This window comes from Accipiter gentilis, chromosome 21 (assembly GCF_929443795.1).
Source record: "Accipiter gentilis chromosome 21, bAccGen1.1, whole genome shotgun sequence".
Lineage (NCBI taxonomy): Eukaryota > Metazoa > Chordata > Aves > Accipitriformes > Accipitridae > Astur > Astur gentilis.
Genome location: NC_064900.1, coordinates 8950168 through 9234449, shown reverse-complemented (window position 1 = coordinate 9234449; position 284282 = coordinate 8950168). Strand labels below are relative to the sequence as shown.

General features: G+C 41.5%; 11 protein-coding genes across 43 annotated transcripts; 5 read left to right on the top strand and 6 right to left on the bottom strand.

Annotated features, from left to right (window-relative positions):
- Positions 1-20555: 20555 nt before the first annotated feature.
- On the bottom strand, positions 20556-38669 carry NFKBIZ (NFKB inhibitor zeta). 4 transcript variants are annotated; one of them, XM_049824592.1, is made up of 12 exons: positions 38505-38669; positions 28176-28315; positions 27217-27253; positions 26997-27103; positions 26096-26859; positions 25542-25647; positions 25067-25213; positions 24647-24710; positions 23826-23995; positions 23072-23182; positions 22786-22953; positions 20556-22107 (listed from the first exon to the last, which is right to left on the bottom strand). In XM_049824592.1, the coding sequence occupies exons 2-12, from the start codon at positions 28302-28304 to the stop codon at positions 22054-22056; spliced, it is 1857 nt and encodes a 618-aa protein (XP_049680549.1). In that variant the 5' UTR covers positions 28305-28315; positions 38505-38669; the 3' UTR covers positions 20556-22053. The 4 variants fall into 4 exon arrangements, with proteins under 4 accessions (XP_049680549.1, XP_049680547.1, XP_049680548.1 ...); XM_049824590.1 differs by lacking the exon at positions 38505-38669 and adding an exon at positions 28756-28997; XM_049824591.1 differs by lacking the exon at positions 38505-38669 and adding an exon at positions 28756-28997 and having other exon boundaries at positions 26997-27100.
- Positions 38670-45669: 7000 nt separating this feature from the next.
- NXPE3 (neurexophilin and PC-esterase domain family member 3) lies at positions 45670-67026 on the bottom strand. Of its 3 annotated transcripts, none has more exons than XM_049824594.1 (7): positions 66928-67026; positions 65544-65595; positions 63361-63573; positions 55133-55893; positions 53021-53094; positions 49849-50055; positions 45670-48913 (listed from the first exon to the last, which is right to left on the bottom strand). In XM_049824594.1, the coding sequence occupies exons 3-7, from the start codon at positions 63451-63453 to the stop codon at positions 48363-48365; spliced, it is 1686 nt and encodes a 561-aa protein (XP_049680551.1). In that variant the 5' UTR covers positions 63454-63573; positions 65544-65595; positions 66928-67026; the 3' UTR covers positions 45670-48362. The 3 variants fall into 3 exon arrangements, with proteins under 3 accessions (XP_049680551.1, XP_049680552.1, XP_049680553.1); XM_049824595.1 differs by lacking the exon at positions 66928-67026 and adding an exon at positions 66097-66191; XM_049824596.1 differs by lacking the exons at positions 63361-63573; positions 65544-65595; positions 66928-67026 and adding an exon at positions 57155-57370.
- A 6058-nt stretch (positions 67027-73084) lies between these two features.
- On the bottom strand, positions 73085-92264 carry CEP97 (centrosomal protein 97). Of its 2 annotated transcripts, XM_049824587.1 has the most exons (11): positions 91977-92264; positions 88824-88966; positions 87338-87496; positions 86834-86935; positions 86161-86274; positions 84978-85144; positions 83555-83719; positions 82535-82668; positions 81255-82011; positions 80092-80167; positions 73085-79350 (listed from the first exon to the last, which is right to left on the bottom strand). In XM_049824587.1, the coding sequence occupies exons 1-11, from the start codon at positions 92029-92031 to the stop codon at positions 78634-78636; spliced, it is 2589 nt and encodes an 862-aa protein (XP_049680544.1). In that variant the 5' UTR covers positions 92032-92264; the 3' UTR covers positions 73085-78633. The 2 variants fall into 2 exon arrangements, with proteins under 2 accessions (XP_049680544.1, XP_049680545.1); XM_049824588.1 differs by lacking the exon at positions 87338-87496.
- Positions 92265-92286: 22 nt separating this feature from the next.
- RPL24 (ribosomal protein L24) lies at positions 92287-96245 on the top strand. The gene is made up of 6 exons (XM_049824609.1): positions 92287-92404; positions 92529-92604; positions 93782-93892; positions 94926-95062; positions 95471-95534; positions 96115-96245. The coding sequence occupies exons 1-6, from the start codon at positions 92400-92402 to the stop codon at positions 96193-96195; spliced, it is 474 nt and encodes a 157-aa protein (XP_049680566.1). The 5' UTR covers positions 92287-92399; the 3' UTR covers positions 96196-96245.
- Positions 96246-99648: 3403 nt separating this feature from the next.
- ZBTB11 (zinc finger and BTB domain containing 11) lies at positions 99649-116224 on the top strand. Its single transcript, XM_049824586.1, has 11 exons — positions 99649-100049; positions 102456-102691; positions 103363-103594; positions 104772-105586; positions 107964-108143; positions 108641-108877; positions 109268-109412; positions 110499-110616; positions 113234-113392; positions 113878-114053; positions 115429-116224. The coding sequence occupies exons 1-11, from the start codon at positions 99740-99742 to the stop codon at positions 115953-115955; spliced, it is 3135 nt and encodes a 1044-aa protein (XP_049680543.1). The 5' UTR covers positions 99649-99739; the 3' UTR covers positions 115956-116224.
- A 370-nt stretch (positions 116225-116594) lies between these two features.
- PCNP (PEST proteolytic signal containing nuclear protein) lies at positions 116595-131856 on the bottom strand. 3 transcript variants are annotated; one of them, XM_049824605.1, is made up of 7 exons: positions 131753-131856; positions 128059-128279; positions 125999-126073; positions 125488-125543; positions 122033-124807; positions 118993-119275; positions 116595-116684 (listed from the first exon to the last, which is right to left on the bottom strand). In XM_049824605.1, the coding sequence occupies exons 1-5, from the start codon at positions 131805-131807 to the stop codon at positions 124678-124680; spliced, it is 537 nt and encodes a 178-aa protein (XP_049680562.1). In that variant the 5' UTR covers positions 131808-131856; the 3' UTR covers positions 116595-116684; positions 118993-119275; positions 122033-124677. The 3 variants fall into 3 exon arrangements, with proteins under 3 accessions (XP_049680562.1, XP_049680563.1, XP_049680565.1); XM_049824608.1 differs by lacking the exon at positions 116595-116684 and having other exon boundaries at positions 122033-122133; positions 122448-124807; XM_049824606.1 differs by lacking the exon at positions 118993-119275 and having other exon boundaries at positions 116617-116699.
- Positions 131857-133401: 1545 nt separating this feature from the next.
- On the bottom strand, positions 133402-137273 carry TRMT10C (tRNA methyltransferase 10C, mitochondrial RNase P subunit). 4 transcript variants are annotated; one of them, XM_049824601.1, is made up of 2 exons: positions 137190-137273; positions 133402-134948 (listed from the first exon to the last, which is right to left on the bottom strand). In XM_049824601.1, exon 2 carries the CDS (start codon positions 134915-134917, stop codon positions 133673-133675), a length of 1245 nt encoding a protein of 414 aa, XP_049680558.1. In that variant the 5' UTR covers positions 134918-134948; positions 137190-137273; the 3' UTR covers positions 133402-133672. The 4 variants fall into 4 exon arrangements, with proteins under 4 accessions (XP_049680558.1, XP_049680556.1, XP_049680559.1 ...); XM_049824599.1 differs by having other exon boundaries at positions 137055-137201; XM_049824602.1 differs by lacking the exon at positions 137190-137273 and adding an exon at positions 136538-136836.
- Positions 137274-137298: 25 nt separating this feature from the next.
- On the top strand, positions 137299-143754 carry TXNL4B (thioredoxin like 4B). 6 transcript variants are annotated; one of them, XR_007509055.1, is made up of 5 exons: positions 137299-137387; positions 137653-137818; positions 138165-138316; positions 138762-139243; positions 140487-140737. XR_007509055.1 is itself a non-coding variant. In XM_049824610.1 (3 exons), exons 1-3 carry the CDS (start codon positions 137687-137689, stop codon positions 138925-138927), a joined length of 450 nt encoding a protein of 149 aa, XP_049680567.1. In that variant the 5' UTR covers positions 137440-137686; the 3' UTR covers positions 138928-139765. The 6 variants fall into 6 exon arrangements, 1 of the variants encoding a protein (XP_049680567.1); XR_007509057.1 differs by having other exon boundaries at positions 137313-137410; XR_007509056.1 differs by lacking the exons at positions 137299-137387; positions 140487-140737 and adding an exon at positions 142694-143754 and having other exon boundaries at positions 137440-137818.
- Positions 140288-144659, bottom strand: LOC126048973 (putative protein FAM172B). 5 transcript variants are annotated; one of them, XM_049824604.1, is made up of 3 exons: positions 144469-144659; positions 143784-143858; positions 140288-141498 (listed from the first exon to the last, which is right to left on the bottom strand). In XM_049824604.1, exons 2-3 carry the CDS (start codon positions 143811-143813, stop codon positions 140440-140442), a joined length of 1089 nt encoding a protein of 362 aa, XP_049680561.1. In that variant the 5' UTR covers positions 143814-143858; positions 144469-144659; the 3' UTR covers positions 140288-140439. The 5 variants fall into 5 exon arrangements, 2 of the variants coding, with proteins under 2 accessions (XP_049680561.1, XP_049680560.1); XM_049824603.1 differs by lacking the exon at positions 144469-144659 and adding an exon at positions 144094-144302; XR_007509052.1 differs by having other exon boundaries at positions 141489-141549; positions 144469-144480.
- An 84-nt stretch (positions 144660-144743) lies between these two features.
- Positions 144744-196564, top strand: SENP7 (SUMO specific peptidase 7). Of its 10 annotated transcripts, XM_049824579.1 has the most exons (25): positions 144935-145078; positions 146342-146382; positions 146922-146984; positions 148985-149092; positions 151406-151500; positions 158871-159068; positions 160824-161021; positions 164886-164998; positions 165745-165914; positions 166882-167242; positions 167828-167988; positions 168647-168793; positions 170283-170316; positions 171137-171310; positions 173728-173990; positions 175047-175180; positions 176413-176529; positions 178061-178180; positions 180399-180491; positions 181326-181537; positions 181962-182014; positions 182349-182386; positions 182621-182689; positions 185453-185603; positions 195872-196564. In XM_049824579.1, exons 3-25 carry the CDS (start codon positions 146955-146957, stop codon positions 196007-196009), a joined length of 3177 nt encoding a protein of 1058 aa, XP_049680536.1. In that variant the 5' UTR covers positions 144935-145078; positions 146342-146382; positions 146922-146954; the 3' UTR covers positions 196010-196564. The 10 variants fall into 10 exon arrangements, with proteins under 10 accessions (XP_049680538.1, XP_049680540.1, XP_049680532.1 ...); XM_049824581.1 differs by lacking the exons at positions 144935-145078; positions 146922-146984 and adding an exon at positions 144744-144870; XM_049824575.1 differs by lacking the exons at positions 144935-145078; positions 146922-146984 and adding an exon at positions 144766-144870 and having other exon boundaries at positions 146342-146388.
- A 4377-nt stretch (positions 196565-200941) lies between these two features.
- IMPG2 (interphotoreceptor matrix proteoglycan 2) lies at positions 200942-262385 on the top strand. Of its 4 annotated transcripts, none has more exons than XM_049824572.1 (21): positions 200945-202791; positions 204297-204557; positions 215262-215428; positions 226033-226064; positions 226159-226182; positions 231270-231299; positions 235747-235799; positions 236273-236364; positions 239267-239428; positions 242346-242404; positions 243792-243809; positions 245838-246082; positions 246701-246783; positions 250581-250905; positions 251366-253107; positions 253995-254214; positions 255408-255618; positions 257789-257977; positions 258165-258363; positions 259250-259329; positions 260224-262385. In XM_049824572.1, exons 1-21 carry the CDS (start codon positions 202713-202715, stop codon positions 260234-260236), a joined length of 4284 nt encoding a protein of 1427 aa, XP_049680529.1. In that variant the 5' UTR covers positions 200945-202712; the 3' UTR covers positions 260237-262385. The 4 variants fall into 4 exon arrangements, 3 of the variants coding, with proteins under 3 accessions (XP_049680529.1, XP_049680530.1, XP_049680531.1); XM_049824573.1 differs by having other exon boundaries at positions 200946-202791; positions 251375-253107; XR_007509048.1 differs by lacking the exon at positions 258165-258363 and having other exon boundaries at positions 200942-202791.
- Positions 262386-284282: the final 21897 nt, after the last annotated feature.

The following is a 284282-nucleotide window of genomic DNA, read 5'->3' as shown; positions in this document are numbered from 1 at the left end:
TGGTGCTGGGACCAAATGTCTACAGCTTCAGCCACAAACTGATCTCCATCAGCAGATTTCTGGGTGGGGAGGAAATATTGGTACAAAACATGGCTGTCAGAAAAAAAATCACACCAAGAATTTGGGCAGACAAGGCAGAGTATATGAATATTTTTCTCTGAAAACCCCATCAATGTAATTGATAGAATAAATTGCCATCATTTAACAGTTTGCTCAGGCCTCCAGACTGTTGCTGACAATTTTGTTTTTTTCAGCAGAATTAGTCATGCTGTAAATTGTTACACTTGAAATGAGAACCACAATCACCAGATTATCATCCATCTAATTAAAACAAACCTAAGTATTTCACACTATATATACGGTATGGTCTTCATGTGCCAAAAATCAAGATACAGAGTGCTTTGGAGTTTATATTGACGTCAGTTTTTTCCTTCAGTCAACATTTACATTTTAGGTCAATAGATTTTTATGTTTGCCATAATAAAAGCTAGAATCAACATGCTTACACCTGTAATTATTTCATTTAACTCTTTCGATGTTTGAAATAACGTTTGCAAGGAAAAGGGAAAGCTAAATATAAGCATGCAGCGGCTTTGCCTGGCCTTTCTCTCAGTTAAATCCAGAAAAATGCTATTGCGGGGCTGCTATCTGGAAGAATCGCCTTGCTCTTTGCCAGCGCTGGCGCAGAATATATAAGAACATTGCCAGTAATATTAAATACCAGTAATAGCCCACCTGAATAGCCGGGAGACAAACATTCAGTTATTAAAAGTGATGGTACAGAATTGCCTCATTAAGCCCGGTAGCTCGCTGTTTACAATGGGCTAGTGCCAAAAGAACAGAGTTTTACAGCTTTTGTTGCTATTGTCTCAGTGCATTGAAAAAGTAGTCTGTTTTCAGATAACCTACCAAAAAACCCCGATTTTAATCAACGTGAGGTATTTGAACTCTGTGGCCAGCATTTGATCAGCCCTGCTGAGGTAAGTAGGAGAACGAGTGTTCAACTGTTTGGTTTATACAAGAAGTAAACTGTTTGCTTTTGTTTACCACGCTCCACTTGCCAGCATTATCCATGCTGGCTCAAGCGCTGGCGGAGAAAACATCTGCCCAGGGATGGATGATCTGTGCCACGTGTGCCGCAAAGGCCGGTCGCGGGTAAACCACGACCACAGGTACCGACGGCTTTCTAGGCACCGCTGTCCCAGGGAACAATTCCGTGTCCCCAGCCATTCAAGCTTAAAACAGGCTCAGGATAAGACAAGTACATAGAAACGGTATAAAATGTGCAGGCACGAAGTCACATGTGCCCTGCCAAAAAAATATGTGCATACACTCACATGGTAGGCTTGTTGGCAGACTCTCTCCCTTGCTTTCTCTCTCATATGTATATGTATATATGCATATATATGTGTCTATATACATGTATAGGGGTGTGTATATATATCTTTTCTTTTTTTTCTGGGCCACAAGTCTTCCCTGCAAGCCTAGAATTGCCAAAAACCCCTTTCACTGGCCTTGCTCCAAATTGTTGACAAGACCAACAGCTGTTCTGCTCCAGCAATAACAGGGAAGTGAGGAAAAGGCATGCTGTACATACAGGGGTGAAGGAGAGACATTAATGGAGAGAAGGAAAAAAGCATGGAGAAAGTTTCACCTTCACAGGTAAACCACACCATCATGGAGGTGCTGTACCCCCTGAAGGACATAACTGGGAGTTTCTAGGCATGTCCCTAACGCAGCCTGTCTCCATTCCCGGGGTGGGAGCACTATCCCCAGTTTCTCTCTGGGACGTGGGCACAGGGTGTTTCAGTGGCTGCCTGTGTCCAGGGCAGAGCCCTGATGCTGATACTGGGGCTTCTCTTGTGCAACACCAGTTCTGCACCTCCCTGCACTCATCCCCATCCCAGTTACAGCTACCCAAAGCAGAAGGGAGGGGGAAGGTCAGTGTGCTCCGTTGCAGCCTGAAAATAAAGTTAAAAAAACATGCAAAATTGGCTATTAGCGCATGAAAGGCAAACACTCTTTCCCTCGGTTTCTAGTAACCCACTACCTTAATGGCAGAAGATAGTTAATAGTGTGGCTTCCGTGTTAAATCACATTGGTGGCTATAGCTTAAACCCACTTTAAAGAAACTAGGCCAATCATTTTATGAGGCGTGGGAATTGTTAAATTGGGCTATCCCTTCTGCTTCATACAATTGCATGAAGACTGATATTGTGGAGAGGTTTTTTAATGAAGGCCTTATATAGCTCTAGGTCAGGACATTTGCATTTGTGAAGATTACATTGAAAGCACAAGAAGCAAAACAGCACAAACAAACAGCAGTGTTTTCATCTTTAAAAAAAAAAAAACACAACACATTCTGTCCGTGGGAATATGGTACAAGGGACTGAGAAACAATAGTTTCTATTTCCAGCTCTGCTGTCAACTTACAAGAGTCTGACCTTAAGCAAATCATTTTACTTTGGAACCTCATTTATCTGCCTCGGGTGTGTAGAGGCTCATTAGTACCCTTACTAATAAGCTTCATATAATCATATGCAAAGCACAGCATTTTAGTAGATTTTGGAAGACTAAGATTTGTAAAGCCCTTTGAAATTCAAGATGATGTAGATATGTAAAGATCTCCCTCTTGCTTGCTCACTCTCTCTCACACACTCTCTCCAAGTGATAAAGACAAATTCCATTAAAAAAATTTCAATTCCCAAGCACAAACAGTGTAAACTCAAAGTCCAGTTTTTGAAGTTTTATTACTTCTTTGAAACAACACCGCTAACACGCACACTCAAAAGAAACCCAAACAGAAGCAAGTTACTGGGAACATTTGGTCCTAAGCAAGCAATAAATGACTAAACAAAGTTGAACTTTGGATTACATGCCATGTTGAGTTATTGAATTTGACAGGTTAATTTGTTCATTTCATTGACCTGATTTATATACTCACTGTATACTTGCAGAACTCCTTCTGTTCAGGTGCTACTTTTATACTTCTTGCCTTGTTATAGACTCAGTAGTACAGAGGCAGTCACCTGCTATGAGTGCACAATTGCAAGCCTGTGCCTTTTATTAAACTAATTGGCACAGGTGGAAAAAACTAGTTTTCATGCCTACAGCCCCAAAGCAAAGAATGACTCTGTTCCCAAAAGAGCGTCTTAATTTTTTGCAGTTATAACAGTTGGTCTAATAAAAGATTTTAGCTTTACCTACAAATCTTGTTCACCCAATGTCCTTTAAACAATGCACTGGTAACAAAATACCAGGTTAAAAGCTCTGACTTATTACTTCTCCTCACTGGAGATAACAGGTGCACAGGTTTTGGCTGGGATAGAGTTAATTTTCTTCATAGGATCTCATATTATGCTACGCTTTGGACTTGTGAGCAAAACAGTGTTGATAACACACTAATGTTTTAGTTACTGCTGAGCAGTGCTTACACAGCATCAAGGGCTTTTCTGCTTCTCAGACTGCTCTGCCCATGAGTAGGCTGGGGGTGCACCAGAAGTTGGGAGGGGACACAGCCAGGACAGCTGACCCCAACTCACCAGAGGGATATCCCACACTGTATGGTGTTCATAGAATCATAGAATGGTTTGGGTTGGAAAAGACCTTAAAGATCACCTAGTACCAATCTCCCTGCCATGGGCAGGGACACCTTCCATTAGACCAGGCTGTTCAAAGCCCCATCCAACCTGGCCTTGAACATTTCCTGGGATGGGGCATCTACAGCTTCTCTGGGCAACCTGTTCCAGTGCCTCACAATCCTCACAGTGAAGAACTTCTTCCTTACATCTAATCTAAACCTACCCTCTTTCAGTTTAAGGCCATTACCCCTCATCCTATCGCTATACTCCCTGACAACGAGTCCTTCCCCATCTTTCCTTTAGACCCCCCCATTTAGGTACTGGAAGGCTGCTATGACGTCTGCCTGGACCATTCTCTTCTCCAGGCTGAACAACCGCAACTCTCTCAGCCTGCCTTCACGGGAGACTTGCTCCAGCCCTCTAATCATCTTCATGGCCCTCCTCTGGACTCGCTCCAACAGGTCCATGACTGTCTTATGTTGTGGGCCCCAGAGCTGAACACAGTACTCCAGGTGGGGTCTCACAAGAGCCAAGTAAGGGGGCAGAACCAGCTCCCTCAACCTCCTGTTTATGCTTCTTTGGATGCAGCCCAGGATACATTTGGCTTTCTGGGCTGCAAATGCACATTGCTGGCTCATGTTGAGCTTCTCATCAACCAACACCCCCAAGTCCTTCTCCTTACAGCTGCTCTCAATCCACTCATTGCCCAGCCTGTATTTTGTGCTTGGGATTGCCCCAACCCATGTGCAGGACCTCGCACTTGGCCTTGCTGAACTTCATGAGATTTGCATGGGCCCACCTCTTAAGCCTGTCAAGGTCCCTCTCAATGACATCGCTTCCCTCCAGTGTGTTGACCACACCACACAGCTCGGTGTCATTGTCAAGCTTGCTGAGGGTGCACTCAATCCCACTGTCCATGTCACCGACAAAGATGTTAAACAGTGCCGGTCCTAATATCAATCCCTGAGGAATGCCACTCATCACTGGTCTCCATTTGGATATCAAGTTGTTGACCGCAACTCTTTGACTTCGACCATCCAGCCAATTCCTTATCCACAGAGTGGTCCATCCATCAAATCCATGTCTCTCCAATTTACAGACAAGGATCTCATGCAGGGCAGTGTCAAATGATGGATATGATTGGTAGTGGCTTAGTCACTTCATCCACCAGTTCCCTCAGGACCCATGGACTTGTGCAGCTTCGGGTTCCTTAGATGGTCTCAAACCTGATCTTCTCCTATGGTGGGCAGTTCTCCATTCTCCCAGTCCCTGCCTTTGCTTTCTGCATCTTGGGCGGTATGGCTGGACCACTTGCTGGTGAAGACTGAGGCAAAAAAGTTGTCGAGTACCTCAGCCTTCTCCGTGTCCCAGGTAACCAGGTGTCCCATTTTCTTCTGGAGGGGGCCCACATTTTCCCTTGTCTTCCTTTTATCACTGACATACCTGTAGAAGCTTTTCTTGTTGCCCTTGACATCACTGGCCAGATTTAATTCTATCAGGGCTTTAGCTTTCCTAACCTGATCCCTGGCTGCTCAGACAATTTCTCTGTATTCCTCCCAGGCTACCTGTCCTTGCTTCCACTCTCTGTAGGCTTCCTTTTTGTGTTGGAGTTTGTCCAGGAGCTCCTTGTTCATCCATGCAGGCCCCCTGGGATTTTTGCCTGACTTCCTCTTTGTTGGAATGCATTGCTTCTGAGCTTGGAGGAGGTGACCCTTGAATATTAACCCACTTTCTTGGGCCCTTCTTCCTTCCAGAGCTTTATCCCATGGCACTCTACCAAGCAGATCCCTGAAGAGGCCAAAGTCTGCTCTCCTGAAGTCCAGGGTAACGAGCTTGCTGTGTGCCCTCCTCACTGCCCTAAGGAACTTGGACTCCACCGTTTCATGGTCACTGCAGCAAGGCAGTACAGCCCTTGAGCTTCACATGATCCACCAGCCCCCCCCCTTGCTGGTGAGAACAAAGTCCAGCATAGCACCTCTACTCATTGGCTCTTCCATCACTTGGAGAAGGAAGTTATCATCAGTGCATTCCAGGAACCTCCTGGATTACTTATGCCCTGCCATGTTGCCCCTCCAACAGGTATCGGGGTGGTTCAAGTCCCCCCAGAGGACCAGGGCTTGTGGACATGAGGCTGCTCCTATCTGTCTATAGACGCCCTCATCCACTCGGTCCTCCTGGTCAGGTGGCCTGTAGCAGACCCCACTATAATGTCACCTGTCCCTGCCCTCCCTTTAATCCTGACCCATAAGCTCTCCATCAGCTCCTCATCCATGCCCAGGTGGAGCTCCATGCACTGCAGCTGGTCATTGACATAGAGGGCAACCACCCCTTCCTCATCTCCCCTGCCTGTTCTTCCTAAAAAACCTGTAACCTTCCATTCCAACACTCCAGTCACAGGAGCCATCACACCACATCTCCGTGATGCCAGTAAGATCATAGCCCTGCAGGCGTGCGCACGTCTCTAACTCCTCTTGGGTTTTTTGTTGTGCTCAGCCATAGAAGCTGGGGAAGGAGGAGGAAGGGGGGACATTCGGAGTGATGGCATTTGTCTTCCCAAGTCACCATTACACGTGATGGAGCCCTGCTTTCCTGGAGATGGCTGAACACCTGCCTGCCGATGGGAAGCAGTGAATGAATTCCTTGGTTTGCTTTATGTGTGCATGCAGCTTTTGCTTTACTTATTAAACTGTCTTTATCTCAACCCTTGAGTTTTCTTGGGTTTACCCTTCCAATTCTCTCCCCCATCCCACTGGGGGGGAGTAAGCGAGTGGCTGAGGGGGGCTGAGCTGCCCACCAGGGCTAACCCACAGCAACAGGCTATTTCTAGCAACCTATGTACCTCCACAAAAGGCTGGAGTCCAGCAGTGCTGCTGTAACCAGAGCAAACTGATTGAAGTGGCGGGTTGAACATCTTCCAAAATTGAATTTAATTGCTTAATGGGAAAATGGAAACAAAAATCAAGGGGGCTTTCTAGGAAGTGTGCCAAAAACTGCCTTACAAGCAAACTGCAATATCCTTGCACAAAGCAGTGTCTCATTTCCCCTTCCATGCACAGGGCGCGAAAGGTGTACCCCACTGATTTTTATTATCCTTGTGTCTAGACCAAGGATATGTCTCCCTGCGAACATCTCTAGTAGACCATGCTGATAAGTGTCCCCTGCACAACCAAATGCATGAAATCAGGGAATAAAATAACTCTTATCTGCCTGTGAAAAGCTAATTTGGACATCAGGCACTGAGGCAGGACTCAAGCCATCCATCTGCTATGCTCACACAGTCTCTTCCCTCTCCCTCCCAAAGCCCTCGGGGAAGGACCACAGCCATTTCACAGGTGTGAGGCTGAGGCCCCAGTGCCATGGTTTTTTAGGATACGTAGGTATGCTGCAGAGACTCTCCAAGCTCCATCAGGTGCCTAACCCTCTTAGGCAACATTTGTTTTTGAAACTACGGCCCATGCAGACTTTGGGCAAGCCTCCACACGTGGGCCCAGAGGAGAGCCGTGTGCCGGTTTCACCTCCGCTCTCCACTGGCACAGACGAGCCCTTGCTGCTCAGGGAGCCATGTGCCACACTAAAACCAGAGTGTTTTCCTGGTGGAGAATGGAAGGATTTGCTGTGGGAAAAGTGGCCAGAGCAGCCCTGCACAATGCCTCGGGGCTCCAGTGAGCCGCAGCCTCCCTGCAAGTGTATCCTGGCTATTTGAGAGCAAGGAATAACGTTGGAGGATAATTACAGTGATGGGGAATTTGTCCCAGTTTGTTTGGTGCAAGCTTTGCGCACATTAAGTATTTGCTAGGCTGGAGATTTGGGGCATTAAAATTAAAGAGAAATGGTATTTTTGAATGATAGGTAAGGCAAAGGTCCCCTTGGCAATTGAGGTTTTGCCAGGGCAAGAAAGTTGCTGAAAGACCACCATTTTACAGGAGAAGAAATCAGATTCCAATCTCTGATCGGTTTTCTGCCATTTGTTTTTCATTGAATCTAATTGCATTACTTTGCATTTATCCTTGGGTAAGGAAAAGGAAAGTAGATTGAAGGTTTGATTTAAGAGAAATTAGGTAAGGCAAGGAGGTCGGAAGGCTTTAATTATAGCCTTGTCTCACCAACAGACTAGCTTTGCTCACCCTCTGCACTTGCCGTAACCCCTCAGAAACAGGAGGAAAGCCCTCCACACCTTTCTACAGCCAGTCCAAAACCTTACCTCCCTCCACATCCCAGAGGAGCCACAAGGCGCTCTCAGGATTTCACCACATCAGCAGCAGATCTCAGACCATCCTCCAGACCCAGCAGGCTGCAGGGCTACTCGAGCCGGCATTGCTTCGCCTCAGCAGACCGAGTGATGTCCAGCACAACCCTCTCACCATGCGATTTGGAGAGAAGGCAACTGCAGCACAGAAGCTGGCTTTCTCCTCCCATCACCTTCCTCCCTGCGCTGCCGCTCATCCATCCCCGTGCTGCAGGGCTCATCTCTTTTAATGGCAAGAGCTGTCCATGGGACCAAACCTATGAGCAGACAGTGAAGGGGTCCAGGTTAAAAATAATCCCTTAAAAAAAAATAAAAGCGTGTGGGAAGAGTTACTGAGGCCATGCAACACCTGGCAGAGCCAAGGAGATGGCAATCGGTGGGAGTAGGCACGAGGAAAGATGGGGCAAAACCCAGCATCTCAACCCATATCCCTGGAGGAGTCAGAGTGGGGGTCCATTCCCACCACTTTCTGACATCTCCCATCCTGCAAAAGCACGTACCTGTGCTTGAAACCATGGAGGGGTTAGTGCCAAGCCCTCCTTGGTGGAGACAGGTCTTTCCCTAAGGTCAGGGTGCTCTGTTCAGAGAAAGAGCCTTCAGGGAAAATAAGATTTTTTCCCAACCAGGGGCTGGCAGCTTGCCACAGTGTCCTTCCCTGAAACAACCCCACTTAGCATTATCGACCCCCACCCCATGCCAGCACCCACAAGAAGCTATGTGTGACTGACACGGGGACGGAGCTGGAGGAGTCACCCGGACTGCTGCCAAGGGAAGCAGACAAGCCCAAGGGCCCAGCGCCCGAGGGAGAGGGTGCTGCTGGCACCCAGCACCTCGGCAGCCTTTCCCACGGAGGGAGAGGGGAGCTGGCAGAGCCCCCCCGACCCCCGTTCTGCCCGGTACTGAGTTACCCCTGCTATGTGTGATTTCTCCTGAGAGAGGACCCCCTTACTACATGCGTGCCACTAAGGTGATGGCTGACACATTAAGAAATGTCAAGAATGGGTTTAAGGCATCTCATCTCCCCGGCCAGCTGTGCCAGCACCACTCCTCACACTCTAAACTGGATGTGGACCAAAATAGAGAGGAGATCACAGTTCCCCTTCCTCCGCTGCAAAAAAACATCCTTTTCCTTCCAGACAGAGATGAACCAGTGCAGGGTAGGGCTGTCAAAAGTCTCTGCACAGCTTGCAATTACCAACGCCGTTGTGTTGCCTGCTTCTGGAGCCAGGACTGACGCTGGGGTGTTTCCTACCTCTCAGGCCCAGACAGCTAGCAGGTCCACCCACTCCTACCTTAAGGGAAGGCTTGTTCCCTGCTGGGTGCATGAGCTGGCTTCTGCATGCGTTTGCATGTCTTCTGATAGCGCCCGGAAAGTCACTCATCCAAAATCCTTGCACTAGAGACACTGGGAGCCTAATGTGATGTTATGACGATTAACGCCAAACTCAGTCCCTGTCATGCAGACCTCTATCCCTGTGTATGCCTCGTGATCTTGCACGCCGCTCCAGGATGGGCTGTGTGCGATGATGGGCTTTCCCTTGCAGGGCAAACAGCATGTGTTTTCCCTTTGGCCCCAGCCCTCCCCACACACTCACACACACATTTGCACAGACTGCTGTAGGAGTAGGGTCACCAGCGAGTACCTTGGGGTCTGAGAGCATCCTCCTGGTGCCAGTATCCCGGGCAAGCTTCTGCGTGGCCCTGGGGCATGGGAGGTGCTTTGCTGCTCCTCTGAGAACAAGAAAGGGAGAGGCAAGAGAAGGTTTTAAGAACAAACCTCTGCTCTCCCCACTGCTGAGGATCTCTTCCACTTGCACCAGTGTCCCTCCCCTGCCAAAACAAGGCCTAGCTCATCAGGAAGGGAAAAAAAAAAAAAAAAAAAAGCAACAGGGAGAATGGGAAATGGGAGCAGAGCAGCAGGGAAAGCCAGGGCCATGGCCTGGCAGAGCAGGGGAGAGCAAGCCATGCCATGCTGCCGAGAGCTCCCAGGCTCACATCGCCTCCCACCCGCTTCCACCGGCACAGGCAGGGGCCACGCTGCTTGCGCTGCCGCCGTGCCAAGGCATATTACCCCCACGCGTGCCCCTCCTGCTCCTTGCCCATCCCAGCACAGAGCATGCCAAGGCAGACAGGCATTGGGCTGCAGCCAGGCGCAGCTTTTTTTTAACTTAATTCATCCATCTTCTGCTCAGCAACCCGGTCTCCACATGTGCGGCTTAAGCATCAATCGCAGCATCACAACCCATCCTCACCCCAACCAGCCACAGGGCATGAGGGATCTGCGAAAAGGGCACCCTATGCTGATGCTCCAGGATTTTTTTCAAGGGCACCGTGTATCATACAATCAAAAGGACCAAAATACAAGCAAAATGACCAACCAGAACTGTTGCATGAGGCCTTCTTTTCTGGTTAGTATGTCTTGTGGAGAAAAAGCAAAAGGCAGTCTTTAACACTACTGGAGAACAGAGTGCTGCAGTTGCAATCTCTGCAAGAGCAGAGCAAGAATTCCTCCCTTACCAGCACGGGTGCCACCAAGGTGTTACCAAGTTATGTACCAAAAGAAGCTGGTGGTATTAGAAACTGGATATGAGGATGGCTACAAGAGCTGCAGCATTTCTCTGCCTTGCCTTCCCCTCAATATACCTCCGCTTGGAAAAAAGTTTCCAGCCAGGCTGACAGACTTGGAAGCTGAACATCTTTAGCAAGAGAATAGGCCTAACACAAATTTCCCTACAGCACAGCAGTCAGGAACCGCACCTAGGGAGGCTCTTTCTGGGCTTGTTGCAGTCTGCAAGGTCTCTGTCAGTCCTGGCCAAAAATGGTGCCCATTGGGCAAAGGGGGACTGCGGCATCCCCTCCGCAGCAGCCCACCGGGTCGCCCCCCAGTAGCAGTAGCAGCCTCCTGTCTGCTGGGGTCCAGCCGGGCCAGCACAGGGAGAGCCGGGCACCACGCTCGCTCTCGGGTGCATTTCTTCACGGAGGGAGCAATTTCCACGCAGGCATTTTGAGAGTTTGCTAAGATTTATCGTTAAGTCAACAAGTCATTGTGCAACAGGCCCTGCGAGGTGTAGCAGGAGCTGGTAGCTGCCGTGGCACTAAGAAAGGAGAGTCAGAAAGCTGCATCCCCTGCTTTGCGATATCACAGTGTTTTAATACCTTATGTCATGCACCTGATGTGTTTCAAACGGACAAGCCACCAGGCTACAGCCTGGTGACCCAAAATGTTAGCACTTCATTAAGAGGGAGACCAAAGACAGACAGCTAAGGATGTGCAGGGAATACATTGCTAAAAAAAAGAAAGAGAAAATACAACTTTCTGTGGGAGACATAGTCTCCCCACAGGAAGAAGTAGAGGTTTGTTTTAAGTGGCTTTATTTTTTTAACAAGTATTTTGTTTTAAAGGAATGGTGTTTCACCTGCAAAACCAGAGTTCATTTTATCTCCACCCACTCCTCATTAATCAACCTCAAAGAGCATTTTTACAATAAAGAGATACAATATTAGTTAAATTAATGACTTACATAGGCAGAATCATTCCCGCAATCTCGCCGAATGCTTGGAGCGAGCAGACAGGCCCTGAGAACTGACAGCGCTGGCCAGGGAGAACGAGGCTCTTGAACAAGGGTTGCACCACAGAGGACCCCCTGGTCCCAGCAAAAGCCCCTGGCCTCACCAGCCTCCATCAACAGCATCGATGAGGCACGTGACCTAGGCCACGAAGATGGGGCACAGCAAAGGAAACACTTCTAGGTGCACACAGACAGCAGCTGGAAATTTTCACGGCCAAGTTTTGGGAAAGAAATGGCAATGCCACGGCAATTGCTGGCCCCCGTGTTGAGATGCAGGATGCAAAGCAAGTCAGAGTGGCTATTCTAGATAAAGTCCCACGTGTAGGGTGGGTAGGTGGGTGAGCTGCAGGCTGTGGCCAGCCTACAGTGTGGGTGAACGAAAAGGCACAAGGGCTGTGGGACTGCATGACTGCTGGGACCTGCACATGGGGGAGAGAAGCAGGCACTTGACATTTCAGCAATGGGTTATGACCAGAGGAATTTGAAGAGATGGCTAAGATGGTAGAAGAGGTTAATTCTAGGCACATCAGCAAGGTTTGGCTGTTTCTAGCTTTGACCACTTTTTCTTCCTCTTCTAGTCTCCCTAAGTTTCAATTTGCCTTCTCCACAGCCAGCACTTTAGTAGTAGCAGACACAAAAGGAAACGTGTTGGTGGTGCTAGAAAGGAAAGCTTAAGCTGGTAGGATTTGCACAAGTGGGAAAATGGGCGGGGGAGAAGATGGCTGCGATGGCAAGACTGGGAACAGATGTAACTCTGGAAAGAGCAACACAGAGCACAGCAGAAATGGTGGTGATGGAAACCAAATGCTGTAACAACACGAGAAGCCTGAGCTCCACAGAGGTGGAGTGCTCAAAGGCACCGGGAAAGGCAGGATCTGACTGCCCGAGCACAGGCACAGTGCTCCAAGGAGGAGACTGAGCAAGAGACAGGGAGAAGCAAGTACCAGAGCCAGACACGGTGGACCGAACACAACAGGATAGAGGCTCTTGGGAGCTACTCAAGAAAAGAGGAACCAAAGAGCCATCAGCACCGGTCTTGAGCAGAAAAGCAGGTCTCAAAATGAAGTTTGGCAGCAAGAGGGAGGAGAAAGTTGCAAAATGTATCCCACCAAAGTAATTGGGACACCAGCAGAAAAAAACCCAAACCACTAGCAAAGCAAGAAATAAGAGAGAGAGGGGAAATTGGACAGGCAGAGGACGTCAGAGCATGCATAAAAGCAGAAAAAGAGAAGACAGAGCAAAAGAAATCCACCAACACCCTCCAGCCCTGAAAAGGCAGATGTGACGCAGGCTGTGAGGAACAAGGCAGCCGGGAGCTGGTGGCGTAGGATGAGCCAAGAGGGTTGCAGTAAGACCATAAAGGCTTACAGGAAAGGATGGGGATGATGCTCCATAGTATCAATGCAAGACACAGTCAGATGGGGAAGGAGGGGCAGAGAGATGAGACAACAGCCAAAGCAAGCCAAAAGCAAAGCTAATGGATTTACAAAGGCACGGAGGAGTCTCCACCAGTATGGCAATGCTAGTTAAGAGGATGTCGCACCAAGATATGATGGCAGCAAATAATTAAAGGTTGGTAAGAGGCAGTAATTTAAGGCTAATAAGAGGCAGTAATTTATCAGGAGCCAACAAGAGTAGAGTCCAGGAGCCATAAATTCAACAATGGAGTAAAAATAAACAGGCAGAACAAGAACCAGAGCCACCAGCATGATAACAAGGACAATGCCACAGCAGCGTATAAACTCTGTATACAAATGGAGAGCAGCTGATGGAGGCTCAGATGGAGCTGCCAGGCCTCCTCCCTCTCCTTATTCAAATCTTCCCCAAATACCCATCTGCGCCAGGAGGCCTTTGGGAACACATCAAGCCAGGGAAGACACATCTTTTTGAAGTAGGGCCCCTGTTGCACTTGTCCCTGCCCCTAGCATCTAGACCAAAAGCTCTTTGGGGCAGAGGCCGTCACAAGATTCCCACCACACAGCGGGTGGACAGGGTGGGCACAGACGCAAGGTTGGCAGGGGGGCATTTCCAGGGGACAGCAGCCACCAGTAGATCCCTGAAGGAAGGTGCTGTTGCTGGGTTTGCAGAGCACAGGCAGCATGAGGAAAGGGCATGAGGACTTATTAGTTGCAGCCCCAGCTAAGGAGTGACAAGCAGGCACCTCCCTGGAGAGCAAAGGACCATCCTCCCACAGGAGTGGGGAAACAGGAGCCCAGGCATCAACTGGGGAGCAGGGAGGCAGGAGGAGCTGGCTGCCTTCCCCACAGATCTTGCTGCATCTTTCCAGCACCTTCCTAGAAAGCAGATAAAGCTTTTTAGCCGTGCTCCTACTCTGTCCAGCCCAGATGAACAGGAGACGACTGTCATCGTCCCTGCAGCAAGGATACCTCTCACTCCCTAATGCCCAAGGACCAAAGCCAGGCAGCCAGAGGTATGCACCCACCCCATTGCTCTCTGCATCTGAGCTCGAAAATCCCAATCCTGAGCTCAGGCCTCTCCAAAGGGGGTCAGTGCCCAGCATCTGCGTGCCAGCGGTCAGGTTTGCTCCAGCGCTCCCTCCCGTCGGCTGTCCCTGGGCTCAGCCATAGCCACCACAGCCCAGCCTGTGCTTACAGGTGGGGACGCAAGGTGTGGAAAGAAAGGGCTGCCATGAAATGAGGAGAAGCACCTTGAGACACCAATGCAGAGAGCGTGGGAAAGAAGCTAACGACATTCATGTTCATCAGGAGACAGATAAAACCACTACAATAACAAAATTTCATTATGACAGCTAAGGAAGAAGAAACAAAAATTCTTTGTTTACTGTGTCTATAATAAAGTACAAAGGTATCTGCCTTTGCACTACTGGTTGCACAGGCAGCTTTCAACCTTGGGTGAGGGCTAGAAGCTGTTTACGCACTGTATGTCATTTTCCAGGTGGCAGGTCAGCCCTTTGCAGCATTAACTCAGCCCTCCATGGCACAAGGTGCACACAAAACACCTTTCCTGGGGTCCTTCTGCTTACGGGCACATAGAGAGGAGATTGCAAGATTTACTAATTCACACAGATAGATTTATGAATTTATCAAGAGAGAAAGGCAGAGGACATTAGGGTCCTCACCAACAGCCAAGGGCTGTGCTTCAACCTTACTAGGCGTGGGAGAGTCTACGTTGGCGTTCATTCTCAGGACAGAAAAGCATTAGAAACCTGGATTTTATTCCCCATAGAGCTTTGGGTTTTACTACAGGTTTTCACTAGTGCATTCAATTTGCAAATCCAAGGGAATAGTATGGGAAAAGTTTCTATTTTTAACAAAAGAAAGTAAAAACTTCTGAAGTACTACTGGATAAAAAGATTAATCTTCTTGAAAGAGTTTTGCTGCCTTATATACTCCCACACAATACATTTTACATACTTAGATTTTGCATGCATATATACATACAATTCTCCTACAGAGTACAAAAATAAATTGATCCACATTATAAACTCACTCTACATATGCATGTTTTTTATTCACAGACATGTGTGAGAAAGTTTGAGAAAATGAAAAACTGTACCAGCCTGTGACTAGGGCCAGGGGTGAGGACAGAGCTGGATAAAACCTGTGTATTCCAGGCAGTAAAGCACCCTCTCCTATCTGGTCACTTTTAAAGACCCTCTTCCCCCCACCCTTGTTATTTTTGTTAAGAAAAGTCCATCCATCCTGAGCACCAGAGCAGCTGACCCAATGGCATACTTACCTCCTGGTGAGTCATCCATGTCCTGAGCTGAATCTTCCCACCCCATCCCAATAGGAAAACTTATTTTGTATAGCTCCATCAGAGCATTCATGGTGATGTCTTAAGCACCATTAAAAGCTCATACCAGTAAGACATATGTTTCTCAGTTTGAAACATCTCCCTTCTTTTTTTTAAGGAATCCATTAACGACTAAGCATGTTTCATGACCAGCTTTTTAAAAGGTCTTTATACGATTTCACCTCACTTTAAAAAGGCTTTCACGGTTTTGTCTCACATGTTCACAAAATGCAATGAGACTAGAGACATGGGTCTAGCTCAGAGTTCCCTGCAGTCATAGCATACTCAATTTGCTCTAGTGTACTTTTTTCCTAGTCTGGGTCTGCTTTTTCTCTTCCTGTTCCAGCAATCATGGCTTAGAAAGATGAAATTTTTCAGGGAAAGAGAGTTTGCAGCTCATTTTTGATGTTTTATGCAATGGCTGATCTGAACAGTCCGGCAATCCTAGTAGTGAGGAAAATCAGCATCACAGGCACAGGCTCTGAAATGACTGCACAAAAGACATGAACTAAATGTGAATGACTTACAAAAGGATCATAATGACCTACAGATCAGTCATTGCTCACTATGTTATTCAGCAAATTTAGAAAGAGCAGGCAACTAGAAGGATAACTGCAAGCCTGCACAGCCTTTGGATGAAGCTCCTGTGGTTCTTTGAGTATCTTCAGATGAGCTTCTTGCCTTCTCTCTGCCTCTGGTTTCTTATCTAGCTGATGGGATTAGTGGTTATTACTGGCTTTTGAAGCCACCTGGAAATCTACTGATGAATAATGATAATAGCACGCTACTATCTTGATGGTTTTCCTTTTGCTTCTAAAACACTTCCCCTCAAAAGGTACATGGGCTGCCACGGGTGACCCAGCTTGTTATTCCTACACAGTACACCCAACTGCAGCGCAGGCAAAGGACAAGGTCATAGGTAGCACTGTAAGCATCTTTCAAGATCTTTCATTGCTGTGACCTCAAATTTCTGATTCTTCTTGCAGAAACCCCAAATTCATTGGCATCTCTTACTGGGCTGGTTTTAGTGGAGTGAAAGTCCTTGGGCAAGGACCTGTGGTCTGCATGAGGATAATAACAAGATGTACCTGCTCAGCTCCGCAGGGTTTATTGGCTGGCCATGAACAGCAGTGTTTATGTAGTCCCAATCCTCTTTTATGGCAAGCCTGAGTTAAAGCTTCCAGGGCAGCTCTGGGCCTTTCCAGAAAGGCCACATGAGCAATGACTGAAGGCCATCCCAAGGAGCCACAGACTGAAATGATCCAATTTCTACCTCTCTCCCAGGTGAAGTCAATGGAAAGAGTTCAGCACTGCTGAAGAGATCTTTTATTTGGGGCCCAAAACCCAGCCATGGGCAGCCAACACACAGCATTTGGTACCATGACCTACCACAGTACCAAATGGTACCTACCATGGTACCAAAAGGTCACTTATGTGACCAAGACCCTCTGAAAAGAGCTACAAGCTTTCATTAAACACATGTGAAAGCATCTCTGCACACACATGCATTCACATGAAGCCATTTCACTCAGACTCTTCAGTCTGACTCACAGCCCAGACAAGTTTACAGAAACAATGGGCAACTTCTTTCAATTGTCTGCTCCCCCTACTAAATCTAAAGCACCACCTTAGTCATCTTTCCCTCAGGCTCTCTCACTAGCAAAGGGTAAGGGAGAAATCTCACCAGAAACTAAGAGGAAAGCCACGTGTGAAGTATAGGTTGGTTAGCGCAGCAACCACTTTCTCAAAACAGCCTAGATCACGTTTTCAGAACTAAAAGTAAGGTTTACCAGGTAAAACAAAGACTTATTGAGTCAGCCTCTTAATCACAAGAGCTGAAAACAAATACACACTAAAGAAACACAGCCCAAGATATATTACCTTTCTCCAGCAAGACCAATTTAGGCGCCTGAAGGAGAAACCAACCTTCAGATCCTACTATTTGAAAAGAGACAACCTCTGGTGTAGCATCTGTGCGCTAATGCAGTTCCCAGCTTCATTAGTGCTGCCTCAAGTTTTTTCCTAATGGTGATCAGATCTAAAGAAATACTGTAAGATTAGACACTGGTCCATTAGCCAGCAACACTCTGGAAATTTTGCTAGGAAACAGAGCTGCCCATACGGGCTTTGTGTACGGATGAGCAATCCCAGATAGAAAGGCCACCTGTCAGAAACGACTTCATTTAGGGGCTAGTTCTGCCTCCTTTAGAGGCAGAAATATCAGCAGTCCATCCCTTGAGCAAAGTAAACCTTTCTCCTCTCAAATTAGTATTTCATCTTCTAGAAGAAATTCAAAGACACTAAGAGAGGCTTCCTCTCAAAATAGCAAAATGCTGCCAGGCGAGCCCCCGCTGCAGCCCCGGGGGCAGTGGGGAAGGGAGGTGGGATGCTGCTTGACAGGTGCCCTGACATCTGGGCGCTTGCCTTTCTATACCCAGGCACAAAATTGCCTTTCTATACCCTTTCACAAAAAGTGAAAGGTAGCACTATTGGAGGCTGGGTGACACTTAACCAACTTGTTGAGGAGTCAGTTGCAAGACTCTCCTAAGACATCAGTACCTCAGGCCAAGTCCACCACCAAACACTCAGGAAAGGTAATAGATAACAATAGAAGAATTTGTTTTGAATGCACTGAAAGACCAGGTCAATTTTTGGCAGATACTTAACTGCAGGAACCTGCTCTTTATCTTCCCATCTTCAGCGCACTTTAATCATCCTCAGCTCTTCCCTTACACAGGAGAGCATTTTTATTTTTAAAAGAAAGGCAACCAGATAAGCAAACTGTCAGGCAAGAAGAACAAGCAGTTCACGTCATATCTTTGCAGTCGCTTCTACCACACCCAACCTCTCTAAGAATGTACTTCCTGGCTCTGTTTTCATTTTCTGATAAAAATATAAAATGAGCAATAAATGTGGGAAATGTACTTTTTCCATCCCCAGAAGCAGAACACATTTTTTGCAAATCATGGATTGCCACCTTCCACAACACCAGCCAGATGAGTAGCTCACAAAAATCAAAGGGCAACCCTTTCCTGAGGTTTGGCTTACTTAGACAAACAAATCAGAAACATCCTGGGAACAAAGCTCCATGTGTCTTAATAACCCTACTCGGACCCAAGCCAGAGACTCTTCTGCCTCTACTCCAACCAGACAAATAAATGGTGCGCCCGCATCCACATCAATAAAAGCTATTCAGCACTTCCCCAGCACCATAAGTTTTCAGGTAAACACTATTAGCCTGCTAAATATTTAGTGTCACTTGCCCCTCAGTAAAAAGGGATTGTTTCCAATAACTAGTTATATCATGTCAGATATGCCAGAACTTCCCAATATCATAGGAGAAAACAATGAGTCAGTCAGAGTAGGGATGCTTTCTTGTGAAATTGCCTACTGAGCTCTTCAGACAATGAAACAGGCTCTAGGCAGATTAAATTAGCTTCAAACACTTCAGTCTCCCCTTAGGAATTTTCTAACTTGGAGTGCCAGGGGTGCCCCTTCCAGAAGGGCGCAAGCGCTGCTGAAAGCACCATGCCGCTTGCTAAATGCCTCTCACCAGCAGCACCTACTTCATGCTCAAGCATTGACTGAACACATGCTTATGCTCTGCCACCCTCACAAGCCGAAGGTACTTTACCCCTTTGCGAGATGACTCAGTCGACACCACCCAGAAAGGAGTGCCAGGCAGTCAGATCAGGCCGATCTGAAGGGCCAGAATATCTCATCAGCAATTCTTTTTCCTGTGTAATCACCTCGTATAAAGAAAATTGAAATGAAGTGGAAACAGTACTATCAAGCTCCTCATGCGAAATAAATAAATAAATAAAAGACCTAAGGCAGGGTCACTTGCAGCGAGAGGTGCAGGTGACAGCATCTTCAACACAGTCTAGGCCCAACTAGCTGTTCACAGAGGTGCCATTTCATCTTCACATACCGTGACTAGAAATTCAATTCCATTTCCAGTCTCCCTCACCATTTCCCACTCTTATCTGCTAAACCATGTACCGCCTCAGTCACCTTAGCTCAGCACCAAAAGCCATTTTTAAGACTTCCAGGGATGAGTTTTTGCAGAGCAGGAGCAGAGCAAAGGACCTGCGAGCACTCCCCTGAAGCACTCAACTGGCTGCAAGATGATTTTCCTGCATTTTCTTCTCATGAAAGGTGCAGCCAAACAGAACCCATGAACCACTAAAAGCCTAACCACAACGATTTGAGTAAAGGGATCCAGTCTGGTATCAGGTCTGCGAGAGTGTCCATCAGCACGTCCCCTGGGAAGAGCTGAGCAGGCCGAGCCTGCAGTACAGCTCTTCACCCTTCCACACAGCGAGGACTGCCTCACACGGTTAATCTCTATAGTAACTCTCCACAAAAATGTCCTTCTAAGTATGCATCCAGGCCCTCCCCTGCACCGACAGTTAACCTGGTTTCTACCATTTTCTTCCACCATCTCAAGGAATCACATCCTGTTGTCTGTTATGTGCTTGGTACCTTCATCAATAGCCTCCAGCTCTCACGCTGGAAGGGAGAGTGAGCAGTTCATCCCCATCCAGTTTCTCTGGCCTGACATCACCCTGCAGGCCTGTCAAGCTTGCTGTCAGCCATTGCTTCTGCAGTTGAAGAGCCCTAGCTTGCTCTGTTGCTCCGTGCAAGGAAGCTCCTCCACACCTAAAACACTTTCATCTGAGGGGATACCCTAACCACGCACAGCAGTAAGGCAGGGGTGGACAACAGGTTTATACAGGAGCATAGAAGCACTCTTGCTTTTCTTCAGTTCCTTTCCTACAGATCCTAATGCTTCATCCACTTCTCTGGACTGTTGCCATCTCACCAGCTCAGCACTCAGCAAGGACAGTCTGTGACGCCAGTTCTTCCTCCTGAAAAGTCATGGCCAGCTCAGAGCCCATCTTTGTACTTGTGGAGCAAGGACACTCTTTCCCCATATGTATAGCCTCATTTGCTCGTGCACGCTTCCACCTGTGCTGAGGTGACTGCTTGTACCTGAGCTGTAAGAATTGAGGACCAACGCAAGGAAGTGATGGGGGAAACATGACATTGTCAGAACTGCTATCATTGTTTCAAGTACACAGGGACAAGCGTTCAGGTGAAAACCTGCTATTTCGACAACCTGGTGACTATTAACTCTATTTGGGGCACATCTACTAAACACGCAGGCAATACAACTGCATGGTGCATGACCCAAAACACCCAAGCACCAGCTCCAAAACCAGCATCAAACAAGAAAAAGCATAAACAGCAGGATGAAGACTTCATTTCATCCATAACAAACGATCTTCACCCGCCTCACAGTATTACCATGCTAAATCAGTTTTACCTCAAGCTTAATTTCATCATCATTATTTGTATCACAGACAGTAACCACCAAAATTTAATTAGCATGTTTATTCAAACACAGGTTACATGAGAACCTTCAAGAAATACATTGCAGCTAGGCCTCCACATATCAGATTTTTTCACTTAGCTTGTCTACAAGACATACTGTGTCAAAACAGCACAATCAGACTAACTAAACAGTTATGGCACACAATTGCATGTGATGCAAAAACAGTTTAAGAGCAAAGACCACACAGAGAACATATTACTGGATTACAGCCCAGCATGGATCATTCAGAAAGTGATAGGAGGAGGAAGTTTTCTCCAACAGAACACAAGTATACAGCATCATCGGTATACATTTTGCATTAATAACCATAATTATTAAAAAATAGAAAAATGTTAACTTCAAATATTACTTGGCTAGCCACTATACCTATAAGGTAAAACCATAAATGGACTAACTCTGCTTAGGAGGTGAAAAACACTAAGTCTCTAGAATTAACTAGAGCCCAATTCAGCAAACTACTTATGCATGTGCTTAAGTCCTACCAACACTAGTGGGGCTTACAGGTATTAAAGTATTGTAATTAACATGGAGAGATTTCAGCATGCATCAACAGTTAAGTACATGCTAAATACTTTCACTGAATCAGGATCATATCCCTTAAAGTACAACAAAGTTATATACACACTATAGAAGTCATGATCTTTCTCCCTCAGTCTACTGCCCGCCAAAAGAAAAACCTCTACTGGGCATGAGAAAAACTGATACAGTCCCCTAAAGAAGCATGGCTTTTCATGTTCTATCAACAACTCCAAAAGCATGCACAAATTAGTGCTAGGGACAATCTACCTTAACTGTACTTCCGGTCTTCAGCCTTTCAAAACAACAGAATTTACCTGATTTTCACCAGTATAGTATTAAAACTCTATATGCAATTTGCAAGTTCAAGATCAAGGAACTTGTTTCTTCAGTTCATTCCCCAAGCAATCAATAGGTTTTTAGAACTATACAGCTGTACAATAATGCCAGTGACTATATACAATCCTGCACGAGATACTGGAAGAAAGCTACAGTTACATAAATTAATGTTCAACTTCAAAAACATTCGATTTCTCTTGCACTTAAGTGTTATTAAAAACACAACAACAACAAAAACACAACTCTGCAATGTTGACATGTATCAGCCTTTCTAAATAAAAGATTTCGTGTAGAACTGTCCTTGTCCAGAAGTTATCTGTATGGCTGTTTAAATACAATCAGTCTTGCCGTAGCTATGAAATCCAGGTATCCAGGCAAGTGTTCCACATTCTTGGGAATGAAAACATTCCCGTTTGCTCAGAGGAATTTGATTGTTGGGTTTGGGGTTTGTTTTGGGGTTTTTTTTAAACTCTTATATAACCCACTATATGATAGTGAACAAAATACTTTTGTTTCATAGAAACAACTAACATTTGCCCACACCAGGCAAATGGTCTATTTACAGATACATTAGGACTGCCTGACTGACAGTGAGTGTGAGTTGCTGAACTCCAAGAAACATGGAGCTTAAAATGGCGACACTCTCTGCTGAATCGCCTTCCCTTTTAGGATACGTCTTATCTGGAGAAGAGAAAAGAAGACAGACAAAAACATTAGTATTCATCATCCTAAAGTGAGTGATAATCTGAGAGAAAAAAAAAAAAAAAAAATCAAACCCTAGACCCCAGTTCCGCATTCCTCATTTATCTGAGCCTAGGTTCTGAGCTCAGGTACACTAGAATTGATCCAATTTTACAGCATTTGAACCAATGAAAGGCAACAGAATTACTCAGTTGCTTAAGTTATTAGCTTCTTAGGTCAAGTCACCTCTTTCATCATGTATTTGTATAGCTCCTAGGAAAAGGGGGTTTTCTTCATCTGTTATTCAGGCCTAAGAACTGCCATTACTAATTATGACAAGACCAACAAAAGCATGATCTCAGGCCATACTGAGATGAAGAAGAGAAAGCGTATTACTTCCAGTATGTTGCAAGGTTACAAAGAAAAAAACCTATCTTGACAGGAAAAAGCTTCTGAGATGGAAAAAAGCTACAAGTGAAACCTATAATTTCAGGTCTTTGTGTATTCTGCCTGATGCTGACATTAAAACCAAAGATCCCTGAATAAAATGGCATTTGCTAAATCTTTTCCTTAAAAGCTGCAACTCAAAACCCCCAAGAAACTTTTGGAGAGTTATATGGCTTTTGTGTAAACAGGGACAGATGGGAGCAGAGGAGAGAGTGGTTTGGTTTTTTTTACCTGTTCTCCCACAAGGCCATCAGGAACCAGATGAACTGGCTGCTCATTCTCCAAGTTTCTGGCACTTGGATCAGCTCCTTTTCGCATTAGCAAGCGCACAGCATCCAACTGACTCACGCGATACTGCAGGCTGGCAGCCACATGGAGTGCAGTGTTGCCATTGTAAGCCTGGAGAAGACAAAGTAACTCCGTGAAGGAAAGGCAGGGGCGTGATTCTCAGGACACTCGTGGTGCCACACATGTGCACATCCAAAATTATATCTGCATTCCAGAAAAATCACTGTACCTTTGCGTTAACAAAAGAGAGACAGTTGGGCAGCTCCAAAAAGAGACGAATGAGCTCCAGGTTTGCCTCTTCTGCTGCCAAATGTAAAGCTGAGCGACCACTTTTACGATCCTATCAAAAAAGAAATTGTTAGTCTTCCCTGCAGGTGCTTCACTTGTCCAAAGTGAACACGCAGACAAAGCAGAAAGCAAAGTAACTGCAGAGTGTTGAACGAACTTATTTGGACTACAATTCACTGAAAGTCAGTCTCAATATATATTTTAATATATCTAATGAACAATGGACCAGATCTCATTCGGCAGTAAGCTTACATAGCCAAAATCTCAAATGTTGTATCAAGTAATGGTCTGGCCCAGCACAGACCTAAACTGGACAGGTAAGCAGTTCTTAATTAAAATTTGCAGTTCAAGAACAAGGTATCATCAGCACCCTATTACTACAGATACCTCAGACTGCTTCAAACATATTCTTACTTTTAAGAGACAACTAACTGCAGCCAGCATAGCATCATTCTTAATCCAAAAATCAGACTGTCACCTCCCTCTTTCCCCAGGGTTTATTTGCATTGATAATACCTTGCTCTGAATAAATGCAACATTCCCATTCCACTTGGGAACATTAAGCTGTAGGGAAGCTTTCAAATTAGTCTACTTCCTTTGTAATAAAGCTGAAATGTGGCATGGGAGAAAAGGGACATGTTCTGCTTCCACATTCTCTCTGCATCTGGCACTTCAGACAAAGTAATTCTACTTACTTTTGCTTCAACAGAGGCTCCCATTTGTATCAGAGTCTTGATGGTTTCTACCAGGCTCTTGTTTCTCAGAAGCAGCTCCTGGACCTCAGGGGAGTGAGGTGGCTGGCTGTTTTGCAGTTCATGCAGCACAGCATTATGAGCCAGAACAGCACAGTGCAATGCCGTCAAACCTTAACACCAGAAAAAAAAAACCCAAACATCATTAATAAACAAATACAATACAGAAGTATTGACTGGCTGCTTGTTTCAAAGGATGGATAAAGGCATTTCTACCCCCAAGAAGCCCAGGGACAGTTCCATACTCATAAGTGACAGTGACTGCTCCCGAGTAGCTTGAGATTTAGGTTGTCCATTACCAGAGGAGTTAAGTAGCAGCCTACTGTGAGCTCTCAGCCAACAGATAATGAAAGAATTAATTTCTAATATATTTTTTCGCAAAATTTCCATGTAACAGCTCTTTCTAATGTACAAGAGGTTCAATTAAAACAGCTCTCTGGTGCCAAAGATTCTGGCTTCCGTATCCACCAATGTCTTGCTGGCACTCGAATGTCTTGAGCAATAGCCAGTTACTACCTACACTCTCCATGCCAAACACAGCAATCACATGTAAGAGGAAAGAGGTCCCGACAGGCAGATACTAACCATGTTTCTATCTGGCAGATATGCCAATTGTAACGTAATTTCAATTGTAATTGTAAATTTCAACCTGGCAAAGACATGCTCCATTTTATTGCTTCTCAACCCAGGACAACATTCACATCAGCAGCTATAAAACGCTGTAACATCCAGTAACTCTGTAAATTATAAACTCAACTACTCACCATCATAGTTTGTTGCCTCAAGGTCCACATACTGATTGCTTCCCATGGCTCCCTTTTGAATTGCCTACAAAAGTGGGAACAGGTATGCATTTAGGTCTTATCCAAGCCACATATTACTTCCTCAAGCTTGTATACAGTCTTACTGCAACAAAGTTGCAATAAATAATGGCATTAAGAGACTTATTTCTTGTTTTCATAAACTAGAGGATTCCACCAAATTACTCTAAAACGTTGGTGAGAACCTTCATGTGAAATTCAGCCTTACTTTAAGCCATTACCGTGGAGCCCTGAGACATACTCCCAAGGCTACACAGAGAGAAAGATAAAGAGAGGAGTGGTGTTTTCAGGGTTTCCCAAGACAACTAATACAAAGTGTAAGCGTTAACAGTTGGGGCAGAGCTATGCCTGCCTGGTTCTTACCTGAAGGACCTGGGCATGCCCCTTCTCAGCGCAAACATGCAACGGCGTCCTACCCCAGCAGTCTGTGGTGTTGACTTGAGCCCCCAAGCTAACCAAGTCCTGCACAATGAGATGCTGATTGGCAGCCACAGCAACCTGGAAAGCACTCTGCAAACATCGAGAAGAAAATTTAAACTATTAGTCACCTGATCTCTAACAGGAAAGACCAACTAAAACAAATAAAAAGCCTAGCTACCTGGTATTATTTAAGCAGCGATTATGAATACCAGGAAGCCAGGACAAATGAAGCAGAGCACATAGTTTTACCGGCTCAAGGTGATCCCAAGAAGTATTAATAGCTCAAGGTTAATATTAGCATGCAGGCTGAATCTCAGGGTTAATATTAAATAAGCATTTCACTACATCTTCCTCAAGGTCCAGGCATGCAGAAGCACTCAGGCGCACAAAGCTGGTGCAAAGATTTTGAGAACCTCACCTGGCCATTGTGCTCCTTAATATCCAGCATGTGCAGGGCAGCCATCTTCCTTGCAAGAACATAGGAGAGTGCTCGTCGGCCCTGCGCAACAGCAATGTGAAGGAAGCTGCGGGAAAGAGGTGAAACACAGAGTTACGCCACCATACAAACTAGGGCTCAAGTCATTACAGATCCAAACGTATAGGAGGGGTGTTACGCTGCCGGCTTCAGACCTCCTCTGCATGACTAAGACAGGAACACAGGTACCTTCTTCCCAGGGCAATTTAAAGCATCTAAACCAGAAATCTTTTTCTCCCCACTTACTAGATAAAAGTCTAACGATAAGTCCCTGAAATTAGACAACACAAACACCTTATCACTCAGCGTGCTGCAACTCTGCGCATCACAGCCCATGAGCAAGACCACACCTTTCACTCGATCAGCAGAGCTACTGCACTCATGACACAAACACTGCTAATGGACTGCTCCCATTACAACCCCACCGTCCACCAAAAGCCAAACAGAAACACTTCCCGCCCTTCCACGTCAGAAACACCCAGACAAACAGCACTCACGTGTCTCCATCCGAGTCTTTTGCAAGGAACTGGTCTTGAGAGATGTTAGCCAGTTTGTTTTCCTCCTGCTCCACTTGCCATTGAAAAAACGACTTGCCCAGCTGCGCCGTGCTTCTGGCGATGTTTTGGTCAGGCAGAGAGACATTCAAAGTAGCCAAAGAGACGCTGCGCTCCAGACCACCACAGATGTTACTGGAAAGCAAGCTGAAACTCGGAGCGTGGGAGCCAACATCGGCCTGTGGGTGGGCACTGGGCAGTGGCTGGAGGGGAGCAGAGATGCTCTCCGAGCCTTCAGAGTCGTTCAAGAGGGAGGAGAAGCTCTGCGACGGGCAGTACTGCAGTTCATGGCTCTCAAATGCATTCTGCTGGTAGCCAGGAGACTGGTCGTTGGCAGCAAACGGCCTGTACTCCAGGGAGGCGTCCGAAGGATAGCTCTGCGACAAATCTTGGTTCTGGGATGGAGGGAACTGGTAATGCTGTGGTGGATCAAGCACATGCTGGGAAGTGTGATCTTGGAATGCTTGGTACTTCTGGGACGGGGAGAAAGCCTGTGTTCCCGGGCTGTCCTGGTACTGCTCGCCAGGCGAGCTGTGACTGGAGACATTGTGCAACCAGCTAACCTGCACCGTGTTCAGAGAAACAGGGCTCGACTCATTCTTGATGTTTATAATGTTCTGAAGCAGATCAGAACTGCTGTCGTGCTTTGGGTCGTTTTTATGAGTCTCCTCCATGTTATCCATAGAAGTTGGTGTCTGGGGTGGCGTCTGTCAGGAAAAAAAAATAATAAAAAAAAAATCAAAACAAGCCCCAGAGTGTTACAGGTATAGCTGTACCTGGTAGTTTATGACCACACAAAGCAAACTGAAAAATAAAGGCATGGAAAAAGTTACTACAAGCTTACCAGGAGGTGTGGGTGAACATTAGCTTGGCGTTTGAAAGAAGGTCCATCAGAAAGGAGCTCAGGAGCCTTTCTTTTGCCACTGTGACCTAGTATGCTCTTCAGCTCTGCTGAAAAGAAAACGAATTTAGAATTTATTTGGAGGTTACTCTTACAATCCACTTTTAGAATCTTATTGTAGGGTATTTAAAAAAAAAAAGGGAGGGGGGGGGCCCTTTTTTACCTGTGTACTGCTCGTAGTTCACCAATGCTCCTTGTGCCTTTTGAGAAAAATCCATATTATTTCATTATTATAATGTTATTTCAGGAAAACAAAACAAAACCCAGAAGAAAGCAGCAGCGACTTGCTTCTGTAAACATACAATATACCTTAGAATAATTCTAGTACATGATTGTCTAACCCTAATTTAATTGCTTTTAATTAAGGTTAGAAAATGGAAAGACTTTTATAGAACTTAGATGAAAACCACCATTTTTCTTAAGGCTTTTTAAGCTATTTGTTACAATACCACAAAAGTCAAGAAAATCTAGAGCAAGACACTGTTCCTTACTGAGGTCTGAGGATCTTTTTTTTTTTTTTTTTTAAACATAAATAAGCCAGCCAATTTTATACTACTTCTATGCCGTGAACTCTTCTATGCAAAAATTTTGCTGCGACAACATTTGTCTAGGAAGCTCACAAAGAGACGCTCAGAAAGCCTATTCTAAACCCAGAAAAATCCCCTTTAGTCTTCCCAGAATTTCCTATATTTTTTTTCTGTTTCTATCTTTTCAGACTGGAGGGGGTCTGCCTTTATAGCGTGCGCTCTGCGCGGAGGAGCACAACAGCATAGGAAAGGATTCTCTTCTAAGACGATTCCCCAACTCTTACAACGAATGACCTCATTCGAGTTAACAGGGAGTTTCTGTGGTGTCGTAAGACAAACGTATCTTTATCCAAACTCCCTGTAGAGAATCAAGCTTAGTAAGAACATTTTCAAGTGCCTCCTTCTCCCACAGTAAGCCTTCTCACTAATTTCTTCCCAGCTCCGCTCTTCCATTACGTCTTGAAAAGGAAAAACGCTGACTCCATCCCCATCAGATAAAGCAGCACGCTCACTGCCAGCGTTATCGCACGCCTTTTTTTGCCAGCTTCAGTCACCATTAAAGGCGGTTATGTCAGTGCTGAGAAATGCGGGTTACCTTGCCTTCCTCCGCGGCGGAGCCCGAGGACATCTGTTTGCTGCTCCTGAAGTGCAGCAGGAGCTCCTTCACGGAATTCTTCACGCGGACCCCCTGGAAAGGGCCTCTGTGCTGCTTGCCTCCCCCCATGTGCTGTTCAACTGTTGAGAAACGAAAACAAAACCCGAATTTAAGCCGCTGACCCCGTTTCCACTTAGAAGAGAAGGAGGGGGAGGGGGGGAAATGAAGCGAGAGCGGGAAGGGATCTGGAAAACAACCCGAACGCCCGGTTTAGCGGAGCCGAGCCGAGGCCGTCCCCCCCGCCCCGCACCTGCTCCGCCATCTCACGGCCGTGCGGCTCCTCCTCGCCCGGGGAACCCCCCGCCCGCTCCCGCAAGGCTGCCAACAGCCCGGCGCCGGGCCCGCAGCGCCGGCCACAGGCTCCCGCCCGACGCCCGGCCCCCGCTTTTCCCCGCTTCGGGGGGCTTCCATGCCCGAAAGGGCCCGCGACCGGCTGGCGGGGACGCAGCGGGAACCGCGGCTTCGCGCCCTCCCCCCGGGCGCGGGGGGCCGGGACCACCGCCGCCGGGGCACGCCGTACCTTGCAGCGCGGGGCGGGCGCCGCCCCGGGGGTCCCTCCGGCCGCCGCCGCGGCTGCTCACCGAGAGGTCCGAGTCGGAGCCCGGCGAGCCCGGGGCGGAGTGCGCCGGCGAGCAGCTGCCCTCGCTGGAGTGGGGCGAGGCCCCGTAGAAGTAGGCGAGGTTGATGGGGCTGCTGAGGGCGCCGCCGCCGTCGCCGCCATCGGGCGCCGCGTCCCGGCTGCTCTCCACGATCATGGCGGTGCCGCGGGGCGGCGGGCGGCGGCGGCGGAGGACGAGGGCGGCGGGCGGCGGAGCGGGCGCGGGCGCGGGCACGGCCAGGGCTGGGCGGGCGGCGCGGCGGCGACTGGGGGGCGGCGGCCCGGGCGGCGGCGGTTATAGCGGCTCCGCCCCCCCCCCGCCAACACGCACCTCGCGGGGGCGGGGGCGGGGCCGCGCTTCCCGTAAAGGGCGGTGGGAGGTGGTGGCGGCGGCGGGCGGGGCGGGGCGGGGCGGGGCGAGGGGGCGGGGCGAAGGGGGAGGCGGGGCGAGCGCCCCGCCCCGCCCGTGGTCCGCAGTGGGCACCAGGCAGCGCCGGGGTGGGGATGATGGGGACGGGGTTGGGGCTGACGGGGTTGAGGACGATGGGGGGGATGGGGATGGGGGCTGACGGGGATGAGGTTGGGGCTGACGGGGTTGAGGATGATGGGGGTGATGGGGATGGGGGCTGATGGGGATGATGGGGTTGGGGCGGGCTGGGCAGGATGGGGAGGGGGATGGATGCCACCTCGCTCCCTGTCCTCCAAGATAGCCCCTGGAGGCCTCCGGCAGCTTTTGCGGCCCCCGCTCGCAAACGCCTGCAACCCCAAATTTCCACCCTCTTGTGCAGATGCGGAGACGGAAACCACGAGCGTCGCCCTCGGCCTCCCGCCGCTGCCGACGCAGGCTCGCGTCCCTGCACGCGCGCACGTGCCCCTCGCCCCAAGTGCGACGGCGCGGGAGCGTTCGCCCCGCTCCTGCCAGGCCTCGGCTCTGGGGACACGGGCTTGGGAGCACGGGGATTTTTTGGTCCTGCGCCTCAAGCCGGCAGCAACCAGAGCGAAGGGGAACGTGAGCAGTTACTCACAAAAGAGATGAGTCATCTCTTTTCTTCTGTTATCGGAGCCTGTAGTAGGCAGGGGGCAGACACAGAAGTTATTTTGGTTTTAGGTTGCACCATACTGCGGTGGCAAAGCCTCTCGGTTGAGGCCGGCAGGGAGAAGCGGCTAAGCAATACAATGCCGAAACAAAAAGTGGGCGAAACTGTGTGCCTGCCATTCCTGTTAACAACGCTACTGAGTTATTACCAATACTCACAGGGGAGACTTCTCAGGTTTCTACTTTTCAAGCAAATATTTCTGCTTTCCTCGTTTCCACTGAGGTCACCACCTTCTAGACCGCGAGCCTGCAGTTTTGTCCACGAGGTTGCGATTAGGACGTTTTTCGCACCGTGGCTGCCTCCAAAAACGTGTAGTAAGACAACACGGTATTTCTAAAGTATATTATGCAAATTGGAGGTCTATAATTTAGATTATTATACATGTTTTAATTGTGTTAAAAAACATGGGACAGGTGCAACATGAAATTATATTAATCAGCCCATGAGGAGGTAAGAGGGCATTACTTTATATTATTCAAATATTTCTTCCGCTGTCAGGTGAAGCAAGGGTTTCACTGGGAATTAGCTAGGCAGTTTTCTACTCCAAAGACTGTTGTTATACACCATAGATTGAATTTATGCAGTCACAGTAAAATTTGCAAACATAACCCATCATATGAAATCAGGTGCCAAGTAGTGCCAGAAATAGCACAGTCTAATAAAGGTAAAAACTCACTTGCTCCCTAATCAGCAGCTATCTCCCAAGCGCACCTTCTCCTTCATTTAACGAACCTCTTTATGCAAGGAAGGATTTATGAAATCAGGCCGTATGTTTTAAACACGCAAGGAGATGGTTCTCTGTTGTTCTTCAAGCCTTAGATCTCAGTTACAATACCTTAGCCTTAGGTAGATGCTTTTAAGTATTTCCTCGTTGAAAAGCGCTCGCTGCTCAGAGATCCCGCAGCCCCCGAACTCTCTTTGCATGCTCGGTGGCTGATGGGAGGACCCACAACCCAGCTTTCCGAAAGCAGATCCGACTGATCAACCTTTGCATTCTCATCCCTGCCAGGTAGCCCGGAAAGCCGGTCGTTTTAATCTAGCCAGGAGGATCTCCAACTACGGCAGCAAATGGATCTTGTCTTTTAACGAGCAAATGGTAATGGGAATCTGAGAAGTCTATAATCCAGAAAATTAGATTTGGCATCAGAGTTGCCTGCAATTGCCTTTGAAAATGTCAAGATTAAATGTGGTTTTCAAACCAAAAGTGGATTTCTGTCACGGTAGTCCCACTGTGTCGTGGAAGGTCCCTAAACCACACACAGGCAGGGACAGACAGCGCCTTTATCCTTGCTATTCAGTAACAATTTTGAAATGGATTTAATTGAAGGTCTGTCTCAACTTATTAATGAAAACTGTTCTATAAAACAATTGAATGAGGTTTTTGTCTTAAAGAGGGCATGGAATTTTTTTTCTCTTTTATTCCAAAGTTTCTACCCTCCCGCAGGCTGAACTGCTGACTCGCTCTCCTTTTACCAAGCAAAACCCACTTCGGCCAACACTCTGATACCTCAACTCGTACTTGTTTCATCAGCGACATCTTATTTATCAGGTCGTTTGGCATAAATCTACTCCCAGTCAAAGCAGATTAAGACAAGTCTAATTCCACCAAGCTCTGTAACAAAAGGCTTTTTGAAAAATACACACACCCATCGGTTGCACAAGACGAGCTGGCTCCCAGCAGCCTTGTGCTCTCAAAGTGCCTCCCATGCAAGTGACTGGTAAATTATTGCTACATCTACAAATTGTAATTATTAATGCGGCAGACCTTGAGCATTTGTTTTTCGGCCCAAACACTACGTAACATCTGTGGTGACCAAAACCCCGTGAGGCGTCCTCAGCCTAAGAAAGTTCCTCCTGGGCTGGGTGGTGACCAAAAAGAGCTTGTCACCTCTTCTCCTGACGGGGAACCCAGCGCAGCCCGTACAGACAGCGACAGACCGGGGAGAAGGGGGGGTCAGCCAGGAAGGCATGGCAGGGCTGGGGTATCCCGGTGGTTTCAGCCTGCTTTGGCCTAGCTGTAATTCAGCGCAACCCGTCAACGTCCAGAGCCAGAGAAGACTGCGAGGCAAGCGCGGTGGAGGATTCCTCAGCTCCCCCAGCGCTGCCCTCCCAGGTTTTTATTGTAGCACCTCCATTTAGTGGGGTGTATCAATAATGCCAGCTAGCGGCCAGTGTCAGCAACATTTGTCCTGAAACCTCTCTTGCAGGCACCTGCAAATAGTGAGATGTGCTTACCTTGGTATCTCAGACAATTGCAAAAATAAGAGCCAAAATACATTGGTTTCTGAAAGGTCTGCTTCTTCCCTCACTTCAGAATGCAGCCTGGGCAAGTATTGTGGAATTAAAACTAGTCAGTCTTGGTTTGGGTTATACCGATATATTTGATGACCGAAACAGCTTTTGAGAGTGCAACTTGTGCACACCCGTGAACTACTTTGAAGGGATCTGAAAATTCAGTTAAGACCAAAAAAAATAAATATATATCCTGTTGTCTCGAAGCTTGCACTCACTGGTTAGGGGTCTCATTGCAAAAGCCAGAGAGGTTGAAAGCCAGCCCCTGAGACTTTCACCACCAGCTAAACACCTAGGCTAATCAAGGTCATACCTCTCCCTTTTGCTATCCTAACCAGAGCCAGCACAGAGAAAAGACACACTGGACCTGCTGCGCTGGGCTTCCCTCTGCGTTAGAGCTCCAGTAACTCAGTCCTGGTTACAGGGAAACAGCTGAGCCACTGCGCTAAGTCGAAGCAAAATCGAGAAGCCTGCGCAGTGTTTGGGGGTTTCTCTGTTAAAACAGACTTCCATCTTTTCAACACCCTTTTTAATTGTAACCATGAGATTTTCTCTCACACCTGGGCCCTCATACTGAGAAAGCATTTCAATAATGACAGCAGAAATTCAGACCGAGGGAAAAATTTTGCTGCCCAGCTTTCAGCCGTCTCTGGTTTATCCTTTCTGACATGAGCTTTGCAGCCTGAGCTGCGATGCCGCGGGGCAGGGGACTTCTGGGCCGTCCTGCGGAGCGTCAGCAAGGCAGCCGAAAGGAAAACTCTGCAGAACTGCCTGTGATCAGCCCAGCAAAGCCCACACGTGGCGTAAGGGAGCGGGGGGGTACCAGGCAGATGGGTTGAGGACTCTCAGCTCGGGACGATCGAGGCTGCAAAGCTCGGGCAGAGATTTGTGTGTGCTGCAAAGACATCCTCCCAACACCCTATGCCATCCCCTATAGCTTTGTAAGTCATCACTGCCGATCTAATCCCTGATGTAACTGGTTCCTACCTCTATGTAGTCAAACAATATTGCCCTACAGTTTGCCCTCATGTCCTGGTCCCAGGATTGGCAACAGTGCTCTTACATGAGCTCAATTCTGGGATCTCTGGTGAGAGAAACTAGCTCCTTTGGGTGAAGCCTGGGCATGGTTTGCTCCAGGGCTGCTCCCTGGAGACAGCACGAGCAAGACTCTGCCAGTTGTCTCCCTCTACGTTAGGTTACTCTCCAAAAAGGCATCCTACCTCCTCTTCCCCTTCAGAAAATCCCCTTGAAGCTGTAGCTCCAAGTCACAGGTGCAACAGTCGAAAGGAAAAAAATCCAAACGAACAGAAGGTGCATCCTGGCGAGGCCACACCGGGCTCGGAAGAGACCAAGGCTGAGAAAGGCATATGGATGCGGTCAGTCGGCTGTAAGGAAAGGGCTAGCCTTTACAGCATCAGTGTGCCCGCACTGCTCCGTCCCTGGGGCGTGTACTGAGGTGAACGCTATAGGGGATCTAGGCCTTAAATAAATAAATAATACATAAATAAATCAAGCCCAGAAAATGGAGCTTCGCCTTCCCTGTAGAGCAGCACGTAGTCACTCTGCCGGGCACGCAGTCCCTCCTAACCGCGAGCGAGGAACATGCCAGCTGTCGGAGCAGCCCACGGTTCAGCGGGTACGGGAGCAGAATAAACATCTCTCATCGGTCCACCTCCTAAGCGGCAGCGTGGGACAAGGGTCAGCCTCTAGGTAAAGTGGCAGAGCACAAACTACTAGCAACAAGAACTCGGTTTTGCAACACTGGAGCAGTATAATCTTTGTGGTATTTCTTAAACTGGAAATAAAAGTGGTGGTTTACAATCCAGTTGCTTAATGCAAGTGAATATTTGCTGCATGGATGTCAAATGTTCCTTATTCTCCAATGGGTGTAATTAGCCTCCTGCTGCAGACTGCGAGTCGAGGTGTGCGAACACCGCCGCCACACCTCTGTCCCCTAGCAGCATTTCCACGCAGCACGCAAACGCCAAGCCATCCAGCATAAAGCTGGGTTTGCCTTTAGAATAGCATCGAGAAAGCCAGAGGTAAAAGCTTAGTAACTCTTCCACTCCTAGAGACCATTCAAGATCAATACCTGTGTTTGCTTTAACGGTTTAGGCAAGCACACGTCAACAGGCTGGAAATGGTCCATGACACCCTTTTGCTCTAAAAGCCAGTACAGAGGAGTCAGTGTTTCTTCCCTCTTTGCTATACTTGTATTGCTACATTTTTCCTAGACATTGGTCTCCAAGACTGATGTTCTGGGATTAGCCTGAACTTCAAAAGGGGGCATGTATAATCCTTCATATTAAAGGAAGACTCAGACTATTTATTTAACATATGTCTTTTGGGGCTTGTTCTTTTGATCCGAAGAATGCCCTCAATTCTGCTTTTTTCTCCCAGGCTGTTTGACATTTTAAAAAAAAAAAAAAAAAAAAAAAAGTGGGTTGCTCCAAAGTAGAGACTTCCACACTGTGTATATAAAGCAGCTGAAATCAGCACAGAGGAAAAGAAACCCCCAACCCAGCAAGTGCTACAAAGCTGGCTAAGTGGATCTGATTTCTGTACAAGTAAACAGTTTCCCTGTACATACACCTTGTGTTTGTGGACATTCCTCGCAACATACTCACTGCCCTGGTTAGTCATGTTGTCTTATAAGCTTACCTATCTCATTAGTTCATTAGCGCCTTGCAGCAGGAATGCATGGCTAAGAAATACACACACCGCTGATGTCACAGTGTGTAAACAAGGAGCAGAAGGCCATTTCCCCATAGCAAAGGGCAACGTCATATGTCACCTGTAAAGGATGCTGGGTGTACATAGATGGGGTAAATGGTGCACGTTCTTGCCTCGAAATATTTTGCTCGTGACAATATTCTGGTTTAGAAGGGGAGTTACTGCAGTTTCTCAGTGCTGTTAGGGAGTCTCAGTGTAGGTCTGAAGGAGTAAGCATCAGTTTTCCTCATGACTCATGCTGAAGACCTTTTTCCTCCTAACTCAGGTGACCCACCTGGGCCAAAACCTGTCATTCTGAGCCCACATTAATTTTATTTTCTGCTATCAGATGCAGGAGCCTGTGCTGTAAGCACAGCAGGTGAGTTAGGCTCCGGTGGACTTCGATTTCAGTCTTCCTACCTTCCACAAACAAGGACCACTTCAACCACATGTAAAACAAAACCACTTTCTAGCAGGGACTGCAGAGCTGTCCCAATGCAGCATTGCCACTCAACCCTTCAGTGCAGGAACGGGAAGAAAAACTACTTTATCTCAGTGAGATTTTAACCCAGAAAAATAATTATTTTTTGAACTGCAAATCTACCCAGGACCCTGCTTTCCTAGTATCTCAGTTTACGTGCAGTAATGGGTAACCTGAGGTTAATGTTGCCATACATCCAGGCTTCCCAAATACGTGCTTTTCCGCTCAAAACCGAAAAAAATCCACCTGCTTCTTGGACGTGGCAAACCAGTCACATCTACCAGACAGCAGATGTAACTGGGCTGACCAGTCCAGAAATCCCAGGCGCAGCATCAGCACGCGTGCAGATCACCTACGCTACGGTTGCATGGCAGGACCGACACCTGCAGGAAGCCTCAGCACTGATTTGCACAATCCTACACAGTCTGTGAACACACCGTCAGCTCAAGGGTGCAGATCAGCACGCAGGAAAGCCCAGGCTGAAACAAGACAACCACCGTAAAAGACACTTGTGCCATGTTAACACTGCAAAGATCATTGAAGGGAATGCCCTCGTGTTACGTCTTGATCTTATTTCACTGTGTTTTCCAGTCCATAGAGTTGAAATGCCTACAGTTCAGACTTCCATTCACTAGAGAAATCCCAGCTTTCAAAACACATGGCTGTCTGGCTTTGGGAAAGTCCTGAAACTCAGCTGTAGAGCTGTCTTCCATTAGTCAGACAAAAATTCAATAAACAGGAAATTTTCTCATTTAAAAAAGCACCTAAACCAAGGCAGCCAAATAAAATTGTATTATGGTAGGGAAAACGTTAGGTTGCTTCCAAGCAGCGGAACAAAAACTTTCCTGGTGCTGGGATGAAGCGCATATACTAGGGCAGGTTTTATCTTCAGTTAAATGTGTGCTGGGACAACTGGGACAGCATTGCTCCATTTATGGGTCAGAATTTGCTGCCACAAAAGTCTCAACCACAACTGTCCCATGTCTGCATAAAGGATATTAATATCTTGGAAAGAGATACTAATACCATGTTCTTCCTTGCTTCTACAGACTTAACAGCCAGTTGCTACACATTTAGAAAGAAATCCATGACAGTAGAGGCGAATTTACAATCATATGCAAATCGTGCACGAGTTAGCATAAAACATCAAGAAAGTTGGAAATAAACCCTTTGATTTGGTGGGGCACGGTGCGAAGCTCTGTTCCCAGGCGTTGGCTCCCTCCGCCAGTTCTTAGCTGGGAAAAGGCACCAGCTGAAGCCAGACGCATCCTGTCTGACAGGACGCTGCTCTTCACAGAAGCTGGCCCATGGATGTTTAAGTTTCCTTTTAATTTCCTGCCAATTTCTTAAGAAGAAAGCAAGAGTACAGGCAGCTCTTGTCTCTACCTTGCACATTTTGTCTCGGGAGCTTGTGACTGGGAACGTGACAAGTCACGCCGGGGTTTCTCAGCAGCACTGTCAGGACTGAGCGTTGCTGCCCCAAAAAGCCCCGGGGCTGGAGGCAAAGCTAGGTCAGGCCACCCAGGCTGTGGCAAGAGGCAGAGCCAAAGGGAGGGATGGGGCTGTGCCCACCCCCCCCCCCCCCCCCCGCCGCCCCGGGCAGCCCAAGGGTGGGGAGGGAAGCTTCCCAGGGCCCAGGAGAGCTGCTGGAAGCCCATTTCCAGCAGCTGGTTGATGATGATGACGATGATGATATCCCAACCGCCGTCTCCGGGGCGGCAGCAGGGCTCTGGTGCAGAGGGCAGGGTGCGGGGCTGAGGCTGCTCGGCTGCCCCAGACAGCCCAGGGCTCGGCCGGTGCCCGTTCCCCAGAGGCAGAGGGCATTTCCTCCACACACACACCCTCCTCCTATCTGCTGCCATCAAACGCAATGGCAAACACGTGGCTTGCTGTAAAGAAAGTCAATAAAAGGTCTAACTAGCCAAAAAGAAATCACTTGCCTCAGGAACCAAGCCGATACGGGAGTTCCGTTCGGAGCAGAAATCTGGCCGCCTTCTCCATGTCCCTAGGTGGCTTTTGTCCCTGACTGCTGGTCACCCAGTCTGGCCGAGCGAGCGCCCAGGGTATCACCCTTTCTCTGCTCCCTGCGTGCCTCCGGGCAAGCCACAGCTGAAAATACCTGGCTTCCACCAAAAGTACTTGCAAGCTACCCATCCCCAGCCATACGTAAGTCTCTGATGACGCCATGCTACAAACATGCCCCCAGATTTGGGGGGTCTAAAATCCAGACCGCATGTCATCCTCTGCAAGAAGCTTAGGGCTGAGATGCCTTCCCTGCCTGCCAGATACGGGCTCGGGTAATGAACCGGGGTGCTGCATAATCAACCTCCTGTGGTAAGCCAGAGAAACCCTCACCAGGCGATGAAAAGAAGTTTATGGTTTGGTTTAATAAAACCCTTAGCAGAACAAATTTTAAAGCGAAGTTTAAGTTCATTAAACTTACTTCTTTTCACTCCCACAGATTTTTTGCTAAATTACGAGAAAGTAGGGGTAGATCCCTATTTTTATATATGTTTCCCTGCGTTGTCTTACACTGCACCATGACAGTTTACTCCTGTCCTGTTGAAGCTGGCAGGCTTGTATGCTGATGATGCTCTGCTATTCCAAAATTACTGATGACCTGCCAGGAAAGAAACTGTAATCAAGATTATACAAAAAAAACCTGCTTCCACTAACAATGTTTCTTCCATTCAGTGCTCTCAGAGCTTAGCTTCCCATCCGTCCATCCTTCCTTCCTTCCTTCCTAACTCTGGAAAGCTACTATTTCCTCCCCTAAAAAACGAAGATTGTTTCAGAGAGAATCGCCTAAAACAGCTAAGCTATTTAGGGGTATTTTGACCCTAGATCCACTCTGGACTTTCAAAAATCCCACCATTCAGTGTGGTTTCTTCACATTCGGTTATTACCCGTTACCTTCCCAAAAGCCAGCCATTCTTCCGTACCCAACCCCAAAAAACACACAGACAATTATAGCACAAGCCATTTGGAAGGCTATTAGAAGTAAAAAAAAAAAAATAATGAGAAGCCAATACCATTCCAATCACTTACAGGTTTTAAGCAATAAAGCAAATAAAATGAGAATAATGTACCTTCATGTCGCAGGAGTGAAGTTAGAATTAGCTCTACGGAAAACAAGCCAGTTCTTTGCACCCCACTGGCAACTGATCGTTCCTTATGGCCACGTCTGTGTGAATGATTGAAAAGTTCCTCTGAGGTTTAACGGTATGAAACAGAGAAGCAGCAGCAAGGAAACTTTTTTTTTTCCCCCCTCCCTCACAAAAGTCCTGCTTACTCTGGCTTTCTGGTCACAGGAAAAAAAAAAAAAAAATTATATATATTAAAAAAAAAAAAAAAAAAAAAAAAAAAAGACACCCTAAACAATACTCCCCACCCCCCAAGTTTATCACAGCCCCAGGCTGAGTACCCACAGGGCTCTTGTTATTGCAGGGGATCACACACCGCTTATCTCTCAGCCCTGGTTAACCGAGGAGGGGGGGATGTTGTGACATGTGAGAGGAAGCAGGAGGGTGGAGGAGGAGGGTGGTGTGAGCATGGCTCCCTGGACTTTTTCTGCGTAGCGGAATTTCCCAGGCGGGGTAAGCCCTGGCAGGGACATTCCCCTGCCAAAGAGGCTGGCAGGAAACCCCAGGCTGGCGTAAGGCTGCCAAAAAAGGGTCTAGAAGATGCTGATGCGAGATTCACAGCAAGAACAATGACAAAGGGCTGTACACCAAAGGAGAGAAGAGAAACCTGCAGTGTGCAACGCAGCGGGGTTTCTTTCCTGACAGGGTCAAGTTCTCCTCCTTGCCCACCTCCTGCCTGCAGTGCTGCCCGCATGGCTGGCAAGCAGTCAAGCTGTGTCTCGTAGCCTTTTTCTGACTTGGCACTACAGGGTAACCTGGACAAGAAGGTGCCTGCGTAGCGGTCGCATAGGAAGCAAGAGAGATGCAGTATCCTGCAGATAAAAAAACCAAACAAGCAGGTCCAGTCTTTGGGAGGTGAGGCAGGGCAAACACTTCTCCTTGGTGACTGCCTGGATTTCAGTGGGATTTTGCCCTCAGAAAGGTTGGAATGAGTTTCATGGAGGGTAGCATCAGTTAGCGGGAAAGCTCCGTACAGCCAGAAGCCTGATTAAAAAGGGGGAGAGGTAGGGGGCTGGGGGAAAAAAAAAAAAAAAAAAAAAGTCCTCCCCTTTGTCACAGATGTAAAATAGTCACCTGCTCCAGTAGATATGATAACCTTCAGCATGGAAGTTTCCAGGATTTTCCTAAAAGGTGAGCAGATCCATCTGAATCATACTCCCTTTTTCCTCCTTTCAGCAGTGGCACGGGCCAGGATTCACGATGCTTATCAAACGTGATGAGCAAGGACAGGACACCCAAATCTTCTCAGAGCAAACACCCCCTGGCTTCAGCCCCTTTCGTTACCCCTTCCCAAGCACAGTTAATGCATAGAAATCCCGGCGGCTGGCACCAACAAAGTAAAAGCACTGAACTGCTCATCCCCCTGCCCGTCGTGTCCCCCGTGCCTCCTGCACTGGAACGTAGATGTCCAAAGCAAACAAATAAAAACCCCTCAGACTTTACCCCCACCCTCACCCTGCCTCAGCAAGCTGCAGGAGGGAGGTAGGAGAGAACATCTCCTTCCCAAAGGTGATCATTCTGAAACCTTCGCCCTGCAGGCAGGAAACGCTGCGTGGGCTCCATCTTCCTGTTCGCAGATGTATTATATCACTGGAACACGTTCAGCTGGTAATCTCGATGGGCTCAATACTTTTCTTTGAAATAAGGGCGGTTTGTTCCAACCGGGGCTGTTATTCGATTGTTTGCTGGCCGAAGGGCCGCCGTGCCCTCAGTCTTGCCTTACGCACGGCAGGGCAGAGCCCTGGCCAGACCCTCGCCCCGCGCTCTCCCGCAGCAACCGTGGAGCAAAGCGTGCTGCCGTTGGGGACCCGTGAGGCCTCGGGGTGCCTTCACAAGGCACCGAGGTCTCTTTTTGCAAAGCAGGGAGGCTGCAGCCCCAGAGGGGCACGGAGGGCTCAACACCACGGGTAGTAGGAATAGCGTCTGGAGCCCCCTCCAGCTTCTCCACCCTTTTCTCCTCAGGTGCCACTGCCTCTTGAATCAGGGTAGCTCAACTGTTCTGGCTCCTAAAGCCATGGGGGACGCTTGTTACCAGCTGTAAATGCACTGGAGGTCGGCACCCACCCACCTGTGCAAACAGGCAATCCCTGCTGCAAAGAAAAGGAAAATCCACATACGACAAGAAACAAGCAGAAGGGCAGAGTAACAACACCACGGCCAAAGAGCTGATGTGCGGCAGGCAGGGCAGGGTGAAAAGTCGTGACTTCAGTCAAAAATCAAAGTATCTACTTCTAGCAATATCGGTTGCACCGAAGAACAGGGGCAACAGGACAGCAGGAAGAAATTTGTTGACATAGAGAACCTACATTTCAAACAGCAGATATGAAATTGTTAGGATTGGAAGATACACGTATATTGGATGCATTTTACAACAATGTAAAATAATTGTCATATCTGCTTGTAATATCTGAACTTTTTTCATTGGGTTTTTAAGACAGTATCTTTTTTTCTATGAAGTAACTTGGTTTTTTTCTATTTTTACTTATCAAAGCAAAGGCAAAAACAAAACACAGCAGAAGCAAATAATAATAATACAAATACACGGGGCAAAAATGATAAAGGCGGAGCAGAAAGAGAAGAAACCATTAGAATGAAGAGACAGCTAAAGACAGAAATAGCTGCCTCGCCAGCAGCAAGCAACGATTCCCTGAGAGAAGCTGATTCAGGCAGAGAAAGAGGGCAGGCCGGACCGGAAAGTGTGACTCACCCGGCCCAGGGAAAAACAGAGGGTAGAAAGGAGTGGCAAGAATGGAGCACAGGATGGCAAGGGGGGGAAAAAACCTGTGAATTTGTCGTGGTTCTTTCACTGCAGGTACTTTTGCCATGCCTCTCACCTGCTGAACTCCAGCGAGCACATCCCACCTGGAAGCTCTTTTGTAACGTCCTTCGGTGTGCTGCCATGTCATAGCAGAGCAATAGTACCTGTTGTATAACTAGTCCTGATCATTGCAAACAACCTGCAGCAGAGATTTAGAGTGAAAAGGGAAAGTCCTGTATCAGGCTGAATCGGAAAATGACAGGTTCGTACAGAGGGCCCAAGCACGAGGGCACCGGGTAAAAAGCACTTGTCTATTTTCAGAGCTGACCAGGAAAGGGAGAGAATAACAAGTGGAGGGGCAGGACAAAATGTTTAATGGATGGCTGAACCAGGGAACACTGACTGCCATAGCATGGTCTTGCTGTCAGACCACACAGTCTGCTAAATTTTCCACGTTGCAGGAAGAACTGACTTGAGATGGACCGTTCTGTCCCAGTAAAGTTTACTCCTCTGGATTCTTTTGTGACTTCAGAAAAAAGAGATCGGATTTAAAAGAATATTTAGGGCAAAAAAAAAAAATCATCCTCTGAAGGACAGTCTTAAGCCAGCCTAAGAGTTACAACATCTATGTCATCAACTGAATTTCACTCTAAAATGAACTCCAAGTAAAAGAGCTTCATCCGGTGGTGTTGGTGCCTTTGTTTTCAAAACGCAGCTACCCAGGAGTTAGAAAACAAACCACCACCGAGACTATTACGTTGTGGCTTATGTTTTTCATTTGAGAGTCATCCCAGGCTCTTTTTCAGTGCCTCAAAGCCATCTTCTGGCCACATTCATTAAGGATTCACTACTCTATTAAGCCCACAGGAGCTGACACAGTCAGGATGTGGGGGAAGTTGTACTTTCACTTCGGTTTAGCGATGTGCTCACTCTGCATCTGGGGCTCATACAAAATAACTCACACGCTCTTAATTCTTTAGCATCCTCCCACAAAATCCCTCTCTCCCATTCCAGGCAGAGAAGAAGCTCCTGTGCAATTCACCATGACAGAGTCACAGAGTAGACCAGCTTATTTCACCCCAAAAGGCTACTGAATATGCCCTCGGGAGGCTAGTAACACCAACAGTGAGGGAGGACACAGTAATCTGGACAGAATTTTAGAGAGTCACTGCCCAGATACGAACTAGGTTACCTTACATGAAAGTTCAGATTTGAGTGACAAGCATTACGGTGAATTAACATTTCAGGAAAGACTCAAAGATCCATTTTCCTGATTGCAAATACATTGCTCTTGCATTGTAAATAGGACAGCTAATGTTGGAAGTTAGGTAATACTGTGCTAACTGGGGATCCAGTGCTAAACCATGGGATGAACATAAGAAGCCCCATTCCAACCAGATCAGAATCCAGGTGGTCTCGGCTCTTTGCCAGCCCTGGTGAGCCTCCTGCCCCTCTGTCTGGCGGTTTGAGGCTCAAGCCCCTTCCCTGCCAAGCACCTGTGCCAGCTCAGGCGAGTTTGTGCCTTCTCTGAGTCATCACAGGCCCCGAAGAGCACAGGACACGCGATGAAAGCCTGCCTGTGCACTCCTCCTTATTCTGGTTATAAATGCTTTGGTTTTGTTTTAAAAAGTTCCCCACCTATGGTATCTGTCACATCTACAAACGTGTGAAAACCCAACATACATGGCTTCAAGCCAACCGTAAGCAGAAAGTTTGGAACGGTACCTAACATGATTGCTGTTGGGAGGGAGCAGAGGAAGAGGTGGGTGAGCAGCCTGGGCCGGAAGAAGTGTTCCTTTTTTGACACATTTGGAGAAACATAGGTATGTATATTTCATTGCGCTATATCAGAGGAGCGACTCTGTCCCACACAAGTGCTATTGCCTTCGGAAACCTCCAGATGACCAAATCCCCAACCTACTTCCTCTCCTTGGTGTCACAGAGCAAGACCTTGGCACGCTGTCCTTCCTTCGACCCCATCCTACCCTTTTTGCTTCCCCTCTCTTTCCTACCCCTCACTTGCATTTCCCCTTTAAGCAGGCCTGGGGCCCGACCTCGCACCACACTGAAGAGCAGCTCGTGCTTTGCAGCCTCTCTCCTCCATTTTTGGCTAAGCGAAGGCTGACGTAGGTGGGACGCGATGGCAGTACGCTTCACTTTCAGTTTCCGGAGCAAAATTCAGGGAATAAGGTACTTTGCTCTGTTAGTGGCTGTCAGGTAGCATTGGTGAGAGCAGGTTGGGCCATGAAGTCGGCTCTTCGTTTTGGAGGAATGTAGGAGCAGCACCCTAGATCACACCACTGGCCGATGCCTCCTACCCTGCTTCCTTCAGCGGTCACCACCGAACAAGAGAGGGAACAGAAAAGCAGAGCAAACACTTAGCAATACTGCGTCAGTGTACTCTCCTAGTTTCCAGGAATTTGTAGTTCAGGACTTTTCCCACTCAAACAGGCTATTTTTGGCTGTATATATAGGAAATCGGCACACAGGACAATGCACCCTGCTTACTTCTTTCCCAGCTGTGAATTCTGGCTGTAACCTAACTCCAAGGCAACCCCGTAGCCATCGCCCAACTCCACCACCCTGGCTCTCCAGCCATCCCAGAGGCTCCCCGGTCTGTGCCGTGCAGCCGCTCTCTCCCTCTCCCCACGACCCTGCAAACGCGGCTCTCGGGCTCACGCGGCAGCAGGCGCGCAGCCGGGCAGCGTAGGATGCCCTACGGCCCTTGAACGCGCCAACTGACTTACAGGACAGACCTCTCCTTGATTTTTCTTCCATTACTCAAAGTAAAAACTGTTTATAAGCTAGAGAAGCAATGACGGTGCTGCATCTCCTCTGTTCTTCACACTGCTTTTTTAAATGATGTGGCTTAAGGACTTCCCCATGGCCGGATGCATTGCAAAAACTCTCCGAGAAAGAAGCCTAGATTATGTACAAGCTTTTATTACGTGTCAGGCCTGATACACCGACAACAGGAAACGTCAGTGTGCTTCAGCGCTATGTCTCATGCCAGGCTTGTGCTGCCTGCACAGATCACTCCCCTCCAAATACGCACCATCAGAAAAAAAATAAAAATATCACTTCTTAAAGTGAGTTTGATCTCTAAATCATAGATTAAAATATGTTCTACCCAACAAATGAAATAGTTTAAGTAAACTTGCCCTCTTTATTAGGAACTTCTTATTCTTTGAGCTTTTCGGCTATTTAAATTGTTTTTCTGATCACATCAGGAAGTAAAAGACATTAGAGCCTCCTTCGTATTTTAAGCATTTCAGTAATATACATATAATAGAAAAAAACCCTTTGAAAACAAGTTCTTTCTCTAACACAGAGATGCAGAGCCCTTTACTGCTACCAACAGATAACAAGAGCCTTCCAAACAGTCTAAATATGTATGAGTAGAAACTAAGAATGAAGTGATCTGGACTTCATGAGCAAGTGCTTTATAAATTAAATACACAATTGTGATTGAAGTTTTTTGCTATTACTTAAACTGTCATGAGTGGAACAATGTTTTAAACCCACACTTCTGCAACAAAACCAAAGCAAAACCCCAATACCCTCAACCCTTCCCAGGAGACAACTTCAAATCTTCGTTTTTGTCATACATACATGGAATCATCACCTGTAGTATATAAAAAGTAGTACAGACCCTTCTAGTAAGCTAAGTTCCCATTTTTAAATACTTACCTCTAACAAGTAAAACAATGAAAAATGCTAATTTGAATCTCATAAAGCAGAGCTGCGATAGTGCTGTAAAACAGATGAAACTAGAAGCTATTGAAAACTTGAAAAAAGGGAAACTTCTGCTTTTTATTCTCACTTTTCATCAACAATTCAACTAAAGTTTTTACTAAATTTCTAGAACGAAGAAATCGGCCTAACATGATATATATGAGAAACAAGATTCTGAAAATATCAGGTGCAGAAAATCACCGTGTATTGGTCTAATCTAGAAAATGGGGGTTACTTATTTTATAAATATATTGCTCTGAAATCTTCTGATAAACACCATAAAAATACAGTCATCTTCACTAGGATTCAAGTGAGCTGGATTTTGAATAAAGACATTAAAGAGGAAAAAAATATCTCTATGTTGAAAGGGTAATAATCAAAAGACTCAGGACAAGAATGAAAATATCAAAAATAATAAAATTTCTTCCCTTCAAGTGAAGAAAATGGAAAGAAAAGGAAGACAGGGCTTTCTCATTAAATATTTTTTTATGTGTAAAGGAAAATACTTAACTGACAACTGAGAAATTCCTTTCCAGTCCCGTTTCATATCAAGTAATTTGAAACATAACCAACCTCTTAACCTAAGTCCCTATTAAAATCCATTTAGAAGCTTAAAGGTTTAAAGAAACCAATTTAAAAATATTTTATTGCTTCTATGTTTCCATATACAGTACATACACAACTGGTGCAACTGGTAACAAGACAAGAACAGAAATGAAAAATCATTTATAGTTCAACTGAATGATATATAAAAGCATAGCGTTCCCAGTCTTCATCTTAAAACATGAGTAAATCCTCAGTTTCTCCCTTTCTCCTCCCTGTCTATTCCAGAGCTCAGAGAAATGAAGTATTGGTCCTCATTGCAAATCAACTGGCAATTTCCCCTCAAGTTCATTACCTAAAAGTTAGTTAATCTGTTATTAAAAAATTAATCTAAACTTTCTACCAGAAGGTGATTAGATATCTTTGCTAATAGCAGTCCTGTTTTCTTTTCCTCAATTGTCAAAACATCCAAAAAAATATGTTCTCTGTTCTTGGCAGCTGACAGCAATACAAAGTTGCTGTTGAAGAGAGTAGCGAGCACTACAACATTCAGAGAAGAAACATGCTGCCACAACACTTTCGCACATGATACGGCTTTATGACGAAAACCAAACGGTTAGTCCACAAATTAAGCAGTTTCCTTCAAAGTAAATGTCTGAAGTCTTATTTTCATTAACATTATTTGGATAGAATTGTTATTCAGGATGAAAGCCTTATACTCTACCTATTTTAAAAAACACACCTGGAAAAGATGAAAGGTCATTTTGCATTGTGCCGGTTTACCTTCCCAGACCTGAATTGGTGTGGTCTCTTTTCAGCAGAGGATAAATTTCCATTAACATATTAAAGTATGGAATAGTTACCTAAAGCTAATGTATGGACAGATACTATGTGAGGCAGTTGTCAGTAGGAACTGGCAAATTAGACCTCCTTAATTCTGATTTGAAAAAGTAAGAATAGATGCTATTTAAGTGTATGTGACTCCTACAGCCATTTTAAAATTGGTAAGTTTATAGGTGGATACTACTGATGACTCTTACGTGCTAAAAGCATTTACATTTGTTTTTAAAACAGTTCTCAGTTGTCCTTTAAAACGAACAAAACAAAAAACACTGTTCCTGTAGCTGGTAGCATTAGCTCTCTTGGGGCTCCAGCAGTAAGAGCACAATCCTCCTAACATAGCAGCAAACCTGGCAAAGCGTAAAACATTTCTAATATGAAGACATTTCAATTATTCTGCTCCATGCAACCTACCAATTTTCCTTATTAATCTTCTCAGTTTGCTCACAAAGACTCAACTTTGAGATTCTCCTTAAGCATGATGAGGTTATCCAGAAGCACTTCACTACTGTTTTGACGCATTTCTCAGTAAAGCCACTGGTAAAGACTACCTTTGGCCTGAGTGGGACCAGAAATAAGACAACACGGAACACTTCTCTGCTGTTTAATTTGGGGGCTGAATTTAATCAAAACTTTGTTTTCAAAGCACTACTAGTTAAAACTATAGACAGGCTCAATCAAATTAGCAGCAGCAAACACCATGCCAAGAGGCCCAAAAGCCACCAGCTTGCACGCCGGCAAAACTGCAAATATTTACCAAGCATCTGTATGAAGGGCAACCCTGTGTGTGTTTGGCTTTTGGGTGCAATTTTTTTGACCTTTTATATTGGCAGCAGTGAAGCTCATGAATAAATGATAAACCTGCCAAACACAGAAGGGGCCTCACTGCATGGCCTTGACACTAGTGTGTGCCAGTTACTGTTACCCATTGCCAAACATCGTCAAGTGCATTCAGGTCACTTTGCTTCTCCACACAGACACAATGTAGGAATGATGTACAAGAGTAATTACCAGAAGCCCAGCTTTGCAGGAGCGTAACGGAATAGATTTATCTTATAGGGAAGGGAAACACTTTCATTAGTAAACACTTCAAGCTTCAAGTAGGCAAGACTGCAACTTGAACTTGCAGAAACTGCCTGAGACAGTGCCTTCACTGAGGTCATAATATACACATTTCTCCATTACAAATAAATGAAGAAGTAGACATTGTATCAAAGCTCAGAAGAGATTCAGTAGTACAGGAAACCAAACTAAAATACTGGCTATTTGCATTACTTAGCAGCCATCTGTAAACACCAAGGGTGCCTAACTAGTGTGCTCTATTACATTTCAGCAAATTCTTGATGACCTAATACTATAGATATTTTGATTGTGCTTCCTTGATTGATAATAGTGATTTTGGTACACTTCCTTCATATTTCTAATCAGGACTTAGAGAAACAAGAACAGACACTGCTTCTCTGACATACAGCTGGAAGGGATGTCCCTCAAACTCTAGAACGTTGAGATAAAGACTGCTCCCAAAACCTTTCCCAGGTTTCACACACAGTTCTGAGCAGGAAGACCCTGGCAGCAGAATCAGTGTCATATGGATTAAATTAAGCATATAGTGCAGACAACTAGTAAAGCTAATAACCCACGTAATTTCTTATTGAATCTTGTCAATTTAATTTAAGGTGCTCTCTAATAATCTCAGATATGAATGATAAGGTTGAAAGGAATCAACCTTGCAGGAAGATATGGCCTCAACAGTCAATTCTTCTTTACCACCCTTCACGGCTACCCAGAGTTAAGGCCGCCCCACTTATACTGCACGCAAGTACAATAACCAGAGTTCTTCCACACCATCCAGCTCAACTCGATAGCTCCAACAAAGAGCAACTTTACTTCGGCTATAGCAAAAGATGACATAGGGATACCCACTTGTGCTAAGTTTGCAGAGGGCACACATAAGATAAAAATGCATCTATTTGATTCTTAACAATGACTTCTTTTGGGTGCAAGTTATGTGGCAAGTAATGAGCCAGAGACATCTCCCAAGCATCCACAAAGTGCACAGCAATTCCTGAGAACATTTTCCTCATGACAGAATCAAGCTGAAAGGAATACCAGTCACTGTTAAAGAGGCTAACTTCTGGCCCAAGCTCCTGAACGTTAGCGGTTCTGATGATGATTAAAGTCTTGGGGCTGCGATCCAGCAGTTGAATAATTGATCTCCGAATGTTCCTCAGCCGACGGATATACACTTCCACAGGGAAAGTGCTGAAGTGGGACCATATAGTTATGGCTATCACTGTGTTTCTACCACCCACTATGCCATTCAGTTCATTGGCAATGTAGCGCAGTTCACTGCTGAAGACTGTTGAAAAGCGAATGGGTGGCCCATGACAGCGGAACTTCAGTAGGATATTGTGCTTCAGGTCCACAGACATGAAAGGGCCCACGTTTTTGGGACTCCCCAGGTTAAATTCCACTAGATCTGAAAACCCAAGAGCAAGCATTAGTGAAAGACGGCATAAGAGATTAAAACTATCAGCAAGATGCTAGGGCCACAGGGCAAAAGTAGCAGTAGATAAGGAAATCTGAACATAATTCCAAGAACTCTAAAAGAAGCAGATGAGTGTCATACATGTGCTAGCTGCATATTTCACAGTGAAGTTTATGGATGTTGAAAATTTGCAAGACAGCACACTTCGCAAGGCTGTCGATGCCTTTTCCACGTTTCCCAAACTATTTTCTTCTCTGTCTCATAAAAAAGAAATTTTCCAAATAGACTCCTTCAGTCACTGTTGCCCTGTGAATCCAGTGTTCACAGAAACACTTCTGGCAACTTTAGGACCCCATTAAATTTAAAGATGACTTCAACTTGTAGGCATTAAGGAGTCTCAACGTCTATGTTCCAACACAATTTAACTGCTTTAGGGGCAAGGGAGGAATACCTAATTGGCTACTGAAATCCTGTTATTTAAGTTAAAATAGGGGAAATTATTTAGTTAAAATAAGGGAAACAAGATAGGGCCCCAAACCAATCAACAGTAACAGAAGTCCTTTGCTACTTCATTCCGAAGTCACACGTGTGACTGGGATGCTGTAGGGCCTTACGCAGGCACCCTAAGTGACTTCTGCCGTGCCCCCTGGGTGGCCACCTTAACTCACAGCCACAGCAGCGGTCCTCACTGGTGACACATTTTACAGGGACAATCTTGCAGATACCTTGAGGCCCCATCTCCAAGGCCTATGTGTTTCTAGTGTCTGCTCAAACACCTGACTAACTGCCTTTCTGCCAGGGCTTCTGATAATGTCTCGTCTTTGTTTTGTCATTGTCATTCAGTAAGATCAGCTCTGTGTCTGAGATGTGAGAAATAAAGCTTTGCAAAAGTCTTTAAGGACAAAACCAAATTAAAGAAAAATAACCTGGAACAACCGCTGTCAGATATTCAAACCACTGCCGTATTGTAGAGTCTCCAAACAAGTGGATTACTTTCCCCTGTAAGCACTTGGTTATATCATCCGACTTGTTAAAATGATGGATCCAGTGCGTTCTGGGCCTCCACTGGTCTTCGTAGTAATAACCAGAGGGGGAAACCGTGGGACCTTCAGCTCTGTCCATACTGCTTGAATCTGGAAGAGAAAAATCCTTTAAAACTAACATACGACAAAACCGGCCTCCGTAACCTCGAAGGACACGGCGCCAGTGCTGCATGACCTCCTTCCCCAGCCGAAAGCCGAAGAAGGGCTCCTCTCCCCCCAGCCGAAAGCCGAAGAAGGGCTCCTCTCCCCCCAGCCGAAAGCCGAAGAAGGGCTCCTCTCCCCCCGCCGCGGCGGCGCGCTGCTGCCCTCCAGCGGCAGCCGGGCGGAGCGGGGGCGGCGGCGGCGGCGGCACAGGGCACCGGCCCCGAGGTGACAACCTGGTACCGCTCCGACGTTTAACTAAAATGCAGTAAAATATCCCTCTGTGGGGTAACACGCGCACTCCTCCTCCAACCACACGGTGCTGGAAGGGTGCACTCTGAATCATAAGGACTCCAAAACCTGCAAGGGCCAGGACTAAAGCTATCACCAAGGAATTTGCACGTGCCCTTTGAACGTATTATGAGCGTCTCCAACTCCACGGATTTCGTGCTCTCCCTCTGCTATCCAGCCCCTTCCCCTTTTACTGCCGGGGACAGGCGGCCCCCTGAGGAGTAACTGGACCACACCAGGGCAGCTCTGTTCTGCAGGACGCCTATTTAACTTGCAGAAGCCGGTCGATACCTTGCAAGCAAAAGGGCCGGCGATGACGGGAAGCGCAGCTGCCATCTCACGCTTACGTCAGACAAACATTGCCGTATTTCTCTTCGTATCCAGTATGATACTAGTACACCAAAATCCTGTGAGGTCACTACAGGTTCCTCCTTTCCTGCACGTGTGTTCACATACCCAAACTGAACAAGCACGGAGCTGCTCCCTGGCACAAACGCCAGCTGCGTGGAGCAGCCACGTCCAGCTGTTTGAACACTTTCACCCTCCTTGGCATGGAGAATACCTGTTAAGAACAGTCCCTGGCCTGCCCTAACTTGCAGCTGTTTGGGAAAGCACACATTGCCATGCCCAAAATTGTGCCAGGGACCCTTCTAACTATGTAATAAAGTACGGGCAGTGGAATTCCAGGGCCCATCTCTGGTAGATGCTTCGTTGTAACACAGGTGTAGACAAACCCTAAACACTCAAATGAATAAATAAATAAATCAGACCATAAGCATCTTTAAACACACATTCCTAACAGGCATTTTTGGTCTCACCGTTCCTATACAATATTCTCTGTGTCTTGCATTAGTAGATGCTAACCTCCTTAGACCTCACAGGGACACTTACTAGTATGTTCGTGTAACACAAAGATGTAATCATGAATACCACAGAAAAAGCCATTAGAAAGTTTTATCTTTGGATGATTCTCTACATTAGGCAACAGGGACAATGAAGGAAGAGAAAAAAAAACAACTAGTAATGTTGACTCATCCAGTACGTATGAAACAGGAGTCCTACAAAGAAAAGGAAAAAACCCTTCATATGGTCGTGTAGTTAAAGACTAATTCATAATGTGAATTCACAACTTCAGTTTGTTTCTTAAGTTTTGATGTAAAAACATTTCAATTTTTTACCTTTTAATTGATTCTTAGACTACACCTATACACATAAAAATGGTACTAGAACAACTTCTTGGTGCCTCACACTAAACCTAAGGCCAGCATTTCAAATCTGTGTATAGTATCATACCAGTTTTGCACCAGAATTCAGAAAGCCATTACTTTTGGATGTTATAGAAGAGAGTAAAGGCTCCAACCTGCATAGTTACAAACCAAGAATAGAAATAAAAGGCTGTATTTTGGAAAAATAGTTTTAAAAATCAACTTGATCTACATTTATCCCCAAACAGAAAGGTATGTGCAAAACCAACAATAACAGAAGAATGAATTTAAGTGTGCCATCAATCCTAACAAATCCATACATCCACGATCATTATACCAATGTATTAAGTTCATTTATTCAGAGACTGTTGTTCTTAGAAGGAATTTCCCTGAAGAATACTGTGCTACTCCTATCAACCCTTTCTAACCCAGCATTAATCCCCAAGAAATGCAAGCAGGCTTTGACCATTTGTAACTTCTGAAAGCAGGGTGACATAATCAAACGTCAAATTTGCAGCAGTTTCTGCAAGGAAATATATAAGATAAAAATGGCAACAAAAAACATGTCATCTAAAGGATCTGGAGAAAGAAAGAGAGGAAAGCACTGCTGGCCTAATAGCAGCACTCTATTTTTTTAGTGAACAGCAAAACTAAAAGCAAGAAATGCTGTGGGCTGTTTTCTGTTAAGACTTCATTGCTCAGGTCAGGAACTCTACCTTTAAAGTCTCCTACAACCTTGTTAAAAAAACAAAAACAAAACAACAACTGAAAAGCTTTCAATTAAGAAGTAATTCTCTGCATCGCATTTTATGCAGTTTTTTTAGAGGCATAAAAAGCACGCGCATGGATATGAATGAGATACACCTCTAAGTTTAACTTAGTACAGACTCTCTCATCATTCTGTTTTTAGACAAGGTACAGAAAAATTAAATTCTGGTCCACAAGTAGGTTCTGACATCCTGTGGTAACACAAATTATAGTAATACTTAAATGTAAATTGTCAAAATCTGTTAGACAAGCTTCTTAACAAAGAAAGAAATTAAGAAACACCACACAGCTGGTTTTGCTAGATTAGCTTGAGAGTTTGGTGAGCAGTTACTGACAGACATTTTACATCTCTGACTAAATGCTAGAATAAAAGGACACTTTGGCAAGAAACAAGACTTTGTTTTATATAAATTATTTTTTTGCCCCAAATCCCATTTATGTATGTATGTCATTTAAATAATTTTGTTATTAGTATTGAACTTATATTGCAGTTAACAACCAAAAGCCTTCATCTTCTCAATACAAATTTAAAAGTTAATTTCTATTCCATGCTATGAAAACAAACAAATCAATTATTACCTCATCCCTGTTGTTCTTTTTATAAATTTAATTATGAATTACAAACAAGAATCTTATAAAGTTCACTTTACCTGTAAATGCCTTGGGCTTTACAATTACTGAATCAGGTCCACTGGAGAGTATCGGCCTTTTGATGTTCACATCACTTGAACAAAAAATAATAATAATATTTGTAAAATTCGCAGGTAGCATTAAACTAATTTTTTCTTAATCTACTTCAAATAAGTACATAGGACTCACACTAAGAATTTTTTTCTTTAATTGTGCTCTACTTCCTATAGCTGAATTCATTCTGTATTAATTTTCCTGAGACCACTACCACTATTCTGAATAAGAATCCAAAATTTCATAGCACTAGGACACAAATCTTGTGCACATTTTTACTGGCACAAACCTAAATAGAGCTATAAAGCTGTCAGAGGTCTGCAAGAAGCTTTGGGGGATTTACTGCAAAGATGGCAAGTTCCCAACTTGTGGTACGTGTACCACTGCCAGGAGATAAACCACTGAAAGGGTATGCTGCAGCAGCAGCTCCCAGCTCTGCCAGCTCTCTATAGGTGCTTCTCACAGCAAATACCTCTCTTGAGGTAGTGACTGCTTTCTGCCCCTGTAATCCCACAGCCTGCTCCGCAGTACGTAGCGGAGCCTGCGGCAGTCCAGCACCACCACCGCCACCTGCAGTTCTAGCTCTAGACCAGGCCAGCGGTGGTGTGTCCTGCCTCTGGGGGAGACAGTAGTACCAGCCAACGTCCAACCAACTTCAGATAAGTCCAGCAATACGGTCTTCCAGTAAGACAGCAATTTGCTGAATACAGAAACAAAGCTCATCCCCCTAAACACCAAGAGACATCAGAAGTACTTGTTTGTGAACATCAGTGAATTCTGATCATTTTGTGTTGCACACTTATCACTCCTGTACAGCTGTGACAAATGCAGAGATGTAATACTAAGCTCTTGTTCTGACTTTTGTTGCTCTTTTGAAAAGAATCCATGTCTAATGCTTTTCTCCATTTAAGAAATACCTTATTTGGAATGTCTGTAAGCCATTTCAGTCAAGGATCTCAGAGCTGAACAAAACAAACAAACAAAACAAAACAAGCAAAAAAAAAATTCCCACTCCTGTTTGGAAACATCACCAATCATATCAGCCATATTTTACAGGTGAACTGCCCGAGGCACAGAAAGTCAAAAGACCGACTTACAAACTTGATAAGGAATAGCCAAAAAACAATTCCACTGATATTTACTTTTGATTTCTGGTCTTCAGTTACAAACATGCACACACACTTTCCTAATTGAGCTATTTGGAGCTGCTACTCTTAAAGTGTTTCCCAATTTAAGCCTCAAGTAGACATACTGCCAAAACGCTTTCCTTCAGCACCTTTTCTGGAGAGCAAGGCAGGAGCCTACAACTACAGTTCTGACACTACACAGTAGCTAACTCTCTAATTTCAGCTGAGGGTATATACAGAAGCAGTTCTATTACATCTACCCATGCACTAAGAGATGTATTTTTTTTAAATGCTGAATGCAGAAGAAAAAGATGACTGTAAGACTCATTTAGTTTGACACTTTATATAACATGCACAGATCATTTCCACTTGCACAGCTATTGCTCAGCATTTTGTTCTACCAGGTGTTTCCTTCATGACTAACTTAAACTTATTCCTAAGATTTGAAACTCGTACTGAGCAACAAGGAACACACTGCAGTACATGTAAGACAACCTTTGCCGCGGATAAAAACAATTGGTATTTTGTGTAAAAATAAGCCCAAAACCTGGACCTTTTCCGGGTAGTTCAGAGTTGGCTAAAAATACACCTCAAAGCGTTGTTATTGGTATTGCAAGCGTAGCTGTAGAAACAAAAAGTAAGGAAACAGTCCCCCAAACCACCACCAGATTTAGACAGCATCATCTTGTGAAATTTAGCAGGTGCACCAGGGTTGAATTCAAAGCACAGAGACAGAACTACACTCCAAGTTTCTTTAGGGTAAGATTACTGTGTTCTTGCACAGCTGAATGGAGGGGAAGAGAATATTCAACAACTCACATCAAATGCCTGCTCCTGCAGATGCTCACCTCCTCTAAGGTCATGTTTCACCAATAACCTAAAGCTTGCCTTTTAAAAAAAAATTAATAAAATTACTTGACTGTGTATATATACATCCAACAACATGCATACCTTTGGAAAAAGAGGCTTTCCTCTTGTGTCAGAAGACCTTTTTGATATCCACCCTTGGCATGGCTGATTCGGCTGGCACAGGACAGTTTTCGAGGCTTATAACAGAACCATGGCTCACCTGTGTAGAGATCTGTGAAGTTACAGACCGGCAGATCTCCAGGCAAGCAAACATTGCACTCAGTAGTTTCTGAATACCTCCCAGACTTGAATGAGCTTTTGAAATAGACCCTGTCTGGCCTTTCTTCTCGTAAACGCAGGAGGACTTGGATTGCTTCACTCGGATGGACAAGTGACACAGAAACTTTGACCTCTCCTGGCCAAAGCAAGGTAAAGAAGACTTTGTAAAGGCCATTATGGCAATCTACAATCCTTCCCGTTGCTCCAGCTCTCAGCAGAGGAGAGTGAATGCGTGCTTGTAGATAGTCTCCACCATACTGCTTGGGTTTTCCTTGGAAATCATTCATACGGACAAGTACCTCTAACTGATCACCCACCTTGAAGAACCTGCTGGGTTTCACAATCTCAAAGTCACTACGTGCGGGATCAGTGCTTTGTGCAAAGGCGATTTTGCCATCAGGGGGTTTTGGCCACTGTATTGCAGCAAGCAACGATTCCTGTTCTGCTTGCTCTCTTTTGGACAAAGTCTGCTGCTTATAACCACAGTAAGGCTTCCTGGTAGTTTTGGTTGTCTGTGACAGAGAATGCTGGACATTGTTTTCTGTTATCCAATTTGATCCTGAAACTGTGTCATCATCCAGGTGCTGGGGAGACAAAAAAGATTACCTGAAACCATGCTATTAAATGAAACGCTATGAATAACTGATGCTTTGTCAGGAAATGATCCCGAGAACTGGGTTCTGCTTTACAGAGCTCCAAAGCTGACCAAACGAAGCAACTTTACTAAAAGACACAAAACTATTAATCTGACCGTAGCCCTTCTAAAGGAACAGGTGGGCAACCTGTGGTTACTCTGCTCCGGCAAAGAGGGCTTTATATAAATCAGGCCCAATATTTTTCATGGCAGTATTGTGGCTACCAGTGTATTATGTAAATATCCACAATGTGAAAAAAAATTACAGAAGATTGGATGATTAAATAGCAAATCGTAACTCATGTTTAATTTTCTTACTGTAGTAACATTTTAGTCTTCAAGCACAACGAAGTCTAATAGCTGCTCAATGTAATGCAAAGAAATAGGGTTTCTGTGAGACATTGCACTGCAGATGAAGCTGATACACGCTCGCACATGCCTTCTAGAGAAGTCCACTGCATGTAGCAGCTGCAGTCATTTATCTAGTCACACTCACATCACTTCTTATCTAATTATCTGAAATGTGGGTTTCCATGTAACATACAGATTTAAAGAAATGGAAAAAAAAGAAAGGAATGCTCCAAGGGCAATGAATTCATGAACTGATGGGCAAGTAAAATAGCCTTGCACAAGCTAGGACTAAACTAAGGCAAAAAAAATGTTTGATTATTTTTAAGATTTTTAAAATCCACATACAGCTTCTTCTAGAGCCAAATGAAATACAATCAAAGATCTCCCAATCCACACAAGAGTTTAAAAACTAAAATAATTAAATACAATGCTAGACTAAGAGAGGGGGCTTCTGCTGTGACTTGAGATCAGTGTCCAAAACTGTACTTTTATGCAGATGACTGCAGTTACCATCTTCTTCATGACATCACACAAATTTGCAGGTTTGCGTGAGGGAAATTTGATAGATAGCACAGTCTAAGACTCCGGGGCTACCTGTGAGATTTCTAATCAGCAAACCTAAACTTACACCTCAAATATGCACAAAATCAGCAGTTGAGTACTTAATTATCAGGTATATATAGTAGAACTTATCCATACACATATTTCATTGAGAAGCAAAATCGTTTTTCAAGTAAAGATTAAAATTATGCAATGTATCACTTCCATGGTACCAGAGCATAGGCTAGTTTAGATTTGAAGGATTGCTAAAAAATTGAAACTATGCTATCTGAAGTTTTTTAAAAGATCACTGTACTTACCAATATCCTAGTGTTTTCTACTTCCTCCATAATTAACTGCTCAGTAATGTACTAAAATTCCCAGCACTTACATGAAAGCCTTATTTTTTGTTATAAACCTTTCTTACTTCATTGAAATATCACTTACAGTACATGTAGATACTAAGTAGTTTCCCCCCACTACATTTTATTTGAATTTGCCAGTATATTAAAATCATTTGAATGACACAAGAGATTCCATATACTTTTTCAGGAGAAAGGTAAACCTAACAAGCAATAGAAACGCAGAGGCTTTGAAGGCTGTTACATAAGAAGTTGGTTTTGATCAGCTTAAGACTAAGAGGATAATGAGCACACTAGGATGTAGGATGGATACACAGAATCTTGTCTGTTTGATATCCACCTTAACTATAAAACCTGAAATTGCAAGTTGTTACAGTTTAACTATAACTTGTAAATTGACAAGTATCCACAGATACACAAAATGTCAGTATCACAATAGAAGCTTTTGCTTCTGTTTTTCATTTCCAAGAAGGATTTAACAAATTTTTCCTGAAGGCCATCTGAAGTTATTTGTAATTATTTCTATTTTCCATCACAGCAGGCAAAAATGCAAATGTAATAATGCACATTACTTTTATTAATCCAGTAAATTTCAGGCAATTATGAGAATGGATCTCAGGCATACTTCTACTTTAGATCTTGTCTACATGCATTCTTTAATTAAGCCAAGTTTCTATTTTTTGATACCTTCACAACTTCTTCCTTTCACTTGCTCATGCATATACATAACACAGAAAATCCTGCATGGAAATATTTTTAAAAATTAGCTATATATTTTGATGCATCCAACAAGCTGGTAACCATGTCTCAGCAAAAATATTTATGCATTTACCTAAGGAGGGGCAGAGAGGGAGAATACTTGTGTTTGGTTAATTCTTGTGTTTGATTAATTCTTGTGTTCAGCATAAGCTCTCGAGAGAAAGTTTCTGTATTTCAGTTGGTTCTTCAACGGTTGGTACTTTGAAGGGGGGGGAGGACATTGAAAAAAATAATTCTTTCAAATGAAGAAGAGAGATGGCTACCTAAGGCAGCCTTAAAAACAGACCTATCACTATTTTTAACCTTCTATAAATTTCTTCAGGGTTTTTAACCCAGTCTTTCTGTCAGAGATGAAGATGATGTTGGTTTTGGCCTAGCTAGCCTTTCTGAAATCTTTCCAAGGGCATACCTATATCTTTCAGTGGAAAAGGGTGCAGAGAACATGAAGGCAATGAACTGGTACATTCAGAAAACGGAGCAGAGAACGTAGTTCGATGTCTCTAAAGCAGTCCACCTACACAGCCTTTTTAGCAAAGCACAAGGCCAAAGCTCTTCACTTGTATGCAGCTGAGGTCCCGGACAAGCACCGTCACTTCAACTCCAGCATCTCCAGGTCATGACCCATGAAGCAGAATAGATCATACCACAAATATTTCCTCAATCAATCTTCAAAGGGGCAGGGGGGAACCTCTATGAAGGTAAAACCAAGAGCTTCTTCAACACTCTGAAGGACCATGCTTTCTCTAACATCCTTGTTCGTGTTTACAGCCCTCTTCCAAGCCCAAACAGGACCACATATTAGTGCAGAATTATAAGCTTGTGTGTGAAAGTAAACTACACCATGTATGCTATTCACAGGAGAAAACATTACAGAGATTCCCTTTTCCCAGTTAAGGCAGGGAAAGCTTCAGAGTCAATTAATATACCGAAGATCCTTGACTGGAATAGAAAAGCTTTCCAAACTATCTTCCTTTCCAAAGTGCTTTCCAGGCTTATCTTCAAACAAGTACTCAAGTTCTCCTACCCCTATGGATACACATGGCTTGACCTGAGGCAGATTAATGGCTTAGCCCCACTCCATTTCCTATGCACTCTTTCACTGGCATTTCCAAATCTCTCTGGCTCTTTTATGTTAAGAAGTCATACTGAGCCCATGCAAAACTCTGGGCTCTCTACTCTAGTTAGTAGCCAAAACAAATAAAAATAAATAAACAAAATTTCTTTAAGTAGGACAGATCAAGAGGATTTCTCAAGATTTCTCAAGACTTCTCTTCCTTTATGACACAGATTCTTTTACTTTTTCATACAGTCTCCATGTTGAATAACACTTGCCCTGCTTTGCTTATTTCCATATATACTTCAGTCAGGGTGTTTTGATTTTGAGTGCAATTCCCAAGGGGTTTTGTTTGTTTGTTTGTTGGGTTTGAGGGGGTTTTTGTTTGCTTGTGTGATGGGTTTTTTGCTGTTGTTTTTTGTTTGTTTGTTTGTTTTTAATTATTATTATTTTTTATTTGCTGCATTCTGAAGTTAACAAAACCCAAATGTGACCACAAAGTAATTTAATGGATGTCTGCCAAGTAACACAGGCAGGACAGAACAGATTACATGTCAATTAAGCACAACCAAATCCACAAGCTGTTCCTGGTGCACGAGAGATGTCATAAAAAGGAAGAAAGGAAGCTGTATTTTCAGGAGAACTAATGAACGTTTGAGCTCAATGACTCAGCTTTTAGCATTCTCACTGCCAGCCAAGCAAAAATTAGATATAACATATAGGCCCACCCAGGCAATCATGCTCTCAAGGATATTCTGGAAGTGTCACAGGGTACTTGGTTAGACCTGCAATGAACACTTGTCCTCAGTTAAATGCAATAAAGTTGGGGGCCAATAAAAAATGTTCAATATTTCAGTTGCTCCTGAAAAGGTGGAACTCCATCTCAAAGCCCAGTGTCTTCCACTAGCTGTAACGCTTAGCTTGGCCTAGTACATTCAGAATGATTGTTGTAAACCTGCATATGTCACTAATATTAGAGCAGGAAACATCACAGGAGATTCCCAGATGACAGGCATGGGGGGGGGACTTCCAGTTTGCCCAATAGAGAGTCTTAATTTATGCAGCAGACAATATTTGAAACTGAACAAATACCAATTACTGAAAGGTCAGTCATCTTATTTTCAGTAAGTTTACACTCCAGGTACTTTATCCCTGTTTGTTGTCTAAGCCAGGCATGAGATCAGTTCACTGTCTTTTACTGTCTCACAGCACTGAGCGGGTACTAAGTTACTCTAAATGTCAATGTCAATCCTAAAAAGCCATCACCTGGCAGACAAATGTTCCAGCAATAAGCCAAATAAGATGATGCAGTTATCTTTTGTAGGCACCTGCAATTTAGCAGCAAGAATAAAAAACTTTGTTACATAGTTCTCTTTTTCAGTTTCAGCTGTTTGATTCCACACACCATTTCTTCATCCTTGCAAGGAACTTCCCTTCTCCCCATACACTCTCTTTTCTAAGTGCTTTAAATAAAAGAATGCTCACAACCAATCCTGAAGTGGTTCTGTCGCTCCAAAGGCAATTGGTACAAATACACAAACTTTCCTTTATCCTAAAGGCATGATGTTGCTCCTCAACAACCACCTGATATTTCACCATGCAGGTTTATGCAGGTTTACAGCAATTGTTCTGAATATACTAGGCTAGGCCAGGCTAAGAGTTACAGCTGGTACAAGAACATTTTTTCTGTCTGGCTGTGTTTGCAAAATAAATATAATAAAATAAAAATACATTTCTTCTGGTACTATAATGCAGTGGTCAGCTGTGGACTTCAAGGGAGGAGCTACTCCATACTAAAATGCAAATTAAACAATAAGCAGGCTATCAAATGTTTTGTGTACAGCTTGATTTTTTTTTATTATTATTTTTTTTTAAAACACTAGGTAAGAAAAGTAAAATTCTGACATGGGTAGAACCTGACATGGGTTGAGAAGGTATCATTAGTAGTGTAAGAATTCAAGGGGGAAGATTCCAACATGAAAAAAGTATAAAATCCTAAAGAGAAAAAGCAGGGAGGCTGGCTGGGGGCTAGCTGATAATTGCCTTAGCTCTTTAGCTTTAGCCAGCTACATTAGATAATTTGGGGATGAGAAGCATGGCTGATGCATTTACAAACACATTTTCAGCAGTAACCAACAATAAGCCCTCCTTCCAGAGCCTGAATGGATTTGGTAACAGATATTCTGTGAAAGCTTTCTAAGATCTTTTCTAGCTTTGATCTCCAACTGAAAAGAATCAGCATAGATACCTATATTAGACTGCCTAGAAAGCTATGGCAAGGACAGAGACGAATACCAGAGCAAGTCCATTCAGAAAAGCCAAGACAACAAAAGGGGTTAGAGTTGCATGTCACGGCATAAAGATTTACCAGCAACACAATACTTAACAGAGTTTGGAATATCAAATATGTAAAGGTCAACAAAGCCACGTAGATACTTATCATGAATAGTGTCAAGAAAAAGCACAGAGCGAACACCCATACTGCATTTTTCATTTCACTCTCGAAGCTCTGCCAGAGCCCTTTTCTCCAAGAAACATAATTTAAAGAAAAGAAAGAAAATAGTCTAAGATTCAAAATATCAACACTGTTCTTCATGCAACATCTAGGCCAAAAAAAACACAAAAAGAGACAACAAAAGAAAAGCTACCTTCTATGTTACACAAAAACAATCACCCTAACTCAATCCAAAGGTCCATCAAACACAGTATTTTGATTTCCAGTAGTTTCCGACAGCAGGTGTGTGGAAAAAGAATACAGGCCAAACATGTTGTGATACTTCCTCCTGAAGAGTTAATCCAGTTTCTACCACTTCATGGCTTAGAGACTTCTTAAATGCTAGGGTTGACATCTTTAAGATTTAGTATCCCCTAATGGATTTTTCTTCTACGAATTCATCCAGACTTTTTGAACATACGCTTTTAGCAGCTACGCAGTCTTACTGCAAGGACTTCTGTAGCTTTGCTGCAATCCATAAAAAAACCCACCCCTGCTTCCTTTGAATTTAGCATCTGCAGGGGTTTTTTAATGTCTCCACTAGTACTGGAATAGGTAACAAACATTCATTCTTTAGTTATTGATCCTGTGCCACTTGTGATTTTAGACCTCTCAAACATCCTCCTTGCCCTTATCTGAACCTCTTCCAATTCAACTATATCTTTTTCAGGGTGAGAGGGGATTTTACAGCCCCTCTTTTGGATCATTTTATTTGGGCATCACCAGCCAGGAGGGAAAAAGACTCTGCAAGCAGGACACACACAACTTAAAAGCATAAAGCAATTATTGATTGACTAACATGCATAAAAGACAGCTATAATTTAATGAGGTATTAGGCTAAGCATTATTATGCTCACCCACCAAATGCCACATTGGACTGTCTGGCCAGGCAGACAGCCAACAGGCAAGGTCAGCCTCCAAGGCTCCCTGCAACGGATCCTCAATGACTTTATCTGTCTTGACTTTAGTCTGGGGTTACTGACTAATGCAGTTTGAAAGTACCTCTGCACTAAAGTGGTAAGTAAAATGAAGAAATATGCAAGTCAGACACAGCAGAGGGAAAAAGGAAAAGGCAAAGAAAAGTTGCATCAGTACAGGCTGGACATCAGCTAGCTAGATAACAGCTCTGTAGAAAAAGACCTAGGGAATCTGGTGGACAGCAAACTGACCATGTGTCAACAGCATAGCATTGTGGCAACGAATTAACAAGGGCATAACCAGCTGATCGAGCAAAGTGGTAATTCCCTTCAACTTGACCTTGGTGAAGCCATACCTAGAACACTGTGTCTGGTTTTTGGACACCCCAGACCAGAACCAAACTGAATAGATCAGCTAAGAACCCCTGTGAGGATTAGGGGACTGGAGTACATGACAGAAGGGAGACACTAAGGGAACCAGACTTTTTTTTTTTTTTTTTTTTTTTTTTTAGAGTCTGGAGAAGACCAAGAGGGCATCTAACTAACTGCAGTCTTTCACTTCCTAAAGGGGAGTCACAGAGGAACTGGAGTCAGAACTACACACTAAAAGGACAAGAGGCAAATTCCACCTGCACATAAGAGAAACATTCTTCCCTACGAGAGAGGTGCAGCACTGCAACAAGCTGCCTAGACACGCTGTGAAATCTGACCATCCTTGAAGAAGGTCAAAACTCAACAATAACCTGCACAATACAAGCTAACTTTGAAGTTAACCCTTTGAGGAGAGTGTTGGATTAAATACCTCCAAACTTCCCTTCCAGTCTGAATTTTCTGTGATTCCAAGTTTTAGCTAAATGCTGTCAGTCACAATTCTAACCTCACACTCAAAGAAGAATAATGTTGCTCAAGCCCTCTTGGAGAAGAAACAGGCTCCACTTACCTCTAACTGAAAAAAATTGTGGACCAGCACCACAATAGCCAGTACTGCCATAAGCAGGCAGAAGATCTGCAATCTGAACGAGTCACGCCACATTGTCCATTCATGTCTTTCCCTCCCATGTTAGACGCTGCCATGACTTCCATTCACCACAAACAGGAATGTCATTTCGTCTTGGTAGTGCACAAGAGAATTCAGTTGACTTCCACTTCATTCCTGCAAATACATTTACAAAAATTATATTAAATCCCCAAAATATTATTAGAAGTAAAGTTGAGTTTAACACTGAAAGCGTATAAATGGTGGAACTTCGCACAACAACAACTGGTACAGTAGAATGTAAAGTCAAGACAGATTTTTGTGACATTAATCTGAACAGTACTGTCTATTATGTTACTTAATTCTCTTGGGCATGTCAAGGCAAAACCTTACCATAAAGCTAGTCTCACCTGTATTTGATATAAAACAAAAGCAAAAGAACATTTCTTTCTGGCAACCAAAAAAACAACACGAACAACAACTACCCTCTTTATCCATTAGGCCACACTATTACCATCTAGCCATCACGAGTCCAAGACTTCCAGCAGAAACTTGTGTTTTTAGACATCTCCCTATTTACCTGATTAGAGATTCCAGTCAGTTAAAGATTAAGGTCTGAAGCAAGTCTAGATAAGCAAGATAAAAGATACTTTCTCGAGTTTTCTGCTAGGGAGAGGGAAGAAAATAGCTGTAACCCCTATCAGTTAAACAAGAGATACTTGACAGTTGAATGCACTCAAATGGAACTTCAGAAGTCTTCTATAAGATTAGACTACATCCTCCCTGTTGGTTTTGTGGTCTGTTTGTTTGTTGTTGGTTTTTTTAATCATTCCTTTTACACCATGTACTCTTATGCAGCTCTAATGCTAAAAAAATTAAACTTCTGGGAAGAATGCAGGGTGTTGGGTTTTGGTTTTGTTGTTCATGAATTTTTTTTAAATAAAATATAACAACAGTCGTGTTTTCAATAAAATTTAACTTTCATGAAATATATTGTTTCTTTGAGGTTGCTTGATGGCTGATCCATTATAAAATCACACTTAACAACCGTTGATAATCAGTTCTCACAGCTTAATGCTTGTTCAGTTTGACACGTATCTTCCTTCTTTTTTAGAGGGACAATTTTGAGGCAGTCATTTTGCAAGCAAAAAGGGTACCGTTCTTGCAGAAGGAGAAGCTCTAAACTTGGAAACAGGCAACAGATGGCAAGGAGAGACAGTCAAAAGACACCAGCCTCTTTAAACCTAGTATTCTCCAAGCAGCATTACTCATACAACCATCCACCAAGTGCAACAACATAATCAAATGATTTGATAAACTTCATATAACTTTCTATAAATAGTATAACTGAGAAGTTATACATGTATTAAGACTATATGAAGAATGCTGTGTAAATTTAAACTAAACATAATGATACATTAACTATAAAAATCAGCTAATTCAATCATTCATTAAATGAGCATAGACTAGAAAACTGAAATATATTACTGGTATAACCAGGACAGTCTCAAAATAGACCACACATGAAATTGCTTTACAAGGATTATAGGGATTATAACTTCAAATGCTTTGCTGAGAATGTATTACAGAGATTGTATTTCCAACTGATAAACAAGCATTGAAAGAGCAAGACAGCCGTTAAAGTATCAAACTGACAAAACACAACAAAAACGCAGCTTTGTTGGAACAGTTCTGCACTAAAGTTCTAAATTTGTATAAAATATCAAGTCAGGTTTTAAGTGATAACTGATAATGAACATACCTAAATACATTAAAATGCTAATTTAAGGCCATATATGGCCATTTGAGGAACAGAAACAAACACGCTAGAGAAAAAGGGATTTTCCAATTTTGTTGCAGAGAATTCTCTTCAAATCACCAAAAAGCACGAGACACTGAAAATTAATAAAATGTAATTTCATCCACTTCAAAAGGCCATGGAGGTTACTCCCCTGTATTTTTGTTCAAAAGCTTTTGTGCAAAATTTTCTGCATTTCTGTAAATGTCACGTGTTCTAAAACATTCAAATGCACAGGTTTAGAGCTTCCTTTATACTTCTGGTTTCACCATCCCTGAATAAATGATCTAGTTCTTTTTATATATATAATGGAAGCACTTAAATACACCAAAAAGCCTTAGATTCTTACCCTATTCTTGGAGCATTCTCTGAAGCCACTCACACAAAAGGCCAAAAATAACCTTGAAAACAATACAGAAAGAAACCCTTTATGTGTATATATATGTATACACACACACACAAGTATTTTTTAATAAAAACTTGTATATTGGTGGTTTGCTTGCAGTGACACACAATAACATGGCAGTTAAGACACCTCGCCTGTAAAATTAATTGTTTCTACAATAATCCAGGGATTATTTTAAATTACTTTTTTTTTTTTAACTTCAGCCCCATGCCTTTGAATTTACTGCTATTTATTGTCAAGTATTACTCCCCTCCGCTTTGTTCCGTGTTATCACACGTCCCATTTTGCCCAAGGTTAAAACCAAAAATCAGCTCAGTGACATTTTTATGAACAGTCTTCAAGCTCTCTTATGCTCAAATACGAGATTGGTTGGGGTTCTTTTCGGGGGGGGTGGGGTGTCCCCAAGTCGTTAAATATCGTCACGTCTCTATCCCGATACTTCTCCAAGCCAGCAGCGTTACAAAAGCACGCATCAGCGCAACTACTTCCAAGCAACCGCCTCGCAAATCGCCAAGGCAGACGAGCCGCCAACTCCGGCGATGCCAAACCCCTTTTCGCTGAGGCACAAGGTTTCCAGGCGAGACGCTGGCCCCGCTGCAGCCACAGAAAGCCCGTTTTGCTACCGTTCTTCCCAGTCCAGCCCCCGCGGTGGCTGACATCCAGAGGTCAGCCCGGATCCCCGACAGGAGCCCGGCTCTGCCGCAGCTCCCTGCGGCGGTTCTGGCCTCGGAGAAGGAGCCCGCTCCCACAACGCGGCAGGAGCCCGGCCGAGCTCCGCCGTTCGGGAATATGCACCCGCGACTCGGAGACCCGGGCCGGGGGGAAGGCAAGCAGGAAGTGCCGCTGCCGGCAATGGAAATCCTTAAGCTGTATTTTACTTTTTTATCGCGCTCTTCCGAGCCGCGGCACACCTCAGCCCGCGGTTCGGCAGCCCGGGCACAGGCGGCGGGGCCGGCCGGCCGGCCTCCGGGCTGCCACGGCGGCTCGCAGCCCTCGGGGGGAGCGGCACACGGGGCCGCCGGTGAAAGCCGGCAGCCCCTACACCGGCAGGAAGCACCTTCGGCCGCCGCCGCCGAGGTAGTAAAAACCCGAGCGACGGCCCGCAGCGCGCCTGTGAGGGCAGGCGGGCCCGGCGGCGGGGGGGATGTAAGCAGGACGTCCACCCGCCAACGCCGGGAGCCCTCGCCTCAGCCGGGCACCCGCCCCCAACGCCGCCTCAGGCCGCCGGGCCTCCCTCTTGCCCTCCCTCCAACGGCCCCGGCCCCGCTGCCGCCCCGGCCCCCCCTCAGACAAGCCCCGCACGCCCCGGCACCTCGCGTCCCCTCACCGCAGCCCCAGCCGTTTCCCCCGGGCCAGGCGGCGGCCTCGCCCCCGGCCCGGAGGCTGCTCGCCGTTTATCCATCGGCCCCGCCGCCCCTCCTTCCTGCCCGCCCCCGACACGGACGGCAGCTGCCGTGGCACCACCTCCCGGTCCCGCCCCGCGAACGATCGCCCCCGTCGGCCGCCGCCTCGCCCGGGCTGCGGCACCGCGGCCCCGGCTTGGAGGGGGAGCGCAGGCCGCCGCTGAGGGACCTGGCGCCGGCGGGGGAAGCTCCTGCCTCAGCTACGCTGAAAAGGGCGACGCCGAGGGGAAGAAAAAACACCGAAAACCGCACGCACTCACGGCCGGGCATCCTTCTCCACCGAGAAGGGCGCCGGGTAATGGGGGGGGGGGGGGGGGAAGAAGTCCCTATAATTTTTGAGTCACCGTAGGTGAAGCCGAAGAAGCCGGAATTTGGGGAGGCTGGTGTGGAGCCCAGGTTTATGGCCCGGATGGCAATACCGGGCTCCCCTCCAGGGCCCACCCGGCTGCACCCCCAGTCAAGAAATAAGGTGCTGAGGGGAACCATTACAGCTCGAACACAGCTGAGCCTGGGGCTGAAGGTGAACGTGGAAGGGAGATAGTGAGGTCTTGTCTTGGAACAGCAAAAAGATTACAAAGCAGGGAGAGGCTGGCCCACAGGCCAGCTGCAGGGGCTGAGCTAGGGAGATGGGCACAGGACAGCAGAATTGGGCAAAACCGGCTCCGTTAAAGGCAGGACTTCAAAATGCTTCAGGAGATGCACCCAGTCAGCGTTGACTTTGGCAGCCTGCACCAGAGCTGTGTGGCACTTTCAATCTGGCAACGGGACGTCTGCAACTGGATTTGCCACCGTTTGTAAATGCCGCGTAAGTTTGGGAATGCCTCTTTCCAAAACATTGACCTGCTAGCAGTTGTTTGCATCAGTACCGGTTAAAGGCGCGATCTTACTTTTACTAAGGAACACTTGGCTTGCTTAAAACCAGGAACAGAGATGGAACAGCTGAAATACTACTGTTTATGTAATACTTTAGTTGTTATTAAATGCCTACTCTTCTCTCCTGCCCTTACCCCCATCAGCCATAGCTACTTTGAATAAGTTAAGTGATCTCACTTCCACTTTCCTCCTCCTTTCCCCACATTACAATGCCGATTACCTGGTAGAGATGGAAAAGAAAAGTCTCAACAGGCACCAGCTTTTATTAGTACTATACAGTATTGGCCAAGAATTTAAAGCCATCTGGCTGTATAAGCAGAACACAAAAAAGACAGTATCTTGAAAGATACTTGGTATTGACTTTTTCCCTCTCAATATATAAAGTCTATCAATTTTACAGCAGTCTCATTTCTCTTCACTCTTCCTTCACGAGCCATGCAGCGTGTCAAATTCCGCTACAGACTCTTCAGTTCAAAGCGAGACCCAAGGCAAAACTAATTTGCATGCTAAATGCCAGGCATAAGCCCATCTCTGTAATATAACAGGACTCAGGTTGGGGGTGAGGGGATGGAAATGACAACAATGACAAAACCTGTGCTCTTCACAGGAAATAGGTACTGCTATGCTATTCTCTGCCACATTTTACATTTCACCATCCCTCAGTGATGGGAAGGGATCCCCACACTACTTTTCTCCATAAAGTCTTCCATTATTTTTGTAGTTAGTCTTGAAGAAGACCTAATAATGAATCAAATGTGCTTTTCTAATCTCTAACATGGTAAGCACTTTGGCATAAAGAGGCCATAAACTGATCACTGAACATTTGCCCCCACACTCTGTAGAAGGGACCTCATAAAAGGCTGTTTGGTTTTAAGTTATTTGAATGCCAATGGCTTTGGTGAGGTCTGTTCCATATGCAACACCTAAATGTCATTAGCCCCCAAAAACTACAGCTTCGGCAGCTGTCACTCACATCCCTCCCAGTTTATCACACCAGAAGCACTTGGCAACTATTTTGAGATGAGTACGGAAATATAGATAGTGAAAATAATCAATCTTTCCTCATTTCTTTTTCCAGAATTACATGCAGTAAGGTGAAGTTACGCTGGGCCCTTGGCCCCGTTGCCCTTCTCTCCCTTACCTGCAAATAATCTTCAATAATACACAGTATATTAGATAATTCATCCGGGATTACTGAACTGATTCTTAGTTATAGGCAAGTGTTGGGGAATGCTTTGGTTTACCCCTTGAGGCAAACTAAACGTGTTTGTGCTCAAGTGTGATGAGATTTAACAACCAATGCATTGGACAGAGTCCTGGACAGAGTCTGCAAAGAGCACAACCCACCCTGTTCCCTTTCTATACACATCTTTGACCAGTCCCCTTTTGCCGCATAACCCCTGCATCACTTATCCACTTTGCTTTTCACTTAACCATCTGGTGTTGTCCCCCCGCAGTTCCTGGAACTGCGAGTTTCACTCTGACCTTGCACACAAGTTTAGCACGTCCCCTGGTTTCAGGCATAGCAACAACTAAGGTATACTTCACTTGGTTGGAAAAAGCCTTTTGCTGATCCGGTGCTGCTCAGACCCTTTTCATGTTATCTAATGCTTGTTAAAGGGATAGAGATTCTGCCAGAAGAATCCTCTTCCAGCTTCCTCAAGTACTTTCCCAAAAGGTTACAGAGAAGCTTGCCTACAGGCACCAAGCAGCCTTTCCACTTCCCTTCTGCACCAGCGAATCTGCTGCAGATCCTCCCTCAGGCAGCTGTGCTGCATTCCCCGCTCCAGGGACAGGCAAGAGCGCAGCTTCCCACTGCCACCAGGTAGTTCTGTTCTCCTCTGGGACTAACAGAAGCTCTTCCAGGGCTCCCTTTCCATTTCTCCACCAGACGATGAGCGTGGCCACAGCCATCTCAGCCAAAGGCTGCCTGAAGCATATTCAGTGAGTTTAACATCGGCACTGCTGCAACAAAGAAGGGAAAGCAACAGGCAACTACAAATACGAAAAAGCAGGCAAGCAAGGCTGCTTACCTGTCCTGCTAGCAAAAGAATAGCTACTTCATGTGCTTAAGACTCTCAGTATCTGTGAATAAAGCCAGAGAATCAAAGTCCAAAAGGACAGCCAGTCTACTGCAGAAAAGGTATCGAAACTGGGAATAAGCAAACTACAATGAGGAGAGGACAAGTGAATGAACCCCACCCCAGGGAGCTCAGTACTACAAGATGGCTGTGGAGTGGATCTTGAAAATACGGGCTTGAATAGCACATGCGTTTGCCTTCAATTTCAAGTTGAAGGGGCTGTAGGAGCTAACGATGGAAGGAAGAAGAGAGTTCAGGCTGTAGAGTTTCTCAGTGTCTCCTGTTTCTCCTCAGGTCCCACAGCCTCCACACACATAAGCAGTGGTAACCTCCTCAGCTCATTTTCCAAGCACTTCCCACACCAGAAAACATGCTGTAAGTTCTCAAGAGACCGGAGAACTTCAGCTGGTGTAATAAAAACAGACAGGAAGAGACATCACAAAGGCTGCTGCTTGAAGGCAGTTTAGCACAATGCTAACAAAACAGCCCTGGCTGCTAAACTGCTGTTCCTCACAACCCTACACAGTTTGAGAATTGTTTAGGCTTTTGTAATGGGTTATTGCTTTCAGCCCAACACATGAATAGAACTTGCCACAGATTTTAAATTTTCCAGGGCATCCTCCTTCATGATCATGGGCTTTCCAGTTTTCACAGACAAACTGAAGAGTCTTGGAAGTCAAAGGCTGTGACTGGTTTCATTTGGACATCCTGTACACAATTTTCTGCTATTTCTTCCCTTGGTCAATGTCGTCTTGCACATATCAGAAAGAGCAGCTGTGCTGATTTTGGCTGGGATAGAGTTAATTTTCTTCATAGTAGCTAGTATGGGGCTATGGTTTGGATTTGTGCTGGAAACAGTGCTGATAACATAGAGATGTTTTCATCATTGCTGAGCAGCGTCAAGGTCTTTTCTGCTTCTCACCCCACTCCACCAGCGAGAAGGCTGGGGGTGCACAACAAGATGGGAGGGGACACAGCTGGGACAGCTGACCCCAACTGACTGACCAAAGGGATATTCAAGACCCTATGACATCATGCTCAGAATATAAAGCTGGGGGGGGAGAAGACAGAAGGGGGAGACAGTCAGAGTGATGGCATTTGTCTTCCCAAGTCACCGTTACACACGATGGAGCCCTGCTTTCCTGGAGATGGCTGAACACCTGCCTGCCGATGCGAAGTAGCGAATGAATTCCTTGTTTTGCTTCACTTGCATGCGCAGCTCTTGCTTTACCTATTGAACTGTCTTTATCTCGACCCATGAGTTCTTCCTCACTTTTACTCTTCCGATTCTCTCCCCCATCCCACTGGGGGCAAGTGAGTGAGCAGCTGTGTGGTTCTTGGTTGCTGGCTGGAGTTAAACCATGACAGCAGGTAAACAGGATCTTGGCAAGGAAAAAGGGGATGGACTTGAGCAATCTGAAAGCCCTCACATTCACAAATTCTATCATAAACTACTTGGGCTGTACCTGAAAAGGTCCTAGCAATCCTCAAGAAGTCCCCACTGGGACAACAGGCACAGTTGCCCAGGATGGCATCTTGACTTTATTGGTCTTGGTGCTCCTAGACCAGGGACCATGCTGGATTACTTGCAAGACTTGTGGCAGTCACATGCATCTTTCCAGACCCATGAGTTATGATGGAGTGTCACAAGGGACACGCCTGAAAATATCCTTACATATAGGCAAAGCCTGTGCCAAGCTACAGCCAGAAAATAAGAACAAGGTCTGCCAGAGATACGGATAAAGTTGAAGAAGCCCATGTATTAAAAAGTCTGTCAAGATCTCTATGTGCTGTCCCATGTAGGCCAAAGTAACACTCCCTTCCACCTATACCCCAAATCGATGCATTATATCACCACAGATCCTTCACAAATGGAATACTATGGCTCGAAATCAATGATGTACTGATACAAGCTGTACTTGGACATAGTGTTTTGTGCTTTTGCAGCTCTATCAATACAGTAGAGAAAAATTAGTTTTCACACCGTAACACCTGAGTGAAGGGGAAAAATACCTCACCTACCATCTGGACATAATGTTCTACAGAATTAACAGGAGTTTTTCAAACCACACTGTCATACACAAAAGAAACTTAGCTCTTGGCATATGTAAGAATTTCAGCCCATGAAATTAAAAGTAACTACTTCCATTTGAACAAAAGGGGGTCTGTCCACTAGATATATTTACCCCTTTATTTTCCAACTCTAGCCAAAGAATTTAATGTCCAATCTTATTACAAATATGAATCAAAAACAGGGACAAGAGGGACCTTCAACCTGAGCTGCTGAAGTCTTATGGTTACTATCCCTACAACACATAGCATTTAAACTTAATAAAGCAGCTTTAAAGTCTTCACTCAAAGAGAAAACAGCAATGCTATTGTCTTCTAAGACTTAAAGTGAAGTCACTTTAGCTATGCTTATTTCTTTCTTTCAAATATCTTCACAGAAGAACAAGAGTAGTCTCACTTAAAAACCTCAGCTAATTTCTTCAGTGTAAGGAAGTGGAAACACATAGTAAAGAGTTAAAAAAAAAAAAAGCCCACTAACTTCCATGTGTGAAATGCAAGTTAAGCAAATAAAAGTGGGGTTTTTGGTTGGTTGGTTGGTTTTGGTTTGTTTGTTGTTTTTTTTTCCTTTGGAATGACTCTCCTGCAGTAAAACATGACTTTCAAATATATCTGAGCTCCTGGACTGTTCATCTGGTAAAGCCTGAAAGATGTTTGTTTAATCTTCACTTATTTAAGCACACAGCAGGTGTCTGACCAAACCAAAACAGTAGGAGAGAGAATAACATGCTTTGCAATTGTATTTCTCTTGAAAAGCCCATAGCCTTAATTGTCTTTCTAGAAAGTTCTGTACAGAATACTGCTGCATCTTTTAATTTAAACACAGTAGGGAATTAAGAACATGAAAGAGAGGGCCAGTGATACAAACAAAGGACTGCAAATTATGAATACCAATTCCAGTGGCCTCTACTAATCAATTAGTGTATAAATTTCGAGCACCCTACCACACTCTTACTGTTTTCAACAGTGAAACACTGGGCCATTAGATGCTTCAGGTGTACCAAATCATGAATGCTAATGCTTACCTCATCATCACTGTTTTGTATTTCTAAACTTTCTATCTCCAAAAGAGCCCTCCAATCATAAGACAATGACTATTAGCTGTAAGAGTCAGGATCAAGTACAAATTAACATTTTCAATAAACATACAAATCATTTATTTAAAATTCAAAACTCAGAGGTACAAACAAAATATTTAAGAAACAATAAATCCAGAAATGTAAACACTTATAGAAAATACATGAACTGTACCAGTTTAACCCCCCACCATTCCTCACAGAAAATGGTGAGAAGTAGAAAGACAAATCAATGCCTAATTGTTCTTTTTTCAGATTCTAGTTTAGAGGTAGAATACTACTGTGAAAGACTCGACAAAATTTAGTCCAGCAGAATTATGCTACAAGTGAATTTGGCCCATATACTTATAAATGTAATGAAGCCAGAAAAGAAATTTCTTATTGAGAGCTCTTATACAATAAAATTTGGCATGGTACTTTCCAAAAGATAAAGCACTTTTCCTCATAAATACTGTTTTATGCTTTTGCAAGTAAAGGATCCTGTGCTTTTTCCATTACTGACATAAAGAAAGCATTTAAAAATAGAAAGTCCCAACTTTTTGGCAGGCGTATAGAAAGCAAGTGTTTCTCAGTAACTTGGCCTAGAAAGCCAAACTGGGGAAAAAACCCTGTAACTATGAGGAAAAAAGACTTTTTGAAAGACTTTATGAATACTTGATGCTTACTTATTTGGGTGGCACAGTCCTCAAGGGGGCAAAAAAAAATTAATACATCAGGAAAAAAAAGCCTCTTTTCCACTAGCTAAAAGCAGGGGAACTGACTAGTTTTTATGTATTATTGTTATTCAGTCAGCCTCCACTAAATGCTACAGTTCTATCCTCTCGGGAAAAAGTGTATCTGTGTGAGACACACTGTAACTTCGAGTCCAGTAAAAGGTACCCAGGTAGTCTCAAGGGAATGTAAGTTCCATTTTTGTTCATCAAACAACCTGCTACAAATAGAAATTAAGATTGGAGCTCTTCAGACAATATATACAAATTCATAAAAACCAGGAACAATTTGCAAGCTCAATGACATACAAACATTATTCAGAAAAAAAACCCTAAACTTGTTTTCTTATATACAGACTGGCTGCTAAGTGCATTATTTAAATTGCTGCATGCAAATATTAGAATCTACGGTTGGTTAAGCAACTTAACTATAAACAAACTGTTAGGCTTCTGCAATTTAGTTTAACAAGGACTTTCTCAAGTATTTTCTGAAAGATATTTGTGTTTTAGAAGCAAAACATTTAGAATTGCGGTCTTAATGCCTTCTTGCTTCGTGGAATAAGAACACTTCTGGAGATGTAAATATCATAAAATCCCAATTTAGACAGCCAGTTCACAAGGACTCAGCTTAAGCATGACCCTGCTTCTTTTAAGGAAATGAAAGCAGAGTTAGGCCAATGTTCAGTACCTTTTAAAAATTCCATCCTTGCTACACATACTTTGTTTACAAAATAGCACCACACAGGAATAGTCACCACAAAAAAAACCCCAAAACAGTATAGTTGCTGCATTCATTCAGCAGCATTCCATAAATTTCCTATTCACTTAAATGACAGTTTTAGGTACTAAAACCAGAGTTGTGACCATTAAGCTTAGTTCATGGAAGAAGGCAGAAATAGAAATCTACTTACTGTCATTAGTGAGGCATTGCCTTGTGGTTTTCTTCTGTAAATAAATTACCTTACAGAAAGGAATCAATACAATCCAAATACCTTAAAAAAGACTTGAAATATAAAAAGTGAACAGGCCTGCTATCATGATATTCTTCTACCTTTCCAAATACTATCTATTGTGTCTATGAAATATCGCACGCAATAGAAAAAAAATGCATTCTTGATTACACGAAAGATTGAAATGTGTAAACTATAAAAATAATTGGGAGAAAACTGAAATAGCAATCATGAAAGAGCTGGTGCTACCACCACAGACTAAACCTGAAAACACATAAAAATGCATTTCCACCTTCCTCCTTGTCTCTACCTTCAGAAAAGCAGGCAAAAAGAGTAATTTCTGCCACAGACTAGCTAAAAAGGTTTGCATGTGCCAAGCACCTCATTCGGGACAAAACTACTTGCATGGCACAGTTTAAATAGCTAGTCTGAGCTATATTTAGCTGATTGTTCTGAAGCAAATTAAAGAAGTGCTTGAACTGTACTCACGGCAGAGCTGACAACATTGCCTGACAAATAACCATTAGGAACCTCTTCCGTCAGTACTGGAAGAGGAGCCCAGGACAAAGTATAACAGACAAGCTTTCCTTCTACAAAGTACATTCTTCTGTTGAATACGAAGCCTTGCAAAAGGAAAATGCTGAAAGATATACAATATTAATACAGGAAAATTTCAGACATGGATTTTCATCTATTAGGACTCCCAATTAGTTTACAAAACTTCAATCATCTCCAAAGAGAGCTCTGCATCCTTATCCAGGTAAAATAGTTTACATACCTAGATAAGAAAACTTATACAGACAAAGAAGAGTAAATGTTAAGCCATATACTAAACTATGATATCTCCATATCATGATTTTTTGAGAGCTCAAAATGGACTGAAAGAAGCCATGTTTAAGTATATATCCAGTTTGATTTTTTTTCTACTCTATCTAACCCCCATTATGTCTTTCCCTGTATGTATTTTAATGGTCAGGATGAAAATATTTTGTGTATATACAAACTAATTACATTTAACCCTGTAAAAACTAATCAAAAACTTCACCATTCTTTATGATTTCCATATATTCAGGCAACTCATCTTCTACACATGCAAGATACTTCTGAGAACATCAGGAAAAAAAATATCTTTCGTATTCCACAGCTTCCCCAAACGCGTAAAATAAAGCTGATTATATGTCAGTACACATTTTGCTGTACCTTCATAAAATCACTTTTGGATATACGGGTTACAAGTTAAAAATAGCCAGCAGTTGACCTAGGCATTAGTTAAAATAAGATATCTTGTGTTTGTAAGCCCTAATAACAGAAGAAATGTCAAGAAACATCTAGAGTTTCGATGAAAAATTAAGTTTCGCCAAGTTTTCCCCCTTTGACACCTCCAAAATTAAAGTTGTTTCTCCTCTTCCTAATTCTGCAGCAAAAGTAACACTAATACAAACCAGCAAAATATGTATGGTCCCTCAGTGTCCTCAGTAAGTGAAACATTTTAATCCAGACAGTGGGCCAGTTTCTCCCAGGTTTTGCATATGCTAATACAGCACTCTGTCACGAAAGAGAACTTAGTGTTTTACTACATCTAACCACCGCCTCCAGAGTGTAAGGTCCAACAACTGTTTCACAGACAGAAATTACTTCTCTCTCAAAACCCAAAGAAAGTCTCTTTAAAGGTTTATACGAGTTGTTTTTTTGTAACAGATTGACAGTCAAAGAGCCAAATCCTATGAACTGCAGAGTTCTCCAAGCATGGCAGATTGAAATCCAAGTTGAGAACCTTCAGAGGACAAGGGTATTATTGTGTACACACTTCCTCACTCAGTTAATTAGATGTTGTGATACATTAATGCACCTGTACCACTTTCAATACCCAGGCACGCTCATGCTTTAAGATCTAATTATGAATATGGTTATGCTACAAATGTGCTGTAACTAGACTGAGTTAGAAAGATAGCACATTAAGAATCTACCACCTCAGCGGTTGGTTTTTTGGGGGTTTTTTTTTGTTCAGTTGTTTTTTTAAAATGCTCTCACATATGCAAGGCACAGTTAAATGTCAGCTTGACTGCAGTTATAGCTCTTTTGAGAAGTTAGTGCCCAAGAACGTATTTTTTGGGGGGTGGGGAAAAAGTGATGATGGCTACTCTATACAGAGGCAAGCTTTATTCTTCCAAGGTGAACTTCACCACTGGGCAGATGGCTGGTAGAAGTCCAATACACCATTTATGTTCTAAATAAAGGCTATTTTGAGGCCTCAAGCCGATACTGGCCTCATGCCAAGCTCCTGAGTAGTGGTATATTTCAGCTCGGAACCTAACGTAGATAAGGAACCAAAGCTTTTACAAAAATTAAATTATTTTACATGGTAACATGGCCATAAGAGTCACTTTAAAACAGCACTAGCTGGTTTTAATGACACCATAGCACCAGAAGTTAACCTGTGCATTCAGATAATTATAATATACACGTGCCTTTACATCTAAGAAGTTAATATTAGCAAACTACTGAAACACTGGCTTTCCAGTGCACACTGTGAAATGCAGTATTAGCAAATTGAACTGACCCCTAGAAGTCAAAATGTCAGCTTTTATTTTACCAGTGTCTACCACAGACAAATTTGTGCATGGCAAAACAGATTTCCCTTGCCACTTCTGTGGTACACTAACATACCTGATCTTTTTCCATTAAAAAAACAACATAGCAATGGCTAGGCAAGATACAAACCCTATTGCTTGCCCAGTGTTTAAGTGGAAAGCATAGCCCAGGTAGCTTAGCACATTTACCAACAGGGAAGAAATACAGCTTTTTATCCACATCCAATTAGAATGTCGAATACTGGACATACAGAGAAAAAAAACCAAAAAAACCCAAACAAAAAGCCCAACAGAGATGTCAAGAAATAGTTTTAAGTCATGGCATTTGCTTTTAATACTTATACCTCTAGACAGAAGTAGTTGTGATCTATCAAACGCACTAATGTCTTGAAAGCCATGCAGATCCAAATCCCACAATGCCATTAGCATCCTTGGGGAGGCAAAACATATGCCACCAAGCCTGCTGCTGTAACCCAGCAGTGCAATCTTGGAAACTATGTTCCCAAATCACATGCCCTTTTGAAATTCTTATTTAGTGAAGGCTGCTACTGGTTCCACTTTGAGTCTTACCTGAGAAAGCAGGGAAATTCAACCCCAGAGCAAACAAAGGTCAAAGTTTGTCTGAAGCTCCCTAAGGTCTCACTCCTGTAAGTCCTTGTTTCAGTGCATATGTAAATGACCTAATTCCTAGCCAGCAGCTTCAAGTAAATGACAAAAAGAAGTCACTGACTTGGACACTGATTTCATGGAATGCATCTTTCAAACACTGACCAAACTACTCTTGTTAAAGTCAAAAGAAGTCTGAAAGGCAACTGCTTTCACCTTTCTCATCAGACTGTATCCACACGCGCACACCGACTATGCTGATGCTGTTTCTTCCCATATTGTTTTCTTCTCTTTGCAAAGCAGAACTCAATTCTGCTTTTTAGAAAAAAATGCAAAGACTTACTAACACATTCACCAATGTGAATTTACAGCAAATACCCCCCCCAACACCCCCAATCTTCAGAATTAATTTAATGGAAGCCAGCTATTAAGATATCAGTTTTATGTTTGAAAATAAAGTGCATAATGACCGTCACTGAGAACTTTGCTGATTTCAGGTTAGCACAGTTAGTGTCAGTCCTCAGCAACACCAATAAAATACTAATTAAAACATAAATTGGTAACATGAGTAAAAATCTGAAACAGCACACATGAAAAATAAGTTTTGTATAAATGGGAAAAAGAAAGAGAAAGGAAAGTGAAATGGAATCCCTAGTCCTTTGTGGAACTGAGCCTACTATACAGCTATCCCAACATGCAGCATCTGAAATGAAGAATCGCAGTCTGTTTGCTTCCCTTCTGCTATTCCCGAATTCAGTTTGCAGCTTTCTGGTGTTTGACCAATTTCACCTCGGGCAGGGGAAGATGTATCTTGAGGGAGATCTACAAAGACAGTGTCAGATGAAGAATCTTGGCTTTCTGGTGAAACAGCAATTTGTGGCCAGCTACCCTCTGTTTCCTCATTGCAATCTGTCCCTTCATCAGCCTCTTCCAGCTGCTGAACAGATTTCAAATACTGTTGTATAAGTCTGTTGTCCTGTTCACTACTAGAGCTCTCTTTACTTTGCTCACATTCCCCATGGCCATCCTCTACATCTGAAGAATACGCTGAAACAGAATTGCCACATTGTTTGACAGTTTCCACTGAAAGAGAGCTCTCAGTTCCTTCTGTTAAACTCTTTTCAGAGCTACACAAATCACTGACATGAGTCTGATCAGCCATAGAAGAATGAAAACCAGAATCTGGGAACTGCAACAAAGACTTTTCCTGAAGAACTTCACTAGCTGGAACTAAACAAGCAGAACTAACATCTGGTGCGGTTTCTTGCTCAAGTGTGGACGATCGAATAAATGGTTCAGATGAACAGAAAATACTGGCTGAAGGGATCCCAGGTTGCCAAGTGGCACCTAAATTCTGTGTTACTGAAAGATGCCATTGTTGAAGGGATTTTACCTGTAAAGTATAGAGAGAATTTCATTATGAAATGCAAATAAGAAAGTACTTTGATTTCTAGAGTATTTCTTGCAATGAGCAACAAAGCTGTAGTATAAAATTTAAGACTGAGTGAACTAACAAAAGGTTTGCTATACCTTTAGGGAAAATATGTTCTTCCCACTGTTAAATAATGGGTTTTAAACCTAGATGCCCAACACTGACAGAGCACACAAGCCTCCCAGTTCAAGTACCTGAAGAAAAAGGAATCTGCTCTTAAAGACAGAAAGGATGAGGAACCTTTCTGAAATAACCCATGCTTAAGAAAACAGTCAGTCTTGGTTTTAGAAGAATAGCTTATTAGAAGATGTATTAATAACTTTTCTACTTTAGAGATTAGCTGCTCACAAGCAACATAGCTTGACACCATTTCATTTGCCCTAGGCATCTAGCAGTCACATCATTCTTCACACTTCTGCTGCATTTATTTAGTTTTCCTTGCATTTTGTCCTCCTTCTCACACCAGGCTATAATTTAGCCTTCTGTAACAAAACCAGTGTTCTCGCACTAATACTTCTGAATGTTATTTTCCCCTAGAATACCAGTATAGCAAACAACATGGCAATTAGATTCTAATAAGATACCCAAGTCATCACTGGAAAAAATTAACCATATTGACTATCTCTTCAGGATCTACAGTATGAAATAATGCCTTTGAAATCCATATGCAAGCAGAAAAATAAGAGGACTAAAACTATTTACCTGGTTCCAAAGAAATCTGACAGCTTCCTCTTGTACAAGCCTCTGAATCTTATCTTCCTCTCTTTCTTTTCTTAGTCTGCAAGAACACACATCCAAATTTATGCAGCTTAAATAAGCAACATTTGGATAACAAGATCAACAATACATAAAAATGCCTACTTATATAACAGCACTCTTGAAAGATACAACAGACCCTAACATTAAGACACTGCTGCAGTCTGGCTTGCCACCAATATCCAGCTGCTGACTTCAAGTTTCTCTTTCAGAGTTACATTAAGATTCTGCTTCCTTTTGCTGCCGCACATTTATTGACGTGCCAATACTTTAAGTGTCTTCTTGTAAACTGAACCTGAGCTTTTCATTTTTTCCTGCACAACCCCCCCCCCCCCCCCAAAATAGTGCTCCTTCATTTCAAATTATGCTCTCCCTAACTGATATCACTTTGATGTAGGTATGATGTGTAAGCATTGGGAGTTTCTAGAAGTTCACTGAGGGCTCAACCTGGTTCACAGAACTTTTGTCAGTTGTGATAGTAAAGGAAGAGAGCCTGTCAGACTGCCAGTTCCCAGGCTGATCCAGAAAGATATTAACTAAATCCGCAACTTATATCTTACAGATTGTGGAACTCCGATAATGATGTCCTCCAAACATGGATTCATAGAATAAAAAAAAAAAACAAAACACAAAACCAAAAACAGAAGAAAGCACAGAATTGCATTTTACAATTGTATCATGCAAGGCAGAGAGAATTCTTCTTTTCACCAGTACGAGAGGAATTACTCTCAATATGGACACTTCATTTATAGACTCTGTAATTGCTAGGAGACAAGTTAAAAAAAAAAAAAAAAAAAAAAAATCACACTGCGCAATTTCCATTTTGGTTATGCAGTGAAACATGCAAATCCTGCTAAATAAAGGAATAGAAAAATGCATTCTAACCCAACCCACTCATAGAAGGCACTTCGAGAGTACGAACAGCTACGTGCATAACTGTGTTTATCTTACAGGAAGAGATCTTCTACCGTAATAACAGTTTTGTATTACTGATGCTGGGTTCAACTATGAGTAGTTATATCAAGACCCACTTATGCCTGTTCTGAAATATCCTGAAGTATGGTTATATTCATTCAGATTTGAAAATACACAGCATGACCTCAACTTACTTTTCTATTTCATCAGTTAAGCAAATGATGTGCTCCTGCATTCTGTTTAAGCGAATTTCATACCGCACTTCCTTGGCTCGGGGATGGTAGTTCCTCGTGTAAAATCCTCTCCAGCAGGCTTGAAGCTTGGTAGCTGCTTTAGCCATTCTTTGCAGTTCAGCTGCACCTTGATCAACAACAGCTAAGGAATCAGAACTTTCTCCTGTCATCTGGTCAGGACAGAGAGTTGTAACTCCCGATTCAGCACCCACTGAGGTGCCGGGATGATTATGCAGAACTTGGTCTTCAGAGGATGCTGAACAGTTGCTAGTATTAGCAGTCAAGCTAGCTGTTACTGGATCAGCAGAAGGCAACAGCATACTCTCTTTGATATTCTCTTGAGTTTCCACACTTTCCACTGCTCTGTTCGAGTGCTCTCTTGTAACACATGAAGCTTCTTGCTTGATAGTTGTTTCTCTGCTATTAACATCTCTCTCACATTCGATCACTGCATCATCATCATCTCCTAGGCCCAAAGTGATTCCATGTAGCTTCAGGTCTGAAGTAGGAGACACTGGAGACAATCCTGAAGCAACTGGCATGAAAGTAGACTCTGAGGATAAAAGGCTGCTGTTTAGTTTGTCTTCATCTGTCTGTATGTCTTCAAGGTATAGCTCCTTGTGAAAACTTCTTTCAAGAAGAAAAGTGTTCTTTACTGCATAGGAATGATCATCGTTTGCACTTGGTCCAATCCAGGAATTCTTCTGGATGATAGGTTCTAGATAGGCAGAAAGCCATATTTAAAAGTGTCATAGTATTTCAATAACATATCTTCATTTAATTCATAGGAATTCACAAGTTGCTTTAGATAGTTAGAACCTGGGTGTGTAAGATGATCTAAAATGCTAGTAATGATAAGCATTATTTCTATATAACAATAAAGACAATAACTACTTATCACAGTAACATCCATAAACTTTGCAAATACTGGGTACAATTGCACAAACTGCCTCCCCCTGGAGAGGTTACACTTTTATCAGATGGAACAGTCAAAGGCATAACTCTTTAGTTTATTGGACTGTGTTTTTCACCTAATCTTACTAGCATTTCAAGACACGAACAAACATGGAATGTATTTTTAGAAAACAAAGTATAACTTCAGTTGAAAACCTCAAAAAGTCAATAGAATAAAATAATAACAGGGCCTTGCTCTGAAATTCTCTCCACAAAGTTATCTACGTTCAAAAAAAAAAAAAAAAAAAAAAAAAAAAAATCATTATTTCCACAGGTTAGCTTCTTACCACTTTCAGTAACTATCTGTGGTGGCTGGGATGGACTGCTGTGTTCATAAGCAACTGGCAGTGTTTTGTTGGGAGCAGAAGATGTAGGTGGACCTTCATTTTGGTTTTGATGCATCAACTGCCTCTGGTGGAGCCTAAGCAGAGAGTTCCAACAGATTTTATATTTCTTTTAAACTTTTTAGTACAGAAGACATCTAAAAGAAACTATCAACTGCTTTAAAGAAAACAAGTGATCAAATGATTCTAAACAACAGGCTAGTTATGCAGATCCCTACACATACAAGACACTAACAGGACTACTGACAAAGTAGGGGATTGCATAGACTGCTCCTGTTCCCCTTCCTCCTGTCCCTTTTTCTTCATTACACTTACATGTATCAAAAAAAAAAATCCAACATGCAATTCTGACTGTAGACTGAAATATTTCCTGAAATATGCAAGGAAGGTAGGCAGACATTTTAAGTGTCTACTGCAGGTTACATTATGCTTGTATGTGTAGAGGAATTTAAGGAACAAAAGGAGTGTCTTTTACATTTGAAAATGACTTAATCAAGGAAAGGGTGTCCTTGTTACCAAAGGGACAAAAATCCTAAGAGTGAGCGGCTGCATGGTGCTTAGTTGCTGGCTGGGGTTAAACCACGACACAAATCAACAAACATTGCCACAAATATAAAATCATCCTTTACAAACTGAGAAAACACACAGGTTGTTTCAGCCCAGCTAAATTCAAAGGTCATGAGGCAGAGGTCAGAAAGTCAAACTGCCTTATAAGTCATATACGTGTGTGCATATATATTTTCTTTTCTCAGCAAGCAGGAAAACACTCCTGCTGCTGCTGCTGCCTTGCCTCTCATTCCCCTCCAGGACACACCTTGTACCTCCATCACTCTTCCCATCTCCAGACCTCCCTGTTGCTTTGAAATACTTAAAAGGAAATTTTATTACATCTAACACATAATAAGACATATAAATATGTTCTCAGTTATATTCTCTGACAACAGAGAAACAAGAAGTTCTCACCTTTGCTTACTCAGTATTTTTTCCAGTTTGGCATCCTCTTCAGTCTGGAGACCGTATGTAGATACAAGAGGACAAACAGTAGCCAAGTACTGGACTAGCTGAACATGCTGCCCAGGTCGATATGATCTTCCTTTACCTTGACTGTAGAGCCATTCTGCTTTCAAACTGTTAAGAAGAACAAAAAAGGTCACCATTAATGCATGGCATAAAACACCTAGCTCTCTTTTGATTACTGGTCTTCTGTTGGGTACCTAAGAGCTAATCTACAAATCTAATCAAAACTTGGAACATGCACAGTGCCCAGAGGAACTGGGAATTTCATTACCAGTATAATGAATAAAGTATTCCCTCATATAAGCATTGATGAAACAAAAAAACCTCTGGCCAAAACTGTGCAGTCTCTGCTTCATCCGTGTGTAGTCTTTGGGCACTGAAAACATGTCTGTGTCAATTAATTTATCAGCAAAGCTTTCACAGAAACAGAGAAGTTCATACAAACATGCAGAATAGGCACAGAGAGCAAATCCTGCTGAAAGTATTCAACAACTGAAATCTTTTTTTCAATCAAATGCTCTTCAGTCTGAGAACACTTAATATAATATATCTATATATAATAATACAGTTAATACAAAAAACCCATTACTCATGAAAAAAATTTCTAGAATTCTTACAGGCAACTTTTGGGAAAAGTCATAATATGTTATGGTGAAACAGAAACAGAGTTGGTTTACCTTTGACCAAAAAGGCAGCTTTTTATTTTAGTAATGGGGGAAAAAAGACACTAATGTCCTGGCATATGTTAATGTACTGGACTAGAATGTGTTTATACTGGATAATACTTATGCTTGGACTGTTCTGATGTCAAGAACTTTAAGAAGATATCTGCATTGTCATACAGATATCATAGTGATATAAGAACCACAATGATACAGTAACAAGTGATTTGAGCAAAGTAACATTTGACTAATTGATACAAAAAATGCCAAATCTAGAAATGCACTTGCAAATCAGGCCCTTTATAAAAGGGCATGCTTGAGCTTCTCTCAAGATAATAGCTTTAATATCTGCTGATTGTCTCATTCTGCAAAGTCAAAGAGGCTGTAAAGCTTGGAAGGGGTAGCAGACCATTGATAAATTGCTACCACAGTTTTGCTTTGTAAAAGTGCTACTGTGAGTTGAGTAACAAAACAAAAGCTTAACTTTATACTTCTACTTTTGATCTTGCATAACAATTCCAGTGTAAAAGATGAAAAATTTAGCAAAAGCAACAATGTTAAGTCACCTGTATCTCATGTGGCCATTACCAAGACAAACAGAATTTCAGATCATTAGCACTTCTCCATTTTTTTATTACATAAAAATGCAATTTCAGCTTAGCCAAACTTTATTTAATAACTTTAGAGATTTGATACTATTATGTCACCTTTCCTTCTGAGAAATCACATATCCATCGAGAACTTTAAGGTTCAGACACCAGCTAACAATATACGGCCTGTAGTCAAAGCCAGGGATAGAAGGTGTGGCCATCACACAGGGATTGTTCATAATTGACAACTGTTCCAATTGACGAAGAGAGGCCAGGAAAGAAACCTTGAGAAAACAAGATATATTTGTTAACTGAACAGAACCCATCAAATGCTTACAGAACATACTACATTTCTCCTAGTTACAGGTAGACATCTCACACAAAACAACATAGTTACACATACATTTAAAATCACATTTGCTTTTTGACCATGAACATCTTCAAAGGACTTTCTATCAACTACTGCCATTTTCCCATTAATTCTCCTGTAAGTACTATAGCCCTCGGAAAGTATTAGCTTCTCTTAAAATCTGGGAATTGGGCTTCATGTATAGAAAGGTATATTATTTCTACAATTCCAGTTCACTATAACAGGCATTGAGATTTTGACAAAAAAAAAAAAAAAAAAAAAAAAAGGTAAGCCAAAAAGCTGGAGAAACACTATCTTGTTTTGAAGAGAAATGTATTACCAAAACAAGATGTTTCTTCCAACATGGAAGTCCAGCTGACAGTTTTGGCTGCTACTTATACTATATATATATATATTATACCTATGATACACATATATATGTCTACTTATATTTAAAAAACCCAAACAAACCAATAAAGACAAAAATCAAAGGCAGAATATCTGTTTCTCTTACATAGTGTGTTTGAGAAATAGATAAAATAAGACATTGGCCCAAAAATGTTCAGTTGCAACAAGCACAATTCAAACCTCTGTTCTAAACACAGCAGCTGCAGAAGCCCTCTGCAGCAGTTAATCAGCTCAGCTTTCAACCTTCAGACAATCATGAAAAGCTCTCTGTGAATTTAGTCCTTAAAGTATACTTCTGATGTCCTTGAATAATATAAAAAAGGCAAAGTTTCTTTCAAGGATAAATTTTAAAAGGTATCACCTAGCTTGTGCAGCTAATGCAAGTACAGTTATTACACAACTTTTAGTAGTTATAAGTTACTTTTGTCAACATGGGTTGTTTTAAAGAAGAGAGCCCGTTTTCAGTTACAACCTCAAAAGAATTATCCAACTATATGCTTGCAGTCTACCTAAAGACAAGGTGATATATCTTCTATATCTTACCTCATTTAAGTCTCTGATTTCATTTTCTGCCAAAGAAAAAACAGTCAGATTCTGAGGTAGGCAAACAGGGGCAGTGCGAAGTGAAGTTATAATATTTCCATGCAGCAACAGAGTCTATAAAATAAAAATACAGTGATGAAATGTATGTTTGATCAAAATTCCCATGTTTTTGTTCAGGCAACACCTGCACAATACACACAAAGGAACCATAATTAAGGCTTTCTGGAATCATCAAAATTATTTTTGTTTATTCCACGAAGGGAAAACTAATTTTTATACTTCAGAGAAAAATCTTCTCATCTTAAAATGCAGAACTGAAGTATAGTCACAGTTACAAAAAATATATTTGGAAACATTTTTTTCTCTGCAGTGTTCATGCTGAAAGAGTTAACACTATGTTTTGTTTTGATTCATGACAAGAGAACGAGAGCTAGGAACAAGATCTCACCATGTTATCTTTACCAAAATCATTAGAGTGGTTATAGAAAAATCACTGACTCAGTTCCTGCAACTTCAAAACGAGGAAAAGAAGTCTTACATGCTTCCCTCTAGAAATTATGGTGATTAACTAAAATGCTTTAAGAGCTAGTGAATGCTTTAACAGGCAGCAATTTTCAAAGCAAATTTATTTATGCAAAGAATGTAACAAAACCAGAGATAAAATAGCATCTACCTTCAGCGATGTAAGCTTGGAGAGATCACCTAATTGAGCTATGTTATTGTCTGACAAATCCAGATGCTGAAGAGATAGACAGTAATTGATTTGTTCAATGGCCTACAAAAATAAAGAAGTCAATTACTCACAGTCACTCTTTTGTAGTCATTAAATAAAACCAGGTATCAATAATTATAAATTACTTTGAAAGCTAAAAACCACTGGATAAGTAATCCAAAACAAAACCCATGTTTTTACACAGTTTCATTATAAAGGTAACAATTCTTTTCCTATTTTGAGGACTATTTCCCAATTCTCATTACATTTTGATATCAAACTTTTTATTTTTTCCTAGACAATTCTTGTCCAAAAGTTGCCCTCTTCTGTTTCATAAACCAGTAGCTGCAAAACTTTAACATTTGTTCCAATCAAAACCAGAAACATATTCCAATTTCTTTGCAGCATTTTCCATATTCCTACAACACTAGATTCTGGAAAATATATAAAGACTAAATGCTTTACCTTAAGGTTATTTCCTGCCAAATTCAGCCATTCCAGATGCACCAAATCCTTCAGCCCTTCTACATACCCAATACTATTATGAGGCAAGTTTAGCACCCGAAGCTTAGTCAGTTTTGCTACACCCATCATTCGCACCAAACGATTGTTGGCTACAGAGAGCTGCAGATTGACACAAAAATAAAAGAAACAGTTTTAACTATTAAACCGTGCAGACAGAACAGGCTTTTATTTTAGCGGTTAAAAACCTAATCCAACAGGAACTTCTTCAATCTAGTGTTCCATTTTCATACACAAAACACAAACAAAAAACTGCAAGAGCCAGGAAAAAAATTACTGATCAAAGAAAGTAGTCTTCACAACTCACTCCGCAAACTTAAGAGGAAATTCTCCTAGCAAAAGATAAATAAAAGAGAACAAATGAGGAATTGTGTCATATGAAACACTAAGTTTTTAAAATCAGAATTACCAAATAATTGCGCAAATTGTTGCACCATTCCTGGTGTAAAATCATACTTACAGTCAATATGGCAGAGGACAAAATCTATTTTACATGATTCTCAGAAAGGTCCTGTGCTAACAGGTCTATAAATCACAAAGTTTTAAAAGGATAAATCCTGATTAAACATACACATTAATAACATGACCACCAAGCTGGCAGACTGGTGAAGGTTTGTTGTAGCAACAAACTCCACCTCTCCAGTCTCAGGTTAGCTTGTCTCTAGAAGCTGTTAGGTGACTTCAAGACTGTCTGGATGCACTTTTAGTGACAATTAACATGGACTTATATAGCTTTGCCCTGGAGGGATTAATACTCTGATTTCTGCAAGCACCATGCACAGGCTTAATATTGTTATCACTAATAACCTCATGAACTTAAATGGACTGCTGCTAGTATTATAATTAAGGATAAGCACTAGCAACATCATGGCCTACATGAATCAATATGTTAACAAGACTACACAGATCCCCTCCACATTTTTTTTATTTGCTATTTCTATTTTAACCTAATCCACATGGCTTTTTTTCTTCTTGTGAATTAAGGCTACTAATCCTCTATCTTCATGAAGAGTTCTGAAACCCAAATGGAGAGGAGAGTCCTGTATGTATGTCTGCATGTTTACAATTACATAGAGGAAAGATAAAGTTATTTTTAAGGTTACAAAGCTTAAGTATTCAAAAGCTAAGAATTATCAAAGTTGGGTTATCAGTGATTTTTCTAAGTGTTCTTATGACACCACCCCCATTAGGATTTATTTAGTTCATTTTTAATTACCTAGGTAACTAGCAAAATAGCCTCCCCCACTGTCAACTGTAGAGCTACACTAAACCCAAAGCTTTCTATTTTAATTAGCTGTCATGTATTTTCCTATGAAGACAGTAACTGCTAACTTACTTCAATTATATAATATGGCCTTAAAGCAGAAGTATTTTAATTAGCATCACAGTACCATTATTTCAGAGCAAATTCAAGTCAAGTAACACTGACCTGCATCAGATTCCTGCATTTCTCCAAGTGTTCCAATTTAATTATCTGGTTTTTGTCCAGAATCAAAGTGTGAGTATCAGCATCACAGGGTAAGGTTGGACCCAGTTTTTGCAATCCTTGGCCTGACCAGTTGACTACCAAACCTTAGAAGAAAAAAAAAAAAAAAAAAGGGGGGGGGGGGGGAAGCCCCAAAGTCAACACTTTAGATATGAGAATATGAACTGAAAAAGCAAATCAGGTTACACAGATTTGTTTTACAATGCATGCAGCTAATTGGCAAATACAAATTAACTTTGTTTTCCATGTAAAACTGAAGCAAATTACTTCAGACCAAACACATTAGAGTAACTGATCCAGTTACTGGAAGATATGGATTCCAGGCCCTATCCGAGTAAAGGACTCGGACGGAATTCTGGGAAAGTCAGTAACAGATCCTCTGGAGTGGGAAACAGAGCAAAATTTTGGTAGCTAAATTTAAAGGTGTGATTCTCAAACCCCCAAACTTCAAAAGCTCCTAAATTTTTAAATTCTTCAAAGATTTCAAGTTTTGAGCAGCTTGACAACTACCTATCTCTCTGTAGGCACTCTAGCTAAATTCCTGCTTGGAGGCAAACCCAGAACGTGCCTAGCACACATCTATAGGATGACACTCCACAAACAACATCAACCATACCTGTCACTAAAAAAAAATAATAAATAAATTAAAAAAGGGGAGAATTCTGGAAAAAGGGGAAGCAGCATCCATCCTTTCATCAAGCAGAAACCTGATAAGGATGCAAATCTATGAACTGCACCTTCCTGTAAGGTTCCATCAGCCAACCTGCTAAAGTATTTGAAGATTAGGGCATTTAACTTGTAAATGTTAAATACCCATGTGATAGTCTTCAGCCAGAGGAAAATAAACAGCCTTACCATGAACAAGTCCTCAGAAAGCTAGACCATTGAATAAAAGCCTGCAGTTTTCTCTTTCCTTTTCCCCCCTCTGTATTTCAAAGGTGAAATATTAGTAGCCTACCTTTTTTTTTTTTTTCTGAAAGTGCACTCTAGATGCAAACTCAAAGCAGAGGTTTCAGCCTATGAAACCAAACCTGACACCTCTGTTGTCAGAAGTTGGATGCTTAAACTTCAGAAAACAAACAAACTTAAGATTCAACCCTCCCTTTAAAACTTCCTATCAGATACTTTGAGACTTGCTCCCTTCTAGCAGTTTGGCTGCTACAAAACCTAATCTTAAGTATTTTACTATCTCTAACTTATTGGGTAGGGAATGTGTCTAATTCAGAGCCAAAAATTCCACTCCAGGACTTCACGAGCCAAATCCCTGAGTGCATCTCACCTTGGGATTTTGGTGCTTGTGTCCCCAAATTGTATTAATAGGCTAAATGTCCCACATAACATTTGCCATCTACATGCAACTTGAATCACTGGGTACCCACAGTGACATCTACTAATAATAATTTTCATACATTAAAGCCTCTGCTGTACGTTTTACATACATGCACCATTCTAGCGCTTGCTCTTCTCTTACTATCTACTCAGTAAATAATGCTGCCATTTTCAGTAGCATGTTCCAGAATAGTGTTCTTATCCTAACATGCACTATATATTAATATTCTTACAGTTTGCAGGCTTTTGGGGTTTAGTTATGCTAAGGATGGAGACAAACATTTTTGGTGTACCATTTTGTCAACCAGAGAATATACTTTTCTAAGAAGCATCTCTGATGACATTTATTACATTTCCATTGCTTCTCAAATCCACAGCCACCTGAAGCACTCTGAAGAGCAGCAATGCAGATCCAGCAGTACCAGAAACAGTCACACTCCTGTCTTTGCACATTCAGGGAGAAGGTACTGCATGTTTCTCACTTAAGTGGCCACCTCTGCAACCACTTGGTCACTTTAACTAAACAGAGAAATTTTGCATGTGCCCGTTTATCCAAGGGCTTGTTATGAAAATTCACAGCTGGCCCATGCCAACCAAGGAGAGAGGCTAGGACCCACAGCATAGAATTACAAGAGTAATCCTTTTATTCATGCACATGAGGTGTCCCATTCAAACTGGGGCACCCAGAGTGTGGTTTTACACGTGGTTCTTATGCCTTTCAAGCATTCAGGTACAACATTATTTGACTACTCACTACTTAACACACACACACTACCAGGTGCAAAGAAACTACATTTCTATGGCATCATCATCCACTTGATTCTCTACTTATCTAGACATCTCTGGAGTCAGTTGTGCTATAGTTACATATCCGTGATGCCAGACAGTGGGAAGGTTTCGCAGAGGTGTTAAAGGAGCTAGGATGCTGGTGCTACCTCGGTTGTCTGGGGGTATCCTTTATCCTTTGTGGGCAGCTCTAAGTAAGATCCCTATTTCAAGGGTGTCTGTCCTTCTCCTTGCGAGCAGCTGGGATCCTTTAGTTTGTTTGCTTAAGCAGGACTGCTCAGTATACAATGAGAACTATCTATCTTGAGGAAGTGAAAATGATTTCAATATACCAATGAGTCCTTATAGTATCCTTTGGGAATGAGATTCTCCTAACAGGCTCTCAGTACCCAGGAAAACGTTTCAGAATTTCTTATTACTCGTTTGGCAGCTATGTACGTTAACAGACCTCAGAAGCTCACGACTGTTGCTCAGGCCTCTGCTCTCTCGCTGAGCCCCTGAGCCTTCAAGGCCAGGCTCGTATCGTTATAACCCACCGTCCTTCCAGACGGAGGCAGGAAGCAAGAAACTGCATCCTCAGAGGAGGAGCTGTCTCCCAAGACCCCCCTGCCCTCCACTACAGGAAAAAAAGGGGCCTTATTTCAACTCCTGGCCCACCTTCTACAGGGCTGCAGGCAAATCGCTCCTCAGGGGCCCTGGCCTCGGCAGGATGGAGAGCCCCTCTCCGCGCGCCCCCCCCCCCCAGCCGAGCCCCCCCGCACCAAGGGCCGCGGAGCCTTTCGGGACTTGTAGTCCGAACCCCGGGCCGGCGGCCAGGGCACGGCCCGCCCCGCCCCGCACTACAGCTCCCGCCGTGCGCTGCGCGCCCCCGCCTCTCCGCCGCACACAACGGAGACCCAAACAAACCCCCGCCGGCCCCCGACACCCGCAACCCGGCCGCGCAGCCCCCGCCGGGCTCGCTGCCTCCCCCGTTCCCCTTACCCCCTCCAGCCGGCGAAACAGCCTCGGTCCTCGCCGCAACCCCCGTCGCCGCCATGCTTCCCGCTTTGCCGCCGACGCCGCCGGGCAACCGAGCGCTGGACGCCGATCGGCTGCCTCGTTCCGCGACGGGAAAATCGTGTCTTTTCTTCGCGGCCGGAGAGAAGGGCCCGCGTACGGAGCCGCCCGGCGGCGGGGTTTTAACCGAACAGTGGAAAACCCGGCCGGCGAGAGCGCTGCGGTGGGTCCCCCGCCCGCCCCTCCAGCCGGGGCGGTGCTGCCTCCCCGCTCCCCGCTCCCTTCCCGTCAGGCCCTGCGCGGCGGGAGCCGTCCCGGCGTGCTGCGCGCGGCGCACGGAACGCCGTTTCCCGTCATCCTCTCTTCCTCTTCGGCCCGGCCGCCGCCCGCCTCGGAGCTGCCGCCATCATGAAGTAAGAACCTTGGCGGATCCCCGCCGCCCCATCCGGGGCCATCCGCCGCGGGGAGGCCGCCGGAGGGCCGCGCCTTCCCCCTCCGCTAACCCGTTCTCTCCCCTAACTCTTTTCTCCCGCGCAGGGTCGAGCTGTGCAGCTTCAGCGGGTACAAGATCTACCCGGGCCATGGGCGCCGCTACGCCCGCACCGACGGCAAGGTGAGGCCGGGGGCGGGCGGGGAGGCCAGGGCGAGCCCCGCGGGGAGGGGGCGGCAGTGGTGCCGGGCAGCAGGGGCTAGCAGGAGCGGGCCCTGCAGAAGGGGGAGGACGGGAGGTTTGAGAGAGAGAGAGAGGCCGGTGCGGTGCTGGGGGAAGCGAAGGCCTCGCACTGAGGCGCTGCCCGGGGCCGCCGGTGGCGTTGCTGTAGCGTCTGCCCGAATCGCTGATACGGAGCGGCAGAACAGCACCGCTGTGCCTCCGTCGGCGTGTCCAGGTGTCGTGAGTGCCGTCAGACCCGGTCCACGGGAGAACCGTGCTCGTGCCGTAGCTTGGGATTTTGAGCCGGGTTTAGGTTGCGGTTTGGGAAGGCTGTCTTAAAGCATCTGGTCTAAAGTACCGCGGTTCTGTAAAAAATGCTGCTTGGACATACTGCATCTAATGCTGAGACTTGCTGGACTTGCAAGTAAGTTGGGTGCAGATCATTGGCATGAAATAGGGAGGAGAGCCCTTTCAGGCGCCCATATCTCACACAGATAGGACTGTCATAAATGGAAATACAGTATTCATGTCTACAAAAGGAGGATTTAGGGTTTGGACATACCAGTACAATCATCTTGCTGTACAGAATCTCCTGGGAAATGACAACTAAGTAAATAGACTGGTTGAATTCTCGGATGCTTTCCTGGGAATTAGTGTATACTCCACATTGAATTGTATAGCTAATAACAAATCAGCCTGGTATTCTAGGCAAGAAAGTTAGTGTAACTATGCAAGAAGGAATTGGGTGGAGTATTGGTGCCCATGTGTTCCTTAGGCCAAGTTTTGACTCCCTTACACATACAGGAAATGCATAGTTACTTCAGGACAGACACTTGAAAAGTATGATGCTGGAAATGGCTATTCCTGCTGCGTCTAGAGTACAGTCCAGCAGTGGATGGAAGTGGTAATGTGAGCTTCCCTCAAAAAAATTAAGCTGCTTTGGAATGCCTCATAAGAGATCAGTTTGATCAATGGAACAAAATTCCAAACTTTATTTATTTGACAGAGCTGTGTAAAGAAATACAAAAGCATCGCTGTTGAAAAACACTGAATCAAAAAATTCCTTGATATGTTAATGCAAACTGTGATAATGTCTTTCAAAGAAGCAAAGCTTACACAAAATACTTTATTTTCCCAGGTTTTTCAGTTCTTGAATGCAAAATGTGAGTCTGCATTCCTTTCCAAGAGAAACCCCCGTCAGATCAACTGGACTGTTCTGTATAGGCGTAAACATAAGAAAGGACAGTCAGTAAGTATATACCAACCAATGGCGCTCTCAAGTTCTCTAGCAAAAAGTGTGGTCACTGGTCTGTTAGAATAGAGGTAATTTCAGTATGCTGGTGTTCAGCAGAAGCATGACCTGTACAACCAGGGTGAAGACTGACCAATAATGGTGAAAATGTAAGGGCATTTACATGAGTTTATATGCTGCTTTATGTTTGAAAGGTACCCACTTCAGCAAAAGCATTGTATTTGTACTGTGTCACTTCTTTGAGGGGCCACTCAGAAGCACAGTGTATTTTAACAATTGTATGAATGGCACATGTTTAAAAAAATTAGGTTTTAGAGAAGGTGGGTAATGCTGTTTAATATGCAGACGTTCTAAAAGTTTGGACTTGTAAAATTCCTGAATGGTGATAGCATAGAGAGCTGATTTGGGGATTAAAGGGTGGGGGAACTTTTCACATGCCTTTCTTGAAAACTTTGGGCTGTAACTTAGTAGGAGGTCTTTCCTATGTGGTTGTCATTGCATGAAAAAGATAAACTAATAAGGCATGTAGCATGAGGTATTTTCAGTGCTCTTGTTTAAACTTGCACAGCAAAAGAGTATTTAGAAAGGCTTATGTATGTGTTGTAAGTCAATGTTTTTACCAGTTTGTTTGAAGAAGGAAAGTTGATCCTCGATGGCTTACACTGCTGCCCAGCACTGTGATCCCACTTGAAACAAGTTGCAAGTGTCTTCCTTTCAGAAGATTCCATCAAAGTGGACTTTATCCCACACCCCTTTTTTTCTGGGAGTTACAGAAGGCTGAACTTCTGACATTCTTCCAAAATAATTTTTTTATATACCTTGCAGAGGAGAATACATTGTTCTTTTTTAGCTATTCAACTGCTTTGGCAAATCAAGAAATCAGTTATCTCCGAAGTGGGGAGTACATTTCTACTTCTGTATACAGTTTTATAATAGCTTCAGTCTTAATAGCAGCTTGTTTCTATAATTGTCTTTAGCCTTTCATTTAATGTCTTGTGATCCTAATTGTCTTCATCTTCTGCCATTTTAGGAAGAGATACAAAAGAAGCGCACACGTCGTGCTGTTAAGTTTCAGAGAGCTATCACCGGTGCATCTTTAGCTGAGATTATGGCTAAACGAAATCAGAAGCCTGAAGTACGAAAGGCACAGAGGGAACAAGCTATTAGGTGAGAAATCAGAGATAAGTGGAGCTATCCCAGGCTTTTCAAAGATTATTAATGCTTTTCATACATGAGCTTAAACTCTAGATGACCTCCATGTTTTATAAGCTTTTTTGTGGTTTGTTTGTTTTTTTTTAATCAGTATATTTGGAGGTAATACTGAGTAATCTCAGCAAGAGATAGTAGCAGCAGAGGAGGATTTCTTCTTGCCCTCTCCCTTTGTGAAAATACCCCTTTTGTCACACACAGTTCTGCTGTCTCTGTAGTAGTCTCCCTAGAGAGCACTGAATGCAGAGAATAAACCTGAAATAATGCATTCCTTTCCTCATCTTAGGGAGTTCTTACAGTGCTGAGACAAAGAAACAGTGAATAGCAGACATGGATAACTGTTACTGTTTTTCTGTGAATTAACAGGGCTGCGAAAGAAGCCAAGAAGGCTAAGCAGGCAACCAAGAAAACGGCTGTTTCTGCTGCAAAGGTAAGATGCAGTAGGTGGACAGAAATCATGAAATGGAATCTAGCATGTTGTAACACAACATTCTGTTGCAGTGCTTAATTGGAAATCCCCATTTGTGCTTGGAAGAAGCATTTGCTTATCTTTTTTGATCTGGAAGCACCTTGACCAAACTTTAGTGCTAAAGTTAAACATACCCAAACACCTGAATAAAATGAACCCTTTTAACAGAAGAAATAAATACAAGAGTAAAACAACTTTCTGACCATATGTCGGAGATTCTTGATATCTAATAACTTGCCTGGATGTGACATCTTCACTATCTAGGAACTTGGTAACAATATATTGATGAATGCTAGCATCTGTTTCATTATTACTTATGAATTAATACCGTATGTTGGCATCATACATGTTGTAGGCTTACAGTGATATGTGTGTAGCCATCTGTTAACACAATTCTAATCTGATACATTGCAATTCTAATCGAATTCAAATCTGATCTGATTTAAGCTGCCTAATTTCAAGAATCTTAAATACACACGGATGCCTTCAGGACTGCAGATAAATTGCTTCTCTTTGCTCATACTTTGTTATTTCTCTACAGGCTCCTACAAAGGCAGCACCTAAGCAGAAGATTGTGAAACCAGTCAAGGTTTCTGCTCCCCGTGTTGGTGGAAAGCGCTAACTTGCTAAACTGTTAGTCGTGCTGAATAAACATCGGACTAACTTTCATAACTTGTGCCATGTTCTCTTCAACTGTGTGAGATATACTGAAGAGAATTAATTTGTGAAATAGCCATGTCTGGTTTTGCAGACTGAAAAACATCTTGCCATAAACCACTTGGTTTCTTAGACAATCTGCTGTGTTAGCATACTTTTCATAAGACTTTAATGAATGACTCGGGTGGCAGGGAAGATGGAGCTGATGTTTGAGGAGCTGTTCTTGCCTGAAGGACAAAACAGCACATAAGTACAAGTTTATTCTGCACCTATGACAAATGGCATAAAAGGAGGTTTCTAATCTCAGAGATACAAACTAAAGAGGGTGTGAAGCAGTACTATCTGTGACTTAAACAAGCTAATGTGCTGCTTGTGTTGTAGAACGCATGTAGCAAGATGTTGTAGAGGATCAAAGGAGGAATAAGTTGAAAAAAGGGAATGGACGGTTTCATGGACCACGTGGCTGTTAAGCGCAAAGGTTCACATGCAGCTCCTGGGTCAGGAAGTAACAAAATGATGGATTGCTGGAAGCTGCTGTCAGGAAAAGGATGGCTGTGAATGTTGAATGAGCTTCAAATGCAGCTGATGGTATATGCTTACTTCAAGCCAATTTAGATGGATATTTAACTTCCAGAATGCAGGTGGAGGTTCCCTTAGTAATTCTCCACCCTCCCACCCTGAGAGGTAGTGGCCATTTGTTAAATTCTTCATGTGAAGTATGTATCTGTCTACTTTAGTAATTACACTATGTAGACAGGGTGCCCAAACTTTGCTGTAGTTTTGATGGACAGTAAGAGCCTTTGCAAAGCAATATCCTCTGACTTGCTAGAAGCATAGGAGAAGACAAACCTTCTCTATTTTCTGGATCAGCTACTTCTCAATTTATTGATGCCACAAGTTAATGCCTGTTAGCTTTGAGGGCTTGCTTTGTTATCTTACTACACTAGGAAAGCAAGCTGTCTTTTCGTAGTTTTGCTTCCTGCAGTTCTTTGGACCTCAAAACCACAGTGACTGTAATGGGCAATTTGGGTTATGGGTTATATTTTGAGTTGTATCATACTTTGTTTTGGGTTTATTAATAAAATATACAGGTCTGGATGAAGGTTACAACCCATTTAAAATAGGTCTAGCTTGATTGCATTAGCAGAATTTGCACCATTATCTTCCAAACAATTATGCTGTTTGCAGTTAAAAAAAGTATAGGAACTACTCATGTTTAGAAATAAATGGAAAGCTTTTAAACTGGTTAATACACTTGAAAGTGAAGGAGCCAGAAACTGGAACAGAAAAGAAGGGAAGGAAAACTGCTTGCTGTTTTAGGAAAAGGAATTCTTAATCGTTTAAAACTGAAGGCTGAAAAGACCACTGAAAGTTAGCTATGCTAGTGACAACTATGTAAAATCCTGATTCTATCAGTGTTGTGTATAAAGCACGTGGTAGACTGCATGCATGCTTGTGAAAGTTTTCAGCTAAAAAGCTGAATGTGAAGATGAGCTTTCACAAACAATCTGCTTGAAATACCATTAATGGTATCTAGGAATTGATTGTCAGATATGACTAATTAGTAAGTCAGCATTTGTTAATGCTTTGAAGTTTGCAGGCTTTGGCTGCCTGGTGTTACTGCAGAGGTGCACAGAAATGCTTTAAGATTTCTCTTCCTTGCTGTTTATTCATGAGTTCTGACTGATGTGGTAGGAGTAAAGAATAACAGCCCATCAGGTTACTCCTCTCAAGCTATGCTTCAACTGAGTGAGGCAGGGTGTTAACCTGGTGTAACTGCACATTATTCAGCTCCAACAGAGATAAAATGCAATAAATTAATAAAGTCCTTGTGTTTACCTAATGCAATGTAATTGATCCTCTATTAAATATTTATCATGAAAAATGGAATACTTAAAATTTTCATAGACCCACAGAATAATTTAGGGTGAAAAAGACCTCCACAGGTCATCTAGTTCAACCCCTTCCTCAAAGCATGTCTGTTTAGATCGGGTTGCTCAGCTGAGTCAACAACTCCAAAGACAGACGTTCCACAATCTCTTAGGGCAATGTGTTTGAATATTTGACAACCACCACGGTTTAAAAAAAAATAAATAAAAAATCCTTAATATACAACTAGAATTTACTGTGCTCTAACCTGTGCCTGCTGCCTCTTTGCTATGCAACTCTGACGAGTTTTCCTCCGTCTTCTCTGGGTCCTCTGGTGAGGTAGCTGTGGACAGCAGCAAGCCCTCACAAAGCCTTCTCTTTTCAAGGCTGAAAAAGCCCGGCTCTCAGCCTCGGCTTGTCCCTCGTGCTCTGATCCCTGACCATCTTTGCAGCCTTCTGCCGGACTCGGACTCGCTCCGTCCAGTCAGTACCTTTGTGTTTGACGGGATCACAGTGCTCCAGAGGCCGTCTTGCAAGTACTGAGCAGGGGGGAAGAAGCTCCTGGCTGCGCTCCTGTCTGGGCGCCCGCATCCTGCGGCTCACGTCTCTTGTTACGGGTGTAAAAATCCGCTCAGAACTCGGACGAGGAAGACCAGCAGCTGACGTTCAAAAGACTTTCCTTCTTTCCTTTCACAAACAAAAAAGAGCACGCTCTGCACCGAGACGTAGCCGCCGTGCCGCCCCGCTTGCACTGCTGCAGCTGTCGCCGGTTGTGCTGCTCCTGATCGGTGCGCTCACGCTGCAGCGTGAAATCGCGATTCTAATTTTCTCGTAGCTCCTAATCCCGACGCAAGCTTGAAGTGGAGGCCGCTCGTTTCGGAGCTAGGGCTACAAAAGCATTTATTTAGGAGCGTTCCCTGCTTCCAGCGCCACGACCCTGCCCGCCCTCGCAGCCTTCGCCCGGCTCTAAGATGGCCGCCCGCAGCCTTCCGCCCGGCCCCTCCACTGCCCGGTCCCAAGATGGCGGCCTTGTTCCCCCTACGAGCTGCGCCTTCCCTGAGCGCACGCCCCTTCCCCGCCCCCTCCCATGCGCGCGGGCTTCTGACCTCACTTCCTCTTGTGCAGCAGCCATTTTGTCTTTCCGTCGCTGCTGCTGCCCGAGCTTCTCCCTCCCACCCGCCGCCGCTGGCTGCGAAACTCCAGTTCCCCCCCCGGGCCTGGCTCCCGCCGGACCCGCGGGCCGCCGCTCTCCGGCCTCCCCGCGCCTGGGCGAGGGGCCGGCGGAGGCCCGGGAGCCTCCCGTCCTCCTTCCCTCGGCAGCGCATGCTCTCCCTGCCCCGGGAGGCGCCTCCGTAGCCCTCCCCCCGGGCCCCCCGGCGAGGGCCGGGGCGCCTCTCCCCACCACGGGCCCGCCGCGTGTGACCGGCCCGGGCGGGCCCCGTCCCGCGCGGAGACGCTGCCCCGCAGCCGCCTCCGCCCCGGGGGCGAAAGCCTGACCCTCCGACAGCGGCGTGCCCTTGCCCGGCGGCGAGGGGGGGGGGGGAAGCCCGGCGTGGCTCTGAGGGCGCGGAGGCCACCCCTTCGTGTGCGCGCCCCCCTTCCCCGCCGTCCTCCTCTTCCCCCTCTCCCCCAGCCGCGCCATGTCCAGCGAGGAGAGCTACCTGGCCATCCTGCGCTACCTGACCAACGAGCGGGAGCCTTACGCGCCGGGAACGGAGGGCAACGCCAAGCGCAAGATCCGCAAAGCGGCCGCCTGCTACGTGGTGCGCGGCGGCACCCTCTACTACCAGCGGCGGCAGCGGGACCAGCAGCGCTTCGCCGAGCTCGAGGTGGTGCTGCAGGCCGAGCGCCGCGCCCGCCTCATCCGCGCCGCCCACCTGGCGCCCGACGGCGCCCACCGCACCCGCCTGCAGACCTGGCAGGGGCTCTCGCAGAAGTACTGGTGGCGAGGTGAGCCGAGGAGGGCGAGGGGCGGCCGGTGGGAGGGAGGGAGGGAGAAGCCCCGCCGGGAAGGGAGAGCGGGGGGGGGGGGGGGGCAGCTGGCGGAGGCCGGGTTACGGCCCCTGAGGCGCAGGGGGGGGCGGCTGGGGTCTGTGAGGAGGATGGCTCCCTGGGGAAGGCAGGAGGGGACTGTCGCGTACTGAGTGACGGGTGCCTTTCGAGGTTCCGTCTCAAAGAGCAGAGCCTGTGGGCTGCGACTGTGGGTCGCTCCTCAAGAGGCAGGCTTCGCTGTGCGAGTTACACCGTGGTCAGCAAATTGTCCTGTGGCTTCGTATTCAGTAGCGCTGCTTCGAACGCTTGGAAACCCAGAGCGTAACTGTCCCCATTCAAGTCTTGCATGCAGCCCGCTTAAGGTAGCGATTTCTCAACTCGTACGCTCTGTATAGGGCGATAATCCATTCCGTGTGACCTAGTTCAGCTTTTAACCTCATAACACTGCTTCCAGCTAGCATGTGGATGGTGTTCACGTTTAAGTAGCAGAGCTGCCAGTGATGATTCATGGTCCTTGCACTCGTCGCTACATTAGTCTCTTTCTTCCAATGAGAAGCTGAAAAGGCCAAACTAATTCTCAGTTGGGTCCTGAGTAATGTCATAGCTGTTAGAAACTGTGGTGTATGAACATCAGTAATTCCCAGTCAGGGCCTTCTTTTGGCTGAGCCAACGACTCGGTATCTGCATTCCCTTTGGATTTGGTATTCTGCTTTTAGTCTGATGTAGCCGTTAAACAAATATCCTGCCTTTCTGCTGCCCAGGGCCCAGTTTCTGTTTGTACTGCTTCTCTTCTGCTTTTTTCATCCATCAGTCAGCAGGGCTGTCATTTCAGCTTTAGTTTTCCCTATGTTAATTTGGAGGCTTTTTGCTCTAGCTGCAGCCCATCCTTCCTGTCCAGATCTCATTGACTTGAAGATCTTAGATGTGAAAAATGGTGTCTCAAAGTTGCTACACCTATTCTGGACGGTGGTCTCCTTGCCTTTATCTGGGTTCTCATCATCTGCCCAATATTCGACTGTTCTAGCATCTACTGTCATCCTATGCTAGAAACTTCCTTCGTGGACCTCAGTATTTCTTCTGTTTGTCAAAAGAGGCATTCTGTATTCTGCATCTTTTGACCTTATTGGTTACCTTTATTTGCACAACCCGTATTCTCTTATTTCTCTTGCACTGAAAATACTAAAATTTGTGCCCTGCTTTCAGTTCACGCGTTATGTTTCTTATCTTTGTCTCCTTCGAAGCATTGGTTTCCCCTGCCATTACAATGCTCTTCTGCTGCTAGTGGACAGCAGCTTTAACCCAGTCACCATCCTGAGATGGGTGCCAGTCTGTTGTGTCTGTCAGTTCTGTAACTGGGAAGCAATGGGCTGGAGTATGGCCCAGTGGCCAGGAAGGGTGTTAGGTATGTGGTTGGAAGATAAGAGACCTTCTGTTCTGAGAACTAGCCCTGGTTTTAGGTGAAATCAAGGAAACGTAAAAATGTTTGGAATAGGCATGAATGTCTTGGGTTGGAACATCTTGGGTTGCCTGAAGTCTGTGTTTTCCTGATCCCTACAGAGATATGCATGTAATGATGGTGCATCTCATGCTCTGAAAAGGCGTGAGCAGCGCAAGCCTATGTCAGCCAAGTTTTGAGCTGTGCTAGATTTTGAACTATAGAGACACGGCTGTTGTTACGTATGCTTTCATATTGTCCTAGTGAAGAAAATGAATGTGGGTTGAAAGCCATACACTGAAAATGCCTTGGTACCTAGAAGAGGACCCTGAGCTTGGGAACTATTGAGTATCTAAAATTATTCAGTTACACCGGTTAAAGTGCTGGTAGGAAATCAATTTCTTAAAACCCCAAAATCTTAAGCAATTGATTTAAATTGTTATTAATAATACATATCAGGATCATTGCATCTAACAAAGCTGGTCCCAATTTTGCGAAAGCCCTTAGGTGATCCTTCCAATTCTTGTCCTGTTCAGTAAGGAAAAGCTGAGATCCACTTGTGTGGGCTAAATGTAGGATTAGGTTACAGTTTTCATTGTCTTGGGATTCTTAGCGCGAATGTACAAATACCAATATTTTTTCTAGCCTTAAAAATCTTTCTAGGAGGGTCTGCTTGATATAGTGATATTCTAAATGTTGTATCTCAAATTAACTGTGCATTACAGTAGTGACATACAATATCATACGATGGTGTGAGAGAAGCAGAACTGCTAAAAGGAAGTCAGAGAAGGGAAGTGTAGGTGACTGACTTCATTTTTGTCAGTATGTGTGTAATATTGCTTTGCTAATCGCCTACATATTTAATTATGTGTTTAAGGTAAATTGAATGAAGATTAGAAGCCTAATTAAGCTCCATTAATTTTTCTTAGGTATTCTTAAGCAGGTTAAAGATTACATTAAAGAATGCACCAAGTGCCAGCAAAAGCTAGATCGCTCTAGATCTCTGTCAGACCCTTCTGAAATGCTGGAGGAACTAGGACTGGATGCAAAATCTCATGAAGACAGTAATGAAACAGATGATGAATTGAATAATACGGCATCAATCCCAGCTGCATCCCCAAAGCCTGTGAAGAAGAAGCCAATAGCGAAGCATGAGCTTGTATTTGTAAGTACCATTGTTTACATCTGAATGTATTTAAGATGTTTGTTAATGCATTCTTAGTCACGTACTTATTTTCCATTGTTGTGGTAATCTTGTAATAATAACGCGACATAAATTTTACCAAGGATATTCAATATGTGGAAATGGGTTGCTGGTATATATGACATGAAATTAATTGTAGTATGTCATCTTTGGAAAATCAAATCACCGCGACTCCTATTTATGCTTATAAGACCGAAGGGAAAATTAATGGTAAAAGTATATAAGTAAAAGCATCACATACAAGGTTCTCATAGAATCTATATCTGTTCCTTAATAAATGATGCTATATTTAGATATAAAATTCTTGCTGGTAACTGGGGGCTCATATGCATGTAAAGGCTTTTGAATCTAGAAACGATTTCAGACTGTAGTATTGAAAAATATGGTCAAAGAACTGTTCGAATATCTGTGTCTTCCCACTTTTCCAGTTGTCTGTTTTAACTATGTTTGGAGGGAGGGTGAAACTTGGCGCATTTAAAGAAAGAAAACAATAGTAAAGTTAAGCTGTATCTTATACAGGCCTGAACTGATTGTATGATTGCAGAAAATAATCCTTTTCTGTGTTTCAGTGTGAATGCTTAAAAAGGCACAGTCTAAATGTAATGAAGTTCTCATAATGTTGTTTATGACAGGTTGACAGTAAGGGCCTTGTGAAGCAGTCATCTTCCAAACATTGTCTGTCAGTCTTAAACCAACTGAATCAGCAGAGGCTTTCCAATCAGTTCTGTGATGTGACTCTGCTGATTGAAGGAGAGGAGTACAAAGCTCACAAATCTGTCTTGGCAGCCAACAGCGAGTACTTCCGAGAGCTCTTCATTGAAAAGGGAGCTGTCTCTAGTCATGAAGCTGTAGTGGATCTGTCAGGTGAATTGTTGTGGGTTTCAAAGCTAGAAGTCATAATATCCTAAGTAAGGTGTACAGTATTTGATTCAGTCTTTTTTGAGTGTTCAAGACAACCAAATATTTTATCTTGCTTTTTTATCTCTCTTAATCTAAAAATATTTTGTGTGGATTTTAATGCTAAAGTGATCGCTCTGATTTTGCATAATCTGATCTTCCATATTGAATGGACTATGGGATTTCATCTTAAAATTTCTGAGAAGCTTTGGATTAATTTTTACCTTGCTTAGGTGTATTTTCTCCTTGTATTAGTCAAAAACATTAAAAAAGGGAACATAATCAAATGCTTGAATACATCAAGAGGGGATGTTGACTAGCTTGTCAGAGAGCTGTTTAACTGAACAAATACTAAATTGTTTCTTATGTCTGTGAAACGCTATTATACATGCTTCTGCTTATTTCTCAAACCTTCTGGTACCTTAAAGATAGGAGACGATCCTAAAATAAATGTTCTAAAAATAGCTCTGTAGTGATGAAGAATACTGTACAGAACATATGCCTAGTGCGTTGCTTTCTCATTAGTTTCTTAACTGTGTCTGTCTCTGCATGAAGGATAGACATGCATGAACAGTAGATTTCTAGTATGATGGTCCAGAAGGTCCCCCAAATTAAATATTTGATTTATGATTTACAGAACTGTGGAAAATAATATGAAATGCTTATTTTTAAGCATTTCTATCTATATATCCATATCTTTATTTTTTTTCATTAGCCACTATCTTGTCTTATTTTTCTGCCACAGCAGTTGCTACTTAAGTCCTGACTACTTTACAAATGTAGCAGGTCCAGAAAGACTTTGGTTAAATTAAGGTTAATCTGTTCCAGAAATATTGTGGCTTTCCAAGCATCTTGAAACATTCTTCTAGAGAATTTTATTGTGAAACTACCTCAGTTCTACATACTTATTGGAAAAGTTGTCAGAGCTTACTTCCACATAGAAAATACACAAGGAGGATGCTTTTACATAAATGACAATTAATTGAGTCCCAGTGGAGGGGCTTCAATGTTACTTGCAAGTGTGTTTCGCTCTAAATTTCAGACTTAACCATATCAAAGGTGAACTGTTGTATCCATCGTGGATATTTTGGTGTAATTCGGGGTCATCACTGTTTGCTCTAATCTCTTGTTTTATTCCTGGTAGGGTTCTGCAAGTCCAGTTTCCTACCTCTGTTGGAATTTGCTTATACTTCAGAATTAACTTTTGACTTCTGTAGTATGGCAGAAGTGGCCATGCTTGCCCGGCATCTCTTCATGTCAGAAGTCCTTGAAATCTGTGAAAATGTGCACAAACAGATGGAAGAGAAACAAATTACAGTGTACCAAAAGGGAGATATTCAAACAGTAGAGTCAACACAGAATTTGCCAGAGCAGACTGAAGTTGGGACGCAGCCCATGGACGGTGCTGCGCAACCTGAGCTCGCAGCCAATGAAGTGCCAGTAGCTGTGAATGGAGCTCCTTCTTCTGCTGGGACAGAAGAGGCAGCAGCACCCCGGCCTGAATTCCTGCCCCCAGAGCCTGCGGAGGCCACTCGGGATGATCTTTCGAAGCCTGTGGAGCAGTGTGAAACAACTGAAAATTACGTCAAGATGCAGCTGCCGGAGAGCATTTCAAATAGCACTGTGTCTGTCATAAAGGTTGAGCCATCAGCTGTGAAAGCCATGGACACAGAAAGTCAAACGGAAATTGAGACAGATCAAAATGAAAGTGGAAAAGCAAATGTGGACACTGCTTCTGAAGACTCCTCAGAAATACTCAAGCAAAAACGTGTCAGGCAAAGTAAAGAACAGAGCATTCCAGTTTCACAGCCTGAAAGTTTAGCTTCCAGCCAAGATGATACTTACAAAAGCAAGCTTCGTCAGCGTTCTGTTAGTGAAGGGGGATATATCAGATTACATAAAGGAATTGAAAAAAAACTGCAAAATAGAAAGACAAATCCTAAATCTGCAATTCAGCAGGTATTCTATCTGTCTTTAGGCCTGTTGTCAGTAATCGTCCAGTGTTTCGAGACCAATCTGAAAAGACTGTTTCCCGATTCCAAGCACTATCTGGCAAATGTTTTTCTTTTTTGAGCGATTAACATTACTGCAAACCAAAGTAACTTCTAAGATGTGACAGTTGTGCAAAAAACCCCAAACCATTGGCGTCAAAATTGCTTCCATGTTGAAGATCTTTACAATGCTCAGTGACCTTAGCCCAGCTTGAGTATCTTCTCACAGCTTCTTATGGTTGGACAGAAGGTGTATCTTCTCCCTAAAATTCTTAATGATCTGGGAATTTAATTCTTAACTAGCATGTGTGTATGTCAGTCATAGACAAATGTATTTTATCTGTTAGAGAAGTGAGACCCTACATTTGGTAAGACTTGAAAACAGGGCATTGGAGATGACAAATTTGATATCCTATGTAGATCTTAAGACATAGTCATAAGTCACAATAATGCAGTCCTGCTACTTTCAGAGGGGTGCAGTTTAAAAAAGAAAGGTTCAAAGAGCACTGGTATTAAAAACTCTAGCACATGGACATATTAAATGTTTAGTAATTGAACTAGTTTTTTGTTGGTTTTTTTTTTTTACATGAAACAGTCTTCTTACTCTTTCCCCATCAGGAATGTTTCCTCTTTTAGTGCCTGTGGATAGCTGGCATTCACGTCGCTGAGCATTAACACATTCATTTTTGTGATAGGGTACACTTTGCCTTACTCATTTCACATTGACTGAATATTACAAAGAACTGTTAATTTCCAGAGGTGTTCTGTGAGATGTCTACATACTAAAGCCACCAGTCCTGCGCACAGGGGGATGAATTGTTATCATTACAACACCCTGGTAGATAGAAATTGTAGTGTTAGTCTCCTTTAACAGATGGACACCTTAAAGCCAAGATGTTAAAACTAGAACAATCAAAATATTTGAGCAACCTATTTATGATGGTTGGAGAATGACAAGTTTTTGTTCTGTTTTGGGAGGGGCAATATCTATCTACCTTTGGGAAGAGCTCCTGTTAACTTATTTTGCAGTTTTTAAATGTGGCCCCTTGACAGATGAGGTCTACAGACAGTGGCCACCTATGGAATACAGAAATTGGTTTAGATGATTTCTCAGAATTGGATTCAGGAATAGTTTTTTGCTTTCCTAACTCATTTCATAGCTTTTAGAATTTTTGTCTCATGCATTCCGGCCCCCACCTCCCCGTGGCGCTGGATATCTTGTAAGCGTTGGGAAAGAGACTCTCCTTCCTGAGTTCCCGGTTTTGATGCTGGAAGAATAACAGGAAAAAGAGGTTGCAGGAAAAATGCTGCTGACTTTTGAATTACAGTAATTGGAGTTGGCATGGAGATGTTGGAGATGAAGCATGCTTTGTATGAACGGATTATTTTCCAAGCTCTTACTAATCATCTACTGAACAAAATTATTTTTGTGGCTTCACAGTTTAGCCAAGTTTGCATAAATTACCAGAGCAACAGCAAAATTAAAAAAGAAAATATTGTCCCTGAGCTGAGTTTCAGTTTGTTCTTGAGAAACATGGAAGGGCTAGTATGTTTTTGAAAACTGATACCTCGCTTGTTGAGAGAACAAGAAAAGTAGTGGGGATGCATTGTACTTTTTTCCCTTGCCTTATTCTCAGAAACCTGAAGGGGAGATACCTGATACAGGAAATCTCAGCCTGCTCACTTGCTATTTGGCTTTTAAAGCATTTGACAGCAAGTTTCTACAAAGGAAAACAAGATTATCGGCTCCAGATAGCACTGCCAATACTGCCTAACAAAAAAACCACTAGTAAAGCTGGAATGCTTTTAACCAGAAAGAACTTTGTTTAAATACTGTAAGGTTTTTTTACTGGTTAATTAATAACTCAGTTTTTGCTGGCTGGTAAAAATTAGTTGGGCCACTTTTTTTTTTTAATCTGATGACTTGTAGTAGAGCAAGTGTAAATACTGAAAGGGAAGTTAGAGTTTAGGAAAGGTTTGGAAACATTTGATAGAAATTGTGACTGGCAGTACTTTATGGTTCCTTTGTAACTATCCCTTAGCTCTCACTTAGGCAGTTACTCAGAGTTGAATAGTTAGTTGCCTCTGAACTGGTAAGTCATTGTCTGCCTATAATTATAATCAGTTTATGGTTTTAAAATGAGACCAGTTATTCACCCACCATGAGATCTGTAGTTTTGCAGTGAACTGAAAGGGGGTAACTTTCTAGCAGCAAAGTAAACTGAGCAAAATTAGGTGGTGTTACAGTAACACACAGAAACATCAGCTTTTAGTACTAACTTGCAGTGGAAGTATGAAATGCAGTGTAGTAAAGTTCATTCAAGGGTTATGTTTTTCCAACTTAGGTTGCCATGAAGCTGGTACAAAGAGGGAAAAAAATGAAACAGCCCAGAAGAGATACCACAGAAAATAATGAAGTAGAAGCTCAGCACAAATGCACTGAGTGTGGAATGGTGTTCCAGCGGCGCTATGCACTTATAATGCACACACTGAAACATGAAAGATCTAAAGATTATAAATGCCCAGTAAGTTGTGGGGTTTTTTGTCTGTAAACCTCCCTCTTTATGAAAATTCATTCAGCAATGACAGTAATTATTTTTTTTTTGCCTTTTTTTGTATATATATGTATTTTCTTCATGGATTTCAGAGGCAGATGCAGCCCTGATCTGGCTGAGGTGGGGTAAAATGTGGTGCAGCCACATGGCCTGACAGCACCATGTGACACGGGAGTATGCTTGCTGCTCAAGACAGTGCTGGCGTGGACTTTACTTTTAACCTTACTAGTAAATTTGCATCTGTGTTTAGATTAGCCTGGAACTTAGCCTCATTGGAATACGCTTCTGTCAGTAGCCATAAAATTCAAAATTTACAACTATTAATTAACCTGAGTTAAAATGCCTACTGGAGTCAGGTTATAGACCTAGCTAATCATATTACTATATTTAAAACCTTGGATTACCTCTTTTTGAAATAATTTTTGAGTATTAAATGCAAAATAAAATTGTAATGTTTTCTTTCCTAGTTGTGTAAAAAAGAATTCCAGTATGGTGCCTCCCTGCGAGCCCATCTTGTCCGGCACACTCGGAAGACTGAAGTGAACACTGCAGCTGCTAGTGTAGAAAAGACAGGCGTGTCTTCAGCAAAAGGGAGAACTAAACGGGAATTTATATGTGATATATGTGGGAGAACTCTACCTAAGCTCTATTCTCTTAGAATACATATGCTCAAACATACAGGTGTAAAACCACATGCATGCAAGGTAATGAGAAAGCCATTTTACTCTATAATCAAATTAGTAATGTTTTCTTGATATTTTAGTATTGACACTCTGTCATAAAATTTAGTTTAATTTAGGTCACTTAAGAATGGGGAAAACTACTGTAATGTTCCTGATGAAAATTCTTGTAGTCCAAGACTGAGAAAACTAGAATGAAGTTGAATCATGAAAGTTCATATTCCTGTGTCTAGAAGAATGTTTTCCCTTGAGTATTCTTTTTTAACAGACCAGTTCTGTCACTGGTGGAAAATCACAGGCTTGGCCATCCTGGTTCCCTAGAAATACAGGAGATCTTGTTTTGTTTGAAGTTGAACACCTATTACGTAATTAGTTTTATTTGTCGTATTCCACTGGTTATGTTATTTTTTTTAGGTTTGTGGAAAGACCTTTACGTATAAGCATGGATTAAAAATGCACTTAGCTCTCCATGAAGTACAGAAACAGTTCAAGTGTGACTTGTGTGAGAAGTCTTTTGTCACAAAAAGAAGTCTTCAGGAACACATGAGCATTCATACAGGTAAGTTATGAGAAAGAGTATCCTTTTACTTTCTTTGGCTATTGTATGCTGCTGAACTTTAACATTGTTCTTCAGTGTCAAAGGAACTGTTTACAAAAATAAATAAATAGTAGTTTCTCCTTTTTCTTCCACTGGTCAGGCAGCTGAGATGGAGGTAAGTAGTCATTTTACGTTTATTTTCTGGGCTTATTTTACCATAGCTTAATGTTACTGTGTAAACGTACTATATAAGAACACGGAACCGTGGTTGGTGTGTTCCTCTGTTTTTATGTATGTATTTATGCCTGTATCATGTCAATTCAACAAAGATGGGTAACAGGCTGGAACGTTCTGGAGCACTTGCACTTCCAGCCTATCTTTTCAGAGGAAAACATGCTAAGTTAAAACTCTGAGAATCTCCATATATGTTTTACAAGACTTGCTGTACTAATACTGAAATTTCATGAAACCTGGTATCTTGAAAGATCTTAGCGTGTGAAAGATGACAATATAATAATTTAATACAAGAAAATATAATAATTTAATACAAGAAGGGTTTTCAAATTGTAATGTGTTGAAATTGTCTGTGTTTCTTGTCTCTCGAGTTGGGTGGATTCAAAAGTAAGAGACTGTTTCTGTTAAGACAATTTGTTCCAGAAATGAAGGAATTTATATTAGTACTCAGCACTCCTAAATTGGTGAATTGGAGTGGAAAACTTTTATTTTAAGGTGGTGTTCCACAAATTCAGGATGTAAGTCATCTGTAAGCAATGCTGCATTTCTGGAGAAGTTGCGTATTATATGGACACAGGCAATTGTTTTGGTTTTTTTCACACAAGGAGGCAATTTTTCAGGCTTTTCACATTTAATGACTGATTAGTAGCTGCAGCGTTTAAAGTGTTGCTACTCTGCACTCTGTGCATTATTACATTGGCACATACACAAAATACACTTAATTCTATCTGTGTGTAATTAAACCGATTTCTCTTTGTAGCACTGCTCTAATTACTTACGATAAATTATATGAGAAGGAAAAAACACTTTCACAAAGCACTCCAGAGATATGGAGGCCTGGCTTTGTAACATGTTTTGTTTTGTTTTTATCAGGAGAATCCAAGTATCTTTGCTCCATCTGTGGAAAATCTTTCCATAGGGCATCAGGACTCAGTAAACACATAAAGAAGCACCAGCCAAAGCCTGAAGTTCGTGGATATCAGTGTACTCAGTAAGTTGTTTGGAGTTTTTTTGGTGGGCTTTTTTTCTTAACAGCAATGATCTTAGTAATTGTAAAGATTAAAAGCAGCTCCTTGTTGCAGCGTAAAGCTGTTCACTGGCTTGGAATAAGACTTTTAAAGCATAAGAGTGAAAAATGCACTTTTGTTAACACATGCATTGGAGAGCAAAAGCTTGTTTTTTAACTATTACCTACCTCTAGTTTCATACAGTTGTTTTTTAATGACTGTGTTTGCACTTGTAGCTATGTGGTTTTAAAGCTCCCTTGTAGGACAGATAGAGTGGTAAGCTTGTCAGAGGCAAAGGGCCTTCAGCCTGTTCTTGCCCTTTTTCACTGTGATAGTTGATTTCAGTTTAATATGAAAATTTCCTGTATGGTCTATGTTGTCATGTACTTGTGTGCACTGCAATACACACTGTGTTTAGCAAACAGCTCTGCAGGAACCTCATAAATTAAGACTTACTGAATATTGCAGTTAACTTGATTATAAAACTTAAATGACCACTCAAATATCTTTGCATTTTGGACTCTAGTTTAGCAGAAACTCTGTAACTGGAAAGAGCATGTCTCCTAGTGCGTTAGCAAAACATGCATACTTTTTCTGTGACCAAGCAGGCTGTAGGAGAAGCTTTCAAGTGACCTGCAAAAGCACAAATGGTGCTTAATTTCCAAACTGTCAGTTAGGTCTCTGGAAAACTCTCTTGGGTGTTAAGAGGGGTTGTACAATGGATATGATTGCCTGTATGCAACTCATGGTTTTAAAGAAAGCTTTAATCTAAAGTATTGTGTAAAGTATCTCTGGTAGTGCTGCTGCTTGCTGGCAAAAATTATATTTTCTAACTGCTTAAAACTCACTTTAATTCTGTCAGCAATGTTTTTATTTAGTGCTTTGTAATGCTAAAAATATCCATCTTAGAATACAAAGAATAGAGTTAATAGGGCCCACAACAGGGACAGAACTGTTTTAATGAAACATGCTAGAGAAGGCAGTTTTGGTTTTGAAGGAGAAATATATTTTAACAAATAAAAATTTTTTACTCAAGGCAGTACAGTCATAGATACAAAAGATTACCTTGACAGAAAAGATATTTTGATTCTCCAACTATTTCAAAACAGACACAGTCCTTGTTTCTACTACAGTGAAGATCTTTACTAAAAATGTAATTCATGTTGTCACAAATGGTTTAGAGAGCTTCACTAAGCAATAACCAGACTTCAGTTTTCTAGTTTGGTGGCTTGGTATGCAAGTCTCCCTGCCAGGCTTGAGTTTGAGCTTCTGGCCCAGTCGAACAAAGCTGAACATGAGTTACTTTCCTAAAATGTTCATGGAAGTTTTCCAGTGCCGTAGGTATTTGATTAAATTGCAGTAGTGCATGAGAGTGTCAGAGGGTGGCAGTTGCGGTTGCTTGAGTTTTTTATTTCTCTAATGGCTTTTCCACATACGCAATCCTTGAGGGGAGAGCACCAAGTACCAACCCCATTCAAGAACCTCAGGGGTCTTTGTGATGCTTTTTGATGTGGATCTGTAAACCCAGGATCCCTGAGAGCCCCATTTGAACTGGAGCTGTCAGTTTTTCCAGCCTAGGAGGAGGAGGAGGAGATTGTTTGGGTGGCTCAGGAACCATCACCCCCCCTCCCGCCCCCCTTTTCACCCTCCTCCCCAAAAGCAAAGAAGTCTTTTTTTTCTCTGCAGAAGGCCTGTTCTTCGGGAAATGTAATATTAAAAGTTTTGTTCCTGTACAGAAGCTTTTTTCTTTTCAGATTCCACTGGAAGTTGGGAATTTTGAGATTCCCTAATTCCAGAGGTTGATCAGCTGTAGAATGTGAATCCTCCACCTTTGCTTGCTGGCATTTCTCTGCCTCTGTCCTTTCTTGAGTCATACAGATATATGATGTTACATGAGGAAGAGATGCAGATGATCAGGCAAAGTTGTCTGAAGAGCAGAATTCCTTTCAAAGGGAGAAAGCATGTCTTTGATTAGACTGACCTCTGTAGGTGTCATACTAAGGGGAGCTAGCAATTTGTATTTCTATATAGTCATACTATGGTAAGATATAAATGGAGGAAAACTAGGAATTTGCCTGGGTTTAGGTATATACAAACAGCAAGCTAAAGAATGAGTATCGCTACTTTTAGATGCTTTCTTGTAGGATTCTGAATTTGGTTTTTAATTTCTAAAAAATTACACTTGAGCATTACAAACAGCAAGTTCCGATTATCTTTGTATCAATAACTAATTCTCTTTGGTTAAGGGAAGAAACTGTTAATATCCTCATAAATTCACACTGTAATACAAATTTCTGACGTCTTCCAGTCAGTTTGCCTTGGATTATTCACCATAAAAATAACAGAAGAAATATAGTTACCCATAACAGACAAAAGTGTTTTAGAGGTCCTCAAGTTATATTCCAGACTTTCAGATAAGCTGCCGTTCCTTTTAATTTTCCCTAGTTTGTAAAGGGATTGTGCTTTATATAGATATTGATGACGCTATAGGTGGTATCTTCTCAAAGTCTTCAGTTGCTATTGAAGAGGGTTCCAGTGGCTTTGAAATCAGGATCACCAAGATCTTTCTTATATGGGATGCTAAAACTTTCATTGTTACAGGTGTGAAAAGAGTTTCTATGAAGCTCGAGATCTTCGGCAGCATATGAATAAACATTTAGGTGTGAAGCCATTTCAATGTCAGTTCTGTGGAAAATGTTACAGTTGGAAGAAAGACTGGTATTCTCATGTAAAGTCTCATTCTGTCACAGACCCTTATAGGTAAGAGGAAATTAGTTTAAGAACTGAAACGTACTAATCAGTATGAGCTTATACAGACCCACATCAGTCAACAAGGAACTGCCTAGTCCTTTGTTAAAGTACTGATTGATAGATGTTGACTGGCGTCTTGACTACTTGAGAATGGATGGATAACTTCAGTAGTGTGGTCCAACTGTTAACCTGCTGGCACAATCCTGGAACTACTACATATGAAGTTGTAAGAGGATAAATGTAATTCATGAAGTTAGAAATGCTTTGTATGTACGTAATCTCACTTCTCTAGAACAGTAAGTGGAAGATATGTGGCTGTGAATACGAGAAGATGTAGCTCAGTCTAACAATATTATTTCTAATAATGGAATTGTCATATGAGACGGTATTGCCATTAAACTTTGCCTATTAAATTAAAGAGCATCTTGGTTTAAAAAGCATAACATAAGCATAGAATAATGATTTCAATAGATTTCTCACTTAATGCATTTTAGGTGTAATATATGTGGTAAAGAATTTTATGAGAAAGCTTTGTACAGAAGACATGTAAAGAAAGCCACACATGGTAAAAAAGGAAGAGCAAAACAAAATCTGGAACGAGTTTGTGAGCATTGTGGAAGAAAATTCACACAACTCCGGGAATATAGGAGGCACATGAACAATCATGAAGGTATGTAGAAAACAAGTAGTCATGACATCCTTCAACCCCTAAAAATATTACGGAGAAAAGGGTAATTGTTTCTTTGAGTCTGTGTATGTCCTGTGTTGCAAGACAGACAGAAGTTCTTGCAGGTCCTCTGGTTAGTTTTATGCTACTCCTGGTTTGTTAACTTGCTTCCAGTGATTCCCAGAAGTAGCTGTTTGGATCTTCCCAAACCTGCAGTCACACATAGGGACAGTGACAACTTATCCTTCTCAGAACTTTAATGGAAAAGGAACTTTTTTTGGAAATGGTTAAAAGATGTGTATCTGGCAAAGAATTGGATGTAGTAAAACATTCTCTAGTTTGAAAGGTGCACACAGTTAACAAAATATTCTTCAAACAGCAGAGTGATTGGCCTGAATTTAAAAAAAGGACCACTGTTGTAAATTGGTCAATTTCTTGATTTATAACAAACACTAAACTATATGAGGTTTGGGGAAAATATGAAAACATTTTATAGGTTTTTTTTAGAAAGTATGTGCATTTTTACTTTAGATGTGAAGTATGATACTGATTTTTGAGTATTTGGATGTTCCAGCTGTGGTGAAGTCTATATATACTTCTATCTTAGGGTAATAATCACTTTTTTGAAGCATGTCTCCTTTTAAAGAGCAAATCTAATAGCTGTCTAACTACTGAAATAGAGGTTTTGTGTTTGTTTCTAAACAGAGAAAGTATCCTGTAATAGGTATCTAGCCTATATCTACAGTAACTGTTACAGAGGAAAAGCCAGTAGTGAAACAGTGTTTGTTGCCACCCACATGCTCCATTAGATACTACAGACCACAGAACTCAGATGTTATAAGGGAGAATAAGATTATACAAACATCAGGTGTGGTATTTGAACATACGTGGTGTGGAGGAGGAGGGAAAAAGCTGTAGGTGGCGTTACAAGCAAACTAGAGCAAGTGCTGGTTTGATGAGAGCTGTATAGAAGGATTTACAGAAACAAAGGGTGACTAGAAGTGTGACAAATTCTATGAAGGAAAAAATGGTTTCAGAAAGGCATCACTGGCAAAAAATAATTAGAATTTTATTAAGCGGTATGCACTTAAAATGGGGGAGAAACTGCATTAAAAGGGATTTTGAAAAGAAAAAAAATTTTAAAGCAAAATGTTAGATTGGGCAGAGCACTTGTGGAAAATCTTACCATTGAATGTATTATGCTTGCATTATATTGTAGTGCAGAAATGGTAAACAAGATCTCTTTCTTACCTGGAAAAAATTACAGTATTTCTTTTGTTCTTTCATACTGTTGTTCTCCCAGTCACTTCTCATCATTGCTCATGCATATTTACAAACACTGACGGTCATCTTTTCCTTGCTTTCCCTTTGAGAACAGGTGTGAAGCCATTTGAATGTCTAACTTGCGGAGTAGCCTGGGCTGATGCACGTTCATTGAAGCGTCACGTGAGGACGCATACTGGAGAACGACCGTATGTCTGTCCAGTGTGCAACGAAGCTTACATAGATGCCCGGACGCTACGGAAGCACATGACCAAGTTTCATAGGGACTACGTACCCTGCAAAATTATGCTGGAAAAAGATACTCTTCAGTTTCATAACCAGGGGACACAGGTGGAGCATGCCATCAGCATTGTAGCAGCAGACATGCAGGAACAAGAAACTGAGATTAGCGTTGGTGGTGGTGAGATTGAGACTCTGGTAGTGACAGGAGAGACGCTTGAAGCCATCGAAGCAGTTGCAGCTACTGAGGAATGTACGTCAGTCTCTACTCTTTCTGACCAAAGCATCATGCAGGTGGTAAATTATGTATTGGCTCAACAGCAAGGACAGAAAATGGCTGAAGTGACACAGGCCATTGAAACTGTAGAAGTAGAAGTGGCCCATGTTACAAAGACAGAATGAATATCGTATATGAGAGAGTAAGAAGGGTGAGGTCTTATGATCTGTGAGAGCAAAGTATTTAACTGGGTATCTGAGGCTTACAGTGGTGCCTGTTTTCAAACAGTTAAGCCCCAGTACTGAATGTTTTGGTGATGAAATACTGCACCATGCATTAGAGGGAAAAAGTTAAGAAGCTTCAGTGTGGGCCAAGGCTTTGAAGGCAAAGATTTCTGCACTGGCCATAACTGTTTAAAAAAAAAATAAAAAAAAAAAATTTGGAATAATGTTTTCTGTGTCATGGAGTAAGTATCATGCTGTAACTTTTAAAAAACAAAAAGGAAAAAAAATATAAAGACGCTGCACTAAAAAATAGAAATGCACAGCTATTGGTAGCATTTTTTTACTTTTGTTTCTGTGTGCATTTCATCAAGTTTGTAAGCAAATTACCTGTATTGGATTCTGCCTGTTTACACCCCAAGACAAGGGGATGTTAGAATGCTTCATGCAGCACATGCTTCATGTGACACACAGAAAATCTTAGGCTTTTTTCTTTGCTTAGATGCACCATCAGCACTTAGTGAATCCCAGGTCTGAAGAAGTTATTTAAATTCCAGGTTGGTGGATGGCAGGTCCAGGGTTTAGCAAAATGCTGTATAATATTTTACAGATGATGGGCGGGGGTCCACTGAAGTCAGAGGAAGTGGTTCTCTGAGATGGATTTCGAATTTAAGTTGACCAGAGGACAGCCCACTGCAGGGAGATTACCTAAAGTTAGTAAACTGCTTTTTATTTGTAAGCAAGGAGCTTACACTTCAGCCTCTATGCACAACCATGTTTCATTTACTGTTTGGTTGCATAAAGGAAGATATTGCCTGCATTGTTGTATGTACCCAAAGCAGGCAACCTAATGATGGATGTTTCTAATTTTGCATTACACTTGATGTAGAAACTCTCAAATGAAAAAGGTGTAATGGCACACTTCTTGGAATATAAATATACTGACAAAGTCCCACTAGTTAACAAACCTATCTTGTCTTGTATTATGTTGAAAGGAGGAGCCCTGCTAATTCCCAAATGGGACACATAGCAATATCAGGATATAGAACTATGAAAATCATAGTATGGGGTAAAAATTAAATTTGTCTCAAAATTACCAGAGTCTCCAGAAGACCTTACTACTGCTGCAGTAGGAAAATGCTTCCAGGGCAAACTAATTACCGGGTGTTACACCACAGAGATGGAAGAATTCTTACTAGGTGTTCCTGTGAGTAAGCATGAATCACAGCCACGCTTGGCCCAAGTTTAAAGGTCCCCGATTTAATACCACAAACGGTGCACTGCTTAATCTGTATGAGGTGTGGGTTCTTCCACTGTTCTTTCCTTGGGTGTTTTTTTAAGCAAGAAGCATGTCTGTCAAGGTAACTGAATGTGCTATGCACATGAACAATCAGAACTGTATTCTTTAAATTGTTCTCAGTCTATAGTATTATCAAACGTTTCCCAACTTTGACAGCAGCAAGATACCCAAGGAGCCAGAAGCCTGTAATATTGCAGGGTAAACTTCATAAAGTTACATGCATGTAACTCTGTGCTACCTATGAAATGGACCCACTGAACAAAGTTTAAGCAAACCCTGTGAGAAATTAACCACCTCATTTGAATTAGTATTTCTACCTTTCATCTTACTTAACTGAGTATCTGTCTACCAAGCTACAGAATGGACTGTTCTTTTTTTATACTTTGCAAGCATGTAGATAAGCAGTTCTTGAAAATTTTTTAAGCAATATGTAGTTTGAGTTCCTGCCTTGGATCCACATTAATCTGTAGATGACTATTTCAAAGGTCAACGTCTTCCCACGAAATAATGTAGTTATTTATATATTCTGCAGCTCTTTACAATTGTATTCTTTTCTAATTACCAAATGGAGTAAAACTAAGATGAATAATTTAAAAAAAAATATATTGCTAGCTGTAAGTCTTGAATTTTTGTATGGTCAAGAATCTGGAGATAGCCATCCTGCTTAAAATTAAAATACTGCCATTGCAATGGAAAAAGATTTAAAAGAGTGCTAGGTAAACTTTAAAATTTACTTCAGTGTTTGTATCTTACAAATAATTATGTATTACTAAAGTGAGGAAATGTTCAAGGAAAAATAGCTGTAAATAGTGCTAGAACATTATTTGTATATTTAGTGTGTTACCTTACAGAAAGACTATTACCAGCACCTTAGTTTAATCTTTGGTGTACTTATTTATTTGCCCAACTTATAGAAGAAGCAGAAGTCAGTCTGAATTTTGGAGCATTGTTACCCACTGTAAAAATGCTTTAACTGACTTGATGGCCTGCCATTTAAAAACAAACAAACAAAAAATTACAAAAGGTTATTTCCTAAACAAGACTTGGCCAGGAACATCAAAGCTGAATGTTGTGGCACCCCCTTCCTAACATACTGTGCCTTACCTTTTCAGAAGGGCATAAGGTAAGTAGGGAGTGTCACTCTTAGCTTTGCTGTTCCTGTATGTGTGAAGTTGCCTTATGTTTTTCTTTAGGCTTCAGCTCTTAATTTAAGATGTTCACTACCCTTCTGCAATCTGTTTGAAGTCAGACTGCAACTATGCAGTTGATACTAATTTAATTTCATTTTTTAAATAAAGTTAATGAGAAGTGTCCGTTTATAAAGTATTCCTAGTAAATTCTTGTACATAATGAATTTGATTTGTACATTCTGCTGTTTTTATTTAGTGTTAGATGTATAAAGTTATGATTATTTGTCATTAAATAAACTGAGCTTTGCCATGAATTATTCTTTCAAGCAACTTTTCTTTTATTGCGGTAAAAAAGTGTTGCAGAATTATTTATCCCCCCTCAGTATTTCACCTTCCATAGATAGATAAGATGTCTGATGTGAATGGTTTTTAATTTTTGCTTAAGGCTCAAAAAATTAAAATTAAATTGTATGAGGAAAGGAAACCCACTGCCCTCCTAAACTGTGTCAGAATATGGCTATACAAGAGGACAAAGCTAACAAAACACAGTGTGTATTTATACTGAACTCACTTTGGCTGCAAGACCTCTTGGTGGAGGAGGCATCCACTCAGCCACCCTGATATCCAGCTGTAACCATTTTAGTTTGTTTCAGGTGCAAATTCTCTTGACATGGATTTCTGTACAACACTGCCACCCTGAAGCAAGCACCATACAGCACTTCTGTCTTGGCCGCTGCTCTGGGACAAATATTTGAGCAGGGGTTGTCCTCCAGCGTCACTCTCCTGGCTGAAGGATGAGCTGTACAGCTGCCTCCTGCTTTGGGAACGAAGGGCATCCTGTACTTTTCCATTTGCTGTTAGAGCAACAAAGTTAAGGCAACGTCAGTGTCGTAGAAAGGCCAATTACCTTTTGTGGTTCATCCTGTTTCCTAGGGGAAATGCTAGGAGCTTTTTAGCCTATTAACTCTTCTGTGAGTCCACACAGGTAACCAAGCTAAGTGGGAAGTATATAATTAAGTAAAAATGGGTTTCAAAAGGCTGAGTGCTGAAGGAGTAATGTAGCCTACACTAAACTACTCCTATTCCACTGGGATGCAACTATAGATGAAAACCAGCAACATGCTGTGTGGATAACTTTTCCCCCTTTGTTTCCACTGGAGTTAGAACCGTGTCATTCCTGGCTATTGAAGGAAGAGCCATGAATTTCTACAGCACTGGAACTGTATTAATATGATAAGATACAGGAGCCAGTCTCACAGCTGCTGACCACACAGTGGGAACCTAGCACCTCTCAAGCAGGTCGTTAGAGACCTGTTCGCATGCAGAAGACTTCCAGCTACTGCAGCTGAGAGGCCCCAGGGCACCTTGTGGCCACCCTCAAGTGCAGGGCTGTTGGGGAACATGTTTATGTCTGGCCTGACTTTGAAGGGACTTTTCAGAAAGTAATGGTTTGTCTCACACCTCTCTGAAAAGTTTTGTCCTGAGGGCAGGATTTCTTGTCTGAGGTAAAGTGCCCTGCCTTAGAGATGGTAACAGCAGCATTAACTTATTCTGTGCTTTTAGATGTATAGTAGCCCAAGCTCTTCTTGTCAGGGCTTTAGGTTTTACACATGAACAGGACCGTGTTAAACAAGCATCTGAGTAACAAGAACAAAGCACAGCTTAAGAGACATGCTGGTTTCACAATTACTCTATCCTATGCTGCTCTATTCAGTGCCTGCAATTCTACAGCGTGGAAGTTGGTGCACATATGAATATGAAAGGCTACCACGGTTACACTTATTTCACAAAAGCAAAGCCAAAATTATGGTTTTATAATAAGCTACTAAGCATCAGCCAACTCTTTATGTGCAACTACTATGTTTACAAATTATGGGAAACCAGGGGAGAAAAGGAGAGATAATTATGTTTTTATTATGACTTGCATTACCCCAGATTAATAAATCTGCACTGCAAGGAAAATGTAAACATAGGCTCATGACATCAAGTTTCAGTGGAGTTCTTGCTACAGAACCACAAACACCTTATTTGTGCCTCCATCTCATCAGGAAATCCAAGAACCAAATTTAAGAACTAGGTTGCAAGATGAGCAAAGGTTAAGACCTCACTATATGCCACTGAATCAGAGAGCACCTACCCTAATTTCTAGCTGCGACAGTCACTGCCACTCTTACCTACTCTACCTAGTCTAAACAGTAGCTGGCACATAAGTGTATCTATACTGCAAAAAATGCGCACTGTAGAGTTTTAAGGTTTGCTTTGGTAACTAAATCTTGCTTGGACCCCCACCGCTCCAGACTTTTAAATGGAAGTTCATGAACAGAAATTTAACATGCTATATACAGAGTTCAAGTGTAACAGTTCACGTTTCATGCTTTTAATTCTATGGGTAACTATGCATCTACCCTGAGGCAATGGCTCCGCATTATTCAACAACACGAGCAGCTCTCTTAAATAAGCACTATGTAGTTTTTAACATGCAGATATATCAAAATTAGAGAACAGTAGGAGATCCCTCTGTTAACAGAAAAAAGGTGTTAATAGGATAAATAAGGAAGGTGTTAATAGGATAAAGTAAAAAAGCAAATTGTTAATTGTCCAATTTCTATGGTGCTCTAGCGCCTCTTGGCAGAGGAAGTAGACAAATTATGGGGATTTTAGAATGTAACCTTCCCTTCTGTAGCTTAAGGGCAAAACTACTAACCATTCCTCAATTAATAATTTTATAATAAATTAAAAAAAACTCAACCTCTTTTTGCAGAAGACCTTTTAAGGCTACTAACTACACAGATAAAAAGCCTTGAAATTCTGTTGCTTCTCCGGATTTATCTTCTTATCTTACGGCAACCTAGAAAGAGTTATAGTTAAACCAGTGATTTCCAATAGTTTAAAGCTTCAGTTTGCCTCTTCGGGAAGCAGAAGACACCATTTTCTGAAAAGCTGACTTCTCCTCCAAGCCTCCTCACAATGAAAGCTTTGGTAAAGCCACCCCCAGCACACAGAACTCAGTACAGTCGCGTGGGTTCTGACAAGGAGGTGCTCTACAAATCTGGCAGATGCAGAAATCGAGCACCAAGGGCCTGAAGGCAGCTGTGGCTGCTGCCGTGGTGGTCATATTAGGACACAACAGTTGGTTTCATCAAAGTTGGCTGAATACTGTAACTAGGTCATCTATGACATGGGAGTAAGCCCATGAAATTAAAATAGCATCCATCAGTCACCTTACGGACAAGCTGGTTGGGTATCTCTTTCTGCTGATAAAATCAAGATTCTGAGAACCTGGACAGCACACCCCCCTATGCATTTAAAGGAATGAAATTAGGTGTGTAAAGGGCTACAGCCCTTTTTTTAAATTATTATAATTTTAATATAGTTAGGATTAGATGAGTATGGATCCATTCACAACCCAGCAGGCTCAAAAACATCTAGCTGCAGGGTAGCACAGAGAAGGTTACTGTGTAACTACTTAAATCTTCACCTTATGTCTTGAATGTTTTGCAAGCTGCTCAGACGCTAAGTAAATATTTACTGCTAAGCAAGCATAAGCCTTCCGAGATAAAACTTCACAAGTTACATGGACAGACATTTCAACCACTGATAGGTATACATACCTTGCTATACTAAGCAGCTAAAGGTCTCAGCATATCTCCTGGAAGCACCTAAGATAGCTAAATCAGGTAGTTTACCATGAGTTTTAGGATTCCTGAATACTCTGAGAAAAAGAACAAAAAAGTTACACACACATCCCCCCCAAGACTATCTTCATACAAAGACTGTGACTACTGTAACGAAAGCCTAGAACTTCAAGTGAAGTTCTAGCTAACATTTGCCTTGATGATACTTTTCAGATCAGTTCTTTCTTGCAAGCATCAGACATTCAACACCAGCAGACACCCTTGTAGCTACAACGTCAAGCCTGTTAGGGACTCAGACCTGAGTGGATTTAGGCCATCCTGATTGATTTTCTTCATGAAGCATAAGAAAGAACAGAGCTCATACGCTGAGTAAGGCAGGATCTCTGCTCACCTTCAGCTGAGATCTAGAAGCTGCTGCAGTCTCTCACAAGGTCTAGGATTACATTTACTGATCATGAGAGTAAGAAAGATAAATATAACTTTTACTCTCTCACTTGCATGGAAGGTAGTTCCTAGCATGTCTGCTGTTCTGCTTAACAATTTCCTAAAGGATTCTGAAGTACCAGGAAATTCTGTTGAAATTAATGTCTACTTCAGTCAAAGATGTGGAAGGCATTGCTGGTGGCAGGTTAACTAAAAAAGAATAGGTCTCAAAGTCATCCTCTTATTCAAAGTTCCCTTTTGCTTCTTCCTAATACAAGTGACCGAGACAGTATCCAGTAACTACTAAAGAGCAAGATAAAAGTTATTCACTGTGAATTACCACTATCTTAAAGGGATTTATTTCAACAAACATAACCACATGTGATCAAAGTAAGTGAAAAGCAAATGCTTCATTTTGCCTTCCCTGGTTCCAGTAATGCCCAAATCAGTTTTGGAAGTCCTGAAAGTCAGTTCTGAAAGAGTGTTTTGTTTTAAATAAACCAAAGATTTCTGCTATGGGAAAAAATAATGTATACGTTTTTATGTTACGTTTATAACAAGGCTTTTAAAGAAAATAGTTACAGGTATTCAACTGCATCAGACTTCAAAAGAAGAAAGATTACACATACAATACAAAAATACAAAAAAATATTTTTTAGAACTTACAAACTCAAAAGTCTAAGTGGTCAGAGCTTTCCTAAAATAATAATAAAAAAAATACACTTCAAGATGCACTTTCCTTTCTGCACTCACAGGTTCAACTTTAGCATTAAGAAAGGTTTTAGAGGCAGGATGAAAGCAACTAACATATTGAATTCTATGACCAGTTCCAGGCTGAAATCAATTTAGTGGTCAACACTATCAGGTATTTTGAGTTCAAAAAGAACCTTATGTTTGTTTGGGGGGGTGGGGGGGGAAGGTGGTGGTGGTGCTGTTGATAGCTTTCTGTTTAACCAGTTCTGCTGGTAAAATGTTTTAAAAATATGTAATCTAAATTAGACTGAAATTTAGACAGTCGTTACTAGGTTTGAAATCCTACAGCAGTATGTTCTCCAGTAAGAAAGCTAGGAAATTAAACTGACCAGACTAATGTCATTGTTGAAAATTACTGCAAAAGGCAGACAGGTAGGAAAAGGTTGAGTTTTATTTCCGAAGTTGACACTTGTTAGAAGCATGAGAACTGCAAATACAGTACCCTTCTTTAACCTGATAGTGTCCACTGAGGTCACAGGCATCAAGGCATTTTGTTTTAAATGGCAAGACAGGGAAAGTGCATCTCAGATTTTTCATACTTAAGCAGTGAGTTACTGATTTTTGGTGTGGCTTTTATTCCTTCTAGGCATAGTAAAGAAAAATATTTCAACCAAATGTGAAGCTTAATGTACATTAGCTTGTCTTTTTGGTGGTGGCTTTTGTGTGCCACAAGGAAATGCTAACAAGCACTACTCAAGGCTAATGATTTAAGAGGAGCACACTGAAAATACTGATTTACCTTTGTAGTGAATATTCTTTACAGACTGTATCTAATATACAAACAAGGCCCATTCCCTTAGGGTGAAACAGGCCACAGAAGGTTACACATCCTACATGAAGTTTTAAACAAAATTAGAACTAAGTTACCAGAGCCACTCAGAGAAACATAATTCCTAGTTTGCAGGAATTAACAAAAGGTGACTGCAGGGAGGAAAAAAAAAAAAAATAATCCAGGTTCTTATAATTTCCTGCATAAGTTTATATTCAAATGAATAGTCCAGTAACACTTCTAGCACAAGACAACGCTCACTCTCTTTAGCAGTATTTCTAGGAGTCAACTGTTTCTCCTGTTATGAAGAGGGAGCCAGAAGTGAGAATGCAAGAGCATTCCATGTTAACCTGATTAAAGAGACAGTAACCTTTTTCATCCACCTTAATTAATCACTGACCAAAAAAAAAAAATCTTAAAAAGGTACCACTCCAATTTCTTTATTATCTGTAACCTTTTGAAACTAATCACATGGAACTACAAAATTAGCAAATGCCTTGAAATCTGTATACAAAACATAAATTACCTCTAATTTCAAACTCAGTTATTAGTGTACCACTCAATCTTAAAAAAGTGGCTCCAAAGATAGTCTTATACCATTCTTAAAAAAGGAAACTGTTCCTTTAATGTTACACCCTCCCCTCCCCCCAAACACCCGACTCTCAATCCACATCATTTAGTTATTTTCTTGGTCATGGACATTTCCAAGATGAGATTTTATATTTCGTTCCCATAGCTTCTGGTTGTCAGAAAAACCATGCTTTCCTTTATTGAAGGAATTTGGTCCTGCTGAGGTTGGTGTATCCCTGTGAAAAGTAAAACAAGATCAGTTGAGAAAGTCAGTGCAAATATAGTAGTTTGTGCAACATGACACTGAAAACATCAATTTCGAGTCCAACCTGTGCCAGAAACTACCACACATTTCTTTCGGTTACATCAGGAGTCCTCACTATTAGCAACTGTAATGTGGCCACAGAACTGATCTCTCTGTAGCATGTCAAGACAGAGTAATGAGATGGGGCAGCAGAGGAGGTGGGAATGGCAGTAGCTGCTGCCAACAGTGAAGAATTTGTTGCAAGGGCTACAAAATTGAGGATCCAAATTTGCTACTGGTGAAAAAAACCCACTGAACAGTAGTGAGCCTCCAGAGGACTGACTTTAAAAGCAGTCTATCATGATAAACATCTTTAAAATATAGATGCGCAAAATTAATCCCTAACTTAAGTGAAGCCTCCTCTGAAAATGTCCCTGTTTACTTTAGGATTGGGCCTATACTGTAACGCAATAACGTAACTGTGCTACTTTCAACCTACAGCTGAAACATTTGAAAATACCTGTATTAAAATTTTCTTGTTTCTGGAGAAAAACTTTTTGAACCTATTCTACCTTCCTGTATTTCTAAATCATCCGCAAGATCTGACCTGTGCTGGAGGAGGTATTCTCACACACTCACTCTTCTCCAGACCGTAGTTAAAAGCTGACCTACCTTCCAATGTTCTTCATACGCATCTTGGCTTCTGGAGGCATTTCTTCTGGTTCACTCTACAGAGAGAAAGGAGGTTAGAGTGTGGCTGGGTGCTATCATCGGAACGTTTCAAATGCCTGACAAGAAAAAGTATGGACTACAGCCCTACAGGAAAGCAAAGTGACTTAAGACAAAATAGAGGTTCTACAAGGTTACAGAAAGAAATACAAATTCCTTTGTTCACCTCTGTGTAAGAAGGAGCAGTAGCACAACAATAAAATATTTAGCAAGCCAGAAGAAGCAACAACTTTTCTTCGCCTCCCCTTTACCAAGCCCAGAGAAAGCAACCATTAATTCAAATTATATTGTGCATATCATTTTCAGGGAAAAGTTATCAGCGCTTTAATGATTTCTTGAACCAACACAGAGCTACAAAGCTGTACATTCTTAAACAGAAACACAAGAGATATGCCTAACTCTAACCCACACCAATGGTACTTTAAGTTGTGTTGATCACTGACTTATTACTCACATCTTCATCTTCATTGAAAGCTGCTGCTACGGAAAGGGTTTTTGGAGCAAGGGTTGGAACAGGCTCTTTAGGCTTCTGAAAAAGACCAAATGCACAAGTAAGTCTATTAACTCAAAAAAAGCTACCCTTAGTATTTTAAATATTTTGGTAAACTGAAGACAAACATCTTCACTGAAATGGGCAATGAGGGGGACAGGTGGTTTTGTTTGAATCAAGCAGATAAAGGTTTCTCTCTAATGAAAAAGGAAAATGGCTGCTCATTTGTGCAAGATACACTCTGAAAAGCAAGCCAAGCCCTCTCATATTACAATTCCCCACAAGCAAGCCTTAACTTTCTAGCACACTGCAGGGGTATGCAGCCACTGGTGCATGACATGAACAATTAAATCAGAACCTGATTAAGTTCTGGTATTCAAAATTTACTATGTCACTGTTTCCATTATTCTTTTGGAGTATTCTGATCCATCAATGCCAGGAAGATGAGGATGTTTATTTTCTTGTGTTTTAACAATGTGACAGCTTTCCGGCTTAACACAATTTAATACTTTAAAACTAGCATCAGTGTGCATCACACAGTCCAATTAATATAAGGCTCCTTTAAAAAGTATTATTTTGATTTCCAGTAAATACCTATTTAAAGTGTAAGAAGCTCTCAAACTCACAACTGTTACATGTAATACAGCAAAGATATTGAAAGTAACTTTAAGACCACTAAGAAAGCATTGAGTCATCAGTAACAGTTTGCTTCTACAGTACTACCAATTATCTAAATCAATCATATACAGTGCTTCCTCCATTTTGACTTTATTGGTGATTATTTCATATACACTCATAGTTTTGAAGCTGATACTGCAGCAGAGTCCTTATGTGACTGTCTATAGCTATTCCTTACCAATAGTGTATAACGTATAAATACTGTGCCATTTTTTAAAGCATCAGCTCCACAGGAACAGGTAACATACTAAGGGAGTAAAAATGACTAAGAAGAAACAGGGTAAGTTTCAGCACTGTCCAATCTGGTGCACTGTCAGTCATCCACCAAATTCAGTCAGCCAGAAATCCTAAGCCAAATTTATTGCCACTGGGAGTATCTTTCTACATGAGAAATTGGAGCTTGCTAGTGGCTCAGAGAAGGCAGCTTTGTCAATTTTTCCAAAGTCTGAGCTGACCTGATTGCATTTATACCCTAGAATGCTGCCAGCTCACATCTCCCTCCCATCTCAAAATAACAGAGCACTCTTTTCATCTTTTGCAGATCTGTAAAATGCTGGCATTGCAGGTGCAAGGCTTTCATGATTACAGTTTGAATTTAATCCAGACAAGGATTTATAATGTATCCACCACAGTGGTACGTGGGAAGTGTAAATGAACAGTATTAAATAGAGAGACAGCATCTGGCTTGTCCTTGCACAAGCTAGTAGAGGACTACTTTGGTAGTAAAGAGAAGCATCAGACTCACATCTGAACAAGCACAAGGATACCTTGTACTGGACAATAAAGGGGATCAGAATTCTTAGAAACCAAGTAATGAAGCCTCAACTCTTGCATATAGTATAAATGAATCATGCTGACCTTGCAAAGAACAAGCGAAGTCATGAAAAATAAACTATACTTCACCATGCTAAAATAAGGTCTTTGGAGTGAAAGACAACCTATCAAGCCATCTAGGAGAAGTGTTTGCTTTCTTGCAGCTTTAAGCATCCTATGCAATGAAGCTCAACAGCACTCATTTCAAAGCAGCCTGAACAGTTTAACAAGTCTGCTCATTTCCCTCAGGAAATTATTCCAGACTTATCAAATCTCATTACAAAATTATTCTGTATGTTCAAAGATCTACAGTTCATTTCAATCAAGTCTTATGCTTCCTGAGACAACTGACCTGGTATTAATCACCTTGAAGTACTTACACATGCACAATTAGCTGGCCCTGCAATGCTTTCTTAATCTTTTCCAAGGTACCCTCATGTAATTCAAGGCTTTCCTTCTGCAAGGAAGCCTCCCCAAAGTACTTCCCCCTTTGCCTCACTTTCCCTGAAATTAAAAGCCCTCGGACAACTTACATTTGCTCCTAGTTTGATGGATATTGCAGATGCCTTCTTTGCTGTCTGACTGCCTATGGAAAATCCAAACTTGGACATTTTGGCAGGAGCAGGCTTTGTGGTGAAGTCTTCAGCTTCTTCATTAGCTGCCCGTTTCTCTGCGCTGCGACTCGAACTTTCTCCTCCATTACTGGAAGAAACAGTCTTAGTTTTCACAGGTTTTTCTGCCTCTTCTTCAGGTCCTGGTGAAGTCGAAACAACTTACCAAGATGAGCTATTTTTACTGAGCAGATTGATGGGAGCAGCAACCTCAAAAAGCATTATACTTTGGGTGCAATAGGTAAGGTGTTTTTAGTGACAGCAGTTTCCACCAATGTACATTTAGTGGACAGCAAAACACAAAGAGGAGAAGAAACTGCAAGCACTCCACTACTTGTAAAAAACTTCTTGTGTATGAGCCAGGAAAACAATCTTGAAGCACCATCTCTTTATTTAGTATGGAAGTCAAAGTTCATGTAGTAAATTAAATGTAGATGACTAAACCTTTTTAGGGTTTAAGTTGCCATAGATAAACTTTCATAACTGGAATCTCAATTCCAAATCTAGAGTAGATAATCTAAGTTAAAAATAATTCTACTAAATTTCTACAAAAACATGTCCATGCCAGTCTCTAGGCTTGTCTGGCACAACTCTAAAATCATGGAAGTGACTACAGTGAGGCCGGCTGTCTCAATCATGTTTCAAGTCATTGCTTGTCCGCATCTCATCTGTAATAAATCTGCCAAGCTCTGCTTGAGGAAGGAATCAGCACTAGAAAAACATATATATATATTTCACCTTTTCTGGTCTTGTATAAAGTCATGGAAAACATAGCAGCTGAACAATGATCCACAGACAAAAAACACTCAAATCACATTTTCATTCCTATACACTTGGCTTCTTCAGCTACACCAAGAGACAAAGGTGTCCTTGGAAAACTCATACTGAACATAGTAAATGCTTCAGCAAAAATACATTTCTCTGCTGCTGCAATAAGCAAATCACTGCAGTAGCAGAAGGAAAAAAAACCAACCAACCCACGCATTGGGGAATGGACAGGGCAGTGCTCATACTATCAGTCTAAGAAAAACTGGAGTTAGCACCAGTTCCTCTTTATATCAAGTGGAGAACAGGACTCTCCATACACAGCAAATTCAGACCATCAGGGAAGAAAACTCTTTGCACTGCTCTCTAACAGCAGAAAGCCATTAAGTGAGACAAAGCAATGGGAGAGAAGCTAGTCTGAACCAGGGGTCAACAAGACTGTAGCTCTAAGGAAAAAAAGGTAGCAAACAAGATCAGGAGAAAGAAAAATTAGGGATACCATCTATATATATTTTTCTGCTGTTTCCCAAATCATAAGCAGCAGAATATACCCTTTCTACCCCACTCTTCTAGCTATCAAGATAATAAGTGATTGGAACAAAAACTGATTTATTATTCACCTTTGGAAACATGGCAAATCACACAAAAAAACCCCTAAGAACTTTAATCAATTTCACTGTATTAAAAAATGGTACTAATCTGCACCGCTAGAAATTTGACACAGAAAATATAGCTATAAAAGTGAACAAAAAAAGGAGGAAAGGGAAACAAGCAAAATTTACACAAGTGACCTTGGGTACTGGTTGCTGTCTTGGCACAGTTTCCCAAACAGCAGTCTGCAAGGCTATAAGAAGCTCTTTACAGCTTGTCCACGAAATCACATTAAACTGAATATTCAATTACAAGCCCAGTCTTTGTATACTAGAGACTATAAAGTGATTCAAGGGTAGGTAGAAGATTCATTTGCCTTAACTGTTGGAACCGTGGGCCTAAAAGTCTTCTTTTTCATAAGATACAAAATCCACAGCAGCCCATATCTCAGGGCACACTGGACCAGTCCAGGTTCCTAAGATAATGCTAGCTTGAAGCTAATTACACTACAGCTTGCTTCTTTGACTGCAAATTCTAGAATATTGCTAAGCACAAGATGAAGCCTAACACACTCTACCCACATCTGTTTTCTCACCAAAATATTAAACAGCTTCTCTCTCAAAATTAGCTCCTATCACCACTACATTCTGAACGTTACTCCTACTAGGCTCCACTTAGGATGAACTGTAGACTGCTAAAAGAAATACTCTCACTTGCTGAAGGAGCTAGAATGGGCATACGACAGTTGGGGTAGGTGGGGAGGGAGTCATTGTGCTGTTCTATTTCTGTAGGAGACGGAAATGCACAAATATATTATCCATTAAACAGGTCTCTCCCATGCCAATGCATATATATTTTCTAGAGGTGTCAAGGAGGTCATACTTCACCTATGGAAACCACCAGTACTATTTCAAAAACTAGTCTGACCAGCACTCTTTTCACAGATCACAGTAACAAAAAGCTGTCCCACTTCACAGATGAGTTTTTCTCATGAGTATCAACTTCCACTATATAGGTGGTTTAAGTGATAAGAGTGACAGTGCTAGTTGCGCAGCATTTCAGGATCTCTTGCCCCTGGGAGCGTGACCATTGGTGGTGGCGGGAACAAACCAGTCACAACTAATTTAAGGTAAACCAAACCCCACTGATCTTGGCAAAAGCTAAAGACTCTAAATTGATTCCAAAAATCATCAGGGAGTAACTGTCTTTCCTTAGGGCCAATGTACCATAACTCATTAAGAACACATTTCAGCAAACCAAACAGTACACAAGATGGTATCGATAACTGACATACTGTTGCTGTCCAGTTACTGCATTACTAACACAAAAAACCCAAACCCAACCAACCAAAAAAAAACCCCCCAAAACCAACCACCCCAAAAAACAAATCAACCAAACCACAGAGAACCAAGAGTCAAGGAACTACCTAAAATCAAGTATTAATGTTCATATTTTAGTGGTTATCACAAATAACATTCACTGTTGAGGCTATCCTAATGGGTTTACAAGCTTGATTTAATCTTTCAACAGATCAAAGAAATGTCCTCTGCCTACAGATACACCTAAACCCCCAAAACAGGAAAGGGAAGCTTTATCTTTCCAAAGATGCCATCTTCTAAGTTTTAAGTCGGGGGAAGAAAGAAGGAAATAAACATGATTAAAAATTTTAGGAGAACTGATGTAAGTAGTACAGAAGACGACAGGAATATCCAGTCATAACCTAAGTAATAGAAAAGCAAACAGAACACTTGCAGATTGCTGCCAAGCAAAAAAACCCAGGATGCTTAAAGCAGCAGATAAGGAATATTCACTGTACCTATTTTTAAAAGGTACCCCAGCTGTTAAAAGCTAATCTTTAAGAATCTGTCTCCATCCTTGCCAGCAGCAACAGTCAAATTTCTCTCAATACACGGCAGAAGTATTCCGTATATTTTTTACGGAGAGAGAAACAACGCATTTACGTGGACAAGGAAAAGCCGTTACATATTTTTTTTAAAACCTCCTATAAGGCTGAGGCTAATCCTCGGGCGTGAGGACAGCGGGCCCAGACCTCGGCCTCTCCTCCAGCGCAGCGTCCTCAGGCCCGGGCCGCCCCCTCTCCCCGCAGGGCCGGGCACCGCACGGCCCGGCCCGGCCCGGCCCGGCCCAGGCCTGCCCGGCCGGGGGCGGCACCCCTGGACCCCCACCCCCACCCCTAGGGGACCGGCCCGGACCCCCTGCCCGCCCCGCAGCTACGCGGCGAGAGGCGCTACATGTTCACCTCCTCCGGGCTGCGGCCGCTTCGCCTTCTCCCCCTCAGCTCTGCCGTCCGCCATTTTCCCCCGCCTCCGCCTCCCGTGCCGTGCCGCGCACGCGCGCCGCCCCGCCGCGGCTCTTCCAGCCCTCGGCCCTCCCCCCGACCATAGAGAACGCGCGGGCGGAGACCAGAGCGGCCACGCCGGCACCGCCTTCTACGGCGCAGCGGCAATGACGCCAGCGGAAGCGCTGCTCTCCGAGCCGCCAGGGAAGGCGGGAAAGCTTGCAGTGACGCCGCTCTGACGCACGTCCGGCGGCTCGGCCAGCTGCGCACGTGGATACCGCTTCCCTCCCGCGGGGCGGGAGGCCGGACGCTCAACGTCACCCCCCCTGCCCCCTGACGTCACACGCAGAACCCCACACGTCACTGGCATCCAGAAGAACCGCGTCCATGCCCAGGGCTGGCGGCTGCCACGCTCACCGCCATGCCCTCCCCACCGCTCGCCATTTAAAAATTATCTTCCACGTTTCACCAGCGTGACCCCAAGTAAGCGATGACGTCATTTCCCCCCCTTCCCACAGCGCAAACCCGTTCACAGATCAGAAGAGGCCGTTTTTACGGAGAAACATCAAATAACAGGGTCGTCCCTTCCTCGCGCGAGGAAGGAGAGGGGCTGTCCGAGCGAGGCGGCCGCGCGCTCCAGCAGACGGTCCTGGCGCCTCGGGGCTCGACGACGGGGAAGTTTGGGAGGCCGCCCTCAGCCGCACCTGGAGCGCTACCCCAGGGCGAAGCTTGGCCTACTTCCCAACCACAAAGGAGGCAGGTCTTCCTCCGAGCCAGGGGTTCTCCATGCCCGGAGGCCCCTGCGCTTCAGGGGCGGCGAAGGGCAGTACTGGGGTAGCGCGTCCAACCCCTCCCTCTTCCCAACAGTGTGTAGTGAAAGGCGAGACAAGGAGCGGATCACCACCAACCCCAGGTACTTTTGAAGGCTACTCTTTGAAATTACGCTCCCCGCTCCTAGTTCTTGAATTTTCAGGACAAACCCCACCATCTGCCATCACTGACTTTAAGCATGAGGGTAGTCAGCTAGACTAAATCAAAAAGATTTAAGCACCCATAAAAAAATCCTTCCTCATACTACAGGCAGCAGAAAAAACTGTTACTTAACAGCACGCCCATTGTAGCTCTACAGCCTGGACACAGACTTTCACAGGGAGACCAATCAATAAATCTTCAGTTGTGAGCAACATTAAAAGGCTCTCTGCTCCTGTAAGTATCCACTGAGGGATAAAAGTCTTACACAAAAGTACATGAGGTATTTTTTCGGCAGGGTCAAGAAATTTGGGTTATTCCTTCCCAATAGGGACTTGATTCATGCCAGATAGAACACCCAGAAACAAACTGTGCAACTCCCCAACCTCATGCTAGGTTTTAACCATTTGGTTTTAGTTCAGCTATCAAAAGTCAGTTCATCTACACAGCAAGAGAAGATTTGGGAAGTCACAGGGAAAGGCCTCTTCTATTTCCTCTTGGCTAACCTTTCACAACAAGACTGTGGATGGCCTCCACCCATTGCAAACCCAAAGCACTGAGGTGTTCTCTGAAGAATAATCACCTTTGCATTCAGTTACAATCACCCTTGTCCCAGCATGGTTCAACCGAACAGACTGATATTCTTTGTACAGAGTGATTTTTTAGAACAGATTCTCTCTTTTCTCTTACATAATTTCAATAACATGTGAATAAATTTAAACAGCTGGAATACTAAGGTAATTTAAAAAAAAATATCCCTTACTACAGTCCTTTCAAACTTAACGAACAAAGGCATATTTAAAGAGCTGAATACAGTTCCCCAAGTCCCAAGAATTCAAGGGCATTCAAGGTATTCAAGGGCACAGTTTGCCCATAAAAAAAAAAAAAAAAATCATTCTCTTCCCCATCACTCTACTTTTGCATTAGCTTCTTAGAGTAGTTCTTGGCAAATTGCTTTTGTAATTCTTCCTGTCTCTTTCCAAGTTTAAGTGTGTTGATCAAGTTTAAGCTTTTTTTCAGTTCATGTATAGGCCTGTTTACAAAGCCACAGTATTTCCTTTTTGGAACAAATTCCAGAGCCTTCTTCCAGTCTCCAGTATCTTTCAAGGTTAATAAAATACGCATCATTTGATCCAATGTGAGATTTTTGGCACCAGCATTCCAAAGCAAGTACTTCTCCAAAGGAAGGGCTGCAGTCTCCAGCCCCAGTCGCTTTGCCCGTGCTAAAGAGACTCCTGTTTTTATGCTCTTATCAACCATTGACCCGATAATATAGATTTTATCATGATCGAATGTTTTCATTACTTTGGGAGAGTCAGCAGTCAGATAGATAAGCTTATCCTTTGGAAAGACTTCTGTGTAGCACTGGTCTGTTGCAGTGATAAGCAATTTGCCCCATGCCGCTCTATAATGCTTGACAAATTCCTTATGATAGAGGCTGTCATCTTTGAAGTTACAGAAGTGGATGTGGAACGGATCCACAGATCTTCGATTCCAGCTTTCGCTTAATACTATCTGTCTCACTGTATTTGTGACTTCTCGGACGGACATATCTTTTTCGTAAGACATGTCAAATACTAGAGGTTGGCCAAAGATCATAGACTGAGCAACCCTCCAACTGTATGCTCTATCCATACAGCTGGCCCACAAACATATGAATGAATTCCTTCTGGTCTCATCAGTTTTTGAAGCTTGCTCTTGTGTTTCCAGCCTCCTTTCCCTTTTCTCATCCATCTTTCTTCTGTCGTTTTTCTTGTAAAGTTCTTTGAGATTCAAATATCTTAAGTACTTCTTTTTTGCTGACTTGGAAGGACATTCCATAAAGGCTTGTAGCTGTTCTTCACTGATATTTTCTGGAACCGATCTGCCAGCTAGTCTCCACATCTCCAACATCTCACGTGCAGCAGCCAAAGTGGAAAGCTCCTTATGCTCAGAGACCGTCTCACTGACTTCTTGCAACCCAGACTTCATTACCTTCTTCCATGCATCTAAATCTAGTTTTTCTGAAGGACTGCATGAATTGTCCTGCTTCAGGCAAAGTGATAAACTCAGAGTTCTACTGACTGGAAACAAATCCTTCTTCATCCCATGTTGTGCAGCAAATGGAAGGACAGAACTTCTTACAAATTTTTTCAGAAGCATATTAGCAGACTGCATACTTAGACATGTACTGTGTTCAAACACTTATCTGCAAAACACCGTTAAGGGGAAATAACTTGTCAGAAATCATAAAGAAAACGCACACAGATTTTTATCCTTAGTAACACTGACAGACAATAACTTACTTCTTAGAGAATACTAGAAATTCCTACTTCCACTATTGCTTTTCCACTGTTTTCTAAATAAAAAACAGCATATGTGGCACTGCTGTGAATAGACATGGTTAGCTCTGATGCTTAAACCAGCTATACTTACTGCAATTCAAAATGTGGTCAAACACCCTTTAAGTATTGTCTGAGATCTATTTAAACTATCTGTATCATAAGACAAATAAGAACCTTTGCAACCAAAGAAAGCAAAACGCTGCAGGGAGACTGAAAATATTTTTATAAACATTCAGAGGTGCCTACCTAATTTACCTATACTGTCAAAATGAACAAGATGCTTCATCTTGTAATGTTTTCTGGAACAACTCTATCACAGAAGATCACATTTTTTCTTTTTCTGTTATATATTGGGAAAGCTCTCTTTGTAAAGTTTAGTACTAAAGTTTTTCCCCGTCTGTGCATTTCCACATTGCAGGTCATTGGAACTACTGAAACTACCAACACTATAGTTTTGCTAAGCCAACACGACTGCCACTGAAGGCACTCTTAAGCCCCTTGTTCCCAGCTCCCTCCGCAGTGCAAGCATTCACATGGCCACACTATGAGCCAAATCAAAGACCTGATCTTAGGGACAGCTAACTAGCTAGCCATGAGGTGGAGAAAGGAAAAAAGCTAGTTATCATGCTACCCAAATGAGTTACCCACACCTGATTCACCAGACACCTCCTAGAAAGAAGAGATGGACGAATAAACAACTAGTATAGGAAAAGACTTTTTTTCTTTTTGCTAAATTGCCTGTGAAGTTGACATTGGCACGTAAAGCTAAGGACATGAAACCCACAGTCCTATTAGTTTCATACATGTTTGTATTTAAATGTAAAAGGTCTGCAGAAGGAAAACCACCCAAGCATGTTTAATATTATCATTCTCCTATGCAAACTTACTTAAGTAAAATCAGTGATGTTTCAATATTTGAGAAAACGTGATTTGGCTGAAACATAAAAATTAGCTGAAACTTTTGAAAGCAGAATTCATAATCTCCCTAGTAACTTACCAGCTGAAAATAAGAACTAGTTAAATCTAATTTTGGGGTAATATATATATATATATACCTGCCCAGATAGAGACCCACAGAAAGAGCAGCATATTATTAGGAAACATATGAACTGGCATGCATTTTACAATACTGTAATGGGTCAAATTGGTGACTGGCCTTTCATTTTCTACTGTTCTTAAGATAAAATGAACAAAAATCCCAACCAACCTAACAGTGTGAAGTTAAGAGAAAATTCCTAAGCGTTACAACAGAGGTGTTCATAATTTTACATTTAAGCATTAAACATACTGGCAAAAGCAAAAATCAAAAGACTATGTTGTCCAGCTTGGAGAAACGAAGGGATCAGTTCCTCCGTTAACTTGTATTACTGGAGCTCCAATTAAGTTAATAGTTGAAAGGCAGATTTACACAGTCTGAATACTTGACGGCAGCTTTTGACAAAAGCCACATTACCTTTCAATGCATCCAACATGCGCACTACCACATCATTACTGAAAGAATGACTCGCAATCTCTTCCAAACCCCTAAATCTGTAGGACTGAAAATATCCTTCTGATTTGTTTTTTTTGTTCTAGCATGCCTTCGCTGTAACTAATCCCAGGAACAGAAAGGCCCTTCCCTGATATTTCAGAGACTGCGTAATTCGCCTTACTTCCCCAGCGCAGGCCCCTCCACAGCGATGCGGCCCCTCCACAGAGCGCGGCACTACACACGCTCCCTCACAACTCCTAAACCGGCCCACGGCCGAACCGAACCCCGACAAGCTCGGTAACGCCTCAGAGCACCGCGCTGCGCCCCACAGCCCTCCCGGGGGCACCGGCCCGCCCCGCTCCGCTCCCCCCTCCTGCGGCGGGGACCGGCGGCGGAGCGCGGCCTCCGGGGCACCGCGCCGCAGGCCCGACCGGCGCCCGCCGAGGAGAGCCGGGCTGGGCGGCACGGCTCCCTCCCTCTCCAGCGGCTGCGCCCGCACCTGCCCGAGCTCCGGCCGCATCCAGCCCGCCTGGCCTCCCTCTCGTCCACCCCGGGACGGGAAGGGGGCGGACGGACGGCCGCGACTAACGGCCGCCCCGCGGCGGCCCCGACCCCTCCGCCATGTCGAGCTCACCTCACGGGGAGCGGCTTGCGCATGCGGGGGCAGGGCCCGGTCCTCCGCGCCTCCTTCCCCGGGCGGGGCGCCGCGCTGCTTGGCCGTCCTCGGGGTTCCGCGGCTGCACGGCCAACGTTCCGGCGGCCCTCTCTTCTCCCCCCGCCGCAGGGCCCTGCGGGGGACGGGGATCCCTCTGGGGCCCGAGGGGGACTGCCGGTGGGGCCCTGCCGCTGCCCCGGGTGCGGGGCGAGGCCCTGCGGGCTGGGGGGTGGGTCGGGTAGGGCCTGGGCCCGCCGCCGTGCGGGGCTGGGGCTGGGGCTGGGGCTGGGGCTGGGGCGTGAGGCGAACGGTGGAGCCCGAGGGGCTTGTCAGCCCGGTGTGGTGGTTGGCGGTTTCTCTCCCTTTTCGTTGGTAGCACGGCGAAGTTTCGCTTATTTTTGACTCAGGTTTTCGTTTTGTGGTTTTTTTTCCTAACTGTCAGGCAGGGATTTTAGTGGAAGCTGTGGTCTGTCGGGATGAGTTTTCTGCTGCCCAAACTGACCTGTAAGAGGGAAGTGGATCAGGCAATAAAAAGCGTGGCCGAGAAGGTTTTGGTTCTCCGGTTTGGAAGAGATAACGATGCTGTTTGTCTGCAGCTCGATGATATTGTAAGAGCAATTTTTTTTCTCTTTTTCTCTTTTTAATGAACTTTACTGGTATACCTGTTGCGTACAAGAGAATGTCCTGTGTTGCTTTTGGCTAATATGGTGTCTCATGAAAATTTTGGTGACAAATGTAAAATGAAATAATACTACATTCATAAAACGGTTTGAAAATTAAGCAAATGTTTATGTTATTGTAATGAGTGTACAAAGTGCTTGAAGTAGATAAGATGTGATATTCTAGCTCTGCTTAAACTGATAAGGCATAAGAGAAGTGGGCTTTATAAAGCTTGCCACCCTTTTCCTCTTGTGTCTCGGTCTGTGTGTCATCCACCTTTCTCACTCTTTTCAGCTTGCAAAGACAGCTCATGACCTAAGTAAAATGGCAGTCATTTACCTGGTGGATGTGAACAAGGTTCCAGTGTACACTCAGTATTTTGACATCAGTTATATTCCATCTACTGTATTTTTCTTCAATGGACAACACATGAAGGTTGATTATGGGTATGTCATCCTACCTGGCATTATCTATTGTATCTGTAAGAATTATCAGTCTTTCTTGATGTTGCCATGTCTGGGGAAGGTAATGTTTGAAAACGGTAATGTTACTGGCATCCACATTGGGAACTCTGTAGGAAGCCAGAAGGATGTAAAATTAAGAAGTATTTTGAAATACGCTCTCATGCAATAAGTAGGTGTCAGCTATGAAACATGCCTGACTGTTGGAAATAGTATGGTTAAAGTCTTAGACATGACACTGCACCTTTTTGGAATTTGGAGGTCACAGTATGTTCCTGACTTGGTTATGCCATTACCAGTGCATTTCGTTCTTTCAGAATGACCGGATCAGAACCCCTAATGTCATTATACACTTCTTCTTGTCTTTAGGTGTTTTTGCTTTGAACACTTTAACATTACAATTCTACCTTTATCTTATGCTTATATTTAGGTCTCCAGATCATACCAAATTTGTAGGAAGCTTCAAAACAAAGCAAGACTTTATAGATCTCATTGAAGTGATTTACCGTGGAGCAATGCGTGGAAAGCTCATTGTGAGAAGTCCTATTGATCCCAATAACATTCCTAAATACGACCTTCTCTATCAAGGAATTTAGTGGGTTGACCTGAGATAAAGGAATTACGGAAATGGCCAATGTTCTAGATCCCTTTTTTTCTTCAAGCCTTTTTAGCCACCTCTGACACCATGGGAGAGTTTGAACATTTATGTTCAAGGATCATATTGGTCTCCTTCTGAAGACAGACATTCTGTCACCTCGTACTTCTCTCATAAATAAAGCTACGTGTTCATGCATAGTATTCACACAAGTGACTATTCTTTGAGTTGCATGCTGACCAGCACCTACAAAACAGGCAGGCTATATGCATCCTCAACGATGGCATCTCCAGTGCAACTTTCTTAAGTGAACTAAGGTACCGTATGGTCTATTAATTGTCTGTTTAGTACCATTTTCATTCAGATGTAAACCCAGTAAATGTATCTTTATTTAAGAAGCTATGCTTGCTCTTAAGAACGTTAAACTGACTGTGCCTTTCCAATGGAATTTTTACCCATTATTGGATAACAGGACGGAAGCTTTTTTTAAAACAGTATTAGAGATGACTGAAATCTGAGCTGGATATAAACACAAAAGGGAAGTTGACGCTCTCTTTTTCTCTGCTACCCAGTATTACTGTTCAACAATTTTTTTGGCTGAGATGGGAACTGAAAGTGTAGGGCAAGGCTTTGTCATCCTTCAACGTTCTTTTGCAGCCACTGAGCACTTGTAATTCCCACAGGATTAAACTGGAAATTCAGAATAACGGTTTTGTTTACATTCACTTTAAAGGTTATTTGACCTTCTGCTTGTATAAATTGCAAACCTTGAGTATGGACATTTAACAACTGTCTCTATTTCCCACCTCTGTCTAAAATTAAACAGCTGAGAGAAAACAGCAATGTCATTCTTTTGCATCAGTTTGGTAACCGCAGGTTGCTAGAGTATTGTGTTTCTATAGCAGCTCATGCCCAGTAATCTCACTGGCTTAGTTGGCTTTAAAATGGAAATTACTTCAGTTTACTGTATCATGGTTGGGGCATACCATCTCTGACTGGAGGGAAGGTAGTAGTATGTAGTTCCCCTAAGTATTGTTCAACTTAACAGTAAACATTTCAAGGAGGAAGGTGGATGTGCCAGCTCTTGAAAGATTTTGAACACTAAATGGTATATAGTGAGGAGGAAATAGATTCTTTATGTGCTTTTTGTATTCCAGATTTGTCCTTTTAATGAAAGCTATGCACTTAAGTGAGTGTTTCCCTGATAGTTTAGTCTGACTGTAGAGCCATCACTGCCAAATATTTATGTAAAAAAGTGATACAGATGAGAGTTGGTATACCTTAACATCTTTATTTTGTGCAACTTAAAATTAAGGGTTGGGGCTTAAAGCTTTCAACAATGCATTTCTTTCTTAATAGTTAACTTGTATTTGTGTGTTTCTCAAAAACAAACTAGCTTCAAACTTAGAACCGTAAGTTGCTCCACAGTGAGATGAAGGTCCTTAGATAACTGAAAGGTGCAGAGGCAGTTATGAAAGGAAGAGACCACTATGAAGAACAAATCAGTATACCTTTATTTATTGTCTCTCTTCTTACTTGTGCTGCTTCTGGTTGCAACAGGTGAATACCTAAAGGATGTTGTGGTCTTCGCTTTCAGCGTGTTCTTCAGGTACTTAAAGATGGCATGTAAGCAGCAGGAGGGTGCTAAACCATACCTTTCTGTTCCAGCAGAGACAGTAGGACAATCCATTTTCACAAGAGAACCCACAGCTTTATCCAGAGGCTTACTGTTTGACACCCATTCACGGCAGTATGTCTGTATCCATTCTTGTATTTGTGGATCACTTCCAGCCTGGTGCTGTGTGTTGTGCATGGAGTCAATGAATGCCACAGAGTATACTTTATTCATTACCTCCCATTTTCTCTGCACCAGCAGATCAACAAATGCCAAGCCACCATAGCCATGGGCAATGAAGGCCACATTCTTGGCTGCGCTCTTTGAAATGAAATGATCCCATACATACATGGTATGCTCCTCGGGGCTGCTGCTGCCCCTCTTGGGGATCCACCAGATGGACTGTGTAGAAGTCAGTGCTTCTTCCCTAGTAGAAGAGCCTAACCTCTCCTTTTCAGTCTTCAGATCAACGAAGTTGTCATTGGGATTCAGTACAATCACTCCCCTGTGGCTTTGAAGAGCCATTTTGATGAATGGTATTTGTGTTCCATGCCTCAGGCCCTCGCTGACAATCGTTCTTTGCCCCCACTGTCCAGCACAGAAAACTCCGTGGTCTTGAAGAAGGACAATTAAGCTAGAGGAACTTAGTGCATTCTTGCTCATGAAAAAGAAGCTTCTTGGTTCAACCTCTGTAGCATCAGTAGGAATATAAACTTTCTGCAGCATGCAGACTCTTTCCAGGAGCTCATAAACATATTGGGTAATCAAATGTCCCAAAACTTGATAGCGTTTATGATTCTGCTCATGTGCATTCTTGTAATAATTGAAAACAAAGGACTCATTTGTATCCAAATGCCTCAGTTCCCCTTTTATATTGAAGTCGTATTTCAGTTCCTCTTGATACTCTGAACCCTCTATTAGTTTCCTCAAGCTTAGTTCGTGCTGTATTTGTAACCACTACAAATTAAGAAGACTATGTCAATGTAGCGATAGACCTCCATACACCACCTACATAAAGAAAACCTATTGTATTAGAATTCAGATTTAAAAGTGGTTACAAAGTACTCATTGATACAGACTATCTCTTGGTGATCTAGTAAACCATCTGCTTGTAAAGCCTCTTACAGATTTCGGTTGCTAAATTCCAATAGCAGTACATTAATACTAATCTCTCCAGTTACTTGTGTATCCTTGCAAGCACTTTCCACGTGGAAATTGTGGAATGCATGACAAAATAAACTAGCCGCTGTAATCCAGGAACAGGAGAAAATAAAGTCTACGCAGCAAACTTTCATGAGATTAGATTGAGGTCTCTAGTTTCAGCAAAGATCATTTTTTAACTCATATGACTGATCAGCTGGTAAGAATTATACCAGGAAGTGGTTCCCATGCAACTGAAAAATTAAGCTTATCATAACCTTCTCTTTTCCTAATAACTCTTCAGTCTACTACTGACTGTCACTGGCTGTGGAATGGTAAACATGGGGTAACCTTTGGCGTGCTTAGAATCCTACTTCTATATGATTTTTGTCGTAACAGAAGACATTTGCAAGCATTACATTGCCAGAATTATTAGGGGGTTTTAAAATTAATTTAACATTTTAACACAGTAATTTTGTTTTGGCAGATGGTTTACATGAAGTTAGATTTGGCAAATACATTGGTACAGGCTACTATATACCTTTAAATTTTTCTTGCTGAACTAACAGAGGTTTTTAGAACACAGTAAATCACATTCTATATTAAAACTCGCTTTACCATCTGATAAAGCTGATTCCTAGGACAGAAAGCGATCTGAAAGTTTTCATATAAGCAACTTGAGGTAGAGCCCAACTGCTTAATGGAGTGCAAGTTTCCTTGAATAAACTGCTTAGCATATTGAAAAATATTTCTTACACTTCCAAATTAAAAAAAAAATAAAATTCTTTGCTTTTCAACGGAGCAATGACATATACATTTTCCTTTTGTGCAATCTCCATTGGGTCAGAGATGTTAAGTCATCTCTTCAGGGTCATTCCTGTCTTTGGATTAATAGAGAGCAGGCTAGAAAATGCCACCTTCTCCTTTTTTATCTGATATAGTAAGTACACATAAAAAAGGGAAACACCCCCCCCATTTTCTGTGATATATAACCCATTTACTGTCTTGCCAGTTTCTTGGAATGGGAAGAGCACAATGAAGTTGCAAGTGCATGCGTTCATCTACGATTTCTTCATTCTGCAGGAAGGCATGAAAGACACAAAGGAGATGGGAGGACAATCTGTTTGCTATACTACTGAAATATGAGCAATTCACACAAAAGAGATCATATTTAGTAGGGAGAAAAATGGACATGGTTTAAGGAAAGATGTCAGTGGAGGTAGTGAAGCACAGAGGATGCATTCCATAACAATTAGGAATAGGTAAATGCAGTTTCCTCAGAGTGGCATGCTGTCCACACTTCTCTCTCTCCCTTTCTCCCCTCCCCCGTGAAAGGTTGGAGACTGTAGCTTCCCAACATGTTATGAATAGGAAGTTACTATGCTACTTCAGCTACTAGCAAAAACATTACTTTTTCAGTTCCAAAACAAGACAAGGATACGTGATGCCAAACTAAACCCTGTGTATGTAATATCAAACATCTACTTAAATGTCTACTTTAAAAAGCATTGTGAAAGGTTTCTGAAGATTTCAGGAGCCAGAAACAAAACCCACAGTTTTACATCAGGTGTAGGTATGACTTCCCTTCCTAAAATTGCCTTCAGGGTGCAAACTGAAAAGTTTTGAAGCAATTTATAGAACTTTAGAGTTCACTTGAATAGCAGCTCAGAATCACATGCTTATTAGTTTGGAGGACTGATTTTATTTTAGTAATGCCATTTATAGAATTAAAAAGCAACAATTATGAATTGTTCTAGATAGAGCTGCATAAAGCTTTCACTTTTTGGTAAATCTGCATTCTAAGTTGGCATTGACTATTGCTTGTTCTTCATTGTCTGTATATAAATGCAATATTCAAAGGTGTTTATTCTGGCAGTCTTTACAATTGCTATTTTGATTTTTAAAAAAATCACTGTTGTGGGAAAAAGAAATTCCCTCTTTCCCTTCCTCCCACTTTTCTGTTGGGATTGTGAAACGTTTCAGCTGTAAATTCAGCTAGTCTTTGTTACAGCAATTGGCATATTCTAAAGACTACTGCAGTATTACTCTTTATGAGATTTTTTTCATTTGAAACACTTCATTCTAGTAAAGCCCAACATTACCATATGGTCTCCTGTAAAATCTGTCATCATCCTAGATGGAAGTCTTTTTTCACTTTGGGATTGTAGACAGTTCCTCTGCATGAAAGAAAATAAACCCATGTTAGTTCAGGTTTCATTACTTCACGTACTTTATTTCTGGGGTGTATCTATAAAATGTGTGATTGCTGGTAGTTAAGGCCATCTAAAGCATTTCGGTTCCCAATTACAAGCTAACATCTCATGTTTGTAATTTACACCTGACCATAAGTTAAAGCTAAGCCTCTTGAGCACGAAACTAAAAAGTCATCAAAACTAGTTTTGTGCAGCTTACCGTTCCTTGACAGAAGGGCACCATTGAGAAGACAAAACAGAAAGCTACACACAAAACTCACAATTCTGAAGCTGCCCTGAAAAAAACCCACAGCAAAACACCAACCAAAAATCCCCCACGAAACCGGGCAAACAAATCTTTGTCTCCACTTGGCTGCGGGAGCCATTCCGCGGCCACAGCCGGGGTTATGCGGGCTCTCCCCAGCCGCGCCCGGCAGCCGAACCTCCCCGCCGGGGGCGGGCGGCGGCGGCCCCCGCAGCAGCAGCTGCAGCGCGGTTTTCTTGATTCCTTCCACAAATTTTAGTAGACGTTTGCTAGCCCTGTGCCTCCTTTTACTGTATTTTATTGCGCTGAGGGAACGAACAGCTGCGTTACCGCTCGCCGGGTGCAGGGAAGTGCGCCTAACGGCACACCTGCGACACTACCATTTGCCTTTTTTCCTCTCAGCGGTTCCGTATCAGGCTAAACCCAAGAAAGTAAAAAACCGGGGCGGCACGCCTGTGAGGGACGGGCCGGGCCGGGGGCGGTTTGTAGGGCGGGCGAGGAGCGGGAGCCCGCGGGACGCGGCGAAGGGGCTGCGGGCAGCGCCTGAGGGAGAGGGCGGGGAGGCGGTTACTGCCGGGGGGGAGGCGGGGCGGAGCGGGGGACGGGCGGCCCTGCCGGGCCGGTGGAGGCGGTGCGCGGCCCGGAAGTACCGGGGGAAGCTGCGCAGGCGGCGGTGGGGCCTGGATAAACAACAACGGCCGCGGGGCCGCCGCTGCCGCTGCTGCCGCCGCGGTGAGTGACGGGGGGTGCTGCTGGCACCGCTCGCTTTCTGCCCTTGAGCCGCCGCCGCCGCCGCTGCTGGTGGGGTGCTGAAATAAAGCTGGCTAACGGCGACCCGGCGGGTTCCTGCGCCGTACGGTGTCCCCGCTGGCCGGGGCTGGGCCGTTCGTGCGGCGCGGGGTGTCTATCGCGAAGGAGCGAAGCCGGCAGGGGCGGGCGGGTGGGTGAGCGGCCGGACACCGCGGGGCGGGGGGGCGTGCGCTGCTCCTTTGTGAGGAGGCTGAGGAGGGGGTGGAAAGGCGGACTCGGCGACCCTCGGCCCTTGTCCGTTCGTCGGCGAGAAGCCCGTTCCCTTCCCGGCGGGGGGAGCCGGCGGGCGGTTAGGAGCTGGCGCCCGGCTCTGTCCCGCCGCCCTGCTCGGTGTGGGCGGGCTCCTGCGGTGACAGCCCGGGTGGTGCCAGCCCTGGGTGGTGCCTCTGTTCCCCCCCCCGGCCCCGAGCTGTGAGAGGGCCGCCCTTGGTCAGCTCTGCCTCTTTGCAGGCGTCGGCATAGGCAGCGGTTTGGCTTATCTGGGGTGGCCTGTAGATGTTGCTGTTCCCCACACCGGGAGAGTGGGGCCCTAAGTTGAAAAACCGCCGGGTTAAATTAAAGTACGCGAACTTGAAGGTCTTCTTGAGAGACTTCAAACGAGCTGTAAGGTTTTAAGGTCTTCCACCGGCGTCAGACTGGGTTATTTATAAAGAGAATAAACTCCTGTGAATGCTGGAAGCTCTGAAGCTCTGCGCTTCCACTGAGGGAGAAGTTTATCTGTTAACAGGAATCCTTGAATTTTATTTATTCTTGGAGCTCCTGTAGTGTTACCAATGTTTTCTTTGACCCCTTTTCACTTTATAATCAAAGCCTGAGTTGCTTACTAGTTGCATGCTTGCCTGGGGGTGGAGTTAAGCAGTAAATGCCTTCACTAAGAATAAATTATAGTTGAAAATCTCATTAACAGTTCTGTCCACGCTGACAATCCAGAGCCTTGCTCAAGCACATGCCTTTCTTGTATTGTGGCTGTCGATGACTTTTACCAAGGCCTGTAGTGACAGGACAATGGGTAATGGCTTTAAACTGAAAGAAGGTAGATTTAGATTAGATATAAGGAAGAAACTCTTCACTGTGAGGGGGGTGAGGCACTGGAACAGGTTGCCCAGAGAAGCTGTGGATGCCCCATCCCTGGAAGTGTTCAAGGCCAGGTTGGATGGGGCTTTGAGCAGCCTGGTCTAGTGGAAGGTGTCCCTGCCCATGGCAGGGGGCTTGGAACTACTAGATGATCTTTAAGGTCCCTTCCAACCCAAACTGTCTATGAACGAGTTTTCTTTGTGCTAGCTTGCTCAAAAATTATTTTCTTGTTCTTGCTTAGTATCTGCTGCTGTGGTCCTGCTCCCCTCTGAGTAAATAAAACACAAATTGCTAAGCTTATGTTATATCTTTTTTTCAGTAGAGAAAATCATGGAAGGAAGACCATCATCTTCAAGTCATGTCAGTGTAAGTGTTCCTGCAATTTGCAACAATTTACTTTGAGGCTGTGGGTATCCTAGGGTGGTCTGATGTATTTGTGTCACCAAATTCATTCTTCAGTGGTCCAGCTTTTGCTTTGTTGGAGAACTGTTTCCTGAGATACAGTTTACTCTGGCAGCAGTCAATAGTAATGTCTGCTGTTGAACATGTGTTAATACATGATAGGCTCAACATTTGTTCGCACATAAACAGTACGTTTTCAAGGATATTTTAAGACCTAAGCTAACATCTAAAATATTAAGAGGAATGCTCAAGTAAGTAGAACAGATGCGTAATATTTAGTTATCTGCAGAGATGTTTTGAGAGACTACTTATGCTAGTGTTTATTTTTTCTAAAATATCCCTATTACTAGTAGTTACAGCAATGGAAGCACTGGTGAAAACAAATGGTAGGCACAGCAGCTGGTTTGATTGGGTAAGGTCTGGACTGTTTAGTGTTTTAGAAATAAGCTGCTTCCAGCACCTTGTTTATGCACTTTCTCTGATCCTTGCTTCTACAGGTGGGAACCTTCAGAAAAGTACTGCTGGTTTAGATGAGGAGTCTGCTAAGTGTGTACGCACATGTACGTGTTGAGTTAGTCACTTTCTGTTAGGGAAAAGCTGAGGCAACTGCATATGTTGCACTTCCCATAGATACAGACCTCTGTTGTTTACCTCTTGAATTTGTGCTTGTTCTGTAAGTTAATTGTGGGCACTGCAAACCAACATCATCTTAATGAGTGCAAGCATTGGGAAGATGTTGTACGGTGAGGTGGAAATTTTGCTGATGAACATATCTTGTCCTTTTTATCCCTTTCTGTCTGTCCATCTGTCTCTGTTTTCTGAGTCTGACCTTACCTGTTATCTTACTGACCTTACTCAATGTTATCTGTTATGTTATTACAGAGGTTATCTGAACTTCTGTAACTTTAAATGCATGCTAAAATTTCAGACACATATGTGTTCTTAGGAAGCTCATAATAGAAACCACTAGTTGGGCAGCAGGTGGAATTCTGAAGTAAGAAATTTGTACCTGGCCATTAAGGTGCTGATCAGAAGGATGCATTCTGACTGATAAAACATGTTTATAGACCACTTCTCAAAAAAAAAAATTTAAAAAAATCTAATTGCAGGTGTTCTTGAATAAGAAAATGTTTATTTCAATCCTTAAATGTTGTTTGAAAGGGAAGGGAGGTACTTGTATTAGAAGTTGTTTCCTGTGTGTAACATTTACAGCCTTTATAATTTGAGGAATCTGTTATGAAAGGCATATTTGTTATTACAGCGTTTGACCAGCAAAGGCAGTTTGAAGTACTGTATAGAAGTTCAGGTCTAACTACTAAAACAATAAATCTTTGTTTCAAAGAAGTGTAGAGAAGGAATAAGAGCACTCACAATTCAAACTGAAGAATTGAAGGATTATCTCATTATGGTACAGTATGCTTCAGTTACGGTCTGTCTGAAGGACTACCTACAGAACTAATGAATGCAGTTTCTGTGTTGTTAATTAAGTTGTCAGCATCACTGTTCTAGAGTCTTTGCTTGTAATCTTATGTTACAAGGTAGGGCATCTGGTGGCTTGCAGATTAAGTTCATAATACACTTGACAGTGGCCATTATGTGGAACTTATGTGGCTCTTTCCTGGCTGAGATAGACTCAGTTGTCTGAAAGATGTAAATGTTGCATTCCCTCTGTGATACATTCTAATCTGGATGTGTTTGCAGTGTAAGGTTTTGCTTCTCAGGATACCTGGTGAAATAGCAAGGCTTGCACTTTTATTCTTTCAGCTGATGCTATTTTAACTGGTTTAATCAAGTGATAGGAAACGTCACCCTCTTTCCTTGTCTTGATGAAGTGGTAGGAATTTAGTTTGACCATTTTTGTTTTGAATTTCAATGAATGAACATTATTTCCTACATATCTTTTTCTGAATTGGCAAATTTCTACAAATTACAAACAGCTTTATCTTTCAGTAATTGCTTTTGAAATGCTGATTCCATTTTTTTTGAAGGTTGGCAATGACAATAGCTGATACCATTTTGAGTACATTATAGTGTACTGATGCTAAATTATCATACCAAAATACTTGTACTATTTGAAGTTATAATTGCTCTTCATCCTGAATTTTTTTTTTCAGAGCAGGCCTGCTGTGACATTCATCATGACATTCAGCTGTTTTGGTTTCTTTTTATCATTCTCTAAGCTGAGATGATTAAGCTAGAGTGTAAACAAATCAGAGGGAACTAAGAAAACTGTAAGTGCCAGTAGATTTGATTCTCACCTTCTGGGCACGTGTTTGAAGTTGTTGTAAAGTTAATGATATAGGAGGAGCTTTTTCTTGATTTTTTTTTTTTTAAAGACAGTTCATATGTTAAAACTAGCTCCTCATGTGGTATGAGGCATGATTTAGGATCAAGCATCAGTGAGGAATGCATTTAAATTGAAATCACAGGCCAGTGCTTCCGTTACAACTTTGTTATTTTTACCTGACAATTAAGAAAACTTTGTACATGGCAGTATGCCAGCTCATAGCACCAGTGGATAATTTAGTTTTATTACGTGTGTAACATCATCTATTTTCAGTTTCGTATACCAAAGAAGAAAACAAACACCAAGTCAGAGGATGTCCAAGTTCAGTCCCCTTTGGCAAGGCTCCCAGGCTCCCACCATTGGGACTACCCTTTAAAAGAGGTAAAGAGAAGTTCTTTGGAATCTAAAGTGTATAGGAGAATGTTGTATGGGGTTTGGGTTCTGTTCTGGAGGCTGGATTTTTTCAATACCGGGTGCTGCCTTGTGACCAATATCTGACCTAGATTGTCTTGGAAAGAGAAGTGCGTAGGTCTGAACTCTGCCTGCAAAGTCTCAGTGCCATATTGCCAGTCTATATAATTAAAAAGCAGAGTTGGTCATTTGAAATTATCTTGAAAATTGTGAATTTAAAGGCAAATATAATGTGGTGGGTTTTCTGGTTGTTTGTTGTTTGTTTTTTTTTTTTTTGTCTTCTGATTCCTGAACTTTTAGGTTACATTCAGGTCACTTACCAAACTTTTTGTTATGATAAAGAAAAAATTTTTACATTGAGTTTTCAACTAGTCATTATTTGTATCCAAGAGCTTAAATTTTAAGACAATATATTAAGTACTGTATAACTTTTTACAGAATTTTAGGTGCTAATACAGAAATCACTGATTTCAGTATTAAGACCAAAAGACTGTAGGAGTACTGAATGGCATGTATCATAAATGACTGTCTTGATAATCTCATTCACATGTAGAAGCAAATATTTGCTTCCATAAATCTGTTTCAAATTCAGTAAGCATTTTTAAAATGCCTGGTTTTGGAAACATACTTTGCTACTCTTGACTTCTTCAGCTTGGCATTGAGAGTTTGTTGCTGGTTTTAGTGCTTTCAGAATCACGGGGCTGAAAAAACAGCATCCCCCACAGAGAAGTTTTAAAAACCTAGTGAGGGAAGTTGGGAATTTTTTACTTACAGTAATGGTGATAATGTGATCCAGATCTCTTGGTAGGTCCAGTCATTTGAGCATGCTGTAATATAAAATCACTGCATGGTTGTGTTCTTTACTGTTATTCTTAGTGAGCAGGGCATCCAGTTACAGTCAGGTTTTGAAGTTGGTAGTAATGTCTCCTATGGTTACAAGCAGCAGCCTCTTAAGCAGAGGCAGACAGCACTTGCATGGCATTCTTCCTGTCTTTCTCTTTGCCTCTATGAAAACAGTGATTAGACTGGGTGAATTTAAAAAACCCTTTTTTCCCCCTTGTTACTTTCTGTATACTGTCTAATTTTCCATTCTTATTTTTCTTACCTGTGTCTATATATTTCAGACATTTCCATGTGGTAGAGGGCTCTGTGTGCTTTAAACACTGACTAGTCTTTATATTCTACCTTAAAAGAAAAGATTGCTCACGATGTATCATAATTAAAATAAATATTACTGTTTTATCTGTACAGAGGTCTGCCCAGGTTGTATTTAGTGTTGCCAGAGTTTGCTCCACATTGTTTGAGAAATTCTGTGCAGCTTTCAGTGATTTGGGTGTATAGGTCTCTGATGTACTTGAAGACCAGTGCTATGAGGTGAACTGGATGATGTTGGAAGGCAGGAGGAGGGAAGGGCACTTTCAAGGCAATTTCTTGCTGCCAACTGTTTTAATAATGAGGGTATTTTCCATTACAGAGTCAGAGTCCTATGGTAGGGAAAAGATTGATTTGGGATGCACCTTTCAGACTTCACTAAAGTATGTAAAATATGCTCAGGCACGAATTTTTCAGATGCCTTCACCCCACACTTAAACAGAAATGAAAATAAGTTTGTCTGCTTTCAGCCTGACTGGCATAATTTCAAAACATCTGTTTGGTTTATTATCTTTTACATTAAAAAAAGTGAGGAGTGACTAGGAGGAGGTAATGGCAGAGGGAGGTGGGTTTTTGGAATTGCAGAAATAACTATATGTTTTTGTGGGGCTTCATTTATTTAATTTGAAAATGCAAGTGCATTCTGGTAAGGTAAGAGAATTTGGAAAAAATGAAGTCTTGCTGTTGTGGGCTTTGTCACCTGAGTACCAAACCTTCAAATTCCTCTTCCTTCTCAGAATTTTCTGTCTTGACTGGAATATAATTTGGTTAAATGCATGGGATTAAAGAAAGTAGAGGTTATCGTGTATTTGTGATTATGTAAAACAGGCCTAATATTTAAGTCCCTGTTTGGGATAGTCCCCCTTTAAATAGGGAAATAATTGAATTGTCCTGTATTGTCAAATATTTTTAGGACAAAAATGTTCCATTCCAGATCAGGTGCTATGTGGGTGCTTTAAATCAACCAAATTCATTCTTTGCAAAATTGTTGTGTATACTCTTTGTGGCTCTGCTTTGTTTGATCAGTTGCATTGTTTAAACACCTGGCATTGTTCCCTTTTTCTAGTGTAATATCTATTATGACATATATATGTCTGTGGGAACCTGCCCATTTTGTTTGTTTTATTTCAGTGGAAATTAAGTGCCAACAACAGAGAGCCTTCCACAAAAGGAAAAAGGCAAAAGGACTGTGACAGACACAGCTCTAATGATGAAGAATCAATTGGGTAAGAAGTCATCTCAAAATTAGTTCTTCTCTGTATAGTCAGAGTTTCATGATCTTTCTTGAGGATGGGTATCTCTGGTCTCTAGATAACTATTTGTGTTGCGCAGAGATGGTTTTCAAGCTGTTAGGTAGCCCACCTTCAGAGAATCATGTTTTGGTGATTTAATGGCAACTGTAACTTTTTCTTTGCTTCACCACAATACAAGACTTAGACATCAGAATGGGAGTGTGATACTTACTAGAAGAATTACTGCTTGTTGACCTGCTTGGACTCCTGAAAGGTGTTCATTACTCTAAGTGTAAATTGTCATTTGAGCCCTAGAAATTTTAAATATTTAGGAAGTTTCCCAGATTATCTTTTGCTTGTCACTTTTTGCTCTGTAGTCCGCAGTCATTAACCTGGCTTTATCTACTCTTAAAAAAACCCCAATCAAGCAATATGATGATTAGTAGGGGAAGGCAGTAAAAAACTAGAGGTTTTTCACCTCTATGTTAGTCAATACACCTGAGTAAATAAGACTGCTGATGTGCCCCTTCTTTATGCTGTGTTGCCAAAAGCAAGGATCTTCATTTCTTTGAGATATGGCAAACTATTTAAAATCATCTTCGGTGAAGCTGTCAGCTAGATAATTGTTTATCCAAGAAAACTTTGAAGCTGTTAAGTGCTGTAGTTGACAAATGGAAATGAACATGTAGAATTAGATTCATCAACAGCAGCTAGGAAGCACAATGACTTCATGATGAAATTAATTATATTTATCTTAATGAAGCAATTTTATTCCACAAATTATTCATACCTCCATAAATAAAAATATGCATTCTCTGCCTCATTTTCTGACTAGAACTTAACTTGACCATAGTGATTTCTTGTCAGGAGAGGCTGTTAAAACCAAACTGTGTGGATTATGAAAATGCTTAATGACAACAGGTGATTGTGACACTGCTGAATTCAGTGTTTTTGTGACCTATGAATAGTCATCATTTAACCTGGTCTTTATATTCAGAATGCTTCAAACTGTTGCAGAGAAGAGGTGAACTTGTAAAAGATTCTGAATTTATTTTTCTTACCTCCTCAGAGGCATAGCTGTCAGTTTACAAGTAGTTACCTCAAAATGCTTCTCTCAGTAACTTCAACTGAGGGACTGTCTCACAGGGTCGACCTAGCAGAATTTAAAAGCTATGTTAATTTGTGTTTCCTGAGTTTTAATTATGCTGTGAAATGGTTGATATTGGATATCAATCTCTATAGGTCTTTCAGTAAACTTTGAACTGACCTTTCAAAGTTGAGGAGCTTTTTAAAGCTACCTTTGGATCTGTTACATATGTTAATTTTCTGTTACACATGTTAATTTTGATAGGTGAGATACTTTCAAGTAGCATTTGTAGGTATTCCATCATTTTTACCAAAATTCTTACCAGCACATTTGTGAGAAATGATTTAGACTGTAAAGAGACAGCAAATATCCAGATATTAAACCTGTGCTTTTTTCACTTCCTCAAAAAGATGCGTGTCTAGAGACTAGCTGGAGATTTTGCATAAAATAAACTTAATATACTCTCTGCAATAAAGCTTGTTCCAAGTATTTCATTTGGGTACCCAGTTTCTCAGTAAGTCAAAATTAACACACTGACCTCGTTGCATAATAAGTAGAAAGAGCACACGGGTTCTAAAGAGGTGGTGTTTGTTGAGTAAAAGTCTGAGACCTGACAAAACGCGGAAGAGGAAAGAGTGAAGTGACATGTTGAGAATCTTTCTAATGCAAAAGTTTCTCTGTTCCTTCTTCCCAATGAGGAATTTTTAATTTCAGTTGAAAAGCATGAAATAAGTCTTAGTGACAAATTCCTGTTAGCTCCTGATGTTTTAAAAACAGTCTTTTTGTTGATAGGAGCTAATTGCAAATACTTAGAGAGGCATGCTTCATTGAAAGTGTTGCTTAAGCATTGTTATTGCCACTTAGTTTTAGTCGGAAAGTACAAAGTGGATGTATTAGCACAAACCCACTTTCACTTGTGTTTTTAACTGAAGTTCTGGATTACAAAATTTGGTAGTTGATTGCTTCTGTCAGTCCTGCTGTGATGTGAGACTGGGGGGGCTGGAAGCAGCAACCACAGCTGCTCTCGCATGAACACCTCTGCTCATGGCCTTGTGAAAGGTCACTGTCAGGCGATTTGTTCGTGATGCCAGACAGGGCTCTCAGGGCAGGTTAGTTCCCTAGACCTTATCATATGCTGGAGGTCTCTTACATGTTCTCACAATTGTGTCACAGAACAGATTAGAACTGTCATGAAATATGAATAGTTCAATTTATTAGTGTCATTGCAGAAAGTTAGCTGTGGTACTTATGTAATTGGCCAATTAATGTTTTGTATCCCACTTATGAAACTTCTTTGTTGTTGAGGAAGTGGATAACACTATTTCAAGGTAGCTATCACCACCTGGAGATAGAGTTTAGAGGCATCCACCTACTTCAGTTGTATTACTCCTGCATTCTCCCAAGAGGGAAACAGGGGGAAATAAAAACAAACAAAAAAAAAGAAAAAAAACCAGAACACTGTTCTGAAATTCACGCTTCCAATCTTGGTCCGTCAAATTTTCTTTAGGGGGAGGGTGGGAGGTGTACTTAAATAAGATGTGTGTGATTCTTTCAGCTCAGTATTTTAAACGGTAATTGAAATGCATGTCGTGGCTGAATCAAGTACTGACCCCATAGCAGTCAGGTTTTTGTGGCAATCATTTACATTCTGGTTCCCCTTGCCCTAACAAGCACATGTGGGCAGTAATAACTTCCTGGTCTAGCAAAGCAAGGAGGTTAGTAGGGATGTTCATGTTTGCTGTTAAAATATGGACTTCTAATCAGTCGGTGAAAGGTCATGGCCTTAAAGTAGGAGGAGGACAGACAGAGGCTTTCTTCTCAACAGGGTATAGTCAGTGAACATGGTAATCAGAGTTTCACATTAATGATAGTGCATCTTGTTATTCTTTTGGGCTCTGAAAAGCCAAAGACCTGAGCTGTGCGCTTGCTGCAGAAGGTCAGATAACTGAATACACATAAAGTCTATAAGTGGCTTTATCTTGTAAATCCAGGACAGATGTTCAGCTTTTATAGGACCTGACAGGGTGACCCTCACGTGGTACGTGGCAGCCCGCTGTCAAAATATTTGTTTCCCAAAACTTGGGTTTACTAGTAGAAGAATGCAGGTATGAAGATGGTGGTGTAGACAATTAATAATAATTTACTTCAAAAGGAGCCAGTAGCCTCCAGGTCTCATTTTGATCACTTTCTAATACAGATTTGAACAAACTGAAGCCAGTGGTTACAACACTGGTGTGTGCACAAATATGATCCTTGAGAAAGGACTGGATCTAGCAGCTCTGCTTATTGGGTGAAATAGAGGTCAAACAGTTTTCCCAAAGGAGTACAAACAATTAATAGCTTTTGGTTCTGCACTTTGTAAGGTAGGATAATCCTTTTTTTTGCCTGTGAAAAGTGATATGAGACTTGCCAGGAACAGCTAACAGCATTTTTCATAATTATTTTTTTTGTCTGTTCCATCCTTACATGCGTAAGTACATTTTCATTACCTTTGCTTATATATTTTTTTCTGTTTTATGGAGGTGGATAAGAGAGAGTATGGTAGGTGCTTCCTTTGGAAACAAAAATAACCACCTTTGGTTTTCCTTCACCAAGATGCCTCCAGTCTTACTGTTGTGCAGGTTACTTGCTGGGTCTGCTAGTGGGACTTGCTTTTAATGTATACTTTGCTTGCTTTTTTTTCTGCTTGACACTAATTTTTATCTTTTGAGATGTCTTTTGCATGACTTGCTCGCTTTATTCTGTGGAGAGTTTAACAGGTAATTTAAGGATCTGTGTCCCAACCATTGTTTACAGAGATACAGGCTGGCTTAAGTGTAGATATTTTTCCTGAATCTATTTTACGCCTGGTTCTTAATGACATGATTTTTCAAGAAATGCTGCCAGATGCCATTCTTGCTTTAGAACGGCAAGCCACTGAAAGCTCTGATGCCACTGTACATCTGTGAAGATCAGGCCATAACCAGTTGTCCTATCAAGGTCTTCAGTCAAAAACTGGTGCCGCAAAAGAAGTGATGCCTTAGGCTGGCACTGACATCTTTAAGAACAGCCAAATGTTTACTGTTTTCTTCCTCGTTTGTTGAAGGTTCCTCTCCTCTGCACAGATTTCCAGTGCAAAGCTAGTTGCACAGGTGTGCACGTGCTTTAAATTGTAAGATCATTTTTGCAAAGATACTTACTTAAAATGTATAAACTCCATTTAAATCAAGGGAGTGGGAAACACCGCAAATTCTGTACCGAGTAACAATTAGTAAACCAAACTATGGAGGGGCCTGGAGCCTCTCAAGGTCTAGCCTGATTGTGAGTGTGAGCAAAGGATGTCAGACCTGAGTTTCCAAGGTGGCCAACAAACTATAGGTAGTGAAATCCAGTTTCAGTGGAAATTATGCTTCTGATTCCTTTACCTCCTGCTGTGGGCTTTCTCTGTCATGATGGTATTGTTAAAGACCCAAAAGGTTGGAATCTTTTCTGTTATCTTTACAAGTCTTGATCATACAATTAAAATAAAGATTCTGTGACCATGTATGTTCACACTGGACTAATTACCTTGCAAGTTCAGGCTATTGAATTTTTATCACATTTCTTAAAGGTATATATTCTTTATTTCCTTAGATATTGCTTATATATTCCTTATTTCTAATATAGCTTGCAGTTGGACAAAGAATAAATGATGTATAAGTCTGGTTACTGTAAGCTCTTCTGGTTGTATTAAACTATGGTTTATGTATCAACTCTGAACACTTGGGAAGCTCAGAAAAAAGCTAGAACTTCTGACATAGTGGTAACTTCTGTAGAAAATAAGTCTCTTGCTTCCTATGCTAAATCGAGAACACTTTGCAGGCTTGGTCTATGCTCACCAGGCTGCTACAGTTGGGCTCCACCATGTAAGACATTACTGTTAGTAAATTGTCCCTCATGACCTGTATTTACTGTCTAAGGTTTTCAGCAGTTAAAGCATATCTTTAGATGAAACTCCAGTCCCTGGATCCTTGGAGTGTAGCACAAACCTTTTTTAGGCCTACAGTATTCAAAGCACATGCTCAGACATAATAGGTTCCTAAAAATAGCAGTTCTTTGCTTTAGTAATCATACAAGTATATACAGGTCTAGGGAAAAGAAGAAATATATACCTGCCTTTTCCCGACTCTGCCTAAAACATTCTGGAGGACTCCTGCAGTTTAGGTCAGTCTTCTAATGAGACTGTCATTGTACATAGGACTTCTCATTGTCTTTATAGAGTCAATCTCTCACTTCAGAAACTCTGGATTGTTTTTCCAACAGCTAATTGGGACCAATCCCTTACATAACACTCCTTCTCCTCTGTCCAGATTCTTGGCATCAGAGTGGGGTTGGTAGTGGTTTCTTGGGGTTTTGTTTTGGGTTTTTTTTGTTGTGTTTTTTTTTTTTTGAGACACAGCTTTAGCTCTTTACCACTTAGGTTTTCTTTGGGAAAGTTCTAAGATAAACCCAGAGAGTGGAGGAAACTGCCTTCACTTGACCGTAAGTTACTTACCTTTGAATGGGAGCCATTTAGGTTTGTTGTCCATTGTTTAGGTAGTGGTCTCCCAGGTGTGGTGTGTGTGCAAGACAATCCGTTGGGGTGCAGGAAGCAAGCATTTTTTTGTACAATTAATAAATAAATGTTTCTTTCAACACTTATTGCATCCTTTTTTAAAATTTCTATTTGTGTGTTTTATAATGTATGTAATATTAGCACCTTAGTACATCTGTATAAATTATAATTAAATGTTAGGTATATGCTTGAAATAACTTTCAAAAAAAAGTTTGGAGAACACTGGTCTAGGAAATGCATAGCAGACCTCCAAGGGAAAGCAGCTCATTGTATACACATGGGATTCAGTGATGCAGAGATCTCATAAGATTGACCAGCATTCATAGTTTATATACAGGTTCTCCAAGCTGTGCACAGGAACCTTACTGTCTTTTGAAGTTTAACAAGGGGTGATGTGTCTTGTCAACATAGTAAGTAACTAGGGAAAAGAAATCTCAACATGTAGCAGCTACTGCAAGAGCAAAGTAAAAGGATTATGTGAAATGTTTTCCCCAAGTTTAAGGTGTTTCACTAGCATGGCAGTTCCAGATTTTTTTTTTAGGTTCAAGCATATCTGTTCTTCAGCAGTTTTCATGCCATACCTTTATTTATTTACCACTAGGCACCATGTAACCATGCTGTTAAGTCAAGTGCAGCATGTCAGTGGGACAACTATAACTTCCTAAAAGTTGCTTGCACAGTTGTCAATCCACTGAGGAACAGCAGCCATTTGCTTAAGAAATGTCACTGTAGCATGCGTGTAACAGCTATGCGAGTAGTAAAAGGTTTTCTGTAGCTATAAAAGAAGGATTCTTGCTCTACAATGTGAACGATTTGGTTGGTTATGCAAGACATGCAATAGGAAAAGCAATTCTTGTCTCAGTGATTTTTTTTAAAACCAACAAATGAGCCTGAACTTGTGTCCTCTTAGGACCAGCCCTGGGGAAACAAGTCCAATTCTGATCTGTTTGAGAATAAAGTCAATCCTGACGAATCATCTATGATATATAATACCAGCTTATAAGGAAACTGTCCAAATTACTGGTCATGCTACAGAATTAATTCTTTATGTGGAGACTTCAGTACCAATCTAGCGGAATCAGCAAAGTATAGATACTTGTTTGAAGAACTTCAATAGGGAGTTTTTACTACCTTTTTAATTCATAATTTTATGTAATTTCTTTAGTGAAATTGAATAGAAATCAGTTGGAGCTTTAAAATGGAGACTGTACTAGCTTCTTGATTTCTGCACACACATACACCCCGCAAGATCAATCTAATTTGTGATATGGGAACCAGTAATATTCATGGTTCTAAAATAAGATGCCATAATAGGAGTGCTGGTTTTTGTATCCTGCAAATGCTCATGTGTACACTTTCAGAATAGTTTGTAAGGCTGTAATGACACCACTTTCAACGTTTTGCAATAAAAAGGTTTCCATGCTTTTGCACTGAAAGTTTACCTCTTCAGAATCACATACGGAGGTGTTAGTCATTGATGCCAGAAGAAGAAACCTTGAAAGGCTGTCCTGATCAAGAGAAGTGTTTGTTTCCTCTTCTCACAAAGCAGTTCTTTTTGAAATTGTCAGGGAACTGAACTTAATTCTACTGAAGATACAAGGTATGATGCAGAGACAGTAAACTCACAGAAAAGCTTTGTTGAATTCATGTGACTTAATAAGTTCCCAGCACCCTATTATTAATTTATTGTTATATGTATGGCAGGCAACCCAAAGTTATCTTGACGAATGTCCTGAGGACGAAAATAGGAAGAAAATACACACAGGCGCAACCTAAAACTGGTGCTAATTTTTCTGATGCTGGCAAGCTGCAGTCAGATCAACCACCCTCGTCATCTGCTGCCAGCCTAAAGATATGGCAAATTTTAAACCCTACTCTCCAAAGCCTTTTTCTGTCTAAAAGGTAGGTTGTCTTTGCCTTGTGTCACTAAGCAAAATAATTTTCCTTGCAGTTGTTTTTTCATGAGAAAATTCTTTGTTGTACTACAGCTGTCTTGTTCATGAACTATATTCTCATGTCATCTGACTTTACTGAATTCCCTTGTACCTGGTTCCTTTTGGTAATCACTGAGAGAGGTGGTGCCAGGCACGCTCTAGTGGGTTTTCTGATCAGATGGCTTCTAGATGGTTCTGTACTGACAAGACCAATTAATTCTGATTCAGCCATTGGACTCTCAAAATGTTTGGGTTTTTTTATTCTTGTGAAAAGAATGCACTTGCATTTAACTGCCCTCTTTTCTCAGAGAATGTATCAAGGTGTATTTTCACTGTTACTGTTTCAGACTACTCATGAAAATAGGAAAACTGGCTTAAGGGGTCAGAAGAAATCCATATTAAGTCCAGTATCTCCCCCCCAAGCGGCAGTCAATTGCAGATACCCAGGGAAAAGTATGGCTAGAGTGACTACTTTTTTCACTGAGTTTTCTCTCTTGAGTTTCTGATGGTAAACAGTTTAGGGACTTCCTTCACTGGAGGTTACATTCAGACTACAGTGTTCTTCTATATTAGACTTTTCCTCTCAATTATATCCTCATTGCTTATCACCCGTGTGCCTCTGCAATGTCTTGTCTGTAATGTAGTCTCCTGATTAAAAGCAAATTTACATCTCAGTGCAAGAGATCCGAGTGCTCCCCAGACATCACGCAGTCTGTGCTGGAGCGTGCTTTGTGGATGAATTCAGACAACAGGAGAATTATGCAGTTGATGCCTGAAAGACAATGTTCTTCATAACAGATTCAAAAAAGGCCATGGCATTACGTCCTAATCCAAAATAAATGGCAATAGAAGTGGTAGAATTTAAACCACAGTTTGAGAAACTAAGCGGGGCAATCAAGGGCTATACAAAAAGTTGGCTGCAGTGGCATTGTATAAAATAAGTTTTGCTGCTCCTACACGTGTGCTCAAGTGGGCAGTTGCATATTGATATTTGTGGTTAGCTTATTTTTGATGCTTGTCTCTTCTAACACTTGCGGATGTTTTTCTAAGCCTTGCTATTGTAATTCTGTAGAATGCTATTGTTATTCTGTAGAGTGCCACCTGGAAGGGGAGAAGGGGAACAAAATCTAATGCTACCTTTTTGTGTATGTGCTACTTTTCTACCTGTTGACTAAGTGCTTGAGAAAATTCAGTCTGTTTTACTGGAGGCTTCTTGTTCACAGGAAAATCAAGGTTATTTGCTTTTTTATTCTTGTGAAAAGAATACACTTGCATTTAAATGCCCTCTTTTCTCAGAGAATGTATCAAGGTGTATTTTCACTATTACTGTTTCAGACTACTCATGAAAATAGGAAAACTGGCTTAAGGGGTCATAGTTCTGAGAAATGTGTACAGATAATGCATGAAAGCTATTTAGAGATAAGCATTTATCAGTTTTTATACAGTACTTAGATGATGTGTTAGAGGTGACGCAGTGTGAATTTTATCTGGCTAAGGTGAAATTATATGGCTAGTGTTTCTTACCCTGGTCTCTTGTTGCTTTTTTATGTTTATCTGTTTACCTGGGATTTTAAGTTCCTTAGTGGGATTTTGTTTTGTCTCTTAACAGACCGAAAGTAATGATGTTTGATTATCAAGCCTGTAAGATACATTAATTTAACAAGAAGTTTCTCTCTCTAGATTTCAGTGCAGTATTTATGATTTACTGTTATATATATGGCAGGCAACCCAAAGTTATCTTGACGAATGTCCTGAGGACGAAAATTGGAAGAAAATACATAGACACCCACGTAATAATTGATGCAAATTTATCTGATGCTGACAAATTACAATCGGGTCAACTACCCTCATCATCTATTGCCAGCCTACAGACATGTCAAATATTAAGTTCTCCTCATGAAAGTTCTTTTCTGTCTGAAAGGTATGTTACTCACTGCTGATTTTGCCAGTATTCCTGAAATTACATAACTTCACAATGGAAAAGAATTTCCCTGAAACAATTTTTGTTATAGTCTTGTCTTGAAGCAGAAGATCAATTTCCTGAGTGCAAACTAACATGCTACTCCAATGAGCTGTTTTACCATTGCATTTATTCTGATTTGCTCTACCTGATGTTAATAGGCTACTTTTCTTTCATAGAAGGAATTTCCATTTGCAATAGATCAGTGTTTTGATTTGTGAAGATGGCCAAGTAATTCAAACGCATTTAATTTGGTTTTGTGTCCAGAACCAAAATCTTCCTTTCTTGTTGCTGTTAATGTGTTCTAGCATGATTTCAAGTAACTTCTTTTGCAAAACTTCTCCAAATTCCTCTCTGTGATGGTTCATTTCTTTTCACACTCATCCACCAGTGGTCTCAATCCCAATAGAGTGCCATTGTTCAAGGGCTCTGTGTGTGTCCTCTCATTGCTTAACATCTCCTTTTCGTTTTTTCTTCCTATGTTTAGGCTGACTGAGCATCACAATAACGCTTAACATATAAGACTAGCAGAAATCAGATATTAGAATTATATAATGTTTGTTTTGGTCTAAGTTGGCAGTTGAATTCAGGGTAGCTACTTCCTCTTGTCTTTTATGGCCACCTCTTTGCTCAACAGCAAAGTACCCACAGGAACAAATAGCAAGAAATTTGGGGGAAGAAAATAGAAAGAGGAAGGAAGAGAAAAATGATTTGTGAGGGCAGGAATAATCAATAGTTCCCAGGTTAAAGCAATGTTAAAAATTCTTGAGAAAAGAAAGTCATATTCCTCATTCTGATACATGAACATCTTAGAGAACCTAAATTAGTAAGAATTCCTTTCTCCTTTTCCGTTAGGATCCCCATTGCTGCTGAAATTAATCTGACAAAGCTGCAATTTAAATGAGGGATTTAGAATAGTTAGACTGTCTCATTTTGGAAGTATTACATTTGTTGCTAATAAACAGTTTTATATAACTTTAGGCTGACTAAAGTGTGGGGAGTTTGTTTGGATTGTTGGGGGGTGTTTACTACAAAATCTTTAATATCTATAATTTTTAGTATGTGATTTTTTCACTTGTTTTGGATGATGAGAGGTAGTGGGTTCATAGAAAGGAAGACACGAACTCTTGTATGTAACTCTCTAAATATGAGGAAACATCTTGCATGTTTTTTCAAGCTCGTATCTGGAGGGCAGCTGTTGAGTTTTATGTCAAGCACAAAACTAGTCAGTTTTTTTAGTAGTTGGTGTACTCGCTTTAGATTTGGAGTGGTTCATTGTTTGAAGGATTAATATTTCATTCCTGTGATATGCTTTTTCTGGTGAATTAAATAAAAGGCTTGTTATTAGCAGGAACCAACATTAGGAGGATTTACCACCCTTCCCCAGTGACCAGCACATTAGTGCAAGTTGTAATAGATATCACATGGGAAATGGAGAATTTAGGAATTATTTCAACAGAGACGTGATTTCATCCCGGTCACTTCTCTATAACTAAGGTTTGTGCATAAGATACATGTGGCACTGATTTTTCTGGGGTCTCTTCTTTCAGAGGAGAGGAAAAGCTCCCCTCTTATAATGGTTATGCATATATATGCACATGGCCATATAGAGATTCTTTTGTATGTTAGGGTAGCTAGAATGCACGCTCTGTTTTACTGAAAATTTTGCCAGTTTTGTACTATAGAAATTTCAGATTAAGTCAAAGAATTGTTCATGATCAGAAGAGGGTGGTAATCAGTTAACCTTTCTCTATCAGCTAAAACTTGCTGCGAGTATTCCTACAGAATTGGTGGATTTTGCATTGCTTGTTCACTGCAACTCAGTGTGAAATGCATTTGTTTAAGTCACCATTGACCTATCAGTATAACTAATGAATTTGAGGTAGGTTTTAAATGTAAAGAAACTTAGGGTTTTAAAGTGTTTCCTACTTTTTTCTCATGGCTGTCGAGAACACTTCAGTATATACTGCCATAGCTTTTTAGGTTATGCAAATATCTGTTAAGTGGTGCATTTTAAACTGAGTTATCAGCAGATTAGAAGTGAAAATAAAATGTGCAGAATTTGTGTATAGAGTAAATACGTTTAGGGAAGTCTATTAGCTGAAACATTCCTATTGAAATATTTCCTACTGTTGAAAGGCCTGAATTGTGATGTTGGTGTAAAACAAATGCTAAAAAACACTTAATGGTTTTGTATGGTCTTTTAAGGCAGTCAAATCTATATAGCTGTTATGCATACAAATATTTAAGTTGAGAGAGAGATGTGGGTTCCAAAATCAAGTCTTCTGTAGTGAGGTTATTCCAGAACTAAAGGTGCCTGACCTGTGGAAGACTCTGTGCCATTCAATATACAGAATGAATAACAGTGCTTACCGAACACTTTTTCTGTATATGGTTCAATTCGTGATTCTTTTTGAATGGAAAGATAATCAGTAATTTCTTCACGGTGCTTATATACTGTTCATCGCTGTAGTATCGGAGCACTCTGGAAGTCTTTATTTGTCTTTACAGTATTCCCAAAGAGCAATGATACTTTCACCTACAGATACAGCACTAAAGAATAGGCATCTTCAGAAAGTGTCCAACCGTTTTGGCCATGTAGTTAAAGATGTCAAGAATGTTCTTTCCCATGGTTGGTGGTGTTCTTTATGAGTCCGGGCTCAGCTGTTGGTGATTGCAGTCATTGTGATGATTGCTTAGCTCTTTGCAAATCGGAGACTGCAACGTTCTGAGTTAGGCACATTATAAAGCAATGAACAGAAAATCCCTTTAGTTTAAGTGAGTTGATGAAAGGAGGAATGGAACAGATTTTCCAGAGCAGCTTTAAATTGCTTTATCTATGAAATCTTTTTTATTTTCTTTTTTATTTTCCAACTCTGACAGGAGATGAAGCAGAGGTCATTAAGGTTAGTTTCTTTTATCTTGTAACCCTTGATAAATTTTCAGAAGTCTTGCATACTGAATATAATTAAGTTCATGTGAGAAAATATCACATGAACATATAACTAAATGTTATCCTAATGCATACACTAGAAACCAAAATACACTTATGTAGACTTTTGTCAGCTGTAACTAGCCTCCAGAGAAATTGAGAGTATGTTTACAAGATCAGACCTCAAATGTGAGGATGTCATACTGTTCAGTCTGTCAGTACCTCCTGAATACATTCTCTTATTTATAAAAAAGCTAATTAAAAAAAACCCCAAACTGATTACTTTCTTATTTGTCCTTCTTTTGAGAATGAAACTACAAACTCAACTGAACACCTGTAGTTTCTCATACTCTAATCCGTTTCTGTTTCTTCGTCATTCATGTCCTGTCCCGCACCACCCCCCTTCAAAGTTACTGTTTCAGGCCCTTTTGAGCAGGAATTTCTATTTAAAATCTTTTCGCATTGCAGGAACTTACTCAGTGGTTTCTATTAGCAGTTCTAAATCTTATTTAAAAATATACTAAGTTGCCTCATTCCCACTGCATTCATGACAAAGGCAAGGATACACTCAACTAACTGTTCTCTCTTTTTCTTCTTGTTACGTGTTCTTGTTGCAGTCACGCTTTACAGCAAAATAATATTTTAGTGTCTGATGTGAAGCATGTCAGATTTTCATACTTTGTACCTTTTAGAAGCATCAATTTCTTAATAATGTTAGAGTATCTGTGTATTTCCATGACAGGGACTGAATTAGTTTGTGTTTCATTTGCCAAGCTCCACATGCTTACGAGAGAGACAGAAGTTTGTGATCTAACCAACCCTTGTTTCTGTTGGGATTTTTATTCAGTATTCTTTCAAAATCAAAGATAAGTCATAGTTAATATTCTTTACAGGTCTGAGCATTGCCTGAGAAAGACAGATGATCAGTGTAAATTGACCAAGGCTTCCAAGGAACCAGAAAAAAATAATGCCTTCACTTTTAGAAGACAGGAACTGCAGAAGAAAGGTTTGTAGTGAGCAATAATCTGGCATTTAAATATGAATTTTGGAGAGTGTTGGGAAATTTTCTTTTTTTAGTTTAGTATTATGAGGAGAGCATAGAAACAAAACAGGCACGCAGTGTATGTGTTTCCTCAAAATGCAGTCTTTTACAGATATGGTAAAATATATCAAATCGCTGTTTTTAAATAGGAATAAAGCAATGGTGAATGAGACCTGTGGAAGAAAAGGGAAACTGAGGGAAGCCTCACTGCACCATTGTGATTTTGATTTTGTAAGAAGTCTTTTATACTCAAGAATGTAATACATCAAGAATGCTCAAATGGTTTGTGAACCCTGCTAAAATGTTTATGCTATATGACAGTGTTCATATTTACTGCTGAATGATGAGCTCTATGCTGAGTCAGCAGGGAGAGCATAGTATCTTTTTAATACTGGTATTTGCAGATTACAAAAGGAATGGAGAATATTGCGTGCAGCAGAAGGTAAAAGAAAGACTGTGGAGTATGGAATGCTAATTCTTACTTGGAAGGGAACTATGAATTTGGTTTTACTCTTATATTAATTAGTTGTGCAATAATAATCTTTCCTTAATTATTTTAGGGAATATATTTTGGCAGCCACACACAATTAGAAAGGAAAGAACTATCATGGAAAGTAGCTGCTTCCATGCATTTTACTTAAGACAGATATGAAGAAATACAAAATTTTTTGAGGATAACCTGTTAAATAACTTTTTTTCTTCTGAAACAGAAAACAAGAACTATGACGAACTGGAAAAGAGGAGCAGATATGTGAACAGTACCACTCTTAGTCAGAAGGAATCTGGCTCTTTTGATTCTGAGAAAAGGAAAAGAAGATCTAGTGGCCATATTTCTGATGACTGTAATGTACACATTCCAGAAAAATCACTTCTACTGTCTGTAAGTTGCACTTAATTTTAATGTATGTGTTTGTGTACACACATGCACGCATACTTCAATAGCAGCAGTAGCAACATCCAAAATAAATGAATTATACTAATAATTAGGGTATCTAGGGATACGGTTGTACCTGTTGGGGGAAAGTAGTTCAGTGGTGGTGCATCAAGAAGAGTGAGTATACGTACTTCTGTCCACAACATCAGAATACTCTTGTTGTGGCAGAAAGGTTGTGAGAGGTGAATGACAGTGTTTCCTTCAGGCGGGAGAATGGAGTGTAACAACTTTGGAAATAAGGCATCTAGTTACTTAAGTGGAGCTTCTTTCACAAATGGTATAGAACTAATTAGGGACTTTGATACAAAAAATATAAAGTATACCTGGGGGTTATTGAAATCTTGCAGATGTCATCCTTCTCCCTCCTCCTCAGTCTTATTGTACTATTCCCTAAAGTTTAATTCTTATCTGTCATTAAGACTTAGGGGGAAAATAAAAGAAAAAAGACTGAGGGAATCAGTCAGTCAAGTACAACCTGTGATATATATTCAAACATTTGAATACAGTAAAGGCACCTCTGTAACCTGATTAAAACCCCACAGGAATAGGTAATTGCCAAGTCCTGTTCATGCAGTTGACCCAGCCACCCATTTGCAAAGTAGTGAACGTCACTGGTGCTTGGTCTTTCAGTGTCAGACAGTGAGACAGCTGCTAAAAAATCAGAAATCATTTCTTGTTTAGTTTGAATGGGGGTCATAGTAGACTTTTAAAAGATTGTCCTTCATGCCTTTGTGTAATAACCTTTGGATTACAAGGAGGGAGTAATCACCCTAACTTGAGCTCTAAATGCAGTTGCATTAAGATATAATTATTTTGTCTATCACATAGCTAAGTCTCAGTGATCACTGATCTGAACCATCATAGAAATGTCAAGAAATAAACTTATATCCTGTCTCTGATTCCTGTTTTCTAGAAGGAGCAAAGACCGAGTTCAACTCGGTCTCAGGGCCGCAGAACACCCTGTGAGGATGCACAAGGTCACAGATCTAATACAGTTCTGGTGCTGGATTGTATTCCCCAGCCATTAGAGAGAGACTTTACAGACACTTCTACCCACAATCACTTAAGGCCTGCTCCCAGCTGCACAGAGGAACCTGGCTCAGAGTGTCCTCCCAGAAATTTGTCAGAGAAACAGCTTTCTGCCACCAGTGAGGAAGTGATTTCACCACGAGTTAGTACCATCAGGAAATTAAAGATGGACACGTCACAGTACCTGAGCAAGCTGCGGAACAGAATCTGCAGGGGTAATCGGCAACGTGTTTCAATTGACCCAAGTATGTACTGTATCTGCGCTGCTGACGATTACTATTGGTAGGCTTAGGTACTAGGAGAACTCATGCATGACTGACTAATTGAAACATATGGAACAAAATATTGAAGACAGAGATCATGTTGTTTGTAATGCATTGTGCAGGTTAGAGAACAGTTCCTAGTGCCAGTGTCCTCTACTGGAGTGTAAAGGGTCTTGTACTTGAGAAACAGGATAGACAGCAGGATTTTCAAATTCCAGGCCTTATTTTGCAGCTGATTTTGTGGCTATGGAAAATCAAGCTTGTACGTTTTAATGATGCTTAAACTGAGAAGAAATGTTCTTTCTTCTTTGAAGCAGCTGTGTTGTGGCCTATTTCTTTTAATAGTCAAATAATTTTGAGAATCTTGGGTAAAAAGTGTTAATAAAGATACAAAGCAGTACCTGTTGCATGCACTTTGATGCACGCAGACCTTGACTGGTTTGGGCAATGTACTTTGATACTACATACTGCAAGAGAGAATTCTTTGCTTATCTGAAATCCACAATGAATGAAATATTCTCAAGTCTGTGTCTTGTAGTATATGTATACTTCTTTTTTCCTCTTTAGTTGTCCTTTCCAGTGATGATGAAGATGGATCTTCTGAACCAAAATGCACAGAGCTGCTGCAGGATAATATCACTGAGAATAAAGAAACAGACCAACAGTCTGACTTCTGTTTTTCAGCAAAGCAATTGGAAGACAAGATGGAAAGTCACACAGAGCAGGTAGTCCAGTATTTGGCCTATGTACTGTTATGCCAACCCTTTGATTTATTTCTCCGATGTTTATTTTTTCTTGCATGTTAGGACAAAAGTGAAATGCTTAGAGCAGATGTGATCAGTCCCAGCAGCAAGCAGTAGCTGAAGTAATTGATTTCACAGATAGAATTCTGGACAGTCTTCAGAGAAGATCTCTGGCTCTGAAGCTTGAGTATTTTTGCAACATAACAATGTATTTCACATTTTGAAAATAAACATTTGGAAATGTTTAATATTACAAAACAGGAAGGATCAAATAGTAACCGGAGCTAGAGGTAGACATGATGAAGATATGTCTGTGAAAAGTTTTTTTTTTTTTCCACACAATGTTTTTTATTGATTGTAGTTCAAATCAGTAGTTTCTCCTTGTCATCCAGTCTTCTGTTGTAATTCAGTGCATGGAGAAGTTCAAGGATCTTCAGAGGTGGAGCAAGATACTGTTAGGCCCTTAAGGACATTGCCAGTAATGATTGTAATAACATTTATAGCCTTTTAATATGGAGTTTTTATATGGAAGTTGGTTTGGGGAGTAAATTCTTACAAACATGAAGAGAAAATTCCTAAGGTTACAGGAGGGAAGTATCTCATTTAAAGCCCTATAGTAAATATACTTTTTTTTCCCTCCCAGTTTTTAACAGAGTCGATTGAAGATAAATGTCCTATCAGCTTACCTTCTGGAAGCACACCTAGAAAACAGATGAACCCAGCATTGGATGTTGAATTTGATAGTCTATACATTGGGAAATTTAAATGGCTGTCAACAGGTCCTGCTAGGGTAAGTAGTTCTATTATGGTGATATTTTAAAAGTATGTAAAAATTAAAATTCTAGTTAAGCAAAGCTAGTGGTGCTTAATGTGGAAGCCCTGAGTTTTGATTATGGTTGCATCAGATTGCTTTGGCTAAATGGTGGAGTGTATAGTCCATTATCTTGTGTGTTTGGATTGCTGTCAGTAGAAAACCTAACTGGGATTTTCTGTGGCCCCAGTTTTCAGAGGTAAAGGTTCTGTATAAATGCTGTACTGGAACAGAAATCATACTGAGGAAGATTTTAATGAATTCTAATGGAAAATAACAGCAATGTTACTTCAAATAAACACCAATTACTTTTCTCAGAAATAGTACAGATATTGAAGTAATTCATAGTAATAGTAATCACTAGATAAGAGTTCAGATATATACTATGCGCCAATCTTGCATTTTAAACAGAAAATTGCTTGTTTTGTAGCTTTTGCTAAAAGCATTAGCGCATAGGCAACATGCTACTTACAGGGTGTGGAAATGTAAGTGAAGGTGTACTTCAAATGGAGTACCAGCTGCAGGAGTTTCAAGAGGTCTTTGAATGAGGCTCATTCTATATATTGAAACTGAAAAAGAAACATTTGAACATGTATATCTTTTTTTGCTTGCAGTAAGACATTTTGAAATCTTGGATTGTAAAAATAATTTCAGCTTTTCACAAAACAGCAGTTTTGTGCAGCAGTTCTCATGCAGTAATGAAAACATTTAATGGAAATTTTCTAAATTAATATGCCAAAATCATTTGAGGGATGAGTTGAAATATTTTTAGAATTAATGCTTTTAGGTGGAAAGTGAAAATTTTCCTTGGAAAAAACCAACTTTGTTCTTTGTGCTTACTGTCGTAATGTAAGAGAAACCTTTTCTCTCAGTGTGTATGACAACCTTCTGTCAAAGTGACAGCAGAGCATTTTTTATATAGCTATAGCAGCAAGTAAGTGGAAACTTTGAAGGCCTTTAATTCAAAGGTTAATGTAAATAGCAAAGTAACAGCCCAGTGTTGGACCATTTATATAGTGTCCTTAATTCAAATAGTGCAGCTGACAGTCTTTATCATGATGTCCTTAAGCTCCTTTTGTCCCAATTGTTCTTTTTTTTTTTTTTCTTTTTCTTTTCTTTTTAAGAAGCCTGTAGGCAGCTCTGCAACTTCTGCTTGTTTCTCAGTGCTTAGCACCCCTGGAAGTCACTTTGCTGTCATTTAGGTTCTGCAGTACGTATTTAGGAGTGTTGTTTTAGGTGAATAGCCAATATTAAGTCTCAAACTAGGCATATTGGACTTGGTGGTGTTAGGTTAATTGTTGGACTCAATGATCTTAAGGGTCTTCTCCAACCTAAATGATTATGATATTATTTTCAGTTTATTTGGCTATAAGCAAATAAAGATGTGCAGATAATTAAGAATTCTTACTTTGTTTTAATCAATTTTTAAAAAACAAACTAATTCGTTTTTTTTTAAATCTTATTTCAGTTTACAACCAAGTACATTACGATCCCATTTCAAGGTAAGAGAGTTTTTTCTTCAGCCTTCTCTTAACTATATGTTTAAAGTATTGCATTAAAATAGTCAGTATATATTTATATTGTGAATAATTTATAATCTTATTTGCTTTCACAAAGACATTAAATAATTTTTTAAATTTCATTTTTTTAATAAATAAAAGTCTCGGTGTCTACAGTGTAAGCATTAATAACTTAGCAGCTTCTTAAAATTTTAAGGAGAGCTTGCAGTTTTAATGGCCTTGCTTCCTCCATTCCTGCATATATGAAGTGTTGAACTATAGTAAGTCTGACTACACCTGTTGTTGAGGTGAAACATTAATCTTTTCAGATTAAGGTTTTAGACCCTTAGGTTTATTAAACAAAAATGCATGAGCTGACTAAAGCTAAGAGGACTATAACTGTAGATTTGCATTCAGTCCATTTTCCAAAGATGATGTATGGTTTCTATATCTTGTAGAAGGTTTGTGAGCAGTTATGAATTGGATTGACTAAAAGAAAATAGAAGTTCATGATTTGCAATATTTTCTTCTATATTTGTAGGTATTAACTGTACGTATTGTGAGCAAAAATACAATTTTTTCCATGAAGAATCTTGCATTTAGATGTGTAGCTTTTGGTGTTACAATTTGGTAACTTTGTTTTACATAGTTCAATATAACTGATTTAAATACTAAATTCTCAACACATTTGAAATCTACAAGTACTGTTTTAATACACGGGGATCATATTTATGTCTTAGCATGTAATTACTGTAACATGTATGACTTTATAATTAACCATGGCTGTGAAAGATATGGTTATTTTAAATTCTGTTTTCTCCAGTGGCTCTTAATAAGAATATTAAGCTGACAGTGGATACTCTGGATCTGAGAAGGTTTGGCTTGTGGAGAAGTGATGGTGGCTGTTCTTCAACAATGATCATTTTCCTTTGGTTGTCTGTGGATTATGTAGAAAAGATTGAAACCCAACTAGGAAAGTTAGTTATCAGCAAGCCATGTGAGTAATCTCTTTCCTTAAATGCAATGAAAAGGTCTAATATATGGTGTGTCAATAAAGCAGTTATTTTATAGTTGTGCTTCTGGAATACTGAGGAAAGCCTATAGCTTTTTTGAAAATAAGTTGGTCAGTTTTGCTTTTCTAAAATGCCTCACTATACTTTTATTCGGAAGAAATCACATGATGTGATTCAAAACCACTGCTACTTAGTAGAAAGACCTTGTAACACAGCTCAGTTGTAACCTGCGTGAGCAGGCCTTCTGAAACTACACTTGTGTATAAAATATCTCTGCCTTTAAAATAAATATGACGTTTTAAGTGTCCTTACTCTTGAGTAATGTATATGCTAGACAAAAGGCTTGGCAGATAAAGGTTGATTTGATCTTTGACAAGATTGCTTTGGGCCATTGAATTATTATTGGAGAAAATTTCCACTAAAGGCCAAATGGGCTATTTAGTCTGTAGGGTATTATGGACTGGGTCTATTTGTTTTTCTAGCATGAAGCCCTGTAAAACTGAGTATAAGTTTTGCTCAAATATGCAGAGTGGCACAATCACACAAGGTTTTTACATTACCAAAAGCATTGCAAAATGGCATCTACCAAAATGATGATGTCAGAGTTGCCTGAGTGAAATGTAACAGTGTGTTTACCTTGTACAATCACCACCTGTATGAAGGAAAATTATAGGTAATGTTGACTTTACATAAGTAGTATGAGTAATTTGAAGTGAAATACTGAGTGAAATTTTAGCAGTGAGTTACCTTTACTTGATGTAAATTTATCAGTTTCTGGTAGCTTCTATAGACACAGCTCCCAGTGAAATGAGTGGAATCTGAGTATGAAGCTGTGAGGCGCTTTTTAATCTTAGGTTTATTTACCTTGATTACATTCTTGTTGTAGGAGAAACCTTCAGAAGTTGTTATTAAATTTCTATGCTTGAATGTTTTATGCCTTTTAAATTTGTAGTAATGTAAATATTTTGAAATATATGTAGAGAATTGTTGAAACAAATCAGTGATGGTTCTGCAGATTGATGAAAAGGTTGCTATGATTCTGCTCTGCCTTCTTAGTGCATTAATATTAGAGGAAAAGGTATCGTGCTGGATCTGACAGCCTGAGAGAGGTGAGGCTGATGCAGCTCCATATCCCCAGGTCCAATCAGTAGTAAGGCTGAAGATGTAGTCCCAATAGGTAGAGCACACAGAGCACTTGCATACACCACATATATACATAGCTGGCCACACAGATAAAACAGACACACAGCACTCACGCGAACACAGACAGCACCAACAGCCTCATCCTGCTCCCCTCTCTGGCTGAGCAGGATGGAGGCCCACTAGTGAGAAAATACATATATATATATATATATATATATACACACACACACACATATATATATACACACACACACAAGGTGGATCCCTCTGTCAGCTGGGCTCAGACACTTAGTCTGCCCAGTTGCTGGCCCTGGATCCCAGTCTCCCCAGTTGCTGGCAGCTGGACATAAAAGCCAACGAGGCCGGTGCCAGTTGCTGGTACAGACTGTCATGCACACACAGGCACACAGCTGGCCAGGACTCCCCTAGTCCCAATAGCTGATCTCCCTGTGCTCTCATCCTTAGAGATACTCAGGCAGTCTTACAGCCAGAGCTGTCCCTTAGGGACTTGCTCACCCTCCTGGCTCCCAGGGCCCTTCACCTGTTCACCTAGTTTGGCTTGATTTTTGCTAGCAATCATGCTCACTTGCACTCACTCCCATTGCGGCAGGCAGACCCCCATACACACCAAATAGAGAGTCCCTCACCCAAGAGAGAGTTAGAAAGGAATTTAATAAGAAGACAGAACAGACTGTTTGGCATGGCCAGACAAATGTATTGACCAGCAAAGTATTTAGATGTCACTGGTCCTTTTTATGCCCTTAGTCCTCTACTTTCCCACACTTGTTCCTGCCCAAATCACCTAAATGGTTCCCTTTGCCTGCCTTTGGTTCCTCCCTTAAACATTCCATAATAAGTACTCAAAATGCTCTTGCCCTGCATCCCATCATGTGTGCCGTACACCTCGGCAGCGACCCCTCCTGAGTCCAAAAGGTGCTCTGGCGTTCACTCATCTTGATGGGTTTCAGGTCTGGACCCTGGGGCTGAGGCTCTCCTGGGACAGCCCTGGGAAGGGCCCAGACCAGGCGTCCCTTCCTCCCAGTCCTTAGTTCAGGTTTCTGCCTGCCGTTGTGCCTCTGTGCTCCTCTGGGCTTGTGGAGGTGGGCCTTTGGTGGGCTGATGGCCCCTTTGATGGCATGGGAGGGTATTATTTGGGCTCCCCCTCCTGCTATTGTCTCTCTGCTCCTTTGTGGGTGTGCAGACAGGTTTTTATCACATAACCTAGTAGTTAATACTATCCATTCTGTCCTTTTTCCAGCCAAATCTAGTGAATTTGTATTTCTTGAACTGTCCCAACCACTCACAGAATGGGAAGAAGACAGACTGACTGAATTGATTACATGTGTGAGCAAGAAGAACAGAGCACCAGATCTCCTTGAGTTTTTGTCTTTGAAGCAAGCATTACCCTTGTTTAAGGACCTTTCTCCCGAAGAGAGCTGTTTTATGAGTTACAGTAAGGATCTACTAAAGCAATGTATGCCAAAAGAGAATACCTCAGGTGCTCATGAGCCTGCAGTTCAGGTTAGTGCGTAGCTGTTGCTTGATTCATCACCACCTGTTGGTATTCACACATTCTAGTACATTTTAGATCAGCCTTGTTTCTTAATCCATAGCTCAAAAAAAAAAAAAAAGAGTCATGTTTGTTATTTCTCTCTCACAGCGGGGCAAGATTTGCAGTAAACTAGATTGTGTCCATGGAGGGATAGTGTATAGACCTCATCAGTAAGTGGCAAATACTGAAGCTTTAGGTTGACTCACGGTTGCGTATGCCTAGAACCACAGGGATTTCCTGCCCTTGTGGTGTCTCCAGGGCAGTAAGTTGGGAGTTAATCAAGTAGTGAGTGATGGAGCCATTTTTTAGTTGAGCTGGAAGTGAAGGGGTGCAGCAGAGAAGGAGCTGTTGTATCTTGCTAGTTCTAGACACCTCTAGACATTATTGTGGGGGCTCCACAGCCTGAAATGCTAAACAATTCCTAAGACCGCTGGGGAGATGGGGATATGCAAGTTAATGTGTTAATACAGCTCCCTCTGAGGAGTAAATGTCTTGACCCAACCCCACATCGCTGTCACTTCAGAAATTATGCATGTTTGTTCCCATGAGGAAAAAGCACAGAGGCAAAAGATCAATCTGGCTATGAAACTGGAAACATAAAAATTGAGTCAGCCAGTTCAAATCTGTATCATTTTTAGGCAGATTGTTAAGAACTAGATTTTCAAACCTTCCAAGTGTACACAGCTCCTAGTAAGACAGTCTGATACTTGTCTCCATCCTTTCAGGTCCTGTTTCTTCTCCAAAACCAGTTCTGTGTCAGTTGACTTGAATAATGCTTAAACAGTTTTAGAGAGAGGTTATGAACAGATTAAGACCTGTCATCATTTTAAAAGCTACATAACTTTAGTATTGTCTGACCAGTGGCACGTTTGCCTAAATACTGATGTTTACATTTCTGCTCTCCAGCAAGATTCCTCTTCAGTGATGCAGGGTACTCCTGTGGGCTTCAGGTTTGGTTTTTGTGTGTTCTGGTTTACATATCAAGCTGTATAATGCTTTTTACTGTTTGGATTTTTTTCTGGTAGGAATCAAAACCAAAAGTGGCCAGGCCTAGTTATACCCTCGCAAATAAGCAGAATAGTGGTTGTTATTCAATCTCTCTGTCCTCTGTACTGAATGAAGAATGGAAAGAAGTAAGAGAAACTGGAGCAGTTAAGAAGTAAGTATATTTCATATAAATGAGAAGGTGAAAATAAAACAAATTGTATAAAACAAATTGCTGGAATAAAAGCCCTGGCTTAACTACCATTCTCTAGTTGATTTGTAAGTGTTGTGTGAAAGATGCTCTAGAAATCTAAAATATCACCAAGCTTGAATGTAGTCATTCCTGTTTCCATCCTAATAGTTAACAGACAAAATGGATGTGTTACAGGATGACAGAAAATCTCACAGAAATTAGAGAATACCTAACTGTGACTACAAGCTCATATCGTGAATGCATCAGTGGGGTAGTAGGGCCCTCATGGCCTGTGTGACTGTCCATTTAAGTCCATATCACAGCAAAACTATTACTAATTTAAGCTAAGCCTTTTTAATCTAAACAGTATTTCATTTCACTGTTCTGTCACACTCAATCTATTTATGTTTGTCATACAATTTACTAGTCAGTACAGGAGCTTGGTTAACAAAAGACATTAGAAAATGAGAACCCACAGATGTGTAATGCAGCAAGATATTAGGAGAGTGCTGACATGCATCAGTTCTGTCTGCACTAGCCTGTTAGTGCTCATACTTCTAGTACAGCAAACATTAGTGAAGTAAATGGCTTTTAAGAACTCTTGCCTTTTGCTGTCACTGTTTTTACTGAGAGTATAGCAGTTGGTTTTGTTTCTGCGGCAGCAAAAATTGCTCAGTTCGTGGTTCCAGTTAAATAATATGGTTGTTAATCTAAATGTTTTAAAATACATTTTAAATACTAGCATTAGAGGTAACTTGGGCAGTTTTAAACGACTTACAGGACATATGCTGCATGGTGCATAAACTGAAGTTTGCTTGGAGACGTTAGAGTCCTTGTTGGAGTCCTAATGAATAGAAAATCACTGTACATTCATACCATCTAAAAATATGCCCTCCAGTGTTCCTTCCCATTTTATATAGCCATTTGTCAATTACTTTTATAAAAAAATAGAAAAACAAGATTAAGGTAAAAAATAATCTCCTTTTCAAAAGTTTTTCTCAAAATTTCAGTGTGCATTGGGGTGCATATTTCTTTTATAACACTTAACTATTGGAGGAAGAAATGATAAAGGGCTTTTGAGTTAGTCAAGTTTTGAGAACTAACAATTTTAACAGGTTTTTAAGAAAATGTTCTGCATGTGTAACGGCCATACTAATAAGAATGTAATGTAAAACACAGTTTGTCACTATTATAATGTGATTTTTATTTTCTAGTTTAATTGTTTATCCACCTCCACCTGCAAAAGGAGGACTGGGAGTCACAAGAGAAGACCTGGAGTGCTTAGAATATGGAGAGTTTCTCAATGATGTCATAATTGATTTCTATCTTAAGTAAGTAATCACAGCCTTAATTGTACCCTTCTTTCTGGGACTTGATCTGAACTTTAATGTTACTGTAAATGTTGGTCACTAAATATGATATGACAATTTCAGAAGTAACAGTATGATGAATTTACAAGTTGGACTTTTTTAAAGCTTTTGTGTATTCTCAGCAGTTTCATTTGTTTCAATTTCATTCTTGTTCCTCTAAAGGTCTGTGATATAATCCAGACAGAATAGCTGGGGGGAAAAAAAGCTTCTTGGCAACCTCACAGAACAGAAAGGGCTGAGCAGTTTTAAGCAGGCAGTTGAACAAAATATAGAGGGTCTGTACTAGTAGTTTATTTACTAAGTTTGCATGAAGTGGAGCATCCTCTGCTATTCTGTGCAAGAATTCAGGAATTCATCTGATGCACAGCTCCTGCAGAAAGGAACACAGCTAGTACTTCTTGAGGAAGTTGTGCTTGGCTTACCTGCTTCATGCCATCCTGCTGAAGTTGCTTGTGAAAGCAAGTTTTCCAGAACTGGCATTGTGGGCCACCATTCCCTAAAGCTGAGGTTTATTTATCCTGTGCTGACTTAAATCTAAGTTGAATTCTGGCTCTTTTGAAGGTTGCTTGCAAGAATTACATTTTGCTTGGCATCTAGCATGGCTGCAGTAACTGTGAGCAATAGGAAGGCAGTTAAAACTTCTTGTCTAGAGGAATGGGAAAGGAAATGTGTACCAGAGTGTTTCAATGTGGTTTTACAGCAAAGCCCCCTGTATTTTGCTCTAAACTAGAAATAAATCATGCAGCATGATCCTCTCAATAGCTGTGGCTTCACCTCACCAGAAGAGGAAGACCTGAATAAAGGAATTTGATGCAATCATTGCAGAAACTCCTCTGCTTTTTAAATTTGTTAGACTTCCCACATTCTCAGTTTTCGTTGTGTTGCAAGCTGTTTAACGTATGACTGTTGCCCAAGTCATCGCGTGAAGCTGGAGGCACCTTGTGTAGGATGACTGCAATTATGAGAGTTTTGGCCTTCCAGGATGACAGAATAAACACTCAACCTGATGTTTATAGTAAAATGATCAACAATAAAATCATACAGAATGAGTGCTTGCAGAATATTTGTCTTAACTTTCACATGTAGAAGTAAACCAGACGATTTCTAGTACTGACATGTTCTATGCTTTTTGTATATGCAGTATAATGCTCCGTAGGTTTATACTTGGTTAGGTTTTCAAGCCTGTCTTAATGGCAAGGGCTGGAAACCTAACTCTAAAAATAATTTCAGAAGCATTAATACCAGAGCTCAAATTTGTGATAACGACTGCATTCTTAGTAGTTGATTGGCTGTTACGTCCTCTGATGATGCCCACCCTTATGCATATTGAAAATAGAGAGAAAAGTTTGGCGTGACTAGCGGCTGTGAAGGCAACTGATAGTAAACATAACCTGAGTATGATAATTCATTAAAATAATTGTCCTTCTTTTTTAACAGTAATGGTACTTTCTAGAAAAGGAATTTAATAATTTCCTCCTTTTTTCTTTGGTAGATACCTGTTGTTGGAGAAGGTGCCAAAACCTCTTGCCGACCGTACACACATTTTTAGCAGTTTCTTCTATAAGTGCCTGACCAGGACAGAAAAAAACTCTGAGGGGGATCTCAAAGTTTCGTAAGTTCATTTTAGATGCCTTTATGACAGAAATAAGCTATCTATTGATGCCACTTGGAAGTACTGCAGATCATCTCCTAATTAGCACATAAAATAGTAATCAGTGTTCTCCAAAGGATTAGGGGTTAAATGTCATAATTCAAAATTTAAGCATTCTGTCTGGTGTTTTTCACTGACACCTACAGGTGATTCATACTGAATATGAATGACAATGTTATCGCCTCTCTTCAGATTTATCTGAATCTTTACTTCAGATAATTATTTATGTATTTTGATCTTTTTATTATAAACTTAGAGTTTTGAAAGGTATGCATCATATTAAGAAACTGCACTTCTAAAGATACCTTTAAATTTACCACATATTTCATTTTACATATTGGTAATAAATTGTTGTCCAAATTTTAGTAAGAAAATTTTCTTATGCACCAAGTTTACACATTTGGTTTTTAACACTTGAGCACGCTGGAATCGGAGAGTTTCACAAAAAGGTACCACTAACAGCTTAAGAACCCTGTATCACTTTGTGTTTCCAGTTAAGACTGTATAAAGGGTAAGATCATCCCTAGCACACTTTCTGTTCCTTCTCAACACTGATATTTGAGAGTGGAACTTGCCCTGCCACTTCACTTACAGTGATGATCTGCCAGAAACTTTCATTTTGTTTTCATCATTCAGCTTATCAGGTTTTTTTTCTGTTTCTCTCTGAAGTGATTTTTCTTCTGTTATCCATGAAGTCCCCAGGTTTTTCATTCTACTGGCAAACAAGGCCACCTGCACAAAGAGGTGCGCTATCTTGTTTGTGTTACAGTCACTGCTGGGTGAAGGCTATGTTAAAGGGAAAAAAATGCAACTTCTGTAATAATGTCAAAGATGTCTCAAAACTTCAAGGAGCTGTGCTTGAGAGAATGTCTTCCATCATTTTATGTCTTCTGACCTTCAGTGTTCTGGGGTGGAGACAAAATTATCTGTGTTAAGAATGCTGTTGCGCCTTGATCTGATTCCTTTTACAAGGCTGATCCGTAACCTTCTTGAGGAACTGGAATAGCACTCACAATTCAAGGACTGTAGCTGCTCCAGATCAGGAAATAGCTTTGGAAATTCTAAGTTTGTGTTTGGGCTTAGATATTTACCTGGTGATTACAGGTGGTTTGGGTATCGTTTGTTTGTTTCTGTGGGAACAGTGGGAAAGAGGGCTCTGTACTGTTGTAAATGAAATTAATCTCAACTGATGTAGCTATCTAACTTAAAGACCCTTTGCTTACCTTTCTTCACACTGCTTAGGCAGTAGATTGAGAAAACTCCTTCTGTAGGTGCTTTCCCAGGTTGCAAACATGTTCCCCTTTTAAGTTCCCAGTGCTTCTAGAGTCATGGAGCAGAGGAAGTTTGCAGCAAGTCTTCACTTACTGCTGGCCCATGCAGAGTCCCACAGCAGCCTGCTTGTCATTCCTCACTCTTTTTCTCCTGTTCCTCCTACACTGAAGTTTGTTTCTTCATCACAGATCAGCATGGAATCAGAATGGTAATAGGGATGTCTCCTAGTAGAGTAAATTTTGCTTTCATATCATATTGGAACAAAGTTCTATGAACCGTTGGTTTCTGTTTCAGCTTGTGCAAACTAAGAAAGTTGAAAATCTAAATTTAGGTTTCCTTCCAAATTTTTCTTCTTCTCCTAGTATCCTGTCCTCATGCTTTAAGTCTGTAGGACCAGAAACGAAATGTGCTCCAGCATTTAAAGCCCAGGACTGGAGGGAATCTGTTTCAGTTCTTGCTTTGCTAGAGTTGTGTTGCATGACCCTATCTGTGCAAGGCATTCTGCTTTTTCCTTCAAAAGATAAGGCTGTTAGACCGTCAAAAGTGGTACTGTGAAGTTTAATTTCATGGATGTTGTAAATTGCTATAGATCTGGTTTTACACTGGTGTTTAGATGAGATATTTGCATTTAGTGTAGTAAATAATAATTACTGGATAAATAACTGCAAGAAATCCTTTCAAATCTGTGGATGATTTTTGCCATAAGAGTTTAAGATGGTTCGGAAATGGCTCGTTAGTCACTTGGGCTTAACGGTGTGCCTTTTTTTTTTTTTCTCTGTTGGGGAAGTTTCAAGAGTAAATGAAAAACCCATTGAGGGATTGGGAAGATGTAGGAGTACTAATCCCTATACCTTGCCTTAACTAAAAAGGGCAAATCTGAACAATATTTGTCATTTGGTTTCTGCAGAGCAGCACAGAGAAGACACAGAAGAGTAAGAACGTGGACTCGTCATATAAACATCTTCAGTAAAGATTATATCTTTGTGCCTGTGAATGAGGAGTAAGTCTATGTGTTTTAGACACCCTTTCTGATATTTAAAATGTAAATGTCTGAATGTTGTGGTGATAAAAAGATTTATGGCTGTAATCTGGGATCATTGGAAATGAACATGTTAGATTTTGAAGAAGTAACAGGTGTGGAATGAATTATTTTGAAGTCTCTTCAAAAGTTAAACTTCTTATTTAGTTGTCTTCTGTAAACTTTTCATCTTTCTTTTTTGTTTTACTGAAAATTGCTTTTATGTATTTTTCAAAGTAATTTGTGTGTCATTGTGATGATTCCTGTGCACTTAAGTACACATTGTGTTAATGGATCAGGAGTAGTACTTCATGGTCTGTGCCTTTGGCCTGGTTGAATAACTGACCTGCACATGGAAACTCCAGTAAAACTGAACAGTCATTGAGAGTTACGTATGCAAAACAACTGCTGAAAGAGATGAGGCTAGAGGCATGCCATACCTTCAGCTATATTCCAAACTGGGATCACCATCACAGATTATTTTATTACTTTTTTCTTCTTCTTCTTCTTCTTTTTTTTTTTTTTTTTCTTACAGTGTGGGATAGGTGATGAGACACTGATAAATTGCTGTGGTGGGTTTGTTGGGGTTTTTTAAAAGGAATTGATACTTATTTTTGTTGTCATGCCCAAGGCAAAGTAAAAAACAAGTGAGAAGATTAGTATGAGATGCCATGAAGGAACATGGCAACGATGGTTATGTGTCATGGAACAGTTGTCCATGAGCTCTCAATGTTATAAAAACTTTTCATATCCTTTTCAGAACCAAATGTTATACAGTTTTGACGTTTTTTCCCCCCTCTCCCCACTGCTGGGCAGGTCTCATTGGTACATTGCAGTTATCTGTTTTCCTTGGTTAGAAGAAGCTGTGTATGAGGAGTGTCCCCATCAGAATTCATTGCATCACCAGCCTCAACAGTCTCCACTTCGGTCAGAGAGTGAGAACAGTAGAACTGATTCAGTGTTGGCCTTTCCTGATAACTGCAAGGATGAAGAAGAAATGGATGCTAACAGAAGTTTATTCTCAAAAGGTAGGTAATGTAGAAGAAAACTGTCAAGCCATATACAGTTCTAATAGTGTCTTAATTCTTGAATGAGGGATATGATGTCTTAAAAAGTATCTTTCACATCAAGATTGATGTAATACGTTTTTGTCTTACCATGCATAGCAAGGACTGCACTGCATTCTTGTCTGCAACTCTGGAAAATACTGTAAGGGACATGTAAAATCAGTGGCTCAGACCCCATTATGAGTGGAAGGTTCTTGGATTTCAGTAAGAATTTTATCAGGAAGGAAGGCCCTCGGTAACTGCTATTTGCACATTCAGAAGGGAATCAAAATTAGTTTATACTTCACTATCGTATTTTGAATACTAATAATAGTGAATTTGAAAATGAAAATATTTCAGTTAGGAAATACTTTAAGACTTTTAAAAGTTTGTTCTTTTGTACTAGGTGGCAATGAAATTGCTGCTTCTGCCTCAGTTCTGGATTCAGGTATTTCTAAAGTAAGTGCCTTTTTGTACTGACAGAGGAAACATGTTACTCTCTTTGTGAAGGCTCTGAGACTTGACCAAGGGATTTTGCATCATCTTTTTTGCAGTAGCTGTCGATGTTGTTTGGCCCGGAGCATGTGCAAGGCATTTTGAATTAGACTGAAGTCCTCCTTTGCCTACCTATGTTGCCTGTGCTATGCTTTCATGTGTTTTTAAAAATTATTTATCAGTCTCTCCCTTTCTTAAGTGGGAGCCTCTCTGGCTTTACCTTTAAATCTGTGAAGACATTTGAGTTTATAATTGTTGTAATTTCTTTTAAGGTTATTTTTATTTTCTCTTCTCCTAGATCTCCCTAAGTAATTCCAAAAGGCAGATTTGTAAAAGGTATGTTTCTGTTTTTATACTAATATTGTATCATTAAATTATATTAAGAAATTCTGCAGTAATTGAGTTATTTGTCATAAAGCCACAGCTGTAGGGACTTGTCCATTTTTTTTCCCCCATGTTTGTTCAGATATCGGTGCTGTTGTTAAGCTGTATTCAAACAAAATATTTGCTTCAGTAGTGTTGGTAATGGAAGACTACAACGATTTGTTTGTTTGTTTTTGTTGTGTACAGGCCTTGTATACTCATCTTGGATTCTTTGAAAGCTGGTTCTGTGCAGAAAACAGTTCAGGTTTTGAGAGAGTAAGTAACTACAGTTTCTATTTATTAGCAAGAAATGCTGGTTATATTTGTATGTTCAAAATCTTTTCTCTGTAAAGATGCACATTTCTAACGCTGAAGAAAAATCCATTAAGAGTCACAACAAAGAAGATTGTAATTGCAATACAGAGGCTTGTGTGAAAAGCCTGTCTTTGTTCTACAGCCCAGATATAATGCAAAAATTGTAAAGTGGACAGTCTTTTTGTAATTGGAAAAAAAACCCAAAAACAAATGGGGGGGGGGGGGGTATGCCCTCCAGTTCAGCAATGGAGGGTGTTTTTAAGGGTAGAAAAAGAGATTCTTTAAAATTAATACTTCAAAATGTAAATGATTAATTTTCCGAAGGGCTGATCTTCATTTTTTTTGATGGAGCTTACAGAATTATGGTGTTAAATCCGTTCCTACCTATGTGCAAAGAAGTAGAAACTAGACTGAAGCTGTCTAAAAGCTTGATGTGTCACTGTAGTTATACCAGAATGGTATCATTTGTTTTGAAAAGTGAGAGTAAAAATATATTCAGTCTTTTATGTGATAAGTATGTAAGTATTAGAAGAATGTCTTCAAACTTTTCTGTACTTTTACATGCTCCTAATGACTTTAACATCTATCAACAACTTTTTAAAAAGTTGCTAATATTAAATATTTGAGGCTAAACAGAATTGTTCTTTTTGTTCTCTGTTGTATTCACTTCACTGAAAGGAACAAAACTCTGTAAACCAAATAGTACCTCTTTCTTGTAAAAGTAAATTCTTCAAAATACTATGTGAGAATTAGATGAGAATCAAAAATTTTTGTGAAACCACCTTTTCCCTAAATAGAGAGGCCTCCCCACAATGTGTGTCTTGGGAGAAAGAATGAAATAGCAATTTTTTTAATTATTTTTTTTTTTTTAATCTTTGTGGGATGTATTAACTTAGTGCTCTATGCTTTGAGCTACTCCTGGGGTTGAAATTCCAGAGAGGTAGGTTTTCTGGAGTTCAGAGACATGTCATGAAAAGTGTCCTGGTTTCTTCCTAGTAGCTGGTACGGTGCTATGTTTTGAGTTCAGTATGCAAAGAATGTTGATAACACTGATGTTTTCAGTTGTTGCTAAGTAGTGTTTAGACTAAAGTCAAGGATTTTTCAGCTTCTCATGCCCAACCAGCGAGAAAGCTGAAGGGGCACAAGAAGTTGGGACGGCACACAGCCAGGGTGTACCTGACCCAAACTGGCCAACGGTGTATTCCATACCATGGGACTTCCCATCTAGTATAGGAACTGGGAAGTGGGGAGGCAGGGAATCGCCGCTCAGAGACTGGCTGGGTGTTGGTCGGCGGGTGGTGAGCAATTGCCCTGTGCATCATTTGTACATTCCAATCCTTTTATTACTACTGTTGTAATTTTATTAGTGTTATCATTATCATTATTAGTTTCTTCTTTTCTGTTCTATTAAACCATTCTTACCTCAACCCACGAATTTTACTACTTTTCCTGATTTTCTCCCCCATCCCACTGGGTGGGGGGGGAAGTGAGTGAGTGGCTGCATGGTGCTTAGTTGCTGGCTGAGGTTAAATCACGATAAACAGTCAAAAAACAAAGGGGAGATTTATGGAGTTGTTGAGACCAGGGAAGTTTGGGAAGCAGAGATCTTATTCCTTCAATTTGCAGTTACACCCTGAAAGTGGAAGTTTAAGGACACTGATGCAGGGGTTCTATGACCTCTTCTTTCCTTGAGTTGATTTTTGTTGTGTTTTGGGCAGTGGTCAGGTTTGAACAAATTAATTATAAAGTCTACAGTCATAGGTTCTTGCAGTTTCTAGGGAATGTGCTTCACTGAACTGTCTTCATCTTTGAATTGTTTCATGTTTGCCTTCTTTTCACAGTTACCATTTTCCCCAGAAGCTGTTTTGGGTGTTTTATATGTATTTTTATTCTCAGAAATGCAAGAACTTGGGGCTTTTAGAAATCAAACACAAGGTCTGACTTAATGTATGTATTTTTTTTATTCTATAAAGTCAGACCTTATGTAGCCCTAAGCCTTTGCAACTCTGATGAAAGTCAGTAGAAAAGTATAGGGAGCTGTTGCCTTCGAAAATCAGACTGTTATGCTTTCAGTCTCATCTTCAAAATTAGTGCCCAGCACAGAATGTAGCGTCAGTGTGTTGCTACTGAAACACAAGAGCAATGGAAAAGCCTGATAATAAATAAGTTGTAATCATTAAAGAAGTGATCCCTTAACATTTTTAACAAGTCTTTATATACCTTGTACTCTAGTAGGTGGCAAGGTTTATATTGGTGCAATTGTAACTGAAGTTGTTTGTAAGGTGAATTCTAAGGTTTTTTTAATGGTTTGTTTAGGTTAAAACACCACTACTGGCCTCTGAGGATGAATCCAGGAGAAACCTGTGTGATAGCCAAGAAAGATTACTTGAGTTCTTCCTTTAGATAAGGTTTAAAAATGTCCTGGTATCATAACAGCTTGAAGAAACTCAGCACAAATAAATGTTTTTAAATAATGTCATGCATCTTCCTGTTTTGTATATTGCATGTTATGTGGGAGAGATGCCCCTGAGTGTGAGAGAATATTGGATAGTGAAAACTGTGTTCTTCCTCATATGAATGTCTTTGACAGATTCTGTGAAAGAAATTGGTTAAAGCTATTTAAACTTTTTGGTCTGCTCCAGAACAATATTGAATAGTATATCAAAATGCATTGAGCCTGAGAGTTATCTCTCAAGTATTTAATCTGTTTGCCTTCTTTTGTAGGTACCTTGAAGTGGAATGGGAAGCTAAACGAAAAACACATCGAGAATTCAATAAATCAACAATGATTGACCTATGTCCCAGAGTGCCTAAACAAGATAACAGCAGTGATTGTGGAGTCTATTTGCTGCAATATGTGGAAAGCTTCTTCCAGGTACAAATAGAAACTACCTTCCCCTTTCCCCAAAATTACCTTAAACCCCCAAAAAACTATTTCTGAGGGAAATAGCCAGACACAAAAATCTGTGATGCTCAGCCTCAAAAGTGTCAAAGCCATTTGAGGAAGAAGAGATAAAACCCATTCTTGAAGTAGTGGCAGGGGTCTCTGTATCTGGAGCACAGACAGTTTCTCATCCATGTTTGTTGGCAAATATTTCTGACCTTGTAGTTTAATGTTGCTTTTACATTGACACATTCAATATCCCTAACTATTTGGATGTATTTGGAGTCTGTTTATTTTACACATTTCTGGCCTACAGATGTTACAAAGGCATCTTTTCTGTGCATCTCTTCTTGTAGCCTCTAAAACTTTGGTCAGCTTGTGCATTGGCCTTTGACTGGCTTTGCAAGCAGCAGCTTCTGCAGAAAGAGGAAGGGGGCAATCCTTGAAAGTGTATGCACAGAGCTAAGGGAGCCTCTCTTTCCACTTTAGCACATGCCTTTAAATATCTGCAGATGCTGGGCTTCGGGCGCTGTCTTTTAGGGTGTTCCCAACTCTTTTTCCCCCTGATCAGTGCAGTGCCCTCTTGCTCTGTCCTTTGAATGGCTGTACTTGTTTGATGCTTATACATGTGGTCCGTGTTCTTTTGATGAGAGTCCTGTGTATGGAAAGCCTTGTGTGGGGCTGTCATGGTTTAAGCCCAACCTGTAACGAAGCACCACGTAGCCAGTCGCTCACTGCCCGCCCCAGCCATGGTGTGATGAGGAGAAAATATAAAGGCAGGCTCATGGGTCGAGATAAGGACAGGGAGGGATCACTCACCGCTTATGGTCATGGGCAAAAGACAAGCTCAACTTGAGGAAGAAACAAAATAAATTTCATTTGTTACCAATCAAATCAAAACAAGGATATTAAGAAGTAAACCCAAACCTTAGAACACCTTCCCCCAACCCCTCTCTCCTCCCCGGTCCAACTCCGCTCCCAGTTCTCCAGGGGATGGGGGTTGGGGTCAGCTCCCCACACCTTGTCTCTGCTGCTCCTTCCTCCTCAGGGGAAGGACTCCTCACCTGACCCCTGCTCCAGCATGGGGTCCCTCCCATAGGACACAGTCCTCCATGAAATTCTCCAACGTGAGTCCGTTCTGCCAGCTGCAGGTCCTCACAAACTCCCCTGGCATTGGTCCTTTCCACGGGCTGATCTTCAGTCACAAACTGCTCCAGCGTGGGCTTTCCCATGGAGTCATGGCCATCTTTGGGAGCCTCCGCTCCACCGTTCCCCTCCATGGGCTGTGGGGGGACAGCCTGCTGTCTCACCACAGGCTGCAGGGGCATCCCTCCTCAAGTGCCCCTCCTCTTCCTCCTCCCTCACTGACCTTGGTATCTGCAGAGGGTTTCCTCTCACATTCCACTCCCCCTACTCACTACCAGTTCTCCTTCTTAAATGTTCTCCCAGATGCACTACCACTGTCACCAATTGGGTCGGCCTGGGCCAGAGGCAGGTCCAGCTTGGAGCTGGGGCGGCTTCTAGCAGCTTCTCACATGACCCACCCCTGCGGGCCCTCCCTCGCTACCAAAAAAACCCCGTGCCACACAAACCCAGAACAGAGGCGTTGGGCAGTGGACAGGTTTTTTCTTCTGCAGTAGAACAGACTGCCATTCCAAAGTGCCTGTACACTAGTGCACACAGGGGAATAAATATGAGGAATTAGAGGTCTGTGTGCAGTTGCAGGGCTATGATCTTGTTGAGATCATGGGGACGTGGTGGGATAGCTGAGGTGACTGGAGTGTTGTGATGGATGGATACAGACTCTTTAGTAAAGACAGGCTGGGAAGATGGGGAGGTAGTTGCCCTTAATGTGAGAGAGCACCTGGAATGCATGGAGCTCTGCCTAGGGTTGGATGAAGAGCCAAATGAGAGCTTATGGGTAGTGACTAAAAAGCAGACTAGTATGGGTGACATAGTAGTGGGCTTCTGCTGTAGGCCACCTGATCAGGAAGAACAAGTGGATGAGGCCTTCTGCAGACACAGCTAGAAGCAGCCTCATCTTCACAGACCCTGGTCCCTGTGGGGGACTTTAACCACCTTGATGTCTGCTGGAGGGACAATACAGAAGGACATAAGCAATCCAGGAGGTTCCGGGAAAGCATCAATGACAGCTTCCTGACCCAAGTGATAGAGGAGACAATGAGGAGAGGTGCTCTGCTGGACCACATACTCACAAGCAAGGAAGGTCTGGTTGGGGATGTAAAGGTCAAAGGCAGCCTTGGCTGCAGTGACCATAAGATGGTGGAGTTCAGGATCATGAGAGGAAGGAGCAGGACAAAAAGCAAGATCATAAGCCTGGACTTTGGCCTCTGCAGGGATCTGCTTGGAAGAGTTCCATCCGATAAGGCTGTGGAGGGAAGAGGAGTCCAAGAAGACTGGTTGATGTTCAAGCAACACCACCTCCAAGCTAAAGAACAGTTCATCCAGACAAGCAGGAAGTTGAGCAAAGGTGCCAGGAGGCCTGCATGGGATAGAGGAGCAGCTCCTGGCAAAACTCAAACATAAAAAGGAAGTATACAGAAGACAGAAGCGGGGACAAGTAACCTGGGAGGAATATAGAGACATTGCGCAAGCACGCAGAGACGTAATTCAGAAAACCAAACCCAACTGGAGTTCAGTCTGGTAAGGGACGTCAAAGGCGATGAGAAGGTCTTCTATAATTATGTAAACAGCAAAAGGAAGACTAGGGAAGATGTGGACTGACCACTGAATGGGGCAGGGGCCCTGGTGACAGAACATGGAAAAGGCTGAGCTTCTGAATGCCTTCTTCATCTCACTCTTTATTAATGAGACTGGCTTTCAGGAGTCCCAGGCTCTAGAGACTGGGGAAAAGACTGGAGCAAGGAAGACATACCCCTGCTGGAAGAGGATCAGGCTAGGGAATACTTAAACTAGACATTCATAAGTCTGTGGGCCCTAGTGGGATGCTCCCATGAGTGCTGTGGGAGCTGGCTGATATAATTGTGAGACCACTCTTAATCTTTGAACGATCATGGCAATTGGGAGAGAACTGGAGGAAAGCGGGTGTCCCTCATCTTCAAAAAAGGCAGGTAGGAGAACCTGGGGAGCAACAGGCTGATCCCTGGGAACGTGATGGAGCAACTAATCCTGGAAAACATTTCCAGACATGTGAAGGACAAGAAGGGGATTGAGAGTAGTTATCATGGATTCACAAGAGTGGGTGGAGTCATGCTTGACCAACCTGATAAGCTTCTATGATGAAATGACTGGCTTGATAGATGAGGGCAGAGAAGTGGATATTGTCTACCTGGACTTCAGCAAGGCCTTTGACACTGTCCACTGTAAGATCCTCATAGAGAAGCTCATGAAGTACGGGCTTGATGAGCAGTCAGTGAGTTGGATTGAAAACTGGCTGACTGGATGGGTCCTGAGGCTGGTGATCAGTGGCAGGCAGTCTAGTTGGAGGCCAGTAATTAGCAGTGTACCCCAAGAGTCAACACTGGGCCTGGTCCCGTTTAACATCTTCATTAATGATCTGGGTGTCGGGGCAGAGTGCACCCTCAGCAAGTTCACAGATGACACAAAACTGAGAGGAGTGGCTGATACGCCAGATGGTCATGCTGGTATCCAGAGAGACCTTGAGACACTGGAAATGGGCTGATGGGAACCTCATGAAGTTCAACAAGAAGTGTAGAGTCCTGTGCCCAGGGAGTAACAACCTCGGGCACCAATATATGCTGGGGGTCGCCCAGCTGAAAAGAAGGTTTGCTGAACAGGACCTAAGGGTCTTGGTGAACACTAAGTTGAACATGAGCCAGCAGTGTGTCCTTGTGGCAAAGAAGGCTAGTAGTATCCTGGTCTATGTTAGGAGGGATGTTGCCAGCAATTCAAGGAGGGTGATCCTTCCCCTTTCCTCAGTGCTGTGTCCAGTTCTGGTTTCCCCAGTAAAAGAGAGAGAGATGGCGCTATTGGAGCAAGTCCAGCAAAGGGTCACAAAGATGTTTAAGGTACTGGCGCATCTCTCCTGTGAGAAAAAATTGAGAGAGCTCTGACTCTGAGAGAAGGCTCAGGGGGATCCTATCAATGTGTACAAATACCTGAAGAGAGGATGCAAAATGGGCAGCACCTTCTCTTTTCAGTGGTGCCCAGTGACACACAAGAGGCAATGGATGCAAACTGAAACACAGGAGGTTCCCTCTGAACGTAAGGAAATGCTTTTTTTTTTTTTTTTTTTTTTTTTTTTACTGTGAGGGTGACCAAGTGCTGCTACAGTTTGCCAAGAGAGGTTGTGGAGTGTCCCTCCTTGGAGATATTCAAAAGCTGTCTGGACATGTGTAGGGTTTAGGGATTAATCCGTGCGGGGCCCGGACGATGGAACACCAATGTGATGATTAAAGTCGCCAGTTTATTGAGCTGAGCTAATCATTTTTATACAATTCTCTAAGTTGTTGAGAGACTTTGATTGGCTACTACATGCAAGCACTTGGTGTCCACACGCATAAGCGGTGATTGGTTACATCGGTACTGTCCACGTGCACAAACATAAGACATAATTGGTTGCGTTAATTAGAGCATACAAGACTTGTCTTAGTCCAATTGGTCAAGATAAGCCCCTGAATTGAGGTTGTTTGTGCCCAGTTCCCTTTATCGTGGAATGTGCACCTGTGTTTTCCTAATTGGGATCTTTCTTCTTCTATCTTCTTATTTATTCTGTTCAAGGCCTTCTAAAGGCGCCTGGAACAATCTTGTGACCATGAGCTATTTTCAGGTCCAATAACTAACTTCCATATAACTGAACCCTACATCTCCCCCTCTCTCGCTTTTTTTTTTTTTTTTTTTTTTTTGATAGCATATTGCTGTCTTGTTCCGCAAACTTAGCCCAGCAATCAGTAGGTGTCAGTTTTGTGTGGGTGTCCCTACAGAGGCAACTATGGTTTTGCTGCACACCAGCCTGATGCTCTTCAGAAAATCCCGGTATTTATACATTTTCAGAGGAATGGATTTTAGCACACGTGGCCAGCGTGTGCCAAAATCCACCTCAATTGAAAACCTATGCCGCATGCACTCGCTGGCCAGGCGCACTGCACAAGTCATAGTTATCTTATCAATTCGTTCATGGGCTTTGTGATGCGGCCGTAATGCACTGAGAATTTTAATCTGTTATGTTAGCTAAGATGACCTACGCATTAGTTTTTGGCTGAGGTGGAATTCGTATTGCCGCACCATCTATGATGCTTCAGGTGATGATGGTCGCATAAATCAAACGGAAGTCCATCAGGGGCTTGCACCTGTGAAAACATAAGCATAATCTCGCCCCGAGGTTATTAATGAAAAATGGACCTTCCCATCGCCCTATTTCTAGATTCTTAACTAAGTCTATGACCTTATTTCTAATTTCAGTAATTTTTTTTTTTTTTTTTTTTTTTTTAATGAATGACTACATATCAGGTATCTGAAAACTACTTCCACACTCGGCTTCTGTGAGTAATGTTTCGCTGAGGACTGATTAACATTAAACTATATATATATATTTACTTATTCTCTACAGCACTTATTCTAAACTGCTTAGCCTCTATACAATTAGTTATAGGTTAGTAGGTTAGTTGATTATGATTAGTTGAATGTCTGTTACAGTGGTTAAAAAAAAAATATTTTTTTTTTTTTTTAAGATTTACTCTCTTTTCTACCCACTCGCACTAAAATACATATTCAAAAACGATATCATACTCCATGTTTTTTACATGCATTCTTAATCTCCACATTGACTGCCGGTCTCCGTTGTGATTTGTCTAGTCGGTCTATCTAGGGCTTCAGAACCTGCTGACGTCTCCGCTGCCTCTTGCTCTTCTGAGTTGTCTGTGGCATCTGGTCGCTCAATCCACGGCTTGACCCATTTCGCCGGTATCCAATGGGGTTGTTCGTTACCTGTGGAAACACAAGCATACCCTCTTCCCCACGTAAATAATTTGCAAGGTCCTTGCCACTGCTGTAAAACCGGATCGAATACTGAAACTTGCGGCTGATTTTTATCAACATTTTTGTTCCCACACATATGCCTATTAATTGGGATCTGATCCTCAGTACCACGTGGCTGTAGCCAATTCAAAACATACAGTGCTTTACTTATTAACTCTTGGGGGGTACAGTGCCACATATCTTCCCCCGTTTTTAAAATGTTTAAACGATCCTTTAAGGTCCGATGTGCACGTTCAACAATAGCTTGACCAGTGGAATTGTGGGGTACGCCAAAATTATGAGCTACCCCCCACATCTGTAAAAATGTTTCTAATGACTGTGCGCGATATCCCGGGCCATTGTCTGTTTTAATTTCTGTTGGCACTCCCATGGCGGCAAATGCTGCCAAAAGGTGCTTAATTACGGCTTTAGCATTGGTTGATATATGAACAGTAGCCCACATAAGGTTCGAATATGTGTCAATAGATACATGAATAAATTTATATCTCCCAAAACTGGGATATTCCGTAACATCTGTTTGCCAAATTCGCAATGGTGATAATCCCCGGGGGTTCACCCCCTGTGGTTGTAAGTTTGGAATATTCGCACAGTCTGGGCAAGCAGCAAGAATAGCTCTGGTCTGCTGCAATGGAAGATTAAATTGTTTACTCAGCGCTTTTGCCGACTGATGATAAAATTTATGGGATAGTAGTGCTTGTCCAAACAAATCAGGTTTGGGTGTATTAAAATAGATGTTTGCATTGGCTACTACCAGTTGATCCGTGCGCGCTTTATCTTCCACAATAAATCCTGGCAGCGTTGTATGGCTACGAACATGATCGATAAAAAATAAGTCTGTCCGTTCTTCTAGTAACATCCATAATTTTAAAAGTGTCATAAACAGCTGCTTATTGTTTACAGTTTTTAGTAGGGACCTATGCATACGTTTGACTATCCCCACGACATATTGAGAATCCGAAATAATGTTGACAGGTGTTTTATCCCATTTTTTAAAAACAGAGCATACGGCTAATAGCTCGAGCACTTGTACTGACCCCTCTGACAGAATGACTTTGGATTTCCAGGATCCATCCTGTAAATATACAAATCCTGCTTTACCTGTCTTGCTGCTAGCATCAGTAAAAACGGTAATGGCTTCCAGCGGCTTATTGCTGCAGATAGAGTGCGGTTCCATTGTTAACATTGTTTTAAATAATGGGGGGGGGGGGGGGGGGGGGGGGTAGTGATTATCTACTTCCCCCTTGAAGTCCAGCAGAGCTACTGCAAGGCAGTCATTTTTCGTCATGGCATTACTCACAATATCAAGTGATACAGGTAAAATGATTTTGTCCATTTGCTTCCCTGAAATTTGTATCGCCCTTACCCCTGCTTTTTGAATGCACATCCCCAGAGCTTCAATTCTAGTGACTACCGTTTTTGACATGCTAGCAGGCAAGAATATCCATTCTAGTATTACCAATGGGTTTTGTTTTTGCTGCTCATCCCACTGACCCAGAATTCCTGCAACTTCCTTGTCTGAGTTATATACATACAAATTTATGGGCAAATCAGGGATATATCTGCCAGACATAGATGATGCGATTTTCTGCTGAATTGCTGTCAAGGCTTGCTGCTCGGGCGCACTTAGATGTAGTACAGAAGTTAGGCTATTGCTGCCCCGCAATAAGTCCAACAGTGGTTGTAAGTCTGTATTTGTGATACCACAATAAGGCCGGATCCACTGCAGGTCTCCGACAAGTTTTTGTACATCATGTACATTTCGTATGTCTTTGTGTAGCGATAGCTTTTGTGGATGTACAGAGGCTTCTGCAACCTCTCACAGACCCCAGGAAAGTTTGACCGGCTGCTGTTAGTCTGTGCCGGCACAGATCGAGGCTGCGTTGCTATATGTTGAGGGCACGCACGTCTCAAATGCCCTGGTTGACTGCACCGATGACACGCGGGGGGGTCTTTGTATGGGCCGTAGTCTCCTTTTCCCTGTCGCACCATCAGTCGTAATGCTACCACGAGTGCTACAGCGTGAGCTTCAGCATGTATTTTAGCTTTCTCTTGTTCTTGTATTATAGTAGCCAAATCCTCGTTTGCATTATTTGAATCAGGGTATATGCTAGGTATAATTTGTTCATGTTGAACGGTGGTATCTGGGGGCTGTTTTCTCATAGGCGGATTTTTACTCCCTGATTCTGTAGAGTTTCCTTTAATTGTACAGTTAGGGAGGCTTGGGAACTGTCAGATGGCTGATTAATATCGGCAGTCCCAGGGAGTGGAGCAGAAGTCAAGAGCACAGGAGCAGGCGAACAAGCTCCAAAAAGTCTCTCTAGCTGCATTATGTTTTTCTCCCCGCTTTTCCCTTTCGCTTGCGGTTGGAGAGAGAGAGCAGCAAAAGCAGACGCAGATGCTTTATGATCTGCTTTCATTTCTTGCAAAGTTATCTTAATCAATTTCCCTAAAGTTGCAAGACCTTTAACTTCTTTAGACCCATCACTAATTTCATCCCATAGGGAGGTTCCGATAGCTTTCCAGGTACTAAGCTCAAAAGCTGTACCCACACTAATTGAAAGGTTTCTGTCCTTTTTAATATTTTTCTCTGTTTTTTGAACCAGCCTCATAAATATCTTTCCGGCTGTCTTTTCCCTCGCAGATGCTGCGAACCCCTTGCCGCCCTTTTTATCAACATAAGCTTACGATTTTACCTGCTTTTCCCAAGCAGTGTCCTGCCACTCTCGAGCAGTGCCGGTGCTGTCTTTCAAGCCACCGTGGTCCGCGGCAATTCCCCCGCCTTTTCAGTAGCGTTGCCTCTTGTTCCTCTTCGGATCACGTCGGAGGTCGCCAAATGTAGGGTTTAGGGATTAATCCGTGCGGGGCCCGGACGATGGAACACCAATGTGATGATTAAAGTCGCCAGTTTATTGAGCTGAGCTAATCATTTTTATACAATTCTCTAAGTTGTTGAGAGACTTTGATTGGCTACTACATGCAAGCACTTGGTGTCCACACGCACACGCATAAGCGGTGATTGGTTACATCGGTACTGTCCACGTGCACAAACATAAGACATAATTGGTTGTGTTAATTAGAGCATACAAGACTTGTCTTAGTCCAATTGGTCAAGATAAGCCCCTGAATTGAGGTTGTTTGTGCCCAGTTCCCTTTATCGTGGAATGTGCACCTGTGTTTTCCTAATTGGGATCTTTCTTCTTCTATCTTCTTATTTATTCTGTTCAAGGCCTTCTAAAGGCGCCTGGAACAATCTTGTGACCATGAGCTATTTTCAGGTCCAATAACTAACTTCCATATGACTGAACCCTACAGACATGGTCCTGGCAACCAGCTCTAGGTGGCCCTGCTTGAGCGGGGGGATTGGACCAGATGAATTCCAGAAGTTCCTTCAATCCTCAACCATTCTGTGATTATATGATAGATGGATTGAGTTCTTGTGGAGGTGAAAGATGAAATTCTTTACCAGTGCTTTTGAGCTGCCCATACTCTAACAGTTGGGTCATGTTCTGCTTGCAGAAGCAAGGTGGCTGTAATTTGTCTTAAACATACCAAGGGCTCATAGACCGCAAATCATGTGTTTTTCACTTTGCTTTTTCAATTTATCATATACTACTTTATTCAAAGGAAGGAGAGGTGAAAGATAAGCATGGTAAAAACATTAAGAGGGAAAGAAGAAAAAAATTGACTTTGGCAAATCAGATGTGGTGGCGTGGTCTTACTGCCAAAGCTGCCAGCACCTCTCAGCCATTTCAGTTTGCTGTCCTATTTTGTTCTGAATTCTCCCCTTCTCATGTCCTGCTAAAACTGCTAGCAGTGTTCTTGCTGCTTTGTTGTCTTCTATCAGACAGACCAGCTCATGACAAAAAAACACATGCCTGAGGCAACAAAGTCTCAGCATGCTTAACTGCTGTATGCTTGATCTTTCCCTATAGTATGATCGTGTGTGTTTTGTGACCAAAGTGCTTCTCTCCGTTGTTAGATATCAAGAGTCTGTCTGATCGTATCAGAATACACGGAATCTGCCTTGAATATGTTCTTATACTGATATATCTTAGAGAAGTGGCGATAACCTGTTTGGTGTTTACCATGAGTAGCGTGTGGTAAGGGTACGTATGTATGTGATTATCATGGAGGAACTGGAATTTGACTCTGAAGCCTGTCACTGTGTCATGCAAACTTGTTTGTGCCTCCTTGGTCTCAGCAGTAATGGAAGGGTTTGAAATACTTTTTGAAGGTTGCTTTAGAAAATTAATGCTGTAAACTCCTTTTTCTGTTACCAGAATCCCATAGTTAACTTTGAACAGCCGCTGAATCTGGAGAAGTGGTTCCCTCGTCAGCTCATCAGAAGCAAAAGAGAAGAAATTCGAGACCTGATCTTGCAACTGCACTTTCAACAGCATAGTGGCAGCAGCAGCTAATAAATCTAATAAGCCAGACCTGGCAAAGAACATTGCTGTATAAAGTAACTGGAACGCTGCTTAGCAGCATTTGGGCTTTTTCTGACTTGCAAGGAAGGAAAAAAAAAAAAGAAAAAAACCTACAAGAAGTATTTTGTTTGTTCAGTGTGTATTTATTTAAAGAAATTTTTTTGTTTGGGTTGTGTGGTCATAGGATGCAATTGAGGGGGGAGAGGAGAAGGTTGTAGATAAAAGTGTAAATATGTAAGTTAAAGCTAATGCATATGGATTGCTAATTGATTTTTACTTGGAATATGAAAGCTGTATTGCAGGTATGTGCCACAAGGATGTAAAAATGTTTGCATCTTTTGGAGCCTGTTCTTTACAATCCTATATAAACATGGATGATGATGTAGGAGTCAGGCCTGAAGACAGGATTTTGACCCTATTCTGTCCCCTTCAATTTTGCAGCTCATACAGATAGAATGAATACTATGTATTGTTTTAATTTAAGGATCTAATATTGATTCTCTTTAGAGATGTATTTTTTGTTTTGTTTCTGATTATATACAGAAATAGTCTGTGTGTGTCAAAAAATTCTGCCAAGATTTGAGGCTGCTGAGTGTTGATTTTTTTTTTTTTTTAATTTTTATTTTTTTTCCCTCCCTAGCATTTTCGTCACAAAAATATACTTCCATGAGTGGAAGACATCTGCTTGAGAATGACCTCTGAAATCTTTTCAAGTCAAGAGTGGATTTTTTTCCAAGTATTTTTTTTATTAATTTTTTTCTTTTCTGATTGTAGAAGAAATCTTGCTTTCAAAGTACATGCCAATACAATACATGTAGGCAGTGTATTTTTAATTCTATTAGCCTTATTTTGGGGAGTTATTCCTGTGAATCTTATGGCATCTCTTGCATTAGAAAGGCAAGCAGGTTGTGCTTGAAAACGTTTGTGACATTGAAAGCACCAGTCTCTGCAAGGGATTAAAAAAAAAAGCTGGTCTTCGTTGTTGAATCCAGGATTGTGATAAACCCAAGTTTGAGGTGTTTCACTGAAAAAATAAGGCCATTTTCATTCAAAAAGGTCATTATGTTATATATAATATGTCTTTAAGATATGTAATTTACATATAAGACTAACAGGATTTATACCTTGCTCAGGAGAATTGGGTGAAGATGCCTGATTATTTGAGTGTTTGAACGTGGACTTGATTTGGTAAACTAGCACAAGTTTATTGTTGTCTTGATACATGCTTACGTAGTTTTTCCTCAAACAGTGGTCACATAAAACTTTAATAACATTTTGACATGTGCACACTTTTTTCTGTAGTTACTGCATGATAGAAGATGACTGTTTTAAGAGGATGCTTTCTCTTGTTGCCCACTGTAAGTAAACTTGAGTGTCACTGCACCCTTCAGAAGGACCATGTGTCAGATAACCACCAAAACCACCAGTGTCATGAATGTATCTACAAAACTAGAGCTCTTAAAGCTGGAAGTAGACTAGAGAGTTAAAATAAAAATTGAGGGCAACGCAAAGATGTGGACATTTTTATGGCATCACAGAATTCTCAGGGTCCCTTCCCACAAGATGACTCTGAAACCTAGGATTTGGAAAATCCAGTTATTACTTCAGGTTCTGTACAGTCATCAAAAAAACCCCAAAACCCCATCATTGTTCCTCAAACCAGGAAGCATGCTTTCTGGAGAAGAGAAGCAATTTTAAAACAAAATAATTTGCTGAGCACAGTTACCTTCTGTATAGCTGTGGGCAGCCTAGTGCAATTACTGTATGGTTTTTGTCTTTGTTTCCACTTTAATTCTGTACTTTGTCACTACCCCCCAACCAACATCTGTCTCCCTCATCCCAGAGTTTTTGTGGTTTTCATCACCTAAATCACATCATCAGCATTACTTACAGGGATAATCTGTGTAAGATAGATAAAATGCGGAAATGTGTGCCGTTTCTCTACACCTTTTAAATTTATGAATATTTTCAGTGTTCCCTTATGAAAAATAGTTTGGGCTTTTTCTTATGGTAAAGTTATTTTTTATCATAAAATAATTCGTTCTTTTTTTAGATTGACTGGTTTATAGATATTTAAAAGCAAAAGTCATGTATAAACTTTTCTAAATTGGTTTTATAACATTAAAGGATTGCCTTTTTAGATTTGTTAGATATGTGCTGTGAGAATGCCAATACATTTGATATTAAAATTATCTCCAGAAGTTGCTGAATGTGATTGTTACTGTTCTTTTCCCAGCTGCCACAAATAGCCAGTGAGCTAAGCAAGCATAAGATAGGCCATCTTACTGCTTTGAAGGTCTATACACAGTGTGTGTCTCTTAACCCAAACTTGTATCAAAGTGATTATTTGTTCTCTAGTCCGTATAAAGACATGCAGTTAGTTCACAGCTTCTTGTGGCAAGCAAAGCTGCTTTTTGACTCAAGAGCCTTACAGTTGTTTTCTGTAGTTAGGCTAACAGTCTTGACAGCCTGAATGACTAGCCTGGGAAACGCCTGGGACCACCAGCTGCAACCCGCTCCATTCCAGCCATTTGCATTTAACGATCACGTGGTGAATGCTAGGAAGCGTCTGTGGAAAAAAGTTACACTCCAGGTACCTTTGTGCTTCCTTTTTAGTTGCTAGAACTCCCGAAAGATAACTTTTAGCATACATAAGGCACCAGACTGACTCAGGGACCTTTTTGCACATCTCCTGCATCTCCACTCCTGTTTAACTGAAAAGGTGGAGTGGTATGATACTTCAAAGAAAACCAATCTTTGTAAGGCTCTTTACCTACACTGTCTAATTTTGGTTTCAAGGCAATTAACTGTACTCAAAGTGTTAACTGTAGCTATCGGTTTCTTTAAAAGAAACTGCTACATTCTGACTGTGCGGGACCAGAAACTGGCTTCCTTGAAGAAATCTGAGTCATGGAGATCATTTAAAGTACTGTTGGCAAGGTTGACACAAGAAGCACGGTGGAAGAGAAATAACCTGTAGGAAGTAAATCTTCCAGGAAAAAATACAAAACCCCCTAGTTTTCATCAAGAACTGGAGAATGGAATCATGAAACTGCAGTTGTGCTTTTTTAAAAGTGTCTGTGGACTGCTACGTTTTTCATCTAGAATTGCAGGCATAGATTCACTGCATTGCATCTGTCCTTTTGTGGGACTTGCCTCCTAGAATTTGACCCTGAAATGAGCTTGCAGTACTCAGTAAGTACTACACCTTACAAAATAATAAAAACTTAAAAGCCACAGTAGTAACATTTTTATCTTTAATATGACAGGGAAGCAGAATATTGCTTCTGCCCGCCCCCGACTCTGGTTTCTAGATGAAAAAGCAGGAATTGTAGAATGAGACTTGAAAGGTCTCGGGATTAAAAATGTTTCCATTAATGGTTGAATAAAACTAAGACCAACAACAATAATTCTGTCCAACCAAATTGAAGTTGGAAACACTGTTCAAAGATGAAGCACAGGCACCAGGATCATATTTGACTGTTGAACAAGGTAAGAGATACTTACCTGATCAACAGTTCAGAAAAGGAGGGATGCTGAGAATAGGTTTACATTACATGAACAGAGTAGATAATGAAGTGTTAGATTAATTTGGTTGACCTGACTTCCTGATTTTTCTGCTCCGAATACTTTACTACATGATGGAAGAGGTGGCAGTATGACAGGCTGTGGTGGGCTAAATTTGCTCAGCTGGAAGGCTAAACTGCCTCACACCTTGCTTATTCCTGGGAGACGGTTCACCAGAGCTCTCTTCAGGAGCACAAGCAAAAAGTGCTAACGGTGAAATGCTTGGCAACAGCAACCACAGAAACTGAACAAGTGAAAAGGCTTTGCCTAACCTAATTGTGTCAGCTAAACTGATTGGGAATTTTGTTGATGAATCCTGTCAAATGCCATAAAGTCAGTTGGTTTAGTCCAGTCACAGGAGACAATTATAATCTTGGTATTAAGCCACGTGAGGTTGGAGATAGGGAATGTCTGCCATCATGTGGCTCTTCATTAGAGGCATTTTCATTAAACTGTACCTTTATTTTGCATTTTTTTTAGTTACAGATAAGTGGATTTAGCCTTTTTGAATAAATTGCATTTGAAAAACAATGAAATTATTTAGAACAGTATGTGTGCTGTAGCAGAATTTCAGTGACCATTACCTTGTAGAGAACTATAATTCAACTAATCACATTTGCTATATTAAAGTGCATGTTCTTTCTTTTCAGAAATAAAACTTGTCAGAAAATTGTCTTTTTATTTTTGGAGGTACTGATGTGACCTTGGCATGTTACGTCACTAGGATTATACTTCCCTTTTTTTTCCCAGCAAGAATATACTTTTCCTGCGTACTTTTGAGGAGATATAATTTGTCTGCATCTTCTGATGCAAAGTATTACTGTAAAGGCTTTAATCAAATCAAGGTAGGAGTTAATTTTCCAAGGTTATTTTGGAAATCTATTGCAAGAGTTGTTTTGTTTGTTTTAAAAAACTTTAAATAATGGTTGTGCTTTTAGTTATGCCTTTTGCTACCAAAAATATGGGAGATTTTCAGCTGTTGCAAATCTAAATTTCAGTGCTGAAATCAGTGCTGAATTTAAAATTGATAGCTTGAACTAGTATTAATAAAACTTAATTTAAATGTTTAAAATATTTTATTCACACAGAAGCTGACGTAGCCATACCATAGAAAACAAATTTTGACAGAAGTATAAAGCAGGTAGTTTTTACACTATTCACATTCTGAGTGCCTTTGAGTACGTACTTTGCTGATGAAAAAAACAGGAATGCCGTAAATCTGAAGACTCTCAGGAAGACTTTTAATGGGGTTTCATACTCTTACTGAAGCACGTGTATTCTGAGAATTTTCTCTAAAAGGATTAGTTGTCATGCATTCTTGAGGTAAGTTAGCTTTTGCCTTTATAAGCATGTATAATATTTCTAATCTTGGTTCAGTTGCATTTTTGCAGGGTAATACAAGCAAAAACATTCATGACATGGAAAGCACCAGCCTCTGCAGAGGATTAAAAAGAAGGCTGGTTTTTGTTGTTGAATCCAGGATCGTAATAAAGGTACCCAAGCTAGCCTCAAAAGTTGCTCTGTCTACTTAGAGATGCTGAACAGGACTTTGAAACAGTTTATGGGTACCAGTGCAATGTTGTTCCTGTGCCTCGTATCATCAGGACCGTTCAATTTACAGCTCCAGTGTGGTGTACTGCACTTGGTGCTGCTGCCAGTATTGTAGTTAGCTTCACAGAACTAGTGTAGGTGATCAGTGCTGGTTTGATAGATCCAAAATGTGTGATTCTGAGAAAACTGGGGGTGTTAGAGCAGCTCAGTGGTTTAACTTAAAGTGCAATTTAGTAGTTGTGGAAAAAAAAAATCCAAGGAAAATATGTTGTTGCTTTGAAAAATATCAGCTAGAGTCTGTTAGATGTCAGAAGACAGAGCCTAAAACCACGTGGTTTTATTTGATTCCTGTGAGTATCGTCTGTGTAATATCAGGAATTAACAGTGTTATCTGAATTACTGGGAGTTCAGGAGAGCAACTAGAAGCGAGGCGTCAGCACTGTATACGTAAGGAGCTCTGTGCAAATGCTCTGCAGACTGTCATCTGGGAAGCCTTGGGAATCCGGCTTTGAAATATTTACGCAAAACCACTACCAAAGATAGTTACTTCAGACAAACCAGCAGTTTGCTCAGATTGATCTGAACGCAGTAACCAGCAAGTCCTGAGTAATGCCACCCAGGAGACAGCCCTCGTGGGGTTTTCTTAGTGATCTGAATGCAGTCTGCCATTGCAGAATAGCTTCCATACACGTTTCCACAGTGAGCTAACCCTGGGCAGGAGGGGAAGCTGAGAGTGCTGCTGCTTTTCTGCACTCTGTCCTTTCTGCAGTTCTTAGCTGATCATCTCTTCAGGTATCTGTACTAATTTGTTCCTACTGCTCATGTCAGATAAGACCTGAAGAGAGGTGGAAGAATCACAGCTTGCCCTGGCTTTATCTCTGGGGGAAGCGCCGCTTCTGGGGTGCGAGGGACAGTGGTGTAACAGCACAAGATTTTCTCCTTTAGCACAGACTTGGGCAGTAGGGCTGTATTAGCTCTGTCACCAGAAGAAACAGTCCTACAGAAAGGTTGCTTCGATGTTATCTAGACATGCGTCAGTGTTTAAGCGAATCAGTGCATTTTTAGATACGTATATTTGTACAATTTGTACACTGAGACACCGCTGGAGACTAGCATGCTCCTTCTGACATTTTTGTGGTCAGCACGATTTTTAAAAAGCGCAGAAATTGAAAGGCAGATGAAAAAACATGGTTAATTAAATGTGAAAGGTGCTGTCCTTGTTTGGACTGTCTGTTAATGGTATGACAAGCTCTGGTAAAGAGCTTAGCTGGCCAGATTAAAATTAAAAAATTGTCTCAGTCCATCTGCTAGCTCCAAGGAGTTTACTTCCATCACCTTTTCTTGTTTCTTCACTAAAGTGGAATACTGTCTTTGAAAAGAACATTCCCAGGACATCTTGGTTGACTTTTTCTACCTGTTTTTTCCAAAGATAATTATATGTGACATCAAGATACTTTCAAGAAGGGTAATGCTCTTGGTTGGTTTAAGGATACGTTAAAGACAACAGCTCTTTTGCTAAAAGGGATTTCTTTTTTTTTTTTTCCCCTTGCATCTTGGTTTTTTGACACAAAAAATTATGTTTGGCTTCATTTGGAAAATCTTTCTTTGCCTTCCGGTTTTGGGAATGATTAAAGGCAATCTTCAAATAGTTACAGGTAATGCAGAAATCTTATTTATATTCTTGTTTTCAAAGTTTATCCATGGCAGTGTGTAGAAATAAAAATACCTCTCTACTTTAAGTATAACAAAGGGGACTAATACAGAGAAATGTTTGGTCAAATCTGTGCCATGATATCGGTTTAAATATGGAATACTTAGAATGATTTCCAGGAGGTATTACTGTACATCTATGTTGTTTTGAGTGTAGATTGTAGCTACAGGAGGTAAGTTTTTCCAACTTTGAGAGACATTAAATACTAATAAGATTTTTACTTGGTGCTTTTTTCGTTTAGTAATTTTGTATTCAACCTTAAAAAGTGAGGTTCTGTCTTCTGCTTATGGACAATCGAGATGTGTCAGTTTGGGTAACGATTGGGCTTTTTGCGTTAGTGACCTTTTTTGATGTTCTCACTCTGATGTACCATCTGGTGGTGGTCTTCTGCACTAGAGCTGACTATTAATATACGATCAAAATAACCACGTTCTTCATCTTTCAGTCATCAAAGTCAAAGGTGCTATTGACTTTGAAGTTGCAGAATAAGCTCATAATCTGTGGGATGAAAAAAGCCATACACTTATTACTATTCTTTCTCTAATGATTCATTGTGGTTCTTCTTCAGGCATGTTTTCTGGGGGAAAAGTGAAAGAAGAAAGTTGCATTAACTAATTTCAGATCAGTTGACTGATGGCTGTGGAGGACAGAGAGTTAGACTGTCAAACTGAAACCAAATAGACACATTCTCCCCTCAGCTGTAAAGTTTCCTCTCGAGTGATGTGGAACAACTAGCATAAGAGGGAATTTTAAAAAAGGCTAAACCTGATGAGCCCTTTTTTCCGTTTTTCTTCTTTTTTTTCCTGCTCCAGTTGGGTAGGGACCTATCTCATGGTGGTAAAAGGTGTACTTGCTAACTGTCAATTCAAGCAGCTTTCTTTTTGCAAGGGATAGAAGAAAATTCTTTACTGAAAAGGTTGTGTCAGGCATTGGAACAGGCTGCCGAGGGAAGTGGTGGAGTCACCATCCCTGAAGGTGTTAAAAAAACATGTAGATGTGGCCCTTCAGGACGTGGTTTAGCAGGCATGGTGGTGGTGGGTTTGACGGTTGGACTCAGTGATCTTAAAGGTCTTTTTCCAACCTAAACGATTTTATGATTCTATGAAATGTTTCTTGTGGAAAGAAAGTATGGAATAAGGGGAGTTCTTAATTAATTACTTATTTCATTTCTAGCCCTGAAAACTTCTAAATTTATTCACAAATATAGTCCCATTGACTTAAGCCAAATCACAGAAGGGAAGTTAAATACAAAGCATTACCATTCAAAGGGTTAGAGCTTTAGGCTGTGTTACCATTTGATGGGATGCTGTAAAGAGCTTAAGGTTGTTTATAATAGTACGGTCATATAGAGAGGTTATGTCCTTCAGAGACCACAGCAGTGGCATTAAGACACATACAATTGCATCACTATCTCATCTGAGAAATTTATGTATGGTTTTAATTTTACAGCAGAAGGTTATGCAGCTACAGAAGGAGGACAGGCTAAAGATGGTTCACCAACGCCTCAGCTCAGTGGCTGGCAGTTGGCAAACCCTTCTCTGCCTCCTGAGTTGAAAAAGCTTAATGGCATCGTGGAGGCTGAACAGGTCAACAAGAATTTGCTGTTACGAAGGAAGCGGTCCATTCTGTTTCCTAGTGGAATTAAGATCTGCCCTGATGAATCTGTTGAGCAGGCTATTGCCAACCATCTGAAATATTTCAGGCTCAGAGGTAAGTGATTGTATGTCTCATGGGTTGATAAGAACATTTATAAAAAGAATAAATAGATGAAGCTCTTAAACATAATAAATACCAGGCCATATGAAATACCTTATTACCCAAGAAACTTAGTTTTCTGTGATAATCTTCCTTATGAGAGCTGTTCTGAGCTAAAAAACCCACCTTCTGGTTACTCTGGTTTTCATATAAAAACTCTCAGTCCCTGAAACCACAGTTAGTGTTTAATAATTACAAATCCTTTCTTGCAGAACAACTTGAATGCTAAGAAAAATAGGTGCTATGTACAGGCTAGCTAAATGACAGAGATTGTTGATTTTATTTAGCGTTCTGCAGGTGCTAGCAGAATTCGCTGAGGTATCTTTCAGAAGAGAGTCAAGTCTGAGACATGGTGTCTCAGCCATGTGACTTTTGAGTATGGCTGGTTGTTCAAAGCGTAGTATAGTCTATCTAGAAAGCCAGTCTCTGTATCAGGCTGTAGTATAATAGACATGAAGCTTTTCTTTCAAGATGTAGAAATTGGTGTGACAGAGCTTTCTCTGAAAAGCTGAAATATTCCCAGTAACAGCTTGTTTCATGTGATGAAATATTACAGCAATATGGTGTATTTTAAAGCCTTCTGTCTGACAGCATTAGAATGAGGCATCGAGGTCATGCAGCACCTTCTGGTATTTATGTGTCTCTGTAGCATTCAAAGAATTCATAGTGTCTTAACATTTCTATGCATAATTGGTGAAATGGGAAAGAGCTGCTGTCACTTAAAGGAGAAGGAAGGGTGTCCAGAGACTCATGTTTAATGAGATTTTTTTGATTGCCTATAGAAGAAACTCCCACTGGTAACTCAATTTATTCACTTAGAGCAGTGAAGAACAATTAAAACCAGGAGTTGCTGAGTGTCTGCATAAAATAAACATAAAGAATGTATTTGCAAAATAAAGTGGAATTATATGGCATCAGAGCCTCATTTAAATATGAATTGTGCCCAGCTTATGAGGGATGTCAACATTGATGATCATGTAGACAGTGTGACATGCTTTGCAAGCTTCTTGTTTATGTCTACCAAGTAGCACTCAACTGTTCTTTGTTTTGCTTAAAATGAATGCATACTATGTGCAGTCACCCCTCAGTTATCTGTGGTAGGGGTACGTAAGGGCAATACCACGTAAGCAAAAGTGTGAGTGATAATAAAGAAGGAAAATCTGTAAATTAGGTTGTAAAAGCATATTTAGAACTTAATGATCCTAGGCTGAACCAAAAATCCACCTAGTCCATCTGCTGTCCTACTGGACTTACAGCTTCCACAATCCACAAGGATTTCTTGAGCAGAGATGCTATGACCACCCTTAGCACTTTTAACTTAAAACTTTTGAAAAAGATCTCTGCAAGTAGCAGAGGTGACTTCAATTAGCAGAAAGTCGAGCAACGTCTGGTTCAAGCAACTTGTCATCTTCATTCTGTTAGCAGCAATGCACTGCACCATGAGTATTTGGTCATGTCTAGTTAATCACTTCCTGAGTAAATGCACCAGAGGTAAGTCGGAGTTGATAATGCTGTTACTTTCATTCACAATAAAGCTGTTCCTTGAGTGTTACTGAATTATATAACACTTCTTTCTTGAAACCATGTTTTTACTAGCTAGCTGAATCACCACAGTGATAAAATAGTGAGATGGGTTTTCTTGTCTCTGCAGTGTCAACAAAATAGTCCTAGGAAAGAGTGTGGTCACTGTTTAGCACTCAGAGAACAGCTACTATAAATGATTAGAAAAATAACTGATCCCACAAGGGAATAAATACAAAGGTACACAGAATTGGTTGATTTTTCAATCTCAGTCTGCATTTTTAGAATCTTCTTTTTATTCTATATCTGTTGAAGTAAGGAATGACTTTAATATCCCATATTTTCTCTGGAAAGGATGGTTTCAATACAATCTATTCTTTACTTAGTTTTACTTTACTATCAGCAATAAACAGTGCCACTACCATGGAAGGAAATGTTGATTACTGTTTTGTTGTAAGAGCCTGCTAAAAAAACAGAAAAGGTTTGCATGTGCTGATTATCAAGATTGATTGTTTCATTTATATTTACCTTAAAAGGAAATAGGTGAGAATATAATTATCTATCTGTAGCTCCTACCTTTATTTACTTTCACTAGCTTTCTAAAGTCTCTATTAATGTCAGAGAGTGACTGACTGACGAACATTTCTGTCATAGGCTTTAAGCAAGTACTTACGTCATATAGCTGTAGGCTTAACAGTGTAACCCTTTTTTGTTTTCTTCAGACTGCAATATTTGGATCTTTTTTAGCCTTAGTAAGATGCAAGATAAAGACATATGATAAATACATAATAAATAAGAAAAAAAAATTTAAAGGGCAGCAAAATACAGGGATCTGGAGAAAAATCAGTATTTTCTGAAACAGTAGCACCCTTCAGCATATGAAAGTCTAAGTAATGGTATGATTATTCAGTGGTGGTTGTTCTTATTACTGTAGTAATCAGAAGTACCAGCCAAGAATAGGGGTGGTTTTGTACTTGTTTCTCTACATCTGCAGTCTAGAAGGCAGATTTCCAAAGTGCTGATTTATTCCTACAGTCAATCACATTGCAGAACAAACTGAATTTTGTATTAGCACAAGATATGATTTTCAGTCTCTTGTGAGATGAAGCTGGGATTATGATTGTCTCTGTACTCCCCAGTATGATATAGTCTCTGCATCTCCTGTAGCTGTATATAGAGGTTGCTGCTGTTGGCTGGCTTTGTATTTTATTTCTTAGGATATGGAGATGGAAATCAGTCATAGATGCTTACAGATTGTGTACTGTAGGCCTATGGGTTGGGTCTTATGGAGTGTTTTTAACACAAGTCCTTTTAAACGGTAGTAATGTTATGGTTGCTGCTGGAAAAGTCAAGTAAATCTAGTGGTGGTTCATAGCTGGACCGTTGTTATGAACACAAAGTGTGTCCAATGGGCAGCTGGAGATTTCGCAAAACATATTTTGTGAAAAATTAATAGTGCGATTTCAGATAGTGAGTGTGCTGTATATGGTGATGTTGATTATGAGTAATGATGTTCTTTACTGCTGACGGAGATGGTAGCCCAAGCCCCTGTTAAATAAAAATTATTATAAGAAAAATAGCCATACCCACTCAGTCCAAAAGTCTGTCATGACCAGTCACTTTATGTAGACAATTTAGTGAATCTGTCCATTTCCTTTGGTGTAAAATGCCGGTAGATGGCTGAGGATTGTAGTAGACTTGGAAGTTGAATTAGCCAATAAAACAGAAACAAGATAAGGATTGCAAGGTAGCATGGCTTGCACCATTTCCCTAAACTATGTCTGTTAATTGGCTGCTGGATTTTGACACCGTGGCTCAGAGTTAATACTGTTGCTCTTTGCCACCTCTGAGATGTAGTTACTCCAGTGGCTACCTTTCCTAAATTCTGTTTGCATTTTTTGCTGCTGTGATCCAGTATCTTAAACAATTCAGTGTATGCTTCTGAGTGAGTACATCTTTTCACATGAGTAAATCCGATAGTCTTTCCACTAGAACCGTTTTGGTCAGCCAGAGCTTCAGATGATGCTGAAATTCTAAACATGGTGTTTAAAGATACTGACTGAAGAAGGAAGTAGACCATATTCTAGTGTGTCACAGCTGATGAGAGACAAGGACATTTTGAAACTCTGGAAAGAATAAAAGGTATTTCTCAGGAATGAAGTTCTATGCATGATTATAATCCCTACATTTGGTAATCTTGGGCATAGCACTGAGCTTTCTCATTTTTCCCTTTCTTGGTCACTTCAAATCTATTTACTGAAGCATTAGAAATAATGGTGCTATGTTCTGCACATGGACAGTTAAGAGTGAAGTTTCAATTTGATGCTGAAATCCTAAATATTAGAAATTGTTCAAATCTTGCTGAATAATGATAAAAGCTAACAGTCAAAAGTTTTAAGAAGTACCTGGCTATAAAGAAGCATACAATAAATAAAGTGTCTGGCTGAGTGAGCCTTTTCTCCTTGTTTCCCCCTCATCCCTGGCACATACTATGCATAGCTCATACTCAGCCAATAAATTTCTGAAGTTTATTTGTAGAAGGTCTAGTTCTGTCCCCCTGTACATTTATTTTTAGATGTCAGCATATGCTTCTAAGAAGCTTGATTTTTCCCCATGAAAGACACTCCTTTGTAGTTCCTGAAATATTACTGGTGGGAACAGTTTATGTGCTAGAGTTTAGTACATTAGTGTTCAAAGAAAAAATCTATCATGTGGACTAGCTAATTCACATTCAACTATTTTAATTTAAAATCCTGGTTTGTTGTACGTATTGTTTAAGGGCTGCTATGTTATAGGCTACACACAGCAGCGTTTCAGCAAGAGATGAAGTGGTTTCTCTGCATGTGTGTATATTAATTTGTTTAGCAAGTGCTAACAAAGTCTTCGCAGGAAAGATCTCTTAGGTGTCTCTCAGTCTCCCTGTCACTGTAGTCCTTCTTAAAACCCACTGCAATTAAGCCATTCAGTTGTGCAGAAATTGTTAGAGAGGAGAAGTTGGCCTCATTTTGCCTCAAAATAGAATATTCAGCCTGATTCAGTGCTCCTAGCCACTGTACACGATTCAACTCTTAAGAAGCACTAATGGGATTTAACTGGGATTAAACTCCAGCACTGCCCACTTACACAAATGGCCAGAAAGCCACCCTACCCCCTACTAGGTGCCCAGTGCTGTCATGTGGTGCCCCTTCTGTTAACCTCAGAAATCCCTGAGCACAGACTGAGTGTAATAGGTTAATTGTCTCTCATTTGAGAGATAAATGCATCCTGAATGGTAAAGCTGGAGCCACAGAGATGCTGTATCCTACTCAGGTCTGTGAAAGGTAGCCATACAGGAGAATTTCAGAGAGAGAGAGAGATCATCTCATCACAGATCTTAGCTGGAGGTTTTGAAAACAATGATGAAGTCTTTAGGAAAGGAAGTTTCAAATAAACTTTTTTTTTCACCCCTTCCCGAAGGTTTATAGGACTGAAAAGACCTTGTGCCTGCCTATGTGGAATTTTTTTGGCTGAAACACAATTTATCTTAAGCTTTTCAGGATATTCTCTATTATTTTTAAGTATTACTTGAGTGTAAACGCTGCATTTGAAGCAGATAAGCTCCTGAGGGCTGGGCTTTTCGGCTTCCGGAGTAGATATGCTGGGATTCATATGGTCTTACTACATGTCCAGCTTTCTGAGGCAGCCTTTGAAACCTGTTACAGCCTTTAAAAGTCAAGACCTTGCCTACTTTAAGTGCCTGTGACACTTTGCTCAAGTGGAAGTTTGCACAAGGGCATGGGCCAAACGTGCTGATCTTTCAGTTATTCCTACCTACTTCCTCTTTCACCTTGAAGATGATTATCTCAATGATGAGTTAAGTGACTTCTAATTTCTGAGGCATTTCAGGATGGAGTACATGTAAAATGTAGTATGTGCATGCAAAATGTATTTTGGAGAAAGATTGCAGAACAAGCCATCTGGTTTGCATTTTTGGTTTGAATTCTGATTGATTGTGTCAGTCAGTTACGTGTCTTCTGCATAGCTGTTTTCATTCCTGTAGATAGCTGGAATGATTGCATCTCTGTGGCAGGGAGCCTCTCTTTATCTCATAAGCCTTCATTTTTTTTAACATTTGAATTCTTCAGAGGAAAATGGCAAAGTAGCTGAGAGATCAGTTAACACTAAAATACAAATTACTTATTACTGCAGCCATGGGATGAAGGAAGTAATTTTCTAGAGGAGCTTACCTTCCCACCCATGGGTACGGTCAAGGCTCTTAGCTTGCTGCCTTAAAAGGTTGATCTCGATTTTATGATGCTTTTAATCAGTATTGTTTCCCAGGGATAAAAGGCCTCAACACAAATCCTGTCTCCTCCAGGGCCTGGTATCGCTAACGCTGTCTCACGTATCTGTGCCTGTGGCTACCCCCGTAGCAGGCTAGTGAAAGTTTGGCATGAGATCTAGCCGTAAAGACAGGCTCTTCTCGCATGTCCTGAGGGCTGATCTGCTATTCAGGTGGCATGTGGCAGCACTGCTGGGTCTGCTCACCAGTTCCTTCCTGATACTGGCAGGGCTGGCTGCTTGCTTGGTCGGTTTTTAAGGGTTTTGCAGCTAGTCTTAGAAACCTAATTCCTGGAAAGATCATAACACAAAGCCTGTACAGCAGATCTATTTTACTTAATAGTTGGAGTTTGTTAACACAGCACATTGTATTAAGCAAGCAGCTGCAGTCATAACTGAACTGTTGGGCTTCTGTCAATTTGTTCTAAGCTCTGATGCTGCAATTTTTTCCCATTTCCTATCTATTTTAAACATTTGATATTTAAAATTCAAAGTTACATTGCTAATCAAAAAGTTTACTGGTAAACTTGTTTGGTTTCCTCTCCTCCCGATGTGTTTTCTTTTATTTTTTATTTTGGTTTCAAGGAGTTGCTATTTTAAATACTAGTCAAAAGTTGCTGCATTTGTTGTCAGCATATATAGATAGTATATGTGGCACAGATACTGGCAAGTTGCTGGACGGTCAGAAAGGAGATAGTGAATTATTTTTATACAATAAAATATAATTATTTACTGATGCTTCCAGTCAAGTCCTGTTTAACTTTGTTTACATTTTTATGTATCCAGGTTCTGTCTATAGAGTCTCAGAATGCTGTCCTAGTTTCAGCTGGGATAGAGTTAATTTTCTTTCTAGTAGCTGGTATAGTCCTATGTTTTGGGTTCAGTATGAGAAGAATGTTGATAACACAGTGATGTTTTCAGTTGTTGCTAAATAATGTTTAGGCTAAGTCAAAGCTTTTTCAGCTTCTCATGCCCAGCCAGCAAGAAGGCTGGAGGGGCACAAGAAGTTGGGAGAGGACACAGCCAGGACAGCTGACCCAAACTGGCCAAAGGGGTATTCCATACCATGTGATGTTATGCCCAGTATATAAACTGGGGGGAGTTGGCCTCGGTGGGGGTGGGGCTCAGGAACTAACTGGTCACCAGTCGGCACCTGGTGAAGAATTGCATTGTGCATCACTTGTTTTGTATATTCCAATCCTTTTATTATTATTGTAATTTTATTATTGTTGTTATCATTATTAGTTTCTTCCTTTCTGTTCTACTAAAATCTTCTTATCTCAACTCATGAGTTTTACCTTTTTTCCCCTCATTCTCTCCCTGATCCGAGGCTGGGGGGTGGGGAGTGAGTGAGCAGCTGCATGATGCTTAGTTACCGGCTGGGGTTAAACGACAGCAAATGCTTATAATCTAGTTATGAAAAAAATGTTTTTCTTATATGGGGGTTCTCAAGAATTTGTTAATAAGAAACTTTGAAAAACCTCCCTCGCCAGCAGATAGTAGAAAACATGCCACAAGGGTGGGCTCCACCTTCAAGTTAAAAGAAGGTTAATCGCATTTATTAGGGAACTTGAATGCCCTGTGAGGATGGTGTCTCTTCAGTTCCCTGGGTGGCCACGTCAACGAAGCCATGATAAGAAGTGGCTCCGTCTTTGATATACCTGAAGGAGAGATGGGAGATAGAGTCATGCTTGTCTTTTTCTTTACATGAGTGTGATTTGAACAACACAGAAGAAACTGTGCTGTTCTTTTTCTGTGCTTGGAGTGGCAACTCTTATCGAACTATAAAACATTGAAAAGGTATATGAGAAAGACAGACTGAAACAAAATTGTTCCTTTTCTTAGCCAGCCTATGTATTTGCTCCTGAGCACCATATAGGTAAGCATGCCTGGGGATGGTTCTTGGGTTGAGCCCTTACAGCCTGGATTTATTATCCCGCAAAGCAATCCCCTGCTTTACAAACTGTTCAGTTGGGATAAACAGGACAATGACAAGATGGACTGCATGTCAGCAAGGTTGTGGGGTGACTGTGTGTGGCAAGAAGCTCACCATGGCTGAGGATGCAGTTTCCCGGGCAAGGCTAGCAGAAGTGTTTAAATGGCAGTCATGGTAGATGTTTGCCTAGAATTTTTAATCCCTTCCTGTGTGTCAGAACTAACAAACTCTCAGACTACTTGGGAGAAAGAAATGGGCCAGCCTTTTCCTTCTGAATACAGAAGCAATTGCACCAACTTGTTACTGCTCACCGCAGCTAAAATCACTGGATAGGATATGGGCTAGAGAGGACAGAGTGTGACTCCTTATCCGTGTCCCCTTTCCTCCTTCCACAGAAAATATGACCCTGTTCTGACAGCTTAGGTCTGATTAATGGGCTTGGAGCCCACAGATGGCACAAAGCCTTTGTGACTGGAATTCAGTGGGGTGTCTAATTCCAAATGAAAGGACACACAACAAATCCTTAATCTACTGGGAGCTGATTGGGACAACTGTTCATACAGCAGCAGCTTGTATTCAGGCAAGACACTGTCTCATCACATTTATTTTAAAAAAGACATTAAACTTATTTAAGAGCGTTAAGGAAAACTGCCTTCAATTATTACTGCCAATTATTGCAACTGGAAAGCCAGTCCTTTGCTTGTTGCCATATGAAAACTGTAGGATTAGATAATGCCACTGCAATGTATTTGCCAGCTATTGCCATAGCTTCAACTCTTACTGATAGTCTGCCGAAGACTTATCCCAGCCACAGGGAATAATCTTATTGCAGGAATGTTGCTGTACAATGCTGCACCTGGAGTGAAAGGTCCATTAGTCAGAATACAGAAATGAGAGCGAGTGGTATTCCTTAGTGTAGGCTTCTGGATTCGAAACTAGACTTTGGTCTTTTCCTGGATGCCCAGCTCTTATGAGTGGGATGGTAGAGAGGATGCTACAGATGTCATTCTGTTTCAGGAAGCTTATTAGTACTCCAGCAGGATCCAGAAATCCCAGAGCAGGATTATGGCTTCATTGCCTGAGGTCTGTGCAGAGGTCATATGGAACTGTGGTCCCTGCCTCAAGGAGTTTGCTTTGTCAGCTGCTGAGGAAGCAAGCATAACTTGAGGGGGAATGTGAGAGGATGCATGGATGCTTGTAAATTTGGCTATTTATTTCTGATTAATAAAGATGCATAACCAAAACTGATTGGAAGCATCTCCAATACCCCTTACCTAATTACTGTGTCTTAGAGATAAAGTTAACTACCTGGAATCTGGAGGGGTGCTAGAGCAGTAATGTACAACTGAGTTAATAATGCAGAGTTTGAGGACTGTGTTCTCCTCTAGTCGTACATATTAAATGAGCTACAAGGCTAATCTCCATGTCGGAAAGCTGTCAGGAGTGTGGCATGGAAATGAGAGATATCTGTATCTGTAGAGTTCTACAATGGAGAGATGCTCTCAACTGCTCTGATAAACTGAAATTTGGGGTGGAGAAAAGAGCTTTTTCTGTGTGGTGCCATCCAGCATGCCAGAATCAGCTAAGCTTTAAGGGTGCTACTGCGTGTGAAACAGTTCCTCAAGGCTGTTGTTTATAAAGTCTTTGTATTTAAGAAAAATGTCCATCTCTTGGTTGAATGAAAGTATGTTTCCATATGTGATCTATGTATTAAGTTTTTTGCAAGTACATTTAATCAAGATTGGAATTCAGAATACAAAGTATCAAGAAGAAATAGCAGTAAGGTACTGATTTTGGCAGCCTGGAGCTTATTTTTAAGCTGATTGAAGAAAATTACTTTCTAAAGATAGATTCATGGTCAGTCTCCTATAGGGTCTTGCTTATGATGTCAGGACTTTCCCTGAATGCAAAGCATTCCTCTGCTGAGCTGTGTGTATATATAAGTAGTGAAATCTGATTAAGGCCAAAAAGCAGGTTTGACTGCTACTACTCCAGGCTGGCATCTGCTACAAGTGATTTTTAGAGCTGTTCTCCTTTTAATGTTGTTCTCTTCCAGGACACAAGGAAAATCCTATAAATCTTCCTCTCTTCCAGTTATCCTGGGTCACAGAGAGGTTCTTGCTTGAGCATTATGTGACCAACTGCTCTGATTGGCAAAGAGCACATGGAAGATTGGGAGGTTAAAGTAGCTGGAGTAGTACAAGACAATTTAACCCTTAATTCGCAGACTGTTCAGTCAGAATTGTCCAGTTATTTCTCAGTGCATACATACAGGAGGGTTAGAGATTGACTTATTTCTTAGCATGTTATGTTGTTGTGTCATAATCCTGCCTTGTTTTTCAAATTATTAAAGCAATTATAATTTCTGAAACTTATTTAAAATTCCGTGTAAAGGTGACTCCAAAGGAATTTTTACAGATTGAGCATCTCAAACTTTGATCAGTGCTACTGTCATTCTTACAAATTAAGCTCCAGCTCTGTTTTCTGTGAGGACATTTGCCATACTATTTTGGTTTTCTACATTTTTAGAAAAATTTGACCCATTGATCAAGGGCAGTTTCACTCAGTGAAAATTCTGTTGTTCTTGATGGTTGTTAGGAGACAAGCGTGCGCTCTCTTGCTCTGTTCTTTTTTTTCTTTAATTAAGGAATTAATCACTTCAGTTAAAAAAATCTGGGAGGAAAGTAGCATGAGTGCAGAAGATTCGCCCTTCATTGACATTCCCTTCAACACCTTACACGTTTACATGTAGGTGTCTAGTTACTGCATTCTATATATTAATAGGCTGAAAAGCATACAACATGTGGACAGTACTATCCTGGCCACCCGTGCTGTGGAAGCACTCCTGTTGTACTAACCCCAGACCTTTCTTGTGCCTTCAGTGTGTCAGGAAACAGTCTGGGAGGTCTTCAAGACATTCTGGGATAGACTGCCAGAGCGTGAAGAATATCACACCTGGATGAGCCTGTGTGAGGAGGGAACGATGAGTGTCTTTGAAATGGGCACGAACTTCAGTCAGTCTGAGGAGCACCGGAGTCTGATTGTGAAGGTGGGTGCAGCACCTGATCGGTGTTTTCTCACAAGAAAGGGCATAATGTCCCACTGCAACATGCAGCTTGGCATATCGCAGGTGGTAACACGTGGGGCCCTTAAAATGGACAGGCATGGGTATCCCAGCTCTTGGATCCATAGTCCTGGGGTCAGTTCCAAAACCAAAGTTGTAGCTGATCTGATGGAGAGTAAAGCAATGATGAAGAAGAGAACATAGTCTTCAATAGGTATGTTCCTGACAAGTAGATGATGTCTAGACCCCTTGTCTGAAAAGGCAGCATGACATGAGGCAGGCTGTGGCGCATTGCCCCCTGTGGCATGTAACAGCCTTCCTGCTCTGAACTGCACATGGAGATCCCTTCAGTCCAAATGGCACTTTGAAGCAGGAAGTCCTGAGCTGTATTTCTGATGCTACCAAGATGTATGGCAAAATTACCTGTCAGATGTTTTATGTCGCTGTAGGTTTGTGATGTCTGTACACTGCAGCCTGACTGAAATGAGTGTGGCTATAAATATAAAAAGCTTTGGTGTCCTATGAAGGCAATTGATAACATTGTCACCATGGGGATTTGCAGAGGTTAAAATCAGAGTACGAGTGTAAAACAATTTAATAAAAAATTGCTTAATATCTTGGTATATTTTCTGTTATTTCAGTTGAAGGAAGCTTATTTTAGCTTAAAGCAAATAAAAGGAGCATTAAGCTAAACTAAAGAAGCCTATCTCAAATGAAATATGAAGATGTCTTTTCAGGAGTTTGAATTTAAAATCAAGTGCTTAACTTTGTACACATAGTAGATATCTTAATTCTCTGGATAAAAGGCTGTCTTAAAATGTATGGTGGTTTGTGGATCTTCTTTAAGATTACAGTGTCTTCTATTTTGCGAGCTAATGGATGAGTAGTTTTATGAAACTTTTGATAAGTCTTAAATGTATGATCCTATAGAATAAGTAATGTTCCGCTAGTATGGATGTGCTGACATTTTTCCTTTCTGCTTTTTTATGGGCTCCTATGCTAGTAATGTGCACTAGGGAATGTGAGTATCAAAACTGTTGTGAATAATGGAGAGAGGGGCTTTTTTCTGAGCCTGCAGGTTAGTCTTCACAGGCGGATGCTAGCCGAAGTTTGCCTTTATGATGTCTGATGGTACTGTTGTCCTTAGAAAACTTTGTAAAAAGGTGGAGACAAAATTCATGTGAACTTTTTATGTGCACAGTGAATGTGTTACTGCTTCATGTAAGATTCTGGCAGTGAGATGATCTATAGTGGGAGCTTATTAAAAGAAATCAAAATGATTCTTGGAAGCAGGATGATGCATCTAACTTCCCACTGCTGCTTTACCTTTTTGGGCATGGCTCTTCAGCATTACAGTGGAGTCAGATCAAGTACTCTGATGGTTTATTCAGATGGTTTGTGTGTAATTTAGGTTTTCTTTCTCCTATAGATGGATATATGCCCTTCAGCATTGCAATATTCTGGAAAAAGACTGTTCATCCTTCTATTTGTTTTCAGCACAGTTGGTGAAAGGTGACGCTTGTTGGGCTGATTTGATGGGAGACTAGTCTGTGTTAAGGGGGATTGAATGCTGTCACCACTGTGCTCCATGTAAAATGTCATGAATCTCTCAGGTGACTTTTTTTGAAATAAAGCCTGAACTCAATTTAAATTTGAACCAAAGACTGAAGGCAAGAGCACTCTATCCCATCCCCCAGTTAGCCAGCTTCAGAAGGTCTGATGGTGTATTTTTGAATACATAGGTCAAAGTGTGGATTTAATTGCTAACTAGTACTGACTCACTCTTTCATATGCGCTCATGCACAAAATGCTTGTCAGAGCGTGAAGCCTCCTTAAAGCAGCTCTAAGTACATTAAGTCCAAACACGTGCAGCGGTTATGACTCTGCTTCTAAGAACATCTTTCCTCCTGCTAGTTGCTTGCTCCAGTCTAATGTGGTGGTAAGAGCTGGGGCTCAGCCTGCGCACTTTCTGACGCACTCTGTCCTACCCTCTTGTTCTTTCCACTTGCACCAACTAAGTTGACCAAGTTGCATGGCTAAGCCTTTCCCTTACTTGTGGGATATTTTTTTTTTTTCCTCTCATTACAGCATGTTCATTCATTTGTTCATGGTCAGCTCTTGCCATATTTTTTTTTTTTTTTTTTTCATTCCTTAGGTTTGATCTTTGAAGTGCTGAGCACTTCTCACCAGAAGGCTGCCATCATTTCACAGCGTGTACAGTACTCTGTAGTGTGCATGCATGATACATGTGAATAGTCCACACTCTCAATTGCTTAAAAGGAAGACTCACTTCTGCCTGGCACTGTAGAAAAGCAGCTGGCAGTAGTTCTTTGTCTGGCTGTTACATGTCTTGTGTTTGTTGGTAGTTCTTTGTCTGGCCGTTACCTGCCTCATTAAATACCACTTGTTTCTAGTCTTCCTCTGGTCTCCAGTGTCTGTGAATCATCTGTGGTTAATTTCAAGAGTTTAGTTTAGACCCTGCAGCTGATCAAAGTATTTCGGCTTTTCTTCTTGTATATATTGGCTATTACTGCATTAGCATTGATCTGCCACCTCTTGTATTGTGCATGTTGGCAGTTTCTAGCAGTCTTATTCTAGAGTGTCTTTCTGTATTACTTTTTGGTAGATAGCAAAAAGAAATCCAATTTTTAGAAATGCTGCATGCCATGAATTTTCCCTATCTCTCTCAAAAGGAGTTCAGCATATCTGAAAATTAGGCAAAATAAATCCGAGGGGTTTGCTCTCAATAAACAGTATTTCAGCAAAATGATTGCTTTCATGCTATTTTTGTTGTAATATGGAGTTTTTGCTATGAGCAGTGTAATTAAATGACACTTTATTAGCCTTCCTTCCTGGTTCTTACCCTTTCCTCTAATCCCTGGTAATCACTGTCAAACACCTACAGATGTTGCAATGTCTGCTCCAGCATCGCTTAAGTTCATGTAAAGACAAATTCTATTTCTCTTGCTTTTGACACTTTCTTACTGGATATCAGATGGAGCTTAGACCAGCTCTGGTCCCAGCTCTCATATGTTTTTCTTTAGGAAAAATATTATTTAGTCTCTAATAATCTGTCAAAAAGACTTGACTAATTTGGAGGTGAAGGCATACATAGCTGAATTTGTTCTTTCACTGTCAGATGGTTTCTACTGGTATGGGAGGTGTGCCTCAGAAGACAATGCTTTTGCTGCTCTGTAATAAGCAAGCTTTGCGCCATATGTTGTCTTGGAGAATTGAGGCCTGCCTCTGTGTGATTGCCTGTACGTGTGTGTATATATATGCATGTTATAGAGTAATATATAATACTAAGTTTTCACTAGATTCTTAAAGCAAATCACCTGCCAGATTTTCAGAAGGAGCAGTTGAACAGATTTATGCCAACCATAAAAAAATGATTTTAAGTATTCTTTTTTCCCCCAAAATTCTTTCATTTTACTTTCTGTGTGATCATGTTAAATGAAAGTACTTTACATAGGAAGAATACTAGCCTAACTTATTTCTTTGGATATCAAGTAGATTTACAAAGTGTGGCATTATGTTATCCCTTCATCTCTCTTCCAATCTTGGCAGAAATGGAAAAGGAGAAGGTAATTCTAGTCCAAAGGGAAGTTTTGCTTGCAGTATATTTCTTCATATAAACCTTCCTTCATATAAATTAACTCTGCTTGTGTTCCTTACTGTGTAGCTGTATTTCAGGCGGAGTATAACATAACTCTGTATCACGTAGAATGTCTTCATTGATCCTGTTCATGCAGTTGTTCTACACTTTGGGACCTGTGTGTCTAGAAATCTGATATTGCTGAAACTTGCCCCTGTGACTGTGGCTGTGTTCACGCTTGCATGAGAAAATTTTTGAAAAACTCAAGAGGGGAGAAACACAAGCAAAAGGAACTATTGATTTCCCAGGAGCCTTGTACTTCCTGCTATGAGATTGAAGCACTGCTGCCAAACCAGCACAATTTGTGCTGTTCACAGGAGCATTTATAGCTGGCATATGATATTCTTCGTAAGATACCCACAGAGCTGCTGGGCACATTTTTTTACTTTATAAATTACAGAAATAATGCAGTAGTTCTGGAGTAGGTGGTTGAACTGTTTTGACACCTGCTGTCCTGCAAGCAACATTTTGTACAAATTGCATCAGAAGATGCTGCACTGAATGTCTGTGAAGGAACAAAGTTAAAAGAACTGCAGGTGTGAAAAATGTGGAGTGGTAGTAAGAACAAACATATTTTCAAGAGGTTTAAAAAGGTGGATGTAAAGTCAAGCACATCATTATACAGTCTGTGGTTCTTTAGAACAAACAACAAAACCAAAAAACACAATGTGCAGAATAGACTGTAAACATTCAGCTTCTCTTGAAAGATACTGGTGAGTACCTTTTACCTTATAGCTACCTTGCAGATACCTTGATTGCTTACACTTTTTCTATGGAGCCTCAGGTGATTTCACATTGACTAGTAGTATATATGCTCATATCACAAGAAACAATGTCATGTCTTGTTATGAATATAATCCATAAATGTACTGTGAATGATTAGAAGAGGAGGGAAAAAAAAATACACTTCCTTCCTAGGGAATAATAATAAAAAAATAATCTTTACTAATTCATGTTTATACATTTTTTTTTTTACTTTCCTTTTTTTTTTTCATTAGCCTGACATCATATAACAGAGAACAAGGGAATAGGACACATGTGCATATTGAACGTAGGACTTCTGCTGTTTTGTAATAGAAACTGTATTATAACATTTAGCTATAGCACATGCTGAAGTTTTGAAGGTGGCTTTGGCTATGGGGAAGAAAAAAAGTTTTGGTGATTTTCTTGGGTGATTACCTTGAGCAATTTTACAGCCTCTTGTTTAATACCCTTTTGATTGCCAGTGTGCTCTAAACCTAACCCTCACTGATGTCTCCATCAAACAGAATATATTTTATTCAGCAAAACAAGTAGATGGACTGCTGTGTGTATAGGCTAGAGGAATAAAAAAGTGACAATCAAGATGTAGAATCCATCCGGTATTGCTGTGTAGCTGCCAAGTTTCTGCTGGCATATGAGGATCTCTGAACTCCATGACTCCCCAGCCTTTGGCCATTTGTTATTTGTGGCAGTCTTAGAATCTTTATTTCTGAAAGAGAGAAAAGACCTAAGCAAACAGGGGAAATGTAGATAACGGTGAGGAGGTAGCTTCCTGCCGGAGCAAGAGACACAAGTCAGGGCCATGCCTGCTGCTTAACCCTGGTTTCTGTCTGCATAGAGCTTCTTCCCAGGTGGTGACAAAGCATAGCTCAGCAGTACCTGCCACCACGAAGAGCTGTATGAATTATGAGTTCAGTGGATATCTTGAAATAGGTCTGATAATATTCCTTGATGGATGGAGAGAACCTAAAGTACTGATGGTCATACTTACCTGTTTAACTGCCACACATCCTGTTAAGTCATGGTGAGCTGAGATAATTCTTGTGACCCTTCTGTTCATCAAAGTGCTTAAAGCAGAGGCCCACTGACTTTGTCATTGTTCTTTTGGTCAGTTAATTTGGGGCCATTTTTACTTTTGTTTAGTATTGATTTTTCAGCCCATCAGCAGCTCTATCTGTATTGGTGTGTTTGGAGCACAGACTAACTGCTCAGCAACAGAGATTAGGATAAAAGGGGCAGAAGGCAACCCTGCCTTAGGATGCCTTAATGGGCAGCATAACAAAACACCTCCTTAGCATGCTGAACTGGACATTTAGCAATGTAAAATACATTGTTTTGTCTGAATTCTGAGCAGTGTTCAACGGTGGGATGTAGTACCCTAATGATGTGAGTCATTTGTAACCGCTTACTCCAGGTGCTGTAGTTTCTGACCACCTCATGACGTAGATGATTTTGTCTCCCTAAAGTTCCTGAAGCAGAAAGACCTCTTTCGCTGTCTCTCCTCTTCCTGTTCTATGATCTTCCTTGCTAACCATTGTCTTTCTCTGTTTAATAAAATGTCCTAATCACAGTTTCCAGTATCTTTGATTGCTGACTTAGATACCTTAACATTTTTTTCTTTGCATAGAATATCTCCAGTTTCTTCTGAATCTGGAAACAAGCAGACCTCCATCTGCTCTTTCACACCCCCCATTACCTCTTAAGAATGCAAAAAAAATTTCTTCTGTTGCCCTCCTTTGAGCCTTTGTATCAGATTTCCTGCACCCCCTTTCTTATCCCCACACTTACTTAGTCTCCTGCTCACTTTGGCTCTTTCTTTTTGCATTGCAAGTTTCAGCCTCCTCTAACCTAAAAAGAAAAAAACCCCAAACCTTCACCATATATATGCAAATAGATTCATTAGCTCCAATTGCTTCTCCAAATCTTGTCTCATCTCCCTTTCATCTCTTAAGCTCTTTCTGTGTTAATTCCCTCTGGTCACTCTCCTCCAGTTCCAGCCTAAATCTTCCTTTTCAGTCTTTCTTTGACACCTGGCACAGCACAGAAACTGTCAGCCATGAAGCCTGTGCTCATCTCTTTCCAGGCAGAGCTCAGAACTGATGCTTCATCCTCATCATCCCTGTCTCATCAGCTCCTTTCTTTACAAATCTGTAGTTCTAACTTGTTTTCCCTGTTTTGCACCTTGTTTCTAGATAGCACTAACACACACTGAAGAATCACTTCTATGTTGAGAATTCACCTCTGCTGTGGAGCCAATTCCTCCTGGACAGACTGGACCCTTAGCTTGTTTCTGACACCTTTCCATGGATCTTTAGCCTTCATTTCAAGTTGAACATGGTTGAAACAATTTCTGTTCCACTAAGCATTCCCTGCTATCTCTCGTCTTACTCACTGTAGACCGTATTTTCACCTTATCTGTCAGGGCTGTGCCTCAGACCACTGCTCTCCATCCTGGCCTTTCCCTCCAGCTTCAGTTCTGGACATTGTCATCCATTTCCTTGAATTTCCCCCAGTGCTTTGGCCTTGCCTCTGTGAGACCATGGTTCTGCTCCATACCATGTTGGGGAATCAGGACAGAAAAAGACAGAATTGTTTCTTGGTATGGCTTTCCTGTTGGAAATTATATGTACAGGTAAGTTAAATCAAATGTGCTTGGTACAGTCCTACACAGATGGGATTAAACTAATATGAGATTATTTAAGATCTCCTTGACATTTCCTCCACCTTTTTCTCCTGCCTGGAATTATCTCCAAGATGTTTTGTCTTCTGTGCATAATGATCGTGTCTTAGGATCAGACAAGACTATCCCGTATAATTGCTTTTCTGAAAGTTCCTGAGTTGACAGAAGCTCATCCATCCAGTCAGTATTGTATGTGATTTGTGGTATTGTGGTAGCCTGTATTTAATGCTATGGACTTGTATTAATTCGTGATAATTTTGCATTATATAAAACCAACTGTGGTCTGTTGAGAAAGGCAAGTGCTAGTGCAACTGACACAAAACTCGGTTCCCAGCTTTAGAAGAATTGGTATAATAATGTTATGAAGGTCTTGCTTCAAGAGAGCTAATTTTATACAAAGCATCTGCTAGAGGTAGCTTCACTGAGTAAAAGCCATTCCTTTGAGCTTTGGTATGGCTGCTGCTGCTATGTAGAACTATTTATAGATCACTTCAAGTATTCAAAGGGTAAAGATGTTAATCCTTGCAGATCCTTGTGTGGTAGGTATGTTTATAACCCCGTCTTGTTAATGAAGGAACTGAGCCAGAGAGGTGAGGTGATTTGGTAAAGGCTGTTCTGTACTAAATGAGAAACCAAGCCAATATTAGAACTCTAGAGCCCTTGGCTTCTAATTAGGAGGAAAAGGTGTCTGTTTGCCATGAAACTCAAATATGTCAATGCTTGCCCCCACCCCAGACTGGAATGCAAATTAGACATTTAAGAGAGAGGAAGGCAATCACACTACAAACTATTGCAGACCATGCCAGCTTAGCAATAGGGGGATACTTCATTTTCACACCCTCAGTTGAAGAAAACCCAAACCATTTAACATTATAAAAACCCAAGTCTTATATTTCAGTCTGTAGGACTGATCCAAAGTGTGTGAATCTGTTTTTCAGCCCTCTGTAGACTGTAAGAAACAGAAAGATTGGGTATTAACATCATACTTTCCTTTTGAATTTACTGTAAAACCTAAGATTTTACCTGTGATGTAAAGCTGCATGATGATAATAATCTCTGCGCAAGCTTTGCATTGGCATGTGGGTTTTAATGGATGACCGATAATTCTTTTATCAACTCAATTGTATTTACAGTTCATGCTTTTTGTTGTTGTTGTTGCAGTAGCTTCACGGCATTTTGTAGCAACCAAATGTAGGGATGACAATCTTTACCATTATTTCTCAAAGCTGCTATTGAATCCAGTGAGAGGTTTTATCTGAAAAAGCATGGTGAAAAGTCAGGTCATTTAAAGAGTAATTTAAAGCATGTAATCCTTTAAAGCTATTTTATTTCACAAAAGATACGATTTGCAATGAAGAGAGAATATTCTGTCCTGAACTAGGTGAATGAAGGAATAGTCCAGCTGCCCTATGCAGAGGCTGTCATTCAAAGCCAATCATAGAGTATTAGGCTTTGCTAGTTTACTACAAAATGGGATGCGAACTTGGTAATTTGATGCCTTTTTTTAAATGTAGATGTGGAGTCAGTGTGTCATGTTTGTTATTCTAGGCCTTGGCCATTAAAATAATAATTAGGCCTTTCAGGTCGGTTCTTATAAGTTCTTCTTATAATTTATTGAATAGAAGACTTGGAAATAACAAGACATATTGGTTAAGTCCTGGGACCCAGGCTCAGGGAAGTTGGGTGCTGCCAGCTCCTCAGGCTGTCCTGCTTTGGCCAAGGCACCCCTCACTGGGGCATCTCTGTTTCCTTGCTCTAGGAAATGAACAGGGCTCTGCTGACCTCTGCTGTCAATGGCCTTTGTGGACCAGTAGCTAAAGCTGCTGGGTACAGACTACCAGGTGGTATTAAAAAGATGTGTGGGACCCCAAATAACCGCGTTTGGTTTTAAAAGCACCTACAAACTGCCTTGACTGACTGAGCACGGAAGAAAGTCTCTTTTACTAATGAACAAACACCTTTTACTATACGGGCTATATAACCTTCCAAAAGCTTGTAGAGAGGGAATCAGTCTCTCTATTCCTTGCAGATCCCAGCACGCTAAAGCTGAGTACAAGCACTGTATAGAGCAGCGTAACGGCCCCTTAAAAAAAATACCCAAAGTCTAGTACAATTTTAGTGGCCCTGAGTTCGACTTTTCACTGTAGACTACCTAGTCTTGCTAGTTTGTGTTTGTCACTTAAAACTGGTCTCACCATGTCTTAGTTTTTCATACTAAAGTATCTCCAAATACTTCATTTAATGGACTTGTATAATAAAGGTTGGCCAAAGGACATGCTGAAAAGCAAATTGACTGAAATTAGTATTTTGGCAAGCCCTCCTCAGGCTGATATCCAGGCTGCCTCCTGTTCTAACTGTGATCACACTTACTGTCCGCAGATGTCCTGGAAAGAAGAGAAAGGTAGTCATTGATGTGGCTCCAAATCAATAAAGACTGAACTTCTAGACTTCCTTAGAAACACAAGTGAAGAGAATGAGCAGGCTAACTGGCTCAAAAAGTCTCTTTTGCCTTTTCACCCCCTCTTTACAAAAAGAATCACAAGGATATCTTAGAGTGACAGTCCTTAGGTCAATAAATATATATGGATGTTCTGCAGAGAAGTTTTCAAAGTGGAAATAGTATGTGCTAAGTTCATTGCAATTTAACTTCATAGTAGATATTTTAATTGATCCACTTTGGGTTGAGTTTTTATTGAAAAATACATCTGCATTGATTATGTAAAGAAATCCAGCCTGATAAACAAACTACCAAACAATCTCTTTTCCCCCCAAACGAGAGAGAAACAGAAATTTTGTGGCTGGACAATAATCTTCTATAAGTATTTTATATTCTGTTCATATTGGTACAGCAGTAGGATACAGCTCAGGATCTCCTCCACTTCTTGTGGGGTTCCTCGCAAACTCCTGTGTTTCCTCTCTAGTACCAAGGGCACTAATACCGCAAGAATTTTGATGAAAAATTATGAACTGTGTAGCCCTGCCTTAATTTTTATATACCAATAAATGAAAAAGTCATCCCTGTCACTCGTATAGCCATAAACAAAGTCATTAGACTAATCCTACTATGTTACTGTAAGCTGTAACTGTACTTTCAAAAAGATGGTTTTAAATCTACATACAAGTAGCAGAAGTAATATTGTATTTCTTAAGATGACTTGCTTAAAAGGATCTTATTGCTAACCTCCTCTAAGGTGAGAAAACATTGTTCCTGCAGAACAATGCAGGAAAAATGCAGAAACGCAGAGCATCTTCTGACAAACCTAGTGCTCTGTTGTTGAGTTTCAGTTGTGTTTTGGAAATGTAGGATACATTTTCTTTTCAGCAGGGACTTTGTTAATAAATTTTGAACTTAACAAATGAACATGGAACAAAGAAAAGAGAATTATTTTGGTATGGGGAGGAAACAAAGAGGTATAAAATGCATTTCAATTCCTTTCATCTTATGATACTCAAATATACTTAGGATTTGCCTGTTTGTTTGTTTTCTAGAAACTGTCCTATACAAAGGAAGCAATGGGCAGGTGAGTATCTGTGCCTTGCATTTTATTCTCTCTGGGGATAACAGCAGGGCTGAGTTTTGACATTTTGTAATCTTTTCTCTCTTCTTCTTGTCAGCTCCTGCACTGATTGGTCATGTGGGTAAGTAATTTTCCCTTTTTAAAGGCTCCTGATGGGCCCTTTCTCCAGTTCTTGCTGCTGCTGGAGTTGATTTGTGCACTGAAGATGAACGAAATTCACTTTTGTGCAAAAGGGCGTATAAAAAAGTGTGGTGGAGAAATTCTGTGGTTCTTGCATGTGAACCTCTGTCATAGCATGCTTGGCACGCTCAAAATATCTCAGCCGATCTGGGGCTTGTACTTTTGCTTAAGAATGTCATCACCTTGTTGGCCGTCAGGCACAGATGCAGGCTATTTACCTGAAGAGGTTTAGTGGGGGAAATCTATTTTGGGAAAGAGATGTGTCCATAGTTACTTGTGTTAGTGTTCTGGTTATCCAGGGAGCCTTTCCCAAAGGCTTTAAGTTAGTCCTCGTCATCATTACAAAAAGCAAAAAAGTGGAATGTTTTTGAAATGCTTTTTAAGAAAACTTTTGAGAGATGTGCTCTAAAAACAGTTACAAGGGAGTTGACTGCTTGGGCTCCTCACACTTTTAACAAGGCAATAAAAATGAAAACTAGTCTGAAATGTGGCTTCTTTTTACCAAAGCAAACCTGAACTTGACCTGTTATTTTCATGTCTTTTTTGAACTGGAAGGAAAAACCAGTTCAAATTATTATTACTCCATTCCTACTTGGAACTTAATTTAAGCTGTTATTTTTAGAGCAACTCAAACCCAAACAACCTAGTGCTGAACTCATCTGAAAAATTGGCAAGTTCAATTGCCTGCTTTACAGGTCACATAAAGCTGTGATAAATATGGGTAATTCATTTATGGGGCAGAGTAATCACTTAACAGACTTGAAAAAAAACCCTCAACTTCCCAAATTAGGTATCCTTATAATGATTTCATAACCACAACATTATATATTAAAATTAATAACGTGAGATGATAAGGGCAAAAGTGATTCCTAGGGGATTGGTTTCTCTCTGTCCTATTGAGCTGAATGCTCCTCTGACAAGCAATCCCTGAAGCCTCCAGGTCAACTGGGTAACGTATGCCTGTTCAGAACTTTCTCTGCTGAGAATGCAACATTGACCAAACTTTTATATGCTTTTCCTTTCAAAGAGAAAATACATTAAAAAAAACCCAAAAACTTGCCCTTGTAAACTTTGTGGGTCTGATTCTTTCTCGTTAGCATCAGTCATTTCTAGACTGACTTTTAATGTGAATGGGAACCACACCTTATCAGAAGATGTAAATTCAGTGATAGTTATCTCAGTTTGAATGATGAAGACTCTGAAAAATTCATCTTTCTGAGGAAGTTCGAGTTTGAAAATATACCCACTGTATCCCTCTATGTGATCATTCAGGAAATCTAGTAAATGTAGAGATATATGAGAGGAATTAGAGTTAACACTAATTAATCTAGAGTCACTGCATGCACTGTGCTAAACAACCCAACAATGCAAAAAGCCCAAGATTTGACTGAAAGTTGGATCAGAGTGATTAACGTTGTACAAAAGTAATCTTATCAAGTGCTTTGTGACAGGCATTAAAGGGCTCCAGTAGACAATTGCCAAACTTTACCCAACTCAATTCACTGTGGGGCTGTGTTGCATCTCTCTCAAAAATACACCACTTTTATCCCATAGCTTTAGGATGGGATCTTTGTTTTCACCATCAGTTTAAACTTTGGTTTTACTATATCTTTACCTCTAAAAGTTGTTTGTCTTGTGCTTGGATATGATAGTGTTTTATAGCATGAAGAGAGTGATACAGGACTGAAGCAGTGAGACAGAAACAGGTAGATTTGGTTTGTGTAGTGGAGCATCAGGAAGAAATTAATATAGATTATTTTGGCAATATTAAAAAACCCAAACTTATTCTAAGAGGGTTCTGGACATCATAGAGCATTCACGGTTTATGATGTGAACTTTGTAAGCCAAAGTCATATTAAAAAAAAAAAAAGCCATGATTGGCTGTCATGGGTAGAAGATGTCTCTCTCATCTAACTTCAGACTTCTTCCATCAAAAGCAGTGAGTGAGCCATCTCAGTATTGCCAACAGCCAACATTATTATTACCTGCAAGAATATACTAGACCTCCCAGTACACATCTGAATAACATAAAGACCTTTTTAAAATGTTCTGTAAGAAGACAGAGTAAGTACCCAACCCAGGATCACCCCCAATCTCTAAGACGCAGTGTGGGAAATCCAGCGTCAAGTCCCTCCTGCACAGGAGGAGATGTGAGTGCGGTTCTGCCATTTCCCGGGCAGTGCTGTCGTTGCCTGCTGACCCACATGTGCAGAGAGAGGTTGGGCCAGTGCAGGGCAATGCTGTGATTTGAATGTGGCTGTCTTGCCACCCAGGTGTGCCGTCTGTGTCAGAACTGGGAACTGTCCTGGTCTCATGTCTCAAGGGATGGCAGGACTATCCTAAAGCACCAGCTTTGGGTATCTAGATGAGATGTTCAGGTGAAGCTTCCACATTGCCAGGGAAGGACAGGCTTCTCCAGAGGATGCCTCGAAGCAGGGGTCTAGCAGGGGTGCTCTGACTTATCCTCTGGTGAACCCCAGTTTCTCTGATGAATGTGCAGAAGCAGTCATTTCAGTTTGGAGGGCTAGCACTAGGTGTATTTCTGTCTCTTTTCCCACTGATAAGAACAGAGAAAATTTTGCAGTAGGTTTGTTTACTAGAACATAGCCCAGGCATAAGAAGCTAGAAGAGTGTTTTCTTTTTATGAGCTTTGACCAGTCCTTTTTTGCTATGAAACAATTGTTTCTGTGAAATGATTTCTAAATCGGGGCTGATCTGGAACAGAAGACAGGCCCTTGATATCTGTTGGTCATTTTAACTACACAAACTCGATTAAAGCAAAACTATGCTGAAAGCTATGAACAGCTATAGAATTGAAGCTGTGACTTATATAATTTAATACATCTCATATAATCCTACCTAGATGTCAATACTATGTCTCTATCTAGATGGAAAGAGCTGGTTTCAGCTAGTTAAATACTCGGATAGTTTCTCTGTAGCCTACAGAAAGGTGGCTTGTACTTCCCAGAATTTATTTCCCAGAATAACTCCCAATCCAGCATTACTGACAATTGCATAACAGCAGGATGAAAGTTTGTTCCTGTAAGGCTAGTGGATGCATTCACATAGGTTAAACACTCAGCTAGCCTGTCCTTTTAAGGAACTGAGGGATTAAACTAAGTATCACTGAGGAGAAAATCTCAAAGGAAAAGTAATATATGGAACATAATCCAGATGTGTATAGAGCAGCCCAGTGGACATTGTAGAGTTTTGCCCCAGTTGGAAGTGCGGAAGCACTACATCAGCTGAAGATGTTAAATGATTGCTTTATTCAGTAGCCCATTGGGATTTTGCATAATGAATGTTGCTCTCTTAATATTGGAGTATGTCTCATGACAATAGGATAGTCGTTTTGTCTAATTCCTGGCAGGTCAAAAGCCAGATCTTGAAAATCAACTAAAGGCAAAGGAGTAGCACAAAATTGCTGCAGTAGAAAACTAGAGGTTTTATGTCATAGCCTTGCTTGAGTGCTGTATGCACAATAACATACTGAAGAAAAGATAAGGAGTATGGGATAGTTGAAAAGGGTGAATATAATGCACTACTTTTTTACTTCTTCAGAAGCAGCTATTAATGTCAAATGAAATAAATAGAGGCATGTGTCCTTTCTGACTGGTACTTGCTGATTCTGGACTCACTGAAATTAGTCACAATAAATAATGCCTGGACCTCCTGTGTTCTGTCCATGTTCTCTGCTTTGAAATACATTGGCAAATTTAGGATCCATATTTCATCAGTGGTGGCAGCAATGGTTGATGATGTATCAACTCAAATTTTGTACTGCTTATCTAAATGTGCTTCATGAAAGAAAAAGTTTGTCTTCCGTGCTGGGATCATTTCAACAGTTCAGCAGTTCTGTGTGCGGTGAAGTAGAAATATACCTGAGCTCCTTTACTGTCTGCATGTGGACTTGGCAACGATACTGGTCGTTTCAGAAGTTTTTGAGCATCTGCACAGCTCTACCCCATGTGAAGAGTTCCACACTGTTCCTCTTCAGCTGTGTATTTTCTTTTGTGCTCCCTACTGTCAGGTAGCAAATATGAAAGGTTTGTCCTGCTTTAATTAAAACCTAAAGAGGTCAAAATTCAAGAACTACCTAAATGAAAATTAAGATAAATGCAAGTACAATTTAAAATGAAAAAAATCTGAATACAAGGCTCAGTCTTGCATTCTGTACTTGCATAAAAATACTTCTGAAATCGCATACTTACTTAGTTCAAATACATGTGATTAAAATATTTAAAAAGGAGAAAATCAGACCCTAAAATGGTTTTCCCTTCTTTGTGCAACATGAGCATTGAAATAATAATGTTTAAGAAAAATAAATGCTTGACATAGCAAATTAGACTTTAGGACATTCAAATTGATAAACGATTACATCAGTCATTGATGAACTGATGGATGTCCAGAACATGTAGTACAAATCTGAAGATGTTAACTTCTTCAACCACAGAGTTGAGTTTGTGTTAAAAGCGGAGGAGTAATGTAGTGAAAAATGTAACTAATACCTCTACAAAATTTCAGGGGGGGGTGAAATGGTGTCACCGATGCCCCATTTGACAGGTCCAGAGTGGCATTTCTCCTTAATAACACAGTATGGCTGCACATAAAGAACTTGTTTAGGCTCTACAGTTGCCTATGAGTCAATGGGACTCTATACGCTTTGGTGGACTGGAACCTATCAAATCTTTTCCTGTCTTGACTGATGTCACATAGAAGTATGTACTGTGGTGTTTGAAAAAGGGGAATATAGGCTGTATTTGTGAGCTGTGTTTGCTGTATTAATACGTATAGGATGTCCATAAGCACTGTTTGCTTCAGATCAACTTCTGAGGCCCTTAGGGTCTTGTCTTATACCTGCCTGGATCCTGGTGTCTAACAGAGCTGCGTGATCTGAAACCAGTTGTTTCTGCCAAGGAAACACAGTGCAGTGTTGTTCGTTCTGCTGCTTAGACATCTGCTTGTGTATATTCTTTCCTGCCTCTCCATACATATTGTGTATGTTTTTATATTTTGCTTACTGCTCAGCCAAGGTGGTCCAGGGCATCACTCATGCAGGTAGGACAATAGAAATTACATTTCATACGTATGTGTCTCAAATTCACAAATAAGCTTTTGCTGGAATATAGTCTCTCCACCTGGAGTGGCTTGCTTGTGTAGGTATAGTTAAAAATAAAGCCTGGGCCCTGGATTAATCCTGGGGCAAAAAAAAAAAAAATCCCTCATATTTTAAACGGTGTGACTGAAAGGGAATTTGAATCTGTGTTTACCTTGAAGAGTAGTGTGTTCAGGCAAATCAGTATATGCATTGTCATGTGCATTTTGAGTGACTTTCTTAGAGGTAACTATACAATTGCTGCTTTTTTAGGAGAGTAATAAAGTGGACATTTGAAAAATTAAAGTGTTGAAGGGGAAGCAGAAGGCAAAAAGAAACAGATGCAAAAAGAAAGCAAACCTCACCGTTCTGGTAAAGCAATGAAAAAACAACATTGTGCATAAAGTGAGATTAATTATAGCACAGCTTCATAAAACAGTGTTTTTACCGTCCCGAGAAAAAGTGATAATTGTTAATTTGACCATATTTGGTACTTGACTGGTCTTGCTTGGTTAAATTGATTAGGGTGTTACTAAGTGTTATTTAAGCCCTTGGCTTTTAATTTTAAGCTAGCTGTGAGCTGGAATTTTGTCAGAAAATTGGTTAGCTCTTGGGGGCTTGTATTTAAAAGCCCCTCAGTGCCAGTAAGAATATATTACCCGGCCTTGACAAAGAGCATGGCCTGCTGCTGCATAAGGTGATGGGTTTGCTACGCTGTAAATGATGGCGGCCTTATTCTCACCTTGCTTTTCAGCACTCTCCGGTTGCCCCATGGGCCAGTTTGGTCTGTGGTTGCCACCGCGTGGCTAACCCGGTGCCTAAGTTGACATTACTGACTGAAGCACCCTGTTGGAGAGCTGCTGCTCATCTGGGTCAGTGACAGAGTCAGTCCTCTGGGACCTTTGAAACTGGGGAATTTTATTTTGATAAGTCTATAACCAGTAATCTAATCTAGAAGTAGTACTCCGCTCTAGAAAGCTAATTTTAGGCTTTTCCATATGCAAACTGCTCCTCTTTTGAAAGTGTGATTTATACCATAGCATTGTCTCTGTTTTTTCTTGTCTACTTCGAGGATTTTTCCTTTAAAAACTCAACGCAACTTAGTTAAAATTGATCGTGCGGGTACATTGGCAAACACAACTATACCGGGTGCGGGTGCCCGGGTGCCGGCAGCAGGGGGCTGCAGGGTGGCCCCTGTGAGGAGCGGCCGGGGCTGCCCCCAGCCGGACACAGCTGGTTCCAGCCGGTTCCAGCCAGCCTGCCGCAGGGCAGGGCTGAGCCCCCTCAGTCATGGCGGTGGTGCCTCGGGGAGAGCGTGCGTAAGGAAGGGCAAAAACACTGCACAGGGAGAAGAGGGAGGGAACACAAGGAACGAGAAATGGCAGCATAGGGAACACCAAGGTCAAAGCCAGCGGAGGAGGAGGCGCTTCATGGCGGAGCAGGTATTCCCTGCAGCCCGGGGAGGAATCATGCTGGAGCAGGTAAACGTTTCCTGAAGGAACTGCTGCCCCTGCAGAGCCCGCACCAGGTAGAGGAGTCAGGAGTGAAGCTGAACCTGGGAAAGGGTGGAGGATAGGTGGTGTTTTAACGTTTGTCTGTTTCTTACTATCCAAACCTATTTAAATAGGCAATAAATTAATTTAATTTTCCCCAAGCTGAGTCTGTTTTGCCTGTGGAGGTAGAGGTAATTGGTAAGTGATCTTCCCGTCTTTATCTTGACTCGGAAGCTTTTTCGTCTTATTTTTTCCCTTGTCTCATAGAGAAGTGGGAGTGAGGGAGCGGCTGGGTGGGCATTTGGCCCTTAGCCGAGACTAACTCACCACAGAATTGGGTGCCAAATTCAGCTGGTCAGATAGTCATTTAGGTCCTTTTGAGATGTCCTAAGTTACAGCACACATCTGCAGAAGGCTGGGAGGGATGACGTGGGAACCGTGGGTGACCTGTGCCTCCTGGGGCAGCAGCTGGAGGTCAGGAGCGCCTGGAGGCCCCTCAAAGTATAGTAGGTGCCGACCCGTGGGAAGCTGGATCGACTCCTCTGGGTCTCAGGTTGAGCTCAGAGCCCACCACAGCAAGTCATGTTTCTCATTGTCCCCTTCTAGAGAAAAGGGGGTTGATACAAGGCTCAGCTGAATAGAACATTACAAATCCTGTAGCAGAGTTGTTTCACTGCACATCACTGCCTTTGTTGAGTTTTTATTCTGACATTAGTTGTACTAAACAGTTTGTAATAAGTATTATTTCAGATTGTTTCACCTCTCCCCAGAAGTAGAAACGTATTTGCTTCTGAACATACCATCATTAAACACCATGCACTGAAATGTTTTATTTACTGATGCTGTGATTTCGTGAGACTGTGGCATAGATGTAATTAATGCCTATTGAAATTCGTAAGAGTAAGGTATCCTTGGAGTTAGGTGAATTTAATTGGAAAATATTTCTTCTGACCAATTAATAATTAAGCAATTGGTTTTATTTCAGTTCTGAGATGATAAACAAGTAAGGAAACTAAATCCCTCTATAACCAGCATTCTTAAGAAAATCTAAATCCTTTTAATGTGGGTTTGGTTGGGGGGGGGGGGGTAGCAGAAAGAAACTGATGTTTTTTGAATGAGTTACTTGTGATTCTTTATATGTGTGATGGCAATGGCAGACAGAATGAGAGGATATCTTGTCTAAATTATGCTTGGTAGTAAAATTTGGCTTTCCAGTCTTGGAAATCATTCCAGGATTTACTAGGGTTGTCAAAGAATTGGTAGAGAGTTACCTTGCACTGTGCTGGCTGAAAACAGGTACCAGTGTCCACGAGATGGAAGCAGACACAAATAACTGTACATTTCAAAGCTTGCATAGAGCTCATCAACTTTAGTTGTTCAAGAAAATACATGAAGGTGCTGTTTAAACTCTTGAATAAGTATTTTCTGCTTTGTTCATCTGGAGACAATTTTATTCTTCGTTAATATTTTATAATTGTTATGTAGATCTCACCCTGTCAGTTTAACATTCCCGGAATTTACTGTATTTTGGTATAGTTAATTATTATGCGCAGGACTAGCCTGTGCCTCATGGGAAAGGATGGGTGAAAAGATTCTTGACTTAAATAGAAAATTCATCAGATTTGTCTCCAGATCTGGCAAGTGTTATGTGTCTGTGAGAGGCAGGGGGAGAAATGGTGTTTGAGACGTTAATTCAGTGAAACTGTCATGTATTTGATCATATGCTTGTGCCCTGGTATCTTTAGTATGTAACTTTAGATCTGGTTGTCTGGCTGGTGCTGGAAGCCTCTGGTTTTTGGATTGATACAGAGACTGATTATACGTCCTGAAGGAGGCAAAATATCCATCAGCTTTGAGTGGAGTTTTGGCTGAGGACAGACTGCAAGACCAGTAATCTAGTATGTGGATCAAAAATAAAACCTGGCAAAACTAGGAACTATGACTCACACAGTATCAGCACTTGCTTATAGTACAGCGAAGACTCCTTGCTGCAGTGCTTATTTTACAGCACAAGTGTAACCACCAGTATAAAAGGAGTTCCTTTAGAAGTGAGAGAAATATCTCAGTGCAATGAACTTCAATGATTTTTCTGAAACCTGAAGTTCAGTTTCTCTCCAGCGCTTAAACTTCCAGTCTTACAGAGTGGGCTGTATTTATTGCAAATATGACAAACCTGAAAAATAATTTTTTCTTCATTCAGGAAAAACTTGTTTCTGTCGTAGCATGTCTTTCACTCTTGGTAACTTGACAGTTCCTCAGGGCTGGCCTGAGCCAACTGGCCCCAAGGAGCTTGGATTTACTGTAAAAGCCATGTCAAAGCTGTTAGTTTTACTTCAGGATGACAGTCTTCATCTGATTTTTATCTGAAATGTTTCTTTTTTTCACATTTGGCCTAGAGTTGTTTTATGTGTGTGTGAAACTGATGCCTTTTGAAGATGTCCAAATAAGCAGAGTAAAAGTCATGATGAAAAGAAACCATCTTCTTGCAGTGATTTCAATACAGTTATGATGTTTTAGTGCACTGGAGAGTATTTTAAAAACTGAGCATTTTAAAGAATATTAGAGGTTATCTTTGTGTTTTATCTCTGGTCTTCACATTTGCTTCCTTTACCGAACTGCTAGAAGGCAAAATGTATTTTTGGGCAGGACTCCAAGTCAGTTGGAATATAAGGAGGTTAGCAACCTGGAGAAACACATGATGTGTTGTGTGATGCAAGTGACCTAATATCTAAGTTCCAAAAGATAACTGAAGTATTGCAAAGCCTAACTTTTATGAAGTTACCAGCAAAGTAGTACCATGACAAATTTCTTCTGCAAACATGCTTTTTGGTGTGGCAGCAGGATTACAGATAAACCAAAAACTAATAAATCTTTCTCACCACGTCCAACTTCAATTTCTGATTTTATTTTTATTTAGCAGTAGTGGGACTCCAACTCCAGCTTCGGATGCTGATGTTACCACATTGAGAGGTCAGTTTTCATCTAACTCCTGTCAAGGCTGATTCTGAATTACCAGAAAATTGAGAAATTCGATGGTGTTTGGATTTCAGAAAGAGCTGTGAATTTTTGCACCTCAAATAATGCTGTTTGTGGAGATCATGTTATATGCTGACATTATTTTGTTATTGTATGACTCATGAAAATCCTACTTGAGAAATTAGTTCTGAGCACTTTTTACTGCACTTAACTTCATGTTCCCAAAAATATATGTGCTTAGACAGAACATTAGCATTTTATTCTGATTAGTGCATTTGATACTTTTCCTCAGGCTCCTCAGGTAATTCCTGTGTTGTTTTTGTCATAAGAATGGGAATAGGAATCTAATTTTACTGTTGGTAAAAATTTTAGTTACACTGCTTCTGTGTGTATCTACATGTACATGGGTATATGAAAAAAAAACCCCAAAACCCAAAGAAAATAATACTGCTCTCTTTCAAACTCAGATGCAGCTGCCAATGTTCCTCCCCCTCATGAGATCTCTGTAGAGACTCCTGTGGGTGGTACTGTCCATGAGATCGAAGATGCAGACACTACTGTGAGTGTTTTTTTTTTTATTTGGTTCAGCATTCTGTTGCCTTTCCTAAATAATATTGTTGTCATTTGCATTTCCTAGTACTTAAGGTGTTGTTAGCATAGTGTATTGACACAAATTAAGGTTTCATAAAAACAGGTCATGAACTTAAGAAAGTTTTAAAATAATTTCCTGGGTAGGTATTTTTTCATTTGCAGAGGCTTTGCAATGCCACTTCCCCGACAGTGAGAGGGAACAGATCAATTGAGCTATCAGGTAAGGATTTTGCTAGTGACATAGGACTAGACAGGGAATGCTTAGGGCTTCTAAGAGCTGCAAGAATGCGGAGCATTACTATTCCTATGGAAACACAATACAACTTAACTTGCTGTAGTAGTGTTTCGAGGGTCCATGTGGTAAAATCGTGTAGGACAGCAGAGAGGTGGCCTGGATAGCCTTGAAGATTCCTTTTGATTCTCTGCTCCTTCTCCTCTTCTGACACAGATGAACTTTTATTTATCATCTTACAGCCACCCTTACCTTGACATTTAAACAAAACTCCTGGCACAGGGAAGCCTACATCAACTACTTAAAATGTCTCTGTAAAAATGAGCTGGCTTTCAGAAGTGCTGACCACCACTTAGGTCCCAGGGAAGTTATTTGCTTCCAGGAAACAGCTCCTCTGAATTAAAATTTAAGCCCAAACTCTAGAATCCAATTGCAGTATTGGTGGGCCTACATGACTGAAGAAAATGTTGCAAACCAGTGGTACGAATCAGCTGGCTTTTGTTTTCTTATAAATGTGAAACTCTCTGTGGATTTACTGAGAAGCTTACAAAGTTGCACATGCTGCATATAAGTAGAAGCTGATTTATGGTGCTGGGTTTAACTGTGCACTGTTCTGTAGCCTAGTATGGCCATGAAACAAAGCTAGGCCAAACTGTACTTTCTTCTAGAGTTTTCAGGGCTGACTGTGAAGCTCTGATACTGTGCTTCCAAGAATAAATACTGAATATGAAACAGGCAGACAGCTTCTGACTCAAGTCCAGGGTCTGACTTTGTTACGTACCAAGAACACTTGTGGTTTGGTCCCATGTACACCATTATTCTCTTTTGAAACAGACCTGCCTTAAGTATTTCTGCCTGAGCAAAGAATAGGACCACTCAGTAAATCAGAAAAAAACCAAACCAACCCAGAATTAGATTGTTGCTGCTACAGTGTTTTCACTCGATACAGTTACATCACACCTCATCATTGCTCTGTGCAGCCAAAATGCATTGCAGATTACAAGACCAAGAATAAGCAAAGCTCATCTTCTGCACTAAAATGTTGACTGTACTTTTAGTTTATGGGGACTGAGAAATGATTGAAACTACACAGCATTGCAAACAGCCATATAGTAGTAGCACATATATGGCTGCCAAGTATGTATATCTCAAATGCTAACTAGCTTTAAGTAGTGTACCAGTCATTATGGTCCTTAAAGTTATCTAGTAAAAAAGGGATGTGGGGAAGGGGGGAAGAGAATTTAACTAAACTATGTATAAGTTGCTCACTGGTGGCAGCTAAACTTTCTGGAGAAAGGTTTTTCCATTTCCTGCACCATACATAACACAGGCTGCAGTTTTGCTGAAAAGGTCTGTTTTGTTGGCTCTTTTTTTTCCTTTTAATAGGGGAAAAACAACAACTGCATGTAAATAGCCAAAGACATTTGGCTAAAGTTAACTTAAGCCAGCCTTCCTTTTCCTCCGCCATAAATCTCAATTTCTTGTTTTAGAATAAAACCATGAAACAAGATCTGGTTTTTCTCATGTCTTTCAGTATACCACAAGGAATAGTATGCTGGTTGTAAAATACTAGGGTACTAAGCAGAAAGTGTTCTTCCTGTGTTGCTCAGTCATTTAAATTAGATTAAAACTTGGAATTCACTGCTGCCCATGGCAGCCATGATAGCCACATGCTTCCCTGATGTATTACACAGCCACTGCTGCGGGGCTTCTTGGGCAACTGTAGACCAGTTGAAGCCCACCACTTCAGCTCAGCAGAGGTCCTTGCAGATCTCCCAATGCCCACCATATAGGTAGGGGGGATCCTTCACTTACTGAGGCTGAACAACACAGGGTGTTCTGCATGTAGACCTTGGCAAACTTGTCTTCCAGGTGGAATAGTAAGTAGGAGCCTTGTGGTAAATAAGTAAATTTTGGGTAAATCAGCCTACTGCTGACTGGGCTTAAGCGAGCTGTTCATGTGTCCATAGTTGCACTTTAAATTGCCTCACGAACATCCCACACAACTGGTTTTCTGTTTGTAGCTGAGGTCAACTAGATGGCCTTGCACTAAAGTAAAGATGGTCGAATGGAAAGTAGAAATAGAATTATCTGCAATACAAGAATTCTCAAAAAATGTTCTTGCTTAGTAGATTGCCTCTTAGTTGTCACCTCTGTCCCTGAGGCTTCATGAGCTCTGTGTTATAGTGCAAGGTAAACAGGTATGCTGATGGCTCAAGTGAGCATGCTGTGCTTTGGACTGCAGTTTTCACATGTCATTAAGTGTATCTGTGACCATCAGTGTCACCCACCAATATTGCCCTCAGGTGTTCCTGTCCACACAGCATTTATGGAGAGGACTTCAGGTTTTCTGCCCCATCAAGAGCCAGAGAAACCTCCAGGTTTGCAGCAGCTGGAGAAGTTTCTGGCCCACATAAGACAGATGTTTGGACCCAAGCTTAGGAATGTAGTGTGCTGTTGATGGATGGAAAACCATATGTACATACACATATCTAGGGATGCTTTTTACATGGAATAAATCCAGGATAGGTAGGAATCTGGTCTGTGGTGAGTAATGAGGATTTATTTCTTGGGAAATAACAAACAAAAAAAGGCATTAAATCACTTCTTGTTTTCTGTCTTCTTCCTTCCCTTCCAGATCAATAATGAGATTAAGAAGCAGGATGAGAAACTAGTGAGACCTGTAACTGAGCAGATAATTGAGTTCAGCGTTTTGATTGTTGGTGAAAAATACAGCGAGGACCTGAGTGACCCAGCTACTGTGAAGCATCAACTGCTCTCTGAACAATTCATTTCTCAGGTGATTAGCTTCCCTGACTTCCTTTTTCTTTTTGCTGGCTCTGCAAAGCAATAGTAGCACATAGCACCTGTATTAGGACTGCCTTTTTCTCATGGGCTCTGCAGGACCAGCTTAAAGGCTTTTGTTACCTGGGGCAGGCTGGAAAATATTCACCCACTATAAGAATACACTGTTCTGTCTGACATGCTGCCCTTTTTGAAGTAGCAGAGTGCCACGCATTTTGTGTAGCATACCAGTTGCCAAAGACCAATTACTCTAGTTTTCCTTTTGTGTTTCTCATGAAATAGCCTGCTATCATTTTTGCAGGCAAAAGAGGTAAAAGTATGCTTTTAGGAGGATGACAAAATTATGCTGAACCCCTGAATGGGGACATACTCTAAATGGGACTTTTCTGAGGGACTGCTTTCTCTCTCTCTCCCTTTTCTGATTTCCTCAATTTATTTTGCCTTGTGTTAGCAAAAGAAACTAAGCCAGATGTTATTAATACATGAAAAACATTTCCACTTATTTTAGTCCTCTTAAAGACCTATTTCTACTAGGGCTAACTTTGTCCTTACCACCCTTTCAGAATTTTTCAGTACCTCTCCCTGTCCATGTGTTACTGCAGTAGAGCTTTTAACTCACAGAGAAGTGGCAAGATTCTTGTTTGGCTCTTGATGCAACTTCATTAGTTCTTAAAGTTTTAGGACTTGAAAATGTTAAAGATACATTTAACATCTCTCTAGTGACCAGTCTGCCTAGAGTTTATTTCAGTGCTTTCTAATCTTGTTGTCCAGTTTGAATTCTTCCGTAATATAGTTGGTTTGAAACTGGGGAGTGAAAAAGATAATTTGACGGTCTTAGCTAATCAGCCTGCCTGCACTCTCAAATGGCAGGACATGAATTGACTGCAGTTCAGAGCCATCAACCTGTGCCGAGGCAGTGCTGGAAGGCAGCTCGAGTAATTCAGGTATAGCGCAGCACTAACGTGGAGTACAGGCAGAAGGTGTACAGGCCCATCAGCATCTGCCTGTGTGGGCATGGTCTGTGTCTCCTACAGAAGCTGAAGCACTGAAATGGGGTATAGAATATCTTAACGATTACACAGCATCCAGATTTTGAACTGTAGAAGAAACTCTGGCATTAGTCTAGAGAATCTGCCTATACAGAGTAGGTGATTGGAAGAAGTCGCAAACAGCAGAACTCATTCATTACTTCTGCTCAGGAGCGACATTTCTTCGGATGAATCGTTGTGCACTGCAGGGAGATACTCTCTGAAATCTAGGCTGCCAAGACAACTCTTGCTCCTCGTTTGTGCCCAGAATCAGCAGTGCATGTAAGCACATTTTAAAACTCTCCAGCCAGTTCTTAAACACAGGCTTAAATCCCATTGGAGTCAGTGGGAATGAACCATGGTTTAGACTGCTAGGCACCTACTTCAAAGAAAAAAATACGTATGTGCATATACATATAAATATATACATATACACATATATGTATGTTTTATTAAAACTTGATTTCAAGTTAATTTAATTTTAATTAAAATTCAATCTTTTAATTTGTATGCTACAAATAAAGTTACTGGCCCACCAATATACAAATGCATGTTTAAAATATGATCATGCTGCTGTCTCCTAACTTTCCTCTCCCTATTGTTTCCAATTTTTTAATTTATTTTTTTTATAATGATGGTAATTTTATTACCATAATTTTCTTGGGGCAGAGAGTTTCTTCCCTTTATCTTGGGAGAGTCATCTAGGGTGCCATACAGCAGTGCATCATGAGGCTTATCTTTTCTCTGGCTTTGATTCCTCCTTCGTCCCATTTAGTTGGGGCTCTCTGAATCCCTTTTACTGGGGCTAACCTTGTGCCAGATCTTGGGCCAGATGGGAAAGAGATGTACGCTTCACTGCAGCCAAAAAGCATCGCTACAACTGTCACAAGTTGCTAGCATAGGCTAGACATCTTAATTTTCCTAGTTGTGTGGCCAAGTAGCAATGCCATAGTGTGTGTGTGTGTGGAAGAAATGTCAGATGGGACAGAGGCCACCTGGCACATGGATGTTCCACTCCTTTGATCCCTTGCCTGGTTTTCTCTGTGCTTGGATAAAGAAGCTTTTAAAAAAAAGAAAGTCGGCAGCACTTCGATTGTTTAAGACTCACCAGAGACAGTTTAAAAATAGGGAGACTGGGGAGGGGAAGAAGAATTTGAGGAGTAAAAAATAATCCTCAACTGGCAAGGATCTTTTGGGAGAAACAAAAAACCCCAAACCACCATGACCCTTCAATATTCTATTTCTTGTTTTTGTCTCTGTGACACAGTTGACTATTGAATTAGGCCTGCATGTGCTGCCATTTTGCTGCCCCCAGTTGTCTTTTTTGAGTAGCACTGCCAATCGGTCCTGAGCCCTTTGTACATTTAGGGCAGTGGAGATGAGCCATGTTTAGCACTGTGCAATGCATTAGTGCCTCTTTGGAGTCTAAGAGGTCCCTGTTCCTACGGCTGCTGCTGCACCTCTTAAGTTGCTAATGTCCAAAGCATTTTCCTGAATTCTTTTTAATCCAGAGAGGTTTGGGAGGTAATGGAAACCTTTTGGGCAGAGGTGGCTTTGTACTGCATAAATAAGAGAAAGAATGCAGTCTGCTATGGGCAGTGCAGATCTCTGCAGTCTATTTGAATCCCACCCCACCCCACCCCCCTGCCCCGAATGTTTCTGTACAGTTCCTGGGGAATGCTGGATGTTGTTCTTCGTACTTTTTCTAATAATGAAACAATGTCACCAAAACTCTTCTTCCATAACGAGAGAGACTATTCAACCATTTTTCTCCTATTAGATATAAGAGCTCTGATACATCTTTAGAAAATATTTCCTGATTTTTCACTAAATGAGTAGGGTGGAGGAAATCTGTGTTAATTTTTTGGTTTTCCCTCAAAATAGATGGAAAGTGTATTTGAAGGACTACCTGGATACAAAAACATCCAAGTCCTGGATTACAGGTAAAAAGATACTGATGCATATGTGTTGATTGAAACTGATCATGTATGATGGTGTGATGTGCTAGCACCACACTTGGAAGAATGTCGGGCATGTGCATGGGAGTTCCTAGGATGTATTAACCGAAGGACAAGTAATTTCATATTTGGTACCTCCACATAGAGAGGTTGAAATAGAAATACAGAACTGTATGTAAATGTAATCATCTCCTTCACTTCTGGCATCCACCAGAGAATCTCACATGATATGCTTGCCTTAATTTTAAGATAAGGCATTCTTCGTCAAGATTCTATCCTAAAATTAAAAGAGATCTTTTCTAATTTAAAATTAGTATCTGATACTTTTTCAGTACTATTGACACATTCTAGTATTAAACGAGGAACAACACAGGCACCTTTTTTGAAAAATGTGGTGTATTTAAATTTTTTTTTCAACTTCTTAATGTTAATTTGGGATGACTCTAAAGGTTGGTGTTTTGAGATCTATAAAGGTCTTTCTCCCTTTGATCAAAGCAAAGGTGGGTGAATAGTTTGATAAATTATATGCAATGTTTTAACTCTCTTTATTCTTATAAATATATTTTGTAAAGACTAGGTACTTCAGAACGATATTTTAAGTTAATCTGGGGAAAAAGGGGATCCTGTGTATCATGCATTGAACATCAGATGTCTGAGTTTTGGGGTACATGGATCATAAATTATGATTTTTCTTGAATGGACTGGATATAACTTTCAGAATCTAATGAGGGTCTTCATGAGTTAATCTAAATTGTGTTTTCTTTGAGTCTTGTAAGCTGTGTTTCTTAGAATTTATTAGCTGGAATATTCTAGCTAGAATATATGCAGGTAACAAAGCAGCTAGAGTGAGAAACATATTATGGTTGGAACCCTAGCCTGTGTTCAGTTTCCAGCCTGGAAGGTAGCAAAACCTTCCATCTTGGTATCTGCAGTCTAATACATTTGCAAACTCTTGGTTCATTTGAGAAGACAGATAAAAGGGTGATATTTCTGGCAAAGTACCAGAGCTCTGTGCTCTGCTGTGCATGACAAAAAACCATGTTTGTAAACTAAACCTTTAGGTAGAATTAGTAAGCCTAGATTTTCTTGGTACTGACAGCAATTTAACTGCATTATTTGCAATAACTTGAGATGCCTCTGCTCTGCTGATTCATTGTGATCAATGGGAAATATCTCAGTAGAGTAAAAGCACAAGTTTGTTACATAGCAGAATAACTATGCAACTTACAACTGTTTTGCTGTATGCTTTTTCAAATATGTGTGCCCTGTAGAATACCAAAGCAAATTTTTTAAAAGTTAGAAGACTTAAAGAAAATTATAACATTGATTTAACAGGTTTTGCTCTTGTTTTTTGTTTTGTTCCCATATTCAGCTCTCCTCAGGAGGACAGGTAAAGACAACTTGTTATTAGGTATTGTCATAATACAGATCGAAAAACATGTTTAGCTGGAGGACACTGTTTGGGGGATTTGTAGTTTTGGCTCCAGAGCGAGATAGTTATCCAGCATAAATGTTGTGTGAGGGGGTTCTACCAGAAACTGCAAGTAACTGATCTGTTTTGATTACAGATAAACCTAATTTGCTTATTTAAGTCCTAATCTTTATGATTAGGACTCCTTGGGGAAAATCTTCCTAAACACAAGTCAGCTCCTGGGCTAAGTTGTGTATAGGAGTCTCTTTTGTGAAGAAAACAAAATTGCTTAATGATGACTCCAGGTCTTTATACTTTGCAGTAAAGTCTTGAGTAGATATGGGATGACTATTATTATAGAAATTAAAGTAGGTAATAAAACCATGGTTCTCCAGCAAAGGCAGTTGGCTTTAGCTACTTCAAGGTGAGAGGTGCTGCATATCTTAGCAGTAGCTTTATAAACATTCCTTAGTGGAAGATGGGATCAGTCTGGACTTGTTTTTCACCAGACATATGCAGGTTAAGCATCCAAAATTTTCCTCCTTTAGTATTTTAGGAATTTCACAAGACAGAAAATGAACTGCAGTCTTTAACTTACTAGATGTTTCTTCTTGTATTTCTCAGCAAAGGCGTAACCAGTTTCCACAGTTTTACAGAGAATGAGCATTTTAATTTTAGAATAAAGGTTAGAAAACACAAATCTCTTCACCAACAGTACTGACTTAAAGCTGTCCTCTACTGCTCTGCACTTCTGTAGGCTAAGACACATGCAACTGTTCACAAAGGCTATGTTGCAAGCACCAGGTGTTTTAGCCCCTTCCAGAAAGATGATGGTGTCGTTGTTATTAGTTAGGAATTATTAACTGCAACTGACAGCACAGTTGTATTAAATCTAAATGTTCCTTTTGAGGAGCATACTGTATTCGATCTTTGCTGTGCCTTTCCACTACTGCTGTCTTTTTATTTCCTCTGCTGAGAGTCAGTGCCCATGGTGAGCTTATGGTGGGCTCATTTCAATGATAGAGCCAGCAGCAAAACTCCAGCAGGCTCCTGGTTTTAGTCAGTGTGTTTGCTGATTATGTCTCTGGCGCTGGGGCTTTAGAGACTTCTCTGAACAGAGGCATTACTTTAGCAATCCAGTCCAGCTGTGTGGAATGAGGAAAACCTGTCTTTGGAGCGCATTTTTCTAACACTTCATAGACTACTTCACTTTCTTGCAGTGTCCTGTATACAGCCAAAATATGTTGTATTTTCTAAAGCTCCCTTGTGTTTATGCCCCAGTGTATGGTAAATCCGATTGCTGCCTACACTGTCATGTGGGAAAGGACATGCAGATGCATTCAGGAAGGGTAAATTAAGAAAATGGAGGAGAGTTAATATGGAAAAAGCTAAGCTGTACACAGATACAAAACTTAATTAAAGAATAAATGATCAAATGAGTCTAGAAAAATGTTCCCAATTGTAAGCTGTATTAAATACCATTTTATTGCTATTAAAGACATTCTTTCAAGCAGATTGACACCACACAGTGACAGTCATCAGGGCTCCCTCTTGCTACTGTAGATTACTACTATATAAAGCCTATTTTTCCTGGCTGTTTTCATACCTCAAAGCCGTTCCCATCATTGGCATGATCTTAAAATCATCACTCACACCACTGCATGTTGGTGGGCCCATTAATGATGCTGGTGGAAAGCCAATGTTTTGGTCTGCTTGTGGTCTGTCTACCATTCACTAGTAGAAATACAGGGCTGGGACCAGACCAGATGCCAGGTTCTGGTAGCCCGTTCCTTCTGAACTTTGCAGTGGTGGAGAGCACAGGCAGGCAGACGTTAAGTGTGAAAAGAATTAAATTGTTTTTATTTAGAATCCTTTAAAGCAATATATTTTTGTATTAAAAAGGGTATTGACACAGGTACTTGAGGGAAAAAAAATCATAGTGTTTGCTATACATTGGAAAACCTTGCATCTCTCATTTGTGTTCTCTTTCTCTTTGTACAACTGAAGTGGGGTGGAAGTTCACTATGCTGTTACGTTTGATGGAAAACCCATCAGCAATGCCACCTGGGACGTGATTAACCTCCATTCCAACAAGGTGGAGGACAACTCCTTTATGGGCATAGAGGATTATCCAACAGTTGTGTACTCCATCAGTGATTTCCGAGATTATATTGCTGAAATCCTCCAGAAAAACGCCTTGCTTGAAAACACTTCCTTGTCTTTAGACCCTAACTCTCTCCAGCTTACTAATGGTGGGTATTAATTATGATGAATCAGTGGGCCACACGTGAAGTTTTATAAAATAAATCTCAGATGAGTGAATTATTCAGCTGCCCTCTAAATAGTGAAAAAGAAACAACAAAACCAACTGTGTTATAGCTTACTTTGATCTTAACCAGGCCAACTCATTAGCAGTAGTATCCTATTCTTAATCCATTAGATTAGCCTTTTCTTTGTCTTTGACACCAAGGTTTGTGGTAAGCAATTTCAGTCATACTTCCAAAATTTAACAGGAATTAAGGGGAAATGTGGTTCACATGATGCATGTTACACCAGGATGACCTTCAGCTTAGTAGCCCTGTGTTGGCCTTGAGCAGCACAAAGGAAATACCTGGTTTATTGTTGGATATTCAGCAATCCTACTAGAGGTGGTGGAGGAGTGCTGTCCACCCCTCTGTTCTCATCTTTCCTCTGTACTTCCTGTCAGTGATCTGGGGGAATTTCCCAAAACAAAATCTCTCTGGCAAACTTTCTGAAAAGATTTTACTCACAAATCTGGGATGAGAGAGGGTTTTTCAGTCAGTCATCCAAAACAACTTCCTCACACTGTTACTATAGCCTTTAGATCCCAAGTATTTATATTTCCACAGTGAAAGAAATACTGCACCCTACACCCGAAGACCCATCTTGGATTACTGAATACCCAGTTGTGCTGGAGCGCCCAGAGTTCGATGTGAGTATGGTTCTGAGCGGTGACCTTTGGACACATTTGAACAACTTAACTCAGCAAGGCAGAATTGCAGCCAGCATCCAGAGCTTCTCTATCCTGTTGTTCATGCAGAATAAGTAGTAATGAAGGCACACCTTATACTGGAGTAAAACCTCTAGTTAAATCTCTCATCTGATAATTTGATATCTGTTGCACAACAGTTTTCTGTGATCATCTTTTATTACATGGCAGTACTCTGTTCCTGGCTATGCAGGCAGGCTTTGCTTCTTAGGCTTCCTTTTCTGTTTTTTCGTTGTGTTTAGACTGTATATTGCTCTAAGGACAGGACTGTTCCCACAATACTATCTTTCTTTGGAAAGCGAGAAATAAACATAAGCACTAAAGCTGGCTGCTAGAAGAGATAAAAGAGTTAAGTTTCATGTGCTCCTTTTGTTGCTGTATTGCTTTCACTGAAAGTTCTCAGTTCAGTTTTAAAATCATGTCTATCCCCTTAATGCTAGCAAAGGAAACACAAAAAAAATGATAGGCACTGGTTTCTTTTTTTTTCCCCTCTTAAAATTGTAACCACCTCCTGTGATTACCTCTGGAACAACCCAGGACATAGACTGAGGTTCCCCATTGGACAGAAGACTTGGTATCCCTGACCGTGTCTGTACAATGCGAAGGGGCTTTAAGCGGAGATACCAAGTTAGGTGCCAGAGACACTGAGGTCAAGTCAATGAGCTTTGCCAACAGCTAGAATTTCTGAATGGTGGAGCGTTGTCTGGGCTTAAGGATTTATCTAGTAGGTTTCTGCTCTGCGCTCTGTTGTGTAACACAAATGTGCCTTCCAAGAAGAAATGAGCTCAGTTCGTGCCACAAAATTCAGGTCCACCCATGCTTGCTGGTACGTTTTCACTAAGTTCATTATGAGATAATGTTGTGAACAGACACATTTAATTTCCAGCCAACTTCTGAAATCTTTATGGAAGCAAAATTTGTAGTCACTTCACAGAACCCAAATATTCTTGTTAGACTGGTCACAGGTATAATATCCTTAATTTCATGCCAGTTTTGCTTGAGTTTTTAAAACTCATCATTGATGTCTAAAATGCAAATTCATATGGATTTGCCACAAATGGCTTAAACATAGTGTGGATAAACATGAATTTAAGTTAACTTTCAGGAAAGGGCTTTCTCTTCACTAGAGCTATCTAACTAGATTAAAATGTTGCAGATGTTTATTTTAGTAAGACAAAGAATTCTGCCATCTTTACATTCTATCTGTGGATACCCTGACAGATGTGCAGGCAAGAAGATATTACAGTAGAGGTAGCTTTGCATTAATACATTTTAAACCAGTTTTAGGGAATAGTATGTACAACAAAAACTTCTGGAAGTTACGTTTTTTTAATCATGGACTATGAATAATAATGTCATCTATGTCTTCAGTCAAAAACTCTAATTATGTAAAAGATATTGAGTATATCCAAAAACCAGCTGTGTACAGTCTGCAATACACAGATAATTTGGAAAGTAACTTCAGATAAAATAAAATCATAAACGTGTTTAAACAGTAAACAAGGCTGAAATGATTAGTCAATTACTTCCACAGATGTCAAACCTTTATGGTTCAAATAGATACTGTTAAGTAGAACTGTTACCTATGAAAAAGAATTTTGCTATTATTTTTCTTAGCTGATTTGAGAATAAGTTGGATTTGTATTATCATACATACTCATGACATAATGTGGGACTATCATGACTTCACCGTCTAATAGCTAGCAGATGGTACCAACTAATCATTAATTCTTTGAGTTTTACAGCTCTCTTAAAAGTGAAGAAAAGATCAAGTGTAGTTTTTGAAATCTGTATTTTCTTGTTATTTCTGTTGAGTTGTAACAGGTAGAATGCTCTGGCTTGCTGAATACAATGCCTTTCTGGCAGCAGAAAATGGAAAATCAGGGAGGGGGTTCTGTGTTTGCAGTCATCTGTCATATTTGTAATCCTTTCAAAAGACATTAGCGAAAACCAGAACTTGCCAATATGATATTAGACTTGTTAATATAATGTATTGCACTGTAACAAGAATCTTTGAATAATGCTAGTTGTCATAGGAACATCTATCCACATTCAAATAAATGATGAAGTGCAATCCCTGGCAACTAAATGCTCACATAAAAAAGTATTGAGAAGCTATTGCTGGTAGTCCTTATTCGTTCTTTATGGAATTTGTATGTGTAATTTGTTTCTAATCTTGCACAGTAACTTTTTTACAGCTTTATTTATAGTGGTTAATTTTGCCAAAAAAGATAATTGCTGGAGCATATGTCTATGTGGTATATATACTTTTCAACTGATTGTTACCGTATAAATTAAAAATGTGAGGAGACTGTGGTGGCATAACTGGCTATAAAAATGTAATCAATACAGGTAGACAAATAATTTAATAAAAATACCTTAACTGGCTTTTTTCCAAAGTGTTCAAATGCAGTTTGAATGAAGTTGAAAATTTAATTCACCCAAGTTTCAACCAGGAGTAAAATTCAAATTGAAAAGTATCTGGACTCTTCCTGTAAAAGAAAGTAAAAGAAAGAGATTAGATAGGAATGGTGAGCTACAGAAATGGTTAAAATGGTTTTGAACTGTAACACGTATTACAGAAACCCATGTCCACTGCTTGCCTAACTTTACTAGTTACCATCAGCAACTGGTTAGTTCTTAGTAGACTGCTGCTTCTTCAAATTGTCTGGCAGTTTTTCATACCCCAAGGGGGTTTTTTTTGTCTGTATCAGACTATTGCACAGCATTGGTATGCAGGCAGGTATCCATATGAAGCACTAATTTTGAGTTTTAGGCAGTAAGTTTGCTTTTGTAGCCTTGACCAAATAACTTAAATCTCTTCATTGGTTTTCCCCAATATAATTACCTCATGAGACACTGTGGTAGTAGATTAATATTCAAAGATGAAATGTGCTAAGTATTCTAACTGTAAACCAAATAATGATTGCGGTATGGAGTAGTAAGTAAATGGTGTGCAAATTGGAGATTTAAAAACAAATTATTTTTTCACATTTCCAACAATTCACAAATTCATTGTCCGTACTTTTTGTTGTTCATCGTTACTGCTGATAGATGGGTTTTTTTCTGCACAGGCATCTTGGCTTTGTCACTAAAGTTACTCAGTTCTCAATGCTGCTTTTTACGGTCTTTGTTGCCCTCCTGGGTTCTCATTCTCAAATACTAAAAGATAGCAATAAATGACAACAGGGAATGCATACATTCAAGTCCAGTTTCTAAACTTTTTTATGTATCATAGTAACTATAATATTATAATGACTGTAGTGATTATGTATGAGTAATAGCTGTTAACACCTCTTCATGCTTTAGGAAGGCAGGCAGTACTATGCGCATTTATCTTTGATTTAATTAGTGATGGACAGATCCACTTTTTCAGTAAAGAAAAGGAAAGGAGATGGGGTGGGTATAGATGGTAAATCTCGTAATACCATAAGTGAAGCTGCACTCGAAACAATCTGAATGGCTTCTTTCCCTTTTTAGTGGACATGACTGGACACGAAATATATGTCACAACGACGTGCATTTTACATGTACACGGCACATGATTAGCAAAGGGTATATATTTGCCAGTCCTCCCAGTTTGGCCCCTCCTGCTGCTATGCGTTACTTTCTCACAGAGGCAGTAGTACCAGATTTTGCTGTTGGCTGCTGTTAACACCCTCTATACGTTCAGCCCAACGCGGACAGCCAGTACTTCCCCTGTAATAGTGGAAATATTAATAAGTGGGTTTATGTTCCAGGACAGCACCTTTTTAGCTGAACGGCCTTCAGCAGATGAATCAACTGTCAGCAATACCTTGCCCTTTGATTTCGCCAAACCAGATTCCACTTCAGATAGTGAACAGTCCAATGACAATGAAATCCGGCCAAGACCAGAAAATCTGGACTCTGAGGCCAGTTTGGCACCTGAAGCTCCGCTCTCCTCAGAGGCTGACGTCACTTCTTTGCCTGATGGGCTGAATTTAGAGGATGGGAATCAGACTCCTCAGTTGGTCACTGGACCAGTGTTAGGGCGTGATTCTGTGGACTCTCTGGAATGGCTTTCAGCCCCCAGTTCTTTAGATGGTAAGTTAATGCCATTGACTGAAGTTAAATTTGGATGCCAGTGTCTAGTGATACTCACCCAAGGTATAGTTCACCAAAATGACTTTTCAGAAAGGTCTAAACAATTGGTTATCTTTCTCTGATAGTTTTTACCTTTCCTGTGTGCATGTATCCAAAATCAATATGCTAAGGGAAAATGTTTGTAACAGCTAATAATGCCTGTTTATCCCTTCAGGAAATGGTATGCACATGATACTTGTTTAATTGCACAGAAGTATTTTTGCATTTCTTGATTTGGCCCCCGGAATATCTGAATGAAAAGTGGGATTGGTCAACAGGGGTCCTTCTGACTTCAGCATACAAAGGCCAGGATATATCACGGGAAACATGCTGAATACAGCTCTACAGACAATAAAATGAATGTAATTTGACACTTTTTATCATGAATAACAACTAATTGGAAATTTATTTTTATTTTTAGTGTTTGAAGATACTGGACTATCTGAAGACCTTTTGCCTTCAAGTCCTCCTCACCTCGTGCCTGAAGAACCTCCACCTACAGATGATTATGCAGTTCCTCTGCTTTCTGCACCAACAGTGGCCTCTTCATCAGTCACAGAGACTGATATTAAAGAAACAATTTCTGCTGAGAAGGAAGAAGTAACTCAAGGTCATCCTGCAGGCAGTAGCAATGCAGACTCTGTGTTGCATGAGTCTGTGGAAGAAATTCCTTTTCCCTTAGAAGTACACCCTGTGGAAGATGAAACTGATATATATCTTGGAGACAGAGTTATATATGATGATGGGTCTGGTTCAGCTTTTGATGGTTCAGGAAAGGAAACGGAATCAAGTAATTGGCCTTGGGAAGAGGCAACACTGGAACCAGTTTTCTACCCTGGTCCCGATAGCTGGCTTGATGATGACAATGAGTCTTTGTTAATCAGAACTGAGGATATTCCTGAAGGCATGATTTTAGACTATATTCTTAACTCTGGGAATAAATTAGATGATGATCCTTCCAAAGATGAGAATGAAGGTATGACCAATATAAAAGAAGATTTTCTTGATGAGTCTGAAATATTTGTCTTTCCAGAGACTACAACTAAGCAGGTACCTCCGTTACAGACAGAAGAGCCATCATCTGTGGAACCATCTACACAGACAGAAACGTTGGGCATGTATGATTCCTCTTTTGTTAAACCACCCTTGGGTTTGGAGCCTTCAGTGGACCACTCCTTTGTAGACATGCCAGCTGGAGAGGCCCCTGTCTCACCAAATAATAGAGGTCTGTCTGTGGAAGATAGTCTTGCATCTACAGGGACTGTCAGTATGGAGCAACCTATAGAGTCCAGTGTAGGTCAGAACATCATTTCTGAAGCAGTTGAACACCAAAATGAAGACAGGACAACGGTAGAAGAATTATTCACAGTGGAGCAGTCAGATGTAACCGAAGCTGCTACAATAGGCCACTTGGATGCAAGCTCTTCAGAAACTATTCTGACTGCACATCCTTCCATGGTAAACACTGATGGTTCCACAGAAGAACAGCAAACTCTAGATTTATCACTGGCAGGCCAAGACACTACCGAATCCGCTGCGAAGAAACCAGCTGATGTTTGGCCTACTGACACAGCACTAGAAAACTCATTAGATCAGGCAGTGCAATCGGCAATGCCAACTGCCACTCAAGTTTCAACTGTAGTTCCTTCTGTAATAGATCAGACCACTGTTCCAGATGGCTTCGCCGGACAGGGTGGTACAGACCATGACACGCATGTTTCCATGAGCTTCAGCACTGTTATGAACTCTTACCTAACGGTGAGTGTAACAAGCACTGTTGAGCTTCCGTCCCATCTCCCTCCCGTGGGATCCACGGCATCCTCGTCTGTGGTTACCTCAACGAAGCTGGGAGATGAAACAACGAGGGTCCCAGATGTTTCAGTGGACCTGGATCATGTGAGCACTGTCCACTTTTCTCCTGAGCTGACTGAGGGAGGAAGGAGCATGACTGAAAGTCACGTGGAGCTAACAACTCATGTCCAGTCCACAGAGATGGCCAGTGTAGCTTGGGCCACACATGAAACTCACAATAGTACTCCTGTCTCATCACGAGCTCTAGTTGTGTTTTTCAGTCTTCGGGTTACCAACATGATGTTTTCAGAGGACCTGTTTAATAAAAATTCCCCTGAATACAAAGCGCTGGAGCAGCGATTCTTGGAACTGGTAAGCATCACTTCTATGCTAAATGTCCATTACCAGACAGACAAAAATTGCTGGAAAATAATAGTTTTTCAGCTCTCTTTTGTAGACAGCAACTCAAAGACTGGTGTTTACAGATATTATTTGTATCCCTCATTTGGAAACTTCTGTCCGGAAATGGGGGCGGGGGAGAGGTGTGTGTTGTTTGTCTTTTATTCAGTCAGTAGTCTCTCTAAAGCGTAACTTTTTAGCGCTATGGGCCAGATGCTCTGCTGGTATCAATAAATGTGGCAGTGTAGCTGAAGTCACTAAGATGTTCCACTTACTTGCTTCCATTGTGCTCTGTATTTAGCCTGTAGGGAGAGAGAAGTAAATAAATGGAGGCTGTGACGAGGTAACTTTTCCTATGTAAGAGGTAGTTCAGGGAACTAAGCTGTTCCTAAACTGACTGATGGCTAGCAAAGCCTGACAGGAGTTATATAGCAACAATTGCCAAATTTTAATTGAGAAATTCCCCTCTCCTGACCGAAATGGACGTTTTGTTGTGGGAGAGGAAGGGAGCAAAGGAGAGAGAGGGAAGGGGGACATGCTTGAAGGAAATATACCCTGTGAAATGGCAAGTATGCCTGGTGCTTAGATCAAGGGAGACCACCATATATGTCCCGAGAACCATGTTTCTGAATCGTAGACTTTGGAAACTGTCTGCTAATTGGTATACTCTGAAGAACTGCCTGAGGTACTAGAGCTCCTGGCAGGCTGCCAGCACAGGCCTCAATTGGGTAAAATTTTAATGCCCTTGTGGGATTTGGATAAAATAATTCAGACTCCCACTGTCTGATGCAGTAACAGTGCAACTGGCTTGAGTAGAGATTCAAAGATTCAGCTTTACTGTCACATCCTCTGTGTTACAGCTGGTGCCCTACCTTCAGTCAAATCTGACAGGCTTCCAGAATCTGGAAATCCTGAACTTCAGAAATGGCAGCATCGTGGTGAACAGTCGAATGAAATTTGCCAAACCTGTGCCTCGGAATGTCACTAACGCTGTGTACATGATCCTGGAAGACTTCTGCAACACTGCGTATCACACTATGAACCTGGCCATCGATAAATACTCCCTGGATGTGGAATCGGGTAAGGATGGCAGGGAAATGCAGGTTGGAGCAAGGGATTTAGAGCAACTTCTGCTTTAAAAACTTACTAAGGATCCCAGCAGCTCAGAGACTGCCCGCTGTTTTTCACAGGCTCAGCTTTAGGAAGACAGTCTTTAACAGAGTTCAAACAAATAAAAATCTGTTAAAGGACTAAAGAGATGACAATCAAAGTGGGACCCAGACTGAGCAAACTATACAGGGCCAATACAGAAATATGGGGTCAAACTTGGCTCATGTAATGCTCTGTATAATGCCAGTGCACTTTCACGGGGGGAGTGAGGGGAAGGCTGGTCAGTGAGAGCAGTGGTGCCCATTTCTCTTGTGTTTAGTTTCATGTGTGGTTTGAACTTACTTCATGTGGTTATTCCCACAGGTGGTAGCCAGTTTAGCTGCCAGGTGGGCATCTGCACAGGTAACAGCTGCTGCCTCACTCTAGTGGTAAGGTCATGGTTGTGCTGAAAAGTCACAGGCCCTCTTAGTTCACTGCTCTGATACAGGGAGAAAGTTTTTTCCCTGCCCAAGTTAGCCAGTAGTTTACCACAGAAGCAACTCAGAAGTATTTCCTGTTTCATAACAGTGCTGACCTGTTGCCAAATGGTAGCTGTTCTCCTGAGGTAGCTCTCCTATAAAGGTGGTCTAATTAGCACGACAGATCTTCTGATATTGATCGTTTAACTGTATGCCAGCCCTCTTAAGCTTGATACAAGTGAGAGATTTCAATGCTATAAGCTTGTGTTCCTCGCAGACAAAGGCAAATCACCTCAGAGGAGGTGGTGAGTACCCAAAGTCCCCTTGCCCTTAGATTTTCCGTAACAAGAAATACTGGAGATAGCTGTGTTTTAATCATTTGCAAAATATAGTTCCAGCAGACAGAAGAACATCTGAGGCACTGCATGTTCCAGTAAGAAAAAGAACACTTTATACTTGCTTTTTCGATTGGCTTGTTGGGTGGTCTTAGCCACACCACTGACATGCACTGTGCAGACAGAGGAACACTTCTAGCACTTGTTCACCTTAGCAGAACCTTTTGTTACTCAGGAAAGACGCATGCCGTATTTTTGTGGATTATTTTAACTAAGAGGCCATTGGCGAAAATGGCAGCAGCCAGCCAGTGCTTTGTCTCAGTTAAGGCTCTCCTCTATCATTAATATTTTCTGTTCTTTGTATTGTCAGGTGAACAGGCTGATCCCTGCAAGTTCCAGGCCTGTAATGAGTTCTCCGAATGCTTAGTAAATCGCTGGAGTGGGGAAGCTGAGTGCGTCTGCAATCCTGGCTACCTAAGCATCGACGGGCTGCCATGCAATAGCATTTGTGATCTGCAACCAAACTTCTGCCTGAATGACGGGAAGTGCGACATAAGCCCTGGGCAAGGGGCCATCTGTAGGTAGGTCATCCTGCTGTTTGAAGTATGTGCTTCCTGTATGAGGACTCCTTATTGTCTCCTCTGTTGTAGCATTCTCCAAGATGTTGTGCAACAAGTGAGATGATCATGATTATCATTCATGTTATGTTATGCTGCTGAGTGGAGTTGCCAATATTAACGTTTGTTTTCCTATGTATATATCAGAAATGAGCCAGTAACAAATTTCTTGAATAGAACAGAAACATCAGGAAATAAAACTAACTAGGAAAATGGTAGTAATGCAACATACTCAGTTGTTCAAATCACCTCCACTGACCTTTGGGGACAGAATTTATCTCCAGAGGTTTTCTCAAGTAGAAAAGTGTTAGATAATGTCATAAAGCATATAAGAGTTAATTCCATCACAAAAAGTTTTATCTGAAAGGCATATTCATACAGCATAAATAGATTAAAAATAGTGCTCTTGGTTAAGAAAAAGTCATAAAAGTAAATCATTTGCCATTTGGGAAAAATGTGTGGTGCATCAGAAGATCAAGGCACAGACTCCCTGGTTCAAATTCTTGCTTTTAGGAAGATACAGATGCATCTGAACAGCATCTCTGTATTTTACAGATAATGGAAAAGACTTAGTACAAGATATAGACAGATCAATGCACCCTCTGACATTGCACTTAGTTTTTTGCTTTTCAAGCAAAGTAACACTCTGTTTTTAAAAACAGAATATACCTATTAACAAAAGGTAGGAGACTTATTGCAAAAAAGAATATGACTACTAGTAATGGTTATTTATATTACTTCAGGTAATTTTTTTTTTTTAAAAAGAGCTTACCTAGAATGTCTCTAAAGTCAATATGAGAGTCCTAGCAGTTAACAGGAGAAATAAAAATGTTTTTAAAGCTACAAAATGGATACTATCACAGATGTAGTATAAATTCTATCATATTTATATAATAGTGTTAATTAGAAACAGGTAAGTATCTGAACTCAAGCATGCTCTGGCCAGTATTTATTGAGAACTTTTTGAAAAATTTAAGTGTTGCTTACTACTTTCAGGAACTATTTCACGCATCTATGTTAGAAGACATAATTTACTGGTATTTCTTATTAATAAGTTTTTTGCTTTGAGTGGTCATAATACTTTACAATTCCTTGAGGTTTTATAGTAAGAACTCCAAAACACACGTAACGTATTATATTATTTTTACTGGTATATTTAAAGTCAGCATTAGCATTAAAGTTCTCATGTTCAAAACCACAGCAAGGCAGAAATACTGAGTGCGGTTTTGGGCAACTATTCCGAAGATACAATCTTGGACACGGACTTTTTTCTAGTCTTTTATATATTTAACTAATCATTGTTTTTAAAATAAACATTCTGTTCGTTTAACACACCTTTGTTTGTATTTACCTTTCAATATGATTAAGACAACTGCTTTCTACCTTTGCAGTGTTTGATATGTCATGTGCAAGGTTCAATCAAGGCATAACTTTTTACTTAGTCTAAACACCTTCCAGTTTTAACATGTCAGAGGATGCTCTAAATTGCAAAAACCACAGGCTTTTCCTATCGCAAATGCCTTATCCTTTTATTATTTCACCTGTCTTCACTCAAATCAGTAATTGGGGTTGTTCAGCCTAGAGAAGAGAAGGCTCCAGGGAGACTTTACTAAGGCCTTTCAATACTTAAAGAGGGCTTATAAGAAACATGGGGCCAGATTTTTTTAGCAGGGCCTGTTGCGACAGGACAAGGGGTAATGGTTTTAAACTAAAAGGGGGTAGATTCAGACTAGATATAAGGAAGAAGGTTTTATACACCGAGGGTGATGAAACACTGGAACAGGTTGCCAGAGAGGTAGTAGATGCCCCATCCCTGGCAACACTCAAGGCCAGGTTGGACGGGGCTCTGAGCAATGTGATCTAGTTGAAGATGTCCCTGCTCATGGCGGGGTGGGGGGGGAGGGGTGTGTGTGGACTACATGACCTTTAAAGGTCCCTTCTAACCCAAACTATTCTATGATTCTACACTACAGTGTCTGTTCACAATAATTAGAAAAGAAAGTTGGTGCTTGAACATGCAAAGGAATTTATTGAGGTGACTCAACTGAGGGCACATCATAACAGCAAGTTAAATACATTTACATTAGCCAAAGCTTTTGCTGGTGTTTAATTTCCCTGTGTTTCTTTGTTGCAGGTGTCGTGTGGGAGAAAACTGGTGGTACAGAGGGGAGCACTGTGAAGAATATGTGTCTGAGCCACTGGTTGTGGGTATTGCAATTGCTTCTGTGGCAGGATTCCTTCTTGTGGCATCTGCTGTCATCTTCTTCTTGGCCAGGACCCTTCGAGACCAGTACACAAAGAGTGAAACCGAGGACTCACAGGGGTAAGTGACGCTATCTAATATTTTAAAACACACCTGCTACAATGAGGATAATTCTGTCGTAAGTTTTCTGTCACACAGTTGACAAGCAACAGGATGTACAGGCACCTCCAAATGCCAGGCTTCCTAAATCTATCTGCTGCCCTACCATGTTGCAGAGAGGCTCACAGTTTGTTTATTGCTCCCCCAGGCAGGGTGACAGCCTCTCGTCCATTGAGAACGCAGTTAAATACAACCCCATGTATGAAAGTGATACGACTGGCTACAGCCATTATTACCGGAGATACCCTCAGCTAACATCCTACAGTTCTACCAGTGCAGAGACATCCACAGACTACAGCAGTGAAGAGATCAGGCACATTTATGAAAACAGTGAGCTTACTAAGGAGGTAAATGACCTTGTTTTCATAGTGGCATGGAAAAGATCATGTAAACAATAAGCTTATTCCACACTTTTAACCTGAGAGGTGGGCCCAATCTTCCCCCAGTGTCTGTGCTTTAGATAAACAAGTTGCAACTATGGCTGCTGCAACTATTTAAGAGAAGAGAGAAAGGATTTCTTTTCCTGCTTGCTATTAGGTATAGCGAAAGGAGTAAGTGTGTTCTGACCTGTAATGAATTTCTTGTGATAAAGGAGCTGACTGCTTATGTAACTTCACCTGAGTTGGGGAGGTTTGCTGTATTGCTTGACACAGCCTTTAGCTTTTAATGCCAACTACCTTATGTAAGAGTAGTTCTACAGTGAAAACCTGGCACATCCTGGCCTTTTTACAGTGGTTTGGTTTTTTGTTTTGTTTTTAAAAAGTTTAGTTCCTTCTATAATCTGCAAGTTAGATCACACCCTTCTCCTTTCTTCCTGTATACCCAGCATGTAGGGTTTACTCCAGAAGGTTAAAGAGAAGGGGTTTACATCCAGGAACTAACTACAGATACTTAAGCAACTGAGAGAGGTGTGAATCAGGCCTGTACCTGGGCTTGTAAGCAAAGTATCTATGAGAGAGAAATGGTTTTGTTAAAGCCTGTTGAAATGCCACACTGTCCAAACCCTGGTTTTGATTTAAAAGTAAAGTATTACTGGATTCCAGTGAAGTGCTTCACTTACTTAAAAAAGAAAAAGCATAAAGAAGAATTTTGGTATTGGACTTCCCAATTTCAAGCTCTACTCCTTGAAATAGCAAAGCATAGAAGCTTTATTTTCCAAAAACCAGTAATAATTTTTTTCAGTAGTAGTCTAATTTCTATTATGTACTTACAATTGTGTTTCTTGTATTCTAGGAAATTCAGGACCGAATTCGAATTATAGAGCTCTACGCTAAAGACCGTCAGTTTGCAGAGTTTGTTAGGCAGCATCAAATGTGAGTGAAATGTCTTGTCTGGATAACTAACTCCTCTGACGTTTTCTCATGTGGCCTTTACTACATTACTGTATTTTTCATGTAAGGGTCTATAAATGCTGGGACACTAGAAGTTAAGATTTCAACATTATTTCTGAAGCAGTTCGACCCTTTTCAAGTAATTAAAATAATCAGTGTCAAAAGTAGATAGCCCCAGAAGGTATGTTAAAAGCAGTGATGAGGAATCCCAAAATTAACAGGTGTCAGAGAAGCACTGACATCAAATTTAGGTCCTTGAAAGCACAGATAGAACCTTCTTAACTCTTTTAGGGTAGTTACTATTGCCTAGTGCTCTATCTAAAATAGAAATTTTAAAAGCATGTTAGTTTATCTGGAGTTCTCAAGACTTGGCAACTAACCAAAAACCAACAGATCGCTAGTACAATCCTGTCTGGTAGTGTGGGCACCTACCATAATAGAAAGCTTACAACTCCAAACAATTAACCAAGCTGAGCTGTGTGCTTGGATGAAAGCTAACCATGAAAAAGGCCATCAAGGAATTAATTATTAGCATACACACTCTTATGAACTGTACTCTCACTGTAGCAAGCAGCAAATTAGAGCTAGCTGGGTTAGTTTGAAAGTTACTGTAGTACAGTTGCTCAGGATCCTATTAAAAATAGCTACAGTAGCAAAAAGCTTGTGTTCCAAGATGATCAACAATACTTTTTTTTTTAATTGAAAAGAACAGCAGTTCACATTTTTCCATGTCAGTTGTTCATTTCTTCATCTTGAAAAGGATCAGCATCTAAATTTTCCACAGCTGGAAACTAGTAAGGGCTGCCTCATATAAGCCTTGAATCCAATGTTTGAAAGAGCCTAACTTAATCATTGCTTCTCTGTTTTTCATTTCAGGAAGCTGCTTTAAGAAAAAAAGAAATCAGTAGAAAGCATTGGGAGATAAAGACTACCTTGTTGCCATAGCAATGGGCTTCAATGTAACTGCAAAGTTACTTATAGTCTTAACATTGCACGGATGAATACAGATGTTTTCTAAATGAACAGCTAAAATGTACAGATGTCTGTTTATCTCAATTACTTCTGGCTTTTCTGTGTAAAGTGACATTTTTAAGAGGTGATCAGAAGTGGCAGAGGTTATGAAAGTTCATTTTTCTTTAACTCCGAAAGGAACAGTGAAAGTTTGTATACCAAGGCAAAAAAAATCTCCTCAGGTAAGAGAAGATAAATGCACAACCAAAATAAACCGCACGTTCAAAATCCCTGTCTGGCATTTATCCCCTCACTGGAGGCTACTGTAGTGATTTCACAGGTATAAAGCACTAGTGGAAAGAAATATTTGGTTTGCACACAAATGATTTGTAGGGGAGAACTAATGTGCTAGAATTGTGTTAGAGTTATTTTAAAGCATTCCCATTATAAACACAAACATAACCTCACTGGAAAAATTGTTCTTTTGTACAGATACATGCTGTACATTTTGTCACTGGGCATTAGCAAAACAGAACATAGCGCTAAGCCTGCAGGCCTCCTGAAGGCTCTCCCCAACAATAAGCATCACCCCTGGCTGCCAGTGAGGCACTACAGTGCAGTGTTTTTAAAGCCAGGATGGTTGGTTCTCCGGCTGTTCCTGGCAGAGACACACAAACTGGGGCGCAGAAGGGCTTCTATCAGACAGGTGTTCTGTGAAGCTTAAGTGACTAACATTGACCTTTTTTGTATGTAGAAAATTTGTTTGGTATTTTATAAGTTAATAAGCATTATTTATTTGTTGTGTATTTCCCTACCAACTTTTTTCACAATGGATTTAATTGTTGAAATAGAAAGATGAATAGTTCAATGATGAAATACGACCATGGCATTTGTGCCCACCCTTTTTAAAAATGTATTTAGTGATTACTCAATGTCGAATTCAGCCCACTAATATTTGTATTTTCATTGCTGAAATGGGCAGTAGCCTGCCATGAGCTCTGTTTCAGAATCAGGCTGTGGTACTTAAGTGCATGCATATTTGGTAAACGGGGAAGGGAAAAAATGAGATTATTCTTGGCTTAGCGGAAGTCACTGTAGAATTCCTTAAACAGAAGTCGTCAGCCTGAAGCATTTTAAAATAGCTGAATTGAGATGGGGACCTCTGAGGTACAGAAACGGAGTTTTATCTCAAGTTACAAAGAGAGTTCTGACTACACGTTAAAGTGTGTTGGGCCTCTGTTCAAGTCACCCAGTGTCTCTTGTTTAAGGCATTAATAATCTCACATCAGCTCCTGCTACCACACAAGGCCAAGTTATTTGCTATTTCTACAAAGGCTGTAGTTCTCGGCCCACATGTGCCAACAGCCACCGGATACTTTTTAGAGTTAAGTGATAGTGAGAATTACTTACTTGTCTATAGGCAACTTTGCTAAACAAGTGAATATTTCAATGCAATTCTTCTACGTGTTCTGGAGCACCTCACTGGATTGCTTGTGCAGCATCTTCTTGCCTTGCATGGCAGGGAATGGGTATCAGAGCCACACATCTGTCAAAGAAATGCTTACATAAACCACTGTAAGCCTGAATAATGCAAGACAGCAGGAAGTAACATGGTGCTGCTGAATACTGTGGTAACCAGATGTTATGAGACAGAGACCCCACTGTGCTGGGTGACCCAAGGGCGCTCGGAGCAGCTGAGAGCTGCTCCAGTGTTTCTGAGGCACAGCCCACTCCCTTTTGCCCTTGCAGCAGCATGGCTGAGCCGTCCAGTTACACTAGGGCTTTGTCATCATGGTAACTGTATGACATACATAGAGAAGTACAGGGCTCAGGGTAGGCATCAACCTGTGACTGGTTTCTGTGCAGCTGGGCTGCCAGCCCTGGCAGCTTCGGTGCTGCTCCTGCTAAGCACAGCAGTGGCGGGCATCAGGCACATTTTAAAGGTGTTCTAGTATTTGCTGTGCACAAGCTGAGGCGAGTCTCAGTTATACTGAGTATGAGGTATTTCAGTGTATATACAGTGACTCTTTTCTTTGTGTGTGTGTATAATACATATGAACATAATGGTATCTTATTTTCACTACAATAAAAAATGATTTCCAAAATATTTTTTCTATAAAATTAATGTAAAGACTATGAGATTGATATGAAGAGAGAAGGTATCTTAGCCATGATGATTTCTGCATGCCGGATCAGAAAGTTTGGGGTTTTTTAAACAGAGTTGGTTAAGCTGTTACACTCCTTTGCTAACAAAAGTGCCACATGTAGTTCATTATCGCTTACAAAGCTATATTCTGAAAATTCATGCTGGAAAGCACATAATTGAGTGCTTTGCTTTCAATTAAGCTCTTCGCCCATTTTGAAGATGTTTCGGCTCTAATCGAAGAGGCAAAACATGTTTCTTAGGTGATCTCAAAGTCTTAAAAACAAACAACCCCCCCTTCAAACCTCTTTGTCTAAACTGCTTCATGATGCGTCTTACAATACGCAAGAAGGACTTAATGAACTCACCTTCTTTGCCTTGGATGGGGAAGGTATCAAAGAACTCTAAAAATTCTTATTTAAAAAAACCCACCCCAAACCAAACCAGCTCTGTATACAAATTGACCAGTTAGCTGTTAACATGCAGGTTTTCACTTCCTAAAAGTTAAAATGCAGGTTTGAATGACTTGGCTTAATTCAGGAACATGGACAAAAGCAGTTATTGTTTACTGAACCCTGACAGGTCTATCAGCTGCTGTGGCCCCCTTCAAGGCTGGGAAAGCTTGCCTGCTGCCCCTTTAACAGAGGATCTCAACATACAGCAACCCATGTTGGAGCACAGTGCCATGTACCGCAAAAACCACTGGGTCTAAGCTCTGACTGTTCTATCTCTGGGGTCTGTCAAGGCCTTCCCTCTTACACCTCAAGGCACTAGTACAACACAGTGGTAGAATTCTACCATGGCTGGAAAGTCAGAGCTGCATGACTGACAGCATTTCAGGAACTGTGTGCTTGCCTTTTAGTTGGTAGCTTTTTAGCAAAGGACAGAGCCTTGCCCAGCAAAAAGATACTCAGTTACTCCCTATCTTTTAGCTATTCTGTTAAGGTCCAGTCTATGGGCTTCATGTACTGCTGGGCAACAATATGGTCCCAGAAAACAGATTTCTTCAGGTCCTTGGAGATAGCTGAAACTACGATTTTCTCCTATCTCTCTCCTCCAAAACAAGGAAGCATGGATAAAGTTTAGATTTTAAGAACTTATAGATTAATTGCTAAAATAGAAAAAGCACTTAATCAAGACTTTCACTCACATTCCTCATCAGACCTGCTGGAATCGGTCCTTGCTGTGAAAGGCTGCGAAAGGAGCATGAAAGGCCTCTGAGCACTCTTCCGCATGGAGTCTGTGGACAGCAGGCATGCTAAGATGCTAGTGCTCCAGCATAGGGAGTCATCTCATCCTGTTTAAAACACAAAGCAAAAATACTAAACACCACCAATTTATCTGCCTATCTGTAAGCACTGTAGGACAGACACGGACTGACTTTGTACAGCATAGGAAATGTGACGGGGCATTGTTACTATTTAAATATTAGCAGAAAGCACACAGGAATTTCATGGCACTTTGTTTACTTGAAGTGTACTTCAACACCAGCAGCATTTCTGTCTTACCTTTCCACTACTCGATCCAGTTTGGGAACAGATGCTTTATGTTCTACATAACATCCATCCATTTGCTTTGGTTTCTCAACTGAAAAAAAAAATAAAAAAAATCCAAAGCTACTTCTGGGCCTGGAAAGGAAAATTTTTCATTTGTCAGGCCAAGCAGGAAAGTTTTGTTTTTGCCACATTCAACACTAGTTGGCTCTCCTACTCCAGATAATTAATGACCCCCAGGAATTTTAGTTGAGTTCCTGTCCTCTTGGACTCTTGCCCATGCTGCTTCTCACTCTCCTTGCTGGGTCACCCACTGCACTTAGTGGGAAACACACAGCAGCCAGCTCTGCTTGGAGGATGACAGTTTGCCTGAGGTGCTACAGCTGTTCAGAAGGAGCCAGCTGAACACCACCTCAAAAACTGTGGTTTTAGTTTTCCTGTGTTTCTAATTCAACACAAAACCAGATTTCGACTCTTATCTGTTTCAGGATGAAAAATACCCTCAGTACTAGAATTTTGTGGGACACATGCAGATTTATTATTTTTTGAAAATCAATTCTACCATTAGCACATCTAAGGACTATGTTTCTGTATTAAATATATAAGTTGGAGTAAACTACACTTAAAGCCTGACCTTTTATAAGGGGACTTCGCCTCACTTATACAACCAAAACAACAAAAAATACTGTCTGTCTTGAATCATTGGAGGTTGAAATGTTATTCAAAAGTCTCATATTAAACACAAATCAGAGTTAGTGTTAAGGGGAGTTGCGATTGCATCTCCACAGCTGATTACCGGATGGGGAAACTATGCTTTTCTGGAAAGGCTGACGTAGCCTGAACAGAAATGAAAGCAGGAACAATAATGGATACGGCCATACATCAAAACTTTATGCAATAATGCAGCCATGTGCCTGAATAAAAGAGAGCAAGGGAAGAGGCAGACTCTCAGCGGTGAGCATACAAGCAATCCCAAGAGTGAAAGACCTCCATCTACTCATGGGAGACAGCTACAAGGAAGTTCACTCAGCTCCACCTAAAGAGACTACACAGTGATTACACGATCTCTTCTTCCAGAAAGGGAGGGGGATGCAAAGCACTTCTAGCAGCAGGGCAGGGCTCGAGTCTCCTAGCATGACCTACAGGTAACTGCTGGCTGTGGTTCACTGTTCACAGTTCCAGCCTTCTGCTCAGTTAAGGGAGTGGCTGTTGTTCCCGCCTCTATTTTCAGATGGGAAGATCAGAGCGGTTTGATACACAAAAATGCTTTGTGCAGTTCTCCAGTAAACCAGAGACAGCTGCACAGCTTTTTTTTCTTTTATCTTTTTCTTTTGTTATTTCTTATTTGAAGTTTTGATTAAAAAAAACCAAACCAACCAAAACAACCACCACCACCAAAATAATAAAAAAACCTCCAACCTTCCCACACTGACTTTTTTAGGGTTTGCTTTCTACCTGCTCCCCTCAGGCATGGATGGAAACCCACAGCCTTGGTGGGAAGGCAGTGTGGTTCTACAGAGCTCCTCCATAAGGAGTTGTCACTTTACCCTTCTCCCCACCACACCAGCATTTATAATGTCAGCTCATGCATACCTGCTTTAAAAACATCAAACCAACCAACCCCACACACACTGAAATATCCTCCCAAGGCTTGCAGTGAACATGACTGGGAGCCTCATACAGGCAGAGACTGACCTTTCAAGAGAGTCAAATCTTTTGCATTATGCATATAGCTCCTGATGGGGCACGTCATGACTAATGCAACACTGAATACACCAAGATAACAGACAGCAGAATCAGTGGGTAGATGACTTAAGAGTAAAGCTGATGGTAAGTGTCTTAGGACCCCACATAACTCCACTGACATTTTTTCAAAGGGCAAAACACATAAGAGCTTTGCACTTACCTGCTGTGAGAAAAAGGAAACGGAAGCTGCTGGTAAGGCATTCGAAACAGAGAACTAGCCCATGGTTTGCAGGCAGCACAAACCAGTCTCCAAAAAGGGATCATTTGGCCTGGAAAGAAGGAAGAAACTTATGTTAGGAGCAACAAAGTAAATGAACAGGTTATTATTTTTAGGCTTTTTTTCTATATGAGGAAGAAGAGAAACATCCCATAATCACTATTGTTTGATATATGTTCAAGTCAATAAACTGCTCCTGGCTAAGTATTCTTAATATTGCTTTGTAGAAAGGAAGGCCGTTTTGCCCAGTCAGGCCCTCTGCAACCTGCCACTGCCACATCCAGAGATAAGCAGGGAGGAAGGATTAAGTACAGCATATGTATCTAGCAAAGGACCTTCAATGGAAAATTTTACTTCTGAAATATTAGCGATGGATGTGCGTGACTGAGTATAGCTGAGGTTCTGCAGCTTCACTGCTCAGCACCTATGTGAGAACTGTCTTGTATCAAGTACCCTCAGCTGTCTGTGAATAAACTTGCAAACCATCAACTGCTCCTCTCCAGATGGAGCATTGCACAGTGTCCCACATCATAATATAAAAACCCGATTATCTGTGCTGACCAGTATGTTCCATAAACATATAACAAAACTTCCCACTGTTTAATTATTCGTGTGCAAAAAGCAGATCATTTTATAACATGAAAAACTTGAGCTGGCAGATCATGGGGAAAAAAACACATGAAAACCCAGCAAAAATAGGACCGCTATTCAGCCCTGTGATATATAAAACCAAAGATGTGAATTCTTCAACCTTCATGTGAATCTCTCATGAACATTTTTAAAACCAGCTCTGGTTAACTAAGGTTCTTTATGTACAATGTCAAAATGGTCATGCCCAGTCCCAGCAAAGATCGGTCAGCAGAGGATGCATTCAGGGACCAAGTTTGAAAACCGAAAGTATTTATCCAGTTTCAAATGTCAGACCATGGAAAAACCCACATGCAATTCATTTTGAAAAACAGACCTGGTACAGCAAAATACAATTGCTTATTTTTTGATGGAATTTTCTAAGACCATCAGCTGTCTCACACCAGGTGGAGTTACTTGATCATTTCAGGACTTCTGCTCATCTACACTGTGCTTGCCTCAAAATGCTGCTACTTTGAGCTTTCTTCCCTCTAGTTAGTGGAAACATTATCAAAGGGCTTCAGCTTGGAAGAGACTAATTAGAACTTAGTTCCAATTAAAGAAGCATTCAACCCAGACCACTAGCAACAGCAATACTAACTGCTCTACATCTGTTTCAATTGGATAACCACTTCTAAATGGTTTTGGGGGTGGGAAGAAGGAGCAAAAAAAGAGGAGAAAAATGGACAAAAGAGAAAGCTTGGCTACAGTCTGGGTCAGCAACAAGTCAGAAACAAAGTCTAAGTGAAACTGTAGCAACAGAAAGCAAGCAGTCCTGTCCACTTCTGGTTTTAAAGGCTCTTACTAAGGGCAGGACAAAGGACAGAGGCATTTTCACAACTGGAGTGAAAGGAGCAGAATTCCTTGAGCTTTGGATGAAGCCTGGAGGGACATTTCCACTGTGGGACATGAGACACTCGAGGAAATACTTATTTCAACTTTGTGTCTTTTTGGTATGTGCACTGAAACATCTGCTCTGTTTTTCCACACACAGAGCATGGTAAAACCAGAGTTAAAAATCTAACCTCTGAAATGAACTATGAAATGAACTAGAGCCAAGGCAAAGAATACCTTCAAACTGTGGGAGGAAGGGCTGAAGGGAAGAGCACTCGAGTTTCTTAGTGCCAAAACTCACAATTTCAAATCTCTCTACCTTTACACATTTTTTCCACGAACATATAAAGAAAAAGCAAACAGTTTCAGTTCTTTCCAAAACATCAGCTGTCCTTCCTTAACATCCTAAATGAACTTTTCTATTTTTATTATCCCTCATCCATAATTACTGTCAGACACCTACCCCCAAACTCCAATCCTGCATGCCAGTATGACAAAACTTTTATCCATAGCAGCTTCCAGATACCACTCCGACTCTGAACTTCCTTTATTCAGAGGCTGAGAACAGAATGTCCTCCTATCAATCCAGTCATGTCTTTATTTTCAATCTTTATGTAATAAAACATTGCAAGAGCTTCTTCCAAAGCAGGTGTACTGGTTTTTGTTCTGTTTTGTTTTGAAAACCAAAATGTAGCAGCGGATCTCATTAAGATACAGCATTGTTTTATTGGTAACTATTTAAGATCCCAGATGTATAAAGCCCTCCTCATATTCATTCCAATACAAGGGCATGGCTGACCCTCTGCACCTCCATACCTGTTGATGTGGGCCAGAGATATTACACTTTCTCCACTTTTTATGGTACCAAAAGGGGACCAAATAGCCGTGTCCGGAGTCTCATTCTCCATCCCAAGAAGCAAGAAGAGATATATCAGCCTACTCTAGTTATAAGGTTTTTAGATGACTCCAAATTACTAAATCTCATTTGCAGCTGCCTTCAGAATACCATACAGACATACGTGGCTCTCCTGAGCATCAGTGAGAAAGCCAAAAGCAATGACAGCCTGCCAAGCAACTGTCAGCTTAGTAAAGCTGCCTTGTAACATGCAGACCACAAACAGTCAACATCATACTAAAAGGGAAGACTATTAGCTTAGCTTGGATTCAGGCCGACGGTCTACAGATAAAGATCCTGTGCAGGGCAGCACAGACTGAAGGTCAATGTACACTAGTTTGCCTTCTTGGGTAAGCTATTCTACATGGACTATGAGGCCACTCAGGCTGCTTCCAGCACAGAGCTAGTCTGTGCATGGCAAAGCTGGCTCCAGGCCTGTAGCAAGGGAGCACAGAGGACACCACCAGTGACGGCTTGATCAGTGCTGATCCACTGCCTCGATCCAGCAGCAGAGCTCTGGAAAAATCAGGCAGGCGGCAGCAACTGCTGGAGCAGCTGGCAAATCCTGGCCTGGAAAGGATCATCGCACAGGGGCAGCCAGCATCCCCCTCTTCATTACACCCACATTAACAGCGGGTGCCCTTTCAGCAAGACCCCCTACCCATGCCTTCCCCTGAGTAGGGAGGCCAAGCCTACTTCCCCAGTGACTATAGGGCAGTTCAGTTTGGCTGAGAAATGGCGCGCTAGCTTTGGTGGGTGCTACATATTTGTGGGTGCTTGCTCCTGGCATACTCACAGCGCTGTGCTGGTTCTCCAAACAGGGCAGGCTGGAAGGGTGCTGGGCATTGCTCACTGCCAGGGATGGTAACACTGAAACAGCAGCTGCAAAACTGACATTTTCCAGTGTCTCCTGGGCAGACAGAACCACAAAGACAAAAGTGTTCTCTGGTTTCAGGGTCTGAGGACAGCTCTCCTTATGGCTTACTATAGAAACTGGTTCCATGACTGACTGCTCTGCAGAAGACATTAACGACTGGTACAGTCTTTGCTTCTTAAAGGAAGACTGAATAAATGCAGTTGTATTCAAAGTGTCAGCGTAAGCTTTGACATTTTTCTTGCTTTGAAATTATTTCTTTAAGTCATGCTGGAATGCTTATCACTTTTAATAAGCAACTTGTCAACAGATATTGGCACATTTCTAAAAAATCTGCTGCAAGGTGTTTCTGAAGATTAAAAGCTTCTGGTTCTGTTTCTTTATACATAAATGGTATTTACTGATGTGCTTTTATAATATAAAAACATTCCTCAGAAGGCAGAGCTGTTCAGCCAAACAGCCTTAATTCAAGCGCTAGAGTTTTGCACCTACCACTGCACTATCTGTACTGAAGCAGAAGCTGTTTCAGTGGCAATGCAGTCCTGTTAAATGTATTTCCTCATTATGATCAAATTAAACATGCTTCAGTCTCATTCTAGCAGCAGTGTGTTGCAATCAGGGTGCTTTCTGTGGCAAGCTGACTGAACATCCCCCTCCAGACACATACTAGCCTTAAGAATATCCAGCGATTGAATCCCTAAGCATGTCCTATAGCTCCAGAGTTGATCACGGGCCAGTCTCAAAATCTTGTGGTCTAGGTGAACTCCTCCAACACTGATCTCTTCCTTAGCATCTCCCTCCAAAACTGCCACACACACACCCAGTCACCAACGTCCAATCTTTAATACCCTCCCTGTATCTTAAATAAGCCCTGCTCCCAGAACCTTTGAACAGTCTCATCCCAGTCTGGTAGATTTTTGCCAGCAGTGAGAATGAGCACTGGCCATCATTCACAATAAAACATTTTTTGTAGTAACAATTAGATATTATCCACCAGAACACATACCATTTCCCAAGTTCTCACACTTATTTACAGTTTGCCTCTCTGCTGAGGCTGCCGCTGACAGTCCATATCCACTGGAGACTGCAATGAGATGACCAGCTCATTTCACGTAAGCCCCCAACTTGCTATCCAAGGACAATTAATTTTCTAGTTGGCACTGAATACTCTTAAGTTACACTTCATCTGAACATTGTCCACATAAATAAGCATGGACGTTAACAAAAAAGAGATGTCAACACTAAAAGGTGTTAAAAATTATTTTAGGAATAATGAATGCTTTGGGGATTAACAGTACCATATGGTACCTTTCACCTCCAACTTAGTGGTACAAATCCAGCTAAAGCAGCATGGATAAAAACCTTTACCATCTGGTGACTTACTACTTTATGGAAAATAAACAGGTGTTTGTATCTCATGCACACACAAAATCCACCACCATAACTGGAAGTCTTGTTGGCTTTCTCAGTAGGGAGATCAAAGAGGGCCAGAATACTCTTCTCTCACCCCCAGGACTAGTCTATTTACATGAGGAGAGAGGACAGCTGAATGCCAAATACTACTACCACCCACTATCAGAAATTAAAGTATGACCTACAATGTTTCCATCAACAGTCTTTTTCAGGGAACAGGAGGATTTATGGCTTTCAAACTGAAATCTCATCTGCTGCTTCCCCCCCCACCCCCTGAAGCAGCAGGTGTAACAATATTCTCTTTCCCTACAAGCTTTATCTTGCTTGTATTCTTAGACCATCGCTGCTATGACAGCACTACTATAAAACATTTCACATTTAGCAGCCCTCATATCAGCCTTAACAAGGAAGCCTGAAGTAATCAGCATCCATACCTCAGTTGAGTTCATTTGAACGTTACCCTTTTTTATTCAAGAGTACTGCTGAGTTTAAGTTGCTCGATTTGTTTATAAATTTGTTCTCCCATGCTCCAATTTCTCCCTATGAGTTAGAAAGGAGATTTTAAAAAAATTATTATTATTGTATGAAACATGAAAGCAGTTACTATTAGTTTTACACTTAATAGCAACAGTTTTACACTTAATAGGTACATAAACATCCTCCGAGTTTCCTCTTCTCAATTTATGTGAAAATCACTTTTGTATAGCAGAATTTACTGGCTGTTTAATACATCTTATCTTTGTTAGTGGCATATGGGAGCTTCTCTGAATAACTTGAGGCTGAAATAGTCAGAAGATAATTTGTTTGCCTTCTTTAAAGCTCTATTTTTATCCTGGAGCAAGTAGTGTTTTTTTGGCTAAGGCTGAATGCAGCTCCTTTCGCATCACGTAATGACCGGGAGCACAAATCACATCAATCTCTTAAGTTTCTTTGGCAAATCTGCACCTGTTGTTTTGTAGACTCAACCAAAAAACCCAGTAAGTATTCTTATTTCATACACACTCCACATACACTGTGAACACTACAGATCAAAGGCATGGCAATGCAAATGAGAGACTTCCTATTATTCCTCCTTTGATTGTTTTTAATAAAACAATTTTATGATGATTAACACACATCAAGTAAGACAAAGCTAGAAATAACCAAGAGAGATTTAAACCAAAAATCGGCCAGAAACATCATCCTACAAATCATATTTTATCTATTCATACACCAGTCACACTAAGCTCCCTGGTCTGACCACCTGTGTCTGGATGCACTCTCTGGCAGGGCTCTGCCAGGAAAATTTTCATGCATCTGCTAGACTTTTCCCAAGTATCTTTGAGCTTTTATCTTTACTCTGCCAAATACACACATACTAAAATAAAGCATCAGTGACTACTAAGTTGCTAAATATTCAGGGCCAAAAGTGGTCCTGTACAACAGAGAACAGTTTGCATTACTTCAAAATGACCAAGCTCCAGGCCCTAGTTTAAACACAGCGTGCACCTAGGTCTTCGTAACAACTTCTCCATTCACTTCCAGTTCTTGTATGCTATTCATTATGCAGTTGCTAAACCACAGTGGAAGTCCTGGGTGAATTAATGGGCAAGGTTTCAAGGGGTGCTCTCCCTGAAACTAAGTGCAATGCATAAAGAGTTACTCAAGAATTTCAAAAGGACCAGAAAGCACATGGGCATGGATGCTGTCATGTCAGCCACTGCCTGCTAGAAAGGCTTTACCCATTTTAGGATTTACTTGGCACTTATCCATTTAAGATTTTAAGCCACAGCCTTTGTCCTTCAGATTCTTCTACATATTTGTGGCACAAACAGAAAGAAGACTGCTTAATTTGAGCCTTGTTTTCAGATACTTTCCTTGTCGGTCTTGACAAGTTTCCCATCTCTTGTCAAAATGAATGGTTTCCCTTTGTCAGCTTGTGCACTACTGTAGCATGCCTTCCCAGGAGAGCAAAAAACCCCAACCAACCAAACAAAAAAGCCAGCCATTTGACACATGTTTAAAAATGCAATTACAAGCTGGCTGAAACTAGATGGACTCCTGAAAAAGAGATAAAGCGACAAAGCCTGCTTTGAAAGGGTCCATGAAACATCACCACAAGCTTGTACTGCTCTAACAAAAAGTAAACCAGGAGCTATGGGAGGTACCAGGGACTCTGTCATCCCCACAAAATCCGCTCAAACCAGAGTGCAGTGGCATTTGCAAGGCAAACCAGGTGGCTTATCGGAAGCTGCGTTAAAACCAGAGCAAAGCTCCTAAGAGGTTTGGTAAGCTGCCCATTTCACAAAAAAGGCACAGTCTAAGCTACCAGTGCTGCCTTCCCACAGTTTCCAGCTCCTCTAGGACCATGCTTCCCAAAAGACAAAGAAATACTCTTACAATCCACTGAGAACTCATTGGTTCATCTGCACATTGCAAAGACCCTGCAGTAAACCCTTAGAAGCCTTGTGGGCCATGTAGGAGCATAGATCATCATAACCACGGATGCAGTAATGTTCTTCTGGGCAAGCTTAAACCCAGATTTCAGACCTAGGTGCTGATCACTTGATTTACCTTTGCAGTAACATACAAGGAAAACTGCCTCTAACTTAGTAACCAGGGAGGTCCAGCTGCTAGCTCTTTGGACCTTCACTTTCAGAGGAAGACTCTGAGCCAGAGGAACTGCCCATGCAACAAAAGAGCCCTCAGTAAAGCTAGGGTGGAGCCTACAGGCAAAACAGATCACTCAAGCATTCAGTATCAGCTACCTTGGAAACTCTGGGTAACACAGCTGCAACTGCAGTGGCTGCTAAACCTACCTAAACCCACTATTTTGCACCTTCTCCCCGTGCTCGCCTGGGCACTTCCACGGCCAGTGTGTCATGGCTAGAGGTTACACAGCTACCTGCTCAGCTGAAGCGGGGAGCCCAAGCCAGCAAAAAGCCCAAGACCTAACAAGCATTTTAGCTATATCGTATCAACTGGCTGCCCATCTGGCTTCATTGGTGCCAATGCTGGCAAAGGGACAAAGAATGCTTTCTGAGGACAAGGGATGGTGGGACTTCTTTTTTTTTTGGCAGCAACCTACATGTTTAAGGTGCAGTTTCATAATCAGCTTAAGTCACAGTGGGTCCTTGGTACCTGAGCGGCAGACCACAAAGCCAACTTTCTGTATGAACTCTACTACTATTTGTCCATTTGCTTCTTCAATATTTTACAATATTCCCTTCCAGCCCTCTAAGTGGGTTTCCTACCAATACCTCAGACTATCAGAATATCAGACTCCCAAATTCAGTGTTCTCCTTTTCTGTAGAGAGAAGGGAAAGCACAAGGGAGAAAAATACTTTCACACACAGATGCCTGCATACAGTTTGAGGCTGGGATGTCCTCCTCCTTAGTTATTGAAGACAAAGTCTGAAGGACTGCAAAATCTCTTCATTAATGACTCAAAGATATGGATACAGGTGTGCCTAGACTTTACATGCCCAGTTAACTCTTTTAGCTCCACCTCCAGGTGGGGATGGGAGATTAAATAAATGAATAAAATAAAACCTTGAATGCAGGGGGGTTTTTTAATGACACACAACTACCAACCAACTGCAGACTGCAGTGCTATTAAACGTACCAGAAAACCCTCACAAAAAAAAGGTGTGCGCTAATAGTATATTCTCTATTTCTTGTTTGTCATTTTCCCTGCCCCACTTTCTTTTGTAGTTTCTGATTCTTTGCTCTCTCCTGTAATTTTCTCAACTTCTCCCACCCTTTAGCTGCATTTCTTACAGTATGAGTATCATCTTCCATTTTCTCCCTTCAGAAAGTGGGACTTGAACGAGTCTTGCACACTGAATGGCACCTGACATGATTTTCTCATGTCCCACCTCAGGTGTCTCAACTTTAAACACTACTTTGCGTCCCCTTATATCCAGTTGTCTTTCCTCGATCACATCGTTATGCCCTAAGTTCAACAGCATGGGCTAATAATTGAAACTAAGCACTAAAAGGTGGCCAGCTTGCTATTCACCTTTAAGAAGAAAAGCTCTCTGAAACGGGAGGCATCTTCATCTTGCATGCAAAGGCATTTAACAAGATCCAGTGACCTGATGGTGAACTTAGGAAAACTGGACAACAAATGAGAAGCAGTATTCCTGTGTTTAACCACGCAATGGTTCTGGAGGTTGAGATCCTGGACTCTCTCCCCAGCTTGGGAGTCCTTGAACCCAGATACTCCCCCCACCTCCCCAGCTTTCTAAAAAGGGACACCTGAATTTAACTTCCAAGAGAAAAACGTGATGGTCATTCTTGAAGGCGTCTGACAGCAATACCTTTTGCTATGAGCATGTGCACGTCATCCTTGTCCTCATTTGCACCCCTGATGCAGCTGACCACAAAACTAACATACTGCTTCAGCCTTCACCATCTGTCCTCATCTACTTTTGGCAATTCTGCCTTACATTCTTTACATGACTACCATGATATAGAAGAGCCTCAGGGTACAGAAACACTTACATGAAACCGGGTTTACTAGGCATAAAAATCAGAATATCTGTGTACAAAAACATAACTTTGTACACGCACAGAGCTATTCCAGCTAGCAAGTTTGCACTGTCGTGTTGTCTGAAACAGATGAAAACTAGGACCAAAGGGGAAAAAGCTACTGAAAGTTAATGCACGCACACATATACACATTATGCTGGAATTTTCCCCAGTGGCTCAGATTCTTACTTCTGTTAGGTCCAAAGGGGCATTCCTCCCTCAAAAATTGTATCTACTCACATGGCTCAAATATGAATTATACAAACTGTTCACAAACTAATTAATTGGGTTTTGATTCATCTTTTATCAAGTCCTATATCCTGACCTGAGTTTCCCCCCTTTTTTTTTTTTCAGACATTTTGTAATGGTTTTAAATACAACATGGCCAAAAATAATCTCAGATTCTTCTTCTGTAGATATACCACACTTGTGACACTGACCACAGCCTCTTTGTCTCTCTCTCTCTCTCTCCCCCCTCTCCAGCCTGTGCCTGCTATTTCTTTCCCCAAAGTGCCTGTAGAATCCGATGTCTCTCATCAGCCTGATCATTTTTTATTCCAGTCCCATAACACTGCTGACTGCGACAACTGCTAAAGCCACCACTGGCCTTTTTAAACTCACCTAACTTTAGTACTACTTAGATCGTTACCCTAGTTGTCTACACTTCCTTCACTGATCTCCCACCCTCACAAGCTTCACAACTCTATAAGGGCTCATCCTCTGTCTCCAGGAACATACTTACCTGCTCTTCCATTTTACTACTTCACTGTACCTCCATCGCATCCCATGTTGTGCCACCATCCTTTGCTGTCCCACTGTCTGCACTAACCCCAACAGAAAACTCTTGCCCACAACTGTCTGTAGACTCCCTGCCCGCCTTCCAACCAGCTCTTTGAACCATTTTTAATCATGATTCCTCACTCCAGCCCCACAGACATGCCTCCCCAGTAGGAAACCTACCCAAGGGACCTACCCAATTAGTGCTGCTAACTTAAAAAAAAAACACCAATCCAAACTTACCAAAAACTAAGAAAACCACTGAGAAGGTAAGAAAAGGAAATTTAACTTCTTAGTAATAACACAGAGGACTATACCCCATTGCCAGTTATATATAAATATAAACACAGACACACACCATTCTCATTCTGAAATTACCTCTGGCCTTGTACATTTAGTTTTCAGAATCATGTTAAATTTTCTCTGCTCTGGGCCACAGTCCTAGCTCTGTCACAGGCTTTCTACCTTATCTTATGCAAGCTACTAAGTTAATATCTTTAAGTCTGGAGCACCCAGCTCCTCTCCACTAAAATCAACAGAAGTACTCAGCTCACTCAGATTCATGATACGGCAAACAATTCTGATCTGTATGCTTGTTTCCCAATCTATTAATTTTGCTCCTCTAACAATTAGACAGGGATAACGTTAGTGCCTCATCTGGGTACTGGAGGGCAATTAAGCACTTGAAGAAGGTTCACACACAAGTTGTACAAATGAATTGCAGTCAAAGAGCAAAACTAAAACCCAGCAAAACCCAACAAAGCAGAGAAACACCTCAAACCCTAATTGTGGAAGACAAATGGAGATTTATGAAAGATCCTGTCAGCTACTAGACATGTATTACCTCTCCTACAAGTTACATCTAGAAAATTCTCTGTGTTTACATTGTTCACCTTGCGTCTCATTAACCATGATGTCAGCATCTAGCAAGCTGTCAAGTGGCATAATAATTGTCTTGAAAACTGCATGCTGAACTACCAGCAAAAGAGCTCATTAGAAAGATTAAAGGAGAAAACCTGGCGAAACTTCTCTTCAATTTCCATTTATCCTTTAAGGACTACCAGGAGAGCAGATGGTTTATCATTCCTGCATAGCTTCTGAGTAAAGAGAGCTGATCCATTTATTTAAGAGTGTTATCTCCTGTCAGCTCTGTCTTTGGGAAATGGCATATTGCAAGGTTTCCCTTTATTACAAGGATGCTTTCCCGACAGGCCTGGAAAAATTTAAGCTTTCTTGTCAGTCAGATGAGCCCCTTTATCCCATTTGGCGACAAACCTTGGATAAAAATAGACTGCCATCTGACTAAGCAACTGTGAGACTGAAAGACATGCTGGAATGCAACTGATCTGAATATTAGTTAATCAGCTCATGCTTTTCCAGCAACACCTTATGGCTGCTGGGAAAGCATATAAGGCTTCTTTCAATAGTGCACTGAAAAAAATAATTAAATTAAAAATAAGCGTTTGCTTTGTTGTGGTTTTTTGGGGGGCTTGGGGTTTTGGGGTGGGGGTGGGTGAGTGGCTATACTACATATTCCCTATTTTAAAGGAGGCTTGTTAACTTGAGCCCTCTCCATGAGTTCTGTGTAGAAAGTCTCATGCTATTTTCTTTTCACATTTTGTGCTTCCCTCTCCCCTTTCACTTTTTGGGACAGAAGGGAATGATAACAGACTCAAAAGCAAACATAGTTCAGAAGGCCTAAAAGACTTCTACGTAAGGACTGTTTGATGTTAACACATACCAGTCCACCAGTTTGGCATACAGTAATGACCATTGTTGGCTATTAGGAAGGTAATAGGACAAATACAGATCAGTCTTTGTGACAGTAAACTATCTCATGCTACCCTAACAGTATTAAGCATATTTTGGTTTTATTGACAGAAACTTTTGTCTAAAATGAATTTAAAAAAATAATTTGAATCAATCACTAATACAAGCTAGAAAGAGTCAATGAAGTAACTGAAGTGAAAGAGATTCCTCCTTTTGGCCAACACATACTTTATCAGTTCAGTCTTTTGAATTGGGCAACCTTGAGGAAAGAAGTTAACTGAGAGCAACTCTGCTGATTTGAAGTTTGAATCTATTCTATTACTTCAGGCTGAATAAAAATTTGTGGTAACTCAGAATAACTTGACTTTACAACTATCAAATTCTAACAATTTTAAAGCATAATCTCTGAGAAATTTTTGATGCATGTATACAGAGCATAACTCACAAAGGTTAAGCTTTGCTATCTGAACTCCACATTTTGGACCACAGAAAAACACTCACTTGGGTTTCCAACACTGCTTCCACTCCTCCACTGTCAAATGTATTTAAGCAAATACCTACAGCACACAGTTATCTCTGCTGGGATTTCTGGGCTGGTACTTAACTGAGAAATTGCATTATTGTTTTGTTTATGTTTCTCCAAGTAATTTACTTTTATACTTCTATAAATAATAATTATAATAAAAAGTCTTGTATTTTTGAGTATTATAGTTGTGCCCTAGAAGGGCATTACAGGGTCCCTGCACTTCAAAGAACCAGCATATTATTTTAGTTAGGAAATAGCACAAGTTTGGATGCACCAGGGAAGGAAAAATTCAGGGAAGTAGTCCGTATCTACTGCCTTAAGGACAGACCACAGACTACACTGTTACCTCTAGACTGCTACCTCTAAATTACTGTGGAAGACTCCACTTCAATGAGAACTTTCAAGAAAAATCTAAACAAATGGTATATTAGATACGAAAGGAAAAGCCAGTTTCCCAGAGAAATGTGGAGATGCAGTGTTCATTTAATTCATTTATGTCACATGATGATCCACACTGAAGGGAAGAGTGGAAAGAAGAAAGTTCCTAACTTTTACAATCATCTACTCAATTATTACTAGATTGTCTTGAAGACATGTCATGGTTCCCAGCAAGACTAGGTAAGCAAATAATTCAACACATCTCCAGAAAACTACCACGTATTTACAGTATCTCAGAGCAACATGAATTACAGAGGAAAACATGTCTCTTTCAGTCCTCTATGAAGTCTTTGAGGAGAGAAAAGACACCTCTAAGATGTAACTACAATTAGTTTAGGGAAAGCTGCCACTTTCTACTCAAACTCCAGAACAGAAAAAATCTGACTGAAAACTGCACATCACTGACTGATCCTTTGAATGCTGCTAGAAGGCAAAGAAAGCTGTTTACCATTTTGCAACAGAGAAGAGTTAAATTACTTTGCACAACCCATTTGCCAACATGCAGGGAGTTTTGTTTGCTTGTCAGCTTTTTAAAAACTAACAATAACATCCTTTTTCAAACAAAACTAGTGACCAGTTTGATACAAACATTAAACTGAAATTCTCCCTATTCTGCCTACTCCCCATGCCATTTTATTGGATGATGGATGTTTCAAATGTTGCAGAGGACGTGCCCTTAGATTCCAAAGCAGACAGACAAAGTTTGAACTTGCTTCCTTTTAAATATGGTGATTAGTTTTTGGTCCACATATGCATTTTTTAAGTGGGATACCAAAAAGGAGTGTCTTAATCATTTTCTTCCAAGAATCACATTTTGCTACCTAGAAGAGGAAAGTCTGTGAAGAGCAAATATATATATATATATATTAAAAAAAACTAAGAGATGCTTAGATCACAGCAAAAATGGGAGCTCCCCATTTCTCCAAATGATACTCTAATCTGTTAAAAGGAAGGTCATTTTAGGATTACTGTAGTATATACTTCCCATTAGCGGGGAGCCTCCTGCTCACCCATATGCTGTTTTTCCTTTTAAGTGCAGAAGAACTATTCATCCTAGTTGTGGGGCTGCATGCAGTCAAACTAAATTATTGCATTTGTGCTGATGAGGATCAGATGAACATGTAGGGTCAAAAAAACCTGTAGCCACTGAGCTAATTATAGCAGGGGGTGAGTGTGTGTGTGAGATGAGAGCTGGCATGCTGGACTTGAACAAGTGATGTGAGCAAACCTGCACAAGTATAAATTGCAAGGATTTACTGCAATGCAAATGCTGGCATGAGAACTTGAGTCATAACTGTCTCCTAGCCCAAGAAGATAGGATATGTGAGCTGTTGATTGTAACATGTTCTCAGCTTTCAGCAGCATGAATAAAAAGAACATGTCCTATTGCTGATTTTAGTTCTTTTTTCTTTTAGCACCTCTTTTTTTGGGGTGTGCTTTCCAGTACCTATTTTTTGGAAGTGTGCTCTCCATCAGCTCTCAAAGCTGCAGTCATCAGTACGCTTTGAGAGGCAGCCGAGAGGAGAGGGGAAAGTGGGTGTCTGATGGCCATAAAAGTAATAACAATTCAGAGACTTCTATCCTATTCAAGCAAAGCCAAACTTCTAGTCCAGACTGGTGACCAATCTTTTTCCTCAGTTTGAGTGACCACCATGAAGTGGCTAGACAAAAAGGTGTATTACAAGGAACACTGCCTGTAGTCAGCCTGGGTCATTTTGTGATGTGCTACAGGATTTCACACAAAAAACTGAAGTTCAGTAAGTTCCACTACCGAATTGCCTCAGAGGCCTAAGTGTCATCCTAGCACTGTGTAAGTGTCTGATTAAATGACATACACCTTATAAAAAAATAAAAATCCATTGGTAAATTTGCCGTGATTTCAAAAGGGTGTGTTTGAAGCAAGTAATACTTGAGATAATGCTTTGCTCACCCATAGATCTGCTTCCCTTGGTAACTGGAAGGCTTACCTTACTTTCCAAGAAATTCTATGTGTCTGTTGGTCATGCAGGGTCAATACCACCACAGAAGTAGCATTTAGTTCCTACATCATTACATAGCAATGTAATCACTTCTCCACAACCTCATTCTGGTTACATTTCTGCTGTTTTTCTTGAAGATTCTGGCAGCCAAATTGTTCTTATAACTGACAAACACAAATAAAATAATAATAATATCCCCCACACGCAACATAAAAGAAAACCAAAACAACCAAGAAATCTTGCTGTCACATCCCAGGTAAAAGAACAAGAAATCCTAGTATGACAAAGGCTTCCATAATACCTTTTTTGACACTTAAAAATGACTTAAAAATAACTCCCATCTTTAAGCTTCACCCATTTTTATTGATACAAGATACTTTTGTAAGTATCAAATTGTATTTTCACATATTCAAGGGTAATAAAAGGATTACTATTTGCTGGCCTATTCACTATGCCTGCACTGCACAACAAAGCCCAACGCAGAACCACTTGGGCTGGCCCTTCTGGGCAAAGTGAGGTTGTACCATGGCCAGACTGCAGCTCTCACCCAAACGCAGAGACAGTAGAGAGCTGCACACACACCACCAGCAAGCTGTACCACATGGGGCTCACTAACTGTGCTGACACAGTGACAGTGCATCCTACTCCAAAATGGGTACAGGCTCCACCTGAGCAGGTACGCTGTGTCCCCATGGCACAATACACTCTTGCTTACTGGAGTGCCAGGGAAATGAAGTGCCTCAGCACTCAAACCCTCTGGCCCAACTCGCCAAGTTATCTATTGCACCCACAGCCTGCGGCAGCAAAACACCATAAAGAACAGAAGCCTCATGCTTCAGGTCTTAATACAATCCCAGGATTAGGGATTAAAAGCACAGGCTTTCAGGGCAAAAGCAAACAATCTGTTTTGGTGAGTTAAAACTTCACGTGAAGAACAGACAAACCAGTACTGGTCCTTGCCTGAAGATGCTAGAGTACTGGAAAATTTTCTCAGACAGTATCCAGTCGCACACAGAGACTGACTTCAGAAATACCTATGTCATGGAGCGTACGGTAAGAAAGGGATGAAGTCTCACTCCTGCCATCTCTTTTAAAGACTCTCATCTCTTTTTTGCTCCCTGCAGTTCCATCCTTCAACTCCCTTCCCTACAGTGTAGGGATGCTGTTGTAATTCTCAAAAGCACCACTGTTCTCACTACTTTCTCTGCTTCTAAGACTGCTAAGTAAGTTAAAAGCCTTCGCTTCAAATTATTTTCCAGGCTTTATTGTCCCAGCTTCTGTCTTCTGCAGACTCAAAGCTCTAACATCTCCCACGATAAGATGAAGAGCCTTTTCTTCATATTCATTGAGCTCAATTTTGCCATAGTAGTTAAAAAAAAAAAAAAAGGCGTTCAGCACACACTTCAGCAAGTAGTATCTTGTTCTTCCTACAACTTTTTGAAGTGCACTAAGCCCAACCAGATGTAGCATTTCTGACAGCCCATAAAACATGTTACCACAAACATGTTCTCCCCATAAAAGAAAGCATCTGCCTTGGCTATCTCCTGTTTTCATCCCTTAAAATTAGCTGAATTACCCATCTCTCTCTCGCATTGCCTGCATTCATGAAAATATTCTTTGTGTGGGTAAAGACACCACACAGATTAAGTTTCTTTTCTTCTCGTAAAAAAACCAACCAAACCCAACAAATAGAACTTCAGGGAATCCCTGCTTTGATTTCACAGAGGATTTTCAGTGAGTAATGCTCACCTTAACTGCGAGCTAGTTAAGGTCAATATGTTTGACAACTTGCAAGCACAGAACCATGAAACATTTTTCACATTGCTGTATGAAAGTCAGCTGTGCATCCTATGTATTTCAACAGAGAGATTCAGCCAGCAGGTAAACAGCACAAGAGCGCAAACCACTGTAACATTCACAATTTTGACAATAAGTCAAAAGAAGGACAGTGTTGCTTTACCACGGTATTGTCAGACAGACGTAGGGCCAATGCAACATGCTTAGCAGTTTTGACCTACAAAGTTCTAAATGAACTGTGACTACTCAGGAGACTCCCTCACCCAGCCATGACATTCCTGCGAGTGATATCACTAGAAAATCTTGGGCAGGAAACTCCTGCGTTACTCTTTCTAGCCTGACAGCTTAAAACAAGGTCTTTTAAACTTGTTTTCCCTTCCTTATTTACGATTAAGAATAAGAAAGGCTGGAGTGACAAGCACTTGGGGATTCTGATATTAATACATGTGTGTATTGTTGTCCTGTTATTGTATCATTGGCTACTGTTTTTTTCTGGCACAATTTCTGTTCTAATTACTGCTTGCTTTCTCATCACGTTCTGTATAGAGCCGTGTCACACACGCACAAGGCTATCCGGTAAAAACTTGTTTGTTAGAACAAATGCACACCTGGCAGACATGCAAAAAACATCTACCTTCTAGTTTATCTGCAGCTCTCTATTAATTTGTGGTTACACCAGTCATATCCAACAATGGAACCTTCTCGAAGTTACCTCTGCTACATTTGTGATTGTGCTCTCTCTGATTCTGCTATAAGAGGAGAGAAACACCTTTGATTTAAACTAGGAATAGAATCATAGAATATCTGAAGCTGGAAGGGCCCATTAGGATCCTGGTGTCCAAATCCCTACTCCTCCTTGCAGGACCACCTAAAACTAAACCATATGGCTAAGAGCATCATCCAGACTCTCCCTGAACCCTGGCAGGCTTGGTGCCCTGACCAGATCCCTGGGGAGGCTGTTCCAGTGACTGACCGCCCTCTCAGTAAGGAATCTTTTCCAGTCCAATCCAGACTGTGCGCTGGAGACACTTAAGTACATACCTCATTACTGCTGCTTCAGTTATCTGTGAAACAGACACATTACGCACACAAAGCTGGGGCAACACTTGTGGTGTCCTCGGACGTGCCTGGAAATGGCCAGGCCAGAACCAAAGCTGTGGTCTCCTGGTAGTCTCAGCCTGCCGGCTGCAACAGCCCCCACCGAGGGCAAGCGGCAGGAGCCAAGCAACGGAGCAGGCTGCCCACGGGGAAACCCCACCCTGGGGGGCTCAGGCCCGGCTGGACCGAGTGCCGAGCAGCCGGCCCCGCCCTGGGGACGAGCCCGACGGAAGCGCCCTGTGGTGCCGCGCTCCGGCCGCCAGAGGGCGCCAGAGGCTCGGGCGCGGCGCGCCGGGCTGGGCGCGGCCCCGGCCGGAGGCGCCCGCGGGGCTCCCGGACCCGCCGCCGCGGGGCTGCCCCGCTCCGCGCCCCGGCCCGCTCCGCTCCTCCTCCGCCCCGGGGCTGCCACCCGGCCGCTCTGCAGTCCTGGTACCGCTGCGCAGGAGCGGGAAGGTCCGCAGCGCTTGCTGGCTGGGGAGGGAGCTCCACGCTCGCGGCCGCAGGGCTGAACAACCGTTTCCAATGGGAAGTACCGTATCTACTGCGTTATACGAGTAAGATAAGACTAGCAACACTTACGCATTAACTATGTACTGAAATACCTTCTAATAAATCTTTGCACATAGTTACGTAAACTAGTAGTTATTTAACAATTTCCTCTGAAAGCATGCTTTCATAGGAGTCAAAGCACCACACTGCCCTCCCTATCCCACCTGTTAATTGGCAGTATCATCTGCTCCAGAGCAACGTTTTTCCTCTAGGAAACTCTTTTGGCACCAAGCGTTTTATGGCATTGAACTCCAGAGGTTATCTGAACTTGGTAAAAAGTAAATCCACACGCACTC

What these genes read in the sequence shown, in the direction of transcription:
- NFKBIZ (XM_049824590.1), bottom strand. Translation starts at nt 28,990, where the DNA reads ATGATCGTGGAGAGCAGCCGGGACGCGGCGCCCGATGGCGGCGACGGC. An exon ending in ATGTTCACCCACACCTCCTG is followed by an intron (nt 26,860 to 26,996) that starts GTAAGCTTGTAG and finishes TTTTCCTGACAG; the next exon opens with ACGCCACCCCAGACACCAAC. An exon ending in TTAAGGAGCACAATGGCCAG is followed by an intron (nt 25,214 to 25,541) that starts GTGAGGTTCTCA and finishes CGATGTTTGCAG; the next exon opens with AGTGCTTTCCAGGTTGCTGT.
- NXPE3 (XM_049824594.1), bottom strand. Translation starts at nt 63,453, where the DNA reads ATGTGGCGTGACTCGTTCAGATTGCAGATCTTCTGCCTGCTTATGGCA. An exon ending in ACAATTTTTTTCAGTTAGAG is followed by an intron (nt 55,894 to 63,360) that starts GTAAGTGGAGCC and finishes TTGTCTCCCCAG; the next exon opens with CACCTGGATGATGACACAGT. An exon ending in GAAAGCCTCTTTTTCCAAAG is followed by an intron (nt 53,095 to 55,132) that starts GTATGCATGTTG and finishes TTTTTGTTCAAG; the next exon opens with TGATGTGAACATCAAAAGGC.
- CEP97 (XM_049824587.1), bottom strand. Translation starts at nt 92,031, where the DNA reads ATGGCGGCGACGGGGGTTGCGGCGAGGACCGAGGCTGTTTCGCCGGCT. An exon ending in AATGCAGGAATCTGATGCAG is followed by an intron (nt 87,497 to 88,823) that starts GTCAGTGTTACT and finishes GTCAATCTGCAG; the next exon opens with CTCTCTGTAGCCAACAATCG. An exon ending in TCAGATTTCTTTGGAACCAG is followed by an intron (nt 79,351 to 80,091) that starts GTAAATAGTTTT and finishes TATACTTTACAG; the next exon opens with GTAAAATCCCTTCAACAATG.
- RPL24 (XM_049824609.1), top strand. An exon ending in ACGCCCGCACCGACGGCAAG is followed by an intron (nt 92,605 to 93,781) that starts GTGAGGCCGGGG and finishes TTATTTTCCCAG; the next exon opens with GTTTTTCAGTTCTTGAATGC. An exon ending in CAGAGGGAACAAGCTATTAG is followed by an intron (nt 95,063 to 95,470) that starts GTGAGAAATCAG and finishes GTGAATTAACAG; the next exon opens with GGCTGCGAAAGAAGCCAAGA.
- ZBTB11 (XM_049824586.1), top strand. Translation starts at nt 99,740, where the DNA reads ATGTCCAGCGAGGAGAGCTACCTGGCCATCCTGCGCTACCTGACCAAC. An exon ending in GCAGAAGTACTGGTGGCGAG is followed by an intron (nt 100,050 to 102,455) that starts GTGAGCCGAGGA and finishes AATTTTTCTTAG; the next exon opens with GTATTCTTAAGCAGGTTAAA. An exon ending in ACACATGAGCATTCATACAG is followed by an intron (nt 109,413 to 110,498) that starts GTAAGTTATGAG and finishes TGTTTTTATCAG; the next exon opens with GAGAATCCAAGTATCTTTGC.
- PCNP (XM_049824605.1), bottom strand. Translation starts at nt 131,807, where the DNA reads ATGGCGGACGGCAGAGCTGAGGGGGAGAAGGCGAAGCGGCCGCAGCCC. An exon ending in CCATCAAACTAGGAGCAAAT is followed by an intron (nt 126,074 to 128,058) that starts GTAAGTTGTCCG and finishes GGTCTTTTTCAG; the next exon opens with AAGCCTAAAGAGCCTGTTCC. An exon ending in CTTTCAATGAAGATGAAGAT is followed by an intron (nt 125,544 to 125,998) that starts GTGAGTAATAAG and finishes TTCTCTCTGTAG; the next exon opens with AGTGAACCAGAAGAAATGCC.
- TRMT10C (XM_049824601.1), bottom strand. Translation starts at nt 134,917, where the DNA reads ATGCAGTCTGCTAATATGCTTCTGAAAAAATTTGTAAGAAGTTCTGTC.
- TXNL4B (XM_049824610.1), top strand. Translation starts at nt 137,687, where the DNA reads ATGAGTTTTCTGCTGCCCAAACTGACCTGTAAGAGGGAAGTGGATCAG. An exon ending in GTCTGCAGCTCGATGATATT is followed by an intron (nt 137,819 to 138,164) that starts GTAAGAGCAATT and finishes CACTCTTTTCAG; the next exon opens with CTTGCAAAGACAGCTCATGA. An exon ending in CACATGAAGGTTGATTATGG is followed by an intron (nt 138,317 to 138,761) that starts GTATGTCATCCT and finishes GCTTATATTTAG; the next exon opens with GTCTCCAGATCATACCAAAT.
- LOC126048973 (XM_049824603.1), bottom strand. Translation starts at nt 144,117, where the DNA reads ATGGTGCCCTTCTGTCAAGGAACG. An exon ending in TGCCCTTCTGTCAAGGAACG is followed by an intron (nt 143,859 to 144,093) that starts GTAAGCTGCACA and finishes TCTTTCATGCAG; the next exon opens with AGGAACTGTCTACAATCCCA. An exon ending in ATTTTACAGGAGACCATATG is followed by an intron (nt 141,499 to 143,783) that starts GTAATGTTGGGC and finishes CTTAATTTGTAG; the next exon opens with TGGTTACAAATACAGCACGA.
- SENP7 (XM_049824575.1), top strand. Translation starts at nt 146,353, where the DNA reads ATGGAAGGAAGACCATCATCTTCAAGTCATGTCAGT. An exon ending in GGGACTACCCTTTAAAAGAG is followed by an intron (nt 149,093 to 151,405) that starts GTAAAGAGAAGT and finishes GTTTTATTTCAG; the next exon opens with TGGAAATTAAGTGCCAACAA. An exon ending in TGTCAACAGGTCCTGCTAGG is followed by an intron (nt 168,794 to 170,282) that starts GTAAGTAGTTCT and finishes ATCTTATTTCAG; the next exon opens with TTTACAACCAAGTACATTAC.
- IMPG2 (XM_049824572.1), top strand. Translation starts at nt 202,713, where the DNA reads ATGTTTGGCTTCATTTGGAAAATCTTTCTTTGCCTTCCGGTTTTGGGA. An exon ending in CCAGGGCATCACTCATGCAG is followed by an intron (nt 231,300 to 235,746) that starts GTAGGACAATAG and finishes ATTTTTATTTAG; the next exon opens with CAGTAGTGGGACTCCAACTC. An exon ending in CTGAACAATTCATTTCTCAG is followed by an intron (nt 239,429 to 242,345) that starts GTGATTAGCTTC and finishes CCCTCAAAATAG; the next exon opens with ATGGAAAGTGTATTTGAAGG.